Source organism: Gorilla gorilla, chromosome 9 (assembly GCF_029281585.2).
Source record: "Gorilla gorilla gorilla isolate KB3781 chromosome 9, NHGRI_mGorGor1-v2.1_pri, whole genome shotgun sequence".
Classification (NCBI taxonomy): domain Eukaryota; kingdom Metazoa; phylum Chordata; class Mammalia; order Primates; family Hominidae; genus Gorilla; species Gorilla gorilla.
In genome coordinates, this window is record NC_073233.2 from 49,622,963 (window position 1) to 49,911,320 (window position 288,358).

Here is a 288,358-nt window from a genome sequence, read left to right on the forward strand (position 1 = left end):
TAGTGGCAGGCACCTGTAATCCCAGCTACTCAGGAGGTTGAGGCAGGGGAATTGCTTAAACCCAGGAGGCGGAGATTGCAGTGAGCCCAGATTGTGCATTGCACTCCAGCCCAGGTGACAGAGTGAGACTCCATCTCAAAAAAAAAAAAAAAATACTGAACGAATAAACATATAGATAAACTAATGAAGGGGAAGTGTCAGAGAGAGAAAGAAAAAGAGAGACAAACAGACACACGAAAAGGAGAAACAGAGAACATCAGTTTGCTACCTGATAGAATGGTTCACGTGCCAGTGAGATGCTGGAGGCACACCCTCCACCCCAGATCCCAGGATAGCGGCACAGCATCTCTCCTCCATGTCCCACTAGTTGTTTCAGATGTTAGCCAACTTGTTTTATTCTCCTTAGAGAGACGCATCCGTGAGGAATTGGAATGCACCTTACTGCACATTCCCTTGTAATAGCAAACATGGTGAATTGAATCAGTGGCCTGGGCTTAGGGACAAATTGCATTCGGAAATTGTATTTATGTATCAAAAAACTAATTACCACCAAGTTCCACTTCAGTAGTACTTGATGATTTCATTATTGGATCTAATTGTACTTCTATTCAGGATGAGAGTTTACTGTCTTTTAATTGATCATGGAAATTGAAGATACAAAAATGTGAATGGATACAAGACCTCTTTCTTTCGCTGATTTCTGGCCCATGGAAAACAAAATAGCCTCTCACCACTTTCAGGTGAAACATATAAATATTTATTCACCTTGAGCAATCTTTTGGGATCTGCTAGCCTCAAAAGATTTGGCATAATACTTTGTACCTTCTTTCAGAAATTTACCTCAATGACACAGGCTTTCAAATCGAAGGTGCACACTTTCACAAAACTACAAATGGCTTGTTCCTACAAACATCCACCATTCTTCCTCTGATATAAGAAGTGAGGCAATGGAAGACACACTTCTTCATGACCATTTGATGAGGGGATTGCTGCCACTGTCCGCAGTCTCAGTGCAGCTCTGTCTACAGCTAGGACAGGAAAAGCTCATGGACTCACCCGGCAGGAGAGTTGTGGTGGGACGTCTCACCCACTCACCGAAACTGGGAGTAGCAGGGTCTCCCATCACATTAAGCCCTGACACATTTTAATGAAGTAAAGCACTGGATTATCCCTGGTAACGTTTCTGACTTGTCACTTTATAGAGGCAGCAAAAGAGGGCAAATAGTATAGCAAGCGAAGCGAAAGAAACCTGAACTTCCAAAATCTAACAAGAAGATCCCCAACCCCACCTACACCCAGAAAGAAGGAACCCTTTTGTCTACCTTAATAATAGGTTTTGATTTATTTATCTTTGCTTTCTTTTTTTTTTTTTTTTTTTCCAGAAAACAGTCACACAGGGCTCCAGGGGTATTTTTAAAGTGGTGACCTTCCTGCCCCCTCCACCAAAGGGAAAAAGGTTTGCTGGCTGGCTGGCTTGTGCACTTCCCTCTTATGACCAAACCCCTAGTTCCCTTGTCTCTCACATCTTTATGTCTTTCGAGTGCCTCTGTGACTCATGTCTCCTTAGCTTGAGGTCTATGCAGTCGGTCAGTTGGAGAATGAGAGTTTGTAACCTGCAGTGTGCAGAATCCAAGGGCCAACAGGCAACTAGGGCACACTTCTCTTTAGCAGATGATGTTTTGTCAGGGCTCTTGTTCCAGTCTGCTTGTGAATAGGCTTCATTTCCTGGTTCCATCACATCTTCCTCTCTTCAGAGCAACTCGAATACTCTCTAACTCTGTCTGTGTCTCTTTGCCTCAGTCTTCATTGTGTTTCCGCTCTCTATCTCTTTCTCTCTCTCTCTTCCTCCCTCCACTTCCCCTCATTTTGTCTCTTTCTCTTTTTCTTTCTCAGTCTGTGTATCTCTCACTGTCTTTGCCTCTCTCCATGTCTCTATTTCTCTATCTATATATCTATATATCTATCTGTCTCCCTCTCTCTCCACGTCATTTTGTCATTGGAAAAGCAAAGCCCAGACCCCACCACCTGTTCAGGCTGAATCGCCTCGCCACAGCCTCCCTGACATATCCACAACTTAGTGCTTTCTGGGCCCTTCCCTCCCTTTTCCTCAGAGATCTCCCACACTGGCCCATCTTGTTCCTGGGCAGATACCAACCCTACTCCATGCTTTTTTCCTTCTCATGCTCCACAGCTTTCCAGTTTTTCACAGTAGTGCTCCTGACAGCCTTGACAAGTTCCTCCTGAAGGCTTTTCTCCTTTCCTCATGCCCTCTTCCCTCCTCTTTCTCTACAATCGCTCCAATATTTCTTTCTTTAACCTGCCTCACTAAGTAACCCATCTGGGCACCCAATGCTCATTGTTTCCCAAGAATCCTGATCAAACCGTAAAGCAGTATTAACTTATTCCAGTGCAAATCATATGTATGCATTTCTAAACTTCATTTTTGACAGGATTGCTCAATTGCTTCTAACTCACTCACACAAGGAAATTCCCAAAGCCACACCCATTTTGAACATGAGAGATTTTGCTTCTTAGGCTGATAAGCAACTTTAGCAAAGTCTCAGATACAAAATCAATGTGCAAAAATCACAAGCATCCTTATACACCAGTAACAGACAAACAGAGAGCCAAATCATGAGTGAACTCCCATTCACAGTTGTTACAAAGAGAATAAAATACCTAGGAATTCAACTTACAAGAGATGTGAAGGACCTCTTCAAGGAGAACTACAAACCACTGCTCAATGAAATAAAAGAGGATACAAACAAATGGAAGAACATTCCATGCTCATGGATAGGCAGAATCAATATTGTGAAAATGGCCATACTGCCCAAGGTAATTTATAGATTCAATGCCATCCCCATCAAGCTACCAATGACTTTCTTCACAGAATTGGAAAAAACTACTTTAAAGTTCATACGGAACCAAAAAAGAGCCCGCATCGCCAAGTCGATCTTAAGCAACAAGAACAAAGCTGGAGGCATCATGCTACCTGACTTCAAACTATACTACAAGGCTACAGTAACCAAAACAGCATGGTACTGGTACCAAAACATAGATATAGACCAATGGAACAGAACAGAGGCCTCAGAAATAACACCACACATCTACAACCATCTGATCTTTGACAAACCTGACAAAAACAAGAAATGGGGAAAGGATTCCCTATGTAATAAATGGTGCTGGGAAAACTGGCTAGCCATATGTAGAAAGCTGAAACTGGATCTCTTCCTTACACCTTATACAAAAATTAATTCAAGATGGATTAAACACTTACATGTTAGACCTAAAACCATAAAAACCCTAGAAGAAAACCTAGGCAATACCATTCAGGGCATAAGCATGGGCAAGGACTTCATAACTAAAACACCAAAAACAATGGCAACAAAAGCCAAAATTGACAAATGGGATCTAATTAAACTAAAGAGCTTCTGCACAGCAAAAGAAACTACCATCAGAGTGAACAGGCAACCTACAGAATGGGAGAAAAATTTTGCAATCTACTCATCTGACAAAGGGCTAATATCCAGAATCTACAAAGAACTTAAACAAATGTACAGGAGAAAAAACAAACAACCCCATCAAAAAGTGGGCAAAGGATATGAACAGACACTTCTCAAAAGAAGACATCTATGCAGCCAACAGACACATGAAAAAATACTCATCATCACTGGTCATCAGAGAAATGCAAATTAAAACTTCAATGAGATACCATCTCACGCCAGTTACAATGGCAATCATTAAAAAGTCAGCAAACACCAGATGTTGGAGAGGATGTGGAGAAACGGGAATGCTATTACTCTGTTGGTGGGAATGTAAACTAGTTCAACCATTTTGGAAGACAGTGTGGTGATTCCTCAAGGATCTAGAGCTAGAAATACCATTTGACCCAGCCATCCCATTACTGGATATATACCCAAAGGATTATAAATCATGCTACTATAAAGACACATAGACGCGTATGTTTATTGTGGCACTACTCACAATAGCAAAGACTTGGAACAAACCCAAATGTCCATCAATGATAGACTGGATTAAGAAAAAGCGGCACATATACATCATGGAATACTATGCAGCCATAAAAAGGATGAGTTCATTTCCTTTGTAGGGACATGGATGAAGCTGGAAACCATCATTCTGAGCAAACTATCGCAAGGACAGAAAACCAAACACTGCATGTTCTCACTCATAGGTGGGAATTGAACAATGAGAACACTTGGACACAGGGTGGGGAACATCATACACCGGGGCCTGTTGTGGGGAGAGGGATAGCATGGGGAGAAATACCTAAAGTAAATGATGGGTTAATGGGTGCAGTGGGCCTGCATGGCACACGTATACCTATGTATCAAGCCTGCACATTGTGCACATGTACCCTAGAACTTAAAGTATAATAATAAAAAAAAGTTAAAAGAAAATGAGAATTTTTGTTACATGATCCCTGCAGTGTCTACTTGAAAACACACACCCCCACTTGCAGTTGTATAAAGAGGATTTCCTTTTTCATTCTACAAAGTTTTACTAAAGGCCTGCTACATGTACACAGTGCTATCAATAGAACAATGAAAAATCTATGGGCCCTGACCTCAACAGCCATCATTCAGTATGCCCATCCCTCACTTAGTGGCTCTAATTCACTCCTGAAAATCCTGCTACTACATGAAAAGTCACTAAGAAACAATATTTTCATTAATTTTAATGGAAAAAAATAGGACGTATTTCACCGTGACCAATAATACTCGAACACAGTGATACTTGAACAATTTGCAAAGACAGAATAATATCTCAATTGAATGGTGAAACCAAGTTTTACGAGTATTAAAACTAAATCCAGTCAGTTCATGAACTATGGTACAATCAAGGCTTATTTTACACCATACAGGATGAAGAGCAGGGAGAGGCGGGTGGAGGGGGGTGAGAGGGAGCCCATTCTGGGAAATGTGCATTCTCCTTTCTACACCATTTGCTTCACTGAGCTGTACTTAAAATTATTACACAGAAGCATATATGTAGGGTAAAAAAAAAGTCCAAATGCAAGGGGATTTCCAAACATGGGGAAATAATGCTCCTACCTAACACATTGAAGAATTTTAGTTGATACTGCTCCCCCTTCCTCTCACTGGGCCTATGAATGCAAAGCAAAACATTTTAGGACACTCATTGGTATTTACCCAAAGAAGTTGAAGACTTTCGTCCACACACAAATCTACACACAAATGTTTACAGCAGCTTTATTTATAATTGCCCAAACTTGGAAGCAACCAAGATGTCCTTCAAAAGGTGAGTGGATAAACAAACTCTGGTACATCCTGACAGTGAAATATTACTCAGTGCTAAAAAGAAATGAACTATCAAGCCATAAAAAGACATGAAAGAAACATAAATGTATACTACTAAGTGAAAAAAAGGCAATATGAAAAGGTTATTTTTTTTTTTGCCTTGGAAAGGGCAAAATTATGGAGACTGTCAGTGGTTGGCAACCAAAGCAAAAATAGACAATTGGGATTGCATTAAGATAAAATTATTCTGCACAGCAAAAGAAACAATCAACAAAGTGAAGAGACAACCCACAGAATTGGATAAGATACTAGCAAACTATCCATCTGACAAGGGATCAATAACCAGAATATATAAGGAGTACAACCAACTCAATAGCAAAAAAAAAAAAATCCATTTTAAAATGGGCAAAAGATCTGAACAGACACTTCTCAAAGAAGACATAAATGACCAATAGGTATATGAAAAATGTTCAACATCAATTATCATCAGAGAAATGTAAATCAAAACCACAATGAGATACCATCTCACTCCAGTCAAAATGGCTTATATAAAAAGACAAAAACAGCTGGGCACAGTGACTCATGTGTCTAATCCCAGCCCTTTGGGAGGCTGAGGTGGGTGGATCTCTTGAGGCCAGGAGTTTGAGACCAGCCTAGCCAACATGGTGAAGCCCCATTTCTACCAAAAATACAAAAATTAGCCCAGCATGGTGGTGGGCACCTGTAATCCCAGCTACTGGGGAGGCTGAGGCACAAGAATAGAATCACTCGAACCTGGGAGGTGCAGATTGCAGTGAGCCAAGATTGTGCCACTGCACTTCAGCCTAAGTGACAGAGTAAGACTCTGTCTCAAAAAAAAAATGACAAAAGTAACAAATGCTGATGAGGATGTGCAGAAAGGGAAACCCTCAAACACTGTTGATGGGAATGTAAATTAGTATAGCTACTATGAACAGCAGAATAAAAGTTCCTCAAAAAACTAAAAATAGAATTACCATATGACCCAAGAATGCCACTACTGGGCATATATTCAAAAGAAAGGCAATCAATATATCAAAGAGATATCTGTACTCCTATGTTTATTGCAACACTATTCACAATAGCCACAATATGGAATCATCCTAAGTGCCCATCAACAGATAAATGGATAAAGAAAATGTGGTGTGTATATACTATGGAGTATTACTCAGCCATAAAAAAGAATGAAATCCTGTCATTTGCAGCAACATGGATGGAAATGAAGTCTATTATTTTAAACAAAATAAGCCAGGAACAGAAAGACAAATATTGCATGTTCTCAATAATATGTGGGAGCTAAAAAAGTGGATCTCATAAAGATAGAGAGTAGACTGGTGGTTACCAGAGGCCAAGAAGGGGATGGGGGAGAAGAAAGTGAAGAGGGGGAGAAGAATATAAAGGTATTTATCGCCACTGATCTGTGCACTTAAAGATGGTAACAATAGTAAATTATACATGTATATTTTACATCAATTAAAAAAAATTAAGATTAGTGGTTGCCTTGAGAGTACATGGACACAGAGAGGGGAACAACACACACCAGGGCCGGTTGCGGGTTGGGGGTGAGGGGAGGGAACTTAGAGGACAGGTCAATAGGTGCAGCAAACCACCATGGCACAGGTATACCTATGTAACACACCCGCAAGTTCTGCACATGTATCCCGTTTTTTTTTTTTAAGAAAAAATAAAGTTTAAAAAAAATAAAAGAATCAGTGGTTGCTAGGGTTTAGAGGAGAGAGAGATGAATAGGTGATGCACAAAGACATTTTAGAGTGGTGAAACTATTCTGTATGAAACTATTATGGTAAATAAATGCATGTCTTCATAAACTGGCCCAATCCTGTAGAATGTACAACACCAAGAGTGAACCATAATGAATTATGGACTTTGGGTGAATATGATGTGTCAATGTAGGTCCATCAATTGTAACAAATGTACCACTCTAGTTGGGGATGTTGATAATGGGACAGGCTATGCATGTTGGGGACAGGGAGTATATGGGAAATCTCTGTACCATCCTCTCAATTTTACTTTGTACCTAAAACTGCTCTTTTTAAAAAGTCATTAAATATGAAAAAATGGAAGGTCATTCAGAATGATGTGCAAGTCAAAAAGTCCCGTATAGTCTCTGACTAGAAACTGTTGGGTCCAGTAAATGCCTACAGATGGAATACCAGAATCTCACTCTTCTTTGTAACATTTATATTTAGTGTGTTTTGAGTTCATTTTATTTGAGTGTGTTTTTGTTTTAAAAAGTCATCATATTGGCCTGGAAAAGTGACTCGCACCTGTAATCTCAGTACTTTGGGAGCCTGAGATAGAAGGATCACTTGAGTCCAGGAGTTTGAGACCTGCCTGGGCAACATAGTGAGACCCCATCTCTACAAAACTAATGAATAAGCAAACAAAAGTAGCCTGCCATGGTGCCATGCAGCTGTAGTCCCAGGTACTCAGGAGGCAGAGGTGCAAAGATGGCTTGAGCCCAGGAGTTTGAGGCTGCAACGAGCCAAAATCACACCACTGCACTCTAGCCTGGGTAACAGAGTGAGACCCTGACTCAAAAAAAAAAAAAGTCATTATAACAAAAACAGGAATCTGTTTAAAAAGTGAAATAACTTTTCTGGAGCTACTGTGGCAAATTGTCTTTAGCTGAACAGTTGTCATGCAAGATGAGTCTGTTGACCAGCAGCTGAAGAGGGAATCTACAATAGTTAGGGGCAGAGTGGGGAATACAAGGGAAAATAGGTAATGAGAAATGCAGAGCTCCAAGCTACCAATTATCTGAAAAGGGGGCCCCTCCCAGCTGAAAAAGCAGGGCCCCTTGTGTCCCTGCTTCACAAGGCAGTGAGAACATCATTGGCTCCAGAAAGCTGAGTATCAAACCACAAAAGAGTAAATAACATCTTCTGCCCATGAGAGGCCTCTCTGTCAGCCACACTTGGCTGTTAGATTTAACCGACCTGTGACCATATCCTGTAGCCCTAATCCCACCCCGTTGTCTATCAAATGCAAACTGTCAGTCATCAGGAAGACTAGATAAGAAAGTGTGAACAACAGTGGAATTCTATGTCCACTGGAATTAATAGCATTGCATAAGACACAACAAGCTGCATTACTGTTTTAAAGCCAAATCCCAGAAATGAGGACCTCTGCTAGCCTGCATGGTGCCTTTAGGTAATTTTGAGAAAGGTGCCCAGTCTGGGAAAGTCCCTCAGAAGTAGCACCAAGACCAGATACAGAGCTTAATAAATGAAGCAAACTTTCCATTTCAGCCCTCGTTCACCTCTTATTAGTCTGAGTGTTTTTATGCAGTGCACAAAATACACATCTATATGCAGCAGTCCCAACAGAAAACTACATAATGGAAGAATGGAAAACCCAGCCTGCAGACTACTTATTTCAAGGAATATTCAATAGTCACTTATATTTAAATTCCAACACACAGAGGATTCTGGAGTCAAGAGATCAGGATCATATACATGGTGAAACCATAACAGAATATGTAATCCTGAGCAAATCACTTCTCTTCTTTGTCTGACCTCAATTTTCTCACCTGCAAATAGAGGAAACTGAACTTGCTGACCTCTGAAGATACTTCCAGCTCTGGTCTTCAGGTATCTAAGATGAACTGGCACAAAAAGTGTGGAGGGTAGCATTGTTTGCAATGACAACAGTTTTTTAAAAGGATAAAGAAAAAAATCCTGACGACCACCCAGATGTTCATCAATAATGGACGGAAGTAAATAATAGTACATTTATGCACTGTAATAATTTGTAATATTTTTAAAATAAACCATTTAAATCTATAGTTAATGATATAGAGCAATGCCTGATATGTAGTGTTAATTTTTTTTCTTTTTTTTTTTTGAGGCGGAGTCTCACTCTTTCGCCCAGGCCGGACTGCAGGGGCACTATCTCGGCCCACTGCAAGCTCCGCCTCCTGGGTTCACGCCATTCTCCTGCCTCAGCCTCCCGAGTAGCTGGGACTACAGGCACCCGCCACCACGCTTGGCTAATTTTTTGTATTTTTAGTAGAGATGGGGTTTCACTGTGTTAGCCAGGATGGTCTCGATTTCCTGACCTTGTGATCCACCCGCCTAGGCCTCCCAAAGTGCTGGGATTACAGGCGTGAGCCACCGCGCCCGGCCTGTAGTGTTAATGTTTTTAAAAAACAAGCTGTAGAAATATATTAAAAATATGATTTAGACACACACACATACACACACGCACACACACAGGCTTATTTTTCATTTAAAATGATCGTATAGGGTTAACACAATAAACGATTCACAGTTGTTAGTTTTAAAAGGTATGATGGAGGGGTGACGGGTAAGAAGGGAGTCTTTCACTTTTATTTTACATCCTCTGTGACTATTTTAGCTTTATCTAAATTTATCTTAAAAGTCGTAAAACATTTCTTACAAAAGAGCCTTACATTCTGCACACTGCTCTGAACAGATGCCAGGGACATGTGGCCTACTGTTACTCTTCCTCCCTGTCTCACCCCTCAAATGTTACAGTGACCACAAAGTAAGGTGTTCACAAAAATTACATAGGGGAACATTTTTTTAAACCAGTAACAATGAACACAAAAAAAAAATCCGCTCATTCTACTGCTGTTTCAAAATTTCAACATTAATTTTTGCAAGCCCTTCCCTACACCCCCGACCCTGTTTGTAAGGAACTAAATCCTTACATCTGGTGAACAGCAAAGGTTTCACTACACCTCAAATGCAAAACACCTGTGAAGCAGAGGCATGATGGCTTTTTAAACAGAAGCAAATTTAAAAAAAAAAAAAGATTCAGGACTCCTTCAGTCCTTCACTAGCATTAGTAAAAACTTTCCGGAAAACTGCTTCATACTGTTCTGCAGCAAATACTGTGCATTCTATATCTGGTCCTATGTTCCTATAATGATAATGATCTGATCTTCACCTCCTTCTAAAGGCTCATCAACTTTAGTTGAAGCTCCAACTCATGATGGATTTGTTTGATTCACTGACCACCTTTGCCAATAATAGATCCAACCAAATATTTGGGAATAGTTCCTTGTGTAGTAATAATAGGTCCACCATATGAGCCACTGTCCGCTGCATAGGAATAATTATATCTGGAGCCACTCTGTGGTTCATAAGCCATCAGCCATTATGATGCACTCCATGTATCTATTGCAGAGTCCCAAGTTTCATCAGCACTGAAGCCAGCCATGCCATGTAACCATCTCCAGGTCTTCCTCTTCTGTCATAGGCCCTTATGTCTCCTACCCTCTGTAGTGGTAGTGGAGAAAGAGGAAGATTCTCAGCTTTGCTACCACCCCAGGCACCTTGTCCAAAAGAAGGAGGAGGTGGTCCTCAACAAGGATTCATGTCATCATAATCTCTTCCAGATGGCCACATGGAACACCCACCCTGACTGGTAGACATTCTGTCAAAACCACCTCTTCCCTGCCTGGGAAACCCCACCAGGCATCCATGGTGGTCATCAGACATCATTGTAAAACCACCATAATATAATGGTGTTACATCATGTAATGTAATAGGTTACATCATGAAAATTGGGATTATAAGTCTGTGCACATCCTCTGTAGGAGACTGAGATATAAGATCAAGGATAATTTTATGCACTCTACAACTCCATAGTCTTTCTCCAATAAGAACAACTCCGTCAGTGGAATGAGGACAGCATTCCTGGAAAAGCTTGATTGTTGTTTGTGTGTTCTCTTGAAGCTCTTTGATTTTAGCATCTTTGACCTCAATAATTCCTCCTGCCAGACTCTGATGAGTCAACAGCCTCAACTCGCAATCAAAGTTGCTTCCTTTATAATGGTGGTACTCTTCCAAGGTAGGGATGATTTTCTTCAGAATTTCTCCAATTGTTTCAATATCAGCACTGATACTCAGCATGCACTTGGGGCCATTGCCCTCTGGGGCTAGAACCCTGGCTCTGTAGTCTATACAGAAAGCCTTAATATTCTTACCTCCTTTGCCAATCACTGTCCAAGCATTCTTGCTCTGAAACACAACGCATAATTCAACCATCAGTGTTTCTAGATCTTTTAAATGCTTGTTCTTCTTCCATATATTCTGCAAGGCACTTACCAAATTCACCACTGGTTTCAGTGCTAGGGAAGGTTTTCTCTAGCTGTTCAGTTTCCATTTCTTGAATCGGTGTGAAATGGACACACCAATCTATAGGCATGTGGGAGAAACGTGGGACACAGGCAAGATGTCGAGGTCGGTGCAACAGAGAAACAGGATAATGACTCCTCTGTGACTTTTTGAATTTTATCATAAGCATTAATCACATTGGGGATAAAAGTAGACAATAAAATGTTTTAAGTTAGGTAGTCAACAATTAAGATCAAAATATAGAGGAGGGATTGCTAACTCTGAAAACTTCATGCCATTATTTAGATATTTGCTTATTCCAGGGTCTGCAGCATTGCCAGAAGAACATCCACTGGGGTCAAGTTTATGACTCAGTTTCCTAAAATGCTCTCACCTCCAGGTTCCAGCTCAGTGCCATCCTCCTCAGCTTCTCCCTGTGGAAGATGAGGCACCTCACAGTACCTTGATTTTACCTCTGTTTGAAATAGCTTGAGGATTTCTCCAAAATAATGGCTCTTTCTTCTAGATATTAATTAAGAAGGCCAGTTGCTGTTTCACTTAGAATCATAAGGTCCAAACTGAAAAGCCTAACTTCTCTAACTCCACAGAGAGCAATAAAATCCTCTCTGCAGAGACTTAATATAAGCAAAGAAAATTCGTCTGGAAAGGTGAGGCCCATCAGTCAGCAGGAAGCTACAAATCCCGCAGCTGGTGCAACTCGATTATTGACCTCCACTGTAATCGTATCTGTTTTCTGTTGAGAAGGAACAAAATTCCGTCAGGCTGGGCTCTCAGGGTCTCTGTTCACTCCTAGTTCATGATGCAGTGACCTGCGCTGAAGTCTCCCAGGGTAAATCTATTTTTTAATAATCTCCTCCATCCTGCTTTCCCTGTCTCTTAAATGGGAGATGCCTATCCTTACCACTGCTGCTTTTAGAATTGAGAAGAAATCAATCAGGAATGACCAAAACACAATGTATCTATAAAATACAACAAAATAATCACGGCTATTACAATGTTTAAAATCCACCAGGGCCTTCAAATCACTTGGGAAAGCATTTTATATGTGAATATAAATCACACCATCTGCTGCTCTCCCCTAATGTTTAAATCAGATCACTGCCAAATCCAAGCATCAAAGAAAGAAGAAAAATGAGACCTTTTTTTTTTTTTTTGCTTTCTCATACCTTTGAGCCTCTTCACCTCATTGCACCTCCTTTTGTCCTTCTAAGATGTAGGTCTTCCCCAAGGATGTTCATTGAGATCAATTTCACAAGTGACTGGCTTTCAAAAAAGTAAATGTATAATCTCCATCATAGACACCCACAAAAACTAATCCTTGAAGGCACCCTCCCAATGTTGAAAAGAATGGGATTTGCAGGGGGAAAAAAAGAATTTTTGAAAAGTAATCAAACTAGGCTGGGCTCAGTGGCTCACGCCTGTAATCCCAAAACTCTGGGAGGTTGAGGCAGGTGGATCACATGAGGTTGGGAGTTGAGACCAGCCTGGCCAACATGGTGAAACCCCGTCTTTACTAAACAAATACAAAAATTAGCCAAGCATAGTGGTGCACGCCTGTAGTCCAAGCTACTTGGGAGGCTGAGGCTGGAAGATCACTTGAACCTGGGAGGCAGAGGTTGCAATGAGCTGAGATTGTGCCACTGCACTCCAGCCTGGGTGACAGAGTAAGACCCTGTCTCAAGAAAGAAAAAGCAAGCAAGCAAACAAGCAAGCAAGAAAGAAACAAAGAAAGAGGGAGGGAAAGAAGGAAGGAAGGAAGGAGTGAGAGAGACAAAAGAAAGAAAGAAAGAAAAAGAAAGAGAAAGAAAGAGAGAGAGAGAGAGAAAGAGAGAGAGAGAAAGAAAGAAAGAAAAAGAAAGAAAGGAAGGAAGAAAGAAAGGAAAGAAAGAAAGAAAGAGAAGGAAGGAAAGAAAGAAAGAGAGAAAGAAAGAAAGACAGTCTTGGTCCTCAGAGGGCTCACCAACTGTAAGAGATGCTTTCCTCTCAATTCCTTTCTTGCTCAGGGAAATACTAAGACACACCTAGATTGGGGATGTTAACCTCTCATCAGCTTCCAGGTCACAAACACAGCTGAATCCACATGCACAGGCGAGGTTCAGAAAGCAAGAAAAGATTTTCTGAGGAATACGGAGGCCAACCCTGAAATGCAAAACCACATTACACCAATTATTCCTGATCCAGGCTGAGGTGTCTGGATACAGTGGATAATTAGAGGCTGCCCCAGTCTTTGCACCGACATGACTGGTGCTATTTAATGTAATTACATTACAGTAAAATGATGAGTTTTCCCATAATTGGTAGTTACAACATAATTGTGACTACACAGAATATTAACACCCTAATTGCTGGAGCCTTCTAGTCATGTCAATGAATGTTTCCATTCTCTCTGGGCAGTAAAGTGAGAGAATTGGAATTTTCTGGAATAGCCCCTCACATTCATCCTCTTTTTTTCATACATCAATCCCCTTAGATCTTTTAAGGAATCTCACTTTTACGGTAAACCTCAAGGACACAATTTCTTTTTCTCCTCTTACTTTCCACCTTCCTTCCCTAATACAATCAGCTCTGCAAACCAGAAAGCATGGGACAGATTCATTTCATTGACAAGCACAGTATTCTAGAGAGTGCTAAGCTCAGAAAAAGGCAGGCCTGTGCAAATCCTGGCTTGCCTGCTTTATTTCTGTGTGACCTTGGCAAGTCACTTAACTTTGCCAAGTCTTAGTTTCCTCATCTGTAAAGTGAAGATTAATACCACCCGCTTCATGGTACTAATGTAGCATGTAAAATAAGCACTTAAGTCCAGATGCGGTGGCCCATGCCTGCAACCTCACCACTTAGAGAGGCCACGGCGGGTGGATCACTTGAGCCCAGGAGTTCGAGACCACCCTGGGCAGCATGGTGAAACCCCATCTCTACAAAATATATATTTTTAAATTATCCAGGCATGGTGGCACACACCTGCAGCCTCAGCTACTCAAGAGGCTGAGGCAGAAAGAACTCTTAGGCCTGGGAATTCAAGGTTTCAGTGAGCTATGATCATGCCACTGTGCTCCAGCCTGGGTGACAGCAAGACCCTCTCTCTATAAATAAATAAAATAAGGATATAAGTAATGTTAGTTGAATTTGAGAGTATCTTACTAATAAAAATTATAGGATATTGTTCCCAGGGTTATTTCTGTTTTTAAGGGGAATACGGATACTTTGAATTAAATCAACCAACATCATTATTCAACAGGTAGGGAAAGTATTTAAGGAAGTAGAAGAGGTTCTTCCAAAACTCATTGTCATACATAATAATGTCTGGCCACTTAAGACACAGATTAGCATGATGATTTAATGCAATACCCAAAATCCAGATGGCCCAGGTCTAGATCCCAGTCTGCCACTTTCTACCTGTGTGGCATTGGGCAAGCAAATTTACCTATCTGTGTTATTATCTCCATCTGTGAAACCAAAATGTTGTTAATTGTACTAAACTCGTAGGGTTGTTATAAGGATCAAGTAAGTTGAAATACGTAAAGCCAGCTCCTCCTACCACCCCCAGCCAACCAAACACTTTCTAAGGATTGAGACTATATATGTGTGATTAAGTCCTCTTCAATGGTAGGAGCTGTAAGACATAAAACTTAGCACTGTTGATAGCAATTATTCCCCTCCATATGAAAAATAGAACAAAAGAAAAAAGAAAAAACAGCAGTCTTCAGTGAGAAAGAATGCAGGAGACACAGTGGAAAACAAAGAAAGAGCTGGTGATATTCCAGAGCTTGTTCTAGTTTGTCCTGCATCCCAGATTTCTATGATTTAGTTACCCAACCTCCCTTAGAGACTATGAGCTGATAAATTCTCCTTTCTGACAAGTTGTATTTTCATCTCTTGCAACCAAAAGAGTTCTGACTGATGCGTCCCTAAATTTTGGGGAGAAGCATACTGACATCCTTGAAAATTGAAGTAGGCTGGGCCTGGTGGCTCATGCCTGTAATCCCAGCACTTTGGGAGGCCAAGGCAGGTGGATCACCTGAGGTCAGGAGTTGGAGACCAGCCTGGCGAACATGGTGAAACCCCATCTCTACTAAAAATACAAAAATTAGCAGGGCGTGGTGGCAGGTGCCTGTAATCCCAGCTACTCGGGAGGCTGAGGTGAGAAAATCGCTTCAACCTGGGAGTCAGAGGTTGCAGTGAGCCAAGATTGCACCATTGCACTCCAGCCTGGGAAACAAGAGTGAAACTCCGCCCCCCCCCCAAAAAAAAAGAGAGAGAAAGAAAAATGTAAGTAGATGAGCATTGACACCATCACCAAAAACCTTCTCAACTGCTTTTACAACAGGAAAAAAGAGAAGGGCTATGTGTATAGTGAATATCGCAGGGAAGAGGAACAGTCCCAGTCTTTGGGCTAGACACCTTCCTCTACCACTCCCTTGTTAGACACTTGAGCAGGTCCTTTAGCTGCTTTAAATCAGAATTTCTCCCCCTCCTTTTTTTTTTTTAAATAAAAGGATTGGATTACAAGACTTCTAGGACCCTTCAAGCCTGAAAATCCTAGCTTTCAGTTTCATTTCTCAAAGTCAATTAATTGCATCTGAGCTGTCAAGATTCATTGGTATTTGTCTAGCAGGAGTTTGTTTTCAAAACTCCTTCCTATTCTCCTTTTTCTTCAGTCTGGAAGCTTCTGTTAGCATTTGAGCCAATCTCATCGTTTCTTCAATTAAATCCAACACTTCTTGGAAACTGGCTGGAAGGCTACAGCCTGGATGGCAGAGAAAGGATTAACAAGAGTTGCTCATTAGCACGATACGGCTAATGAAGAAACAGTGTGTGGTAATCGCTTCTCTGGAGAGGAGTTTAACCTTGGGAAGGATTTCACTGGTGGCGGCTGAGGACACTGATGCCTTTGAGAAGGGGTTGCAGAAATTAGCCTAGGGTTGCACTCACTAAGAGAGAGAGAGCCTTAAGTAAAGGCACTTGGAATTTGTTCAGGCCAATCTGTAGGGAGCAGATGTCGCCAGGAGCTTGGGGCTGGGATGTGAGCCAAGGTCGAAGAAGGAGTCAGGAAAACCCTAGTGACAGATCAGCGGAGCCAGCGGCCATGCCTGTTATAGAATGAAATGCTGGCTTCCAACGTTTGCAGCCAGCTTTGCTGTATCTGAGAAGAGTTGGAAGGAAGATGAAAAGATGAAAAACGCCTGCCAAGCAGATAGCAGTCTTGCCTGCCACGTCTGAAATGGCATGTTTAATCACAGTGGCACACTTTCTCTTGCCTACTAATGACAGAAGGAAGTTCCTAATGAAGTTATTGCTCTCCTGACTGAATTAATGATTTCCAGTTACAGGGCTTGTAAACACACCGTGTTACACGTGCACGTGTTAATTGAGGCTGCACTTTAGAGACACTGACTCCACAGATAACTCATCACAGGTAGCAAAGTACCAAGAGAAAGCAGGGCTAACCAAGGGGAATGTGCTGTGGTTGCTTGGAACACTCAGGGCCTGATAAGTATTTGTGAATTAGGGAAAGGGGAAAGGGAGAGAAGTGGATGACACCTATCTAAAGATGAGAAAGAGGGCACCAGAGAGCAGATAAAGCAATCCATATCCCTGACCTGTGCCTCTGCCATCCCCCATATCCAACTTCATACTCCATTCCTACAGCATTCATTCTTCCCACCTTCAAGCCCACTCACCGCAAATCCCAAATTTAGACGTTGCACTGAATATATTTGCCCAATGGTGAGCCTCATAATATGGCCAAATATGCTGGAGAAAGAAGGAGAAAGAAATTGTTTTTTTCTTTTCCAAACGTGTTTTTTAAAGCCATCAGAAGGACATGCGTCGTTTAAGGTGGCAAGCTCACCTGTGGCGTCACGGGGTCCACAGCAAGGAGGACACAGAGAAGCCAATCTCGGAGGCCACAGGCTGCGTCCCACTTCCTGTGGCTGCCGCTGCTGCCATCTGCATCTGAGTCAGTCAGGGATTGAGAGCACAGCAGGCCGGCGAGCGAGCGGCTGCCAAATTACAGAGCAAGGAGCACTTAGGATGGTGGGAGGGGGAGGAAAGGAGGAAGCTAACTAATAGCTTGCAAACGTGTCTTCTAAAAAGCGTGTTAACCAAACAAGCTGCCATCCCTTAATCCCTCCCACTCCTGCCTGAATGTACACTAATTGAAAATTAAGTTTTCAATTTGAAGCCATTTTCTAATTCTGTCTCATTCAGGAGCAGTTAGAGCCCCGGTGTTTTGCTGAATTCCCAACGTGCTTTTCATGAGCTCCCTCAGAAAGCCAACAAAAGAGTCTTGTCAACATGTTCCTGACAGCAGCAGGAAAAAGGGTTTGTGTAGAAGGAGAGGGTCATCTTGGGAGCCAAAGAAAGCAAGGCCAGACCAGGCTACAGATCCTGCAGATCTTGACTGGACATAGAAGACATTTATTTCCTCCTTCCTTTTCCCATCTCCTCTTTCCCCAGTTAAACCGTAGCTACAGCCTGGTCAGAAGGGAATCCTCTCACTCGTCACTGACCTGTGCCCAGCACATTTGGAAAACCTCACCAATAACACCAGAAGCTCCTTGTGGGCAGGCACTCTGTCGTATACAGACAGGCTTTGATTTCTAGGGGTAATTGACTACCGTGAATGAACTTACTTAAAAGGAGAGGAAAACGTCATAGAAAATAGAGAAAACCAGGTTTACTGGGGTTCTATATTAAAACCTGAAGTGGGCTGGGCATGGTGGCTCACGCCTCTAATCCCAGCATTTTGGGAGGCCAAGGTGGGAGGATTCCTTGAGGTCAAGAGTTCAAAACCAGCCTGAGCATCAAAACGAGACCTCATCTAGAAAAAAGAAAGAAAAGAAAGGAAGGATGGAAGGAAAGAAGGAAGGAAGGAAGGAAGGAAGGAAGGAAGGAAGGAAGGAAGGAAGGAAGGAAAGAAGGATTCAAGCATGGTGCACGCGCCTGTGCTCCCAGCTACTTGGGAGGCCTGAGCATGGGAGGTCGAGCCTGGAGTAAGCCGTGATCATGCCACTGCACTCCAGCCTGGGTGACAGCAAGACCCTGTCTCAAAAAAAAAAAAAAAAAAAAAAAATATATATATATATATAATAAAATAATAAAACCTGAAGTGAAAAGTTATAAAAATTGATTTAAACTTATAAATAACAAGCTGTAGGTCATTACTATTCCAGAATAAAGAATAAATCATGCATTGATTCCTTTAGCATAATTTTTTCACAAAATTGTGTGATTGCACAATAGGGTATTCTTTATTTCATATTTAACGCTCTCAGTGAGAACAAAAAGAGAGTCATTTTTGAAAAATACTTAAAGGCTTCCTCATTTTGCCCAAGAGACTCCCTTAGGCATTTGATATTTTAATCATTTTCTCTCGAAGAAGTTCAGGCATCCTCATCCTTATCTGCTTCAATTTATAAGGGTTCTTCTGATTCCTGTTTTGCCAATGGTTCAGACCATCCTCCAATATCAATTCCCTTGACTTCATGAAATCCTACACCTTTTGCAATATTTTCAGTTTCACTTTGCAATTGATTGCCATTGAATTTGCACTGCATTTGTTAGACATTCATCTTTCATCAAACATCAAGAGCCTGACACCCACTCACAAAGACCCTGAGTCATGGAAGGATGTGTCCTGGAGAACTGTTGGAAATGGTGAGTTTGTTAGTGGGTATTGTCATTTGCAAAGCTCTTCCTATGCAATTTCATAGAGCCCCTGTGATTTGTTGAGTAACCCAGATATCTGTCACAGGTTGCTACCAAGTCGTGATTTCAAAATAATCTAATTCTAATTAATGGGCTCCTGGAAAGGGGAAAGAAGGAGGCTTTGTTTGGGAACTTAATTAATGAAGTATTTCCAAACATCATGATACATTATGACAAATGACATGACCACTACCCCCTTCTTAATATTTGTGATGAACAAGAATCTCATATGCTTTGATTTAAATGTAGGTCTGAAAATGCAAATCTTATTATGAATTGGAACTTGGGTGGCATAAACTTGAGTGAATGTTAGAGAAACAAATCTCAGGAACAGAATGAAATGGGCAAATAATATGCATGAATTTGCCCGGGGCTTGGGGAATGGAGGAGAAGAAGTGCAGTAGATTAAAGTAAGGAAGCTTCAGATGGCAAACAGAAGTAAAACAATTTGAGGAAACTTTAAGCCCAAGTTGGAGAAAAAAGGGAAAGGACAGATTCAAGGAGTTAAAATGTCAATTCTTATTTCTGGGAAGGGCCTAGAACACCAGCTATCAGAAGTGCTATTCGCTAGACAAAATCAATGGCTCATGGTTTCGGAGCTTATAGAGAAGTAATTTCAACAAAGAACTTGAGTAGTTACACTTGGTTCTCCCCCAAATGACTGTGATTCAAAGTCTGGCTCAACTGTGTGGCCACAGGAAGTAACCTAACTTCTCTGAGCTTCTGCTCCTCACTAATAAAACAGGCATGTCACTCATTATTTCAAGGTATTTTTGAAGGTTAAAACTTGTGTCTTTGTTATTATTACATATACTATGGACAATTTGGCACATACTAGTCATTTGCTAAGAGGCAGTTATGATGATGATGATGATTGATGATGATGATGATGATGACAGGGACAGGGCTAAGGTGTAGCAAGCCAACCTGAGTTCAGATAGGGTGGAACTGGGTTAGGCTGAGCCAACAACATTTACTAATCCCAGATGTTGTCACAAAGTAGACTTCGTCCTCCATACAAATGACTGAGGAGCAAGCACTAAGAAGTGGGCTGCTGCAGTGAAGTGCAGAGGAAACTTAGCAGTCCGAAGTTGAGGTAAAGCAAAGAGAAATGCTTCAGGCCTGCACACACTCTCAGGGGTGGCCAGTGGTGATGAAGGGACAGCTTCCCCTGGGTGCGCATGGACAGTCTCAGCCCAGGAACCCGTCAATGTGTACGGGGAAAACTTTTCATTCTTGGCATTGTAAGATAAATGGCAGAAAATATATATATATATAATTGCAGTACCAAATCATGGGGAAGGCAGGGAGTTTGGGAGGTAAATTCCTGGCTCCCTGATATGGTTTGGCTGTGTTCCTACTCAAATTTCGTCTTGAATTGTAGTTCCCATAATCCCCATGTGTCATGGGAGTGACTCAGTGGGAGGTAGTTTAATCATGGGGCAGTTACCTCCATGCTGTTCTCATGGTAGTGAGTGAGTTCTCTTGAGATCTGATGGTTTTGTAAGGGACTTCGCCCCCTTTTGCTCATTCTTCTTCTCCTTGCTGCCACCATGTGAAGAAGGACATGTTTGCTTCCCCTTCTGCCATGATTGTAAGTTTCCTGAGGCCTCTCAGCCATGTTGAACTGTGAGTCAATTAAACCTCTTTCCTTTATAAATTACCCAGTCTCAGGTATGTCTTTATTAGCAGCGTGAGAAGGGACTAATACACTCCCTGAACATGTTAATGGTAACAGCAATCTAATACTTTCATCTTTTGTTTTTTGTTCGTTTGTTTGTTTGTTTTTTTCCTTTTTCTGGAGAACGGGGTCTCACTATATTGCCCAGGCAGGTCTCGAACTGCTGGGCTCAAGCTATCCTCCAGCCTCTTACCTCCCTGAGAGCTGGGATTACAGGTGTGAGCCACCGCGCCCAGCCGAAGCAATCTAATACTTTCATCCAGGGCACTTGGCTCAGGTCAGGCACCCTGGAATCAGAGCCTGAGGCAGGAATTCAGATGCACTTGACTTATTGAGGCTGTGCTCTCAGGAGAGCTCAGGCAAAGAGAAAGAGCTAAGCAAGGATGTGGTCCCAGATAAAGTCCAGCCTTGGCCAGTTTGAAGGGGAAATCAAACTCTCAGGCATCTCCAACAGGGCGGCTCCCATGGGCCACCTTTTCCATAGAAGATCACTGGTGTGAGTTATCAGCCATGGCTAGGAATGGGTGCACCAGCTGGTAAGGGGATTTGGAAAGAGCATAAGCAATTTCTACTCCAACACTGTTTTAGGTGCTTTATGTATATTAATTCATGATGCTCCTCTGAGGTTCTCCTTTGATTTATAGAGGAAGAAGCTGAAGCCCAGATACTCCAAGTAACTTGCTCTAAGTCATTCAGTGACAGAGCCAGGATTTGTACTGCAGCACTCTGGCTCTAGAACCCACACACCAGGCCACTGTACTGCCTTTTGAGATATTGTTATGGAGCAAAGCATGGTGGCTCATGCCTGTAATCCCAGCACTTTGGGAGGCACAAGGCAGAAGAATTGCTTGAGGCCAGGAGTTCAAGAGATATTGTTATGTGTTGAATGGTGTCTCCCACAAATAAATGTTGAAGTCTTAATCCCAAGTACCTCAGAATGTGACCAGTTGTATTTAGAAATAGGTTGTTATTAACTAAGTTAAGATGAGGTCATACTAGAACAGGGTGGGCCCTTATACAAACATGGCTGGTGTCCTTCCCTATAAGAAGAAAAAGCACCCCTGGGCCCGGCATCAGGAGGGTCCTGAGGCTGTTGTCACCAAAGGGCATGTGCTGGGTTTCAGTTGGGTTGGGGACAAGGCTGCTTTTCTGGACAAATAAAGGAGCAGGATTTTTACAAACAGGGTCCAAGTGCTGTAGAGAATGGTGTGTGCAGGATGGTGGCTTCCCACAAGTCCATGTGGCCCCCATCTAGGTGCAGGGTGGGGGCCATGGGAGGAGGGAGAGCAGAACAAGACTAAGCCAGTGAGCAAAGGCCTGGAAGTAGAAAGTAAAGAGAGGAGGAAAGAGGGTGAAAAGAAATGCAGTGTCCAGGGAGGAGCCCTATTGGGGAACCTGCCCTGATAGTCACGTAGGTTCTTTTCTATTTTCCTTAAGCATCGGTCAGCTTGAGAAATAAAGGGACAGAGTATAAAAGAGAAAAATTTTAAAGCTGGGAGTCCGGGGGAGACATCACATGTCGGTAGGTTCCGTGATGCCCCATAAGCCACAAAACCAGCAAGTTTTTATTAGGGATTTTTAAAAGGGGAAGGAGTGTGCGAATAGGTATGGGTCACAGACATCAAGTACTTCACAAGGTAATAGAATATTACAAGGCAAGTGGAGGCAGGGCAAGATCACAGGACCACAGGACCAGGGCGAAATTAAAATTGCTAATGAAGTTTCAGGCACCATTGTCATTGATAACATCTTATCAGGAGACAGGGTTTTGAGATCAACCGGTCTGACCAAAATTTATTAGGTGGGAATTTCCTCTTCCTAATAAGCCTGGGAGCACTATGGGAGACTGGGGTCTATTTCACCCCTACAGTCTACAGACCAGAAAAGATGGCCACACCTAGGTGGGCCATTTATAGACCTATACCCCCAGGTGCATATTCTCTTTCCCAGGGATGTTCCTTGCTGAGATAAAGAATTCAGCGATATTTCTCCCATTTGCTTTTGAAAGAAGAGAAATATGGCTCTGTTCCGCCCAGCTCACTGGCAGTCAGAGTTTAAGGTTATCTCTCTTATTCCCTGAACAATTGCTGTTAACCTGTTCTTTTTTCAAGGTGCCCAGATTTCATATTGCTCAAACACACATGCTGTACAATTTGTGCAGTTAATGCAATTATTGCAGGGTCCTGAGGCGACATACATCCTCCTCAGCTGACAGGATTAAGAGATTAAAGTTAAGACAGGCATAGGAAATCACAAGAGTATTGATTGGGGAAGTGATAAGTGTCCATGAAATCTTCACAATTTATGTTTAGAGACTGCAGTAAAGACGCATAAGAAATTATAAAAGTATTAATTTGGGGAACTAATAAGTGTCCATGAAATCTTCACAATCCACATTCTTCTGCCATGGCTTCAGCCGGTCCCTCCATTTGGGGTCCCTGTCTTCCCACAACAAAGCCCAAAGGCAGGCTGGAGGAAAAGATCAGAAATCACGGGGGAGGTGGAGTCAAGCTGAGAGGGAAGGTGGCTTGGGTGTGGGAGACAGGAAAGTGTAAGCCCAGGGAAGGGCAGGGGGGATGAGAGCAATAAGAACCATGAGGAAGCATGGGGAGCAGACTAGAAAGCAAAGAAACCCACAGGAGAGAAAAGGGTTGAGGAAATGGGAGGGAGGTGAGCCCATGGCACTTCCACCTTCGGCCACAGGTACACTGGTGACTACTTCCATATAGAGGTCACATGTCACAAAGGGCACACTGAGACTGTGGTGACCCAGATGAAGGAAGTGGGGCTATCACAGACTCTGGAACTGTCCTGTAGATATGACCCGGGTGTGTATTATAATATACACATGGATTGTGTAACCTTTCTATGTAAGTAAAATGCATACAGACAGTCCTTGACTTATGATGCTTCAACTTAAGATTTCTCAACTTTGAGATGGGTCTTTTGGGAGGTAGCCCCATTGTAGGTAGAGGAGCTCCTTCTAAATCATGATAGGGTTACAATTTCTACTGAAAACACATCACTCCAGCACTGTCATAACATGGTAAAAGCATAAATGGAAGCATTGAAAGTCACGGACCATCTGCTGTGTTAGCAGCGTTAGGTGCATTTTTGACATATGACAGTTTTGACTGATGATGGATTTATTAGGACATGAGTCCATTGTAAGTTGAGGAGCATATACATTAAGAATAAAACGGAGGAGTCACAGCCATTTCCCTTGCCAGGGTGAGGGTGCAAAGCCTAGTGATGGGTTCCCATGTGAGGCCCTTTGTTGTGCCATCAGTGTGCCAAGAATGACCCACCTCTGGGCCTTGTGGGACATTCCCATGTCAGGACCACCTGCTGATCACAGCCTCCTCAGGCACCTAACCTGCATCAGGTCTGCGCTACCTGAGGGGAGAAATTGCCCCTATTTGTCCCACTGGCTTGCCATTTACCTAAAATGAACAACCACCGAAAGTGAGCATTGGGCCACTTAGGAAAATGAGGTTATAACCAGAGAGGCACAGACAGCGCTAACACAAAGTGGCTCCCAGAACAGGCCTTGGGAAGAGCTGGAAATGCCGTGGTCCTAGTTCTTGGAGTGACATTTGACTGTTGAAACTCTACTTCTTTTTGTTTGTTTTCAATTTTATTTTATTTCAGTAGTTTTGGAGGAACAGGTGGTTTTGGGTTACATGGATCAGTTCTTTGGTGGTGACTTCTGAGATTTTGGTGCACCCATCACCAGAGCAGTGTACACTGTACCCACTGTGTAGTCAGTCTTTTACTCTTCACCCCTCTCCCTCCCTTCCCCTGAGTCCCCAAAGTCTATTATATCATTCTTACACCTTTGCATCCTCATAGCTTAACTCCCACTTATAAGTGAGAACATATGATATTTGGTTTCTGAACAATGGTCTCCAACTCCATTCAGGTTGCTGCAAATGCCAATATTTCATTCCTTATGATGGCTCCAAACTCTGTACTTCTGTTACCTGGATAAAAATGAAAACTATATCGTAAACAAGGTCCACCCTATTCTAGTATGACCTCATCTTAACTTACCTAATTACAATCTATTTTTGTACCTTTTGGGTTGAGGTAAAAAAAACAAAAAGAAGAGAAAACACAGACACATAAGGGACAAACACCACATGAAGATGGAAGCAAAGACTGGAGTTAGCACAGCTGCAAGCCAAGGAACACCGAAGACTACCAGAAAACCACTGGAAGCTAGGAAGAGACAAGGAAGAATTTCTCCCCTACAGGTTTCAGAAGAAGAATGGCCCTGCTGATGCTTTGATTTTAGACTTCAGGCCACCGGAACTGGAGACAATAAATTTCTATTGTTTTCAGCCACCCAGCTTGTGGCATTTGGTGACAGCTGCCCTAGAAAACTAATATAGGTAGTAGGAGAAGGGAATAAACATTGGGGAAGAAACAAGTCTGCTATAAGTACTAATTTAAAGATCAAACTAATAATGTACTCAAAAGTACATTATAATCATAGGCAAGTGTTTCAAAAGGACATGTACCTGAGGAATTCAGACATTTCTCAGGAAGACTTTAAGCTGTAGTGTTAAACTCTCAGGCTCAGAGTCATACTGGCTTGGGTGATAATTCTAGATTGGTCATTTTTTTTTTTTTTTTAGCAGCTATGTGGCCTTAAGCAAGTTCATTGACTTCTCTGCTCCTCAGTGTTCTCATTTGTGAAGCAGGGACAATGGTATTCCTCTGCTTAGAACTGTCAAGAAGATGATGTTAAATAACATATTTGACATTTGGCGTAGGGCCTAGTACACAGCAAGCACTGGATAAATGCTGGCTATTCTTTCTATTGCTACTTTGAAATACAGTCACTGTGGACTCCAAAAACCTGTGCTTACTTCTTAGCTCTCGTCTTGGATACTTGCGTACCTCTAAGTCTAGTTTTCTCCTCTATAAATGGGATTGAGCTAAGAGGGTATTGGAAAGGTAAATCATCAAAACTATATATGTAGGCTGGGTGCAGTGGCTCACACCTGTAATCCCAGCATGTTGGGAGGTCGAGGCGGGTGGATCACATGAGGCTAGGAATTCGAGACCAGCCTGGCCAACATGATGAAACCCCATCTCTACTAAAAATACAAAAATTAGCCAGATACGGTGACATGTTCCAATAGTCCCAGCTACTCGGGAGGCTGAGGGAGGATGAGCGCTTGAGCCCGAGAGGCAGAGGTTGCAATGAGCAGAGATTGCAGCACTACACTCCAGCCTGCGTGACAGGACAAGACCCCGTCTCAAAAACAAAAAAAAAGACTATATGTGTGTGTATAGATCGATATGATTTATATATCTCCTTTAGGCATACAGTAATAGTGTCCTTTGTAAATATGACACATGTTGACAATGTTAGCTTATTATTTATTCTCCACTGGACTAAAGAGAACTAATTATATAGGCTGGTGAGAAGAAATATTTCCCTCTGAGATCCTGGAGGCCAGGACTTCTCAAACTTTCCTGGCTACACAATTCACCCGGGGAGATCATTGAAATGCACTATCTGATTCAACAGGTCTGGGGTGGAGCCTGACATTTTACATTTCTAAGAAGTCCCAGATGATGTCCATGCTGTAGGCTCAGAATTTACAGGGGCATGTAGCTGCCTCCGAAAACACCATGAGATTTACCAGGGAGATGGGGTTCACCTCTTAGCCAGTAGGGCTGTGCTCCCTCTGGGATTTAGCAAGATGATGTATCCTTGTTCTCGGAACAAAATCAGAGGCCTTTTATTGTAAGTATAAATTTTGTGTCTGAGCTGGCCGCCCCGGGGATAAACATCGTCAGAAGAGCTCTTGGGAAGTCCCTCTGGGGTGAGGTTGATGGCCTGTTTGTGCCCTGAGGGGTGCTTAATGCTTCCCAAAAGAGTCCCCTTGGTCTGAATTGCTTCAATCACTCCCAATGGCCTCGTCCCACAACACAGCCAATAGCAGGGCTGAAGAGTAAAAGCTTCATAAAGAAAAATGACGGAGGCTTATCGCCACCTACCGGATTAGGAAAGAAAAGGCTATAGTAAAAGATTTCATTGAGTCCAGCTCCATGAGAGAAGCACCAGAGATGGGGGGAGATCATAGAATTGCGCAGGACCCTGCAGGTCGTACATTCAACCTTATGGAGTTCAGCCCTGGAGCATAAACCATCCAGGCCAGATGCCATTCCTTCCTTCAGTCGCTTTGCGACTTTCTGGGGGAAGAAAAACAGTTATAATTCATTGAGAGCTTCATGTGTGTATCTAGGGGCATTATTTGTATTGCCTCATTTAAACCTGGCAACCATTCTCAAATGAAAAACTATTATTATCACCCCTTTTTCAGAGGAAGAAACTGAGGCTTAGGAATTTAAGGAATTTGTTTAAGCTCACCCAGGTAGTAGGAAGGAGCCTGAATGTAAACCTGGGTCTATTAATATTTGCCTCCAAAGCCTAAACCATAATCCTAAGGGGAGGCACAGACCCGATCAGCCCTCCGCCATCTGGTTGTGTGGGACTGGGTCAATCCCTCAAGTGGGGAGCGGAGCTCCCTCTTCTATTCCCTTGCATGTTCCCTCATCATCCCTAAAACATAGCCTCAACCTGAGTTTCAGAGCGACTCCAAAGTCTATGCTACTTCATGCTGACCAGCAAGTTAAGGAATTGTCAATTCTGGCCAGGCGCAGTGGCTCACACCTGTAAACCCAGTACTTTGGGAAGCCGAGGTGGGCAAATCACCTGAGGTCAGGAGTTCAAGACCAGCCTGGACAACATGGTGAAACCCCATCTCTACTAAAAATACCAAAAAACAAAATCATGCAGGCATGGGGATGTGTGCCTGTAATTCCAGCTACTCGGGAGGCTGAGGCAGGAGAATTGCTTGAACCCGGGAAGCAGAGGCTGCAGTGAGCCAAGATTGCACCATTGCACTCCAGCATAGGCGACAAGAGCGAAACTCCATCTCAACAAAAAAAAAAAAGGGAAAAAAAAAGAATTGTCACTTCCATCTCCATCTTAAAATGTGTATCCCACTGTCTTAGTTTTCTTGGGCTGCTGCCACAAATTACTGCAGACTGGGTAGCTTAAAACAACAGAGACTTATCCCAGTTCTGCAGGCTGGAAGTCTGAAAGCAGGTCGGCAGGGCCAGGCTCTCTCTGCAGGCTCTAGGAAGGATCCTTCCTCGTCTTGTCCTAACTCCTGGTGTTTGCAGCCAATTTTTGGCATTCCTTAGCTTGTAGATACTTCCCTCCAATGTCTGCCACCATCTCCACATGGACATCTTCCCCGTCTGTCTGGGTGTCTCTTCTCTTCTTATAAGGGTACCAGTCGTGTTGGATTAAAGGCCCGCCCTACTCCAGTATAATCCCAATTTAGCCGGTTACATCTGCAATAACTCTAGTTCCAAAAAAGTTCATATTCTGAGGTTCTGGGAAGGACATAAATTGGGAGAGGATATTAAACCCAGAACATCCACTCCAAGGGTTTAAAGAGTAATCTCAAAAGTCCAACTGCCTAGGTTCAAATCTTGGCCACAGATCTAATTAGCTGTATTATTTTGGACAAGTTACCTAACCTCGTTAAACCTCAGCTTCACCACCCATGAAATGGGTATGATAATAATTATCTCCACCTTACAGGGTTATTATGAAGATTAGAAGAGTTGATACCTATAAAGTAACTCCCAGAACCTGGCAGTAGGGTTATTCTCCGGAGCCCAGTTGCCCAGGTTTCAAATCTTCGCTTTGCCTCTCACTGGCTGTGTAGTCTTGGGTAAGTTACTCAGCCCCTCCAGGTCACAGGGCACTCCTTTGTAAATTGAAGGATGTTGATGATGATGACAATGGCACCTACCCATGGAAAATGGGGTGGTTGTGAAAATTTAAAGAGTTAGAGCAGTGCTTGGTAATAATAAGCAATTGATAAATGTTGCCTAACATCACCTACCTCAGAGCTTGGTAGAAGGGTTAAATGATATATAGTCCAGGCCAAGCGCAGTGGCTCACACCTGTAATCCTAGCACTTTGGGAGAACCAGGTGGGCAGATCACTTGAGTTTAGCAGTTCAAGACCAGCCTAGCCAACATGGTGAAACCACATCTCTACTAAAAATACAAAAAAAAATTAGCCAGGCGTAGTGGCACATGCCCGTAATCCTAGCTACTTAGGAGGCTGAGGTGGGAGGATCGCCTGAACCTGGGAGGCAGAGGTTGCAGTGAGCCAAGATCACACCACTGCACTCCAGCCTGGGCAACAGAGTGAGACTGCGTTTCAAGAAAAAAAAAAAAAAGATACAACCCAGTTAGACTCTGAGTCTCTGTATGTGCTTGATAAATGTTGATTATTATTATTATTAATTTACACTAGGCTCATAGGAAGGAGAGAAGAGAGTAAGAGAGAAAGGGAAATTGCTTGAGGCTAAGGCCAGAGAGACTCCACAGGCAGGAAAATGGAAAGAGCCAGTATTCTCAGTTCTCCAATTTTAACTTCAAAGTAGGAACTATAAAGGTAACTGAGTTTACACCAGGTGACCTAACTGAGCCTCCAGACTGTTAAATCCCAGAGCAATATCTCTATTCCCTTCCCTCCCACACAAGCCCAAGATCCCTGCCATCTTCCTGCCTCCTGCTCTATCCCTTGGGTTCTCTCCCCGTCAGGGTTCACTGTGCAGTGAGACAGTCTCTCCGGCTCCTCCCCTTCTTCGGGACTTTGCCATCGAGCCCACAGTTCCCTTCTTGCTTTAAGGATTTGATTCCTAATCACTGCAGGAAAAATGAAATAACAACAAAATAGGGAGGTGGCAAATGTTCCTTAACTTAGTACTTTATACCCGGCATAGTCCGTGGTCTGTTTCAGATTCCCTCTCTTAGGTGATACCTACACATTTGATAGTTTCCTCCTCCCTTTCTTTCCTGAAAACGGTGCTCACTAAACCTCTGGCTATCTCAGACCCCAAGCCTTCCTACATGCAAATGCCTACTTTTGTAGTTTAGGAAGACTCATGTGGATAATTTGCATTCATTTATTTAAAACATATGTATCCAGCACTAACTAAGGGCAGATGCTGTGCCAGGCTCTGGGGATACGATAGTGAACACTGAGCTGTCTAGCACTTTGCTGTCCAATAAAGTAGCCACTAGCTACAAATTTAATTTTAAATTTAAAAGATTTAAAAATTGAATAAAGGTTAAATTTAGTTCTTCAGTTTCACTAGCCACATTTCAGGTACTCAAATGCTACGTGTGACCTGACTACTATGTTGGACAATGCAGCTATAGAACATTTCCATAAATGCAGAAAGTCCTATGGGAGGGCACCAGTCTAGAGAGGGAAAGAGATACTGAGCAGATAAACAAATAAAGTAACTGCTTCTCTCAGCATCTCCAGAAAGGATGTCATCAATCTTAAAGGATCTCTGACCCACTTTGGAAAAGTCATGCCCAACGCCCCTCCTGGGCTGCCTCACACCATGGAACTAACTCAGAGAGGGAGGGTAAGGGGACCCCCATTTCTCAAATGCCCCTTCTCAACCTGGACTGTGGACCCACAGCAACACTGCAAGATTGGGGACTGTGACTCTGTGTTTTTACAGCCAAGGGAGCAGAGCTGAAAGCAGTTACTTTGGAGAGAAGTTTAGCCAAAATTACACTGATCCAGTAAAGAATGGAGCTGAGATTCTAACCTGAATTTGACTCAAAGTCTGGGCTGACTCGCAGCAGGGTAAGCTCATGGAGAGCTCTCTTCCGTGAAGCAGAAGTTGCTCAAGGGGAGAATCTTAGGGTGGCTCCAGAATCAGCCTAGGGCCCCAACGAGTCTGAGTGGTCCAATAGTCTCGTTTTTTGTCACCTTCAGAAGGTAACTCCGAGAGAGACAGAAACAGAATGTAGTTAAGTTTGAGATTCACAGCCTGGATCCCACTACTTAATAGCTGTAAGGTGGCATCCGGCACAGAGCAAGCACTCATCGTCATCTGTTACATAAGGACTGGAGAGACGACCGAATGTGGAGGTCAAAGCTCTAACGTCAGAGGACCAGGTTGAAACCAGGCTTGACTCAGAGACTATCAGCTTTGTTACCTCAGGCAAGTTACTTACCCTCATTTGTAAATTAAGGATAACTGCCTATTTTCAAAGGTTATGGTAAGGATTAGATGAGATAATTTATGTAAAGCGCTTAGCATAGTAATTTACTAGGCGCATAGTAACTTCTTAATAACTATTAGCTATTAATAACTGTTATTACAGCGCAGAGGGAGGGAGCGAGGCAACCAAGCCCCCACTGACAAACTGGAGTTTCAGGAATAGGTGGTGAGCGCCATCTAGTGGCCCCCACGCGCAGCAAATAGCACAGCCAAAGGAACCTGACTTAATTTTTTACTTAATCTTCCCAAGTAAGATTTTCTAGCCCCCAACTCAAAGTTGTGTCTAGTCTATAGAGGCTGATACAGGAGTAGAAGGGGCCGGGGGCGGTGCGGGGGAGTGGGGGAGGCTAAACTGAGAGGCAGATTTTGAAATCCTTCTCGGCCATCCCTAGTGAAATGCACAAAGCCGATACACTGCAGCTGTCAGGAAGTGTCCTGATGCCCTCGTAGTGTTAGGGACGGTTAACAGAGTTCAGAGAAATTAAGCTGCATCTTAGCTGCCTTTTGTTTTCCCACCGTATCATGGTCTTTTTCATCTTTCCCAGGGCACAACTTTCTCAATCCTGCAAAGCAGCATGGTGCCTGGGAAACAGCATCCCATAACAGACCTGAGTTCAAGCCCCAACTCGGCTCTCCGCCAGCTCTGATTTTCGGGTAAGTCATTTAACCTCCCTAAACCTCAAGTTCCTCATCTAGAACATGAGTCTGTACTGCCCAGTGGGAAGAGTACTACCTTTGATGTCAGACAGAGCTGGGTTCGGATCCTGAATGACAACTTGGCTTTTCTGAACTGCCAATTTCTCTTCTATCTGTTAGAATAATTAATTGGGAAGCAATGACACTAAGGCAACTCTAGCACTCTGAGTGTTGTTTCTTTGTTTTTTGAGACAGAGTCTCGCTCTGTCGCCCAGGCTGGAGTGCAGTGGCGTGATCTCGGCTCACTGCAAGCTCCGCCTCCCGGGTTCCCGTCATTCTCCTGCCTCAGCCTCTCGAGTAGCTGGGACTAAAGGCGCCCACAACCACACCCGGCTAATTTTTTGTATTTTTAGTAGAGACGAGGTTTCACCCTAGCACTCTGAGTTTTTATGTAAGCAAACCAAAGCCCAACTCAGCCTGAATGGGTCAGATCCTAGGAAAACAAAACTTAAGCTTTACCAATCAGAAACTGACAAGTAACTCCTAACTAGGGGCTTTGCCAATCAGAAACCAACAACTGACCTCTAACTAGGGATCTTAAAACTACTGTTCCCTTTCAATCCAATATTTTCTTTGCCTTGCTTCTGCATACGCAGAACAAAAGTTTTCCCCTTGGGTCCCTTCGGTGGAGTCCTGAGCCACTTGCAGTTTGGTGCTGCCTAATTCACGAATCAGTTTGTCTAAATAAAGCTGTTAAAATTTTAACGTGCCTAAGTTTATCTTTACCACATAAAAGGCAGCAAATAATTCCAACTTTGACAAGTTGTTAGGAAAATTATATGAACTAAGGGTTGAAACCATCTGACATACACAAGGCACTGAAAATATTATAGCTCTCTTCATTGGCTGTTTCACAATTTTGTTGTGAAATGTGAGGTGTGAATGAAATTATGTGTGTGAAAGTTCTTACCACAATTCGTGGCACTTCGTAGAAGCTGTATGTTGTTAATGCTGTGGGAGGTCACCCAGATCCCCCTAGAACCTTCAGCAGAGTGTTGTCAGCTAAGTCCCCCTCTGGGCATTGTTCCCAACTGAAGACAGTAGCCTTGTCCTTACCAGTTGTGGCCCACAACCAAAGACTCATCAGTTGGTGGGTTTAAAGGCCCAATTTGATTGCCTCATTTGGGTCAACTCCACAGGGTCTTTCCAGCCTCAGGGCTGCAAAGGGATGACTGAGGCCTTTGTTTCAAGTAAATGACACCCAGCTTCTCCCTCTGCCCATTCCTGCTTCCTTTACCTCCCAACAGATGTTGGTCCAGAGAACACTCTCAAATCAACTTCCTTCATTCAGATCTTCTCAGGGTTTGCCTCTCAAGGAATTGCCCTGAAACAGTTAAATGTTTGTTCTTCGTTGCCCCCTCCTAAGTCCCTGCCTCTTTCTTCCCCCCTGTAAACCAAGGATATGGAACAATAATGCTTGTCTCCTGCCAGCTTCATTGAGCAAGAATAAAGACAACTGGGGAAATAGAAGAATACCTAACACCTCAAGTTCACTTTCCTCCTTCTTAAGTTGAGATTAATTACTACTGTGCTACTTTTTCCCAACATTTTTCACACAAATCAATGAGTTATAGAGGTGAGAACACTTCAGGAAATGATTAAAATGATAAAATCTAAGGAATTGGGAAACTCTATTGAATTGACTGAGAGCGAGTTAATAATTGTAATAACCACAATGTATTGAGTACTTAGTATGAGCCAGGCACGGTGATAAATCCATGAACATTATATAATTCCATTGTCACGAAAATCCTAAAGATAAATACAATTACTATCACCACTTTATACATGAAAAACTTGGACTTAGAGTATTAAATTATTTGCCCAAGGTCATGTAGTCATTAAATGGATGAGAGACAGGTTTTCTTCTAGGCAGCTGGACTCAGGAATCGGCACTCTTATCCACCAGATATGTGGCCAGTTTGAAGTAATAATGAGGTGGGACTCTATTTCCTTGATGATTAACCCTTCATTATACAATAATTCTGATTTTTAAAGACTGTTACTTAGAGTTCTAGGAATTCTAGTAGAAATTCCAGGAAATCTGAGACTTCTGGGCAACATGTGAATTGATAGGTCAGAAGCCATCATTTTACTGGGACAATTGAATTTTTCTAATGATATAACAAGATGATCAGGCTAAGAGACTTCCCTTCAACTGCCTCTTATGCAGTTTTAAGTCATCCGGTTCAGACTTCATGGAGCCGTAGGGTTCTGGGGCGGGAAAAAGTCCCCATCACTCATTTGGAACTTAATAAATAGCACCTTCTCCTCCTAGTGAAAGAAGCACTTAACCACTTCTTTTTGGTTTTCCTAGAATCTTTCAACAGGGAGGCTAAAAACACAGACTGCTGACTTTCCAATTTTCCTAGGGCCAGGCCTAAGAAATGAGGGCGTTTCACACCAGGGAGTCATTATGGATGAAGTCGTAGCTGTGGAATGTTCTGAGAAATGAGGATACCTTGAATAATTAGAAGAATATGGCAGGTTATTTCCATTATCTATTGCAGCAGAATAAACTTTCCCAAAACTTGGAGGCCTAAAGCAGAGTCAATAACTACAGCCTGTGGACCAAATTCAGCTCGCCACTATTTTTGAAAACAAAGCAGCCATGCCCACTTATTTATGTATCATCTATGGCTGTATTCATGCTATAATGGCAAAATAATGGTAGAGTTCAGTAGTTGCGATATAGGAGGAGGGCAGGAAAGTAATGGGTAGAGAAGGGCGAGGTCCCTGGTGAGGGATCCACCCTCGGCCTGTGCCCAGGGACCTAAGTGAGAACAGGCACTCCTGTTTTCTCACCTGAATGTTGCATTTTCCAAGACCACCCTGACCCGCCACACCCCCATCCTGCGCCCATATAAACCTGAGACCTTAGCGGGCACACACAGCGGCTGAATGTTGAGAGGAGCAGCAGAGACCAGCAGAGCAGCAACGGTAGAGCCACACGGCAGAGGAAGAGAGAAGAAGAGGATGTCTGGACGCTGAGGGGAGTTTGGCCAGGGAAGTCGGAGAATAGTCCAGCCACTGGGTGGCTGAACTCCAGGGGAAGATTATCTACCCTGCTTCTCCATCTTCTGGCTCCCCATCTAACTCACTGAGAGCCACCTCCACCACTCAAAAAAGCCTTGCACTCATGCTTCAAGCCCACATGTGATCCGATTCTTTCAGGACACTGGGCAAGAGCTTGGGATACAAAAGGCTGTCACACTGGCCCTCTGCCCTTGCAGTAAGGCAGAGAGGGTCCATTGAGCTGATTAATATACAAAGCTGTCTGCAGATGGCAAAGCTAAAAGAGCTTTATAACACTGGGTTGGGTTGCAGGCACCCACCCCTAGACATTACCAGGGGGCCGAGAGCCCAAAGCACTAGCCCTGGCCTCTGCACCTGCCCATCTGCATGCTTCCCTTAGGGGTTTGAGCTGCAGGGCAACCAAACAGGTGGGTCACACCCCTGTCACACATCCTGAGAGGGGAATCAGGGAACTCTCCCATTTCAGTTGCAACAAAAATTGAAGCCCAAAATATTTACTGTCTGGCCGTTCATGGAAAAAGTTTACTGATCTCCAGCCTACAACAACGATTTGTTATATCTCACAATTCTTTGTTTGGCTGGGCTGTCCTGCTGCTGGTTTCTCCTGGGCTCTCAGGCAACTGAATTCAACTGTAGGGTGAGCCGGGGGTGGGCTTTGCGAAGGAAGCTGGGGCAGCTGAGCCTCTCTCTCCCAGTGGTCTTTCATCTGCGTTTCCCCGTGCAGCTTTACAAGAGGACAAACCCCAGTACACAAATGCTTATCAAGTTTCTAATTGCTTCATGCTTGTTGATGTTCCATCGACCAAAGCAAGTCACCTGAACAAGCCCAGGGTTAATGTGGAGGGTCATTACACAGGGTGCATAGACTGGGAGGTGTGATTCCTTGGGAGCCATCAAGGTAACCATATACCACATTGGCATTTAGTATTTTTTGGTTGAATAAGTAAGTGTAATAGGCCTGGGAAATAGGGTTCATTCTTTCACCCATTCAGCAGATATCAACTGAACCCCAACCACATGCCAGGCCTAATCTGATTGATTGCATTTACTCAACTATTTGTCTAAAAGTCCTTTGGTGATAATAGTTTTCACAAGAGCTTAGGTTGTTGTGTTGATTCTCTTGCAGTGAAGACTTAATGAGCTTTGGTTTTACATAGTATATTTTAATGCACTCTAAGAATATTCAATTCAACACAGATGAAATGTCCCCCCAAATAAAGGAGCCCAAAATAATTATGCCTGGTTTTGAAATAAAATCACACTTGTGCAAATGAAGTGGAAGTTTCTGCACTTGCTAACTTGAGGTGTAGTCTGGAGAGTGTTGACTTTAGTCTTGCTTCAGACCTCAAGCTCTTGATAGGTGTCTAGTTTTCCTGATCACCACCACCTCCAGTGGGGAGGCTCCAAGATTACAGAGCCAGAGTTCTAGATTCTCATCCTGGTTCTGTTAGCACCTCGTTGTGTGTCAATGGAATGAAGTAAAGATCATTTTTCAACATACATTAACACTGTTTGCCAACATCTTGTTTCCCTCTCCTTTGGAGCACAAGGAAGGCGTGTACTTTCCTGCCACTTGAAGTTAGAAGTAGCTGTGTAGCTTTCTCTGGCCAGTGAAATATGAGAGGAAGTAACCTGTCACTTCCAGGTGGAAGTATTGAATTGCCAATGCCCAACTCTCCACCTCACTCTTACCCCACTGCAGTGGTTTCGACAGCACACACAGAGTGCAACCCTGAGCCATCACATGCAGGAATTCTGCTCTGAAACGTCATCCAATCCCACAAGAGACTCTGAATGGGCAAGACATAAATCTTGTTTTGAGCGACCCAGATTTAGGAGATGTTTGTTACCACAACATAACACAACCTAACATAACAAGACTTTATTTCTTAGTAACAGCACAGCATCACTGATAGGCTCTTGGTGCAAAGAGCAAGGTTTTATGACATGTTCAAGCAACAAAAAAGAAACTAAGCTTCTAGGCATAAGATGAGGAAAGAAACTATTCTGCTCCAGAGAAGGAGATGGAGGAAAGAAAGGGAAGGGGAAAACAAGATGATGGATGTCTGCATGCTAATATATCCCTTTCTTGTGATCTCTTCAAGTCTCCCATAGAGCTTAAACATTTATGAATGTTTAGCAAGAATGGAATTGTTTTTATTATTTATTAATATGCTTTTGTTTATTGTTCATTTGTTTGCTTGTGGTTTTACAAAAATTTATTTGTTTTGGTGGAAACTAGAGAAGGGGCTGTATGTCAAGACACAGGTTGACACAGGGACAACAAGAGACAGCTCATGCCACCACACACAGGAGCTGGAGGCAGAGGTCATCATAAAGTGAAAGTACAAGTCCTTGGGAAGTCGTAGAACTCCCTGCCATCACCACTACTGAGAGTGGGAGGAGGCAGACAAATACCTAAACAGATAGGAGCAGAGCCCCAGTGAAACCCCACCTTCAAACCAAAAACAGCCTGAAGCCTGAAAGACTGGGCTGCTGGTTCTGGATGAAAAACGTGACCTGGAGTGAGAACTTCTATTCCTGTTTGCCCGCCCTTTCCCAATTGGTTGTTTCTGAATAATGCTTTTTAACCAATAGAATGTTGCCTTTTCCAATACTACCTATGGCCCACCCCTCACCCATCCTGTGCCCATAAAAGCCCAGGACCCAGCCACACTGGGGGAAGAAACTGCCAGACTTCAGGTAGGTAACCGTCCCCACATCCCCTCTCTGCTGAGGGCTGTTCCATCACTCAGTAAAATTCTTCTCCGCCCTCCTCACCCTTCAATTGCCAGCATATCCTCATTCTTCTTGGATCCAGGACAAGAACTTGAGAACTGCCAAATGCAGGTACGAGCTATAACACAGGCAGACTGGGGTGAGCCAGTGGGCAAGCCAGGTGCAGCCCAGGCAGGCCGAATGGTGAAGCCACTTCCTGCAGCAGGTAGCATGCCTGAGTGAGGCCCAAGCAGGGGCATCACCAGCTGGAGGTCCCCGGCTGGCAAAGTGACTGAGAAAAATCATGCCTCACTACCACCACAACAACAATAGCTGACACTTACAAAGGGTTTGCCATGTTCCAGGCAATTGTCTAAGCACTTTACATTATGAATTCATTTAATCCTTATAATACTACCTTTAAATTAGGTACTATTGATATCCTTATTTTACAAATAATTAGACTGAAGCATTAGGAAGTTAAATGACTTGGCCAAACAGCTCTTCATTCCAAAACACTCTCCCAGTGACTGGCTCTTTTTGTTCTTTAGGTCTTAACACAAAAGTTTGGTTTTCAGAAACATCTTCCTAGCCACTATAGTCACCATTGTCATTCTCTATCACGGCATCTATCACAACCTATGGAAATTTTTTTATTTTTTAAATTTATGTATTTTTTCCCTTTCCTAAGCTCCATAACTACAGGAGTAATGCTTGCCTTGTTTATCATTTGATTCCTCTCTCCCCTCTCAGTGACTAGGATAGCCATGAATTAATGAGTATGATATGGAGAATGAACCAGAAGTAATAGTGATTGGGTCACATAAGGAGAGAAATCAGAATGCTTTCAACTACAAATAACAAGCCAACTGATAAAAATGGCATTTAAAAATAGGACAATTAGGCCTGGTGCAGTGGCTCACGCCTGTAATCCCAGCACTCTGGGAGGCTGAGGCGAGTGGATCACCTGAGGTCAGGAGTTTGAGACCAGCCTGGCCAATATGGTGTAACCCCATCGCTACAAAAAATACAAAAATTAGCTGGGCATGGTGGCAGGTGCCTGCAATCCCAGCTACTTAGGAGGCTGAGGCAGGAGAATCACTTGAACCTGGGAGGCAGAGGTTGCAGTGAGCCAAGATCGCACCACTGCACTCCAGCAATGGTGACAAGAGAGAAACTCCATCTCAAAAAAAAAAAAGAAAAAAAGGACAATTTGGTTTTCTTTTCACGAAAGTCCAGTGTGGACAGTTCCAGTACTTTGTACTTTGTAGGAAACAAGGGAAAGCTTCCCCTTTGCCCACAAAAGTTTCACTGAAAATGAACTGACAAAAGGCAGAATAATAGGAGAAAAAGGCATACAAAATTTATTTAACATGCATAAGCACAAAGCCATACACAAAGTATGATACTCAAAGAGGGACCAGATGATTGAGGTTTAAATACTCTCTTCCTAGGAGAGAAGTGTATGGACCTGGGAGACAGATATTATCTTGTAAGTGATTCTCTTATGGAAGCTGAATGGGACAAGTTACAGGGAGGTGAGGGCCAGAACTGCACAGGAACAAAGGTTGCCTTATTATGCAGATAAAGTCCCCAGGTAGTCTCCAGAGCTACCCTCAGAACAGATGAAAAGTCTGTCTGGATGCAGTGACAACTCCTAATCTCTTCTCTCCTCCAGTGGTTGATCTTTTCCTGGTTATTTGATGACATTCCTATTGAGGAAGTAAGAACAATTGTGTTCATTTAGAAAGATGCTTTCATAGATAAGAAAATTCTAGAAAGATCCCTTCCAGTGCTTCTTTGGGAAAGAGAATCAGAGACAGGGAGGGAGTAGAAGATACGAGAGAGACCTTGGTTCTGAGGCTTATTTCTGAGGCCTTTCAATTCTCAAAGCACTCAGTACATCAAAGTGCCATATTTGGGGGAATCATACTCTGTGCCCCAACAATTTGTCTTCCAACCATTAGTCTGGACTCTTGGTCTTCCCTCTACAGTCACAATATGGCTTCCACAGCTCCTAAAATTGTATCCCCATACAACCACATTCAAAGGTTGGGAGAAATAGGAGGTTACCTCTTGATCAGGATTAAAAATATTTCTCTTAATAATCATGAATTATCTTCTGGTTTCATGGGTCAGGGTAAATCATATGCCCAAGCCTTGGCAAGAGAGGCTAGAAAAATGAAGAACTGGCATATGCAGTAAGAGGCAGGTTCTGCCACATAGGAAAGTGGCCATCATATGCAGCCAAAAGTGCTAGTCCCAGGAGGCTACTCAGAGAGAGACGGCAGTGTTTTGGCCGCCATCTTGGCATCTTCTCCAGAAACAGCAAACACACACACATAGAGAAGTTGCCCAGAAATATTAAGTCTGTGAATCAAAACTCAAAGAGAAAGAAAGTCTTTACTTCAGATTTTAAAAATAAAATAAAAAGTCTTCTTGGGACAACCCTTTGACAGGACAGGAAAGTAGTAAATCTTTCTAAAGAGCAATTTGGCACCATGATCCAAAAGCCTTGAAGAATGAGCTTATCTCTTCTCTTAAGTAATTCCACTTATAGTAATCTATCATAAAGAAATAATCAGAGATGTAATGCAAGAAGTATGTGCAAAGATGCCCATCAAGCATTGTTGATAATAGTGAAAAACAGAACAACCTAAATGCTTAATAACACTTGAATGATTAAATAAGTTATAACGAAATGGCATTCAATGTAGCTATGTGAAAACTATATTTAGAGGATTCTGGTTCAAGATGGCTGACTAGAGACATTGGACACTCACCCTCTCCAGAATGAAGAACCAAAATTATGAATAATCACACCTCTAATAGGACATCCAGGAGAGAACACCAGAGTCCAACAGAGAAGTTACAGGAAACACCTGAGGCACAGAAGGAGAAAGAAGTGAGCAACCAGCTCAGCTGAGATCAACATAGACTGGCTACATGGATAAAACATAATCCAACCATATGCTGCCTGTAAGAAATACACATTACCTATAAAGACACATACAGACTGGAAGTAGAGGGATGAAAAAAGATATTCCATGCAAATGGAAACCAAAAATGAGCAGCGGTAGCTATACTTATATCAGATTTTAAAAGACTTTAAGCCAAAAACAGCATAGAAAGAAATAAAGAAGGTCATTATTTAATGATAAAGGGATGAATCTAGCAAGAGGCTATAACAATTATAAATATATATGCACCCAACACTGGACTGCTCAGATTCATAAAGAAAATATTAGTAGATCTAATGAAAGAAATAACAATACAATAATAGTGAGGGACCTCAACACCTCATTCTCAGCATTACATAGATCATTCAGACAGGGAAAAAAATTGGACTTAAACTGGACTTTAGACCAAATGAACCTAACAGGCAGACATGTACAGAACATTTTATCCAACAACTGCAGAATATACATTCTTCTCATGAACACATAGAACTTTCTCCAGGAGTGACCATATACTATGCCACGAAACAAGTCTCAACAAATTTTTAAAAATCAAAATGATATCAAGTATATTCTCAGACTACAATAGAGTAAAACTAGAAATGAATACCAACAGGAACTTTGGAAACTATACATATACCTAGAAATTAAACAATATGCTCCTGAATGATCATTGGATCAATGAAGAAATTAAGATGAAAATAAAAAAATTTCTTGAAACAAATTAAAATGGGAATACAACATACCAAATCTGTGGGACATAGCAAAAGCCATGCTAAGCAAGAAGTTTATAGCAATAAACACCTACATAAAAGGAAAAAAAAACAGAAATATTTCAAATAAACCATCGAATGATAATGCACCACAAAGAACTAGAAAAGCAAGAACAAACCAAACCCAAAATTGATAGAAGGAAAGAAATAACAAGGATCAGAGCAGAACTAAATAGAGACTAAAAAACAGTACAAAGGAACAATAAAATTTAAAGCTGGTTCTTCTAAAAGATCATAAAATTGATAAACCACTAACTAGACTAACCAAGAAAAAAAACAAATAAAACAAATAAGACATGAAAAAGGAGACATTTCAACTGATACCACAGAAGTACAAAAAAAGTCAAGAGTATTATGAACAACTGTACACTGACAAAGTGGAAAATCTAAGGGAAATGGATAAATTCCTAAAAACATACAACCGACCAAGATTTAATCAGGAATAAAGAGAAAACCTGAACAGACCAATAACCAGCAGCAAGATGGAATAAGTAATAAAAAGTCTCCCAACAAAGAAAATCCCAGGAGTGGATGGATTCACTGCATAATACTACCAAATGCACAAAAAAGAACTAATACCAATTCTTTTTTAACTATTCCAAAAAATTAAAGATGGAATGCTCCCTGACTCATTCTACAAAGCCAGCATTAACCTGATGTCAAAACCAGACAAGAACATACACACACAAAAAGAAAACTATCAGCCAATATCCCTGACGAATATAAATGCAAAAATCCTCAGCAAAATACTAGGAAACAAAATCCAACAACATGTCAAAAAGATCATATTCCATGATCAAGTGGGATTTATATAATGGTTGCAAGGATGGTTCAAAATACACAAATCAATAAACATAATACATTGCATCAACAAAATAAACGACAAAAAACACATGATAATCTCAGTAAATGCAGAAAAGCGTTTGACAAAATTCAACACCTCTTCATGATAAAAACTCTATGCAAACTAGGCATAGAAGGACCATACCTTAAAATAGTAAATGACATATATGACAAACCCACAGCTAACATCATACTTAATGGGAATTTGTTGAAAGCCTTTTCCATAAGAACTGGAACAAGGCAAGGATGCCTACTTTGACCACTCATATTTCACATAGTACTGGAAATCCTAGCCAGAGCAATCAGGCAAGAAAAAGAAATAAAAGGCATCCAAATTGGAATAGAGGGATTCAAATTGTTCCCTTTTGGCCAGGCGCAGTGGCTCACGCCTGTAATCCCAGCACTTTGGGGGGCCGAGGCTGGTGGATCACAAGATCAGAAGATCAAGACCATCCTGGCTAACACGGAGAAACCCCGTCTCCACTAAAAATACAAAAAATTAGCCAGGCACCGTGGCAGGTGCCTGTAGTCCCAGCTACTCAGGAGGCTGAGGCAGGAGAATGGCATGAACCCAGGAGGCAGAGCTTGCAGTGAGCCGAGATTGTGCCACTGCACTCCAGCCTGGACAACAGAGCAAGACTCTGTCTCAAAAAAAAAAAAAAGTTCCTTTTTGCAGATGCACGATCTTCTGTCTAGAAAAACATAAAAGACTTCACCAGAAAACTTTTAGAACTGATAAATTCAATAAATTTGCAGTATACAAAATGCACATACAAAAATCATAAGCATTTTATACATCAGTAATGAAAAGACAAAAAAATCAAGAAGGCAATCCCATTTAAAATAGCTAACAAAAAAAAGTACCTAGGAATATATTTAACCAAGGAGATGAAAGATCTCTACTAGGAAAACTACAAAACTCTGATGAAGGGAATTGAAAAGAATACAAACAAGTGGGAAAACAGCCCATGCTCATAGAATGGGAGGATTAATATTGTTAAAATGACCATATTGACCAAAGCAACCTACAGATTCAATGCAATCGCTATCAAAACGGCAACATCATTTTTCACAGAAATATTTTAAAAATTCTAAAATTTGTATGGAACCAAAAAGAGCCTGAATAGCCAAAGAAATCCTGAGCAAAAAGAATGAAGCTGGAGGCATCACACTACCTGACCTCAGAATGTATTACAAGGCTCCAGTAACCAAAACAGCACGATATTGATACACAAATAGACACATAGACTGACAAAAGAGAACAGAGAAGCCAAAAATGAATCCGCATATTTGCAGCGAGCTCATCTTCAACAAAGCTGCCAATAACATTCACTGAGGAAAGGACACCCTTTTCCATAAATGGTGCTGAAAAAGCTGGCTAACCATATGCAGGAGAATGAAACTTGATCCCTATCTTTCACCATACACAAAAGTCAACTCAAGATGGATTAAGGACTTAAATCTAAGACCCAAACCTATAAAACGAATGGAAGAAAATATTTTTAAAACTCCCCAAGACATGGTCTAGGTAGAGATTTTATGGCTAAGACCTTAAAAGGCAACAAAAATAGACAAATTGAACTATAGTAAACTAAAAAGCTTCTGCACAGCAAAACAGACACATCATCAGAGTGAAGAGACAACCTTTTGGATGGAAGAAAGTATTTACAAATTGCTCATCCAACAGGAGACTAATATCCAGAATATACAAGGAATTCAACCATCTCAACAGTTAAAAAACACATAATCCCATTAAGAAGTAGGCAAAGGACATGAATAGACATTTCTCAAAAGAAGACATAAAAATGGACAACAGGTCTATGAAAAATGTTCAACATCATTTGAGAAATGAAAATCAAAACCACAATGAGCTATCATCTCACCTCAGTTATAATGGTTACTATTAAAAACACAAAAAAACAGATGCTCGTAAGGATGTGGAGAAAAGGGATTTCTTATGCACTGTTGGTGGGGATGTAAATTATTACAACTCCTATGGAAAACAATATGAGTTCTCAAAAAACTAAAATTATAACTACCATATGACCCAGCAATCCCACTACTGGGTATCAATCCAAAAGAAAAGAAATCAGTATGTCAAAGAAATACCTGCACTTGCATATTTATTGCAGCACTATTACAATAGCAAAGATCTGGGATCAACCTAAGTGCCCATCAACAAATGAATGAATTTTTTTAAATGTGGTACATGTACACAACGGAATACTATTCAGGCATTAAAAACAGAATGAAATCATATCATTTGCAACAATATGGATGGAACTGGAGGTCATTATGTTAAGTGAAATAAGGCAGGCACAGAAAGACAGATACCACATGTTCTCACTCATATGTGGGAGTTAAAAAACTTGATCTAATAGAGATCTAATAGAGATAAAGAATAGAACAAAAAATGCCAGAGACTGGGAATTGTGTGGGGGTGGGGGGAGGGAGAGAAGAGTAGTTGGTTATGGGAGCAAACATACAGTTGGATAGAAGAAATAAGTTATAATGTTTAATAACAGACTAGGGCGACTGTACTTAGCAACCATATTATGTATATTTCAAAGTAACTAGAAGAGAGGTCTTGAAATGATACCAACATATAAAAATGATAAACACTCAAAGTGATGGATACCCCAATTACTCTAATTTGATCATTACACATTCTTTGCATGTAACAAACACTCACATGTACACCATCAATATGTAAATTAATGTACACTATCAATATGTAAATTATGATCTATCAATAAAAGGAAAAAACATTTTAAAAAATATTTAACAATACAGGAAAAGTTTTCTGATTTAAGTGAAAAACAAGTTACAGCATGATATACCCCTAATAAAAATTTTAAATAATGTTTTCTATAAGTTAGAATTTATATTTTTATGTATAAATAGGAAAAACTACTCCAACCTGGGTAACAGAGTAAGACCCTGTCTCAAAGAAAGAAAAAAAGAAATAGGAAAAGCATTTTCATTTTTTTCAGCAAACATACTGGAGTGTTAACAGAGGTTGTTGTCTCTGAGCATAGGATAGTAGGAAATTTTTATTTCCTTCTTTGTACTTTGTGGTTCAAATTTTCTTCAGTGAATAAGAACTACATTTTTAATTTTAAAATGTAACAATTATCCATACTTTTAAAACTATCTTTTTTTTTTTTTTTTTTTTTTTTGAGACAGAGTCTCACTCTACAGCCCAGGCTGGAGGGCAGTGGCCTGATCTCAGCTCACTGCAACCTCCACCTCCCAGGTTCAAGCGATTCCCCTGCCTCAGCCTCCCAAGTAGCTGAGACAACAAGTGCCCACCACCACGCCTGGCTAATTTTTGTATTATTAGTAGAGACAGGGTTTTACCATGTTGGCCACACTGTCTCGAACTCCTGACCTCAGGTGATCTGCCTGCCTAGGCCTCCCAAAGTGCTGGGATTACAGGAGTGAGCCACCGCACCCAGCCAAAATATGTTTTTCATTTCATATTTGGGAATTGATTCTAGGACCATTCTGCCTTGCTGGACAAAATTGATACCAACTTGTGTCTCTTTGCATGCAGTAGGTATTTGCTATCTGTATTGATTAATGAATGGGGAGCATGGAAGGAATAAAGGTGCACAGAATCTGCTCATTCTCCAGGAAGGGAAAACAAAGAGAGGAAAGAATTTTCTCCAGCTTCAGTTACTTGCTACAGTGCAGGATAGTGGGAAAAGATGTAAAGCTGTGGAATCTAAGAGCTAGACTGGGCAAGGCGGCTCACACCTATAATACAAGCACTTTGGGAGGCCAAGGGGAGAGGATCCCTTGAGCTCAAGAGTTTGAGGCTAGCCTGGGCAACAAAGAAAGACCCTACCTCTAGAGAAAATTTTTTAAAAAATTAGCCGGGAGTGGTGGTGCGTCCCTGTGGTCCCAGCTACACGGGAGGCTGAGGCAAGAGAATCGCTTGAACCCAGGAGGTCGAGGCTGCAGTGAGCCAAGATCGTGCCACTGTACTCCAGCTCGGGTGACAGAGTGAGACTCTGTCTCTAAAAAACAAAAACAAAAAAGAAGGCCGAGCACGGTGGCTCATGCCTGCAATCTCAGCAATCTGTGAAGCCGAGGTGGGTGGATCACCTGAGGTCAGGAGTTCAAGACCAGCATGGCCAACATGGCGAAACCCCATCTCTACTAAAAATACAAAAATTAGCCAGGCATGGTGGCTGGTGCCTGTAATCCCAGCTACTTGGGAAGCTGAGGCTGGAGAATCACTTGAACCTGGGAGGCAGAGGTTGCAGTGAGCCGGGATTGAGCCTCTGCACTCCAGCCCGGGCAATAGAGCAAGACTTTGTTTCAAAAAAAAGAAAAAGAAAAAGAATCTCAGAGCTTAGCTTTGAAGTCAAAAGGAGCTGAGTTCAAATCTTGCCTCTATCACCAATTAATAAACCTAAATATACTTGGACAACTTATGTGACCTCGTGATCTCTCTGCTATAGTGCATAATTAAACGTATACTTCTCAAACCTGGAGAGAGAGGCAGATCCCACAATGAAAGCACTTAGCATGGAGCTGCACGGCATACAGAAAGCACTCGATATATGTTGGCTGTCATTTTTGTTACTGTTGTTAGCATTGTTATCAGTAGCAGCTGCTGCGTCATCTCAGCTGCTCTCACTTCCTCCTTCAGGTTCTCTCCACTCCCGAGACCCTAAAGGTTAGTAATCAATCCATGCTAGGAAGGTGAGACCAGCCCCAGCCTCCACTGCACCTTTTTTTACTGATAATTCCCGAACAGCTAAATGTCCCGATGATCAGTAGTGGACTATATGAAACATTTTGCACTATATAAAATGTCTTTTGAAGAAGATGCCATAACTCAGACAAAGTGGACTTTCTTCAGCTCAAGGAGAAATTCTCAATTATTTCCTTCCCGCCTTCCAAACTCCCTAGCTATTTAAGAAATCCAGAGCAAATTTCCTGAGCTTTAAGCATTTTGCAAAACAAAGTGGCCCTACACATGTAAGGCTTTTTCAAAAGCATGAAATAAGTGATGCCAGCTGTTAATACGTTTAAGTAAATGTGAGCCAAAATTGTGAAAAGTAAAACAAGCTGATCACCCTCAAAGTACTTTTGTCCTTTAAATCTTCACAGTACACTAATGTAGGAATTACTCTTCTCTGCAGATAGAAAAAGGAGGCTGAAAGAGTAAAATTAACTGAGTGGCCAAAAAAGCATTAATAATAATAATTTCTGCCACTGTTCTCACTTATTTGTGGGATCTAAAAATCAAAATAATTTAACTCACAAAGATAGAGAGTAGAAGGATGGTTACCAAAGGTTGGGAAGGGTAGCAGGGAGAGAGAGAGAAGATGGGGGTGGTTAATCCATACCGAAAAAATAGTAAGAAAGAATGAATAGGTCCTACTATTTGATGGTACAACAGGGTGACTATAGTCAATAATAATTCAATTATACATTTTAAAATAACTAAAAGAGTATAATTGGGATGTTTGTAACACAAAGGATAAATGCTTGAGGGGATGCATATACTCCATTCTTCATGATATGACTATTATGCATGACATGCCTGTATCAGAACATCTCATGTACCCCATAAATACATACACCTACTATGTACCCACAAAAATTAAAAATTTAAAATAATATAATTTGGCAGGTCACAATCATTCATGCCTGTAATCCCAACACTTCAAGAGGCCAAGGCAGGTGGATCACTTGAGGCCAAGAGTTCGAGACCAGCCTGCCCAACAGAGTGAAACCCTACCTCTACTAAAAATACAAAAATTAGCTGGGCATGGTGGTGCGTATCTGTAGTCCCAGCTACTCGGAAGGCTGGGGCAGGAGAATTGCTTGAACCCAGGAGGTGGAGGTTTCTGTGAGCCAAGATCGTGCCACTGCACTCCTACCTGGGCAACAGAGCGAAACTCCATCTCAAATAATAATTATTATTATTTCTGCCACTAATAATCTGTCTTCTCTTGACTTTTTTTTTCCTTTTTTGAGGCAGGGGGCAGGGTCTTACTCCTGTCACCCAGGCTGGAGTGCAGTGGCATGATCATGGCTCACTGCAGCCTCAACCTTCCCAGCTCAGGTGATTCTCTCACCTCAGCCTCCAGAGTAGCTGGGACTACAGGTGCTTACTGGGGTTTCACAACGTTACCCAGGCTGGTCTCAAACTCCTGGGCTCCAACAATTTGCCCTCCTTGGCCTTCCAATGTGTTAAGACTACAGGCACGAGGCACCACACCTGGTCATCTTTCTTGGTCTTACTTAGCCTTACCCATTTCATCTGTAAAGTAGGGATACCTGGCTGGGCGCGGTGGCTCACGCTTGTAATCCCAGCACTTTGGGAGGCCAAGGCGGGCAGATCACGAGGTCAGGAGATCGAGACCACGGTGAAACCCCGTCTCTACTAAAAAATACAAAAAATTAGCTGGGCTTGGTGGCAGGCGCCTGTAGTCCCAGCTACTCGGAGAGGCTGAGGCAGGAGAATGGCGTGAACTCGGGAGGCGGAGCTTGCAGTGAGCCGAGATTGCGCCACTGCACTCCAGCCTGGGTGACAGAGCTAGACTCTGTCTCAAAAAAAAAAAAAAAAAAAAAAAAAAGTGGGGATACCCAGGGGGCACATCAGAAAAACATTCAAAACATGGTACTTACTATCATTACTATTAGGCAGTCACTATGTGACAGGCTCTGCACAAGGAGCTCTCGTTTTAACCTCACAACAGTCCCATGATGTGGCACTATTATTATCCCCATTTTAAAATGGGAACACTGAGGTTTGGAGTAGTTTATTAACTTGCTTAAAGTCCCAGGGATAGTATTTCTTTGGTCCCCTCTGTCACCTTTCTAATCCAGTGCTCTTAACTGCTAGTGGTCTCTCTCTCTCTCTCTCTCTCTCTCTCTCTCTCTCTCTCTTGTCTCTGTCTGTCTCGCCCCTGTTCTTCTGTAGCTAGGACAGTAATGGCAACATCTGGGGCTCCTGCACTGCCATGGGCGGCAGGCCAGCAGGAGGTGAGCTGCTCTTCAGTAGGTGGTCTGTTTACAGCTTGTTTTCAGGCAAACAATTCAACTTTTCCAGTGAGTTGTTTACCCTACTCTTAGTGCTTAGGAACCCAGGTTAGGTTCCCAGGTGTTGTGACAGAGGGGGCCCTCAATCAGCAGACACAGGAGAAGGCCATGTAAAGACAGATGCACAGATTACAGTGATGCTGCCACAAGCCCAGGAATGCTGACAGCCACCAGAAGCTGGAAGAGGAAAGAAACAGAATCTCCCCCCAGAGCCTCTGGAAGCAACGTGGTCTTGCCAACACCACCTGAATTTCAGACTTCTGGCCCCAAGAACTGTGAGAGCATTGCGAGAACACGAAATGGTTTAAAGACACCACATGTATGATCATTTGTTGTGGCAGCCGCAGAAAACTAATACACCCTGGTTTCCCATATTTGAGATGCAATCAGAGGGAACAAATTTATCTCCAAAGAGTAACTGACAGCGACCAAAGAACATTCATTCTTGAAATATAAATTAATAAGACCTAAAATGGTACAAGGGAAGGAAGCGAACACTGAGCACTTACCATGGGGCAGGCACTGTCCTAAGCACTAGCCTGTATTATTTCATTTAATCCCCACAACAACCCTAGAAGTAGATACTATTCATAATTATGTGAAGCTCCCCTGGCCAGACCCAAATTGGATTAGAGGTGGGAAGTGTCTTGATAAGGAACTGGGAGACTCCACACCTGACTTAGAAATAAACATATTTAAATAACAGGCAGTTTAGTAGATAGAGGTGCAGCCATCAGAGCCAGACTACCTGGATATGAACTCAAGAACTTCTCACCAGCTGTGTGGCCCTGGTGACAGGGTCACATAAAGTTACATAACCTTACATTAAGTTATTGTGAACATCATTTGAGCTGAAACATCGAAAGCACTTAGCACAAAGCCTGACAGATAGCAGTTACTCCACAGGGTTCAGCTATTACTGTAACACACATGCTATTATGCACACAGTTAACACTTAATGTATATCTGCTATGATTATGATCATTAGTTGGATTAAGACCTAGGTAGACCTTAATTTGGAAATCTTTCTTGGTTTCTTCCAGAAAGCCATGATCTCTTTTCTGTTAGAATTAAAAAGACCTCCTTGGAAGACGGAAATTTAAAATAAAAGCTCTCAGAATGTAGGCAAAAGATGGAGCCAAAATATAAGGCATAAAAACTACTGACAGAGGCCAGGCACAGTGGCTCATACCTATAATCCCAGAACTTTGGGAGGCCAAGGTGGGCGTATCACCTGAGATCAGGAGTTCGAGACCAGCATGGCCAACATGGAGAAACCCCCATCTCTACTAAAAATACAAAAATTAGCTGGGCACGGTGACATGTGCCTGTAATCCCAGCTACTCAGGAGGCTGAGGTAGGAGAATCGCTTGATCATGGGAGGTGGAGGTTGCAGTGAGCCAAGATCATGCCACTGCACTCCAAACTGGGGGACAGAGCAAAACTCCATCTCAAAAAAAAGGAATAAACCCATCAGAAATGTCACACCTCTATATAGCAGCCAATGTTTCCCCAAATAAAAGGTCAGGAGTTTGAGACCAGCCTGACCAACATGACAAAACCCCACCTCTACTAAAAATACAAAAACTAGCTGGGCATGGTGGCACATACCTGTAATCCCAGCTACTTGGGAGGCTGAGGAATGGGAATGGCTTGAACTTGGGAGGCAGATGTTGCATCAAGCCAGGATAGCACCACTGCACTCCAGCCTGGGCAACCGAGTGAGAGAGTGAGAACTGTCACCAAAAAAAAAACAAGTACTGGAAGTACTGGCAGGGGAGGAGGTGGTCCTTTAAGCTTTTCAACTAATATTTAATAGACAAACCCAATTTTAAAGTTACAAAATAAATAAATGTAAAGATAGTCACAGCCCTCAAAATGCCACAATATACTGGGGCAAAAGTCACTGATGTTAGGTAGGTAGGTGGGATAACGGGAGGTTAGGAAAAGGGGAGAATGGTTTTCCTAAAAATAAAATAATAAAAAGAAAACAAAGTTAAAAAAATCTTACTGCCAAGAAATCAGTAGAAGCTTTTGTCATACTACAATAAACTGTTGTTGGAAAACTTGTTTTTTAGTTTATTCTTTCATTTATTTAACACTTATTAAACATCTAATAAGTAGTTCCTGATCAAGTTTTATTATCCAGTGGAGCTGTATACAAACAACAGAAATACAAAGTAGGAAGATTTGAGTGTCACAGAGAAGCAACAAAAAGGAAGAGATGCGCTAGGCACAGTGACTCACACCTGCAATCCCAACACCTGGGGAGGCCAGGCAGGAGGAAGGCTTGAGACCAGGAGTTCAAGACCAGCCTAGGCAACATAGTGAGACTCTGTACAAAAAATTTAAAAATTAGCTGGGCATGGTAACACACACCTATAGTCCCAGCTACTTGAGAGGCTAAGGCAGGAGGATTGCTTGAGCCCAGGGGGGTAAGGCTGCAGTGAGCTGTGATCATGCCACTGCACTCCAGCCTAGGTGACAGAGTGAGAAAAAAAAAAAGGAAGAGATGTTCACTGTGGATTTCCAGGGCAAGCACTAAACCAGATAAGCACCTAGATCTCTTCTAGACTCTGTAAGGCTAATTCCAGACTGTCATCAGTCACATACCACAGCTTCCGTATACGAAGCCTTTCTATTGCCTGGTTTTACTCTATACTGATGTTATTGCTTTACTTGAGTAAACCAAATATATTTTACTCATGTATTTTGTGTATTGTTTTTCTGCCTCTGCCAGAATGTAAGCTTCCTGCTTGCTTGGCTTGGTTGCATTCTAAAACAGTGCTTGGCTCGTAGGAAATGTTCAATACGTACTTGAATGATGAACCAAAACACAATCTCTACTCAGGCACTCAGCTTTATAGAATGAAATCCAGATGGTCCTCAAACGTACCCATTGACACAGAATGTTATCTGTTTGTGCTGCTTTAACAAAATACCTGAGACTGGGTGACCTATAAGTAATAGCATTTTGTTTCTCACAGTTCTGGAGGCTGAGAAGTCCAAGATCAAGGGCTAGCAGGTTTGGTGCCTGGTGAGGGCTACTCTCTCTGCTTCAAGACATCACCTTATTGTTGTGTCTTCATGTGGCAGAAGGACAGAAAGGCAACAAGGGCTGAATGCTGTGTGAAGCCCCTTTTATAAAGGCCTTACTCCCATTTAAGAGAGAAGAGCCAGCCAGGTGTGGCAGCTCATGCCTATAATCCCAATACTTTGGGAGGCCGAGGCAGGCGGATCACCTGAGGTCAGGAGACCAGACTGACCAACATGGACCCCATCTCTACTAAAAATACAAAATTAGCCAGGCATGGTGGTGCATGCCTGTAATCCCAGCTATTCGGGAGGCTGAGGCAGGAGAATCACTTGAACCCGGGAGGCGGAGGTTGTGGTGAGCCGAGATGGTGCCACTGCACTCCAGCCTGGGCAACAAGAGCGAAACTCCATCTCAAAAAAGGAAAAAAAAAAAAGAGGGAAGAGCCCTCATGACCTAATCACTTCCTAAAGGATCCACCTATTAATATTGTTTGGAGATTAAGTTCCAAGAGGGGACAGAAACATTCAAACCATAGCAGATGCTACAGAAATGCCCTTACAAGGGAATCAACACCCACCTCGCCTCCTCATTTTCTAGGAACAGTCCCACGCTCCTCCATCAGTAGCTATGGGCCCCTGGCAGCAATGTTTGCTTTGTATGATCTTGCTTTCCTGGTCTAAATTGATTGGGCAGAATAGACATGTGACCTAAGGTTAGCCAATCCAATTCTCTTTTCTGGGATTGAATTTTGCCTTTGTAAGAATAGAGAAAGTTTGACAACATGACCTCTAAACTCCTTCAGAGATCCAATGAAAAGGAAGGAGAATCTGTATAAAATTACAAAAGTCATTGTAGAAAATCTGGACAATACAGTAAAGCACAAAGAAGAAAATAAAAATCACCTATTTATCAGTGTAATAATGAAAAATGAGGAACAACTGACATATCCTATAAGAAACAGAGAAACTATTAATAAACTATGGTACATCCATCATAGTCAGTGGCCAGAAGTGGTGGCTCACACTTGTAATCCCAGCACTTTGGGAGGCTGAGGTGGGTGGATCACCTGAGGTCAGGAGTTCAAGACCAGCCTGGCCAATATGGTGAAACCTCATCTCTACTAAAAATACAAAAATTAGAGGCTGGGCGCAGTGGCTCACACCTGTAATCTCAGCACTTAGGGAGGCAGAAGCAGGCAGATCATGAGGTCAGGAGATGGAGACCATCCTGGCTAACACAGTGAAACCCCATCTCTACTGAAAATACAAAAAATTAGCCGGGTGTGGCGGCACGCGCCTGTAATCCCAGCTACTTGGGAGGCTGAGGCAGGAGAATCGCTTGAACCCAGGAGGCAGAGGTTGCAGTGAGCCGAGATCACACCACTGCACTCCAGCCTGGGCGACAGAGTGAGACTCCCATCTCAAAAAAACAAAACAAAACAAAAAATTAGCTGGGCATGGTAGCAGGCACCTGTAATCCCAGCTACTCTGGAGGCTGAGGCAGGAGAATGGCTTGAACCCAGGAGGCAGAGGTTGCAGTGAGCCGAGATCACGCCATTGCACTCCAGCCTGGGTGACAAGAGTGAAACTCCATCTAAAAATAATAATAATAATAATAATAGGCAGTAAGCTCAGGGAAAGATTTACAAAACATATTGTTAACAAAAGCAAGGTATAGAACAAAATGTGTAATGTGCTCCCATTTATGTATTTTTAAACCCGTGTGTTGTATATAAAGGCCTGTAAGAATATAAATTATATTGGTAGTCATAGTTACCTCTGAGGAAGGGAGAGTTGAAGAGGAACTTTTGCTTATTACATGAAACATTTTGTAGTATTTGGATGTATTATGATGATACTGTATTCTTACAGTTACTTGTTTAATTAAAGAAAAATGGAAAATTATAAAAAGATACTTGATAAGAAGTAGAATTGACTAACATTGGAGATAAGGAAACCATTTACGAACTGTGGCCATTGTTCAGATTTGAGGGGATAGGGTCTGACATGGGACGGAAGAAAGAGTGAGAAACACATAAATGTGTGACAGATTTAGGGTATAAAATTGAGACTTCTTATTGATTGAATGTAGTGTGAAAAGGAGGAGGAGAGAATGTTCAGGCTGAAAGGCAAAGCACTTCCATAGCAAAGTGTTGGCTTTTTGGCAAGGCATGGTGGCTCACATCTTTAATCGCAACACTTTGAAAGCCCAAGTTGGTGGCGGGTGTGGAGGCTCATGCCTGTAATCCCAGCACTTTGGGAGTTTGAGATGGGTGGATCACGAGGTCAAGAGATTGAGATCATCCTAGCCAACATGGTGAAACCCCATCTCTACTAAAAATACAAAAATTAGTTGGGCATGATGGCATGCACCTGTAGTCCCAGCTACTACGGAGGCTAAGGCAGGAGAATTGCTTGAACCTGGAAGGCAGAGGTTGCAGTGAGCTGAGATCGTGCCACTGCACTCCAGGCTGGTGATAGAGTAAGACAAGAAAGAAAGAAAGAGAGAGAGAGAGAGACAGAAAGAAAGGAAGGAAGGAAGGAAGGAAGGAAGGAAGGAAGGAAGGAAGGAAGGAAGGAAGGAAGGAGAGAGGAAGGAAGGAAAGAGAGAGAAAGACAAAGAAGGAAAGAAAGAAAGAAAGAAAAGGGAGGGAGGGAAAGAAAGAAGGAAAGAAAGAGAGAAAGAGAAAGAAAGCAAGAATGAACAAAAGAAAGAAAGAAAGAAAAGAGGAAGAAAAGAAGCCAAGTTGGGAGGATGGCTTGAGCCTGGGAGATTGAGGCTGCAGTGAGCCATGACTGCACCACTGCACTCTAACCTGGGTGACAGAGGGAGACCCTGTCTCAACAACAACAACAACAACAACAAAAGAGCATGGGTTTTGGAATTAGGCTGCCAGGGCTCAAAACTCATCTCAGTTAAGGAACATGGGACCAGTTAGTTCACGTCTCTGTGTCTGTTTCCTCATTTGTAAAGTGGAAATGATAATATTATCTCCTAGCTCATAGAGTTTTTGAGAATTGATTCACATGAGGTGCTCAGAACTCTGCCATCACTTAATATACGCTGGTTATTATTGGGATGACTCCCAATATCATTACCATCAGCATCGTCATCGATTTTGTCATCATTATCATCATTAGGACCAATCGTAGGCCCTTAGCTTAAATGACCAGCTAGAAATAGATAAAAATAGGAAACGATTTAAAGCAAACCCCAGGACTCTCAGAGAAGAAAAAGGAGACCAAGAAGCGTTCACAAGCCTGACTAACGTGGCTAAGTAATAGACTGCATCAGGAAGAGTAGTGTTGAATGAAACCGCGTGGCAACTTAGACAAGCATGAGTTTTTTCCCATTTGTTTGGTTGTTATTGGGTTTTTTTGTTGTTTTGTTTTGTTTCATTTTGTTTTGTTTTGAGACAGAGTCTCACTCTGTCGCCCAGACTGGAGTGCAGTGGCACTATCTCAGCTCACTGCAACCTCCACCTCCCAGGTTCAAGCGATTCTCCTGCCTCAGCCTCCCGAGTAGCTGGGATTACAGGCGCCCACCACCATGCCCAGCTAATTTTTGTATTTTTAGTAGAGACGGAGTTTCACCATGTTGACCAGGCTGGTTTCAAACTCCTGACCTCAAGTGATCCTCCCACCTCGGCCTCCCAAAGTGTTGGGATTACAGGCGTGAGCCACAGTGCATGGCCGTCAAGAATCAGTTTTAAAGGAGTTTATATGAATAGCTATATTTTAGAATATAGAAACACTAGTTGAGTCTTTTTCCTCTTCTTAAATTTGTTTTCAAAAATGGATACATAAAATATATTATGTATATATATATATAGGCATACTTATTGTAATGAATTAAAACATTAAGCCAAAGCAAAGGTCCCCCGAGCAAACACAGCTTTATTTCCTGCCCCAGATTGCTTTTTCTACGTTTAAACATATATCTATCACACATCAAATACCTAACTTGAAGGATGTGATCAAAATACAGTTTTATTGGCTGGGCACGGTGGCTCACGCCTGTAATCCTAGCACTTTGGGAGGCCGAGGCAGGCAGACCACTTGAGCTCGGGAGTTTGAGACCAGCCTGGGCAACATGGCGAAACCCTGTCTCTACTAAAAAGACAAAAATTAGCCAGGTGTGGTGGTGTGTGTCTATAGTCTCAGCTACTTGGGAGGCTGAGGTGGGAGGATGGTTTGAACTCAGGAGGTTGAGGCTGAAGTGAGCTGAGATCACACCACTGCATTCCCGCCTGGGCAACAGAGCCAGACCATGTCTAAAAAATATATATATTAAGCTATAATATATATAAAAATATATAAGATCATAAAGGTATACATATATAGCTATATATGTCTATATATATAAATATACATGTGTATATATATATAGCTTTCTTACTGTCTTCCACCACGTCTTTAAAATTTATTCAGGTGGTGTCTTAGTCCATTTATGCTACTATAACAAAATACTTTAGAATGGGTAATCTATAAACAACAGAAATCTATTGCCTCAGTTCTGGAAACTGGGAAGTCCAAGATCAAGGCACCAGCAGGATCTTGCTCTCTCAAGCCTCTTGTATAAGGGCACTAATCTCATTGGTGGGAGCAGAGCCTTCAGGACATAATCATCTCTTAAAGGCCCCACCTTTTAATAGTATCTTGCGGGGCAGGTTTCAATACATGAATTTGGGGAGACCCAGTCATTCAGACCATAGCAGGCAGGGTCATCTCATTCCAGCCCTAGAGAGAAATTCTGGCAGACCCAGGCCTTTTCTGCTTCAGAAATTAAAACGTCCATTCCAACATGTGAATCCAAACTTAATTTCCAATCAGATCTTCTATTCTCCAGCTGAGGCCGCTCCCTATCTTGCCTTTCCTCTCTGTATCCTCCACTCAGTTTGGTGGGCAGCTTCTGACCCCTCCTGCGCAAATGCATTGAGAGGGGAACATCAGAAGAAAGGAAGAGGAGAACCTCGGAAAGGTCTGGACGGTGCAATACCACAGGCTCTCTCTGGTCTGACAGAGACCAGGTCTGTCCTGTGGGCCACTCCAAGGGGCCTTTAGAGGCCACTCCCAACGGTGACTCCCGTGAGGTGTTGATGTGCTGCTCGCAGTCACCACTCTCTGCGCCATTGACTCTTGCCATGGGGGCTTTCTTACTCTCAGGCAGAAGGACTCAAAATGAATCCAGAATCTCTTTCTCTTTTATATGGCTCATCTCTGCTATAAGGGAATCACTCCCATCCCCTCGCTCCAGCAAAATCTGGGAACACGGTAGATCCCAACATGGCCACCTCCACTCTGCAGTCACGGGTAACCTGAGCTTATCAGGCGTGTCCAGTCCTTTGTGTTTCTCAACCACCTGGGACCATATTTCAGGCTCCTCAAAATGGCCCCACGCTTGAGGGAAGGGGGTAGAAATTGCCCTCAACCTACTCACAAGACATCTTTCTCAAAAACATAAAAATAAAAAAATCACCAATTCTCATTTTATTCTCTAATTCTTTTTCTTTTTCTCCACAAGAGTCCAAATTGCAATTTTTTTTTTTTTTTTTTTGAGACAGAGTCTTGCTCTGTCACCCAGACTGGAGTGCAGTGGCACAATCTCGGCTCACTACAAGCTCCGCCTCTCGGGTTCACGCCATTCTCCTGCCTCAGCCTCCCAAGTAGCGGGGATTACAGGCACCCACCACCACACCCGGCTAATTTTTTGGATTTTTAGTAGAGACAGGGTTTCACCGTGTTAGCCAGGATGGTCTTGATCTCCTGACCTCGTGATCCGCCCGCCTTGGCCTCCCAAAGTGCTGGGATTACAGGCGTGAGCCACCGCGCCTGGCCTGCAATTTTTTTTAACATTGAATTTTACACTTGATTTCTTATTTTCAGACAGGGGTCGTGCTGTGTTGCCCAGGCTGGACTTGAACTCCTGGGCTCAAGTGGTTCTCCCCGCTTAGCTTCCCAAATAGCTGGGACTGTTGGCTATCACGCTCAGCTCTAATCCTTTTTAGGATGTGAGATTTATCCTCAATCTAACTGAGAAGTACAAGAGCCGGGGAGTTCTTTTGTAATCATTTCCTGTGTATGTTCTGTACAAGTGGATGTGGCTTTGAAATTTACAGTCTATTATAGTTTGATATTTCAATCCTGAAATTTTAACATCCTTTAACATCCTTTTACACATACACACATAACTTTGTTTTGTATGCTTTGTATGTTTTACATAATGGGATCATCTTATACCTGCCTTTTAACTTTTCTTTTTCTTTTTCTTTTAATTTTTTTGAGATAGAGTTTTGCTCTGTGGCCCAGGCTGGATTGCAGTGGCATGATCTGGGCTCACTGCAACCTCTGCCTCCTAGGTGCATATAATTCTTCTGCCTCAGCCTCCCATGCAGCTGGGACTACAGGTGCATGCCACCACACCTGGCTAATTTTTGTATTTTTAGTAGAGACAGGGTTTCACCATGTTGACCAGGCTGATCTTGAACTCCTGACCTCAAGTGATCCACCCAACTCAGCCTTCCAAAGTGCTGAGATTACAGGCGTTAGCCACCGCACACGGCTATATATATATATAATATTATTATATTAATATATATTATTATCTTAATATATAATTATATAATAATATACAATATGTAATATATATTATTATATATATAATTGTATATAATAATATATAATATATTATAATATTAATATAATAATATTATATATAATATGTAAATATAATAATATATTAATATATATTAAGATAATAATATTAATATATTAATTATATAATTAATATATTATAATTATGATATAATATAATTATAATATATAATGGATAATATTGATATATTAATTAATATTATTATCTTAATATATAGATATAATATATTAATTATATATTATAATTATATTACATTATAATTATATTATATAATTAATATATTAATTAATATTATTATCTTATATATTAATATAATATAATATATTAATATTATATAATATATAATATATATATAATTATATATATATATAATTTCATCTAAACTTGTATCTTAGAAATTCTTATCAGTAAGCGTACGTGATTTCATTTAATTATTCTTTTGGATACTGGACATAATCAGGTGGCCCCAATTCTTTACACTGGCAGCAAAGATAAGCAAATTCTTCCAGCAGGCCAAATCTGACCCCACACTTGATGAGCGTGGTGGACACAGAGGGTTTTTTAATAGCATAGGAATGTTTTTTGCTTCCCACCGGACCCACTACCCTCTATTGCCACCGATTAATATTACCTTCCTTGAATCAGGAGGAAACCATTTGTGACTTCTCATATGTAAGATCTTCTAAGGGCAGAAACGCAATTGTCTTTGTATTAACTTCCCCGCCCACCCACACCCCTTCCATGGAGAGCCTGCAGCCAAGCTCAAGCTTTCAAAAAGGCGTGAGCTAATTCAATCATCCTTGCCGCTTTTTTGCTCCTCCAGGCTGTAGAGGGCGACAAAAACCGCGGAGGCGCATTGGGCGGGGGGTGTCTACTGAAGGCCGCTCCCGACGTGCGCGTCTTTACGCAGACGTCGGGGGCGGAGCCGCGCTGTGCGCGGTGACTGGCGGCTGCACGGGCGGCAGCTGGAGGTGTAATAGTGCGGGTAGTGGGTTTGGAGAAGTTCCGAGGCGGCGGTGGCGCCGGTCAGGACAAGGATAGCGGAACCGGGCCCTGGGCTTGTCGCTCACCATGCCGACGGTAGAGGAACTTTACCGCAATTATGGCATCCTGGCCGATGCCACGGAGCAAGTGGGCCAGGTGAGTGAGTCCCCGGGCGGCCTGCAGGGCCCGGCGCTCCGCGGCCTTTCGAAAGCGCTGCCCGCCGCGCTCCCCGGGCCGAGCGGGGGCTGCGGCTTCATCCTCCCGGGGGCTCCTAGCCTCCTCAGGCCGTCTCGTCGGGGTGGGCCTCTCTGGGAATGTAGACTCTGGTTTCACCAGGGAGACCGCGGTCCCCAGGGTTCCAGGCTTCTCTGCCTCCCTTGCCCAGCCTTTTCTCACCGTGTCGTAACCTAACTCAGCCCGTTCAGGCTCACGTTAATTCTTCTCACGAGCTTTTCTCTACAGGATTCTCTTAAGCCTTTCTCCTTTTCGGTGGAGCTCAGTGCTTCCAAGATTAGATCGGGAGTTTTCTTCATGAGGTCAAGATGTGTTTTTTTTTGGGGGGGAGGCAAAATTCTGCTACTAATTGAAGAAGAGTGTTTAGGAGACAGAAGTTTGTGAGAAACAGAAGAGGGACTCTTTGGTCCAGACTTTGATGAGGGCTCACGGTTTCATTTATTCAGTACATTTTTTTGAGCGCCGAGCGCTGGAGATACAGATGGAAAGGTCCGCGCTCTCCCAGAATGTACAGTTAGGAGGGAGTGTAGTAAGAAAGATAGGCATTGTGAGGCCCGGCTTGGTGGCTCACGCCTGTAATCCGAGCACTTTGGGAGGCCGAGGCGGGCGGATCACGAGGTCAGGAGTTCGAGAGCAGCCTGACCCACATGGTGAAACCCCGTCTCTACTAAAAATACAAAAATTAGCCGGGCGTGGTGGCACGCGCTTGTAATCCCAGCTACTCAGGAGGCTGAGGTGGGAGGATTGCTTGAACCCGGGAGGCAGAGGTTGCGGTGAGCCGAGATCGCTTCACTGCACTCCAGCCTGGGAGACAAAGCAAGACCCCGTCTCAAAAAAAAAAAAAGATTTTTTTTTAAATTTATTCTTTTTAATGAAACATGTTTGAAGAGAATAAAACAGGGCTGGGCGAAGGAGAGTGTGAGAGTGCAGCTCTGAATGGAGTTGTCTGGAAGAGCTCTCTTAACGATGCTTGCCCCCGATATACAGTTTCTCAGCAGTGTTGAATTATCCATACAAGTCATTTGTACCCTGTATGAGTTTTCAAGTACTGGAGTACATTGAACTTGATAAGTGGTTGGGTATGTGTGTTCTTGGGAAAAGAACCAGGCTCTCCTGGAGGTAACCTTGATCATTGTTTTAGAAATCCCACACCCTAGCTTTTCAGCGCTTAGAACTTTGTGATTTTTCTGCTTACGCATCCCTTCTTGGAGAAAGTGGAAGACTCTAGTCTATTAACAGTCGTGGGAGTACCTTTCCCGTCCCCTTTTCTTAACATAATTCAAATAGGACCTGTCTGAGCTGAACGAAAAAAAAAATTTCATGTTGGAGATTTATTGTAGCTTAATCTAGAATTATGAATATACCAGTTTGAAATAGCAAATGATTTTTTTTCCTTCATTCCCTGTCAGTAGGGAATTTCACTTTTATCACTAAGAAATGTGTACGGATGTTCTGCTGTGCCTGTGGATAGAGTGTGTAGGTCGGTTGTGAAGGAGGAATATTCTGTTCATTAAGAAGATAAAAACTGCCAGGCACGGTGGCTCACGCCTGTAATCCCAATTCTTTAAGGGGCATGGGTGGGCAGGTCAGTTGAGATCAGGAGTTCGAGACCAGCCTGGCCAACATGGTGAACCCCCATCTCTACTAAAAATACAAAAATTAGCCAGGCGTGGTGGCATGCGCCTGAAGTCCCAGCTATTTGGGAGGCTGAGGCAGGACAATTGCTTGAACCCGGAGGGTGGAGGTTCCTGTGAGCTGATATCGGGCCACTGCACTCCAGCCTGGGCAACAGAGCAAGACTCCATCTCAAACAAAAAATTTAAAAAAAAAAAAGATACAAACTATGTGTGGTCCATCAGTTCGAATTTGTTGTTCCTAAAAAGAACTAGTAGTGAAGATATTCTCAATCGTATAATTTATGTGTGACTTAGTTGGGTAACTTTGTAGCAAATTGTTCTACCTACGTTAGACTTTGTTGCATATCAGTAGGGGGATAGGGTGAAAGCTACGACAGTGGTTGTGTCAGGAATCCTTCTAAGAAACCTTTGAAACCGTATACATAATGCTGTCCCATCCCCTACTCTGATTTTGAGAGTTGCTTGCATTTCCTTCTCATGTCATCTTTATAAAAACCAGATTGAATTGAGAGTTCTCCCCAAGGGGTCAAAATGTCTTTCACAGCAAAAATCTACTCTTTATTTAGTAAGGGTACTTTAGAGACAAGTTTGTGAAAAACGAAAAAGGATACCTTTGTCTACACTTTAATGAGGACTCCATGCTTTATTCCGTACATTTCACCTACCATGTACCACACACCCGGCTGGACACTGAAATTTAACACAATTCCCTGTAGGTTATGGGTGATCAATGCGTTCTGTATTGACAACTGTCAAGCAACTATTTAAACAGTATCTCTGCATAATGAGATGTAGTGGTTAGCTCAGGCAGCTCAAATATTGTGAATTTTAGGGGAACCGAAGATAATGCCTACTAATTCTGCTCTGTTGGATTATACTTCTCCCCTTTTAGATAAAATGCCTAAAATCACTTACTAAAAAAGACAGTAGGTTTTAGGATATTGCTTGTAATTTTAACTAACAAAGGCAAAAGCCAACTTAGTAGAGAGGACACCATTTCACTTGTTTTTAAGGAGAGAAAACCGTGTTCATGTTCTTGATGTAGCAAAGCCTGATTTTCATGTCAACTTATGAGAGATTTATGATCAGTACTAAGTTTCCTGGCAAATACCTGTCTGGATACTTCTGAGACTGCATTCAAGTTTGTCAGTCTTGACTTCCTTCTAACTTTTACTTTGATTATCAACCTTTACCAGAGAGGTGAGCACTACAGTTGTTCTGAATGCTGCCACTACAGACTATTCCCTCCCCATTATTGTCAATACTCCTTTCAGAGTAGTGCCTTCTAAATATATAAGGGTAAATAAACACAAGCCCTCTGAGGTTTTATCGGCTAATTTCCCCAAAGCAGATCAAATCCTCTTTTTGAACCCCTTGGCACGATGTACTTATTAATAATGCTTCAGACTTGTATTTTATTTATTTCTGTACTTAAATTATAACGTCTCAAGGGTTAAATCCTTTTATGTATTTATTTATTTATTGCTTCTCTTCTTGCACTGTACCTTGCCCTTCAGTAAGCATTTCTTTTTCATAGTTGAAGAAATGTATTGAAAGAAGGAACAGAGAAACCATTTACAAAAGAAAAGAAAAACCATTTACACAGATTATCTCTAATGGATAAAGGGAACTTTATCATACACACACACATACATACATATATGAGCATGTATATTCTAATAAGCAAACTGCAGATGACAAATTCTAAGTGCAGAATTATTTAATACCTCAAATCTTCCAGTCCTATCATCTTCTCATGTAACCACCATGTTCTGCCTATGCGTTCATCCTGCCTTTCCCCCACTCTGCCTCTGCTACTCCTTCAGGTCTCACTCTTCTCTTGTGTGCTCCTTTACCTTTCTGATCTCCTTTTCCACTGCACTCTGCCCAGGGCTCCTGACTAGCCATAATAGAGCAAGCTGTGGCCCACCATTATTTAAAATTCTGTTTCAAATTATTATGAATTTACTTACTTTAAAATATAGATACTTAATTTTATATTATGTAGTCAAAATCTTAAAAGTTAAAAAATGTATCCGACACCTGTTAAAGGACCACGGCAGTGGGGCTGATTAGATCTGTATAATGCTGAAACCCTGATTCCTCCTGTTCTCTCAATCATTGAGTATACTAGCTTTGCAGGGTTGGCGTGTAGGCTTCTTGGACTTTTATTTCGTGAAATAACCACTCTTGTAGTAGGGTTTTTTGTATGATTAAGCTAAAACCACTGACCAACCAAGTTCGTAATCCCTCAAAAATATGTGGAAATATTTATTTCACTTCTCTGAGCCCTAGTTTCCTCATCTAAAAGATAAGAATAGTAGTAACACCTATTGTGATATAGATAAGGAATCACTCAGTCCCTGGTAGACCTTCAATAAGTATTGTTAATGATTCCTTTTTATTTGATTCCAGATTTAATATTTTTTTCTTGGCAAAAGGAAGTTTTGTTTTAAGCAGGGTTTTTTTTTTTTTTTCATTTAATTTTGGACAGTGTAAGGAGTTTCTTCAAATGGCTTTATGAGTAAGTTTGAGTTAAAGAAAATTAGATTTGTGATACCCTGCAAAAAGTAAGGGTGTCAGAACAAACTTGGATTTTATGAAGCCTGCCTAGAAGTCTGAGGCAAACCACAGGAATGTAAAGTGGTAGAGAAGTCAGCATGATTTCTTTTTTTAATGTTTGTGGTGAAAAGTATGTCATACACCTTTCTTTCTTTGAGACAGGGTCTTGCTCTGTCAGGCTGGAGTGCAGTGGCACGACCACAGCTTACCACAGCCTCTAACTCCTGGGTGCCACCATGGCTTACCACAGCCTTTATCGCCTGGGCTCGAGTGATTCTCCTCCCTCAGCCTCTCCAGTAGCTGGGACTGCAAGCACACACCACCATGCCTGGTTAATTTTATATTTTTTGGAGAGATGGGGTCTTGATGTGTTTATAATACACTTTTCAGTGATGACTCCTGAAGACTCATATATCTGCATTTCATGAAGAAGTTAACCTTATTCACAGAAATTTCTGTTATTTGGGAGTTGTTCTGTAACTTTGCATCCTGCTTTATTTTTTCACTTAACATAGCATTATCGACAAAAAAGAATTACTGTAAAATAAATTTGGTAATTCTGTAGTTCATTGGATATTTATTGGTCATTCCCCGCTTGATGGCATGAAGTAAGCTCATGTGTCTAAAGCACTTAGAACACTCCTTATACATAATAAATACTATACTGTGTATATGTTTGGTCAAGATTATAATTTTTAAGTTGTTTTTCCAGTTACTAGGTTTTATTCATATGTCCAAACAATATATATGTGTAGTCTTTCTGTATTTGTTACTGTTATTTACCATCTTTATCAGTGTCATTTCATAAAAGGACTGGTTTGGAGGCAAGTACTTAAGGAGGATTGGGAACTTATTGATTCCTCCCATTATGAGTATTTGAGGGAGAGCACTTGTGATTTTTTTTTTAAGGAAACATGAGCTTTGAGTGTATTGTTCCAATAAAAGGTTTAAACATGTGACATTAGAGTCCGTCTTAATCCAAAATTGTCTGGCTATATGGAGTGAATTGTCATGGCTTTCATATACTGCTATGAGGTAAAATTAAACTGCACTTCCTAACATTGCTGGAATTGCTAAATTTCTGGAATGTATTCCCTTCACCTTCTTCAAGGTGCTAATTAGAAACAGGTAAATTTTTGTTTAAGTAAATACAGTGCAATTCTTTGTGAATTCTATGGTATTCATTATGATTTATTTATTTACTTGTTTAAGATAAAGTCTCGCTCTGTCACCCAATCTGGAATGCAGTGGTGCGATCTCAGCTCAGTGCAACCTCTGCCTCCTGGGTTCAAGCGATTCTCCTGCCTCAGCCTCCTGAGTAGCTGGGATTACAAATGTCTGCCACCACACCCAGTTAATTTTTGTATTTTTAGAGAGAGGGAGTTTCACCATGTTGGGCAGGCTGGTCTGGAACTCCCGAGCTCAAGTGATTGCCCACCTCGGCCTCCCAAAGTGCTGAGATTACAGGCATGATCCACCACACCTGGCCATCATTACAATTGTTTTGTTTGTTTTTTTGTTTTGTTTTGTTTTTTGGAGACAGAGTCTCACTCTGTCATCCAGGCTGGAGTGCAGTAGTGCGATCTCGGCTCACTGCAACCTCCGCTTCCCGGACTCAAGCAATTCTCCTGCCTCAGCCTCCCGAGTAGCTGGGATTACAGGCGCACACCACCACGCCTGGCTAATTTTTGTGTTTTAGTAGAGACGGGGTTTAACCATGTTGGCCAAGCTAGTCTTGAACTCCTGACCTCAGGTGATCCACCCACCTTGGCCTCCCAAGGTGCTGGGATTACAGGCGTGAGCCACCACGCCTGGCCCATTACAAATTTTTTAAGCATGATACAGTTGCATGGCCAGAGTTAATAATCACTAGAATGAAGAAGTATTGGCATATTAACAAACACATTTGCTTTTTCCACTTAAAATTAGACTCATCCGTCTCCCACAACTCAAAAATAAAACAAAGATGGAGGGAGAACGGAATTGGGAAGGTAAGTGTCAGTTTAAGCAGTAAACCTCCCAAAATTAGCTTTATTTCTTAGCCTGTGTAAAAATTTAAAGCACACTCTAACATGTTTGTTATGGTCTTTTACTTTGCTTCCCATCCTTCAAAATCATGTGTCTTTCCTGCTTTATTTTTATTTCAGCATAAAGATGCCTATCAAGTGATATTGGATGGTGTGAAAGGTGGTACTAAGGAAAAACGATTAGCAGCTCAATTTATTCCGAAATTCTTTAAGCATTTTCCAGAATTGGCTGATTCTGCTATCAATGCACAGTTAGACCTCTGTGAGGATGAAGATGTATCTGTAAGTTTATGAATGACACTTTATAGCAATCTTTCAGATGTTTCTGTATGTGGCTGATACAATTGGAGTAGCAATCTGATATATCAGAGTACACAATAAAATACTACGGTATGGTCTGGCATGGCATCACACCCAGGCTTAAATTTACATATGATAAAATGTATTAGCCTTTTTCAACACCTTTAAATTATGAAAAATGCATAGAATCTCAAAATACTTAGTTTCGCTTATCATTTATCCACTGTTAAAAATGGATTGTGGCTCACATCTTGTTTCATAGATTGTTATTCATTGTGCATATGAAATTAGACTGTTTTTAATCAATTTGTGCTTACTTGGATATTTAAATTATTAAGTGTTATATCATAAAATGTAGTTTCACTACCCTTATATATTTTGCATGGCAGAAAAATGGTATGTGTAATAAGTGAATAGGATTACTAGATTAAAAAGAAATAGTTTTTGTTTTTTGGTTTTTGGGGGGTTTTTTGGAACAGAATTAACCGGTAATATTTCTGGCTGCTGACACAGGTTCCTAAGAATATTCAGATGTTAGCTCTTGTCTTTTCAGATGAAACAGCGAATTGCCAACATTTCATGCAGAATTTGCTGGATATAAACCCTATACTTTTTTTGCTTTTTTAATAGAAACAGGGTCTCACTCTGTTTCCTAGACCAGAGTGCAGTTGCACATCCATAGCTCACTGCAGCCTTGAACTCCTGGGTTCATGCATTTTTTTCCACTTTAGCCTCCCAAGTAGCACAGACCACCGTTCCCAGCTGATTTTTAATTTTTTTGTAGGGTCTTGCCATGTTGTCCAGGCTGGTCTCAAACTCCTGGCCTCAAGCTATCCTCCCACCTTGGCCTTCTGAAGCATTGGGATTACAGGCGTGAGCCACCTCATCTGGCCCGCTGTACATATTTTATGTAAAAATCGAATAAGCCAAGATCAGTATTTGGAATTTAACATGCAGAATATAGCCACAAATGTTGTATTTAGTAGTCAATACTGAAAATTCTAAAGTAAACAGTTACTAGGTATAACATTGCCACAGTAGCCATTTTTAAGGAATGCTATATTATAAGCCCATAGGTAGTAAAAACCTAACAGTTGCATATAATTAGCATATAAATAGTTGTTTATAATCTCAAATCTGTCTCCTTCAGCGAGACATTGTTAACATCCCTTTTTATATTTTATTCTGTGTAACTTGAATATTAAATTGGAGCAAATTCTCTTTTTTTTTTTTTTTTTTTTTTTTTTTTTGAGAAGGAGCCTCACTCTGTTGGCCAGGCTGGAGTGCGGTGGTGCAATCTTGGCTCACTGCAACCTCCGCCTCCCTGGTTCAAGCGATTCTTCTGTCTCAGCCTCCCAAGTAGCTGGGACTATAGGCGTGTGCCACCACGCCTGGCTAATTTTTGTATTTTTAGTACGGACAGGGTTTCACCATATTGGCAAGGCTGGTCTCAAACTCCTGACCTCGTGATCCACCTGCTTCAGCCTCCCAAAATGCTGGGATTACAGGTGTGAGCCACCGCGCCCGGCCAATTGGAGCAAATTCTTTTTAAAAACTGCTAGAAATCTGCTGTTTTATGTTTTTGTGACTCATATGCCCCTAATGATGGCTTCTCTGTGGTTTTAGTTTTCTTAAAAAGTTGAGTTTGCAGCTGGGCATGGTGGCTCATGCCTGTAATCCCAACATTTTGGGAGGCTGAGGTGGGAAGATCACTTGAGCCCAGTAGTTCGAGAACAGCCTGGGCAACATAGGGAAACCCGCCTTTAAAATTAGCCAGGCGTGGAGGCTTGCGTCTATAGTCCTAGCTACTAGGGAGGCTAAGGCAAGAGGCTCTCTTGAGCCTAGAAGGTCCAGGCTACAGTGAGCCATGGTTGCACCACTGCACTCCAACCCGGGCAACAGAGCAATACCTTGTCTTTAAAAAAAAAAAAAGAAAAGAAAAAGCTGTTTGTTATTTTAAAGGTGATAGTATTTGGTTAATTTTTGTTTGAAATCATGCCCAGATTCGACGTCAAGCAATTAAAGAACTGCCTCAATTTGCCACTGGAGAAAATCTTCCTCGAGTGGCAGATATACTAACGCAACTTTTGCAGACAGGTAAGGGATTTTATTATTACCTTTTTCTCTAAATATATATCTTCTTTCTGAAATGTTGACTCTGTTTTTAGGTTTTAAATGGGGTGCAGGAGAGCTGGAGGTCCTACCTCTGATAGAGATTAAATTTCCTACTTTCATTCAGTAGTTAAAGTGTAATGATTTCTGGTTATCTAATTCCTGGTGTTGTTTTGTTTTTAATTCCGTTATGAAGGTGTAATGACTAGATTCTTTTGGGCATTTTGATGTATCATAATTTTTCCCCCAATTTCCTGTAGTTTCATAATTGTAGCATCTTAATGAAAGTTTTTCAGGCATGCCAGATCGGGTTCTCAACTTACAAGGAACACGTATCTTTTTGGTACTTGAGGGAATGGCTTAAGTTATAAGTTTCCTGTCAATGTAACCTTGAGAAACTAAGTTGAATCAAGTTTGAAACTGAAGCAGATGATATTTTAAATTTGTTTTATATTCATTATGCCACTTTTTCTTTATCCAGATGACTCTGCAGAATTTAACCTAGTGAACAATGCCCTATTAAGTATATTTAAAATGGATGCAAAAGGTAAGGCCAGTTCTTATTCTGAATTGTGTTTGATGTCTTACAGAATCACAAAGTTAGGTGTTACTCATTAAGAATAAACTCTAGGGTTTACCCAGAGTTCTATTTCATAAAAATTCTAAGTATTGTGAAAAAAGTCTCCTTAGGTCAAGATGTTTATGACTAGAAAAACGAGCAGAAATAACTGCAAAAACAGATCACGTTTTTCCATTAGAAATCTGTTGGAAGAACTCCTTTTGACACTTTCAAGAAATTCTTCCAAAATACCTGGGTTTTATTATTAGTAATGATAAAAAAGGAAAGTCATGCTCAAGCTGACTATGTCTTCATGAAGAAAGCACTCTTATGGTTCAGGCTGTAGAAATTTCAGACTACTTTTAACTAGTAATGAGGATGATATTTGGGAAGTTCATTAACTTCTTTGAGAAGAAATACTATAAATTGAGTTAAATGGGAAAACACCATTACACTATAGAATTGACTTGCTACAGGCAACTATTTTGTTTTGCAGGGACTTTAGGTGGGTTGTTCAGCCAAATACTTCAAGGAGAGGACATTGTTAGAGAACGAGCAATTAAATTCCTTTCTACAAAACTTAAGACTTTACCAGATGAAGTCTTAACAAAGGAAGTGGAAGAGCTTATACTAACTGAATCCAAAAAGGTGAGCTTTGGTCTTCATCTGGTGGAAATTCTCTAAAGCAAAAGAGCATACTTGACATTGGCAGTATTCGTCAGTGTTATGTGTGGCTTGTGTATAAAATGATATATCATATATCCCATTAGAACCACCATAGAACTTCTAAGGTTTTCTTAGATTGAATTTAGCACTTTTGTCGGTGGTAATGATGAATCAATTTGGTAATTTAAAGGAATCTGATTACATTTAAACTTTTCGTGGTAGTGTCCTTAAAATGTGTGCAACCTCTGCAAATCACCTCCTTCAGGAAACTTTCCCTAAGTCCTACCCCTCCTTTCCATTTTAGGATACTCTCTCATAGTATTCTAAATTATTTCAAAATGAAACATCACATCAAAATGACCTGTTTTCACCTTAGCCCTTGACACTATCTGCTCTTCAAGGGTGAGACCATGCTTGTCTTTGCTCCCAGCATCTAGCATAGTTATAGACGCTAAGATTGGCAAGGTACGTCACAATTAACTTTTCACTCATCTTAATGTGCCAAAGTTTGGGAATAGTTTACTTTTTTAATATGTTACAGAAGATTCAGCATTTTATCTAAAGCATGTGATCACTGTTATGGTTCAGGCTTTAGAAATTTCAGACTACTACTACCCACTTCCTTATTGATAAGATTATTTTTCAGTGAGAAAAAAGTAGATCTTTAGCTGGGAGTATCAGACTATTTTACCTATGCCCCAGCTTGTAATCTGGTAGAGTATGTCGTGATTGTGAGCTTTTTTGGTCCATGAATAGAAAGATTTAGACCCACTGATATGGAAGATTTAACATGAGACTTGCAAGGTGACCTATTTTGTATACAACAGTTACCATATTAATATGAATTAGGCTGCTTTTATATATAGGAAACAATCTGATTCAACAGTTTGCTACAGAATTTTTCCAACCATTTTTTAAAGTCACTCCCCTAAATAGCCAATTTTTTTATTTTTTTTTTTTCTTAACTGCTCTCCCATGAAATTTTAATGCCACATATACACTGTATATCTGTTTATGGTACTACATGTATATCTGTGCTTTGTACGTAAAAAAGTAACATTTTCTAAGAACCAATTTTTGCCCCCTTGGAGAATGCATGGTTTACACTGAAGCTCAGTTGACTGAAGCTAGAAGTTGCCTTTTCATCAGTATTTTGGAAGCCTTAATAACAAACTGACTTTAGTAACTGAAATAAATTAGCTATTCTCTTTCAGTGTTGATCTGTGCCATTCAAATGATGAACATACTCTTATTCTGAATTGTCTCTTTTCCAGGTCCTAGAAGATGTGACTGGTGAAGAATTTGTTCTATTTATGAAGATACTGTCTGGGTTAAAAAGCTTACAGACAGTGAGTGGAAGACAGCAACTTGTAGAGTTGGTGGCTGAACAGGCCGACCTAGAACAGACCTTCAATCCCTCGGATCCTGACTGTGTGGACAGGCTCTTACAGTGCACTCGGCAGGCAGTACCCCTCTTCTCTGTGAGCTCTTTATTTTTACACACCCGGTATTTTGATTACTCTATTAGCTGTATATATATTTCCATAAATACTCACTTTAACATTCCCCTTAAACCTTTCCAGTAGTGTCCCTTATCTGAAATGCTTGCTTGGAACCAGAAGTGTATTCAGATTTTTGAATATTTGCATTGTGCCTGGTTGAGCGTCCCTAATTCAAAAGTCCAAAACCTGAAATTCTTTAATGAGCATTTCCTTTGAGCGTGATGTTTGAGCATCACATTGGTGCTCAAAAAGTTTTGGATTTTGAAGCATTTCAGATTTGGGATTTTCAGATGAGGGATGCTTGGTCTGTGTTTATGAAGGCCACAGTGGTGTTGGTGAGAACCCAAAGCAGCAAGAAACTTTCTTGAAAGAAAGAATTTTTTTTTTTTCCTTTGAGACAGAGTCTTGCCCTGTCACTCATGCTGGAGTGCGGTGGCACGATCTTGGCTTACTGCAGCTTCTACCTCCCAGGCTCAAGCCTTCCTTCCATCTCAGCCTCCCAAGTAGCTGCTACTACAGGCATGCACTATCACACTCGCCTAATTTTTGTGTTTTTTGTAGAGACGGGGCTTCCCCATGTTGCCCATACTGGTCTTGAACTCCTGAGCTCAAGCAGTCTGCCCACCTTCGCCTCCCAAAGTGCTGGGATTACAGGTGTGAGCCACCATGAGTGGCCAATAAATTTTTTTGAAGTCTTCCTAGAGACTTTTTTTGAAAGTCATGAGAATTTTGCATTCTGTCTCAGGCTTTGTGTTTCCTGAGGCCATGCATCTTCTGGGATGTGCATACATTCATTTGAAAAACACAATTTAAAGGAACTATCCTAGAGCAGGCGTGGTGGCCCATCCCTGTAATCCCAATCCCAGCACTTTGTGAGCCAAGGTGGGAGTATCGCTTGAGGCTGAGTTCAAGACCAGCCTGGGCAACAGAGCAAGACCTTGTCTCTACAGAAAAAATTAAGTAATAGAATTATCCCTTTTGAGAAATGTGCAGTCTGAAAATCCAACGCTAAAAGATGTCCACAATTCATTTATTTATTTATTTATTTATTTATTTTTGAGACAGAGTCTTGCTCCGTCCCCCAGGCTGGAGTGCAGTGGCATGATCTTGGCTGACTGCAACCTCCACCTCCCAGGTTCAAGCAATTCTCGTGCCTCAGCTTCCCGAGTAGCTGGGATTACAGGCAAGCACCACCACACCCAGCTGATTTTTTGTATTTTTAGTAGGGATGGGGTTTTGCCATGTTGCCCAGGCTGCTCTCGCACTCCTGAGTTCAGGCAATCCACCTGCCTCAGCCTCCCAAAGTGCTAGGATTACAAGCATGAGCCACCATGCCTGGCCATGCCCCAAATTTGACCAGAGAATCAAGGAAGAGATCAAAATGTATAGATGTTCCAATGCACCAGATGACTTTGCAGTAAAGTATATAAGGGGTCTTCAAAAAGTTCCTGGAAAATGCATATTATGAAAGAAAAAAAGAAAACTACGCATGGATTACAAAACATTTTTCACCAAAATAAACTTGTACTTATAACATGTCTGAACAGGATATAGTTTGAGGAACTAAGAAGGGTCAGACATCAGTTTGAAAAGAGCACCTATCAGAGCAACATGAATTCTGCTAAAGTTGAAGCAAGAACAAATATCGAATTTATGGTGAAGCTTGGTGGAAGAATAGTGAAATCATTGATGCTTTATGAAAAGTTTATGGAGACAATGTCCCCAAAGAAATCAACAGTTTACAAATGGATCACTCATTTTAAGAAGGGACAAGACAACGTCAAAGCCCATTGCAGCAGATCAATTTGCGAGGAAAAATTTAATCTTGTTTATGCCCTAAATGAAGAAGACAGATGATTAATAGCAGAAACAATAGCCAACATCATAGATATCTCAGTTGGTTCAGCTTACTCAATTCCAACTGGAAAATTGAAGTTTAACAAACTTCCTACTGATGAGTGTCAAAACCATTGCACTCAGATTAGCTGCAGACAAGAACAGAGCTTTCAGTGGAAATTGTAAACAAGTGGAATCAAGATCCTGAAGCATGTCTTTGAAGAATGGGAACAGGAGGTGAAACATGGCTTTAGCAGTGCAATTCTGAAGACAAAGCACAATCAAAGCAATGGCTACCAGGAAGTGAAAAGGGCCCAGTCCAAGCAAAAAGAGACCAGTTAAGAGGAAGGGCTATGGCAGTTTTTTGGGATGCTCAAGACATTTTGCTGGTTGACATTCTGGAGGGCTAAAGAATAATGTCTGCTTATTATGAGCTTGTTTTGAGAAAGTTGGCCAAAGATTGAGCAGGAAAACGCCTAGGAAAGCATCACCAGAGTCCTCCACCGCCACAGTGCTCCTGCTCATTCCTCTCATCAAACAGGGACAATTTTTTTAAGAGTTTTGATGAGGAATCATTAGGCATCCACCTTAAAGTCCTTATTTGGGCCCTTCTGATTTCTTTTTGTTGCCTAATCTTAAAAAACATCTTTAAAGGGCACCCACATTTCTTTGGTTAATAGTATAAAAAAGACTGCATTGACATGGTTAAGTTCCCAGGACCCTCAGTTCTTTAGAGATGACTGGTATCATTGCCTGCAAAAGTGTCTTGACCTTGATGGAGCTTATGTTGATAAATAAAGTTTATATTTTTTATTCTTTATCTTTTTATTCCATTTTTCCATGAACTTATTGAAGCCCCTTCGTAGATCACCTATTGAGGTTATATCTGGGGCATGCTGGGGTGTGCACTATATTGTATTTGTAGTCAGAATACTTGATGCTGTAGCGCTCAGCATTTATTGAATGAAATTCTGCTATAATATTTGAGCGAATATTTGTTTTTTGACAATGCATTTTCTTTGGATTTCTTACAGAAAAATGTCCATTCCACAAGGTTTGTGACATATTTCTGCGAGCAGGTTCTCCCTAATCTCGGTACCTTGACTACCCCAGTGGAAGGTCTTGATATACAGTTGGAGGTAAGCAAAAATTTCAGCTTTGGTACTGATAAGGCATTCTTATATTTTAACAAAAATGTAAACCACTAACTTAGATCTGATTTCTAAGGGAGCAGTTTAAATGTCTGGTAATGGCCAGCCAGTAATCTCCCTAGACCAGAATTAATTGCATTAGGACTGCTTCATGGATTCAATTAAAGTTTGCTGCAATGGGAAAGCCTTGCCTATAGTTTTATTATAGTCAGTCTCTACTTTTGTAGCCTTAATATTTTTAAATAAGGTGTTTAATTCATTCATTTCTATCCATAACTGACAGAGCCAATTTTAAACTGGATTAACAAAATATCCTTTATTCCTTCTTCAATAGAATTCACTACCCCTCCCACCTTTGTATCTCAACTGTAATGTATGTAAACATTTTTTCACAGCATCTGTAATACTTTACATTTGTTTATAATCTCTCCCTACATTTAATCTGATTCACCTCTGTATCCCCAGAATCTGGCACAAAACTTGATTTTGAATCAAGCACCCAATAGTGATTATTGAATTGGACTGAAATATGGAAATGCGTGTGCCATTTCCCTCATGGGTCTTTGGGATAGAGAAGAATCTCACTGTGCACTGACAAGGTAGTTTGCTTCAAATGTGCTGGGCTAGGCCCATCAGACTGGGATTGGGAAATGCAGGAATGAACCATGAGAATAGTGGTCATTACCAATATTTTGAGTAAGTATCCAGAAACTAAATTTAACAGGAAATGAGGCCCACCTTAACCATGAGTAATTAGTTCTTAGCTGTTGAGAGTTCTTACTAAGTGTGTCTTTATAGTTAATATATTTATCATTTTTGCCTTATAATTAGCACAATCATTAACCTGTAGCAGAAAGTGTCGTATGTATTATTTTCCATACTTCTTCTCACAGATATATTGGAAATCATGCGATCTGGGTTTTAGGGTCTGCCCTGCCACTTACACCCTGTGACTTTGTCGAGTCACATAATCTCTGACCTTTACTTTCCTTCACAGTAAAATGTTGGGCTGCATCTATCTCTAAGGTTTTCTTCCATTTCAAATGTTATGATTCTGTGAAAGCATAATTGAAAATAAAGTCTTAAGTCGTTATCTAGAATTACTCTCACTTCATAACCCTTGCTTATTCAAAAAAACAGTAATAGTGAATTGTGTGTTTTAGGTATTGAAATTGTTGGCGGAGATGAGTTCATTTTGTGGTGACATGGAAAAACTAGAAACAAATTTAAGGAAACTATTTGATAAGTTATTGGTAAGAACTTTTTCCTTTCCTTATGGGATAGTCAGTATATAGCTCAAAGTCTAATTTAGTATTAATTTCTAGATTACAAGAACCAGTTTTTGAAATTTCAATTAAACAGTAATCCTAATAAGTATTGTTAGCTTCCTAGGCCACATGTTGTTGTCTACTTTGTTTTAATCTTGGTGTTTCTTATAATTAGGGAGAAAATAGGCCATCTGATAAAATCATTATCAGCATCACTGAGTGATTTTCTTATTTGATGTATTTGTATAACTAACACAGTGATAAGCATTAGGTCCTTAGCATGAATTGAGTCATCAACATCTGGCAGTCGTCCAGATGTAACTTACTGGGTTGTTGTAGCACTGATACTGAATGCCATTGGCAGTACTTCACTTGTAATGAGTCAGTACTTAAACGATATGGACTTACGTTCAGAAAATATTTTTGTAGTAAGCATAGTATAGTTGTTAAGAGCATCAGCATTTGATGTCAAATCTAGATTGAATTCTGACTCTTTAGTTTATTAACTTTGTTACCATGGGAAGGTTACCCTAACTCTCAGAGCATCAGTGCCTTTATCTGTAAGTGCCTAATAAATGATAGCTACATTAATTTTCATTATTAATAATAGCAGCTGTAACAGCAGCTGTAACAGGTTAATATGGAGCATTGACAGGCTAGAGCATTGATCCAGTAAGTAAAAAAGAAATCCAAATGTCTGGTTTTGGTAGTTTTTAATGCTCCATGTCTTAAAAACATGCACTATAATTCCCTGAATATCTGTTTATAATTTGAATATGTAGAGCAGATTGCAAACATCTGTATATTTTTCTCTCTTAGGAATACATGCCCCTCCCTCCAGAAGAGGCAGAAAATGGAGAGAATGCTGGTAATGAAGAACCCAAGCTACAGTTCAGTTATGTGGAATGTTTGTTGTACAGTTTTCACCAGTTGGGCCGAAAACTTCCAGATTTCTTAACAGCCAAACTGAATGCAGAAAAGCTCAAAGATTTCAAAATCAGGTGATATATGATTGAGGTGGCTCAATCCTTGGCAAAGGTGGTAGCTATCTTGAAGTTCCTTGGGTTTTGCTTTTGTTCTATGAGAGCTCCCCATCCTGCCTTACCCCAGTGATACAGATTGGAGGGTTCAGAAAATGGGCATGTTTGTAAACATATGACAGAAATGAGCCAGGCATGGTGGCTCACATCTGTAATCCCAGCACTTTGGGAGGCCAAGGCAGGAGGGTTGCTTGACGCCAGGAGTTTGAGACCAGCTGGGCAACATAGTAAGATCCTGTCTCTATAAAAAATAACTTTAAAAAAATTAGCGGAGTGTGGTGACACACCAGTAGTCCCAGCTACTTGCAACACTGAGATGGGAGGCTCACTTGAGCCCAGGAGCTCGAGGTTACGGTCAGCTGCAGTCATGCCTCCGCACTCCTGTCTGGGCGATGAGATCATGTCTCTAAAAAAAGAAACAGTAAAAGTAAAATTAAAAAAAAATTTAAAAAGACAGAAATGACTTAACAAATCCATGGGGGGTAAAGGACTCTAGCTCTTCCTACTTGTTTTATGATCTTGGGCAGGTACCCTAACCTCTCTTAGCTCCCCCAAATTTTTCTCAGTTGTTAAGTGATAATAGTACCTACCTCATAGAGTTGTAAGAATTTAATAAGACAATGAATGTACAGCTTTTAGCATGGTGCCTGGCAAATAGTAGGTATTAGTAAACTGTAGCTGTTGTTAATTAGTAATACCTTAGTGTTACTGGAGAAGCAGCACTGGAGAAGTCAATGTAAATAGTTTTCACAAAGACACTGCTTATTGAATTGTTCCATTAACAAATTCACATCTTAAATTTTGAAATGCTTGAGCCATGTGTTACCTGTTACTGTCCTCTACTGTGTGGTAAGGCAGAAGTTTGATACTTGATGAAGCTCTTAATCAGAAACAAGCAACTTAAAATTCTGTTCTTTAATTTACTGGTCATGTAACCATTTCTGCACTTAGGATCATTTTGCTGTAGTATAAGATTGAGTTTAAAAACAAAATTGAAGTGATGAATTGCTAATTAACAAATACATTTTCATTTAGGCTGCAGTACTTTGCACGGGGCCTGCAAGTTTATATCAGACAACTTCGCTTAGCTCTCCAGGGTAAAACGGGTGAGGCCTTAAAAACAGAAGAGGTAAGAATACTGGCTCACATTTTATAAACTGCTAGTTCCATACCAAACTATATAGACTTGTGTTGGGAGTTTTTCATTTTCCCTTATCTCACCTAATTTAACAGTCTTCATCCCAGTCCTGATGAAATATTTTAGATTTTTATTGTGTTCCTATAACTTAAACTGATTTATTTTAAAACAACTTCTATGTGCATGTGACCTTACTGATTTTTTAGCTACATTCTAACCTGTCAAGGGAACACAGATTATTTGCTTTCTTTACTACATCTAGATTTGTTTAGAGTCAAGCAATAGGAATACGCATTATCTATAGATTTAAACCAAGGAATTCTGTAAAGACTGTATAAGTGATCCTGATAGAGAAGTGTAATTACTCTAGTTCTATGACAGAATGGATTATACCTCATAGAAGTTATTGGCAGTTTGTCTTAATTTTCCTTTACCTTTGCAGAACAAGATTAAAGTCGTTGCATTGAAAATAACAAACAATATCAATGTTTTAATCAAGGTAAGTCTATAATACCAAGTGACATTTCTGCAGTTACCATAAAATCATACATTTATTTATTTAAAAGTTTTGCATAAGATACTTCCAACAAAGGGAGGCATGCAAACTTCTTCTGGCTCAAAGCATTGAAACAGATAGATACAGTCTCAGAAATTTCAGCGACTTAAGTTCTAGTGGTCTTAATTAGCTGTTGGGTTCTTTTGAATGTCCAGTAAATCCCTGTTCTGCTTACTCTTAAGAATGGACATGTGGTATGTAGCACAATGAAATGTTTTTCTGTGTTTGTTTTTTATAAACTTGACTATGTAATAAATTGAGAGCTTTCTGTACTGTAGGCTAGGGTATACCTTTCCATTAAGCCATAATTACTTTTCAATTCTGTTTACCCTTCCCAAGTATCTGCTAGCCTAAACAAAACTAATAACCTGAGAGAACCAGAAAAAAATCACAAAGTAGCCATCACTTGTATTATATTATACAATACAGTTACAGCTTAATTGTATTGTGCCAGATGGGAAAAAGAAACAGTATTTGTAACACCTAGAGCAGTAGCCTGCCAGTAACAAAAATTGGGACTAGTATGCCTTAAAGCTAATGTAAAAATGATACAGAATAATTATAGTTGACCCTTGAACAATGAAGGGCTTAGGGATACCGACCCCATGTATACCTTTTGACTCCCCCAAAACAACCACTGGCTGGTACAATGGTAGTGGGTTATCAGAACTTATTAACATTAGCATCACCAAAATTGGTGTACAACCCCCCTGCCAATGCTAAATTTGGCTTTATAAAAAATCATTTTAAAAAACTGCTAATAGCCTGCTGTGGACAAGAAGCCTTACCAATAACATAAACAATTAACACATTTTTTATATGTATTATGTACTGTATTACAATAAAGCTGCAGGAAAAAACTGTTTTATTATAAAGAAGAGAAAATATTAAGTGGAAGTAGATTATCACAAAGGTCTTCATCCTTGTTGTCTTCACATTTAGTAGGTGGAGAAAGAGGAGGGGTTGGTCTTGTCTCAGGGGTAGCAGGCAAAAGAGGTGGAAGGAGAGGGAGGCACACTAGGTGTAACTTTTATTGGAAAGAATCTGCGTATAAGTGAGACCATGTAGTCCAAATTCAAGTTGTACAAGGGTCAGCTGCAGTTTGTATCAGAAGAGAGAGGGAAGCATTTGAGAAAAAGCAGCAGTCATTAGATGTTGAGGAAGGAGTATCATAGTGCCAAGTAGAAAAGTGAAAAGGCATTAAACACAGAAGAGGTAAGAATATTATACTAATCTCCTAAGGAAATGTTTCCAATAGCTGCCATTTATTACAAATCTTAAATACAAATAATTATTTTGCATAGTAAATTCATATATAAAAATGTGAGATTTGACTTTATTTGAACTGCTGATACAAGTCTATGTTGAAGATACAATGTGTTAAGAACATTTTAAACTTAGCAAATGCTTATTACTTGCATGCAGATGAGAAAATGTTCTTTTCAAGAATCTGTAAGTTATCTAAAGGAAGGTATAGGGGAAAGAGAGATGAATAGGGTCAGCAACCTGTGTGTAGAGTGCTCTGTGAATATAGGAATAAAGTCAGTTTCTCCTGCTATACTCTCACAGTGCACTTCTAACACCAGATGGATGGAAGTTATTCCCCATACATTAAGTAAGTAAATAGTTCTGCAGTGGATACTAGCTGGGTGTCCTCCAATTCAGTCCTGACGCTATCTACCTAGCGGTAGCATCAGATTCCACATGTTGAGGGCCCAGTCCCACAAGACCACTTCTGATGACAGTTGCAAGCTCCAAGTTGTTTTACCCATGCTTCTGATTGGCTGGCTATAAATGGGGATTCCCACAATTTAACCAAACCTTAGGTTTGGTTAAATTGCTAGAGCAGCTTATAGAACTCAGGGGAACACTTACTTATGTTTACTGGTTTATTATAAAGGATACATATGAACAGCCAGATGAAGAGATACATAGGGAGGGGTCTTGAAGTGTCCTGAGTGCAGGAGTTTCCATCCCTATGGAGTTGGGGCATACTACTCTCCCAGCACGTGGGCGTGTTCTTGTTCATATTCCATCCTGGAACACCCAACCCCCCTCACTCTCATATACACACACACACACAGAGTCCTTTTCAGTTTTTATGGAGGCTCCATTACATAGGCATGATTGATTAAATCATTGGCCATCAGTGATAGATAAACCTTTATTGGTGTTAAATCAGCCCCTTTCTCCTCCCTGGAGGTGGGGTTGGACTGAGTTCCAACCCTGTAAGTATGTGGTTGGTTCCCCAGGCGGTCAGCTCCCCCATCCTGTGGTTATCTAGAGACTTTCCAAAAATCACCTCATTAATATAAACTCAGGTGTGGTTGAAAGATGCTTCTTAAAAATAAAAGATTGTCTTTCACCTTTATTGCTCTGGAACTTTTCAGGAAACAGTAACAAAGGGCCAAATGTTTTAGTAAAAGATATTCATATTGCTCTAGTCACTTAGGAAATTTCAAGAATTATTGGAGCTATGAGCCAGGAATCATGGACAAAAACCAAAATGCAGTCAATACAGGCCTTCTGTATCCAAAGTGGATTGGTTGAAGGACCCCCATGGATACCAAAACCCTCAGATTAACCCTTATTAAATGGCATAGTATTTGCGTATAACCTACACAAACCCTCCCCTATACTTTAAAGCATCTCTAGATTACTTATCATACTTATCAACTTAAAATAATTAAAAGTCTCAGGGTCCAATTAAAAGAGTTTATTTAGGTATAAAGTGTGAGATTGGCCATCTGGGGAGCAGAATTACACCAAAGAATGCTGATCAGTGCTCCTAGTATGGGGAAAAATGAGGATTGTTTATATGGGCAAAAACTGATACAGGCATAAACTGAGGTGCTGAAAAGAATGACATTTTCCATACAAAGGCTAACATAGATATATGACTGGCTACTATTGATTACATTAATACAGATAGATTACATTAATACAGATAGATATATGACTGGCTACTATTAATACATTAATACAGATAGATATATGACTGGCTACTATTGATTAACAGATAGATACATGATTGGCTACTATTGATTACACTCTAAGAGGATTAACATTTTATTGTAAAGAGGTAACAGTCACAGTGGTCTCTATCTCCCTCATTTAGTCTAGGTTTAAGTAAAGAGTAGACTCTGGTTCATGCAATCTCAACACAAAGGTCAGGAAGGCAACAGTCATGCATCAGAGAAGAAAACAGCCATGTTATGAGTCGGTTTCCAGGAGTTAACTTTTCCCATTGGTGTAATAACTTTGGGAGAACCTGAAATTTTATTTTTACATACCTAATACAGTACCTACACATCACTTCATTCTCAAGGATTCAACATAGTAAATTCAAGTTTTGCTTTTTTAGAATTTTATGCAGTTTTTTTCTGAATATTTTCCATCCACAGTTGCTTGAATCCACAGATGCAGGAACCATGGGCACAGTGGGCAAACTATATATTACATAATATCACAAGTGCCTTACCTGAAAATCTTGAAATGTTTTTTAGTTGGGTAGAAGTATGTGACATGATAAATTTTTTGTTCTAGGGAGAACATAGGTATGTTTTAATCCATCCTTGACATTTCTTGCAATCTTTACCTACCAGGCAGACTCATCTAATTTCACAACTTCATTTTTATTTTAATGAATCCCCAAACTATACGCCATTTTCCTGTTGTCTTCTGAGATTTAACATGTTTATAATTGAAGATTTGCCGTTTCCTCTTCATGTGGTCCCTTTTTCAGTTAACATTATAATATGCGAAATCACTCCAGTTAGAAACCTCAAGCATTTTTTATTCAAAGCATGTTGCATTGGCCAATTCCCTACGTTTATATAGTACACTGGACTTAAGTTTATATACCAGGGATGATTTTTTATTAGTATACTCATTTTAACTGGGAGAAAAGTTTACTTTTATTGAATTTTACTTATATACAAAAAATCAAGGTAAAGCTGGTAAGAGTATTACTAAGAATAAATGTGTTTAGCAATTTATTCAGTTGTGAGGATATTATCAGGTTAGATTATTTGAATTCCAGGTTATTTTAACACATTCAGCAAACATTTGCATTCCTACCACTTTGATCACTCGGTATTTAAATCTTACACGGTTTTTTTTGCCTTATTAATAATTTATAGATATTTCATAGGGCAGGGGGAAACATGATTAGCCAGAGCTTTAGTGGTTTTTTTGTTTGTTTGTTTTTACTTTTCCTATGGTGCTGGCAGTAAAGCTTTAGGTTTTTTTCTAATTTTGAACCACTTAAAAATTTGCAAAAGCACATGCAGATTGCACCATTGTATTTTCCTTAAAGCACCATGGTGACTGCATCTGTGCAAAAAGAAACTGAAACAAAACTTATTTGCTGACTTTGTTTATTAAAGTGGATAAATATTGATATATTTTATCCTGAAATGTATACTGACATTTAGAAAAAAATTAGCTACACTACAGTTTGTTATGTGCACAAAATTATGTTAATGAGGTAATACATGTGATTTGTAAACAAAATTGTTCCTGTTTAATTTTCTGTTGCAGTAAGCTCTGTCTCCTAAATTGAATCTTTAAGATCTGTCTTCGTTTCCTACCCTCACCACCACTCCCTGCCACCAACAAATACATTAGAATTCTTGCCTGATTTTTGTCTCTGCAGGATCTCTTCCACATTCCTCCTTCTTATAAGAGCACAGTAACACTATCCTGGAAACCTGTACAAAAGGTTGAGATTGGGTAAGAAATATATTTAAAAGAGATTTAAGTGTTATCAAAACTTAATACGAGTTACATTTACTGTTCAAAAGGGTGCAATGTTAAATGATTCATAATAGCATGTTTAAATATGACTATTAGAAATATGACTTAAAATGTAAAATCTAATTTCAATATTTGTAAAAATAAACTGGTGGGAGGCAACGCTGGAACTTTCAGCCTTACTTGTATTCCTGTAGCAAAACTAGATTTTTTTCTGACAGGTTTTGTAAAGTGAGTCACTTGCATGTAAGTCTGTGAAGCTACATATTTCAGATTATTTTAAAGCCTTGTAAATGCCTTCTGACATTGTCTGCATAACCAAACTATGATTAATTTGATGACATCAAATGTTAATTCCTTTTTTCTGATGAGATTATCCTCTTTAGGATGTCTTTCCTAACTGATATGCTAAATTATAAATGTATTGATAGCTTTTGGCTTAATAGAATGTTTTGAAATTGCTGTTCTTCCTATTGTTACAGGCAAAAGAGAGCCAGTGAAGATACAACTTCAGGTTCACCACCCAAGAAATCTTCAGCAGGACCAAAAAGAGATGCCAGGCAGATTTATAACCCTCCCAGTGGGAAATATAGCAGCAATTTGGGCAACTTTAATTATGGTGAGCGTTTCCGTTTGGGTACAAGGAATATGAGAGATTAGGCAGAAATTTTGTTATACTTTATTTTAATTAGTAATTATATACAGTGTCATGGTTCTATCCAATGACTTTTCTGAATTAGCTTGGAGACCTAGGGCTGTTGAGGAAATGATTTATCCCATTCCTCTCTCATTCACCCTTCTGGGCTGACTGTATTGAGCATGCAACATTAAACAGTAAGCACTTAAAGAAAAATATGCCTCTTGTATTCAGAGGAACCAACAGAAACAAAATAAGTTGACAGAACCATTCTTTCTATGCTTTCCCAGTTGCAGCTTCAAGGCAAGGCATTCTGTGCATTCTCCCTCAGGGATGGGTATAGCTTCTGAGAGATAGTATAAATGCTCTTTCTTGGACGTTGTCAGCCTGCTGCCTATACTCCCATCTTCTGTAGCTAGTTAAAAAGAAGTCACAGAAGTGGAGTCAGATGTTCAGGCATCATCTAGCAAGGAAGATGTGTTCTATTGCAGTCTCTCCCTCTGCCCAGAATGCAATCCTCCTATCAGTGCTTCTTATTCATAGCCCTTTAGCCATTAGAGCCAGGAGAGCTTCATACCAGTCCATCCTCTCCCACGGCTGTTGAATCAAAAGTAAAGTTTATCTCTCATTGGCTTATTTCCTCATGGATCTTTTTTTTAAAAGAATGGAGAGAAATATCAGGTCAATTCCTTACCTTGCTTAAGAAGACAAAGTTTAGGCCGGGGGCAGTGGCTCAAGCCTGTAATCCCAGCACTTTGGGAGGCCGAGGCAGGCGGATCACGAGGTCAGGAGATCGAGACCATCCTGGCTAACAGGGTGAAACCCCGTCTCTACTAAAAATACCAAAAATTTGCCGGGTGTGGTGGCGGGCGCCTGTAGTCCCAGCTACTCTGGAGGCTGAGGCAGGAGAATGGTGTGAACCTGGGAGGTGGAGCTTGCAGTGAGCGGAGATCGCACCACTGTACTCCAGCCTAGGCGACAGAGCAAGACTCCGTCTCAAAAAAAAAAGAAGAAGACAAAGTTTAGGCAGGCATGGTAGCTCACACATGTAAACCCAACACTTTCGGAGGCTGAGGTGGGAGGATCACTTGAGCCCAAGAGTTCGAGGCCAGCCTGGGGAACAAAGCAAGACCCCATTTCTACGAAGAAAATTTAAAAATTAGTTGGGTATGGTGGCACGCACTTATAGTCCCAGCTACTCAGAAGGCAAGAGGCAGGAGGATCGCTGAAGCCCAGGAGGCCAAAGCTACTGTAAGCTATGATGGTGCCACTGCACTCCAGCTGGGTGACCAAGCAAGACCCTGTCTCTTAAAATAAAAAAAAAAGTAGATTCTGAACCATATAATATCTGTAATTTTGTTTCCAAGGTGAGATAATTGTAACATTAAATTACTTCTATAACAGTTGAATTCTTCTAATGTCTGAACAAACAGATTATATAGAAAGCCAATTTTAGACTGAAATGAACCCTTCCCCTCCAGACTCTGAGACACCTTTACTTTAAGGATGATCACTGAACTCTCTTATTTACATAACAGTATGTAAATGTGCATCTCCTTGCCTCTTATCTGAAAAATGAGGTAAGAGCTCTTACAGCCTTCTAATAACAATATTTGTGAAAGTATTTTGTAAGGGGAAAGGATTCTCCGTTGCTTGGTTGAATCACATGTTGTTCTCTGTCACTTGTATGATTTAATGTGTCTAACAGTACCGTTCTTAAAATGAAAAGTTATCTCAGATACTGGGAGAATGGCTTTAATGAAAGTAATCAATAGCTATGGCAATACAAGAATTGTACTCCTTTTTATTGGGCAAGTCAATTTGATTTTACATGAGGATTCTATTGTGTGAAACTCATTGCCTGCTCAATAGTGAGAATCAGGTGATATAATGCATGTGGAAAAAGAATGTGAAAAATCTAACACTTTAGATTGTATACAGTGTTTTTTAAAAAGACACAAAAAAACTGTCAACATGAAAAACATAAGCAAAGTTTTACTCAAGACAAAAATCCACGAGTCACAACTTCAGTTATTCCCAGTCTTCAAAATAACAGAAGGGCAAAGCAAAGTAAACATGCAAAAGCAAACTAAAATCTGATTCTTCTTATTAGAAAGAACAGTGAATTTCTGCAATTATTTTACATTTGAGAATTTAATGTGATCAGGTCATAGGTATTCTCACAACAAAATTTGAAGCATTTGCTTGACTTTATTTCACCTGTTGAAACAAAAGCAGTTCTCAGTATCCAAGTTTATTGCTTTACTAACCAATGTCTCTGTATTTTGCTTTACAAACATGGTATTGGTTCTCACAAATTAGTTCAACTTCCCGGTGCATTCATAAACATATACCCACGTTTAGTTTTCCTTCCAGTGCACAAAGTTTCCCCAGTAACCTAAAAGTACTAAATGTTCTACATTTTGTGACTTGTGTTCTTTACTTTTTGGAATATAAAAATAATCCTTAAAGTTTAATTTAAACTGGGAGCAGTGAATTAAAAAAAAAATGTAAGCTTGAAACTATTGAAAAGATCATGAAAATGCAGAGTATTTTTTTAGGATGAAGCTCTTCAAAAAGAAGAAAATTTGGTGAATCTCTGTACTATAGAAATGGCTGTATCAATTGGAGGTAAAAAAAAAAAAAAAAAGCATTTGCCAATATAGAAAAGATAACTACGTCAAATAGTACCTTCATACAGTGTATTTAATTTCCTCATTAGGTACAGCTGAATAGAGTGTAACCCGAATTCATATTAAAATTGAAAGAGTGGATTGTAATAGTCTTTTAGCTGAAAGCTAATAATGGTATCTATGACAGTGTTAAGTGTGTTGGTGTGAATAATGAGTATGGTAGGGTGAAATGTGCAGGCATCTGCATAGATGGCTCTAAGTCTAAACAGTCAAAAATGCAGAAGTCATGGCCTACAAAAGGCTACTGCACTACCTTAATGCTCCCATAGTTACTGCATCTGTCTCTGGGAGCATCTTGCCCTCAGAGAAACCACCTCTGATTTTCTGAATGTGTTCACTAGGATAATAAACACAATGATTTCATTTTCAAATGGTTTGCATACTAATCAGCTTGTAAAAATGTGTCATGGCATAAGAAGGTGACTTTGAATCAGACCCATTCTATTATACAGATAAATATTAGCCAAACTGGGGAAAGGTCCAGTGAGTTTCCTGTCTCAGAATTACTTTTCTTTCTGCAGAAAGGGGGGTCAAAAAAGACATCAAGACATCACCCTAGTAAGACATAATGGCAAAAAAATTGATTGCAAAATTGACTGAAAAGGTATTTTTCAAGCCTCCAAGATTGTGGATCAAAAACAGCAAAACCAAACTCTCTCTATTGTTGCTAACAAGATTGCTATAATGAGGAAGTTTAGAAGTTAATGAAGAGATTTGATTTCATTTACATATGATTAAAAGTCCAGCCTTGTGATAACTTCGATCAGTTTTCTTCATGGGACGACACCTTTGAGGACTATTTCTCTGTGGCTCTAAAAGTGACTGACCAATGGATCAGAGACTCTTGTTCTGTACATCACAAGTGACTTGATTTTTCAGCAAAAGATATGCTTAGTTTACATCAGTAGCTGAAACACACTCAGACGCACATACACACATAGCACCTTTTTGGCAGTATTCTGAGAAGCTTATGTAGCTGATAAAGCAGTGAAAAAAACTCAGCCTTTAGATCTACATTTGTGTGAGTCCAGTTGCGTGAAATACTGTGATCAAAACAAAAATTGCATATTTATTGCATTCAAAGGGACATTTTGTAGTCTAACCTGATTTTCGAAATTGATTATTGATAATTTAAGATATTTTTCATAGTTATATGAGTTACCTTTAGTAATGATAGACAATAAATAAAGAACTAAGAAGTTGTCATGGAAGTCATAGCCAGAGCAGGTAGATAAGAGAAAGAAATAAAGGGCATCCAAACTAGAATGGAGAAGTCAAATTGTTCTCTATGCAGATGACATGATGTTTTATATATATATATATATAAACACAAAACTAAAGACTCTACCAAAAAACTCATAGAACTGATAAATTTAGAAAAGTTAGAAGATACAAAATTAGTATACAAAAATCAGTAGCATTTCTATGCATGAACAGTGAACTAGCTGAAAAAGAAATCAAGGTAATCCCATTTATAATAGCTGTGAAAAAAATCTAGGAATAAATTAACCAAGAAGGTAAAATATTTCTATACAAGGAAAACTACAAAACACTGATGAAAGAAATTGAAGGAAATACAAACAAATTGAAAGACACTCCGTACTCATGGATTAGAGGAATTAATATATTTTAAATGACCGTGCTACCCAAAGTGATCTCCAGATTCAATACAACTTCTATCAAAATAACTGACATTCTTCATAGAAATTGCCACCAAAAAAAAATTCTTAAAATTTATATGGAACCACAAGACCCCAAATAGCCAAAGCAATACTGAGCAAAAAGAACAAAGCTGGAGTTATCACACTACCAGATCTCAAAATATAAATCAAAAATGTAGTAACCAAAACAGCATGATACTGGCATAAAAATAGATACAGAGCAATGGAACAGAACAGAGAACCAGAAATTAATCCACGTATCTACAGCCAACTGATTTTTTATAAAGGTGGCAAGAATACTCATTGGAGGGACAAAAAAAGGGACAGTCTCTTCAATAAATGGTGCTGAGAAAACTGGGTATCCATATGCAGAAGAATGAAACTAGATCCCCACCTCCCACCCTGTACAAAAATCAACTCAAAATGGATGAAAGACTAAATGTAAGACCTAAAACAATAAAACTATCACAAGAGAAAACAAGAAGCACTTCAGGACATTGGTCTGGGAAAAGATTTTATGACTGAGACCTAAAAGCACAGGCAACAAAAACATAAACCAATGGGATCATATCAAATTAAAAAGCTTCTGTGCAGCAGAGGAAACCATCAACAGTGAAAAGACAGCTTACAGAATGGGAGAAAATATTTGTAAACTACTCATCCAACAGAGGATTAATATTCAGAATATAGAAGATTTTCAAACATCTTAATAGCAAAACAAATCTAGATTAAAAATGGGCAAATCATCTGAACAGACATTTCTCAAAAGAAGACGTACAAATGGCCAATAAATGTATGAAAAAATTCTAAACACTAAGCATCAGGGTAATGCACATCAAAACCACAATGAGTAAGTTGGAAGTTCAGGGAAGAGATTTTATCTCATTTACATATGATTAAAAGTCAGACATTGGCACCCCCATGTTTATTGTAGCATTATTCATTAGCCAAGACATGGAATCAACCCAGAATCAACAGGTGCATCAACAGGTGAATGGATAAACAAGATGTGGTATTATACACAATGGGATACTATTCAGCCATAAAAAAAGAATGTCCTTTCATTTGCAGCAACATGGAAGGAACTGGAGGACTTTATAGTAGGTGAAATAAGCCAGCAATGGAAAATTAAACAATGCATGTTCTCACTCGTGGAAGTTTTAAAAAGTTAATCTTATAGAAGTGAAAATTAGGACAGCGCATACTAGAGGCTGAGAAGATAGGGGGAAGGAAGGGATAGGGAGAGATTTGTGGGAGAGTGCAAAATAACATAGGAATAAGCCCTAGTGTTGTGTACCACTATAGCATGACTATAGTTAATATATACTTTAAAATAGAAGAATATTGAATGCTCCCAACACAAAGAAATTATAGGTGTTTGAGATGATGGATATGCTTGTTACCCTGAGCTGATAACTGTACATTCTTTGTATCAAAGTATTCCACCCCACGAATATGTAGAATTATTATTCGTGAATTTGAAGAATTAAGTTTTTTAAAAAGTGTACTGGCTGGGCACAGTGGCTCACACCTGTAGTCCCAGCACTGAGGCAGGACGATCCCTTGAGGCCCACAGTTTGAGATCAGCCTGGCAACAAAATGAGGACCTGTCTCTACAAAAAAAAAAAAAATAGCTAAACGTGGTGGTGTGCATCTGTAGCCCTAGCTACTGGGGAGTCTGAGGCAGAAAGATCACTCTAGTCCAGAAGTTCAATGTTATGGTGAACTGTGAACACACCACTGCACTCCAGCCTGAGCAACACAGTAAGACCCTCCAAAAAAAGTGTAGTTATCGTAACATCACCTTGAAACAACTTTGTTACTGGGATACATTTAATTAAGCAACTACCATGAATGTAGTTGGTACCTTGCCTTACGTGCTTCAGTATATATGTTGTTCTTGTTTTATGTACAGGCTAAATTTGTAGATTGAATAGCAGAATATTAGTTCTGTTCTTATAGGGCCTACTGCTGTATTCAGAGTTATGAGCTACGTTTCTTCTGCGTTTGCTGCACCATGAAATCCTAAGCAAGACCTAAACCCTTGTTCGCTTTTTCGTAGAGCAGAGAGGAGCCTTCAGGGGAAGTAGAGGTGGCCGAGGTTGGGGCACACGAGGAAATCGTAGTCGGGGAAGACTCTACTGAATAAGACGTCAGCATTCTTCAGCATTGTCATGAGCTTAATATACTTAAATTCTACTACTCATTGGATTGCCGGGGATGTCCCTTTAAACAGACTGCTGCCTTCAGCTAAAAACTTAATGTTCTTTATACCTTTGTATGTATGACCTACTTTTGTAACAGACCATGGTTGTGTCCAAGGTAAAACCACAGTGATATTTTTGGATGCTTTGTCTGCAATCTTGACTTGTTTTTGCAGTATCATTATTCAGACTTCAAATTGTGAATCTTTTAAACATCTTGATAATTTGTTGTTGAGAGCTGTTCATTCTAAAATGTAATGAAATTCAGTCTAGTTCTGCTGATAAAGATCATCAGTTTTGAAAGGTTACTGATTTTCCTCTTCCCTCTTAGTTTTGTGCCCAATATATGGAGAAGAGTAATGGTCAATCTTAACATTTTGTTTTAATTGTTTAATAAAGCTGCTGGGCAGTGGTGCAGCATTCCTACCTAGTGTCATAAAAGCAAAATACTTACATAGCTTTCTTAAAATATAGGAATGACATTACATTTTTAGGAGAAAGTAAGTTGCTTTGCACTGCCTACTTAATTCTTTTCCATATATTGTGATACAAACTTTTGAATATGGAATCTTACTATTTGAATAGAAATGTGTATGTATAATATACATACATACATAAGCATATATGTGTGTGTGTGTGTATATATATATATGCATGCTGTGAAACTTGACTACACAACATAAATCACTTTTTAAATTCCAGGAACGGGTAGTCTGACACGGTGATTATCCTTTTGAGGCTGAATCCGTTATTAACTTGTTATTTAGGTTTTTACTCCCAGTAGCAAGGGATTCTAAGTTAGTTGCACTTACATGATTATTGTTATTTAAAACTAAGAATAAAGGCTGCATTTTCAAAGATAAATTGGAATTGCTATTGGTGAAATAACAACCAAAATACTGAATCTGATGTACATATAGGTTTCTACAGGAAGAGATGGTATAATTTACAATTTGGAGATTTAATAACCAGGGCTACCCAGAAAAAGTGACTTGATAACATGGTACCAATAAGTAAGGGATGCTCTCTCGGTTTGCTTTTGCCACTTTCAAGATTTTAACTTCTCAGGTTATTAATCAAAATTATTGTATAAGTTAGCCAATAGAATTTTTAGGTTAAAACAACAGATGGGGGGTTTGTGGAGTGTTTAATGTCATGGGCATTTTTAGTAGCATAGACCCTTTGTTCTGCATTTGAATGTTTCGTATATTTTTGTTTCACAGTTAATCTTCCCTCCCCAAGTTTGCTATTCAAATCAACTGCCTGAATGACATTTCTAGTAGTCTGATGTATTTTTTTGAGGAATAGTTTGTGATTCCAGTGCAGGTGTCTTCATTACCATTACCTCTACACTGCAGAAGAAGCAAAACTTTATTAGAATTACTGCACATGTGTATGGGGAAAATAGTTCTGAAAGGCTAGAATGATACAAGTGAGCAAAAGTTGGTCAGCTTGGCTATGGAGTGGTGGCAATAATCTCTAAACATTCCAAAAGACCATGAGCTGAACCTAAACTCCCTTGGAATCTGAACAAAGGAATATAAAATTGCCATTTGAAAACTGACCAGCTAATCTGGACCTCAAAGATAGATCAGCCAGTGGCCCAAAGCCATTTCAAGTACAGAAATTATAGAGACTACAGCTAAATAAATTTGAACATTTAATATAATTTTACCACTTTTTCTCTTTATAAGCATATTTGTAAACTCAAAACTGAGCAGAAGTGACTTTACTTTCTCAAGTTTGATACTGAGTTGACTGTTCCCTTATCCCTCACCCTTCCCCTTCCCTTTCCTAAGGCAATAGTGCACAACTTAGGTTATTTTTGCTTCCGAATTTGAATGAAAAACTTAATGCCATGGATTTTTTTCTTTTGCAAGACACCTGTTTATCATCTTGTTTAAATGTAAATGTCCCCTTATGCTTTTGAAATAAATTTCCTTTTGTAATTTTGTTTTGTGTCTTGATGTGTTATAATTATGGTAACTTCAGATTCTTGGATAGTTATTAACATTTATTGATTGCTTCTACTGTGCCAATAGGCTGAAAATATAAAGATGGACAAGAACTGCTCTCTGCCTTCAAGGAGTTCAGTCTTTTTTTTTTTTTTTTTGAGACGGGAGTCTCGCTCTGTCTCCCAGGCTGGAGTGCATTGGTACAATCTCGGCTCACTGCAAGCTCCGCCTCCCAGGTTCATGCCATTCTCCTGCCTCAGTCTCCTGAGTAGCTGGGACTACAGGCGCCCGCCACCACGCCCAGCTAATTTTTTGTATTTTTAGTAGAGACAGGATTTCACCGTGTTAGCCAGGATGGTCTCAATCTCCTGACCACGTGATCCACCCGCCTTGGCCTCCCGAACTGCTGGGATTATAGGCGTGAGCCACCGCCCCCGGCCCATAAGGAGTTCAGTGTTGATATAATTTTGTAAATCATCTTTAATTTTGATCCTTGAAAGTTTTGATTTGAATTTATTTTTAGGAGCTAATCTGAAAAAAAGGATTTGGTTTTTTTTATTAAAGCAAAACATCAGATAATTGCCAAATCATCATTAAATAAATCATTTCTATCTTCAGATAATGTGCAAAGCAAGTTGGAACTTAGTAATTTAACTGCCAGCCTTTATGAAAATATTCCTGAAGTAGCACTAAGGTTGGTTGTGAGTGTTTGAAATCTGGGGTTTAAGTGGATCAGGATAAGATAACTAAATTCCCTTGGTGATCACATCTAGGCCTATAGCTTTCTTTTTTTTTTTTTTTTTTTTTTTTTTTTTGAGACAGAGTTTCGCTCTTGTTGCCCAGGCTGGAGTGCAATGGCGTGATCTTGGCTCACCGCAACCTCTGCCTCCCAGGTTCAAGCAATTCTCCTGCCTCAACCTCCCGAGTAGCTGGGATTATAAGTGTCCGCCACCACGCCCAGCTAATTTTTTGTATTTTTAGTAGAGACGGGGCTTCACCATGTTGGCGAGGCTGGTCTCAAACTCCAGACCTCAGGTGATCCACCAGCCTCGGCCTCCCAAAGTGTTGGGATTACAGGCATGAGTCACCATTCCCGGCCTTCCAGGCCTATGGCTTTAAATACTATCTATATGCTAAGGAATGCCAAATTTATTTCCCCATTATTTCTTGCCTAGAGTTTCGTAATAACCTCCTAATTGATCTCCCTACTGTTACACCTAACTCTACAATCTGCTTGAAACCCAGCAGCAAAGAGACATCTACTTTTCTGCCAGAAATTGTTCACTGGCTCCCCGTTTCAGAATAGTAACCAAAAACATTACCATGGCTTTTAATTGTGACCTCAGCTGCTATTCTTCCCCTCCCCTTGATCACTCTGCCGCAGCCAGTTAGCCTCATGCAGGCCAAAGACATCCTCCTGCCTTACAGCCCTTGCATTAGCTAGCTACCCCCTCTTGTCAGTATTCCTTATATCCACACATCTAACTCCTTTTTCAAATCCTCGAAGCTAACCTTCTCAATCCTATCTAATACTGCAATGTCCCTTTCCACCCCACCAAGACTCCAGACCCATTTACCCTACTATATGCTCTCCAGTTTTACCAACTTGTATGTTGTTTACTCTGTCCCCTACTGCTAGAATATGTGGCTAAAGTGCCACAAAAGTAAAGATTTTTGCATGTTGTTCATTCATAATGCCAAGCTTCCAGAACAGTGTTTTTTACATAGTAAGCTTTCAACTCATAATAAGTTGAAGGCACTGTTTTAAGCCTAGGGGATGTAGTGGTGAACAAAACAGGCAAACTCATGGAGTTTACATTCTCTTATGCAGATCCTGACAAACCTAAGCCTGTACCACAGTAGTAAGTGCTATAAGGGTACTGAAGCATTCTAATATGCTTCAGCTAGTATAGATAAAATAGTCAGAAAAAAGCCTCTGAGTGATTAATTGGAGGTGAGACCTGGATAATGATACCAAGCCAGCCTCGTGAAGACCTCAAGGAAGAGCACTGAGATCGAGGCAACAAAATGTGTAGGACACTTAGCTTTTAAGAATGTGCCAAGCTGTGTTAGAGAATGGGCTATCTCGGAGTTCTTAGATTCCTAACCTTGACCTCAGAAGTCCTAAGTTCATCCTCTACTACAATAGTGAACTGCTTTCAGTAAACTGAAAGTTAACACCATACTCTTTCTGACATTAGGAATTTTTCCTCTGGAAAATCATGGTTCCTTGATTCTGCCCATTTATCTGGCTGTTTCAGGTCTGAGTAAATTTGACCCTCCTTGGGACACCTTTCCTCTCAAGTTGGTTACAGGACTACCTATTATGTGCTTCCTCAGTAGGTGGGTAAAAAACAGCAGGAGAGAGATCATTGTAATCAGCGTGATTGAAACTAAAGCTTAAACTAATATGAAATCTAACATACCAATAAAAACCTAAGATGACTATCTTGCTATCCTCAGAGCAGCCCTGGTGTCACTGTGAGTTTGAATCCTTGGTCTCATCCATGGTAGCCCTCATACTTCACACTGCCTGATCTATTTGACAAATGATTTCTAAATGAAATTACTATATTAGGTATCCTCTGCCTCCCTTTTAAAAATCCTCTTCACTCACCGTGCATATTGATGTTGAAGAGTTACACATGTAAAACCCTTCTTGCTATAACCAGGCTCCTTTCCAACCTGTTCCCCTCCACCCTGCTTCCGACCAACTCAAAATTACTCTTAAAGACTTAATTATGGCCGGGCGCAGTGGCTCACCCCCTGTAGTCCCAGCACTTTGGGAGGCCGAGGCGGGCGGATCACAAGGTCAAGAGATCGAGACCATCTTGACCAACATGGTGAAACCCCGTCTCTACTAAAGATACAAAATTTAGCCAGGCGTGGTGGCGTACACTTGTAGTCCCAGCTACTAGGGAGGCTGAGGTAGAATTGCTTGAATCTGGGAGGCGGAGGTTGCAGTGAGCCGAGATTGTGCCACTGCACTCCAGCCTGCCAATAAAGCGAGACTCCAGCTAAAAAAAAAAGAATTATATATAGTAGGATGCCAATAATTCCTTCCATTCCTACTCAAACATGCTGTTTCTCCTATCAAGATAAATCTGTGTCCATCCACACTTGAATTTGGGCTAAGCTTGTTACTTTCCTTAACCAGGAGAATGCAGAAGTGATGCTTTACCATTTCTGGGGCCTGACCCTCTGAAAGCCTGGCAGCTTCCTTTTATTCTTTCAGCACCCTGAGCCACCCTGTAAGAAGTCTATGTAACTACCTTGTCTAAGAGAGGCCCAGCTACCCCCAGCCATTTCAACCACTCCAACTAAAGCACCAGACATGGTGGAGCCAGTTTGGAACATTTCAGCCTCAGCTGAGCTCCTAGCTGAATGCAGCCTTAAGAGTGACCCCAGCCAACACCAGGAGTAGCAGAAGAACCACCCAGCTGAGTCCAACAAACTGAAAAATAATAAATCATGTTTTAAGGCTTAAAATTTAAACCTCTAAGACTTACACTGGTTTTATTACAAAGCAAAAGATAACAGAATGTAAGCCAGAGTGTTACCCTCCTCCCTAGGGGTATTTATATCTTAAATATTTTCTCTAAGGAATAGGCAGTATGTAAATCCTTTGCAATTTTCAGGTAAGGTGGCCCAAGGAAGGACGTTAATCCAGAAAGATCATTCATTCTATCAACAGAATGAATTCTAATTCATAACTTCAAGAATTCTATGATTTATAGTAATAGTAAATAAAAGACCTACTTGCTAAAATATGTTGAAAGACTAAATTACATGCAGTTAGGGACTTGCCTGTCATTCGTTGAACTAACAATTGAATCACAATTTGAGATATCAGCAATTTTGTCAACTGCCATCCTGTATTTCTATAAGTTTCATCGAAGAGGAAAAGTATAATGAAAAAAGAAACATCAGATCTTAGAACAACAGAATAAAAGAACGGTGACAAGTGATCTGGATGTAGAAAATTAGTAGGAACAATTTTATTTAAGTTTTTTGTTTTATTCACACAAAATGGGAATGCTACATTTGGGGGAGCTAAAAAACTGAGTCAACAAACTATTTTGCACAGAAGTTCCAAGGAATATAAAAATGTTAGTATAGGAAATGCTTCCTGCCCTCAGTTGCTAGTGTAAGTAATTAAAGAATTGCAAGATGACAGGTCCCTGGATGGCCTTGGCCATGCCAGCTCTTCCCCCTCTTGCTTCCAATTTTCAGGCAGAATGTACTGAGAATGCAACATCCTGAGATAAGGAGGAAGCTTCCAGAACAACCTGGGCTGCATCCTCATTTTTCCTAAAACAGGATGTTCTGCAACACTTGTACTCAGCAATCTCAGTTATACCCAGGGTATAAAACCCAAAGTGTTTTTGGAGTCCCTCATCTGTGCTGCAACATGGGGTATGTGCAGATGAGGCTCCATCTGCCCTAAGCAGCTTTCCTGAGCCATGGGATCAGCTAACCATGGATCCTCCATTTCTGTGTATCTTTGCTGCCTATTTGTAAAAAATTTGCTTTGCCTGACTTACTGTTTGAGTGTTCTGCCTCACCAGATTAGAACTAAGAACTTTTGCAAGAACCACTCAAGAGTTTGGCTGTTCAAAGTTTATAAAATAATATCACAAAGCAGCATAGTATTGTCATATTACTGCTACAGAATTCAGAAGCGGCAAACAAGTTGACAGACATTTTTGCAGGCTAAGATTTCAACTGTATCTTAAATAGATTTGAGGAAGCAGCATGAGGAAAGGATTTTAGGCAGGGAACAGGAGCAAAAGTATGTCTAAATTAGTCTGTGATACTTAAAACAGTTCAGTGAAAGACTAGAAGAATGGTACTTGGCAGTCAAGATCTGTGGTAGGCAAAATTCTAAGATGATACCCAATGGTCCTTGCCCTCATAAAATCTCCCCTACATATATTAAAACATCATGTTGTACACTAAATATATACAATTTTGCCCATTTCACCTTAGTAGAGTAGAAAAGGGGGAAATTTCCTAACTTGACTATGTGGGTAAAACGTGAATACGATATCACTCCTGTGATCATAGGTTTGGATGTGGTTAGGGCCGCCAAAACTCATGTTGAAATTTGGTACCCAATGTGGCAGTGTTGGGAGATGCGGCCTAGTGGAAGGTTTCTGGGTCATGGGGGTGTATCTGTCATGAACAGATTAATGCCCTCACGGTGGTGGGGGCGGAGGTGAGTTCTTGCTCTCTCAGGAATGAATTAGTTCTCGAGTGTGGGTTGTTAAAGAGTTTGGCTTTCTTGATTTGTCTCTCTTGCTGCTTCTCTCAACATGTGATCTCTATGCACACCCACTCCCCTTCTGCTTTCCTCCCTAAGTGGAAGCAGCGTGAGGCCCTTACCAGATGCAGCTGCCCAATCTTGGACTTTTCAGCCACCAGAATCATAAGCCAATTAAACCTCTTTTCTTTATGAATTGCCCAGCTTTAGGTATTCTGTTATAACAACACAAAATGGACTAAGATAATGTTATATGGTAAACGAAATTTTTGCAGACGGCATTAAAGTTACTAATCAGTTGAATAAAAAGGGATATTATTCAGATAGACCTTATCAACTCACATGAGCCCTTTAAGTCTAGGCTTAGAGATAAGAGGAATTCAAGAGATTTCAGCAGTGGAAATATTCTGCTTGCCTTCAAGGAATAACTGCCATTGTGAGAGCCACATGGCAGAAAACTGTGGGTAGCCTCAGTGTTAATGGCCACAATCAGCAGCCAGTAAGAAAAGGGAGCCCTCAGTCCTACATTGGCAATAAATTGAATTCTGCCAAGGACTTGAAGAATGAGCTTGACTGAGGACCCCCAAGCCTCAGATGAGATTGCAGCCTTGATATGAGCCTTGTGACACTGAGCAGAGAACTCAGTCACACCACAGCAGAAGACTCTTGCCCCAAGGAAACTGTCAGATAATGTGTTAAGCTAAGTTTGTGGCAATTGTTACACAGCATTAGAAAACTAATACAGGATCCCAAAAGATAAGAGTTATCATCTACAGAAAATAGGTGGTATAATAAAGCTATAGAAGCTATAATTCCACCCCTTTAGAGGTTAACTTGTGAAGGTCAAAGAAATTGCTGATAGCAAAATATGTGATGCTGGGGCCTTTCTCAAATTCCTCACTAACGTTCATTCATTCTCAGGCTCTCAGATCTAGAGTCAGGTGGATCTGAGTCCAAACCTGAGCTCTACCACTTAGCAATATGGTCTTGGCCAACTTAATTAACTAGCCAGAGCTTGGTAAGTTGTGACGATTAATAGGAACTATGCATATACAGGACCCAGTATGTATTAAACACTCAAGAAATGTTAGATGATGATTATGATGTCAGCTTTATACACAAGAAATAGGGTTGACCTCTATGCCCCAAAAATAAGATGCTGACAAAAGGGATTCCATCATTTGCCACTTCTCTATTTTAAAATTCTGAAACACTCCCTATTGCCTATGTCTAAACTCCAAGAAACTCTTACAACATGCCACTGACTTCACCTTTTCTTTTCTTGAGACGGATTCTCGCTCTGTCGCTTAGGCTGGAGTGCAGTGGTGTGATCTCGGCTCACTGCAATTCCCGCCTCCCGTGTTCAAGCAATTCTCTGCCTCAGCCTCCCAAGTAGCTGGAATTACAGGTGCCCGCCACCACGCCCGGCTGATTTTTGTATTTTTAGTAGAGGCGGGGTTTCACCATCTTGGCCAGGCCAGTCTTGAACTCCTGACCTCAGTGATCCATCCACCTCGGCCTCCCAAAGTGCTGGGATTACAGGCGTGAGCCACCGCACCCGGCCAACTTCACCTTTTCACTTATTATTCTGCCTGAACCAGCACCTGAGCCCCAAGCCTTTTTTTCACCTGGTTGGTTGCTCTCTCCTGTACATATGCATTCATACACCCCCATTACCCCGTATTTTAATTGTTAACCTGCCAATAATATCTCACTATATTGCACACTGCCCAATGGTTACATTTCCATACCCAGAGACTATCAGAGTACCAGGCAAAAAGCAAATAAGCCATATATTTTTAATGAAATGAATGTTCAGTCTTCAGGCCTTTAAGAAAGGCTGTTCCTGGAATGAAGAAAAAAAAAAAACACCAATGCTGTGGTTGTTTCTACATTTCTATAGCGTGGTGTTTAAACACTTAGCAATTGCTCTCCTGCATACACTTGTGTAGAGAAGTGGTTAAACAATATTCTCATCCTTCTTCTCCCAAGGAGAAAACCAAACGCATACCAACCTTAAATAACACACACAGGGCAATCTTGAAAGACCTAAAATGACATATCTAGCAAGAAGCTGGCAGCCAAGCTTGACGCCTGCCTGCCTGTTGGTTCACTAGAAGGAAGTGGTTCTCAAACTTTAATATGTATACCAGTCACCTGAGGCTATCGTTAAAATGTAGTCTGATTCAGCAGGTTGCGGGGGAGAGGGAGAAGAGCCGAGAATGTGCAGGTCTAAAAAGCTCCCAGGTGATGCCAATGTTTCTGGTCTCCAGACCTAGACCTCTAGCTTAGACCTGTGCTGACCAGTACGTTAGCCACATGCGGGTATTAAGCCCCTGAAATATGACTAGATAAGCTGTCAGTGTAAAATGCCGATTTCCAAGACTTAGTTAAAAAAAAAAAACGAAACTATCTCAATGATTTGTACAGACCACATTGAATTAATATTTTGTGTATTTTGAGTTAAATAAAATGTACTAGTAGGGTTACTTCCCTCTAGATTTTACATCCCACACGTGGCTCGCATTATAGTGCTACTGGACAGCGGTGCCCTAAACTAACAACCGTCTCCATTCTGAAGCTTCCACTATTGTGAGACTTTAAGAATAAAAGCAACACCTCTCTTCCCATAGGTGGTTCGAAAGTACACCTTTTGTTCCCCAACTATCTACCAGAAATAAAACGAAAAAGCAAAGATTTAAAAAACAACAAAATTGAGTCCTTTCACTTCTGCTTAAGCTCCACCTAAGCCACTGCTTTTGTCTCCCTCCGGTTCCCACGCTCCGAGATCGTATCACCCACAGAAAAACAATAACTAAAAAGCGGTCTCCATCCCTGAAGCCAAGCTGGGAGAGTAGCCGAAGGTCGCGCTTCCTGGCCGCCGAAACCGAGGTGGAGGAAACTTGGTAGTCAGCGAGCTACGCCCTCTCGGCTCCTCCTCCTGCTCCTCCTCCAGGGCCGACCTCTTCAAGATGGCGGGCGCCGGACACTAACTTCCGCTTCCGGTGTGAGCGGCCCGGCCGGGGGGGCAAGATGGCGGCGGCAGTAGGGGTCCGTGGCCGGTACGAGCTGCCGCCTTGCTCCGGCCCAGGCTGGCTCCTCAGCCTTTCCGCCTTGCTGAGTGTGGCGGCACGAGGGGTCTTCGCCACCACGCACTGGGTCGTCACGGAGGACGGGAAAATCCAGCAGCAGGTAGCGGCCGGGGCGTCCCTCTTCTCCCGTGCCCGCCCTCGCCCCGGGGGGATTACCCTGCTTGGCCCCTGGCTGTTGGGCTCCGCGCGGCCCCGCCCCCAGCCTACCCTCACAGGGTGGTGGCACCGCGACCTCGGACTCCCTGCATTCGGACCAGGCACTTCCCGCTCCCCACTTGTCTCCTGGTCCTCGTTTGGCCGCCTAGAAGTTCTCACCCTTCCACCTCGCGGGCCGCGCGCCGCGTGGGGAAGAGTCGCCCAGCTGCAGGGGACGGGCCCTACGGACCTTTTTTAGCTCGGGGTTTAGAAATCACAGATTTCAGGATTCCTGCCTTTGGTGCCTCTCGGGTTCACGCGTCACCGGCCCTCCCCGAGGAAATAGAAAGCAGGTGGCAGCTCCAGGGTGTGCGCGAGTCCCATGGTATGACAGCTTCTGGACCCCTAGCCTGTGGACCATTCGTGCTGCTCCCCTAGTCTCGTCTACCACATGGTGGATTTCGTTTCTGGTTGTGTTGGTTTCAGCTTGTACCGTTACTCAGGTCAGCAGTGGCTCATTAGAAACAACATAGAAACACTCCCCTTTAGAAGGAATGCTTGAAAATGCCGCTGGTGGCGTTGCCTGCATCTTTTCAGCTGTTACTGCCCTCGTTTCCCAGTGTACTTTGCTTTGTTTCTTTACCTAGTTCTTGTGACCCGGCCTCGCATGGAGGATATGCGATTTCCTGGATTCTTGTATGCCTGAACTAATTCCTCAGAGGCGAGACTGCTTTTCTTATATAACTTTATGATTGCCTGCGTTTTGTAAATGCTGCTGATGCCTAACGAGTGCGTATGTGTGTGTTCCGCTACAGAATATTGGTAAACTTACTGACTTCGAACACTGGAGGACAATCTTGAAGTGTCTAGCAAACATTTAGAAAGTGAATTGTGTGCCCCATGCAATTTAGCCCACTGATCTAAAACGTTTTAACTAGTGTGGTGGGAAATTACTGGTCCTTTGGGTTGTGTGTAATGAATCATGATAGGAACACATTCCAACGTTTAAGGTGAGGTTTAGATTTAGATTTGCCGTGTAATGTAATTGCAAATTCTATCTCAAGTAAGTTAAGTATAATTAAAAATCCGCCTAGGTATTCATGAGTGGTTCTCAGCATATCTAAGAAAAGACCGTGTTCCTATTGGGTAACGTTTTCTATATGACATACATAAAGAACAGTTTCCTTTTCATTGCCATACTATCTGAGACTTTAAATATATGTGTATGTGTTTCAGAAACCCAAGAAAACACTGTAAGACCATATGTGAGTGCTGGTTGCTTCCACCCTTCTTTTGTTTCCTGATAGTGGTTTTCCCTGAGGTCTCTATGAAGACGTGGAATTAAGTCACTCCTGCTGCATTTTGGGGAGCCTTTCACCTGTTGGCTCTTCTGCAATATTGTTTTTGGCCACAGCTATTTATACTCTATGACAATGACTTCTTCCCATTTTAGTGTCCTACCACTCAGTTGAAAAAGTAGCCCATCTAAAAAGTGAAAGCTGGTAGAAATGTTTTATGTATATACTTAACATTGCAATGGGAAAGAAGAGTCTGTTTTTTTTTTTTTTTTAACAAATTCCTTCTTTTTGCACTTTGGATACATATGTATTCATGGGGGAAGGCAGGGGTTACTGGAAACTTGCCTCAGAGAAGCAGGGAAGAGCCGAAGAATCTTTTGGATCTCTGCCAAGTCACTGCTAAGCTAAGAAATTAGGCTTAAAGTTTAAAAAGCAAAATTTCTTTATTACATGACTTTTTAAGTGATCCTTTTCATTGAATTTTCCAATACTTTGCTATACATAACATTTACAGTGTTATGTTCAGGCAGCCACAAAATTTTATGCCAGAAGAAATAAGGTTGGTGTCTGCAGTGTAACAATAAGCGGCCAGGGGAGGAAAGTTGGATTTAATCTGAAGAAAAGGCACCACATATAAATAAAGTAAAAGAGTTGGGTGCTGTGGTGAGCTGCTGAGTTCCACTCTGATAGCTGATTGTGTATGACCCATGCTTCCCTTCCTGGCGATAATTTGTATGCAGGTAGAAACCAAACTATCAATTTAGATCGTGATTAATTATAATATTTGTATATACTGTACTTAAGGACTTGAAAGATCCCATTAGTGTATGAAATCCATATACATTGCAGATTTGTACATTCAGAAACATAATTAAAAGCTTAGTATATACAGATGCTCCTCAGCTTATGAAGGGGTTATGTGCTGATAAACTCATTGTAAGTCGAAAATACTGTAAGTCAAAAATGCATTTAATGTACCTACCAAATATTGTAGCTTAGCCTAACCTACCTTAAACGCGCTCACAATACTTACATTAGCCAAATTTGGGCAAAATCATCTAACAGCATCTTTTACAATAAAGTATCAAAATACCTCATGTAATTCATGAATACTTCACTGAAAGTGAAAAACAGAATGGTTGTATGGGCACTCAGTACAGTTGCTACCAAATGCATATCACTTTTGCAGCATTGTAAAGTCAAGAAATCATAAGTTGAACCATCGAAAGGTGGGGACCGTCTGTATACTTTGTCCTGACATACCAAATTCTTGCTGCTTATTCTTGGTTACAATATTTGAATGAGAGCAAAAGTGTGATTTCAGTTTTAAAGTGACCTACTACCAGGCAAAGGGCTAAGGGCTAACTGGATTAACAGCTTTTAGAAAATTAGAGTGGTACATACCTTTTGAGAACCTTTAATATTAAACACACCCAAATTAGATATATGGGTCATTGTTTTCCACAGTGATCATGAAGAAGTACTTATGACTTAAAAATCTGAATTGTCCAACCATCATTATAACTTTTTTTTTTTTTTTTGAGATGGAGTTTCGCTCTTGTTGCCCAGGCTGGAGTGCAATGGCGCTATCTTGGCTCACCACAACCTCCGCCTCCCGGGTTCAAGTGATTCTCCTGCCTCAGCATCCCGAGTAGCTGGGATTACAGGCATGCACTACCACACCCGGCTAATTTGTGTGTGTGTGTGTGTGTGTGTGTGTGTGTGTATTTTTTTAGTAGAGACAGGGTTTTACCATACTGGACAGGCTGGTCTTAAACTCCAAACCTTGTGGTCCGCCCACCTTGGCCTCCCAAAGTGCTGGGATTACAGGCGTGAGCCGCTGTGCCCGGCCATTATAACTTTTTAAGTACATCAAGGAGTCTTTCCCAGGAGAGATGAAAATTCATTTGATTTTTTATATTTCAAGGTTTAGCAGACAATAAAGATAGGCACCCACCAGTTACATACCGCAGACTTGTCAACATGCATATGTATTGGAAATGGTACATCCTTTGGTGGGTTGAAAAGGGGGCTTAAGTAAGAGCAAGGAGCATACATTCCTGCAGGCAACCTCTTCACAGTCAGAGCTGGGGCTGCTGCAGGCAGCAGCTGGTGTCCATTACTTGGCATGATGGTTAAAGGAATTATTTCTTTTTCTTTTAGAGATGGGGGTCTTTCTTTATTGCCCAGGCTGAAGTGCATGGTTATTCCCATGCATTGCAGCCTTAATTGATCTTCCTACCTCAGCCTCCTGAGTAGGTGGGTCTACAGGCTTGTGCCACCATGCCCAGCAAGTTGTTGCATTTCACAATCCCTGCCTCAGCTAGGAAGCATACCTTCCCCAATTTTTAGGTTATGTTTACTGAGCTGCCACTGAATTCCCAAATATGGTCCAGGGAATCCTGGAGCTGGGATGTGGAGAGAACATTCCAGTCACTAAGTTCCTTTTCCACTGGTGTCAGGGGAAGGCTAAGAGAAACCCCCTCTTCTTCTCCTCTCTGCCCTGTGCTGTTTTCCCAACTTTGGGCTTTGACATACCTCTGATGCCCTAGTGTCTGTCGCTGGTACCTGAAACCTAGTAAGCCCATCTCACTTTATTTAAGCAGGGGTCCTTAATTTGGACCCCATGGACTTAAGAAGTGAGCTATTATAATCTAGTTACTAAAAGGATCACTAGCATAATCAGGCCTGTGGCTCTTTTGGTTGACTTTGTGAAAAATAGGTTTCAAGATAAATTTTGTGTTGTTTCATTTTGATGTTGTTTTTGCTTAATCACTAGTTTGGCAATATCTACTTTCTATATTCTATTTTCTATTTTTTAATCAGTGTCTGGTAATTTACTTGCATCAAAGGTTAAACTTGTGAATTTGCCTAAGAGCCTAACCACTCTATGGCACTTCATTTCGTTGAAAAAAAGTATGTTCCATGCTCTAGGTAGCAGCTAACAGAGAAACTCTTGAAATGTTACCAGTTTGTTAGTTGTAGCCTTACTGAATCAAGAAGTTGTATTGCTAGTATTGAGTTCTCTGCCTCTGGATATTCTTTTTCTTCATAAGTGGAGGGCTAAAAATTTAAGTAAATTATGAGTATCATCTGTATCAGCTGTCTTATACATTTTAATATTCGTATTCTTTGTCACTATTTCCCTCTTCTCCAATCTTACTTAGAACTGTGGACTTTCAGATTTGGAAAACATTCTTAAAGATTATGTAGTACAACTCCTAAGAGAGAAAGTCACTCAAAGTCGTGTAACTAATGTGTGGCATTTCATGGCAATAGTAAGTAAAAATGGATTAGTCTGCAGTAGCATGCAAGTGAGCACCTTGTACTCAGTAGATTTTTTCCTGTCATAACACCTACAAATGAAGGACTACAAAGAAACAAAAGCAAAAATGAAAATAATGAAGTAAAGGTATCTTCTTTTCCAGTTTGCTTTATCTCCATAGAATGTTTTGTGGTAACTTAAGATTCAGGGTAAGTGGGTGTGGAAGAGTCCTAAATAAGTGTGAGTTCATTCGGCATTTACTTAATCGTTTTGCCCCTGGTCAGGCCGGTATCTTCGGAGTACAGATCCTTTTTTTTTTTTTTTTTTTTTTTTTTTGAGACGGAGTCTCACTCTTATCACCCAGGCTGGAGTGCAGTGGTGTGATTCTGGCTCACTGCAACCTCTGTCTCCTGGGTTTAAGTGATTCTCCTGTCTTAGCCTCCCAAATAGCTGGGACTACAGGTGTGCACCACCACACCTGGCTAATTTTTGAATTTTTAGTAGAGACAGGGTTTCTTCATGTCGGCCAGGCTGGTCTTAAACTCCAGGCCTCAAGCGATCCTCCTGCCTTGGCCTCCCAAAGTGCTGGGATTACAGGTGTGAGCCATTGTGCCCAGCCATTAATAGCTTGTAACTGAAGGCCTGGTTTAATTTTGGTCTGATGTTAAGTAATTTGGTTAATCTGGGAGAGAGCATCCATATGGCACTGTGAAGCTGACAGCTTTATTTCTGTACTTTTCAAAAGTAACTCATCTTTTTTTGTCATAAAGGACTGTTTCTATGTTTATACACTTCCAGGATTTAGTTACACCTGGAGAGGTCATGGTGGTTATTCACTAATTTGCTAGGCATCTGCCAAACCTTTGCTGTTTGTCCAAGACCTTCGCTTCAAAATGATTCTCATTTAGTCCATTTTTTCAGATATTGTCCACTATTATTTTTCTTCTTATAAATTACTGAGATTCTGACTTTGTTTATACTGTAGGGCAGTGACAGTAGCTTGGAAATGTACAGAAATAAATTAGAACTTTAAATAATTTTCCTACTTTTTCAATTGTTTAAATTTTTATTTATTTATTTATTTGTTTATTTATTTATTTATTTATTTTGAGACAGAGTTTCGCTCTTGTTGCCCAGGCTGGAGTACAGTGGCACGATCTCGGCTCACCTCAACCTCCACCTCCTGGATTCAAGCAGTTTTCCTGCCTCAGCCTCCTGAGTAGCTGGGATTATAGGCATGTACCACCACGCCCGGCTAATTTTGTATTTTTAGTAGAGACAGGGTTTCTCCTGGTCAGGCTGGTCTCAAACTCCTGACCTCAGGTGATCTGCCTGCCTCGGCCTCCCAAAGTGCTGGGATTACAGGCGTGAGCCCACCACGCCCGGCCATAATGTTTTTTATTTTTTAAAGGCAGGTCACTCTGTCACCCAGGCTAGAGTGCAGCGGCACCGTCATAGCTCACCGTGACCTTGAACTCCTAGGCTCAAGTGATCTTCCCACCACAACCTCCCTAGTACCTGGAACTACAAGTGCATGCCACCACACCTGGCTAGTTTTTTTTTATTTTTTGTAGAGATAGGGGTGTACCGTGTTGCTCAGGCTGGAATTCAGTGGCATGATTATGGCTCATTGTAAACTTGAACTCTTGGGCTCAAGTGATCCTCCCGCCTCAGCCTCCCATGTAGCTGGGACTACAGGCAGGTGCCACCACACCCAGCTAATTTTTGTATTTTTTGTAGAGACGGGGTTTTGCCATGTCACCCAGGCTGATCTTGATCTCCTGAGCTGAAGCAATCACCTGCCTTGGCCTCCCAAAGTGCTGGGATTACAGGCGTGAGCCACCATGCCTGGCCAGCTCATCTTAACTTTATTGTTTTTGTTTTTGTTTCTTTGCCCTTGCTCTTTTTCATACTCACCCTTTAGATAAGTAGTTCTCAAACTTTACCTTGTACAAAAATAATTGGGGAATTGGGAGTTGCTTGCTTAAAATGCAGATTTCCAAGACACCCAGAGTATGTGATTCAGTAGGTTGGTGGTAAAGCAAAGGATTCTACATTTTTATCAAACTCCTTGGGAGAGTATAATGCAGGTAGACCACACATAGTCTAAGAAATTCAGTTTTAGATATTGCCATCCTTCCAGCTTCTGTTCCAGTTTTTTTAAACTCTGTACCTACACCTGAGCATCAGTTACCATATGTATGCTGAGAGTATCTGCATTCCTTTTGTAACTTAGTTTTTTTCTCCAGAGTTGTAGATTTAAGACTTTTTTTTTTTTTTTTTTTTTTTTTTGAGATGGAGTCTTGCTCTGTCGCCAGGCTGTAGTGCAGTGGCGCAATCTTGGCTCACTGCAACCTCTGCTCCCAGGTTCAAGCAATTCTTCTGCCTCAGCCTCCCAAGTAGCTGGGACTAGGGCCGCATGCCACCATGCCCGGCTAATTTTTGTATTTTTGGTAGAGATGGGGTTTCACTGCATTGGCCAGGATGGTCTCAAACTCCTGACCTCGTGATCCACTAGCCTCGGCCTCCCAAAGTGCTGGGATTACAGGCATGAGCCACCACACCCAGCCTATAACTTCTAATTCCATGTGAATGTCTCTTAAGTACTTCAAGCTAAAATGACCAAATTGAAATTCATTTTTACCCCAAACTTGCGTCAAGCCGTATTATTGCTAATGTAATGAAAGATACTGCCAACCACTGTTCATATGGTTTGGCTGTGTCCCCACCCAAATCTCCTCCACCATAATTGTGAGGCTTCCCCAGCCACATGGAACTGTGAGTTGTCCATTAAACCTCTTTCCTTTGTAAATTGCCCGGTCTCGGGCATGTCTTTATCAGCAGCGTGAAAACAGACTAATACAACTAACTACCTATTTGTTCACATCAGAAATCTAGTTGTCTTTAATTCCTTAGTCTCCCTTAGCCATCACCAAGATCTTTGTTTTACTAATTATATTTTACTTCTTCCCGTAGCTACTATCATTACTCTAATTCAGGCCACCTTATTATTGCCGCAGCTTCCTGTTCTTCTCCTTTGTTTTATTTAATTAAAAATTTTGAAACCATCCTAGGCAACATGGTAAAACCCCATCTCTACTAAAATACCAAAAAATTAGCCGGGCATGGTGGTGCGCACCTGTAATCCAAGCTACTCGGGAGGCTGAGGTGGGAGAATCGCTTGAGCCCGGGAGGTGGAGGTTGTAGTGACCCAAGATGGTGCCACTGTACTCCAGCTTGCGTGACAGAGTGAAACTCTGCCTCGAAAAAAAATTGAATTCAGAAATAATGCATGGCATTGTAAAAATAAACATCCACCATGCCAGCATGGGAATATTTAATAAAGTGAAATCCCTCCACCTCTATGCACTCTCACTCCCCAGGGAAAGCTACCTTTAATAGTTTGGTGCATATCCCAGGATATGGTCCAAACTCTTTCTATTGACAAGGTTTTGGTGGCAGGGAGGGAGACAGATTCTCAAACATATCTTATGTGACCTGGCCCTTCCTTTCTAGCCTTATCTCGGGTCATCCTTGAGTACCCCACCCTAACCCTAGAATAACACACACAGCCGTACTGACTTAGCTTTTGTGAGCATCCCCAAATATGCCGTGTTCTCACTTCTTCTGGGCCTTTGCACATGTTGTTCTTCCCCCAACAATCGAGTCTAGCTGAGTCATACTCATCATAATATAAACATCATTTTCTCAGTGAAGCTTCTGGTATGCCCAAATTTGAATAAGCTGTTCTATGTGCTTCCATAGCATCCTGAATTCCTTTATGAAAGGATCTACCATACTGTGTTGGGCCTACCTACTTAGGTAAATGCCACACTAGACATTTCTCAATGAATCCTTATAGTATTCAGTAATATTTTAGTCATTTGGGGCCTAAGCCTAAAAGAAGCCTCAGACTTCCATGTCTTTAAAGCTTTGAGTCACGCATTATTGAATCAGCCCATAGGCCCTCAGAAAAGGTGCACAGTAGATGAGAAGAGCCATAATTTCAGAGATCATTCCTGCTTACCTACTGTAGTCATGCTGTGTTATGCAAGGGAAATCATCCTCGCTGTCTTTGTACCAGTTTAGATATCTAAAAGGTCAACTTTAATGCGCAGGCGTCAAAAAGCAAAAAGTATGGGGCAACAAGAGACAATGAAAAAGATAAGCAGAAGAAAATAATCAGAAAAAACAGAGGCGAGGTAGATGAGAAATGGCAGCTGCACTGTTGAGGAGGGATTAGAACCAGCTGTGGGGTTCAGCAGTTGTTGCAGTTTAGAAGCCACTCTGGTGAAAGTAAACAGAAGGCGCTCTGATAGTGAAGAATAAATAAGAGGGCTCACGAGCTGCTCACGTCAAAAATTAGAACAACTTTGCATTCCAAAATGTTAAGGAGCAGGGTTTAAGCTAAAACCTGCGTCTCAGCTGTACTCCTTGATAGCAGGAGTGAAAACAAGGGGAATGTCTGTGTGTGTGTGTGTGTGTGTGTGTGTGTGTGTGTGTGTGTCTCTTTTACAGACAGACACCCTAAAAGAGTTATTTGTGCTCGTGGAGTCTCCTCTCTCTTCCTTTTTGAAGCCACCTCCAATTCATCCTTCATCCCTACAACTCTTGTCAAGATACCCAGAGCCTATGCTCAGTTCTCACTAATCTTAAGTTCTTAGCAGCCCAGCATTTGTCTTCATATCTTACTCAGCTATTTTCTTACATGCTTACCTAAAAGAGTGGCTGACACATAGTATACACTGAGGAAACACTGAGTAAGGGAGAGAGAATGTGTGCAACTAAGCAACTTTTTACACCTGTAATAGCTCTTACATGCATTAGCATACAGAAGAGCCAACACGTATTCCTGGTTTTTCTTCTCAGTCCCTGGCCCTGACTTCTCATTCTCTTCTGCTGAATTCACCTTTTCTTGATGAGTCTTAGGTGTTGGTGTGCCCCTTTTCTTCCCTCTGTACATATGTTCACCAGATGATCTTTTGCAGCCTCGGGGCATAAAGTACCATTTATATTCTAAAGACTCTCAAATCTTACGTGCAGTTTCAACTTCTTCCTGAACTTCAGACTCATATATCCAACTGCCTACTGAACATCACCATTTAGTTGTCATCACAAATACATCATGTCCTAAACTAAACTCTTGATTTTCTACCCCACCACACCTGATCTTCCTCCATTCACAAAATTGCCCAGGTCCAAAATTTTGGTATCTTCTTGACTCTTTCTCATATCTCAAACCCAACCTAGCAATAACTTGTCAGCCCTACTTCCAGAATGTTTCCTGAATCCAGCCATGTCTTTCCACCTCCATTTCTGTAACTCCAGTCAATACTGTCTTCATCTCTTTGCAGAACCTATGCAGTGGCTTCCTACCTGGTCTCCTTGCTTCTACTTTTGTCCCCTAGATCTGTTATCTCCAGAGCAGCCAAAGTAATCTCTTAAAAAGCACAGCTGGTCATGTCACTCCCTTTGGGATAGGAGGGAAACAAAGAACATCAGAAAATCTTCAGTAGTTTCCCATCATACTTAGATTAAAATCTGGAGTTTTCCTTATGGCCTACAAGGTCCTGAAAGATCTAGAACCTGGCCCCTGTCTACTCCTCCAGCCTCAGACACCACTTTCTTCCTTGTGTGGTGTGGTGTGCTCTGCCTCAGCCATACCAGCCCTCAGGATGTTCTTCAAACCACCAAGCTTGATTCTGCCTTTGGACCTTTGTCCTTGCTTCTTCCTCTGCAGATGGCATCACGGCTCAGCCTCTCTCTCCTTTCAGGTCTCTTTTCACATGTCATCTCTTGTTCTAACTAGTTTTATCTAAAACAGCATCTATTTGAGCCATGACTGTTGTGTCTTGATCCAGCTTTTCACTTACCTTCCTTTTAGAGTTGCAAATGTTCTACTTTATTAATTATGTTATTTGTATATGCCCTGGTGACATGAATTAGAAAATGTGGACTGGTAGCACTATTGTAAGAAGTTACTCATTTGTGGTTCATGTTGAAAATGGTTACTAACTTGCTTGTCAATTAGGAGAATGGTGATTGTTTACAGACATGAATATTCTCATAAAATTGACTGCAACACTATAGATGTTCAAATCTAGATAACAACTGTGCAATACGTGTCCCTTACCTAGATTATTTTATGTAAATTTACAACTGTAAGGATACATTTGTACATTTCAGGAACTGTGAAAATGAGAAGGTAAAATCCAGTTGAGGGTAAAACTTGGATATAAGGCCATGGAAATTCAGGTGATAGTCAAGGTTTAGCATGATAGTCAAGGTTTAGCATTTTCATTAATTTAAAGTTTGTTTTTTACTTTGATGACTTGATATCCTGTAAGATTAAAATTTGTTTCTAATTTCTTTTTTTTTTTTTTTGAAACAGAGTCTTGCTCTGTCACCCAGGCTGGAGTACAGTGGTGCAATCTTATTTCACTGCAACCTCTGCCTCCCAGGTTCAAGTGATTCTTCTGCCTCAGCCTCCCGAGCAGCTGGAACTACAGGCACACGCCACCACACCTGGTTAATTGTTGTATTTTTAGTAGAGACGGGGTTTCACTATGTTGGCCAGGCTGGTCTCGAACTCCTGACCTCAGGAATTCTCCCGCCTTGGCCTCCCAAAGTGCTGGGATTATAGGCTTGAGCCACTGCACCCGGCCTCTGATTTTTCAAAAATACTGTACAAGTACTGTAGCTTCAAAAAGTCATAATTAACAAATATATTTCCAAATCTTGGCAGTTCATTATAATAGTTTTCTCAATCTCATACAATGAAATGTTTCTAGTAAAAGATCTGTTTATATTACACATTTGTTTTGACAGTTATAGCCAGGAGCCCATGCGTATCTCTCTCAAAAGTGGAAGCTGGGCTGCTATTTTTGCGAACCTGTACTTCTCTAAACCTCAAAGAAGATGCAAGCCCATGATGGTTAGACTTGAATCCTGAAGAGATAATTCCATGAGAAGTGGAGCAACAGACTTTTTGCCTGTGTCATTCCATCCCTGTGAAACTCATCTTGCTTGCTACCATAGTAGCCTGGCAGGGATCGCAAACAGAAGGGTCCCTTAGACAATCATTTGATAATAAGTTTGAGCTAGATTTGTGATAAGGGTAAAAATCTGAGGAGAGAAAGGTAAGGAGCAAGAAAATACAAAAGATGTTGCATTTTTGAGGTGTTCTACCTTGGTCCTTATCTGTGAGAGGAATTTTTTTTCTCTATAAGTGAATACACGAGGGAAAAATACAAGATTCTTCCTCAGTCCTAAGCTTATATTTGTCATTACAGTTTGTTTAAGGAAAAAAAAAAAAGATAAAACATGTTACATAGTGTTCTAAAGTTTCAGTGTTAACAAGATGACCTGTGGATAGCACATTAAAAAAAAAGAACACTTTATAAATTTAAATAATACATGTTCACTGTAGAAAAAGTTAGAAAACACAAACAAGAAGAGAATAATCACGTAAAGTCATATCAACTAGAAACCCTATTCTTAAAATATGATATATAAACTGTCAGATAAAGAGAGGCAGCAGGTTTGTTTGTTTGTTTGTTTGTTTGTTTTAAGATGGAGTCTCTGTTGTCCAGTCTGCAGTGCAGTGGCACGATCACGGCTCGTTGCAGCCTCAAACTCCTCAAGTGGTTCTCCCACCTCAGTCTCTCAAGTAGCTAAAACAGGCATGTGCCACCACACCCAGCTACTTTTAAAAATTGTTTTGTAGAGATGGGGTTTTGCTATGTTGTTTGCGGAGGGGGGGGGGGGTGTCTTGAACTTATCTCAGGTGATCTTTCTTTGTCCTCCCAAAGTGCTAAGATTACAGGTGTGAACCATCACACACAGGTGAGATTTTTTATAAATACATTGTGAATGGAAAAAACATCTCAGTTTCTCCCACTGTTCTCTTACAACATGTTTCTGACACCACCAAGCATGCAGTCAGTTCTGCAGCTGTCACCGGCTAGGTGGCTTCCAATTCAGTTCTGACATTGTCTACCTGGCAGTGGCATCAGATCCTATAGGTCAAGAGCTCAGTGCCACAAGACTCCTCCCACCCCATTCAGTCCCAGCCTCTTCTGACCAACCAGCTTCAAGTTGGGACTCCCATAGCTGCCTCTTTGGGTTCAATTAATTTGCTAGAGTGGCTCACAGAACTCAAGGAAACTTACTTATGTTTATTGGTTTATTATATTAGAAAAGACACAGATGAAGAGATGCACAGGGTGACGTATGGGGCAAAGGGTGTAGAACTTCCATGCCCTCTCCAGGAACTTCCACATGTTTGGCTCTCCGGAATCTCCTGAACCCAGTCCTTTTGGGGTTTTATGGAGGCTTTATTACATGGGCATGATTGGCCTTTGGTGATCAACTTAACCTTCAGACCCTCTTCTCTCACCAGAGGTTAAGGGGTGGGGCTGAAAGTCCTAATCATGCCTTAGTCTTTCCAGGGAACTGCCCTGATCCTGAAACTACCTAGGGGCTGCCAGCCATCAGTCAACTCACTACTGTACAAAAAGACAGCACTTTGGAGATTCTAAGGATTTTAGGAGTTGTATGCCAAGAAAAGGTGGGTGGGGTGGAAGACCAAATATATATTTTACAATATCACATACACAAAAGAAATACATATGGCCAAGGAAGAGACTGAAATGTATTCATGGCCTGATGCAGCAGCTCACCTGTAGTCCCAGTTACTCTGGAGGCTGAGGTGGGAGGATTGCTTGAGCACAGGAATTCAAGGTTACGGTGAACTATGATCACACCACTCCACTTTAGCCTTGGTGACAGAGCAAGACCCTATCTCTTTAAACAAAAAAGAAAGAAAAAATGTATATATTCACCCTTTTTTCTGCATTCCTAAGGATGTGTAGGAACTCAGTCGCTGTTGTTAGGAATTTAAGTTGATTCAACTGTTCTGGAGAAAAGCTAGCAAAAACTGTAAATTTACAAATGCAAAAAAATAGTGTAGTTCCTTTAACCTAACAGTTTTCTTTCTGTTACAGGAAAGAAATAATCTGATAGCTGTCTAAAAAGGTTCGTGGGTCTTTTTTTTGAGAAGGAGCCACTCTTGTCGCCCAGGCTGGAGTGCAGTGGCATGATCTCCTTTCACTGCAACCTCCACTTCCTGGGTTCAGGCGATTCTCCTGCCTCAGCCTCCCGAGTAGCTGGGATTACAGATACCTACCACCACATCCAGCTAACTTATTTTTATTTTTATTTATTTATTTATTTATTTATTTATTTATTTATTTAATTTTTGAGACAGAGTTTCACTCTTATTGACCAGGCTGGAGTGCCTGGCTCACTGTAACCTCCACCTCCCGGATTCAAGCGATTCTCCTGCCTCAGCCTCCCAAGTAGCTGGGATTACAAGCATGTGCCACTACGCCTGGCTAATTTTTGTAATTTTAATAGAGATGGGGTTTCACCATGTTGGACAGGCTAGTCTTGAACTCCTGACCTTAGGTGATCCACCCGCCTCAGCCTGCCAAAGTGCTGGGATTACAGGTGTGAGCCACTGCGCCCAGCCAAAAGTTTTAGTATAGGATGTTCATTGTAATATTGTTAAAAAGGGAGAATAACCAAAAACCTGAATTTTAGTTAGGAACCTGGGTAAATAATATTAACCACTAAAAATATTGACATAGGTCTGTATTTACTGGGAAGTCTGACAAAGTGTACAGAGGAATAGAGAGAGGAAGGAAATAATATAGTAGATATATTATTATCGTATTTTTCTGAAAATATTTACCTACAAAGCTCTGTGTTTGTGTATGTATGTAGAAGTTATCCTGACATGATATATATCTAACAGCAGATATCTCTGAAAGTGAAATTTCAAGTAATTTTTATTTTCTCCTTCATATTGTCTATATGGTACTGTGTTTGTTTTTACAGTAAAATATATTTAGTTTATAATTCTAAAAAAGATTTTGTTAGTATTAAGTAGCTTAAGGATAAAGAGGGCTGATTTTGCCATGAACAACACAACTGCTCAGAAGTAGCCAGCCACTGCTAATTAGAGCCTTGGTTTAATTTGACAAATTGACAGTTTAAAAGAAGCTTTTTTTTTTTTTTGAGACAGAGTCTCGATCTGTCACCCAGGCTGGAGTGCAGTGGCACAATCTCTGCTCACTGCAAGCTCCACCTCCCAGGTTCACGCCATTCTCCTGCCTCAGCCTCCCCAGTAGCTGGAACTACAGGCTCCCACCACCACGCCCAGCTAATTTTTTGTATTTTTAGTAGAGATGAGGTTTCACCATGTTAGCCAGGATGGTCTCGATCTCCTGACCTCGTGATCCACCCGCCTCAGCTTCCCAAAGTGCTGGGATTACAGGCGTGAACCACCACACCTGGCCCTAAAAGAAGCTTTTAACTACAGCTTTGGAAAATATTCCTGCCCGGAGTGAGTACGAATTTATATGGGCAAATTGAAAGGATGATAATTTCATATATTTGAATATCAGACTATTTTGGGGGTATAGGTCTGGCTAGTAAAAATGTGATACTTTTATGGTAACGTTAAGTCTTTTATAGAAGTAGGATTTGAAAATTAAAAGGAGTTTTAGAAATCATTTGCTTGCGTCCCTTCAGTTTATAGATGAAGAAACAGAAGCCCAGGCAGGGAAGATGATCTGTTTAAAGCCATACAGTTAGTCATAGACTGGTCAGATGCATATTTTGTTTCTGATCTCTGGTACCTTAGCCACTTCACCTTTTTTTTCCAAATAGTCATCAGTGAATGATAATGCTTTAGCAGATGGAGTTGGAGTATCTAATAAATGTGGCAGAGTATCTAACAGATACTGTCCTCAAACAATCAACAGTATATTAAATGCCTAGCATATACCTGAAAGCAAGTTACATACTGAAGGTAGAAAAAGAAATACATAAAAAAATTTTTGTGGGAAAGCACTCCCTATTCAATAAATGGTGCTGGGATGACTGGCTAGCCATATGCAGAAGTATGAAACTATATCCCTACCTTTTACCATATACAGAAATTAACTCAAGATGGATTAAAGACTTAAATGTAAGAAATAAAACTACAAAAATCCTAGCAGAAAACCCAGGAAATATCATTCTGGACATAGGCCTGGGCAAAGAATTTATGACTAAGACCCCAAAAGCAATTGCAACAAACCAGAAATGGACAAGTGGGACCTAATTAAACTAAAAAGCTTCTGCACAGCAAAAGAAACTATCAACAGAGTAAACCTACAGAATGGGAGAAACTATTCTCAAACTATGCATCCAACAAAGATCTGATATCCAGAATCTATAAGGAACTTAATTCAACAAGCAAAAAACAACTCCATTAAAAAATGGGCAAACAACACAAACAGGCACTTCTCAAAAGAAGACATACATGCAGCCAACAAATATGAAAAAATGCTCAACATCACTAATCACTAGAGAAGTGCAAATCAAAACCACAATAAGATACTACCTGGCACCAGTCAGAATGACTATTATTAAAAAGACCAAAAAAAAAAAAGATGTTGGCAGGGCTATAGAGAAAATGGAAGTCTTATACACAGTTGATGGAAATGTAAATTAGTTCAGCCCCTGTGGAGATTTCTCAAAGAACTTAGAACAGAACTACCATTTGATCCAGCAGTTCCTGTACTGATTATATACCCAAAGAAAAATAAGTCTTTCTACCATAAAGACATGTGTACTCCTATGTTCATCACAGTGCTATTCACAATAACAAAGACGTGAAATCAACCTAGGTGCCCATTAACCGTGGACTGAATAAAGAAAATGTAGTACATATACATCATGGAATACTATGCAGCTGCAAAAAAAGAATGAAATTATGTCCTTTGCAATAACACGGATGTAGCTAGAGGCCATTATCCTAAGTAAATTAATGCATAAACAGAAAAGCAAATACTGCATGTTCTTATAAGTGGGAGCTAAATATTGAGTACTCATGGTCATAAAGATGGGAACAGTAGACGCTGGGGACTACTAGAGGGTGAAGAGTTGAAAAACTATAAGGTATTGTGCTCACTACCTGGGTAATGGGATCATTTATACACCAAACATCAGTGACACACAATTTACCCATTTAACATATGTGCACACATACCCCCCCAAACCTAAAATAAAAGTTGAAAAAAATAGATACCTATATGTAGCAAAAATTGGTACCTGGATTGTGAATGATTTATATGTATTTAAATTTAAACCAGCTGTGATTATGATCAAAAATGTTTTGGAGAGACAGATATATAGTAATTAAACAATAGGATAAATGCTATTACAGAAGTATATATAAAGTGCTATGAGTGCTCAAGAGAAGGATGTCTTCACAAAAGAAATGTCATTTGGCCTTCATGTACAGCACATGGATAGAAGTGCATTCCAGGTAGAGGAAGCAGTATGTGTAAAGGCACAGAGGCTCTTAAAAGAGCCACAGTAGTAGTAAGATGCCCTAGGCAGAGGGACATAGTGAAAATTAGGTGGAAGTTTAGAAATAATACATCAATACTTTCTGTATTATAAAGTTTTCATTGGAATGTTTGGGCAAATTGTAAGGGCTGCAGATACAGTTTGATTCAGGACTCACATAGTATAACAAGGATCAGTTTTTCTGTTTTTGTTTCTTTGCTTCATCATCCCCATTCTTAGGCCCCATGTAGATACAAGATGGCTAGTTACCAATAGCTCAAAGTTCTGGATTAGAGTCTCTTTAGTACCAACTGACCTTACTGGAGTAGTATCTCAGAAATAATCACCATGACCAAGGGAAAGGAATTCTCTGACAACGGCTTCCCATATGGGGAAGGAAGCAAGTGAGGTGCTTTTGCCACAGGGGGGACTTATGGATATTGGATAGCAAACACTACAAATACTCACTAAACAGAACCATTTCAGGTTTTACATAGAGGCAAAATCTTGGCGACTTTGAAGATTTTGATTTATGTTTTCCTTCATATTGTCTTAATATTTAAATAACTATAATTCTGAATTAAAATATTAAAATTATTTTGTCCCTAGTTTCTAACTTAAGGGGAAAAATTTTAAATGAGAATGGCATAATTTAAGATTATATTCATCAGTTTCCAAGTGCTATTTGGAGAAGAGTGAGTTTCCCATATTGCTTTCGTGTACCTAGATGAATACCATTTAAAAAAAAAAAACAGTGAAAGTGTTCAGTATATATGAAGAATAAGTTGCATATGAGAGCTTGAGTTAATGTTACAACAGAAATGTTCCGTTTTCTGCCATAAAGAATAATTAAAAAGTGATTGACTCAAACTTGTTTTTGTAGGACATCAAAAATGTTTATCTTAGATTGGTTAAGTTTAAAATGTTCACCCTTAATCTGATTTGGCAGTGAAATAATTACCTTCATATAGTGAGTGATATTTCCATGTTACCATGTGAACTTACTGAATTTGTTGAGATAGGGTTCCAGATTTGAGGTGTAGATATTAACAATATCTTGGTTAATTAAAGCAACAAATAACATGAACATAATTTGATAGGAGTAAAATATTTACTCATGTTATATATAATTGGATACATGTACAGGTTGAGTATCCCTAATCTGAAAATACAAAATCCAAAATGCTGCAGTGAACTCAAAAAGTATTGGATTTTGGAGCATTTCAGATTTCGGATTTTCAGATTAGGAATATTCAACTTGTACTTATATAATGTATTCAAAGGAAAATGAAATTGAATTGCCTTATATGGCTTGTCATTTTCTTTATTATAACAAATTGCTACAGTAACAGCGAAATTTTGTTTACTTGGAACTGTTAGAGAATGAATCATTCTGAATCACAGAATTCCATAGAGCCTAATTTCCAGATACTTGATCAGGTTTTCCCGGTAGTTTAAATTTTTCTCTAAAATACTTTTCATAATTTCTTCACCTCCTTAAAGTAAGTGAAAATGATTATAATTTTTCTTTACAATTCAGGTTATTATTTGCATCATTTATTGTTCTGTGCAGCAATGGAAGTTTGTAGGGTTGTTTATCCTTTGTGAAAAAGCCGTAAAGTGCTTTGAGATCTTGTGTGTTCATTATGTCCTTTTTAACCTACCTCTCTCTAATTCCTGTCTCCTTTTTGCTTCTGGACTTATAGCAGCCTCTTTTCAATGCTAAAGACTTTGAAGGCATATTAACATTCTTTTACACGTTGTATATGATACAGGAGCACATAGACTCTAAACATCGACTCAGGACATCGACTCATAGTGGGCCTGGCTTATAGAAGCTTAATAAACACTTATTGGTTGAATGGATGTTGTAACATGTTCATGCATTGCTTAAAAATGGGGGTGTGTTCTGAGAAATGTATCAGATGATTTCAGCCTTGTGCAAACATCATATACTTATACACACCTAGACTGTACAGCCTACTACACACCTAGTCTACACACTTGTACAGCATGTTATGGTTCTGTAGGCAGTTGTAACACAAGGGTAAGTATTTGTGTATCTAAACATAGAAAAGGCACAGTAAAAATACAGTATTAGGTTGGGCGCCGTGGCTCATGCCTGTAATCACAGCACTTTGGGGGCCGAGGCGGGCGAATCACAAGGTCAGGAGTTCAAGACCAGGCTGGCCAACATGGTGAAACTCCATCTCTACTAAAAATACAAAAACTTAGCTGGGCGTAGTGGCGGACGCCTGTAATCCCAGCTACTCGGGAGGCTAAGGCAGGAGAATCGCTTGAACCAGGGAGGCGGAGGTTGCAGTGAGTCGAGATCACACCACTGCACTCCAGCCCAGGAGACAGAGTAAGATTCTGTCTAAAAAAGAAAATACAGTATTATAATCTCATGGGAGCACCATCACATATGCAGTCTGCCATTAACTGAAATGTTATTTGGCATATAACTGTATTTACAAAGTTGTCAAACATACTCTGATAGTCTAAGGAGGAGAAGTATTTGAGAAGTGAGAAATTTACATTAACATTTCCCAAAGACAATTGTCATACATCTTAAAATTTAAGAACTTGAAAGTACCTCAGAAAACATGTATGTCAGGCTGTAAGTCTTCTGCAGTCAACTTTTATCTGGCAAAGATCTTTGCCATTTGCTGTCACCTCAAAAAGAGAAACACAGCTGTCAGTGAACTCCCTTCCTTCTGCTAATAATTTTATCTTTATGCCTCCTCTGTATCTTTGCTGAACTAAAAGCTTCAAGGAAATGATAAGTACTTCCTCACAATTGAATGTTGACCAGATCCATCCTATGGAAATATTATTAAACTTTGTTATCTAGTAACTTTTTAATCTAAAGCTAAGATTATGCTTTAAATAGTTCTTTCAATCTTCATTTATCTCATTTTTTCTTTCTTGCAATTCTTCAAATATCAGGTAAACAGACTGGTTAGGCATTTTTTTTTTTGTTTTGTTTTGTTTTGTTTTTTGTTTTTTTTTTGACAGAGTCTCGCTCTGTTGTCCAGGCTGAAGTGCATTGGCGCAATCTCAGGTCACTGTAGCCTCCGCCTCCCGGGTTCAAGCAGTTCTCCTACCTCAGCCTCCCGAGTAGCTGGGACTACAGTCCTGCGCCACCATGCCAGCTAATTTTTATATTTTTAATAGAGATGAGGTTTTACCATGTTGGGCAGGCTGGTCTCAAACTTTCAACCTCAGGTGATCCACCTGCCTCGGCCTCCCAAAGTGCTGGGATTACAGGCATGAGCCACCGTGCCCAGCCTTGGTTAGGCATTTTGGAATGGGACTGTCACACTTCCACAGTTCCTTCCCTCCCCCAATTTTATTTTTTCTAAAAATCTCATTTAAAAATACCTGTACAGTCATGTACTAAATAGCTATCTCTTGATGTCTGGACGGAGTTGTAAATTAAGCACTTTCTCCTGCTTCCTTATGTAAAGCTCTTATACTCTGGTCACTGACAGTAGCTTTAACATTTTTTCCTGTATCCCATTCCATTGGACAGTGGGTCTCTCTGTCACTTTATTGATTTACTTAGGTTGTTTCTGATTGTCCTTTTGCAGCTACAAATGTTGTAGTGAGCATCCTTATGTATATCCTTGCCTACTTATTGAACAATGTCTGTAGGATAGTTTCCTAGACTTCCTTTTGCTCAAAGGTTATGCAGTTGTAACATTTTGATATATGTTGTCAAATGACACTCCAAACAATGAGAACACATTTATAAGCCAGCTACCAGTATGTGAGTGTTCATTTTTTCTACAGCTTCAACATAATTGTTTGATTTGTTGATCCAGAGAACATGAGCAGTAAGTAATAAATCTCAAGGTTATTTTATATTATCTTTGATTTATGACTTCTACAAATAGCTTTCAAAAAGAGGTACATTTAATATTTTCCTTTTATCACTTCCAAGCCTATTCAGATATGAAATGTGCTATCAAAACAAGACAATTCATTTTTTATTATTACAGGCATGAAACATCATTTAAGGAAGTTACTTTATCAATCATTGCCAAATACTTCTCTTCTTTACTATTATATCACCTGTAAAGTCAGAATATCTACTTTGAATGCTTGTTCTTCCAAGTTGGAGTTCACAGGACAACTGTTGCACTTGTCATTCCCTTTGCTAACATTTACATGTGATCACTTTGAAATAATCCTTGAGTTTTGCTGAGGAATAACGCTGATTACAATGGTGAATGAACAATAATTTAAAGCATATTAATGACTTTGTTAATCCAAACCAGCATTAATGAAATCCGAGCTTTATTTATTTATTGCTTGCTTGCAGGTGGATTCACCAATGAACTTGAAGCATCCTCATGACCTAGTCATATTAATGAGACAAGAAACAACAGTTAACTACCTCAAAGAATTAGAGGTGAGGCAACTGGGCATGTGAGATGCAGCTGATGCTTGTTGCATTTCACAGGAGCCATTGTGTTCAAAGAAAAGCTAAAGCATATTATTTTTTAAGTCTGAGTCTTCTGACTTTTGCGGGAATATACTACCTGCAATGTGTGTGTGTGTGTTTTTTTCTTTATCATTTTATCAAAGTGATATTTGAGTAGTAGTAAGAAAAACAGACTACTCTAGCCTGGGTATATGCGTGATTCTTAAAACTCATTTATCTTTGAACAGAATTTCTGTGTTTTTAAGTTTTTTCCATCAAATATGAAAATGATATAATCTCTGAAGATATTCCTAGAATAATTTGGATAAAATGTGAAAAGAAAGAAAGGTTTTAACAGCCTAAAAATGTAATTATTGTTTATTCTCAGGTAGTAAAAACTAATGTCTTCCTATTATGTTTTCTTATGGTTGACGTGAAAAACATTAATCACCTTGTACCTTGAAATCTCGAATCTTATTAGTGCTAATAAAATCTGACTTTTTTTAAATAAACATCAGTTTTCCTTTTCTCTAACATATTTCCATAAATTGATTTTGCTTAATAGCAAACAGTATTTGTTATTTGAAAAACTAGGTTTTTTTTTCTCATGAAATCTCTGCTTTAAAGTTACAGTGTAAATTGAATCTAAATTGTAAATAAACTGTAAGTTGTAGAAACATTAAATCAAATTGCAAAATGAGAAAAAAAACTAATGGGAATAATAAAAGTAATAAGAGTAGAATCAGAGTATTTGAGAATTAGAAGGAATCATAAGATCATCCTCATTTTAGAGGCAAGGAAACAATTAGACCTAAAGACAATGAATTGCCTGACTTCACAAAGCAAGATATGGCAGAACCAGAAACAAAAGCTGTATCTCTTGACTTAAAAGCTGGCATACCTGTTTTTTGTTTTGTTTTGTTTTGTTTTTTGAGTCGAAGTGTCACTCTTGTCGGCCAGGCTGGAGTGCAGTGGCACGATCTTGGCTTGCTGCAACCTCCACCTCCCCGGTTCAAGCCATTCTCCTGCTTCAGCCTCCTGAGTAGCTGGGATTACAGGCGCCTGCCATCACACCCAGCTAATTTTTGTGCTTTTAATAGAGACGGCTTTTGCCATGTTGGCCAGGCTGGTCTCAAACTCCTGACCTCAGGTGATCTGCCCACCTAGGCCTCCCAAAGTGCCGGGATTACAGGCATGAGTCACCGCGCCCGGCCAAAAGCTGGCATACCTGTTAAGCCAAGTTGGCATGTATTTTCTTGTTATGTAAAAGTCCCGAATTTCATTTACATACATTTAGTATATTTATCAACATACATATGTCTACAAATAGTTATAAATATGTACTTTTAAAAAAATCTGTGAATTAAGAGAGAGAAGACTTTAGCACATGGTAACCAGCAATGCCTAATTAGTAGTATATTTAGAGTGTTTCTAGAACTTGAATACCTCAACATTGTAAAAATAGTTTCTCACCTTGTTCCTACTGGTTTTATTACTTGTAAATTTGGAAATGTTGATTTTTATCAATACTAGGAATTAGACAATAGGTATCCTTATAGTGCTTCATGCTTGGAAGCATGATCTATTTTTATTTAAACCCAGTGTTCAGAAAGATGCAATGGTGCAGAAAAAAATTTTTTTTTTCAGGTATATAGACACATTATATATGTTTATTGCTATCTTTTTAGGGAGGCAGTATTATATAAAGAGAAAGAGATTTAAATTAGAGGATATATAGGAAGAAAGTGCCATTTATTCACTATTATTCACTTAATAGTCAGTGAAAATGAAATGAAAAATATTGACTCCACCAATTTTTGGTTAAGGTAGTGGAGGAGTTTATACTTATACTAAATATAAACTTCTATTTTTGTTTATACTTATACTATGAAGCTTCTGCTTCATATGCATGGCAGTGCCAGGTAAAATATAAAAATATAAACCAAAATAAAATGTAGGCAGGCTTGAAAGTAGTATAAGCATCTCCATAAACCAGAAATGAGGAGAAGCACTAAATTGGGAATGTGGCCAAAGTTACCAACCTTTTGGGCTCCAAGGCCAGGAGCAGACTATAGTGTCTGATATGCAGCACTGTGGAGTTAAGGGAGCTGACAGTATTCCATGCAAGATGTAGGAACAGAACGAGGCTTACTGCTTGAAGACTGGAATGGAGCCATTCTGCTCCTAGAAAGAGCCTGGCAAAAATAATAATAATAACAACAACAAAAGAAAACATATCAAAAACAGAAAGACTAACCCTGATAACCAAAAAAAGGAACTGAATCATCCAATAATTCAATAATTACATCTTCAGTTTCCTGAATATCATTTTAGGGTAGAATATTTGGGATAGGAACTCGAAACCAAAATTGGAAGGTCTGATTCTGAGCTTGGTAACTGGATAGAACCTGGAAACAACCACAAAACTATGAGACCTAGATGATGGTCATGGAATGATTGGAAAGAAGGGGATGAGACAGAGGGCGTGAAGAAATACTTCAGGGTTTCTGACCTGAGTGATTGCAAGGTTGAGGTTGATATTAGTTGAGATAAAGAAGACTGAAGGAGGTACAGGATTGGGGAGGAGTTTGGCTTTGAAACGTTAACGTTTGAAATGCCTATCAGGCATTCAAGAATGAACATCACCTGGGCAGTTGGTTCTTCTAGTGCAAACTCAAGGGGAAAGATGCAGGCTCAAGATAGAAATTTGTTAGTCATTGACAGATAGACTTAAAGCCATGAGACTAGATAAAACAGTTTATCTACCAAGTAGTGACAACTATATGAACATCTTAGATAACAGAAGACAGTGAAGGGTAAGGGAAAATCAATTCTACTGAAATTTTATATTCTTTTAAACTATCATTTAAGAATGAGGGCAAAGTAAAGATAATTTCTGACATACAAAAGCAGTACTAACCACAGACCCTCACTTCAGCTGAAAAAAACATATTAAGTATGTATTTCTGCAAGAAGAAAAGTAAACCTAGTGGAAGTTCATAGAATGTCTAATGATAAGTTAAAAACATTGATGAAAAAGTTGCTAAATTTATTTACTTATTGGGCTCTCTAAGGTCAAACTAGATAAAATTAATAATATGTAGTTGGGTTGGAGTCTGTTCAGTAATTAAAGCATGTTAGACTGTTTTGTCATGTTCAAAAGATAAAAATAACTGAATAAATTAAAATCCTATGGGAAAATTTATTGGCAAATATATTAAAAACTTAAGGATGTTGCTTGCTACTTTTTAAGTAGTCTTGCCAAAAAATAATCAAACCACAATATAATTTGTTATTCAATGTAATTTGTTTCCTTTGTCATTCTGTCTCTTACATTTTATATATTTAAAAGATTATTCTGAGAAGAGATTTATAGGCTTCATCAGACTGCCAAAGAAGTCCATGACACAAAAAGATTATTACTCTAGATCCTGCTGTCAATATTCAGGAAATACAGAAAATAGAGGAACATGTTCAGTGAACCTTGAGTACCTAGTCAGCAAATTCCCCTAGAGTGGCAAACTCTACAGAGCAAACAATCCAATTTCCTTTTTCTTTTTTCTTTTTCTTTTCTTTTTTTTCTTTTTCTTTTTTTTGAGACAGGGTCTTGCTCTGTCACCTAGGCTGGAGTGCAGTGGCATGAACATGGCTCACCTCAGCTTCAACTTCCTGGGCTCATGCTAGCTTCCTGCCTCAGCCTCTTGTGTAGCTGGGACCACAGGCGTGCACAATGCCCAGCTATTTTTTTTATTTTTTGTAGAGACAGCGTCTCACTTTGTTGCCTAGGCTGGTTTCAAACTCCTGGGCTCAAGCAGTCCTCCCACCTTGGGCTCCCAAAGGGCTGGGATTATAGGCATGAGCCGCCATGTCTGGCCCCAGTTTCTTTAACAAATAAATTACAAGGGAGTGGGGGAGAGAGAGTGGTATCCAGTAGATTAAAAGAGATGTAAGAGACAAATCAACCAATTGCAATGTGTATGGACTATATTGAATTCTGATTCAAACAAACTATGTATTTTTTTATTTTTTTATTATTTTTTTGAGATGAAGTCTTGCTCTTGTCCCCCAGGCTGGGGTGCAATGGCGCAATCTCAGCTCACTGCAGCCTCCGCCTCCTGGGGTTCAAGCGATTCTCCTGCCTCAGCCTCCCAAGTGGCTAGGATTACAGGCATGTGCCACCACGCCTGGCTAATTTTTTTTTTTTTTGTATTTTTAGTAGAGACGGGGTTTCACCATGTTGACCAGGCTGGCCTTGAACTCCTGACCTCAGGTGGATCCACCCACCTTGGCCTCCCAAAGTGCTGGCTGGGATTACAGGCGGGAGCCACCGTGCCCGACCACAAACTCTATTTTTAAAAGAGAAGAAACAATTGGGAATTTGAATGCAGACTGAATATTTGATATTAAGGAGTTACTATTTTTTACATGTGATAGTGGTGTGGTGGTTTTATTTTTTACAAAAGAGGCTTTTCTTTTCAAAACATACTGAAATATTTACTGACGAAAACCAAAAACAAAAAAAAATAGGGGCAAGCACTAAAATAATAGACATACAGGCCAGGTGTGGTGGCCCACACCTGTAATCCTAGTACTTTGGGAGGCTAAGGCAGGAGGATTGCTTGAGACCAGGAGTTTAAGACCCTGTCTCTACAAAATAATTTTGAAATTAGCTGGGCATGGTGGCAGGCACCTGTAGTTCTAGCAACTGGGGAGGCTGAGGCAGGAGAATTGCATGAGCCCAGATGTTTGAGGTTACAGTGAGCTATGATAGTACCACCGCACTCCAGCATGGGTGACAGAGTGAGACCCTGTCTCAAAAAAAAAAAAGAAATCTATAGTTACCAAACTTACAAATAAAAAAAGAGGATGTAGGAGGAGAGGAGAGAACATAGAAAAAGTATCTACTATGCAAATGCTAGGCAAAAGAAAGGTGATATGGATGTATTTATACAAGTTCACAGTTCCTTATTTGAAATCATTGGGGCTATATATGTGTTTAAGAATATGGTTTCTTGTTTTGGTTTTTTAATTTTAGAAATGTTAGGCCAGGCACAGTGGCTCACGCCTGTAATCCCAGCACTCTGGGGTGTCAAGGCGGGCAGATTGCTTGAGCCCAGGAGTTCGAGACCAGCCTGGGCAGCATGGAGAAATGCTGTTTCTACCAAAAATAGAAAACTTAGCCAGCATGGTGGTGTGTGCCTATAGTCCCAGCTACTTGGGAGGCTGAGGTGGAAGGATCACCTGAGCCAGGGATGCGGAGGTTGAGTGAGCTGAGATTGCACCACACCACTGCACTCCAGCAGCCTGGGTCACATACCAAAACCAGGTCTCAAAAAACAAAACAAAACAAAAAAAAGAAATGTGATGGGCACAAATATTTTATATTTCATTCTACTTCTCAGGGCTATTTCAAACTCTACAGTCAGATACATTAATATTTCTTTAGTGACATGTATGACCATGCATGGTAAGAGTATAAAGACTGTAAAATGGCTTTCCATCAGGTTTTGTTGCCATATGAATTTTAATGCAAAAAATTTTTTTAAAGCTTTAGGTTTTCAGAATTTTAGATTTACAATGGTAAAGAACAGTGGGCCTGTCTCAGGCAAAATAAGAACCTAAAATAATTAATAGACAGATACTACTTGCTAACAACCTACCAAAAAATATAATATCATATACTTGTATGTACCTAACAACTTGGCCTCATGGATATAAGTATGTTTATATCAAGACAGCAAAAACTGACAGAATTACATGAAAAGTCAACCAGAGGAAGCGATTTTGCAGATCTTTATCAGAAACTGATAAGTCCAACAAAAATACTATAAAATACAGGAGGTAACACCTTTGGATCTATATATATCTATATGTAGATGTATACAGCGAGACATAGAAAAAGAGATAGAGGGAGCGAGTATGCCCTAAATTGAACGAAGATAACATACAGTGTTTTCAAGTAGAATATTTACCAGAATTGACCACTGCCAGGATATAAAGGAAATAATTTACAAAGTTCTGTTATCATGCATAACATGTTCTCTGATCACAGTGCAATTAAGTTAAAAGAAATAAAATACACATGCCCAGGAAAAAAAGAGAGAAAACACAAATTTTTGAAAATCTTGAAGGCATTCTTAAATCACCCATGGTTTAAAGAGAAAACTCACAAAACTTTAGACTATGGTAGAAACACTTCATTTCAAAAATCCTGAAATGAAGCTTAAATATATTTAGATATGAATTTATAGAAAAATGCATTTATTAAAATAAATGGCACAGTAACTCACATTTGTAATCCCAGATACTTGGGAGGCTGAAGCGGGAAGATTGCTCGAGCCTAGGAGTTTGAGTCCAGACAGGACAGCATAGCAAGAGCTTGTCTTTAAAAAGAAAAAAAAAAAAAAGACTGAAAAGAAATGACTTAAATATTCAACACGAGTTAGAAAACATAATAAACCAAATAACTAAAATAACCTAATATAAATATGGAAATAATATTATAAATAACATAAGAAATTAAACAGTCTCAAGAAAACAGTATTGTTTATTTAAAAAATAAACCAAACTCTAGCAGCAAGGCTTACCAGAAAAAAAGAGAAATGACAGAAAAAAAGAAATGTTAGTGATGAAAAAGCAGATATCAGATAAAGATTTTTTAAACTAAAGACATAATTATTAATACTACAAAAACTAGACCAATATATTTGAAAACTTAGGTATAATGTAAGGTTTTAGAAAACATGAAATATAAAAATTGATTGAATAAATGGGGAAAGGATAGACTTTTTATAAATGACATTAGGAAATTGATTGTCCATGTGGGAAAAAAATACCTTTCAATGTACAAAAAAAAAAAAAAAATTTCCTATGCAGTTTAAAAATCTAAGTATGAAAAGTGAAACTTTTTACTAAAAAAAAATATCGATGGACAGTCATGCATTGCTTAACGTCAGGAATATGCTCTGAGAAATGTGTCGTTAGGGGATTTCACCATTGTGGGAACATCATAGAGTGTACTTACACAAACCTAGGTGATAAAGCCTGTATAACATGTCACTGTACTGAATACTGTAGGCAGTTGTAACATAATGGTAGGTATTTGTATAACTAAGCATAAAAAAGGTACAGTAAAAATGTGGTATTATAATCTTATGAGACCACTGCTGGGGTCACTTGTTAACCAAAAACATCTTTATGTGGTACTTGACTGTAGTTGATTGATGTAATTACGATCTCAGGTTTGGGAAGGATTTCTTAAATAAAACAAAGTACAAACAATTAAGAAAACAGTTGATAAAGTTGCCCACCTTATAATTAAAAGTTTTTCTTCAAATGACAAAATTAAAAGATAAGCTACAAACTAAAAGCCGATACTTGCCATGCATATAACTCATAGAGGATGAGTTTATAGAATTACTTTTTCCATAAATTTCTATAGATTAATTTCTTACATATGTATGTATGTATTTATTTATTTATTTTTGTGAGACAGGGTCTCACTCTTGCCCCAGCTGGAAAGCAGGTAGGATGATCATTGCTCACTGTAACCTCATTGCCTGGGCTCAAGCAGTCCTCCTACCTCAGCTTCTCCAGTAGCTAGGACTACAGGCAAGCACCACCACCATGCTTGGCTAACTTTTTATTTGTTTCGTGGGGATGGGGTCTCGCAGTATTGCCAGGCTGGTTTCAAACTCCTGAACTCAAGTGATCCTCTAGGCTTGGACTCCCAAAATGCTAAGATTATAGGCACAAGCCACCACGCCAATCCTACTAATCAGTTTTTTAAAGAAGAAAAGCTATTGGGGGGAAAAAATAAGCAAACTTAAACAGTTAATTCACAAAATATCTCATAAACATATGAAAATATGTTCAATCTTATTAAATATTATTCTATTAGTTGATATAGTCCATATTTTATAGTGTATTAGTCAGCTTTTGCATTGGCAACAAATAGCCTGCAGAACCTCAGTGCAGTTCTCATGAAGGAAAGTGAAGGCTCAAGGAAGAACAACCAAATAATATAAGCCTGGTTAAAGTTTCTACTGAGAAGTGACATACACCATCTTTACTCACATTCCATTGGCCAAAGCAAGTCATGTGGCCATGCCTTGAAGTCAGTAGAGCAGGATAGCATATCTCCATGAAAAGTGTGGAGGGAATAATTGGAAACAGATCACAGGCTTTGTCCCCATTAATAATAACCCCCAAAATCTTAATGGCATAAACAATAAGGTCATGCTAAGTGATCATTTGGGGCTCTGTTGAGGATCTGCACCATGTCACTGTGATCCATAAGACAGGACCTAGGCCGACAGAGCAGCCTCTGTCTGTAATTTTGGCATTCTCAGTAGCTGAGGGAAAAAGAAAGAACATGGTGAAGCACACACTAACTCTATAAAAGCTTTCCTATAAAAGGGTCACATGGGATTTACGTTACATTGGCCAAAGCAAGTCATGTTGCCCAAGCCTGAGTCCAGCAAAACAGTGATGTATCATCTTGTAAGGAGGGGCAGGATATTAGTGAATAGTAATACAATCCATCACAATAACATAGTCTACTACCATAATAAATATAACAAAATAATGTTTCATACCTATTTGATTGGCATAAGTTAAAAAGTATGACAAAACCAAACATTGCTAAGATTCTGGGGATATAGGTGTTATGATCTACTGGGACAATTCTAGTTGTTATAATCACTGTGAAAAGCAGATTGACACGTCTATATAAAACTGAAAATGTGCATCCCATATGACCCCCATATTTCTGCCCTTGCTAGAATTTTTCACATGTGTACAAGGAGACATTTATAAGAATATAGTAGCATTTTTAATAGCAAAGAAAGTTTTTCTTAAAGAAGCAACATAAATGTTTACAGGAAAATGGATAAATACATATTTATACATCCATTTAAATGAAAAATTTAGAGCTATCCTGACTAATGTAGATAAATCTCAAAACCATACATACTTTTTTTTAAGTTGTAGATACATTAAGTATGATACCATTTATATAAAATTTTAAAACTTACAAAGCAATGCTGTATTTTGATTTTTGATACACATATAATGAAAGTAATATTTTAGGAGAGTAAGGGTAATGTAATATTTTATAAAAATATTTATAAAATATACATGGAAATGACACATAAATTCAGATTAATTATAAGAAGTTAGAGATTTAGAAGACATTAAAGAATACCTTGAACTCCCTTTTTTTTTTCTTTTAAAAAAAAAATCTGAGCTGGGCATGGTGTCTTATGCCGGTAGTCCCAACACTTTGGGAGGCCAGGGTGGGAAGATTGCTTGAGCCCAGGAGTTTGAGACCAGCCTGGGCAACATAGTGAGACTCCATTTCTATAAAACATAGAAAAGTTGGCCAGGCATGGTGGCTGAAGCCTGTAATCCCAGTACTCTGTGAGGCCAAGGCAGGTGGATTGCTTGCACTCAGGAGTTTGAGACCAGCCTGGGCAACATGGCAAAACCCCATCTGTATGAAAAAAAAAAAAAAAAAATAGCCAGACATCGTGGTGTGCACCTGTAGTCCCAGCTATTTATGGGGCTGAGGCAGGAGGATCCCCTGAGCCCTGGAGTTTGAGGTTGCAGTGAGCTGTGATCGCACTACTGCACTCAGCCTGAGTGACAAAGTGAGACCCTGTCTCAAAAAAAAAAAAAAAAAAAAAAAAAAAATGGCATGTGGCACATGCCTGTAGTCCAGATACTTGGGAGGCTGAGGTGAGAGGATCGCTGGAGCCCAGGAGGTCGAGGCTGCAGTGAGCTGTGATCACACCACTGCAGCACTCCAACCTGGGTGACAGCAAGACACTGTCTCAAAAAAAAAAAAAGGGTGGAGGGGGGAGATAAAATATTGGCATATGATAGATACAGGTGGTGAAAATGTGCATATTTGTGTTATTGTCTGTACATTTGAAAAAATAGATATTTTATGGTTGACAGGAATTAACTGGAATACCCAGGTACCAATAGCAACATGTACTATGTCTTGAAGGATTGAAACAACCTGACAGGTTTGTTTTCACTGCAGAGCCATTTTGTGCCAGGAAAGTTAAGTTAGTAGATGTGCTTCGTGGGTAGTCAGAAATCATATTATGAAGGCACATGTGTGTCAGTGTGATAAATGTTGTGTTCTGTTACTTTCTGTATGTGGACATCTTTTTTGAGAAGCTTGTGTATGTTGACTAAGTTAACTAAGGGCATTTTCAGAATTCTTGTCTTCCTACATAGAGGATTCTGACTTCTTCAGCTCAGATTCCCCTTTCTCTTCAATGGTAGTTAGACTAAAATATTAGAAGAATCCATTCTGTTCTTACTTTCTTCTCAACAGAAACAATTAGTTGCTCAAAAAATTCACATAGAAGAGAATGAGGACAGAGACACAGGACTGGAACAGAGACATAATAAAGAAGACCCAGACTGCGTCAAAGCCAAGGTGCCCTTAGGGGACCTGGATCTATATGATGGCACATACATAACTTTGGAGAGCAAAGACATCAGGTAAAGAAGTTCTCTTTCGAAAAATAAAATTGCTGTTTCAAACATTTCCTTTCTCAAATTAGTAAGAAATTATTTCTGTAATAAGGGTAGGCTTCAATCACAGATGAGTTTTCGAATTTGAAAGTTCAAAATACATACTACATGTAGAATTCTTATAAATTAATTTAAAATATTTAACACCACAGTAGAAAATGGAACAACTTGGCTGGGTGTGGTGCCTCACACCTATAATCCCAGTACTTTGTGAGGCCAAGGCGGGAAGATTGCCAACAGCCAGGAGTTTGAGACCAGGCTGGGCAATATAGCGAGACCCCGTCTCTACAAAAAAAATGTTAAAAATTAGCCAGGCATGGTGGTGTGCACTTGTAGTTGTAGCTACTCAGGTGGCTAAACTGAGAGGATCACTTGAGCCCAAGAATTCAAGGTTACAGTGAGCTATGATGGTGCCACTCTACCCTAGCCCAGACTCCAGGCTGGGTGACAGAGTGAGACCCTGTCTCTTAAAAAAAAGGCTGGGCGCGGTGGCTCACACCTGTAATCCCAGCACTTTGGGAGGCCTAGGCGGGCAGATCACGAGGTCAGGAGATCGAGACCATCCTGGCTAACGGTGAAACCCCATCTCTACTAAAAATGCAAAACAAATTAGCCAGGCATGGTGGTGAGCACCTGTAGTCCCAGCTACTTGGGAAGCTGAGGCAGGAGAATGGCGTGAACCCGGGAGGCAGAGCTTGCAGTGAGCCGAGATGGCGCCACTGCACTCCAGCCTGGGTGACAGAGCAAGACTCCGTCTCAAAAAAAATAAAAAATAAAAATAAAAAAATAAAAATGAAAAAAAAGAGAAAAAAATAAAATTGAACAATTTGTAGTTAAAAAAATTAACAAAAACTACCTATGGCCAATAAACATGGAAAAAAATTTCTCAGAAATTATCAAAAAAGTACAAATGAAAACATTTAGATAGTTTTCATCTACCAAAATGGAAAGCATATCAAAAAAATAGTAACTGGTAAAAATGTAGAGAGACTATCAGTGGAAGTATAAATTGGTTTAACGTTTCTAGACAGTTGAGCAGTTGTATTAGTTATTAAAAAGTCCATGATCTTATTCTGTGACCTATCTACTATTTTCTCTGTGATTCTTGACTTTAATTCGAACTCCCAAAATGTTTGACTCTTCATGGCAGCTATGTGAAAAGGTATGAATATTGACTAACAATTGTGTAAAGTTGAGATGCTATGAGAATATGGGGAAAATTTGACATTTCTTAAAGTATTATTGACTGAGCGCAGTGGTTTACGCCTGTAATCCCAGCACTTTGGGAGGCCAGGATGGGAGGATCACTTGAGGCCAGGAGTTCAGAACTACCCTGGGCAACATAGTGAGACCTGTCTCAACAAAAAGTAAAAAAAATTAACTGATTGTGGTGGTGCATGCCTGTTGTCCCAGCTACTTGGAAGGCTGAGGTGAGAGGATCGCTTGAGACTAGGAGATCAAGGCTGCAGTGAGCTGTGATCATGCCACTGCACTCCACCCTGGGCAACAGAATGAGACCCTTTCTCTAAATAAATAAATAAAATATTGTTTATCTCACCTTTTATTCATTCATTGCTTCTTTTTGATTTTAGTCCTGAAGATTATATAGACACAGAATCTCCTGTCCCTCCAGACCCTGAGCAACCTGATTGTACTAAAATTCTAGAACTTCCATATAGTATACATGCTTTTCAGCACTTGAGAGTAAGTAGAGAACTTTAGGATTTTTTTTTTTTTTTTGCGTTCTTCTTTCAGTTGGTCTCTCACTTATAAAGACCATTTCTTTTTCTTCTCTCCTTCCGAACAGCTTTGTAATTATATAGACATCTCTTATTTCTTAAAATTCCAAAATATTAGTATTTCAAAATAAATACTACAAGATACTGAATTATTTGTCATCTTTTATATCCTTTGATATGTCTTTTGAATCTTTTTCTTCTCTTCAGGGTGTACAAGAGAGAGTTAATCTTTCTGCACCTCTGCTACCTAAAGAAGACCCAGTCTTCACATATTTATCTAAACGGTTAGGAAGGAGTATAGATGACATAGGTCACCTCATTCATGAAGGCCTACAGAAGGTAAGTCATCAGTCACTTAAAGAGCCAGCGGGCTCTGTGTAAACAGAAGATATTTTTATCTTGGAAAATACCTGACTAATTTGTTTTTATCTAGAAGACGATTTAAAATTACACTTACATGGATGCAAATTGCATAGTTCAGTGCTGGGGAGAAATATGGATAGACTAGTCTCCTTTCCCAGGAAGAGATGCTGGAAAGTTTTATCTAAACTAATTGATGAAAAACGAAATATAAACTGACATAAGCAACAGGGTTTATAGGCTGGATTATATACATTGTGTAAGTAAGAAAGTTAATGTTTTAGTGTCGTTAATATATCTATACACAATACATGTATTATTACTGTTTTCTGAGACAGAAAAAGAATCACCACCAGCAACAAAATCTTCTGTAACTTTCTTTTAAGAGAATATCTACTTTAAAAAAAAATGAAATAGGGAATTATGTAACAGGACCCAGGAATGTAAATGTGTCATTCAGGATTAACGTGGGCATTTAGAAAATGTTTTTGCTATTCTTTGTGTCTAAAGAGTATCATAAAATGCAGTTTAGTTTCTAAGCAGTATTATAGTGGTATAAAATAAGATGTATAATTGCCACCTTTGTATACAGTTTTTTCAAATACATAGCTTTGTATATTGAGAGGAATTTTCAGATAAAAGTCCAATAATAACTTGACTTTCAGATGCTTTATATGGTTATTTCTGTAGCTGTGTTACGATCTTCATCTTATTTTTCTGAAGGTAATGTAAAACTTTTACGTTCCCAGAACTTGATGAGTAATAAGAGAAAACTGGCCCAGGATTTTACAGTGTCCTTCAGAGAATGGTTAGTTGAGAGTAGACCATAGTGGTAAGTGTTCTATAGAAAATTAAAACAGAAAGTAACTGGGTGGCTACTTTAGATCTAGCAGTTGGGGTTATCCTATCTGGAAACGTGAAATTTAAGCTGACACCTGAATCATAAGAAGAAACCAAAATTCAAAGACCACGGAAGAGCATTCTAAGCCACAGCAAAGGCTCTGAATCCTGATTGAGGTTAGGTGGTTGTATTTGTCTGCTCAGGCTTCCATAACAAAGTACCACTTTGGACCGTTTCTGCTCAAAACACTTCTGACACCAAATGTATGGAGTTTTTTCTCACACGACTAATTCGGTAGTTCTCCTGACGTCAACTAGGTGTTCTACAACTCAATACAATTCTGATACTAACTACCTGGAGTTAGCACAGACCCCACAGGTCAAGGACTCAGTCCCACAAGGCTACCTGCACTTCAGATTGCCAGTCGCAAGTCAAGGCCACCAGACAAATCAGCTATAAAGTCAGGGTGTTCCCACAGCTGCCTCCCCAAGTTAGAACAGCTCACGGAAGTCAGGAAAGCACTTTACCTACTATTATTGGTTTATTGTAAAGGATGCAATTCAGGAACAGCCAAAGGCATAAGCCAGGGAATAGGGGGAAGGGGGGGGTGCACAGAGCTTCCATGTCCTCTCCAGAACACCACCCTCCTAGAATCTCAATGTGTTCACCAACCCAGAAGCTCTGAAAACTCTGTTGTTTAAGGGTTTCTACGGAGGTTTCACTATGTAAGCATGATTGACTAAAGTATTGGCCATGAGTGATGAACTCAATCTCTACTCTCTCTCCCCTCCCCGAAGGACAGGGGGAGGATGGGATTCTGAAAGATCTAACCCTCTGATCATGCCTTGGCTTTTCTGGGACCAGCATCTGTCCTGAAGCTATCTGGGGGCCACCTGCCTCCAGTCATCCCATTAGCATATGAAAGACACATTACTCCTGTGATTCTTCAAGTTTTAGGTTTGTGTGTCAGGAACTAGGGACAAAGACCAAATATATTTGTTCATACCACATACTAGGTGGCTTAAATTTATTTCTTATAGTCTGGAGGCTGGGAGGTCTAAGATCAAGGTCCCAGTGATTTGGTTCCTGGTGAGGGCTCTCTTCCTGCCTTGCATGTGGCTGCCTTCTCTCCGTGTCCTCACATGGCCTCATCTGTGTGCATGCTTGAAGACAGAGAGAGATCTGTCTCTTCCATTTCTTATAAGGACACTTATAGGAAGAAACCAAATTTGAGCCCCAATCCTTATGACTTCATTTAGCCTTTATCCACTCCTCACAGGCCTGATAACACTTGAACATATGAACTTTGAGGAGACATAGACTTTCAGTCCATAACAGGTGGCATGCAGCCAAATTCAGGCCAATATTGCTGGAGCCTGGTGAGCAAGAGGAAGGATGATAAGGAATGAAGCCAGAGAAGTAGGCCAGTGCCAGATTATGTAAGGGTCTGAAATCCAGGGTAAGGATTTTGGATTTTACTCCAAGTGTGCTGAGAAGTTGGAGCAGAGAAGCAATGTATTGCAATTAATAGTTGAAAAGATCACTTTGATTACTATATGAAGAAGTTATTGAAGGGGCCACAACTGGAAATAGACCTGTTAGAAAACTGTTGCAGTAGTTCAAGAGAGAGATGAAGGTGGTTTGGACTAGCAATTGTTAGTAGTGGAAATGAGAGGACTTGAACTATTCAGGAGATATTTAGGAGTTTAGAAGCAGATGAGTTAGATGTGGGGATTGAAGGCAAAAGAGGAATCAAGGAAAACTTAAATTTTTGACTTGAACAACTAGAAGGAGGAGAGGGTTGGGGTGGGAGAAGAGAAAATAAGAGTTCTATTTGGGCCATGTTAAATTTGAAATACCTATATGAGTTTGGAATTTCAGGGAAAGTTAGAGTTGGGCACATAGAGATTAATTATTAAATAATGAATATCTGAAGCCATGGAACTGGATGAAGTCATCTGGGGAAGAGTGAAGTTTGAGAAGAAGCCAGTCTGACTCCTGGGTGCCTCCCACATGTAGTTATCAAGCAGAGGGGGAAAGCCAGCAAAAAAGACCAGAAAGGGTATCCTGCAGAATGTGGTGTCCTAAGAGTCAATGGCAGAAAGTGGTCAAAGAAAGGAGGGAGTAGTTCACAGTAACATTAGAATATTTATAGATTTGGGGGAGATTTTATGAGAACTACACAAAGATATTTCTTTAAATATATATTTTTATCTTACCTCCAGTATGCTATGATATATATTTAACTTATCATGATCTCTTCAGTAGTTCATGTAGAACTTTTTTTTTTTTTTTTTTTTTTTTGAGATGGAGTCTCACTCTGTCGCCCAGGCTGGAGTGCAGTGGCGCAATCTCAGCTCACTGCAAGCTCCATCTCCCGGGTTCACGCTATTCTTCTGCCTCAGCCTCCCGAGTAGCTGGGACTACAGGCGCCTGCCACCACGCCCGGCAAATTTTTTGTCTTTTTAGTGGAGATGGGGTTTCACCATGTTAGCCAGGATGGTCTCGATCTCCTGACCTCATGATCCACCCGCCTAGGCCTCCCAAAGTGCTGGGATTACAGGCATGAGCCACCGCACCCGGCCTCATGTAGAACTTTTAATTGAACTTTTTGTCCCCGTTTACATTATAATGTGAAAATAAAAGATGAAAATCAAAATGAAAGCATTTGTTGATTTGAAAAACAACTTTCTCAAAAGGCCATCAAAAAGAAAACTGAAACCTCGGCCACAAGTCAGTTGTGAAGAATGTACTGTCCTTTAACCAGCTTCAAGTAGAAGTTCATAGTTGATCTGCTCATAGTGTTAAAATCTGTAACTGCATCACTCAAAAATCACATACTTTTCTTGAAGATAGAATACTTAAGCATGAATAATGCAGGATTGTACTTATTGTAGTCTTAAAAAACTACGTTTAACTAAATTCAAACTATTTTTAACTACATTAAAATAACTCTTTTAAAAATAATTGGTCCTTGTGAAAGAGTCACTGAAAATCTATAAAAGAAAGTAAAATTAATAATTTCAAAACTGGTTTGTAATATATTCTTTTGGAGTTTGATTTTTACACAGCTTTATAGTTAAAACGTAATTATTCCCCATAGGATACATTTTTAATAGTAGAATTGTGGGAGTCAACGGGTAAATGTAATATACATTAATATGTATGTTAATGTAATATACATTACATTTTTAAAGCTTTTTACATACATGTCAAATTGTCCCCCAGAAATGCTATAGTAACTTAGCATTTCTATAGTTTAATATCTAAAGTTAATAATATTCAGTAACTATTGGCCTTCTTTTTAGTCTTTGCCACTTTGTAAAAGGAAAACTTGTATCTTTTAAGTTTCTATTTCTTTGTGAAGTTACACATTTTACATACTTCTTAGCTGTTTGTTCAGGTTTTTGGCTCTTTTTCCTTTTTTTTTCTGTCTTTATGTTTAGAGTAAGCCTGTTGGTTTGTGCCTTCGCTCAGATATTACATAAATAGAAAAAATTCTAAAATGTTAATTTCAGGAATTTCATGTTAGAGCTATTTCTAAGTAGATGAGGTCTTCTGACTTAACTTCTGAAGTCCTGAAATAGAGCTCAACAAGTTGTGGTCAGTTGGTGGGATTTTTCTTATTTCCCTCTTGGAATAAGCTGGAGTTGGATGGTCTCTATATGAAGATCACACCCTAATGCACGTGCTCAGCTGATGATTAGAATGCTCTTCTGACAGGTATAGTTTCTTTGCACTGTGTCCTGTTCTTTATCATTGCTTATCATTCAGTCTGGCTCTTCTTCATCTTGAATTTCAGAAGAGCCAGAATATTAAAGGTGCTCCTTTTGAGTATTCTAAGTTAAACTGTCTTGAGTCGTGTTTGTAATTTTACTTTTTTAATCTCTAGAACACTTCCTCGTGGGTACTGTATAACATGGCTTCATTTTACTGGAGAATTAAGAATGAGCCATATCAGGTAGTAGAATGTGCCATGCGAGCACTTCACTTCTCTTCCAGGTAAGATTCCTCCTCTTCTGGACCTGATTTTCCACATTCCTCAGGACTGTTAAAGAAACAATACATAAGAAAGCAGTAAGAAGCAACATTGCATTATATACTTTTCTCCATCCCTGTTCAAAGAAATAAGTCCAACCACAAAAAAAAAAAAAAAAAAAAAATCACAGATCTCAAGAAGTTCAGAGTGATAATTGTGTAATATACTTTCCATTTCCATTAAGGAAAAAATATGTAGATGCCCTATGATTCACATGATACTTGAATGGAATTATCATAAACTAAGTTTAACTTTTCTTAAAGCAAATATAAGCCCTAAAGAAATTGTAAAATCGTACAGTGTCTGGAATACCTTATTTTAATGACAAAATTTGTAGCTATCAGATTAAGAGCCATCAATAATTTAAAAATGAAACACTATGATTATCTTATTTTCTCCACCTATATCTTAGTTTCCTAAGCACAAGTAACTTTGAATGTCATTTTTCCTTGTCAAGTGGTTCTACATAATCATGGAATATGTGCTGCTTTCCTTAGGCACAATAAAGACATTGCCCTGGTCAACCTGGCAAACGTTCTACACAGAGCACACTTCTCTGCTGATGCTGCTGTCGTGGTCCATGCAGCTCTGGATGACAGTGACTTCTTCACCAGCTATTACACTTTGGGGAATATATATGCAGTAAGTACTACTCTTTGTTTCATGAGTCATGCTAGTTGCCACTTTCTTTTCTTTTTTTTTTTTCCTCTCCCCTCAGTAGAATGTTACTTTTTTCCATTCCTTTTTTGGTCTGAACGATGGAAATGAAATTAGGAGGAAGAAAAATCCTCAACACAGTAATGTAATTATTCTAGCCTCTTGCCAAAAAAACAATAATAATAATTACATTGGAATTTTAAACTTCTACAGGGTACACCTTTTAAGGTTAGCAATACCTGCCAACTAAACCATCCTATAGTGTGCCTTAATATTGTAGGGATCTGGTCACTGATCAAAATAATGGTCACTGTAGAGTAAGAGGTAGGTGTGATCTCATAAATCATTAGAGGATTTGGACAGATGCAACCAGGCCATGGCTAACATTTTTTTTTCCCGTGTGTGTGTGTGTGTGTGTGTGTGTGTGTGTGTGTGTGTATGTGTATGTTTGTTTTTGTCTCTTCAGATGCTTGGGGAATATAACCACTCAGTGCTCTGTTATGACCACGCTTTGCAGGCCAGACCTGGGTTTGAGCAAGCTATAAAGAGGAAGCATGCTGTCCTATGTCAGCAAAAACTGGAGCAGAAATTGGAGGCTCAACATAGGTAATTGAGAGGAAAAATTTCACTCAAACACTAGCACTATCGAACCTTAGGTTAAATCTGTGTAGGGGATATCGGTGTTAATTTGGTAACTGGAATTAAGAAAGAAACCTCTTCACTACTGCAAGTCCTATCCTTTTTCTGTAAGTCCTGGTGGTTTAGCACAATTCAGTGGTTGTGTAGAGGAATATCTTTAATTGTCTGGATTCCTGCAACTAGAGAATATTTGTAGTAAAAGCTGTCACTTACATCTTTACAATTTTGACCATTGATTACTTTCATGAAGTCAGTTGGGGTGGGGAGACTGGGATACTTAGTTGACTACTTACTTTGTTGACTGCATTTTTATTTGCATAGAATATACTAAGTTTCAGTAAAATCACTTACATGTGCAGTAGTTGATATTTCTCCTCTTGGAGAGAGGTGGTGGCTCCTAGGGTTGAGTTATTGTTAAGGTAGTTAAATGGCATTGAGAGACATTATTTGGCCCACGTTTTAGTCATGATTGTGTGTTAGGTTGTACAGTAATGGAATTCTATTGTATTTGATCCTTGAGGTATAATAAGTTAAAAAACATTTCCTTCAATCAGTAGGGCTAGTTAAGAAACTTCATGTTAACTCAGAAGTGAATTTTTCATATCTCAGAATTAGCTGTAATATTTGAGTTTACTTTGGTTAGTAGAGAATTAAACAGAGATTTAGAACTCATTAAAGTTTTGTATTTGCTTCTTTTCCAATCTTTTTAAGGCATAATGTGGTAGGAAGTAAAAAGGATGACAGCTTGCTTATTCATAACTGGTTTCTGTTATACCTGGCTGAGCTTTTTCCAGTATCATGCTCTTAATAATTGAGCTGGCTCTATCTTTACACAATCTGTATAGTTCCTAAAATCTCTATATGTTACAGTGTGTAATAGGCAGTATGGGTTTTCTGATTAAATGTAATCAGGCAGCTGATTTACTGAAATCAGGTGGTGAAGCATATTCCTTTCGAAGCATAGTTTCTGTAGTTTTTCCTGGCCTGTAACCAATAAGCTAGAGTATGAAAGCAAAGTACTGTGGCCCCTAACTCTTAACTTTGTCTTTAAGCAGAATCTGGGGAAAAAGTGAAAAGGAGGAAAGGATTCTAGAAAGACTTTGAATGTTGATGGAACTAATGCAAATTTTGTAGAGAGAAATAGAGTTGTTAAATACATAAACTTGTATATCGTCTTGTATTTTTTTATGGCACCTGAAAAATGCAATATACCATTTGATGTCACGATAGTTGTATTGCCAGGTGTCATGGCTGATGCCTGTAATCCCAGTTATTCCGGAGACTGAGGCAGGGTGGAGGGGAGGAATCACTTGATGCCAGGAGTTCAAATCTAGCCTGGGCAACATAGCAAGACCCAGTTTCTAAAACTAAATTAGCCAGGCATGGTGGCATGTGCCTGTAGTCCCAGATACTCCTCAGGAGACTGAGGCAAGAGGACCCCTTGAGCCCAGGAGTTGAGCCCAAGAGTACAAGGCTGCAGTGAGCTACAATCAGGCCTCTCCATCCAGCCTTGACAACAAAGCAAGACCCTATTTTTTAAAAAAGTTGTATTTAAAGGAAGAATTTCACATTTATCTTTTTGCCCTAGTATTCTTGAACTGGTGGTACAGGATTGTATGTTAAATAAAAGGAAAACACACAGTAATTGTTGCTGAGAACCAGAAAAATCTGTGCATTTAAGTGGGTTTAAAATTTATGATTTTATAGCTCTAACTTTTTCCTGGTATTAAAAAATGTTAAGATCTCTCCAGCGAACACTGAATGAGTTAAAAGAGTATCAAAAGCAGCATGACCACTACCTGAGACAGCAGGAAATCCTAGAAAAACATAAACTGATTCAGGAGGAGCAAATCTTAAGAAATATCATTCATGAGACTCAGATGGCAAAAGAGGCACAATTAGGTAAGTAGTGACTCCAAGTAATTGAAGACAGGTTAGGAAATTCACTTTTAGCATGCTTTACTATCATAACTTTCTTGTAGCCTTAAAGCAGTGTGAAGTTGTGTTTATGACTTCCCTACATCTTGAAAGCATGATTCATCACTGTGGGTATACCAGGAGGCCTGGGGAGCTGGTTTGGTCTACCTTGCTTTTTTCAAATTTACATTTTGAAATAAAAAACAAGTCTTGTAGATCCTAGAAGTCTTAACAGTTATTTGCGTTCTGTGTTCAACAGCAGTTTTTTTTCCTACCCTAATATGCATATCAGTCTCCTGGAGATCTTGTTGAAATGCAGATTATGATTCAGTAGGTCTGAATTGAGACCTGAGAGTCTGCCTTCCTAATAAGCTCCCAGGTGATGCTTGTTGCCGCAGGTCTAAAAACTCTGCACTATGGGTAACAAGGCCTTACACTAAGTGAATACAAGCCAGACCCACCCTACAAACAACCCATCCATACTCCTTTTTTTCTTGCTCTCTTAAAAATGGTATTTTAGAAGTAAAATTTTAGACTGGAATTCTTAACCTGGGTCAATGGATTAGTTTCAGGGGGTTCTGAAATCCTCTCCAAAATTGTATGTAGAATTGTGTATGTGTCCAATTTTATTTTTCTGGGAAGAGGGTATATAGCTTTTATTAAAATCTCTCAAGCATCTGTGATCCACAAAAATAGAACCACTGGTTTATAGGAACTTGGGTTGGCATGAGAACAATGATTTGGTTATATCTAGAATGTTTTGTTTCTAATGACAAGGGAGCAGATCTGACAACTCAATACCAGAGAATAAATTAATAGAATCTCTTAATTATACCCTTCTCCCTTGATAAGTATGTTGGTCAAGAAAGCCTCTTAACCTTTGGCACTTAGCTGTGACCATTTATAGTTTATTTTACAATTCCCTTAACAAGTTTTCTTTGCTATTATGAGTGTAAAGAGTATACTCAGTCTTTGGAATTACTTACTGCCCAGCATATTGAAATGCAACCAGAGCTCTTATATATGCATTTGAAACAAAATTATGAAGTATGTATAGCAAATTCTCTCCAGAAAGATGGCCAAAGTCTCTTAAAACGATGTAATCACTAGATTTTACAATCATAGACTATAATTGCTGAAAGATACCTCAGTAATCATCTAGTGGAGTCCCTTTGTTTTTGTAGGTGGAAAAACCGGGACTTCTTAGAATGATTTATTTGATTAACCATTAATGAATATTTCTCTATATAAGTACATCCTATGTAAGTAGCCTGCTAGGCTCTGAGGGATACAGGGTTGATACTAAATGACTTAGTCTAAGAAAATCACATTGGCATTGTTGACCTTGCTCATCATTTGTGTAATTTCCTTTCTTATTCCAGGAAATCATCAGATATGCCGACTGGTCAACCAGCAGCATAGTTTACATTGCCAGTGGGACCAGCCTGTACGCTATCATCGTGGAGATATCTTTGAAAATGTGGACTATGTTCAGGTCTTTTTCTTGGTCCAATCTAATTCTTATAAACGTTTGCTTTATAAAGATTTTTTAAAACTTTTGTTTTTCCTCTTGATTCTTTGTATATTTGATCCCTAAAATTTGTGATTGTCATTTAGATCTTTAAGATTTTGAGGCTGGGCACAGTGGCTCACGCCTGTAATCTCAGCATTTAGGGAGGCAGAGGCAGAAGGATCACGAGCCCAGGAGTTCAAGACCAGCCTGGGTAACATGGTGAAACCCCATCTCTACAAAAACATATATAAATTGGCCAGGTATGGTGGCATGCACCTGTAGTCCCAGCTACTCGGGAGGCTGAGGCGGGAGAATCATCTGAGCTCTGGAGGTCAAAGCTGTAGTGAACCCAGATCATGCCATTGCACTCCAGCCTGGGCGACAGAGCAAGACTGTGTCTCAAAAAATAAATAAATAAATAAATAAATAAATAAATAAAGAGCGAGAGAGAGATTTTGATTATCTGTTATGTTGTTATGTTTACGAAGTCAGATTTTATAGGGAGTACTCAGTAACTCCATGGATGCTTTCTATTTCTCAAAGTACCATCTAAATATTTATATGCACATGCATTTGATTCTTTTCTCCTTTACCATGGGAGCTAGAATTGGGCTATTATTATTATTGAACTCAAAGCTTTCATCTCCCCACTTTCTCTTTTAAAGTAAGACCTATTTAAAATTTGAGAGCAACCATGCTATTTGTTTCCTGAAGTAGTCAGTCCAATTATATTGCCTCAACCAATACCACCAACAAAATGCTCATTATCAACAGAAAATCTTTATTAAGCCCACTGCTACGTGTGTACTTTCTCTCACTTTCTGTCGCTGTATATACACACATGTATACACACACACACATACACGTATACAATCCTAATCTATCTAGTTGGGAAGAACTAACACATGTAATGATACCAAATAGTATATAATAGATGTTGAATAAGTGGTACAGACAGCAAGTACAGCCAGAATTCTGAGTATAAAAAAAAAAAGATTCAAACACTGAAACTTTTTGAGCACTGACATGATGCTCAAAAGAAATGATCATTGGAGCATTTTGGATTTCACATTTTTTGATTGGGATGCTTAACAGGTAAGTGTAATAAAATATTCCAAAATCCAAAAAAATCTCAAATCTGAAATACTCCTGATCAAGCATTTCAGAAAACTGATACTCAACCTGTATTAGAAATAAAACATTTATTCTATCTTAGAGAAAACTCATCATGTCTAATCGTAGATACAGAAATTTCCAGCAATAACTAATTAAGATAACTAAGAGATTAGGAGAGCATCTATAGGAGGACAAACACAAAAACTTAGAACTCTTTAATCTGGAAAAATCCAGACTGCATTGGGAAAAAATAAGAGACAAAAATTAAGAAGCCATTTAAAAGGGGAAATAGTGATAGGGACCAAAAGCTTCCTATGAGTATTGTAAACCAGCTCCCAGCAATATCTCATGTTTGGTTTCCAAGGGAAAAAATAAAGAAGACCAGATTCACACCCTCTGGGATTATAGCTCTCTATCTTAAAACCAAGCATTTTAAAGGGAAGAAGGGGGATGTTTAGAAATGAAATAGATTGAAACCCAGTGTACCTTTTGGACTTTTTGATGGTCTCAAGACAGATCATTTGAAGGAGTATAGCTTCCAATAGTCTATATTCATAAAATTGTATCACCACTATATAGTGAAAGAATCCATTCCTATTCATAAAGACCTAGAGCTACAAATTCATCATATTCATTCCTTTTCCTTTTGTCTTTCCTACCCCATCCCATCCCCAGTCCCATTCTCATTATCTAGCAAGGTTTCAGAAATACGCAAGCATCTTTGTAAGTATATCCAACATTGTTCCACCTTGCTTTGAAGGAAGGCTGTATATGTTTGTGTTCTCTCATCTAGGTTACCCTTTCACCCCCAAAACTTTTCTTTGTAATTGATTGCACAACAGTCTGTAATCCTTAAGTGATAGTTATAGAACCCTTAAGAATACTTTCTTAAGTTCTCTCGCCTCTACCCACACACGGCACACTAATTTTAGAGTGGTGAGCATTTTAGTGTAGGAAGAAAAGGGGAATAATGAACCAGATTTCTCAATTAGCTAATTATTAACCTAAAGAGACTAAATCATAAAAATGAAGCAAAGGGACAGGAAAACGACCTATGCCATTTTTCTCATACTCCAATAGCAAAGTTATTGAAAGTTGCTAACTATGTATTATCCATGAAAGAATATCGTTGGGGCATAGTTCTTAAAATTAAAAGATCCAATTGCTTTATTACTGAGCTACTTTCTGATTTTCTACTAATTTTGAATATTCACTCGCTTTTTTGGTGTGAGTTAAATTATAGTCACAACTCCTTTTCCACTTTCAATTTGATTGAACTTTTTGTTTCATTTTCTAGTTTGGTGAGGATTCATCAACCTCCAGTATGATGTCTGTGAACTTTGATGTTCAATCAAATCAGAGTGATATCAATGATTCGGTCAAGTCTTCTCCCGTAGCCCATTCTATTCTCTGGATTTGGGGCAGGGACTCTGATGCATATAGGGTAAGTTAATAGAGGATGACGAAGCAGTTTTTTCAAACTGGCAAGATCCATTAAAGCAGTGGCCCTCAACCTCACTGATTAATATGTCCTCTATGACTGTTCAGATTAGTTCAGCAAACGTGTAGTACATTTCTATTAAATGGAAGCCATTCTGCTAGGTAGTGAATGAGTAAGATGCAATTTCTGCCTTGAGTTTTTCCCAGTCAAGTAGAGCAGATAGACACCCTGATTTCAATTCAAAGCTTTATCCTCTGAGTATTATTACCAACCTTAACAAGTTTCTAAACTTGACCCAAGCGTATGTTTTTATATACTTCGCTTAATCGGCATTCTTTTATTGAACTCCCACCTGTGTGCCAGGCTAATGCTGGCAGTATAATAGATAAGCCCCCTTGCTCTTCTGGAGCCTACATTCTGGTAGATGATACAGACAATAAACAAGTTAGTACATGTGCCTGTCTAGACTAGCTAAGAAAGAATTGTAGGTTAGCTGAGGCGGATACCAAGGTATGAGGACAGAGACTATGCGCTTTTTATTCACCATTAAATTTTCAGAATTTAATCAAGGGTTTAACAGAATTAAACAGCCACTTAGATTTAATTATATTTAATATAAATCCCTCAAAGTTTGATAGCTTGAAGATTTAAGTTTAGTAAGCCTCTGGTACATATTATTTATTTTTAGAGAAAATTAACATTTTACAAATCATAAAACAATTGTTAAACTTTGGCATTGGCAAAGAAAAGACCTTAGTTCAGGGAAAAATAGTGTTCAATGCCAGGTTTTATAGGCTTATGTATGCTTTCAGGTACAAGTCTTAAGCTCCACCTCAAATTAAATACAAAGAAAATGTGCCTGTTACTACAGGAAGTCCAGAAATAGGATAAACTTCAGGTTTGATTGATTCAGTGGCCCAATGATGTCATCAGTGACCCATTTCTTCTTTTTCTTTTTTTTTTTTTTTTCTTCACTCTGCCATCCACAGTATTGGTTTCATCCAAAAGCTTGGTTTTTTTCATGGTCATAAGATGACAGCCAGCAGCAACTGGAACAACACGATTTTTTGTTCATGTGTAACGTAAGAGCCTAAGACTTGCTTCTCTTTCCGAAAAGCCCCAAGCAAGCCTCTTCTTGTGTCTCACTGGCTCAACTGGCTTATAACCACCCAACCCTGAACCAGTCTGTGGTAAAGCAGGTAGAATTACTGACTTAGATTAATAATCTGCAGTGGCAGGAATATTATAGAGTCTACCATAATCTTAAGATATTATAGTTTTGTTCAATTATTGTAGTATATTTGTCATTTTAAAAGTTTATTTAGCATATTGAAATATTGAATCCAAAGAAATTTATGAGAAATTTTGTTTCTTTATCAGGACAAACAGCATATTCTATGGCCTAAAAGAGCAGATTGTACAGAAAGCTACCCTAGAGTCCCTGTTGGTGGGGAATTGCCAACGTATTTTCTGCCTCCGGAAAACAAAGGACTCAGGCAAGTGCTGATGGATTTGGCAAAGCACCTGATTCTGCATGATTGTCATCTAGCGGTTCTTTGAGAGCACCAGCCTTGGACTTGAAAGGTTAAGTCTTTATCTTGAAGTCACCCAAACTTTGAAAATATGAATCTTGTTCCTTTTTCTTGTGCCAGGATCCACGAACTCAGCAGTGATGATTATTCTACAGAAGAAGAGGCCCAAACCCCTGACTGTTCCATAACTGACTTCAGAAAAAGCCACACTCTGTCCTACTTAGTCAAAGAATTAGAGGTTCGCATGGATCTGAAAGCCAAAATGCCAGATGACCATGCACGAAAAGTAAGGCTCACTTAGGCTGGTATTTATTGCCGTCCACTCTGGGTGACTTCAGAAGCCTCTTAAATGGAACAAAAAATTGATAGAAGGTAGCTGTTGAGCTTTAAGTCTATAAAATGGAAGGATAGAGTTAAAGAATTGGTGAAATGATGGCGAAGTCAGTCATGCTATTAAAGGAGTGCCAGAGAGTTCCTCGGGGCTGCTATACATAGATCACCTAAACACTATTCCTCTAACGCAGAGCACTTCAAAGATGAGTAGCACAGAACTCTCTGTTACCTAATGGAGTCGGTGTAATGCAGGCCATTGCAACCACTAAAAGTTAGCTTTGCATCCTCCAGGCCTCCAGAAGTTTATATAAATTGAAAGCTTGAAGAATCTCTTTCTCTGGCCTTATCAACCCTGCTGTGACCTTATATGAGGTCCATAGGAATTTATATTAATTTGATAATGACTCTGCAAACAGAAGTTCAATTATGCTCTTTTCCTAAATTCCTATTAATTATATATAACTACGAGTGTTTTATTACTGTATATTACCATATTAGATATCATTCCATAGATAAAAATGAAAAAAAAATTACCTTTTTAGCAATCACAGACCATCACAACCACTTTTTTTTTAAGTTAATTTCAAAACTATAGGCACTTACTATTACTTATATTCAACAGACATTTCCTTAGGCAAAAAACATTATGTGCCAGACATTGTTTTGGATGCTAGGAATACAAAAAGATAAACAGACCATGATCTGTGCCTTAGAGTTGTTTATAGTTATATAAATGCTGCAGGAACATGAAGTAGAATAATTGAGTATCTGGTATTTTCCAGGAGGGAAAGATAGTAGATTTTTATTACATCAGATGTTTCATGCTGTTGTCTTTTGAGTAATTTCTTCTTGGGTTCTGAACACTTAGGCTGACTTTAATGGGGTATGGTAGGTTACTTTAATGTGTGGGGGTATATATGTCTTTTTAACTTTTTAGTTAAACTATTACATACATGTGAGCAGGTCAACACCTGTTGGTATGTCAATGAATTTATGTCATATATATGATCATAAATATTTGTTCAAATTAGCTGTTCCTGAGGAGCTTAAGAAAAGACTGCCATCTATAGAAATTCTTTTCAAATGTCTTCCCTGTTATTTTCAATTGAGTCAGTCTTCCTTTTGATGTTTCAGATTTTGCTTTCCCGTATTAATAACTATACTATCCCAGAAGAAGAAATTGGGTCTTTCTTATTTCATGCTATTAATAAGGTGAGTCATTTACTTTAGACATCTAAAACTTAAATGCTTCTTAATTATAAGTAAAAGTTAAAATGCACTTATTAAAAATCTTATTTAGAACAAGTACTGTATTCTTGTACTAAAGTATTTTTGGATTTTTCAGCCAAATGCTCCTGTCTGGCTCATACTCAATGAAGCTGGACTATACTGGAGAGCAGTAGGAAATAGCACTTTTGCTATTGCCTGTCTTCAGAGGGCTTTGAATTTAGCTCCACTTCAATACCAAGATGTTCCTCTTGTCAACTTGGCCAACCTTTTGATTCATTACGGCCTTCATCTTGATGCCACTAAGCTGCTACTTCAAGCTTTGGCCATCAATAGCTCTGAGGTGAGGTTTTAAGGGTTTTCATAGTTCTGTATACTATGTAGGGTAACTCAAATTTAGATTACAATTTGTATTTTTCTAGGGAAAGCATAAAAAATGTCATGTTTTGTCTTTCACAGTAGCGTTTGCATTATTTCAGGAGAGTGTGAAAAAGCTTTTGTTTTATTTTGATGTGTTCTTTAAATTTTGAGTGAAATTTATAATTACACAGTTAAGTTTTTTTTTTTGGAAACTTACATTTAAATAAGAATAACATAGCTGTAAAAATATACTTCCGCTTTTTTATGTCTGTCTGAAACATCTGGTTTGTATTTTATCCTACTCATCACAGCATGCGCACTGCTTAATATTACACTGTTTTACAACTTTAATTTATAGAAATATTTATACCATTCAAGCCAGAGGACAGTTCAAAGGTGGTTTTGATAAGAATAAATAGATACATTGATTTTCATGCCCCAAACCTCTCACATGCAGCTTATGGAGTTACTTCAGTGCTTTGTAGTTCATGGTTTTGAAGATACAACTTTTGTTTTTCATATTTTAACATCTCTGATATCAGGATGGATGTTATAATTGCTGTCATTTTAGGTTTCATGAAATTCAGTTATAATAAATATACAATTAAATTGATTTTATACATAATGTCTAAATGTTTATAGGTTTTGTATTCAAAGAAACCTTCAGAAGGGATGTGCATGAATGGTTGAGGTTTATTTATGGTATCTGAAAACTGATTTTTTAAGGATGAGAAGAAAATATTGCCTGTTTTTTTTTTTTGAAATACACAAATTCACAACTGGATTTTAAGCAGAAGTTTACAATCTCAATATTATGTAACAGGTCACATTGCCAGAGAAGTACATCAAATATTTATCTAGTGCTTACTGTGTACCAGGTGCTGGTACAGTGGGAACAGATGTGATAAAGTGGGCAATGGAAAGCGCAATGCAGTCGTATTCCCTTGAAACTTTTCGTGATTCCCTTTTTACTGTTTTCAGCCAAGGGACTTAGGTAGTATTCTTCTGAAGAAAAAAGACCTCCTTTAGTGATCAGTTACCTTTTGATATTTTAAAATCATACTAAAATTTTAGTTGTTAAATACCATGGTGCTACAATAAGAATAAAAAGATAAATTAATGGATCAGGGTGGGTACCCCAAAAATATACCTTTTTTTTTTCTTTGAGACAGGGTCTTGCTCTGTTGCCCAGGCTGGAGTGCAGTGGCGTGGTCACGGCTCACTGCAGCCTCCACCTCCTAGGCTCAAGTAGTGCACCCACCTCAGCCTCCCTAGTAGCTGGGACTACAGGCATGCACCACTGCGTATGGCTGAATTTTGTATTTTTTTGTAGAGATGGAGTTTCACCATGTTGCCAAGGCTGGTCTTGAACAGCCGAGCTCAAGCAATCCTCCCGTCTCAGCCTCCAAAAGTGATAGGATTACAGGCATGCGCCACCACGCCCGGCCCCAAAAATGTTCCTTAATCAGCACCCTCTTCCCAACTTTTGGAAATTCTTCCTTATAAGCATGTCTTCTATACAAGTATTTCATAATGTTTCAACTCTACTGTACAGGTGATCTCTAAAAAACTTATTCCTACCTAATTTTAAAGCCCTCAATTTAAATGGTTGTATAAAGGACCAATGAATTGATATGCCACAACCTATTTTTCTGTTGTTGCATATTTAGGTTGCTAACAGTACTTAGCTATTATCAATGATGGTTTTCTGCAAAGGCCTTAACGATTGTTAGCAGTGGAATTACTAAGTCAATAAGAGAATGAATATTTTGATGGCTCTGGCACAAAATACCAAACAACCCACTAAAATGGTTGGGCCAGTATATATTGCCATGAACAAGGTCTAAAAATATTAATTCCACCTGTGTCTTTATTAGAATTGAACAACTGAAATAACTGCCAGTTTTTTTTATTGTTTACTAGAGCCAGGCACGATGCTAAGCATCTTACATGTAGTAACTAATTTAATCCTCACAACAAACCTGTGAGATGGAATTTCCCCTTTGATAGGTGAGGAAACTCTTAAGAGTTAAATGTACAGAGTAAGGGATTTATGGGAAGTCACAGAGCTTGGTTTTGAACTCAGGGAGATTGGCCACAGGGCAAATACTCTAGTCGTGTTATACTACCTCTGAATTAACATTTATAAAACAAGTTTCGCTTGCTTAAAAATACCACCTCTCTGTTGTAACGTAAAGTTTTATCTTGTGGTTGTTTTTGTTTTTCTTTTTTTTTCTTTTTTCTTTTCTTTTCTTTTTTTTTTTTTTTGAGACAAAATCTCTCTCTGTCACCCAGGCTGTAGTGCAGTGACATGATCTCAGCTCACTGCAAGCTTCGCCACCCAGGTTCAAGCTCTTCTCGTGCCTCAGACTCTGGAGTAGTTGGGATTTCAGGTGCATACCACCATGCCTGGCTAATTTTTGTACTTTTAGTAGAAACAGGGTTGTATTTTAATAGAAACATGTTGGCCAGGCTGGTCTCAAACTCCTGACCTCAAGTGATCCGCCCGCCTTGACCTCCCAAAGTGCTGGGATTACAGGTGTGAGCCCTTATGCCCAACCTTGTAATTGTATTTTTAAAGTAAAAGTTTGTATATACATTTTGTTCATTTTAGAATTTTGTTTTTTAGATTTTGTGCAAACCCTTTGTATGATAAACTCTTTAACTCCATCTCTCATGTGTTAAAAATATTTTCTCTCTTTGCCTTTTTTATCTTAGCATTTAAAAATTGCCCTTAAGTTTGCCAGTCTTTTCAATGTTGATTTCTATTGTTAGATTTCAAGTGTTCTCACTAAACTGTTTGTTTTTGTTTTCCGTGGCTTAATCTTTGAATAGTTGGCTCTCAAATATATAAAGATTTTTTCCTGTGACGTCTCCTGGATATTTTATAGTTTTAGGCTTTACAGTTAGGTCTATGATTCATTTCAAGTTAAATTTTCTTTGTAGTGTGAGGTAGGGATCAAAGTTCATATTTACACGGATATCCAGTTCTTCAGCTTCATATCTTGAGAAGCCTGCCCTTTTCCTGTTGAATTACCTGTCACCTTTGCCCTGAACTCCAGACTCCTTTATTCAACAGCTTACTTGACATTTCCACTTAGATGTCTAAAGGGCGCTCTAGAACAAAAGGCCAAAACCAAACTCCTTAACGCGTTCCACATTTATTCTTCCCAGTCTTCTTCATTTCAGGAAATAATAAAGCTATCTTTCCAGTTGCTCAGACCAAAAACTTAGGGGCTTCCTTCATACCTTTCTCCTGTTCTCAGGGAAAATTCAGTCCACTAGCTAACCTTGTTGATTCTGTTTTCAAAATATACCTCAGATTTTACTACTTATCATTGCTTCTACTGCTGTCCCATCCAAACCATAATTATTTTTGTCTGGATTATTTTAATAGCCTCTAGACTGGTTTCTCTGCTTCTGCCATTGTCCCCCAGTCTGTTCTCATACAGCAACAGTGAAATCCTTATAAAAAGTCAAATGTTGTTATTTGTTGGCTCAAAATCCCTGCAGTGGCTCTCCATAGAACTCACGGGAAAATATGAATTTGTAATGATGTAGAAGGTCCTACATGACCTTGTTACTTTTCTGACCTTACCTCTGTCAAGTCATTCCTTAGCACATTCTATTCTAGCCTCACTTGCCTCCTTGTAGTTCCTTGAACATACTAAGCATGCCCCTACCTCAGGTCTTTTGCATTTTCTATCCTCTCTGGTTGGAGTACTTCATCCCACCAATATTCTTCATTGCTTACTCCACCTCCTTGAAGTCTTATGAATACTAACTTCTCAGTAAGTCCCTCTCATACTACTCTATATTAAATGGTGCACTCCCCCCGCCCCCCACAATCTAGTGCTACCTCTATTTCTTCCTTCTATATTTTTCTCCGTCCCATTTTGCTCACTGACATCCCCACACTGGACTGTAAGGTCTATGAAGACAGCAGTTACCTTTCTTATTTTCTGCTGTATCCTCAATGTTCAAAAGTATGCCTGCAACATAGTAAACACTCAATACTTATTTTTTCGTTCAAGGGATGAAGTTCAACTTTTTTTCCAAAATGCTAACCAGTTTATCTCAATGCAGGATATTTTTACAGCCGTCATTTTGTCATAGGGATAATTATAACACTTTGTTTCCTTATGCAAAATATAAAGATACATTTGAAGTCTAAGTATGGGATTTAATTTTGTATCTGGGTGTGAACTACTAAGTAATAGTTTGAATGTAATCTGAGCTGCTTAGGTTAGACTTCCTTAATCTAGAATATTTTTTATCCTCTGGCTTGGTTACAGTGAGACATTTCTGATGATCTAACAGCCCCAGTCAAAAGCAGGTAATTGGATAAATCATAAGCATTGTTTTACATAGGGATATATTGTACAGTTTGAAAATAAAACATTCTTAGATCTTTTTAACTATTTTTAATAATAAAATAAATTTAAAACATATGGTTTGCACACAAGCAAATATAAAAACACTATAGATGTATTTCAGTTAAAATGACCTAAACTGAATACTTTGGGCTGCTTATGAAAACAAAGTCTCAGCAAACAATTGGAAAATAGCATACAAAGTACACTGTTTACAGTAGCATCAAGAAAACATCAGATCTGCTGTGGTGGCTCACACCTGTGATCTCAGCACTTTGAGAGGCTAAGTGGGGAGGATCGCTTGAGCCTAGGAGCTCAGTACCAGCCTGGGCAACACAATGAGATCCACTCTCTACAAAAAAGTCAAAAAAAATTAGCCAAGTGTGGTGGTATGCACCTGTACTCCTAGCTACTTGGGAAGCTGAGGTGGGAGGATCTCTTGAGCCCAGGAGTTCCAGACCAGCCTGGGCAACAGAATGAGACCTTGTCTCAAAAAAAGGAAATAAAGAAAACATCAGATTTCTAAGAATAAACCTAAAAGAAGATATACAATATTTATATACTGATTACAAGATATCACTAAGAGAAAGAAGACATAAATACAGGTTGAGCATCCTAAATTCAAAAATCTGAAATCCCAAACATTCCAAAATCCAAAACTTTTTGAGCACCAACCTGACACTCAAGGGAAATGCTCATTGGAGCATTTTGGATTCTGGATTTTCAGATGGGGATGTACAGCCAGTAAATATAATAAAATATTCAAAGATGTTAAAAAATCTGAAATCCAAAACATTTCTGGTTCCAGGCATTTTGGATAAGGGATACTCAACTTGTAAAGGGAGATATACATCACGTTCACACATTGAGAGAGTCAATATTGTTCAGATGTAAGATCTCTGTAAATCAATTTTATAGATTCAATTCAATCTCAGTCAAACACCTAGTAATTGCATATATGTGTTTGTGTATTGATAAGTTGATTCTAAAAGCTACATAGAACTGGACCTAAAATAGACACACACACGCACACACACACACACACACAAATGGGGGCAGGGTGATGGGGAGGAACAGAGTTGGAAGGCTCTTATTACCAGATTTTGAGATTTACTATAATTAAAAGAGTATGGTATTGGTTCAAAGATACTCAAACATAGCAATGGAACATAATAGGGAATTTAGAAGTAGACCACCATGAATATGGCCACTGGTTTATGACAAAGGGGTACCTGTAGTTCAGTGAGGAAAAAACATTTTGGTTTTTCAGTAAGTTAGTGCTAGAATAATTGGATGATATCCTTATGGAGAAAGATAAGAACTTTGACTTCTGCCTCACACCATACACAGGATTAATTTGAAGTGGATCATGTACCAAAATATGAAAGATAAAACAATAAGCCTTCTTTATGAAGACATAGGAGAAAGTCTTTATGACCTTGCAGTAGGCAAAGATGTCAAAAAGCACTAATTATAAAAGAAAAAAATGATAAGCTGAACTTCATTGAAATTAAGAAATTCTATTTATCAAAAGATACTATTCAGAGAGTAAAAAAAAAACCATAGAGAAGATTTTTGCAATAAATATTTTTAACAAAAGACTAATATATAATATAGACAGAGAGCTCCTTCAAGGCCTTAAGGGCAATCTAATTCCTTTAGATAGAGAAAAGAACAGGCACTTCAGAAATGAGGATATCCAAATGGCCAATATAGGCACCTGAAAAAAAAAAACCCTCAACATTATTACTCATCATGGAAATGCAAATGAAAACCACAGTTAGACACCACTGCAGCTCACTAAAATAGCTAAAATTAAAAAGACTGACAATACAGTCTCTGAATTCTCACACTTGCTGATAGGAGTGTAAATTTGTGCATCCATTTGGGAGACTATTTGGTTGTTATCTACTAAAACTAAATATAAATCTACCTTACAACCTGTGCTAAGTATATACTCAAAGAAAATGAGGACAATGTGCCTATCAAGACATGTACAAGAATATTCATAGTAACTTTATTCATAATAGACGAAAGTGGAAATAGCCCAACTGCTAATCGGATGAACAAGCTGTGGTGTATTCTTATGTTAGAACATTACACATCAGCTTAAAAAACAATGAGCTACTGATGTATACAGAAGCATGAATGAATTTTAGATTGAGTGAAAGAAGCTACAAAAGGACACATATTACATGTACTCATAGGAGAACATGCAGTTTGATTTCATTTACCTGAAGTTCAAGAACTATGATGACAGAAGTCACATCACAACAATGGTTACTTCTGGGGTTGGATTGCCCAAGGGAACCTCCTGGAGTACTGAAAACATTTTAGTATCTTGAGCAGTGTGGTGGTTACAGGGGTATATACATATATAGTTTACATATAGTTTACATTACATACTTTATATATTTTTTATCTTAGCAAAAAAAGTGAACACATTTACATGTATTATACAGTTTAGAATTGGCTGGTATGAATAAAATGGACAGTTAGCAATAACGTTTATGGGGTAACCTAAAAAGAGCCAAAAGCCATATACTGTAAACGTTGTTTTTTTGTTTTATTTATTTATTTATTTTTTTATTGATCATTCTTGGGTGTTTCTCACAGAGGGGGATTTGGCAGGGTCATAGGACAATAGTGGAGGGAAGGTCAGCAGACAAACAAGTGAACAAAGGTCTCTGGTTTTCCTAGGCAGAGGGCCCTGCGGCCTTCCGCAGTGTTTGTGTCCCTGGGTACTTGAGATTAGGGAGTGGTGATGACTCTTAACGAGCATGCTGCCTTCAAGCATCTGTTGAACAAAGCACATCTTGCACCGCCCTTAATCCATTCAACCCTGAGTGGATACAGCACATGTTTCAGAGAGCACAGGGTTGGGGGCAAGGTCACAGATCAACAGGATCCCAAGGCAGAAGAATTTTTCTTAGTACAGAACAAAATGAAAAGTCTCCCATGTCCACCTCCTTCTACACAGACACGGCAACCGTCAGATTTCTCAATCTTTTCCCCACCTTTCCCCCCTTTCTATTCCACAAAACCGCCATTGTCATCATGGCCCGCTCTCAATGAGCTGCTGGGTACACCTCCCAGACAGGGTGGTGGCCGGGCAGAGGGGCCCCTCACTTCCCAGTAGGGGCGGCCGGGCAGAGGCGCCCCTCACCTCCCGGACGGGGCGGCTGGCCGGGCAGGGGGCTGACCCCCCCGACCTCCCTCCTGGACAGGGCGGCTGGCTGGGCAGAGGGGCTCCTCACTTCCCAGTAGGGGCGGCCGGGCAGAGGCGCCCCTCACCTCCCGGATGGGGCGGCTGGCGAGGCGGGGGGGCTGACCCCCCCACCTCCCTCCCGGACGGGGTGGCTGGCCGGGCGGGGGGGCTCCTCACTTCCCAGTAGGGGCGGCCGGGCAGAGGCGCCCCTCACCTCCCGGACAGGGCGGCTGGCCGGACGGGGGACTGATCCCCCCACCTCCCTCCCGGATGGGGCGGCTGGCCGGACGGGGGGCTGACCCCCCCACCTCCCTCCCGGACGGGGCGGCTGGCTGGGCAGAGGGGCTCCTCACTTCCCAGTAGGGCGCGGCCGGGCAGATGCGCCCCTCACCTCCCGGACGGGGCGGCTGGCCAGGCGGGGGGCTAACCCCCCCACCTCCCTCCCGGACGGGGCGGCTGGCCGGGCGGGGGGCTGACGCCCCCACCTCCCTTCTGGACGGGGCGGCTGGCCGGGGCGGGGGCTGACCCCCCCACCTCCCTCCCGGACGGGGTGGCTGGCCGGGCGGGGGGCTGACCCCCCACCTCCCTCCCGGATGGGGCGGCTGGCCGGGCGGGGGGGCTCCTCACTTCCCAGTAGGGGCGGCCGGGCAGAGGCGCCCCTCACCTCCTGGACAGGGCGGCTGGCCGGTCGGGGGACTGATCCCCCCACCTCCCTCCCGGATGGGGCGGCTGGCCGGACGGGGGGCTGACCCCCCCACCTCCCTCCCGGATGGGGCGGCTGGCTGGGCAGAGGGGCTCCTCACTTCCCAGTAGGGCGCGGCCGGGCAGATGCGCCCCTCACCTCCCGGACGGGGCGGCTGGCCAGGCGGGGGGCTAACCCCCCCTACCTCCCTCCCGGACGGGGTGGCTGGCCGGGCGGGGGGCTGACGCCCCCACCTCCCTTCCGGACGGGGCGGCTGGCCGGGGCGGGGGCTGACCCCCCCACCTCCCTCCCGGACGGAGCGGCTGGCCAGGCAGAGGGGCTCCTCACTTCCCAGTAGGGGCGGCCGGGCAGAGGCGCCCCTCACCTCCCGGACAGGGCGGCTGGCCGGGCGGGGGCTGACCCCCCTACCTCCCTCCCGGACAGGGCGGCTGGCCGGGTGGGGGGCCGACCCCCCCACCTCCCTCCCGGACGAGGTGGCTGCCGGGCGGAGATGCTCCTCACTTCCCAGACGGGGTGGCTGCTGGGCGGAGGGGCTCCTCACTTCTCAGACGGGGCGGCCGGGCAGAGACGCTCCTCACATCCCGGACGGGGCGGCAGGGCAGAGGTGCTCCCCACATCTCAGACGATGGGCGGCCGGGCAGAGACGCTCCTCACTTCCAGGATGTGATGGCGGCCAGGAAGAGGCGCTCCTCACTTCCTAGATGGGATGGTGGCCGGGCAGAGACGCTCCTCACTTTCCAGACTGGGCAGCCAGGCAGAGGGGCTCCTCACATCCCAGACGATGGGCGGCCAGGCAGAGACGCTCCTCACTTCCCAGACCGGGTGGCGGCCGGGCAGAGGCTGCAATCTCGGCACTTTGGGAGGCCAAGGCAGGCGGCTGGGAGGTGGTTGTAGCGAGCCGAGATCACGCCACTGCGCTCCAGCCTGGGCGCCATTGAGCACTGAGTTAACGAGACTCTGTCTGCAATCCCGGCACCTCGGGAGGCCGAGGCTGGCAGATCACTGGCGGTTAGGAGCTGGAGACCAGCCCCGCCGACACAGGGAAACCCCGTCTCCACCAAAAAAATACGAAAACCAGTCAGGCGTGGCGGCGCGCGCCTGCAATCGCAGGCACTCGGCAGGCTGAGGCAGGAGAATCAGGCAGGGAGGTTGCAGTGAGCCCAGATGGCCGCAGTACCGTCCAGCTTCGGCTCGGCATCAGAGGGAGACCGTGGGGAGGGGGAGGGGGAGAGGGAGAGGGAGAGCTACTGTAAACGTTTTGTAACTCCCAGAAAATATTAGTTCATTAACATTTTGCCGATTTTTTTTTCTTTTCAGCCTCTGACCTTTTTGAGCCTGGGAAATGCTTACCTTGCTCTGAAGAATATCAGTGGGGCACTTGAGGCCTTTAGACAGGCCTTGAAATTAACCACCAAATGTCCAGAGTGTGAAAACAGCCTGAAGTTGATCCGCTGTATGCAGTTTTATCCTTTTCTGTACAACATCACTTCTTCTGTTTGCAGTGGTAAGCAGCTTTCAAATGCTGACAAACTAATGAGCTCAGCCAGAGTTCCTCTTCTGATCAAAAGAACACAGAAAATGATTTTCTCTATTTTACCCAAGGATTTTAGATAACCAGTATAATTCCAGATGCATAGGAAAAGATGTTAATTCCTTACTTACTATAGATGCCTTAGGGTATTAAGGCTTAATTCTCTCTTAGAACTCTGGTTAAGAAAGGCTAACTAAAATATGTGGTATATTCAACTGGGATGGATAGGCTTTGAGATTTTTTTCCTCCCTCCAGAATCTCTGGTGTTTTATAATAACTGACATTCCTAGTAAAGTACATTTTTCCTGTCCATGAAGTCAAAGTATACAGTTTTAATTGAAGCAGTTCTTCTATATACTCAGTCACTGAAATACAGCTCCTTGTCTTTCATTGAAGGTGATTCAGACCTTTACTCTACCTTTAATATAGTGACCCGACATTAAGTGGCATATTTTTCCCTTCTTCCACTCCCTCCCACAGCATATATATGGGCATATATGCCTGTGTATAGGTGTATCCACCTGGGTAAAGCTAATGTCTAAAGCTGTTGCACTTTCGTTATTAGAACCTTCTTTCTAAGAATCACATGATATTTGGTTCTCTGTTTAACCTTCACTATAAGAAAAAATAAAATAATGAATTTTAACTCTCTGCCTTGAATTGGGATGGGTGCAGTTTACATACGTGTGGATCCTCAGTATCTAGCCATTGTAGAGTGCACAGTGGGTGCTTTATTAATATTCAAATTAGGTTATAATATTTAATCAGATGGATATTAGTTCAGCTCCTTCACTTTTGATATTTAAAAACAAAATCCTGACATCCACTTATTTATGTGACTTGTGTAAAAGACATCAATAATTATTAGTAGATTTGGGACCAGAAAGTGGTTTTGTTGATTCGCTATACCAGACTGCCTTACAATTTTAATAGAGTGACAGACGGTAAGTAGTGCTTGCCTTTTAAATATCAAAGCCCAATTATTTACTGAAGAAACCAAGAATCTCCCAGCAATATACCTCTGTAGCTCAGTTGTGGGTCAGTGTTGAGCACAATCTGAATTAAAGTTCTTTTATGAATGCCAAAGGCCCAAAACAGTATAGCAAGGCAATAGAGTGGAGTGGCTAGCACTAGAATCTTACAGATTCATGTTTGAGCTGCAGCTCTGCCATTACTTTCTTTTTTATTTTTAAATTTTTTATATTTATGGATACGTAATAGTTGCATTGTTCTTACCATATAGTAGATACTGGCTAAAAGTAAGCCATTAGAAATTCGTAGTGAATACAAGGTGCTCAGAACTTTAAAGGTGCAAATTGTGAATTTTTATCTTCTTAATCCTGGAAGATATGCTGTGGTCTTTGTTTGTTTGTTTGTTTTTAATTCTACTGCATCTTCTCGCAACACTGTAGTCTTTTAAATGTTGTGGGTTACCTAAGAACAGCCTTATAAAAAGGATTTTACTTTTTCAATGAGCTTTTTATATTAATAGAATCTTTTCTTAATTTACTATCATCTCCCTCAACTCTGTTGAAATTTATTTCTGTTTTTGAGAAGAAGCATTTTGTCACTGTATACATGTAGTGACCCTTTTCTAAAAAGTCTTCTCCTTAGCATTAATTTTACATGTTTTTATTTAGTATTTCAGTTTCTTGAAATGTATTCTTAGTACATGTCACTCATGTCAAAAGAGGGAATACAGTTGTCTTGAACTTTTTCCCCAGAATGTAACCTCAACTGGTCCAGGAAACTAATAACTTGGAACAGATCTTTCTCAGAGTTGTAGTATCTGATAGTCCAGAGAATTCAGAGAATATTATTGGGTCCAATATAATAACAATAAAAGAAAATAACTTGACATGGAAACACAATTTTTTTTAATAATAGTTCTTTCAGAGGGAGCTCATCAATAAAAAATATTTAGTGCCTTTTACATTGTAATTAATGAATTTACTAAATTTAGTTAGAATGTCTGCTCAAACTCACTAAGGCCACCAGAAGAAGTTACTTAATCCTGGAATATATTCTGTGGTCTTCTTGTTTTAAAAATTCTACTGCATCTTCTCAGAATGCTGTGATCTTTCAAATGTCATAGTTTACCTAAGAACAGCTAATAGTCTATTACTGCTGGTAGACTTAAAATCATTCTGATATGAATTAGAAAATAATCCAACATTTGCTAATACCTAAATAAATACTGTTACCTCCTAATAGATATGTATGCTATAGCACTTTCTAGGTTTAAAAATTCATTAGTAATAGTGAAACAATTTCAATATTGTGTTTTTCTTTGACAGTGATTTTGAGTTACTTATTTCCAGAGTAATCCCATTCATTCATAGTTACTTTGCTGACTTGTAGCTTTGAAAAGCTAAAACTTGAAAGAAGCCAAACACCTTTATAGAAACCAGGAACTTCTTATGCTTGAAATCTAAACAGTTGCATCTATTCCAGTTATCTCTGAGCTTTGCTAAATAATTGATTAAAAAAAAAAGAAAAAACCTCTGAAGGATGATTAGGATTTCTTTACCTTTAGTGAAATCAGATGATTCTGTTTGCCGTTTCCTTTTTCATGTTTGCAATATTGAAGTAAGTTTTATAAGTTATCTTGTCTGACATCTGTTTTAAGTATTTATTATGACAATATAGAGGTTTCAAGAGAGTGACAAGGCTTACGATTCTTTTTCCATGTAATAGTCACGGAATTCATGAAATTGCTGGCTGGGTCACAGAATTCATGATAATTGTTGGCCAGGCATGGTGGCTCATGCCTGTAATCCCAGCACTTTGGGAGACCAAGGTAGGTGGATCACCTGATGTCAGGAGTTCAAGACCAGCCTGGCCAACATGGTGAAACCCCATATCTACTAAAAATACAATAATTAGCTGGGCGTGATAGCGGGCGCCTGTAATCCCAGCTACTCGGGAGGCTGAGGCAGGAGAATCAGACTTGAAGTTCAGGCTTGAACCCAGGAGGCAGAGGTTGCAGTGAGCTGAGATTGTGCCACGGCACGATCCAGCCTGAGTGACAGAGCGAGACTCCATCTCAAAAAAGAAAAATAAACAATTATTTTTACAGCAACTATAATATAGTAGAATGTCTTAAATAGTATGAACTGGTGGTAAAAGGATGGGCAGTTTAACATTAGCAAGTATTTTGTTATTTTTCATATATAATCATGGAATTTTTAATGCAGATTTTTAATTTGTGTTTCTTGGAATGCCTATGCAGGTAATGTATTCTATCACTTGTAAATACTGTTTTGTTCAACGTAAAAATACACAATCACTATGCTAAAAAAATTTTTTTGTACTTATAAAGACTTTATAGCTAAAACTGTATTGATTAATGAAGTATTATTTATCTGACAATGTTTTCAAACTTTTATTAACCTAGAAATCAGTGTATTGGCTGTCATTTGTTAGATGCATGTGTTCTTATAGCAGCTGTTTATCATCATCATCTCTCCCTCTTTTGAATAAAATTTCATAAATCCTGGTCTTTTATAGGTAGTTTTATACCACTACCATTTCAAGGATGCTGTGAAGGAGAACTTAATACATTGATTTTTTTTACTTGCCCACTCTTGAATTGACTGTAAAAGTTAGTGCTCTCAGTTTCGATTAAACATCTTGTTTGGGCAGTTTTAAAATACCTACTGTTTTCCACATTTATAGGCTTGTCATTTTACAGTTTTATTTAACTTAAGCAGAACTGAATTGGTTACTGTAGCAAACTTATTCTTCAATAACAGCTTCGTCCTTTTAAAAGTAAAATAGAATCTGTTAAATAAACTTATAATGCTTTTGAATATAAGCAAAGTCTATGAAGTGCTCAACACTTAAAAAAAAACAGCCTTTTTTATTGGAAAAAATAAAAGTGTCACAGAATGAAACTTTATGGAACAGTAAAGGTTATCTTCTCTAAAAAATGGAAAATAAATTTAATAACAATATGAGCAAAATGATTAAATATTGAATCTGTAGAGAAGTCCAGAAATACATTGATGTGGCATTACAACATGATAGTGAACTTTCCAAGCATTTATTACCGTAAAATATTTTTGAAATACTAATCTGCAAATTAAAAAGTTACATCTAGCAAAGATATTTTCTGCTACTAAAGTAATCTGGGCTGTCTTATATCTTTGATACATTTGATTTTACTTTATTTTTAATGGTCTATATTTATTATTTTTCTTATATTAGCATAAAACCAATAGGTTCTATGTATTAGAATTTTATGCCACAAACAGCAACATTGCTGTTTACAGCGTATAATTAAGCATTAAACCCAAGATTTCTGAGCTCTGGTCATTTCTTAATTAATTGAGGTACACGCCTACTTAAAAAAATTGGCCCAGATCCTTAGAAAGTATGAATAAATATTATGCAGAAGAACTCAGACTTTAATGTTTAGGTGTTCCTGTAATTGTCTGCAAGTTTCTCTGTCTAATACATACTTGATATCTTTTGTCTCTGGAGCAAAAAGTAGAATTTTCAAATCATATACGTGAGATTTAATATCTATTCCAATGTGCAGATGGATTATCTTGTCTTCACAGTGTTTCTGTATTTATAGCATCTATTTATGTAAATCATATCTCCTTTTATAACTTGTTTAATTGCCTGTAGTTTTAGTCTGTGTTCTTCAACCTAAATTTTTGTAGATTTGTAACTTGCAGCTTAGAGCAATTTTACAGTTCAGATGTTGAAGAAAAAGAAATCCTGCACTTTGCTGCCCTCCAGTGGATTATCCAGCATATATACTGCCTGCAATGAAGGATCTTCGCTTTATCACATCCTTTTACATTCTTTTATAAGAATTAGTGAAGGTATCTGCTTTTTAAAAAAAGATATTCTTATAGACCCAATTTTAATAGTACTTTTTTTAGAGGCAGGGTCTCACTGTGTTGCCCAGGCTGGAGTGCAGTGGCTATTCACAGACTCTATCATAGCACACCATAGCTTCTAACTCCTGGCTCAGGCAATCCTCCCATCTCAGCCTCCCAAACAGTTGAGACTACAGGTGTGTACCACTGCACCTGACTCTGACAGCATTTTAAATATGCTACTAGTTAGGTCACCTCCATTTATTTCTGTAAAAAGAATTAAAACTGGTTGATGTATTGCAGATTTTAAAATCCTGAGATGCAGGTATATCCTGCAACAAAACCAGATGTACTTCTGTGTATGTAATGTATCTAAATCTGTATATTTCTTTACTTAAAAGGGCTGTAGTTATTTGGTTAACAAACAGTTTTTTAACATGTATCTTTAACATGTATTTAACATGTGATAGAGGAGAGAATAGGAAAAAGAATTTTTGTATTTATGAACCTACAAGCAAAGATTGTGATTTACTCAAATTACAGTCAGTCTTTGGCAGAGCTGAAACTGAAAAGTGAGTCCTCTGTCTTCCAGGGCCAGTGTGGTTCCTGTGCATAATTCTTCTACCTTTAGCCAATCATAAATTATTCCACTGCCATGATCGAAAGATTGAAAGAATTCATATTTGTAGATACCTGGGACATTTTATAAAAGTGGTATAATCACTACACTTTTTATGTCATCCCTCAAAAGAGATGCATTTCTACATAAAACATGGATGTAAACTAGATTATGGGGTGCAGTCATAATGAACTCCAAGAGCATACCTAAAATGGTCTCTCAGTTTAACATATCACCCTGATCTTTTCTGAATCTTGCATCATTAGATTGCCACATAGCCTTCTATTTTACATGGAAGATCTTATGGCTGTACTTTTGTAGTATTAGCTTAGTAGACAGTATTTTTCTTTTGGGATTTCCAGCATTTAGCTTTTTTGAACAAAAGGGATACTTTTGGTTTTTATAAGAACTTAGAGACAGTATTATCAGATTCTGATGACCAATGGTTTTATACTTCAGCCTCTGAAAGACATTATATATAAATATTTGTTGGTTTTTAATGTGAATTTTTTGTCCTGCATGCCAAAAAAAAAAATGTTTTATTTTAAAGAATGAGCCTATTAGCCCTTGCCTGAGATCTTTTCACAGCTATTCATCCAGTCATTATAGGTTGTTAGCCTTGCCAAATAATACTTAAGAAATATGAAATTTGATAGAGGATATAATCTTCTAAAGCAACAATTTGTTTTGTTTCAACCAAAGAAAACTGGGTGTGGTTTATTCTTCATTCATTCATTCATTCAATGAACACTTATCTACTATATGCCAGTCACTATTCTAGGAATTGGAAACCAAACAGAAAATACCTCCAGCTCTTACAGAGCTACATTCTAGTAGAGGGAAACAGAGAGGAGATAATAAACATAATAAATCATTTAATTAGAAAGTGAGTGCTCAGGGGGTTGGGGTCATTAAGGGAGGCCCCACTGAGAAAGTGACATTTGAACATAGACTTGAGGAAGGATAGAGGTTCTAAGCCATGCAGATATACAGCATAAAAGCATTTCAGGCAGAGAGAATAGCATTGCAAATGTTCATGTTAGGAATAGCAAGGAGGGCTTTCCATCTGTGGTGGAAATGTAGGAGATGAAAGCAGAGATAAATATGGTGGAGGATAGAGCCACTTTTTTGATGCCTTGCAGACCATTCTAATAATGTGGGCTTTTCGTCTAAGAGAAAGATGTATGACTAGGAACTGGGCAACACAGCAGGAGGTGAGTGGTGGGCCAGCAAGCAAAGCTTCACCTGCGTTTACAGTCAGTCCCCATCACTCGCATTACTGCCTGAGCTCCACCTTCTGTCAGATCAGTGGTGGCATTAGATTCTCATAGGAGCATGAACCTATTGTAAACTATGCATGCACGGGATCTAGGTTACACGATCCTTATGAGAATCTAAAGCCTGATGATCTGTCACTGTCTCCCATCACACCCAGATGGGACCACTTAGTTGCAGGAAAACAAGCTCAGGGCTCCCACTGATTCTACATTGTGGTGAGTTGTATAATAATTTCATCATATGTTATAATGTAATAACAAAGTGCACAAAACATGTAATGTGCTCGAATTATGCCAAAACCCCATCCCCACCCACCCCCCAGTCTTTGGAAAAGTTGTCTTCTACGAAAGCAGCCCCTGGTGACAAAAAGGTTGGGGACTGCTGACTTGGAAGATTTTGAACACAAGAGTGAAATGAACTGATTTACATCTTAACATAATTCCTCTGGTTGCTCTGTTGAGAATAGACTAGTGGGGTAAGAGCAGAAGCATGAAGACCTGTTAGGATGCTATTGCAAAAATATCAGTGAGAGATGATATTGGCCTGTACCACTGGGGTGGACAGGGAGAAAGTGAGAAATGATCCTATTTGGAATATATTTTGAAGGTAGAACCAAAAAGACACTCCTAGAAAGGGATATGGGAAATGAAAGAAAGAGAGGTCAAGGGTGACTCTTAAATTTGGAACCTGAGCAATCAGGTAAATAGTGGTGCTATTTAATGAGATACTCAGGTCTGAGAAAGGAGCATATTTGGGGAGAAAAACAAGTTTGGTTTTGGACATGTTAAATTTGAGTTGCCTATTAAGTGTTCAAGTAAAGATGTTGAATAGGTAGTTGGATACATGAGTGTTATAATGATGGGGAAGAGACCAGGCTAGAGATAATAATTTATGGGTCATGGACGTATGTATTTTTTAAGTCATTAGCTTGGATGAAATTACCTCAATAATTACTGTAAAAAGGAAAATGGGTCAAAAATCAGTTACTAGGATATTCTAGCCAACATTTAAAGGTCAGGAAGAAAAAGAGCAATAAAGGAGTAGCCAGTAAGCTAGTAGAAAAACCATTGAAGTATTTTATCCCACAAGCCAAGTGAAGAAAATGTTTTAAGGGGTTATCAAGCATATCATTATTATTGTACCAGCATGCTATATCCTGAGAGATTGAGCTGGATGTGGGCAGAGAATGAACCACTGGATTTAGTAACATGGAGATTGTTGGTAATCCTGTAAAAGCTTGTGTGAAATCGGTTTTGAAGGAGGTGAGGAAGTGAGGATGGCAAGCAACTCTTAAGTTTTGCTATAGTGAAGAGCAGGAAAATGGGATATAGCTGGAGGGGCCTGTGGGATCGAAGGTATTTGTTTTTGTTATTCTAAAAATAGAAAGCCCTGCAGCATGTTTCAGTAGGAATGATCCAGCAAAGTGGGAAAAATTGAAGATGCAGCAAAGGGCTAACTGTAGAAGCAGAATTCTTGAGTAGACAGGAGGGGATGAAATCTAAGGCACAAATGTAAGAGTGGTCCTTAGGAACAAGGATGATATATAAGTAAAGTTGTAGGTATGTTGAAAGATGTGATGGTGGGACTTCTGATTGCTTCTCAGCAACATATTAGGTGACTTGTCACATGAGAACGAAGAGGTACAGAGAATGTTGGAGATTTGATGAGAGAGGAAAGGCTGAAAACAGTTGTCTCAGAATGCGAATTAACTAGAGAGGTTTCTCACTTTGGTAACTGGATAGACGTCAATGTTGTTAAGAATGGGAATACAGAGGAGAAATCATCTATGCATTGATGTGCTGGGAGTAGCAAGTTCAGTGATAGACATGTTCATTTGGAGATGCCTCTGATTCCCTCAGAATGTGCAGGATGTGAAGAAAACGCCAAGAATGGAATCTTAGAAAATACTAACATTTAAGGAACAGAGTCAGTGAAAGAGTGCGTAAATAGAGGCACTGGAAGAGCAGGGTCATGAAGTTTAGAAGAACAGAGAGTTTGAGAGGGACAAAGAGGACAGTAGTAGTGTGTCCTGAATTGATTCATTTGCAAGCTTTTAGTTGGTATTTTAATTTTAATATTTATGGTTTATTTTGATGGGCATTAGAAAATATATTTAGCTGGTACATAAAACCTGTGATTTATGAAAAATGGTAATGATTTTCCCTTTTAACCTAAATTAGTGTAAGATTAGACTTTAGATTCATTAAAGAAAAACATTATGTTAAGTAATGATACTGCTAGCTATGGAAAAATCATGATAGTAATTGGTAAATGAATAAACTGTGGGAAGCTCTGGGTTTAACAGTTTAGAAATCATTGGTGACTTCATTTTATCAAAAGCATTTTCTATAAAATGAGGAAATAGCTACACTAAAAACAACATTAATAAATTTTAGAATAATGAAAGTATTAAAGTGAGCTCTCTATATAATTGAATTACTTTTAGAGCTATTAGATATAGTAGCTATTAGATATAGTTTCTAAAATACAGCTCATTTTATCCTGTTACTTAGTGACTAAAATAACTATAAAGCAAATAGGAGATGAAACCAATAATCATTCTTTTTCCTTTTTTTTTTTTTTTTTCTGAGGTGGAGTCTTGCTCGCTCTTGTCACCCAGGCTAGAGTGCAGTGGCTCTGTCTCAGCTCACTGCCATCTCCGCCTCCCTGGTTCAAGCAATTATCTTGCCTCAGCCACCCCAGTAGCTGGAAATACAGGTGCCCACCACCATGCCTGGCTAATTTTTTGTATTTTTAGTAGAGATGGGGTTTCGCCATGTTGGCCAGACTGGTCTCAAACTCCTGATCTCAGGTGATCCACCTGCCTCAGCCTTCCAAAGTGCTGGGATTATAGGTGTGAGCCACTGTGCCCGGCCAAGAATCATTCTTTAAAAAACATGTAATAATAATAGAACACAAATGAGGAAAGCTTTCTTTAAAAACTTCATTTGTTAGAAACATGAAAAGGTGGCTGGGCATGGTGGCTTCACGCCTGTAACCCCTGCACTTTGGGAGGCCGAGGCAGGCGGATCACCTGAGGTCAGGAGTTCAAGACCAGCCTGACCAACATGGCGAAACCCCATCTCTACTAAAAATACAAAAATCAGCTGGGTGTGGTGGTGCATGCCTGTAATCCCAGCTACTGGGAAGGCTGAGGCAGGAGAATTGCTTGAACCCGGGAGGTGGAGGTTGCAGTGAGCTGAGATTGCATCATAGTACTCCAGCCTGGGCAAGAGAGACTCCATCTAAAAAAAAAAAAGAAACATGAAAAGTTAATTGTGTATTTTTAATAAAATAGTAGAAAACCTTGATGGGCGATTGAAGAAATAGGGCATTTCTCAGAAGGATAGTCTAAGCCCTGTAAGCAAGAGGGGGTCTGTTTTATATAGTTCCCCCTAGTCATTTAACAAGGTATTTTTAATATGGTTTGTTGCTGCAGTTGTATTTCATTCTCCTTACAGGAACTGAAGGGGGCTGACTTCTTGTTATATACACTTGTGTGTAGTGAGTTAGGCAAATTCATTGCATGTTGTCTAAATCTTGAGTTTTCATTCATCATTCTAGATGTTTTGGAGACATTTCAGTTTATGTAATGTTAAGCTTTGCCACCTTAGATAGCAAGCATTTATACAACTCTTCTCCATTCAGAAAGATGATTCTAGCTGGGCTTGGTGGTGTGCATGGTAGTCCCAGCTACTTAGAAAGCTGAGGTGGGAGGATCACTGGAGACCCGGACTACGAAGCTAGGGGGCACACTGATCACACCACTGCCCTTAAACCTGGGAAACATGATGGGACACCTGTCTCTTGAAAAAAATAATTTAAAAAAATTATTCTAATTGGCAAAATACACAACCTATTCTACGTTGGTAGAGTGGGCTCTTTTTAAAATTTCTAAGTGATTTGTGCCTCAGAAAATTATGTTTGCTTTGAGACAGTTGAAATGAGTTCCTAGTTTTAGACTATTTTTTTAAAACAGCACCAACTATGTAAACCCCTTTTCATATTTAATCATTGGATGATCTCTACTCAGTTCCATGGCCTGATGGATATAAAGCAGCGAGTCTGGTAATCATTAGAAAAGAGCATTCATGAGATTTTAAAACACATAAGACTGAGGATGTCTGCCATATATATATGTGTATATGTGTATGCTGTTTGGGTTTTTCTCCCCCTTTTTTCTTTCATTGTTAGTATTTATTACTAGTGGTTGAATTTATTTCATACTGAGCCACTCTTTGGCCAGGAAAATCTCAGTAATCTGTTACTAACCAGCAAAGTATATTTAATTATTATCTCAAAGATGCAGGAGAAATTTAAATCACATTTCACAGATATTGAAAAGGCCATAGCTTTGGATTTGTCTTCCCGTTTAGTTGCCTTTTATAGGAACAAACCTAAATTTGTCATTCAAATTTTGCCATCCTTTAAACCTCTTTAGCTGTCAGGCTTTGTTAATAACCCAGTCAGGTCACAAATATACAGTGAGATGATTATAGAAAATAATAAGCACAATTTGCCTAAGTACATTTCAGGAAAAAGAGCTAGAGGTCCGTAGCAGCTGAGCGGGTACTGCTGTCAGGCAAGTTTTCTGATTCCTGCTGCACCTCTGTAATAATAAAGCCCTATTTCACTTGATGATGAGAAATACAGCTAGAGAAAAACCTGATATGAACAAATTAATAATCAGTTCACCACCCCTCTCACAGTACACTGGCTAAAAGCCATAAATGTTGAAAGTTGGGAGAGACTGAGTAAGATCCTGGAAACCATGTTATTACCTGCAAAGTGGCCACTGAGGTGAGTACCCCAGGTGACTTTCATTTGGTGGCATAAAGCAAGAGGAAACAATATGTAACAAAAATACATGATATCATCATGTGCTTTTCACTTTCCCCTTGATCATGCATTGGCCATATTTACTTACGTGTAAGTAGATATGTTCAAATTAAAGTGCCTATCTTAATTCCATACCCTTGAGGCAGGATCTGCAATCAGGGTATTAGGAAACTTTATTACTGAGATCCATCCACAAGTCTCTGCTCGTAACATTGTTTGATAGAGGGACTTCAGTGGGATTTTTTAAACTTTGGTTTGAATATCATACTTGCTACCTCTACCAATGCAAAGGACATTTCCTAGTGCTTGATCTTTTTCCTTCTATCTAGGACCTATGAGGTATTACTAGACTCAAATCTTGATCAATTATGGAATAACTAGGATCTTGAGTTCTCATTTCAAGATACTGTCCTTGTAATTCACTTAATTTGAGGAGAAAAAAAAGACAAAATAGCCTTTATAACTTCATTAGCCTCAGCCTTGCTCTGTATCCTTGCTCTAGGGAAAAAAGACAAGCCTGATAAGCCCAAAAAGTGCTGGGCATAATTAAGGATTGGTTTCTGCTCTCAAGGAGCTAGGAGAGTCTTGTTAGAGAGTTGTGTAATGTACAAGGTCTTTTGGTTTAAATATTATATTTACTACCTATACCAGTGGTAAGTTTAGATATCATACTTACTACCTAAACCAAGTCTAGTTTGCTAGTAAGTTTTAAATACCAATACCATATTTTAAACTTTGGTTTAAATATCATACTTACTACCTATACCAATGCAAAGGACATTTGGTTGGCCTAAATATCATACTTACTACGTAAACCAAGTCTGTTGGTTTTCCTACTCGATCACTTTCCTGTGTGTCAGCAGGTGACCACTTGTAGCAGGAAAAAGGAGAGGCAGATGGTAAACACTAACAGTTGTGGGTAGCTAGGAAATCTATGCCCCCTCCGACTGTTTGTATGCTTGTTCTGAGTTTAAGAATTGAGTGAAGCAGACTCACTGTAAGAGTGTGTGATTGAATCAGAAAGATATGTTGTATTTTAAGGTCACTGACTGTAAGAACTTTGTAACATCTGCCTTTTGCAGAATCCGTGGAAATTGTACCAAATCTTGGTACCAAATGATGATGCTATTGCGGGTAGTTAATTTTCTTGACTACATACATCCTGCTTTGCTAGTTTGATGAGTTAGCACTCATTGCTTTCTGCAGCTCTATCCCATAACTCTCCAGCTCTTTCCCACAACACATACACATAAAAGTACCAATTTTACCCATCTTTCAAGACCCACTTCCACCATATGGAAGCTTGATCTCCACCAAGTAAGCTTGATCTCCTAATTATAAGTAATGTGTAATCAGACAATTTAACTGTGCCTCTCCTTTGGCTCCTGTGACTTGCCATGGTAGTTATCTGTGTACATCATACAACTCTCTAACAAGACTCCTAGCTCCTTGAGTACAGAAACCAATCCTTTTTTCATCTGCATACCCCAGCTCACCAAGCATTCCATACCCTCCCCCCAACATTTAGCACATAGAATATTCTTTAATGGCAAAGTAGCTGATGATATTTCAAGTCTGAACTACTCAGATAACTAAGTATTAAATGTAATAATGAGTAATTAACTTGTATCCACCCAAAGTTTGCCCAGAGTGCTTTCTAGGAAACCCCCCTCAATATACGTAAGTAGATACAAATCTCCTTTTAAGGTCTACAGTTCCCGCTGTAAGAGGGGGAAGAAACATGGAATTGTATTGTCTTACTGGTCCAGTAGGAGCTAACATGTCTGACAAGTGGCCTGTATTGTCCCACCTTCAGTCCCTCCTGTTTTTAATGAAAGTTATAAACTAGTGTCTCTCTTGACCCTCATTGAAAACTAACACCTATGAGTCAGTCTCAGGAAGTCTGTTGAATTTGTTTCCCCAGTATTCTTGCTTAAAGAAAAGTTCCCTAGGCTGAAGTAAGCCAGAGATTTAAATTAAAAAAAAAATAGCTATGTCAGTTAATTTTCTTTTTCAATATAATTTCTGCATGGAAAAGTCTCATAGTAAACTTATAATGAATTTTAAATTTGCTTTAGATATGTAATCTGATCATTTACCTTTCTAGAAGCATTTATAACTGCTGAAAGCCTGGATTCTTCATTAAAATAGTTTCTAACACAGCCTACATGTCATGGTATCTGTGTCTCAACTGGTGCTGACTTTGCTTTCCGTGCTTTAGTCATTTAAGAGAAGGCCACATGGCAAGACCAAGAGGCCAGATTTATAGCCAGTTCTCCTTTCTCTACTCTAAAAGGCAGCAGGGCATATGGGATGCAGGGGCATATAGGTCTGCAGAAACCAATTCAGCTCTAAATTCGTGGGCAAAGCAAGTTTCAGGTGTGACCATGTGTGAACAGAGTATTTCCCAGGACAGAATTTAACTCCAGAACATGTAGTAAAAGGGAAACACACACATATACACATTCATATTTGGGAATCACATACTTTTCTTTCTTTCTTTCTTTTTTCCTGTAAACTCTTCTGACTTAATCACCTCACCAGGAGAGAGTGCTGATCTCTAGTCTTTACTGTGGTCTGTTTTCTCTTTGCCATTGTACTTTTGAGGTCAGTCAGCACATAACCATTATTTTAAAACCTTCTGCAAAGAATTTCATTCAGCAGTAATTACTGAATGAGAACAAGTCTAAGGAGCCATTATTTCTGTTCAAATAATTTCTTTTTTCTTTCCCAAATAGAGGATAGAACAGGGCAGAGGAGGTGAGGCATCTTCATTTGTCTCAGGTACAGTCATCAGCAACCTAGGTTTCACCCAGATTCAGGTTCTGTATGCTTATATTAGCAGTGGTTTCATTAACGACGTTTCCGAAGAATCCTCTGACAGTAGGACAGTAGTTTGGTTCTCCATTTCAGAGTAAAAAATCCTAGACACAGAAATGTAAATTGATTTGCCCAAGTTTGTACAGTAAGGCTGCAGCCAAGGCAGGATTTGAATTTATACCATGGAAGTGTTCCTCTTGGTAGAAGGTCTGTTAGACTCTGTTACAACCTCTGGAGGTGAAAATCATAAAGGTATCTATTCCCAGTAAGGTCTCCTTTTCCCTCAGCTATACCTGTTACTCTGTGTGGTGCCAAAGTCCCACATGTCACCTGTAGTAAAAGCTTCCTGGTAATATTTTTAAGTAATTTTGTATAACAGTGGTGAGCAACTGAAAGATATATTTTTGTTCACTTCATGGTATTTTACTACCTCTTCTAAAAGACAGATTATATTTTACTAGAGATAAATATGAAATAGTGTTATTAGGTAGCTTAAATTATAATAAAAGGAAACAGTCACCATGTGTTTCTGAGCTACCTGTTTCCAAAAGAAATCATTTTTATAACTGCATAATTTTGAGTGCAGTTGGGTAGAAAGGTAAGGAGAAAATACTATAGAAAAAGTCACTCATATCTGTTAAAAGGATGATGATGTCTGTATTTTCCACATAGGTACTTTAATTGAATATATCAGAATGCTTCCTGTAGGGTAACCTTTCTGAAAGGCAGAAGAAAGTAGACTGTAGAGTATAATATAAGCCTGTTGGAGCAGGGATGGTAGGAAAACCGTTAGCATATTCCACTGTTTCACAAAGACTACTTTTCTAACATCTTTGCCTTAAATTTTGAATTATAGCTCCTATTACAAATCAGTTTATTATTTATGTCTTAGAAATTAGTTTTATAATAAATTGCATGGGAATATAACTTATATTTACTGTATGAAAACAAAAAGTTTGGGGAAGCTTCGACTGAAGCAAGATTAACAAACTAGAGGGGGCTGAGCACAGTGGCTCATGCCTATAATCCCAGCACTTTGGGAGGCCAAAGAGGGCAGATTGCTTGAGTTCAGCAGTTTGAGAACAGCCTGGGCAACATGCTGAAACCCTGTCTCTACAAAAATTACAAAAATTAGCCAGGTGTGGTGGCGTGCACCTGTAGTCCCAGCTACTCGAGAGGCTGAGGTGGGAGGATGGCTTGAGCCTGGAAGGCAGAGGTTGCAGTGAGCCCACATCATGCCACTGCACTCCAGCCTGGGTGACAGAGCAATTCTGCCTCCAAACAAACAAAAAAAAACTAGAGGGAGGGAGTTGTTGAACAGCAAAGAAGTAAAAGACTATAGGTAACATGGTACCCATAGCCTATTTTCATATTGTAAGGCAGTCTGTCTATTAAAATGTCCTTTAGAGAGCACAGAGCCTACTGTGAGACTAATTTCTAAGTGTGCTAAATATTTTGGGGCTTAGATATGCTAAGGAGTTTGATCTGAATTAATCGCTGCTTTCTTCTAAAAGATTGGTAGAAATGGACTCTATACTGCCCCCAGCATCCCCTACATACACGCGCGCACACACACACACACACACACACACACACACACAAAGTTGAAATTATGCAGATACCCTGATAACTTCTTTTTTCAATTATTATTATTATTATTTTCAATTATTATTATACTTGAAGTTCTGGGATACATGTGCAGAACATGCAGGTTTGTTACATAGGTATACATGTGCAACGGTGGTTTGCTGCACTCATCCACCCGTCATCTACATTAGGTATTTCTCCTAATGCTGTCTCTCCCCTAGCCACCACCCCCTGACGTGTGATGTTCCCCTCCTGTGTCCATGTGTTCTCATTGTTCAGCTCCCACTTATGAGTGAGAACATGTGGTGTTTGGTTTTGTTTCTGTGTTAGTTTGTTGAGAATGATGGTTTCCAGCTTCATCCATGTCCCTGCAAAGGTTGTGAACTCATCCTTTTTTATGGCTGCATAGTATTCCATGGTGTATATGTGCCACATTTTCTTAATCCAGTCTATCACTGATGGACATTTGGGTTGGTTCCAAGTCTTTGCTGTTGTGAATAGTGCTGCAGTAAACATAACGTGTGCATGTGTCTTTATAGTAGAATGATTTATAATCCTTTGGGTATATACCCGGTAATGGGATTGCTGGGTCAAATGGTATTTCTAGTTCTAGATCCTTGAGGAATCGCCACATTGTCTTCCACAGTGGATGAACTAATTTACGCTCCCACCAACAGTGTAAAAGAGTTCCTATTTCTCCACATCCTCTCCAGCATCTGTTGTTTCCTGACTTTTTAATGATTGCCATTCTAACTGGCGTGAGATGGATACCCTGATAACTTCTAATAGCAGGTTAATTGTTCATACTAGAGATTCTGAGTTGGCTATAACTAAAAGGCCTTATTTTAAAAAGATTACATTGGGATAACTTACTATTCCAGTGCAGCTTTTCAGGGAGTCAGGGCTAATAATAATAGCATCTTACCATGTGCTAGGCAATGGTCTAGCTCTTTGCATGTAATTCTCAACAACCTAATGAAATGGATATTATTATTAAGCTCAATTTGCAGCCAGTGCAGTGGCACACGCCAGGAGGCTGAAGTAAGAGGATCACTTGAGCCTAACAGTTCAAGTCCAGCCTGGGCAACATAGTGAGACCCCCATCTCTTAAAAGACAAAAACAAAAAACTCACTTTGTAGATGAGGAAAACGATTCACAAAAAGGTAAAGTAACTTGTCTTGCGCCAGGCTGTACCCATAACCACTGCTCTAATGCTAAAAGAACCACAGGATCTTATCACTGGTGCTGGCTTTAGTTACTTGGCTCTTACAAAGTTTTGATGCCTCTCAATTCATTTGTGGCATTTCTTTATTATAACTAACCAAAAAGCATCCTAAGTTACCCAACCAGGAATCTCTACCAATATATGAGATTTAGAAGGTAAGAATTCTTTTTAACAAATAAGTGGTTACCCAACTCTAATTAGAAAGTGGAAAATACTCTTCTAGCAATTTGTAAACAATTAAGATGAGAAGATAGGAGATCCTGAGAACTTAGTATACTTTGAAAAACTGTTTAGCCACATGATAAATTGTGACTTTACCCGTCAGGAGACTTGACTTTGACAAGGTATATTAAATATGTAGTTGTTTTTGCAAACACCCTTGTAGGATAGGTTAGTATTAATAACCCTATTTATGCAGGAGATACTCTAAGCATAGAAAAGAATGTTAATATACTAGGATCTCATAGTAGTTCCAGAATCAGAAATACCCTTTTTGGAGTTTTATACTTAGTTGATAGTCTTGTAGTCTCTTACTTCTAAGAAAAACCGAACTGCCAGGATTTGAATTAGATGCTAAATGCTTTGCAAGCAAGTAACAGCATTAAACACAGAAAAGTGTTTTCCATTTTCGCCTGGGACCTCGTTACCTAAAGCATTTTGTTTAAATAGTGTTGTTCCTTTAAAGAAAACTCATACCTCTCAAGGTTAGTGTAAGTCATAGAATCTCCCCATTTTTGTGTCAGCAAAAAATAAGTCTTATGCATAGAAGATGACTTGCTACTTTCCAGGTATCTTTCCATTTTTCCTTCTCCAATATTTTCCTGTGTTTCTTTAATGAGAACATCATTCCGACCTCTGCCAGGAAAACAGGCAATATTTTTCCACAAAGGCAACTTTTTTTAGTTCCCCTTTGAGCTGGAGCAGACCTATACGGTAGTCTAAAGAATGGAAATTTTAAGTTCTTCTGAAATACTTCACCTACCCTTAGAAACTGGAAGGAGTAATTTTTAAAATTAGGTAATTCAACTATCGCCAAGCTACATATGCAAATCACATCAAAACCCTAAACCGGTCTGGGTTTTTTTGTTGGTTTTTTGGGTGTTTTGTTTTGTTTTGCTTTTTTGGAGATGGAATCTCGCTCTGTCGCCAGGCTGGAGTGCAGTGGCGCAATCTCGGCTCACTGCAACCTCTGCCTCCCAGGTTCAAGCGATTCTCCTGCCTCAGCCTCCCAAGTAGCTGGGACTACCGGCATGTGCCACCATGCCCAGCTAATTTTTGTATTTTTAGTAGAGACAGGGTTTCACCATGTTGGCCAGGATGGTCTCGATCTCTTGACCTTGTGATCCACCTTCCTCGGCCTCCCAAAGTGCTGGAATTACAGGCGTGAGCCACCGTGCCTGGCCAAACTGGTCTGTTTTTAACAGTCGAGCGTAAGAACGTTAGTATTCACAATTCTACTCTTAAAGCATGTAGCTTTTATGTGATCATTTTGATGCCTACTTCCAAGAAATACCCTAACATAAACCTCTTACTCTTTTTTTATTCCTCCTGTTCTCCTCCCGATTCTTCTTCTCCTTTCCCTCTGAGAGATGTTGGCCCCAATTTCCTGAATTTGAGGACAAGACATTCTTAGAATGCACATGGCTTGCACAAGATGTCTGAGTTTGAGGTCATGCAGAAGGAGTAATTTAGCTTCAGGGTCCCTTGTGCACATAATATTTTATAAATTACCTACAAGATATTTTTTCGTATTGCATAAGTTTAAAAAGATGAGACCAATTAAATTTTTATTGTGGGCAGAGGGTGGGAGAGAAACAGAAGAGAATCAAATGTTGAGGGAGGAAATCAACTTCAGAAAACAGAGTTTCACTGGATTCCAGTCTTAAATGTTTGTCCTTTGCTTTTATAATGTTTTACACAACGTGTGTCAATGTGAAGAATGCTTTAATCAGCATCATTGTCATAATTATTTCCTCTCTGCTTTTAATAGTCGTGCTTATTTATATCCCAATTAAGAATTGTCTCTGAGAAGTGTGATGTTCTTCATAATAAATTATACTCAATTGGGTGTGCAGAGTTGGTTGATGTCATTATTCTGTTTTATTTTAATGCTCTTATGTTTAGCTCCCCTGACTTAACTACACATACCAGATGGTGAAAATAGAAGTGGAGGCAAATTAACAACCTCTGTCCTGTCATAGGAGAATCTGGAGAAAGAAGGCAACTACCATTGCTCATGGCTTCTTTCCCATTAGCCCTCCATGGGCGGGGACACACACACACACACACACACACACCTTGCTCAATGTCTCTTTCCCATTAGCCCTTCGTGGGCGGGCACACACACACACAAACACACCACATTCAGTCTTTTACAAGTTGTACTTTTCACTGCTCCCAAACACAAATGAGAATTCCTGTGCCTGTTGCTTTGCCCAACACATTATTCTTCCTTGCCTAGAATGCTGCCTTCCCTACTGATCGGCGGGGGGAAGCCTAGAAGCCTTGTAATAAGATAAACCTGATCCAGATCTCAGATCTACTACTTACTTTTGACTTTAGGCAAGTTACTTTATTTCACTGAGAATCGGTTTCCTCATTTCTAAAATGAAGATGCACATAGTTTTTATGAGGATAAAGTGGAGGAAAAAATATAAAGCACTCAAAAAATATTTCTTCCATTTCATGTAGTTCCCCTTTTATAAGTCCTGCCTATTCTTTAAAATTCGAGTTCTAACTACTCAAAGCTTATTCTCTGAAGCACTTATTTGGAACAAGTATTCTTTGCTGTCTTGTATTTACTGTCTCCCCAAGTTGTTTGTCGATTTCTTGAGAGCTAAAACTCTTAAAACAAAGAATCCTCAATTTCTGACATAGTCTTGTTAAATATGGTAGCCTCCAATGTATAATAGTGTAAAAGTGGAAAATGGAAAATGACTCTCTAAGCATGTGGTCCCCTTACTCTAAAGTCATTAAGTTGGAAAAGGTTTTGAGTCCATTACATTTTCTTGGCACAGTAAGGGAGATGGCATTAGAAGTACTTCCTTAAATTGTGAAATCTGAAAGAGAGCCATCAGTCAAGAAAGAGACATCTTGTGTTTCCACTCATGTGGAGAGAGCTTGATTTGGTGAATCTGTACACACAGATAAGATGATAGATAGATAGATAGATAGATAGATAGATAGATAGATAGATAGATAGATAGATAGGTAGATCGGTCTGTCTTTGAGACAACATTCTCTAAAAATTAAACATAGAATGTGTTTGAATGTTCTGGTAAAGGAGAACAGCTACTTACACACTCTTAACCAAAGAATTGTCCTCTAACAGGAAAGTTGTGATTCTCCAATGAAAATGCATTTTCATTGACAATGTCCATGGAACACAAGGGGGAAAGAGGACACCTATTCAGCTTGCCAGATCAGCTAGAACTAATCAAGGGTAGTCAAAGGAGGGACAGATGTCAGCCAGATTGCTGCCATGTTAGATATAACTATCTGGTAACATACTTCCCTACCCAGAGAATGACCATCAGGTATAGCTGAATAGTGGGGGTTTGGGTTCATATTAACACAAAACTCTTAATAGGATCAAAATCCTTTGACTCACAGGTAAAAGTCGCCATAGAGGTCATTCCCACTATACATGCCAAAAGTTATTTTTATTGATATGACCAGAACTTGTTTTCCAAAAGAAACATTGCAAAACATTTCCAGAAGTTATATTGCAGCCTTAATTGTTGACTTTCTGCCATCATCCCCCTTTAATTCTTTGGCTTTTAATTTTTAATAATTCCTCACCTTTTGGTATATCTCATTTTAAGCCATGATGCAAAAATAGTATTTTTCTCTGCTATAATTTATCTCAGACTTATCCAGGTATTAACCTGTCATTTCTCACAAATAGAAGGAAAGCTTTTTGATGATATTTCTAACTTCAAGAAAATATTTCATGGCCATTATGAATGGAACAAGGTCTTGGGGCTTGATCTTTGTTGTTACAGTTGTTTTTCTCCTCCTAAATACTTGACAATAGCCTACAGCTGAAACTTGAACTTCAGCGCAAAATCTTGAATCACAGTAATGATCTGGCTTTGGGTGCTGCAGCTCACTGATTTTTGTGTGTTCTGCTGAAGAAAAACCGGCATTGTCACATTTTTGCTCTTCTTGATATTTTAGGACCTTGTACTATAGTACTACATGAGAGATATTTCTAATGTGCTATATCTGTGTCTCTTGTCATTGAGGTAATTGTCATGAGAAAACCCTGGACAACAGCCATGACAAACAGAAATATTTTGACAACTCACAGTCACTGGATGCTGCTGAAGAAGAGCCCTCTGAGAGAGGAACAGAGGAGGACCCTGTATTCTCTGTTGAGAATTCAGGGAGGGACTCAGATGCCCTTAGACTTGAAAGTAAGTTGATTTGACCTGAGCTGTGCTTCTGGGGAAAAATCAACTCTCAAGCTTTAAGCTTAGGCTTTTCTCTACTTTTAAGAATTTGTTTTCTTCTTTAACAATCATTATATTGTAGCATCATGAGGGTGACCCCTAGGTGGTGAGGCAGAAGACAAGCTTTAGTGTGAAAATGTTCTTCACACTTTCTTTGTTCTCTACCTCAGTGTCTTCTGTTGCTAGAACAAATCTGATTTGTTTATGTATCAGTCTTCTTAATGTTACTAGTATATTGAGTAAATCATTATAAAAGGAAGATAAGTTGCTTTTACATTAAACCCAGTAAAATATGAAGATTTGGAATAGTGGGCTTACCTATTACGCCCTCTCCTAAGATTCCATTTTATAACCCACATTTTGAGCTATTTTGTACTAAACAGTTCTTGCTAAGATTATCAGAATTGCCAAAACGCATGACTTCTTTTTAGTATTCACCCACTTGACCACTTTAGTCTATCTGGAACCATGCATAACTCATCCCCACTTCTTGAAACTCTCTCCTTTCCACTTGGCTTCTGGAACATCACTTGCTCTTAGCTTTCTTCTATCCACACATCATCTTTTAAAATTTCTTTCACTTACTCTTTATTCTGCCCTTTATTTGTTGGGTTATCCAGGATCCTAACTTTGACCTTCTATTCTCGTCCTTCTGTGTATTATCTCTTGGTGATTCAAATACCCTTGACTACACCAATGTCTCCAGACCTATATTTCAGCTAAGACATTCTCTACAACTCCAGATCTTATTTCTACTTTTTTTTTTTTAGCGTACTCTTTATCTGGATGTGCCATAGGCACTTAAATGTAACATATCCAAAATTGAACTCCTCTTCATATTGGCCCTATTTTCTGAAATGCTTCTAATTTCTGTATTCCTGATCTCTCTTAAGAACATCACAACTCACCCAGTCACCGCTGTATCCGGTCAGTCTCTCAGACCTGTTGCATCTATATCTCTTCATTTATTCCCACTGCCACTGCTTGAATTCAGACTTTCTTCATTTCTGCCTACACTATTGCAGTAGCGTCTTAATTTGGCTCTCTAAATCTAGTCTTTTATTTTAGTCTGTATGTGAAGAAAGAGAATACATGTAATCAATACAGAATTTTAAAGGCGGAAACAACCACTGTTAACTAACTTTTTGTGCGTCCAAAGAGTTGTTTCTAAAATGTAAATCTGATCAGATTTGCAAGTTACTTAATCTTCCTGAGCCTTTCTTACCTCATTTATTTAAAAACAAACCAACAAAAATGCTGTATAGAGTGGTTTTGAGTATTTAAATGAAATAACTTTGGGAAGCATTTATTTTAGTGCCTGGTACTCAGAACCCAGTAAATGTTCTACAAATGTAGATATAATTGCATCTTCAGGAGTCAAAGTCTTTACAAACACGTACACATAGTACATGATCAGTAAACATCTGTTCAGTTCAAGGGAGCCATAATATATTTGCACAAGAATTGTTACAGGAAAGATTCCCTGTTTGCTTTTCTGGGTTATCTACTCAGAGTTCCCGGTTTTCTCTTGCTATAGTGACCCAGCTAAAAAAAGGAAGAACACCACTGGTGGCAACGAATACTCATGATTATTGTTTTCTGCTCAGAAGAGAATGATTTCCCTACCTACCTTAATCCGAATGATTTAGTCTAAGCCTTTTGCGCTTTCTGATTACTGGCTTGAAATTTTATGTCATTGTTTATATGTTAAATTGTAAGCATATCTGCAGCTTTCCAATCTGACTTCAAATCAGATCACTGCCTTTTAAAGAGACCCTAGGACTGAAGACAGAATTGCCCAAGGCCCTATGGTGGTAATCTTTTTTTTTTTTTTTTTTGAGGAGTCTCACTCTGTCACCCAGGCTGGAGTGCAATGGCACGATCTCGGCTCACTGCAACCTCCACTTCCCGCGTTCAAGCAATTCTCCTGCCTCAGCCTCCCAAGTACAGGTGCATGCCACCACACCCAGCTAATTTTTTTGTATTTTAGTGCAGACGGGGTTTCACTGTGTTGCCCAGGCTGGTCTCAAAGTCCTGAGCTCAGGCAATCCACCCGCCTTGGCCTCCCAAATGCATGAGCCACAGCGCCTGGCTGTATGGTGTTAATCTTAATTTGGAATCAAGTTTGTCTAATTCCTTAGAATACTCTTTCTCTTTTGTGAGACAAAGGGACATATTCCTTCTACAGTATTGTTATTAAAGATAGTACGTGCCTTACTTGCCTTCAGAAGCCACAATCTTAAGTACTCTGGCACCCATTGATATTACTCATGCAAGACTTTCTGGAGGAAGATGTTGTCGGTCAGATTTTGTTGGCCATCTCTTTGAATTTGTGTTCTTTACCTCTTTCTATGGCTGTGTTTACTTCTGTCTTGTTTTGAATCTAGCACTCATCTTTCCATCCTCTGCTCCCTAAACTCCTTGAAACTTCTCTTCCAAGATTGTTAATGTTGTTTCTTATCAAATATAGTCACCTTCTGTTAATTGGCTTCTGATATTCCACTCCCTCTCAATAGTGTCCTCTGCAGCCATTAACTGGCTTCTGTTTCTACTCCAGGTATGATGATCCCAGTTTCTTCCGGGATAACCACTGTCATTTGATCCAAAAGTCTTTCCTAATATTGAGCCTCTCATTTCTAGTTTTGTCTTATGAGGCTAACAGCATCAGTCTTGTTTCTCCTTAACAGCACATTCCCTTAGGCGTTGAAGATGGTTATTGTTCCTGCCTACCTTCCTTTCCTATGTCTTTGCTTCTCTTCAGTTAAATGTCCTCACTTCCTTGAATAACTTATGTTATGGCATCTAGTCTCTTCATTGTCTTTGAAGTAATCTCTTTGGAATTTTTCAAAATCTTTTCAAGCCCGAATTTTTGGTGCAATATATCAGCTACTCTTCCTGCCACTGAATCCCCGTCGACTTCTTCAGTCTGTCTTCATTTAACGTGGTTTTGAGTACTTTTGCCAAGTATATTTTCTGTGAATGTGCTCTGCTTTGGATATCTCTTAAAGTGAGGTGCACAGACTTAAACATGAATCTCCAGATGTGTGTGGAACATTACAAGCTTCTTTTTGTTTTCAACAGGACTACATATGCATAACTTCATGTCTTGTTTTTTTTGGTTTTTTTTTTTTTTTTTGAGATGGAGTCTTGCTGTGTCGCCCAGGCTGGAGTACAGTGGCGCAATCTCAGCTCACTGCAAGCTCTGCCTCCTGGGTTCATGCCATTCTCCTGCCTCAGCCTCCCGAGGTAGCTGGGACTATAGGTGCCCGCCACCACCCCTGGGCTAATTTTTGTATTTTTAATAGAGACAGGGTTTCACCATGTTGGCCAGGCTGGTCTCGAACTCCTGACCTCAGGTGATCCGCCCGTCTCGACCTCCCAAAGTGCTGGGATTACAGGCGTGAGCCACCGCACCCAGCCCATAGCTTCATCTCTTAACACTTCTCCTAGTCCCTGTGATTCTTGATAGTACCTAATATGGCTCAGATACAAGTATAAACCTTCCCACTACCCTGGAATAGGCTTCATCTCAGTGAAAGGATGTGAACTCATATAAACCTCACTGTGGATGCTCACATTCTTTCCAACTTCACAATATTTATTCTTTTTCCCAGTGTGAAAATGGTGCTTGGTAAAGAAAATCAAGAAAAAATAGGCTCTGTTTTCAGTTTATATCATACCATCTGTCCTACAAGCAGCAAGCCTAAGATTTACTTATTCCTCTTGCTTCAAGCATAATTTGAAACCTTCTGAGCTCTCTCTACAATCCAGACCTTTCACCAAACCAGAATTCTGTATTTTCAGCTGTATAGGACAGTTGTGTAGGACAGTGTTCTATATAGGACAGTATCTGAAGATACATTCCTCCATCCATTCTTGTCTAGACTGTAAGTTCCATGGGTTGTTACAACCCAGCCCTCAGCACATTGCTAGATACAGCAACAAACATTTTCATGAATTAATGACAAGTGTCTACAATTCCAACTCTTTATCCTGTTGCCCTTTCCTAACTCCATTGTCTTTATAAATATCATTCTGTTTACATATTCACAGATTCTAAACCTATAGTCATATATTAAAAATCCCAGTTTTTCACATTAGACTGAAAAATCTTGAAATCACCTTTGAGCCTATCCTATTACTAATTTTTCTCCATTAACATTTCCTTGTATACCTCTTTACCCTCTCTTTTTTAAAAATTCCTTTTCCCTTTACCTTAAGACAACCTACTTCTGTAACTCTTATAAAGATTATTCAATACCTTTCTAATTGGTCTCTTTGTCTTCTGTCTTCTCTTTCCTTGTCCAACACCCCAGTTCCAATACACAAACTGATTTACTACTCTAAGACTTTAACCTTTGTAATTATTATGGCCCTCATCCTGTTATTCTTCTGTTTAAGAAACAAGAGGCTCCCTTTACAACAAATCCTCTTTGTGACTTTCCCACACATTTGTAACATCACCTACCTTTTCCTCAGTATCTTATTTGTTACTATCCCCTGTATACATTCTTTATTCTAATTAATTTGAAATTGGTAATGCCCTCACATGTGCCTTTACTATCCCTGTATGTATGTGTGTAGACAAATGAGTCTATGCATACATGCTTTTAAAAAAAAAAATTGTTAACTCTGGAAGGCTGGATGCAGTAGCTCACACCTGAATCCAAGCACTTTGAGAGCCTGAGGTGGGCGGATCACCTGAGACCAGGAGTTCAAGGCCAGCCTGGCCAACATAGCAAAACCCCATCTCTACAAAAATACAAAAAAATTAGCCAGGTGTGGTGGCCTGCGCCTATAATCCCAGCTACTTGGGAGGCTGAGGCAGGAGAATCACTTGATCCCAGGAGGCAGAGGTTTAAGTGAGCTGAGATCACACCACTGCATTGCACTCCAGCCTGGGCAACAGAACAAGACTCTATCTCAAAAAAAAAAAAAAGTCCCAGTGGGGAGTGACCTCCCTGACCCTCTACTCTGTCTGTTTAAATCCTGTCTCAGGTAGTCCGCCTTTCTCTAAGAAGCATTTTGTGATTACATGCAAATATTTTTTTCCTCTAAAAAAAAATAATTTTTCTCTTATTATTTCATGTATGCAGTTTTCTGTCTCCAACTTGATTATAAATTCATTATATTTCATTTCTTAAGGTTAGAAACTTTCCATTTTTTTTTTGTTCCCACCTACAGCTTACAGAGATAGACATATAGTAGGCTGTCAATAAAGTTTGGTTTATTTTTTGCTAACTCAGAGCACACTTATAATCTACTTATTCCTCACCTGTGAGGAGAAAATATAAAAATATGTACATATTTAGTGTTGTTTTTTTAGGAATTGCTTTTGCCTCAACCCCAGAAGCCTTTAGAAAAGCTTAATGGCTACCAGCAACAGAAGCCTGCAGCAAGCTCCATATTCTCTCTTCATTTGAATATCAGTTTCCATTAATGAAAGCCCCTCTCTCTCAGAATTTTTAAATTGATAAATATTACCATATGGTAGGAGCACAAGGAAGCAATAACCTTGGGTTACTGGGTTTGCAGAACTCTTTGTAGCTAAACAGCATGAATTTTTTCCAATGTGTTGCTTAACGACAGGGATATGTTCTAGGAAATGCGTCCTTGGGTGATTTTGCCGTCGTGGGAACATCATAGAGTGTACTGTACTTACTTACACAAAGCTAGGTGGTATAGCCTACTGCACTTCCGTGTTATATTGTGTAGCTTCTTGCTCCTAGGCTACAAACCTCTACAGCATGTTTATGTACTGCAATACCGTAGGCAAGCGTAACACAATGGTAAATATTTGTGTCTCTAAACATATTTAAATGCAGAAAAGGTACAGGGGAAATACAGTATTATAATTTTATGGCACCACCATGGTATATGCAGTTCATCATTGACCAGAACTTCATTATGTGGTGCGTGGCTATAATACCATGTTCTAAATCCCTGAACAAGCCAGAATTACCAACTGAAGATTATTGCACTAGAATAATGAAACTGGCATTTTGTGAGGTATCAACCCAGAGCTCTCAGGTTTTCCTGTGGGTACATGTTACAAAAGGAGACATTTTGTTATTTGTTCTTGTACCCTATCTACTTCCTAAAGGGACTAGGGATGACTTTCATGGAATGCACAGTGTAACATCCAGCCAATTCAAAATAAACAGGAAAAGTTAAGTAGTGAAGAATTTTTTAAAAGAAAGCCTTCTATTAAGAAACTCGGGCTAATTTTGCCTGAGCTTCCTTGTTATTCAAGCTTAGAGGAGAACTCAAGAGGGCTGTGTAACCTTCATTGGGTAATAAAGGAAACATACTGAGTTCTCAGGAGAGAGAATTTTTGCTAGGCCATTACACTGAGAGTCTTCCATAGGAGTCTTTATGTAAGAGACTTGAGCCACCTAAATAATATCTTGGTAATCATTTTAGAAAGAAATTATTGTAGTATATTGCTATTTCTTATATCAGCCATTTAGTGAAAAATGGGAGCCTTCATGTAGAACTAGGATAGTTTTCCATTAAACAAATCATTTTTCAGTTAAGGCAATTAAGCCAGCTATATGGTCTGGACACACAGCTATGTCCAGATATTTGAATAAACCTTGAAGAATCCCATATATTAAATAACATAATAAGCTTCATCCTTGCCATCTATGTTTTGAATGTAGAGCAAGTGGATCTTTTTTAAAAAATAGTGTATCACATACCTGTCCCCATGCTCACTAATAACAGAATCTCTGACTGCCTGCTCTCTAGCTGCCACTGTTCTCAGCCAGGCTTTTGGCAAACGCTAGATGACAAAGTTGGTATTTTATTATGTATTTTGAAGATGCTGAATGGTATTTTTATTACATTGGGCTATAGAAGTGCCTCTAAGCAGAGCCAAAACGTTTCTCCAAAAGCAGGGTTGGAGTCACCCAAGGTCTTGAATGAGTACTATGTACCTTTTACTAACGTGCTGGCCCTTGAATTTCAGGTACGGTGGTTGAGGAGAGCAATGGTTCTGATGAGATGGAGAATTCAGATGAAACCAAAATGTCAGAAGAAATACTGGCTTTGGTGGATGAATTTCAACAGGCATGGCCTTTGGAAGGCTTTGGGGGTGCACTAGAGATGAAAGGGCGGCGTCTAGACTTACAAGGAATACGGGTGCTGAAGAAAGGTCCCCAGGATGGAGTGGCCAGAAGCTCTTGCTATGGAGACTGCAGAAGTGAAGATGATGAAGCAACAGAATGGGTAAGTTTGCCAACTTAATTCTCACAAAATTGTTGCCCATGCCTTTCAGGGGATCCTAATATGCAAAGTGGGAAGTTTCTGTTGGATATGTGGCACTACTTGGCTATACACTCCAGGACAGCCTTCACATTGGAATGTTATTGGAAGGAAGCATTTCATGTTACTTATGTATTGCTGGCTCTTCTGGGAGGCAGGAGGAAATGGGATGGGTGTGAAGCCACTGTCAGAGCCTGCAGACTTGGAACTGTCCAGTTCAGACATCTTTCTTTTCGGTTTCTTCTATACATTCTTCGAGACTAGGTTATTTTGTTCATTTCACTAACCATTTTTTATTTAGGTCTTTAAGAATTAAACTCAAGGAGAGAACTTAACCTGAGCACAGTACTTGGTTATTCTTAAACTAGTATTCACAAATCATTGACAGATTTGATCACTGGTCTCATTTGTCCCTAACATGTTTCTGTTTCCCAGATTACATTCCAGGTCAAACGTGTAAAGAAACCCAAAGGAGATCATAAGAAAACTCCTGGGAAAAAAGTAGAAACAGGTCAGATAGAAAATGGACATCGTTACCAAGCAAACCTAGAGATCACTGGCCCCAAGGTGGCATCTCCTGGGCCACAAGGTAAATTTGAATGTTTAATATGCCAGTTTCTTGTTTTAGATGTCACTATCTCATTTCTCACAAAGGTTGTATTTGTAACTTGCAATAGTTCAGATGAGATGATAAAGGGGCATAGTGTGGTCAAGAAACCAGTCTATCTTCTGTATCAATGAAAAAAATGTTCAAACTCTAAAACATTATGGAAATGAAAATTCCAGTGGATTTAACATTATGTGTAATAAATTCATAAAGGAAGAAAAACTAGGTGAATATTTACATGCTCTTTCCATGTGGGAAGAACTTTCTAAGGCAGAGAGAGGGAAAGAAAATAATAATTCTGACACTGGAAAGTACCACAAAATAAGACAAAGGACTGAAGCAAAGTTTTTTTGTAGATTATTTTTGTATATATTTACAGAATATATGATAAGCAGAGGGTATCAATATCATTTAAAGAGCACCTACAAATCAATATGAAACATACAGTATTTCAGTAAAATACGTGCAGCGTACATAGGCAGTTCACCAAATACATACACACACACACACACACACACACACACAGATGGCCACTAAACCTGAGAAGATGTTCAACCTCATCAGCAATCAAAGGAGTGCAGGCATAAACAGTAAGATACCAGTTTTGATTATCAAATTGTTTTTAAATGTGTAACACACATTTTATTTAACTGAAGTGAATTTTGGGGTAGTCTGACTAGACGCATCAGAAAATTTAAAAATATACCAGTTATTCTACTTCTAGTAATTTACCCTAAGTAAATCATCTTACAAGTGCCATAGATGTAAGTAGAAAGATTATTGATCATGGGATTGCTTATAATAAAAATTTGTAAACAACATAAATGTTGTAATTGCCTAAATAAATCATAACACATATATGCTGCATAATATGCACTCAAGATATTGGTAATATAGTAAGTAAAGAAAAGCAATTTATAAAGTAATAAATGTAGAGAATACCTTAATCATTATGCTATATTTCATCAACTACATTTTTTTCACATTTCAATATCTCTGAAATTGGAATACATCTTACAGTTGATAGTATCTTATATAATAATTGCCACTGTTTTTCTTTCTTAAATCCTGTAAAATAATGTATATTTACAGTTGGCAGCATCTTAGATTTGATGAAATATGGTATAATAAACAAGCACATAGAAACAAAACTAGCAGGAAATACATCAAAATGTTATAAACGGTCATCTCTGGGTGCTAACAGAGCTATAGGTGATTTTTATTTTCTTCTGTATGACTTTTCCATTTTCTAAATATTTTACAATAAGCCTATATTACTTTTATAAACAAAAAACTAAAAATTTATTATAAAAGTGAAAACTAAAGCCGAATATGGTTGAGATGATACGAGAGCACTTAAGCAGTTTTAAATGTATTCAAGTTGGTGGGCCCAAGTAGGGCATTGAATGTACTTGCAAATGAGATTATGGAACTACTTATTGGCATTAAAGTGAAAAGCTCTAAAGCATAGAGGACAGAAATACTAGAGAGATTCAAAATCCCAATTTTCAAATTAGTATGGATTCTATTCACTGCTAACTAATCAGCTTCATGATAAATCCTAACCAAGTTATAAAGCAAAGTATTAAATAGTTTGTGAGCCCATGGGGGAAAAATGGAGATCATTAAGAGCCATTGTAGATTTTCTAAGAACTAATAATAATGCTTAACTAATTTCATTTCCTTTTTTGGTTAGGGCTACTAGACTGGAAGACCAGGAAAGTGCCATAGACATAATGTAACTGGATTTCAGCAAGGCATTTAACAGAGCCTCTTATGATATCCTTGTGAACCAGATGGAGAGATGTGGGCTTGAAGCCTTCCCATTGCCTACAGGATAAAATTCAAACTTCCTAGTGTGGTGTACAAGACCCTTTACAGCCCGCCTCTGTGTACCCTTCAACACCATTCTCTGAACCAACCATGCTCATGTTTTTACCTCAGTGCCTTTGCACATGCTATTCCCTCTGCCTGGAATGCCCTGTGCCCCCTCTGCCCTCTGCCGTGCTAAAATATCACTCATCCTTAAACTTCAAAATCAAGTGCCATCTCTTCCTTGTTACCTTCAGGCAGAATTAGTTACTCTTTCCTCTGTGCAATTGTTCTATATCTTCGCTCTAGCTCTTTTCGTGTTGTATTGTAATGATTTGTTTATGTTTACCTTCCTTACTAGACTGTGAGCTCAAGAGCAGGCCGTCTTAATTATTCCTGTCTGTACCCCTAGTGTCTTTTATGGTTCTCAGCCCCTTATAACAGGTGCTCAATAAATATTTTTCAAATGAAATTATTAAATGTAAAAGAAAAATTAAGATTTTTTGTGAAAATTATGGCTTATTTAAGTTATTAATTTAAACAGAGTTAATTTGAAACTCTTCCAAAACTGTTCCTTTCTGTTTTGTTAAAATCTCAATCTAAACCCCTGCCTGTACCTCAAACAGTTTTCTACTGTTGGTAAATTCCTATAATATAAAAAGCGCTATACAGAACTAAAGTTCTCCTTCCTGCCTATTCCATTATAACTCCTTCAGAAAACCCTTCCCAGACAAGACAGTTCTGCTCTTTTCTTGGGGATTTGATGTAAGTAAAGGGCCCACACCCAAAAGGTGGTACCTACGAAGGATATTAATAAACAGAGCTTTAAATTTTTTTGTAGCTTTAAATAGCTTGTTGATTGGGAACATACACGTTAGAGTCAAACAGACTCTTAGCTCTGCCAGTTGCTAGCCAGGTGACCTGGACAAGTCACCTAGTCTCTCTGAGTCTCTGTTTTCTCATCTGAGAAATGAGGGTTAAAACCTACTTCAGGCCAGATGCAGTGGCTCACATCTATAATCCCAGCACTTTGGGAGGCCAGGGTGGGAGGATCACTTGAGTCCAGGAGGTTAAGGCTCCAGAAAGCTAGTATCATGCCACGGCACTCCAGCCTGGGCAAGAAAGCAAGGTGCTGTCTCTAACTTAAAAAAAGAAAAATGGAAAAAACTTAACCTCATGAGGTTAAGGATGTAAAGCACTTAGCATGGGATCTGAATACACAGGAAGTGCTCTTCAAATAGTTGATAACCAGGCTGGTTCTTGGACTGTGGTGTTGTGGTGGGGGCTGGGAGGAGATGATAATCTTTCATTAACATCATTATTCCCTGCTGCTCTTCTTTATAGTAGTGGTTCTCTCTACTGGGTGTGGACATTTGGCAATATCTGGAGACATTTTTGTTGTTATATCTGGGGAACAGTGCTACCACCATCCAGTGGGTGAAGGCCAAAGATGATGCTAAACACCCTCCAATGCACAGGACAGGTCCCTCAAAAAATTATCCAGCCCAAAATGTCAATAATACCAGGTTGAGAAACCCTGCTTTAGAGATAAATGTTTCTACTAAGTTGGAGTTGTCTTTATAAAATCAAAATACAGAGGGGCAAAAATTAAGTTTGGTAAGAATGTTAACATTGAAGAATGCCTTAACCCCTTATTTCATGTTGATCAATCTTAAATCTAGCAAGTGACTCATTTATTCTTACTTCTCCACCTGTCTTTACTCAGAGATGATCTTTAGTTCCATTGCATAATGACGAGATTTTAATTAGATCATAGATGGGGGAAATGTTAAAGACTACAGGAATGACTAGCACCTCCAAATACACCAATCCGGGTGAAGTAATCACCAGGGCATAAGGCCCTTTGGGTTCTGTTCCTTTGCAATTGTGTGGATTCATGGCATACTTTCCTTCCAGGAAAAAAACGTGACTACCAGCGTCTGGGATGGCCCAGCCCGGACGAATGTCTCAAACTCCGCTGGGTAGAGTTGACTGCCATCGTGAGTACCTGGCTTGCAGTTTCTTCAAAAAACATTGAGTAAGTATGTTAAGCCTCTCCCTCCTTTATGGCATTTGAGTCCCATTGAACCCAGCTGACTTTAAGGATCCCCTCTTAGCAGCTAGTAGAAGAGTTATCCTTTCTAGAGCTGAATTTTCAAAGGATGACCATGCTGACCATGGCCCCCAGGTGGACCCAACCCATTGTAGCAAAGCAGTGAGTGTGCCCCCCTTCCCGGTGCCTTCACCTGTCCTTTGTAAGCTATCTAGCAGCCATGTATAACCTGCTTAGTTTGAATTGAAGACTGGATCCTCTCTATAGAAGTACAAAACCCATGGTTTCTCATGAATATCTTGCAGTTGTAAGGGAGCCAGAGCAAATCCAGATTTGCAAACACCTACCAAGACATAGTAGATGCCTCTGATAACTGCTTTTTCCTCACTGGACACTCGCTCTCTTTTGCTGACCCCTTTTCTACCCTTTAAGTGTTGGAGTTCCTCAGGATTTACCACTAAGCCTTCTTATTTTGTAATCACTTCTAGTCAGACTGATCTACTCCCAAAATTCCAATCAACACAAAGATGTACTAACAGCTCCCAAACTTGAATCTCCAGACCAGACCTTTTTACAATGCCTTCAACTCATTTGTCTGTCTCCCTGACCTGTCTGTCTAGATTGCACTCAGGCACCCCATGCTCAGGAAAATTAAAGTCATAATTTTCTTGCCCACTCTCCATATTAAAAAATTATTGTTTTGTTTTGTTTTGTTTTTTCTTTTCCTATTTTTAGTAAATAGCTCCAGTAATGCTTAGGCCAAAAACCTGGGAGTTATCCTTAATGATTTTCCTCCCGTGCTCTTCAAATTCAGCCTGTTACCAATTCTTAGCACTTTTACTCCCTGAGTATTTTTCAAAACCACCTACCTTTCTCCATCTCCATTGCTGCCTCCTCAAACCAGAGCATAACCATCCCTACGTCGGTTCATCCAGTACTTCCTAGCTGGTCCTCTTGCTCTGTTCACTCTTGCCTCTGTTCAATCTATTCTCTCCACAGTACTCAGAATTCTTCAAATATAAGTCAAATCATTCTTAAAGCACTCTAGGAAATTCTTAATGCTATTTAAAGTGGACCATAAAGCCTTTCTTGATCTGCTCCCTGCCTGTTTTTTCATCCTCTCTTTTGCCCTCTCTCCTGCCAGGGCTGTCACACGTGGTGTCTCCTTTGTCTATGGCATTGTTCTCACTGTGGGTTCTCAGCTGGTTAATTCATACTAAACCTTCTGGCCTCAACTTAATCTTACCTCCACAGAATCCTTCACTAGCTACCCTCCTCCACCAGTGCAGAGGCAACATATATCCTCCTGGAGTGTATTATCATTGCACCATATTTTATCTTTTATAACTTATCACATGTAATAAATGAATCACTCACAAGAGAATGAACATGGTAACAGCAGGGACTAACTATGTTGTTTTACTCATTATTATAGTCCTTGTATCTGACATGTAATAGGCTCTAAATAAATAATGAGTGAATGTTTGCCTAATAATTGTTAGACTTTTTAAATAGCTGCAAGTAAAACATGGCAGTGCCAATTTGTCATATTAGTGCATATGATAGTCTATAATAGTAAGCTTGTATATGGTGGGAAAATGAAAGGAAGTACTTAGTCTTACACCTAAATACAATGTACGGCTGTATCTCTCTAAGATTTACTGTCTAAGCTTTAGGTAACTTTTTCTGTGGGGAGGAATGTGCTGCTGTGCATAAAAGAAAACTAAAAGATATAACCAGTTGTGGGTATTTATCACCACTTATATCTTGGAAGAAGAACTCCTAGAAGAAAACTTACTTCGTTTAAAATCAGGGGATAACATGTTGAAGCTATGATGAGCTGATTGTTAATGCTGTCTCTCTTTGATTGTTAATGCTGTCTCTCTTCTCTTCCCACCCACTCAAAAATTTCCCATAGCTAATGTGGTAATCTCCATTTTTCAGCATCACAGAACACATAGATTTTGCCACCCCTATACAGCAGCCAGCAATGGAGCCTTTTTGCAATGGCAATCTCCCCACGAGTATGCATACCCTGGACCACTTGCATGGGGTTTCCAACCGAGCCAGCCTGCACTACACAGGGGAGAGTCAGTTAACAGAGGTGAGTGCTCGGCTTTGTTCAGGCTGTTTTTTAGCCTCACAGTTAGGATGCACATTGATACTACGTAGAAAGCCCAGGTGACCAGGCCTTTTAAAAAAAAATAGGGGCTTTTTTCAGTTAGGCATCACCTAGGTGGGTTTGGGCCAAGCCTGATTTCTTTCAGGCCCTGGGACTGAGCTTATTATTCTTTTTTTTCTTTATGACCATGGAATTTTAATTCTGATTTACCCCTCGAGGGGGGTAGTTCTGCCTTGCCATCAAATACCAACTCTTGAGAAAAATGTATGGGGCAGTTAATTCTCCTGTTGACATTTTTAAGAAGGAAGGGTAAGGAAAGCAGACCCAATATATACCTAGCAAAGCATATACCTAGAAGAATTGGAAAAACATGTCACAAGTATCCAACAGTAGAGGATTGGTTAAATAAATTTTGGATAGATGTAAGATAGTATACAGTGGCACCATTAGAAAATATATAGAAATATTCTTCTTGACCTGAATAAATTTTCACAATATATAATGTGAAAACATAGGTAACAGTATACAGTGTAATTCAATATTTTGTGAGAAAAAAATGTACATAGAAAAATATCTGAAAGACATATAAAGGTATTAAAAGTGGTTGTTAATACCTCTCTATATGTCTTTACATGTCTGAATGACAAGATTACACATAGTTTATTTCATTTACTCTGTGTTCTAGTGTTGCTATAATGAATGTGTTTTACATTCTGTAATTTTTGTTAAATGTGGGAGAGCTGAGGGGATGATAAAACAGCCTTAAATGTGTCTTCCATAGATTACCTTACCAATAGGACCACAGCATGTATCCCAGAAAAACAGTTTGCCTCTGTGGTACAGTGCCCAACTCAGCATTAGCAGTATCATCTAGATCCTGCATCGTTTTCATTCTTCTAATCTACTATCTTCCTTCCTTCCAGGTATTACAAAATCTCGGCAAAGACCAATATCCACAACAGTCGCTTGAACAGATTGGCACCCGAATTGCCAAAGTTTTGGAAAAGGTAAGTCACCCCACAGAAAAGCTGGAAACAATTGCCCTCCTTCTAACTTCTTTTCTAAGTTATTTGCTCCTAAGTGTCTCTAACCTCTTCTGTTAGTTACTTAGCACTTGGTGGCTAAAAGGATAATGTGAAATAACTCCCCTCAGAATGTTTCAGTCGCTTTTTCTATCACTTGAGTAATATTCTTTTCTGTCTCTTTGCCTGCTTTCTGTGGTGAAACTTACCTAGTCAGTTTTCTCTTCTTTACCCCAGTATGTGTGTATAGAGGTGGTAGTATTGGAAACCATGGAATCTAGGTATATGAAATAAGTCAGATATTCTTCTGATGGTGAAGAATATTTGGTATTTTGGATGATGGATGGGAAACCCACTTTGAAATGTCTTTTCTCTTGAAATCATGAAACAAAATATTTACCAAATTGCATTTTCATAGAGCCTACAGAAAATATCATTGAGAGGTTCTAAGACTCCTTTTCTTCCTCTGTGTGATATTTGTGTAAAGAGGAGGGGTTTTTTAATTTAATTTTATTACTTTATGGCTAAGAATCTCTCTACTTTATTACTGTATAATATTAAAGAGCTAATTTAACATAGTCATTTAAAGAATCAACCCAACTTCAAGTATGAATGCGACACTGTGAGATAGCAACTTCCTTCATCTTCCGGGTATCACACATGGAAAAGTCATCAGCAGACTCCAACTATAATGAAACTAGGGCAAACACATGATCCCCAGACTTCAAAAAAACGTAAGGATTGCCAAAAGTGGTTATGATCCACACAAAAACCATACAGGATGAATTGTAGCAGAAGTCAGGCAGGGTTAGCAATTTCAGAAAACGTCAGCAAAATTCTACTACCTGAAGGAACTTTCTACAGGTAGCCCAACCAGGAAAATCCTGAGTAATAAAAACAGAGCAGACACAGCACTGATACAAAAATAAAAGAAAACTGGTCGGGCCCGGTGGCTCACACCTGTAATCCCAGCACTTTGGAAGGCCAAGGCAGGTGGATCACTTGAGGACAGGAGTTCAAGACCAGCCTGGTCAACATGGTGAAACCCCATCTCTACTAAAAATACAAAAATCAGCCGGGCGTGGTGGCACGCGCCTGTAATCCCAGCTACTTGAGAGGGTGAGGCAGGAGAATCAGTGCTAACCCAGGAGGCGGAGGTTGCAGTGAGCCAAGATCGCGCCACTGCACTCCAGCCTGGGTGACAGAGTGAGACTCCGTCTCAATAAATAATGAATGAATGAATGAATGAATGAGTGAATGAATGAAAACCATAGGAAAAAGCAGCAAAACTTACTAAAGAACACACAGCGGGAAAATATTGTCATGGAACACATTATAATTCAGACTGAACTTTTCTCCATGGATTAAAATATTAGGCCAGGCACAGTGGCTCATGCCTGTAATCCCAGCACTTTGGTGGACAAGGCAGGAGGATCATTTGAGCCTAGGAGTTTGAGCCAGCCTGGGCAACATAGCGAGACCCTATCTCTACAAAAAAATTAAAATGCTCACACACACCTGTAGTCTCAGCTACTTGAGAGATTGAGGTGGGAGGATCGCTTGAGCCCAGAAAGTTGAGGTTGCAGTAAGCCATGATCATGCCACTGCACTCCAGCCTGGGCAACAGAGTGAGACCCTGTCTCAAAAAAAAAAAAATTCGCTTGCATAAATAAAGATCACAAAGCAAAAATATAAAAACACAGGAGAAAGATAAGCAATGGATATAAAAACAGGAGATAGAAAACTGAAATATATTAAACTTGAGTGCCAGGCCAAACAGGTCAGTAGTAGAAAAATTTTGTCACAGAACTGACGACAAAATTGGAAGAAGCAGCAAGAGGAATACAGCACAAACACAGAAAGGGACATAGAGGACAGAAGTGACAAGTGACGAAAATAAAATAGAGAGTTAAAGAAAAATTGAAGATAACATGTTAGAGAGAAACATTTTAAGCTCTAGATTCAAATAAATAAGATTTGAGTCTTATTCTATTTCTATAAAATATATTTTGTTAAAAGGGTGCACTGTGTGCCATAGAAAACTGATCCAGAACAGTCAACAGCAGTGCTTATTGAAGCAAAATTACTCCATCTTGGAAGAAAAAAAAAGAGAGAGAGAGAAAGAAAGAAAATATAATCAGATTTTTCAACAGCAACTCTTGATTCCAGAAGACAATGGAGTAACATATTTAGAATACTTAAAGAATAAAAAAAGAGGAGCCATGGATTTTATATGCTACCAAACTGACCATCAATATAGAGTCCACAGACAAATTGCCATTAACATGTAACAAATATTGTTTCCATGAGCCCCTTCTTGAGAAGACTGTCTAGAGGTAAGCTTCAGACAGCCAAAATGACCAGAGCAGCATTGGTATAAGGGACTAGTAGCAAGCATTATATATTTGTCTATAGAGCCAAGACTGAATAATGGCTCTAAGAGAGGCAAGACAGTATCGTATGTTATGGAAGCTCCTCAGCTTACCATGGGGTTACATCCTGATAAACCACTGTTAAGTTGAAAATACCATAGGTCGAAATGCATTTAGTACACCTAACCTACCAAACATTATAGCTTAGCCTAGCCTTTCTTAAATGTGTTCAGAACACTTATATTAGCCTACAGTTGGGTAAAATCATCTGGCAGCACAGTATATTATAGAGTATCAGCTGTTTACCCTTGTGATCATGTGGCTGACTGGCAGCTACAGCTCGCAAGAGTGTTGTACTGCTTTCTACTGTATGCCCGTTGCTTTCACATTGTCATAAAGTTGAAAAATCCTAAGTTGGGGATTGTTTGAGCTCTGAAAATGTAGGTATAGTACAATTATCAAAAAATGGTGAGAGAATAGGAGAATATATGAAAGGTAAAATAAGCTCACTGATTACTTAATAGGTACTGATTGGGAATTAAAGAATGGTACTTCAAATTAAATGCTGGTGGAGAGGAAAGGTAGAAATGTAAGAAAAGGTTATCAGGTAATTTCCATACTGTTCGTAGTAGGGGACCAACAGAATATAGCCCAAAAAAAGTATGAAGGAAGGGAGAGTAATGGTATTATATAAAGGCCTTACTGTATAGATACAAGCCTTCCTAAATACCAAAAGATAACCTGAAAATAGTATGCAAATAAGATAGACAATATAGTAAAAGAATACACATGTACACATATTAAACAGATGGATTCAAGGGACCAAGGACAAACAATTATATCCATAATTGCAAATGTTCTTACCTTAACTATTAAAAGAACAAGATTTTCAGATTGTTTAACAAAGCATAGCCAAACATTGTGCTGTATTCGAGAAATATCCAAATAAAATGTAACAAGATTTAAGATAAAAATAAAAGAATGGATAAAGCATACAAGGCAAATGCAAATAAGAGAGCAAAGTTTATGATCTCCATACCTAACAAGGAAAAACTTAAATCAAAAAGCTTGACATGACAAAGAAATATACTTTAAAATGCTAAAGACTACAGTTTACAATAAATTTGTAATAATTATTAGTATTTATGTATCCAGAAACAAATGTCATAAAGCAGAGACTAAGGGAGATTCAGAGAAACAGATTAAAATATACCACATAATACCAGACAAAAAATTAATAAGGATATAAAAGATCTAAATAGCATAATCAGTAAGGTAGATCTTATTAGATATATCAAACTCTGAACTTTGATTATAGAAAATACATCTTTTCGTCATTTGAACATAGAATATTCATTCGTGAAAATTATATCAGAGCAGTGAACAAATTCCAAGGAAGAAAATAAAAGTAGCATTTTCTGGCCAGAATGCAAAAAAATAATAATAATAATAATAATAATAACTAACAATATAAAAGCCCTCCTACCTGGAAATTCTAAAACATGTCATTTAAACAGCTACTGAGTCAAAGAGAAAATAAGAAATTTAGAATTTCTTGAAGATACATGAAAACAAAATAACAGTCTGTATAACAGACTAAAACAGTTTTCAGAGAAATTTTCATAGCATTAAGTACTGTGTCAGTAAAAATGAAAAATAAGAAGAAAAGATATAAATTAAACACCCAAAACCAGGATGAAAAAATAAACTAAAAGCAAAAGAATTAACAAAGAAAAAGGATGCATTAATTATACAGAAAATCAGTAGAAACAATGAATCCAAAAGTTGAGTTTGAGGTATATATCAATAAAATAGATACATCATTAGCTAACCTAATAAAGGAAAAGGAGATTGCCAAAATAAAATTCGAAAGGCAGGGGGACATGACCATAAAAATAGGAAGTTTAGAGAATCAGACTACTTTAACCAAAACATATAATTTATTCAAATATGTTTGAAAACTTAGGTGAAATAATATTTTTTAGAAAACTACAATGCAGAAAAAATGCAGCACTGTAGTTTTCTAAAAATATTATTTCTCAGTAGAAACAGCATCTAAATGAGAAAGATTGCCATAGAAGAAATGGAAAAAATAGTTAACTCCAACCAAAAAGCACACTAGGCCCAGATGACTTCACAGAGGACTTTTACAAACTGTTAAAGACCAAAAATTTCCAGTGCTGCTATATTTCAGAGTATCAAAAAAAGAAAATGTATTTTACAAAGAAAACATATCATTGTTCCCCAAATCTGAAAAAAATGACGTCAAAAAATAAAACTACTAACCTATTTCTCTTGTTAACAGTTCAAAAGTAGTAAAATAGTAGCAAACATAATCTAACAGCATATTTTGAAAAATACATCATGACTAAAAGGCTATTCTAGGAACACTGAATTGATTTACTATTTGGAAACCATTAATATCATCCTTCATATTGATAGAGGGGAAAAAATCATATAATTATATCCAGACTTGTGCAAACATTGGATATATTCAGTACCAACTTAGTTTAAGAACCCTAAGAATTGATACTTTTCTTAGCACAATAACACACACATACACACACACACACACACACACACACACACACACACACACCACTTAGCAGAAAAGCCAGGACCTTACTAGGCGCCTTCTAAATGCTTTTCCACTGAAGTCAAGAACCAGACAAGAATGTCCACTCTATCTACTACTGCTCAACATGAGTTTGAATGTATTAATATAGACAAAGGCATTCAGACTGCCTACTGTATCTAATAAAATCATATGTGTGGAAAACCCAAAAGAATCCATGGAAAAGCAACTACAAAGAATACAAGAATTTAGTCAAATAACATTAAAAGTTAATACACCTGTAAAAGTAATATTCCAGTTAGGATGTAGTAGGTCAAGGCAGGTCAGTGCATTACAGTAACTTGAATGAACCAGATAAACTTCTAAAATCATGTTTTTAAAGCTATCACAAAACTGGGCAAGCAACAAGATATGAAAGAACTAAATTGCAAGTGACAGAAGAACCTTTCCAAAGTGAGCTGGTGATTGCCAGCTGTGTCTCCCTGCCTATGCCCCCAGCACTTGTTGATTCAGGGTGTGAGCTAAGAACTGGCCTTAGCGTAGGGAGAAAGCCATTACTGAGGAAAAAGAGAAAGTAGTAAAGCTTTTAGCAGTTGTTCAAGGTGGAATTAACAGATTGGAAATCAAACACATGACCAGTTTTTTTTCCAAGGAGCATTTCGATTAGAACTAAGGCCACACAGGAGTCTGGGGGATTAGGCTCAAAACTTAGGAAAGGTAGAGTGAAATCTCTCCATCTCACACTGCTTAGGAAATAAGGAGATGCTGGGTAACAGAGCCAGCCATAAGCATATGGCTTTTTCCCCTGAGGACTTTCATCTTAATACTACTTGGATGGGAGACTGAAGTGAGCTGGGGATCTCTAACAGGAAAAAGTCTTTTGGGCTGAGGAGACAAACACCTACCTACTAGACACCTGAGGTCATTCCTGTTCCTCAGTTGTGGCACTCTGGGGATTCTGATTAGATCTAGATTAGTTCCTTATCTAGCATTAGGTCTAGATTAGTTCCTAATCAGAATTCCTGGAGTGCCACAGCAGAGGAACAGGAATGACCCAGACAGATTGAGTCTTGCCAAACTGTATGCCCCAACTTAACATTATCAGGCAGGAATGAGTTGATCAGTCTTACGACCTCTTTGCCTAATAGAATTAAGGGAAAAACTGCCCTGATGAAGTATAATGTCTGGAGCCGCTGTGGTTCTTTTATACAGAAAGACCAGAATACAATTTTTAGAAAAAAATACTAGATACGCAAAGAAGCAAGAATGTATGGTTGATAATAAGGCAAAGTGCAGACAATAGGAGTAGATTTACAGATAATAGAGATATTATACTCAGTAGACAAGGACTTTAAGATAACTACAATTAATATATTCACAAAAATAAGGGAAAAGATGAAGAAAGTAGATGAAAAAAGTACCTTTTCACCAGAGAACTAAAAACTACTTTAAAAATCAGATAAGCATTCTAGAACTTAAAAATACAGTAATGAAAACTCATTGAATGGGTTTAATAACAGATTGAACAGAGCACAGCCCAGAATTGGTGAACTAGAAAAATATACAGACAGAACCGCAGAGAAAATAAGGGAGTGTGGGGATTGATAAGAGCATAAGAAACGTGATGGAAAAACTCCAAAGATCTAACATACATATAATTAGGGTCTGGGAGATAGAGAAGTAACAGAATCGGGCAGAAGTGATATTTGAAGAAATGGGCTAGAATGTTCCAAAATGGATGAAAGGTAGCCTACAGATTCTAGAAGCTCAGCAGACCCCAAGCAGAATAGGTACAACGAAAAGCACATCTAGGAAAATTAAAAGCTTAAGAGCCAGGAGGAAAAATATTATTTCTGTATCAGTTACCTATTGTTACAAACAAACAAATGGCTGTTTACTATTACAGAACTTAACAGCCACTTATTTATTTGTAATTCTGCCGTCTGGGCTGGGCTCAGCCAGGCACTTCTTCTGCTGATCTCACGTGAAGTCACTTATGTTGCTGGGGCTACACACCCAAGAGCTCTTGACTCTCATGTTTGGTGCCTCTGGTGAAGCCTGGAAGAGTGGGAGCTGTCCAGGCTCTATCTCTACATGGTCTCTTAAGTACCATGTGATCCCTCCAAGTCCATCTGGTCTCTCCAGCTCCACATGGTCTCTCTGGCACAGTAATAAGCACATGATGGGTCAGGGCTTCAGAAGGGTAAAAAACAGAATCTGCCTGGCTTCTCAAAGCCTAGAAACTCATAGAGCATCATTTCAACTGTATTCTTGTTGGTCAGAGCCAGTCATCACAAAGCCGGCTGAGATTCAAGGAAACAGATAGAACTTCACTTCTTGATAAGACATGGGTGAAGAGGAGGGCAGATAGAATTTTAGGGCATCTCTCATTTGCCTGAGTCTTCCTACTGGCTCACATTGCTTAAATTCCTCCTACATGCAAAATGACACCCACCCCAAGAACCCCACAGTCCCATCCAATTATGGCATCAGGCTCAGAGTCTACTTGTATACAGTAGTTCCCCCTCAACTGTGGTTTCGCTTTCCACAGTTTTCAGTTACCCACAGTCAACTGAGGTTCAAAAATAGATGAGTACAGTATAATAAGACATTTTGAGGTAGAGAAAGATGCAGACCACATCCACACAACTTCTATTACAGTATATTATTTTAATTGTTCTGTTTTATTATTATTAATCTCTTACTGTGTCTAATTTATAAATTAAACTTTATCATGGGTATGTATATAGGAAAAAATAATAGTTTGTATAAGGTTTGAATAGTTTGTATAAGGTTTGGTACTATCCACAGTTTCAGGCATACACCGGGGGTCTTGGAACATATTCCCCTCAGATAAGAGAGGATTCCTGTGTATGGAAGAGACTCCTCAGATACAGCTTCTCTTCACCTGTAAACCTATGAATTAAAAAAAAGTTATTGGTCTTATCCACCCCCCGCACATACAACCTACATTGTTATGGCAAGGATACGATGTCACATGAATTGACTAAGTTTACAAGAGAGGAAATTGAAGGCATGTAGCAATCCCATGGCAGCTGTGAAATCCATCTGCCTATATGACACCAATTCCCCCAATTCCAGGGGTAGGGAACATTTGATTAATCTATTTTGGTTCTCTGAAGTTGGCTCCCTTTTCTTTTTCTCAGTTGTTGACTTTTTTCTTTGAGCTGTCTTTCCTTTTCCATGAGAAATGTCCTCTTTTTGTAGCTTTCTCAGCCTGCTTCTAGGCTCTGTCCCAACTGGCACAGTTATCCACACTGGCACAACTTCTTTAAAAAGCTTTGTGGACTTTCAAATTATAAACCACTCACTCCACCAGAGAGAAGCCACACCCACAAATTTCTTCAAGAAGTCCGCTATGTACTTTGAATGTCAATCAGGGAATGATACCCTTTAGAGTCTTATATGTCTTTTGTCTAACTGAGAGCGTCAGCTAGACACTGGCTTAAATCTTTCTGAAGTACAGGTGGTTGTCCACTTATGATGGTTCAACTTAGAATTCTTTTACTTTAGGATGGTATGAAAGCTATATGCATTCAGTAGCAACCATACTTCAAGTACCCATACAACCATTCTATTTTTTACATTCAGTACAGTATTCAGTAAATCATGAAATATTCAGCACTTCATTATAAAATAGGCTTTGTGTTAGATTACTTTGTTCAACTATAACATAATGCAAGTGTTCTGAGCACATTTAAGCAATGACAGGTTAAGCTATGATGTATGGTAGGTTAGGTGTACTATTCAACTTAATATTTTCAGCTTACGATGGGTTTATCAAGACATAACCCCATTGTAAGTCAGGGAGCATCTGTAGTAGTAACAAGGTTGTATTGCATGTGCTTTATTTTATCTTGATCCTCAGACCATAATCTTACAGTTAACACCCTGGATTTTTTTTTTTTTTTTTAACTTCAGAACCTTTTGCTGAAGAAGCTGGTAACGAGAAAGTTTTATTTTGTAACCCTGCAAGTCCCAGGTTGAAAGTATTTTCCTCTAAATTCTGCTTGAAACTGAGCAGTTCCTTGTTTAGTTCTTCTCTCTTTTAATACCTTTCTACAGGTGTTTTTTGAAAAATTGCTTATCACTTTCAGCATTTTTCCTGGAAACCTTAGCCAGATCTATAACTTCACTAGGTACTTTTTCTATCTTCCAAGATACAGTCTCACTTGTTTTGTCAGTAGATTACATGGCTTCTGTCCAGCCTGAAATACCAATTTCCTCAGTGGTTTTCCAGCCTCCATTAGTAGTCTCTTTGCTGCTCTTCCACCAAATGTCTATAACCCAGTCCCCAAACTAGTGCTCCATGTCTTAAGTTTCTATCATGGCAATGCCCTGTTTAAATACCAAATACTATTTCAGTTATCTTTTTCTGCCTAACAAATCACCCCAAAATTTGCTACCTTAAAACAAAACTATTCTTTGCTTAAGATTGTACTGTCTGAACTGGACTCAGCTGGGCATTTCTTCTGGTCTCACCTGGAGTCATTTATGCAACTGCAGACATGTGGGGACTCCACCAAAGATGGCTTTACTCAAATGTCTGGGGCCTCAACTGGGGTGGCTGCATTAGCTCTGGCACAGCTGCAGTTCCCTCTCCAGCAGGGTCCTGGGCCATTTCACATGATGACTGAGGGCTCCAAGAGGGTGAAAGCAGAAGCATCTGGGCCAGGCCTCTTAGAGCCTGTGCATAAAACTGAAACAGCACTACTTCATCCATGCTGCCTTTCCAAGCAAGTCCTGGGGCCTGCTCAAAGTTACAGGCAGGGAAAATATCCTCTACCTGATGGTAGTGACAAAGAATATGTGTCCCATCGTTAATTCACCAGTTTGCCTTCACAGTTGCAACAATGAGACTGTTAGCTTTTAAACAGAAATGATAGAAACTAGAAGCCATTGTAACAACATGTTTAAAGTGCTAGAATAAGAAAACTGCAGGCTTAGAATTCTAAACCAGCCAAAATGTTCTTAAAAGATTAAGACAAAACAAATATGTGTTCAAACAAACAAAAACAGAGAGAATTTGGCACCAGTAGGCCTGCACTGAAAAAGTAAAGGAAGTTTATCAGGAAAATAATCCAAGATAGAAGTATGGACTTGGAAGAAAGAATGAAGAACACTGGGAAACATATGTAAATGAATAGTAACTGTACAAAATAATAATGGTACACCCTGAGGAGTTTCAATTTTATGTACTGTATATCTAAAATTCATGGTAGCAATAACTTAAATGATGAGAGGGAAGCAAATAGAGTTTAAAAGTCCTAAGGCTTAATTGGTATCAGCCAAGTAGTAAAAGTAATAATTTGCATTGGCCTTAATAAGTAAAAAAGCATGTTTTAAACTCTAGGCTAACAACTAAAAATTATTTTTAAATGTAACTTAGTAGAAAGAAAATGGAATCATGTAGAACTTTTGATTAATCCAAAGGAAGTCAAGGAAGATAAAGGTACATAAAAGTCGAGCACAAATAGTACAATGGCAAATATAGACCCAAGTACATCAGTAGTTACATGGAGGAAGACTGTGTAACTTAAGAATTAAATGTAGGCTAGATTAAAGAAAAAAAAAAACAGCTATGTAACTATACCCTTGTCAGAAAAAGTAAACTTTATGATAAGAAGCATTACTGGAGTTAAAGTGGAATATTTTATAACACTAAAGGGATCTGTGGCAGGCTGAATAGTGCCGCCCCACAAAGATATCCACGTTCTAATCCCTGGAACCTGTGAAAACTATATACATACACAGTATGGAAAGAAGAGGACTTTGCAGATAAAATTGAGGATCTGGAGATGGAGCGATTATCCTGGATTATCCAGTTGGGTCCTAAAGCCAATCACATGTATTCTTATAAAGAAGGAGACAGAGACTTAATCCTGAAGAGGAGAAGGCTGTATGACAATAGAGGCAGAGTTATGCAGCCACAAGCCAAGGAATGCCAGCAGCCACGAGAAACCAGAAGAGGGAAGTAACAGATTCTTTAGATCCTCTGAAGGGAGCACAGCCCTGCTGACACATTGACTTTGACCCAGTGATATTGATTTTGGACCTCCTGCCTTAAGAGCTGTGAAGGAATACATTTTTATTGTTTTAAACCACCAAGTATGTGTTAATTTGTCACAGTAGCTATAGGAAAGTAATATAGATTTAATTCACAAGGTAGGTATGTTCTATAAACTGTATGCACCTAAGAACATAATCTAAAATATATAAGGTAAACATTGACATAACTGGCAGAAGAAATAGACATATTCCCAATCAAAGTAGATTTGAATAAAATTATAATAACTGATAGCAGTTATTATTATAGCAGACCAAAAACACCACAATTACAAACTGGACCTAGCTGCCATATGTAAGCACTGAATCCAGCAGTGACAAAATTCTTTTTTTTTTTTTTTTTTTTTTTTGGAGACAGAGTCTCACTCTATTGCCCAGGCTGGAGTGCAGTGGTGCTATCTTGGCTCACTGCAACCTCCGCCTCCCAGGTTCAAGTGATTCTCCTGCCTCAGCCTCCCAAGTAGCTGGGACTACAGGCGTGTGCCACCACACCCAGGAATTTTTGTATGTTTTAATAGAGACGGGGTTTCACCATATTGGCCAGGCTGGTCTTGAACTCCTGACCTCATGATCCACCCGCCTTGGCCTCCCAAAGTGCTGGGATTACAGCTGTGAGCCACCATGCCCGGCCCAAAATTCATTCTTTTACATGCACAAGGAAGGAACATTTATCATATGTGAACACTTAACATATGACTGAGCCATAAAACAGGCCTCAACAAATTTCCAAAGATTTAAATTTCTTAGTATGGAAATGGATATTGACCAATACAGATTAAGCCAGAATCATACAAAATAAAAATAGCTTACACAATAAAAATAGCATACAAAATAAAAATATCATACAAAAATAAATAGCTTTCATATATACAATAAAAAAAAACAGAAGTTGTAAGAGAATTTTAAAAGAAAATACCTTAGGCAATTTTTTAATCTCCAAAATTTAAAACTCTTCTGAAAAATTCAAAACTAGGCTTGAACAAATGGAAAGACTTAACCATGTTCTTGCATGTGAAGTCTCAGCATCATATAATGTCAGTTCTCTTAAGTTAGTTTGTCATTTTAATGCAATAACAATAAAAATGCCATGTTATTTTCTGGTGCCAGGCAAGCTATTAATAATTGTTTAAGTTTATCTCAAAGAAGAAACAATCAAGAATAATTAGAGAAACTGAAAAAAAGAACAGTGGGAGAAGAGGAGGATTTAACCTAGAAGACATTAAACATACATGAAGCCTTTAATTAATGTAGTTTGATATTGCTGCATGAATGCACAAACCAATGGGAAAGAATAAAAGACTAATTGCATATGGCAGTTTCGAATACTGTAAAGGCAGCATCTCATCAGTGAAAGGAAATGTATGTTTTAATGCTAAATAGGGGAAAAGATAAAATTATATCCATTCCACTGGGCGTAGTGGCTCCTGCCTGTAATCCCAGCACTTTGGGAGGCTGAGGCGGGTGGATCACCTGAGGTCAGGAGTTCAAGACCAGCCTGGCCAACATGGTGAAACTCCATCTGTACTAAAAATACAAAAAAAAATTAGCTGGGCGTGGTGGTGCACCCCTGTAATCCCGGGTACTCGGGAGGGTGGGGCAGAAGAATCGCTTGAACCTGGGAGGCAGAGGTTGCAGTGAGCTGAGATCATGCCGCTGCACTCCAGCTTGGGCGATAGAGTGAGATTCCATCTCAAAAAAAAAAAAAAAAAATTACATCCATTCCTTCTACTACACACCAAGATAAATTTTAAATGGATCAGAGATTAAAATAAATGTAACAAAATGACTTCATACAAGTACAAATAAAATTCATGGGAATTTCCCTGTAGCTTGGATGTAGGGAAAATTTCCTAATCGACTCAAAATTCATACACACTAAGGAAAAAGATGAATAACTAATTTTTTTAAAAAAAACTTGCATTTCAAACAGGCGCAATGAACAAAATGAAAAGCTGGGAACGGTATTTTCAAATTATATTACAGATAAAGGGATTTTAAACCTAATTTCTAAGGAGCTTTTACAGGGAAGGAAGAAGGTCAACAATCTTAGAAAAATGGACTAGATGCAGCAGAAAAGAAAATGAAAGCAGAAAATTATGGAAAATTGTCAACTGGAATTATAAAGAGGAAAAAAATGGAAATGCAAGCTTTTTTTTTAAAGAGAGAATGATCTGCTACAATACAGGAGGCTGATCTGGGCAGAGAAACCAACAGCCTTTAAAAGTCATGCAGGGCTAGAGAAATAAGATTGGATACTAGAAAGGCTAAGGTCCTGCTGAGAAGGGAAAGACAGAGATGTGAGCCTAGTACCCTTCACAATACATTGGCAAATTCTGAAGCTACAAAGCACAAGAGACCAGAAAGCCAAGTAGAAAGCTATGAAAAACCATTTTTAGGAAGCTAGTATTAGAGTTCAAGACCCAGCAGTGAGGACAAGAGGCTTTTGGTGACTGTCTGGGGATTTCATTTGGAAAGTCTGGAGATTTGTGCCTTTTAAGAAGGGACAAAACTAAGGGTAAGTGAACTTTGGTTCTAGGAATGGCAAGACCAGCAAGAAGATCACCATTGCCAACTGTAGCCTTTACACAATGGCATAGCAGCCCAAATTCAGTCAGCTATTGAATTAAGTTTATTGTCTACTTGCCAAGCTAAAGAATGTATGAATGCTGTCTTTAGAAAATAACGTCATATGGAGGTTCTACAACTTCTTAGACACAATGTCAAGCTTTTAGTAAAATTATACTAGACATTCAAGAGATGGGATTGAAAACCAAGAGAAAGGGCAGACAATAGAAATATACTCACAGATGATTCAGGCAGTGGAGTTAAGACCAGGACTTGAAATAACAATGATAATTGTTCAAGAAAATAGAAGACAGGGAGAAAATAAATAAAAGGGAAATTTCCCCCCAGATAATTGGAACTTGTGGGGGATAAAAAGAATCAAATGGATATTCTAGAGCTGAGAATTGCAATAACTGAAATTAAGAACTCAATCGATGGGTATAAAATCAAATTAGACAATGGCGAGCCCAAAAATAAACCTTCATGTATATAGTCAAATAATCTTCCACACGGGTGCCAAGACCATTCAATGGGGAAAAGATGGTCTCTTCAACAAGTGGTGTTAGGAAAACTGTATATTCATATGCAAAAGAATGAAGTTGGACCCTTACCTTATATCATATGCAAAAGTTAACTCAAAATGGTCCAAAGACCTGAGTGTAAGACCTAAAACTGTACAACTCTTGGAAGAAAACAGAGGAAAAAAGCATTAAGACAATGTATGTATTTCTTGGATATGACACCAAAAGCACAGGCAACAAATGTAAAAATAGACAAAGTGGACTATATTAAAGTTTAAAACTTCTGGGCATCAGAGGACACAATTAACAGAGTGAAAAGACAGCCTACAGACTAGGAGAAAATATTTGCAAGTCATACATCTAATAAAGGGTTAATATTCCAAATTATATAAACAACTTGTACAAATTAAAAACAAAATAACCCAATTAAAAATATACAAAGGACTTGAATAGTCATTTCTCCAAAGATGATATGCAAATATGCTCAATACCACAAATCATCAGGAAAATGCAAATCAAACCACAACAAGATATCATGTCACACCAATTAGGATGGCCACTATTAAAAACATAAAATTAATAAGCATTGGCAAGGATGTAGAAATTAGAACGCCTATGCGCTGTTGGTGGGAATATAAAATGATGCAGCTGGCTTTGCAGACACTGCTGTCCCCCAACACCCCCTGTCACTAGGCCATGGTCATCCCGACTGTGCCCTTCAACATCACCATCAACAGCAAGCCCTTAGGACACATCTCCTTTCAGCTATTTGCAGACAAATTTCCAAAGACAGGAGAAAACTTTCACACTCTGAACAATAAAGACAAAGGATTTGGTTCCTGCTTTCACAGAATTATTCTGGAGTTTATATGCCAGGGTGATGACTTCACACCCCATAATGGCATTGGTGGCAAGTCCATCTACAGGGATAAATTTGATGATAAGAACTTTATTGTGAAGCATACAGGTTTTGGCATCTTGTCCATGGCAAATGCTGCACCCAAAACAAATGAGTCCCAGTTTTTCATCTGCACTGCCATGGCCAAATGGTGGGATGGCAAGCATGTGATCTTTGGCAGGGTGAAAGAGGGCATGAATATTGTGGAAGCCATGGAATGCTTTGGGTCCAGGAGTGGCAAGACAAGCAAGATCGCCATTGCCAACTGCAGACAACTCTGATAAATCTGACTTGTGTTTTATCTTAACCACCAGACCTTTCCTTTTGTAGCTCAGGAGAGCACCATTCCACCCCATTCGCTCACAATATCCTATAATATTTGTGCTCTCACTGCAGTTCTTTGAGTTCTATATTTTCATTATGTCCCTCCACATATAGCTGGATTGCAGAGTTAAGTTTATGATTATGAAATAAAAACTAACAAAAAAAATGATGCAGCCACTATGGAAAACAGTATCACAGTTTCTCAAATAATTAAACATTGAATTACTATATGATTCAGCAGTTCCACTCCTGGATATATATCCAAAAGAATTGAAAGCAGAATTCCAAAGAAATATTTGCACATCCATGTTCATAGCTATACCATTCACAGTAGCCAAGAGGTGGAAGCCATCTGTGTGCCCATCCACAGATGAATGGATAAACAAAATATGGGATATACATACTATGAATACAGCCTTAAAAAGGAAGGAAATTCCAACACATGCTACAACATGGAGGAATCTTGAGGAATTAACGGTAAGTGAAATAAGCCAGTCACAAAAAAGCAAATACTGAATGATTCCACTTATGTGAGGTATCTAGAGTAGTCATATTCATAGAGACAGAAAATAGAATGATTGTTGCCAGCAACTGGGAGGAAGGGGGTGTGAAAAGTTGTTTAATGGATATTGAGTTTGTTTTCCCAGACGAAGAAGTTCTGAAGGTTGGTTACATGATGTGAATATACTAAACACTACTGAACTGTGTACTTAGAATGGTTAAGATAAATTTTATGCGTTTTCACTACAATAACAAGCAGAACAGTAGAACAGATGATTAGTCACAGCAGAAAAGATGAAAGATAGGTCAAAACAGGTTATTAGAAAATATCCAAACTGAAGATGAAGAAGAAAATCATTTTTAGTAGAAAATACCCAAACTGATATATAAAGACATAAAGGAATTTGTGGAGGCAGAGGGGAGATAAGGGAATAAAGGACATGTGGGACACATCCAAAAAGAAAAAAAAATCCAACATACAGAATCCCAGGAGAAGAGGAGAGAGAACAAGGCAGGAGCAAGGTTTGAAGAGGTAATGGCTCAGAATTTATTCCCTAAGAATTATGAAAGACATTATTTCACAGACTCAAGAAAGTGTGTGATCCACAGATATAAATACAAAGAAGCCTTACTAGAATATCATAGCAAATTGCCAAAAACAAAAGACAGAGAATAGAATCTTAAAAGATAGAGAAACGAACTCACTTTCAAATGTCCAAGACTGACAGCTGACTTCTCAGCAGGAGCAATGGAACCAGAAGACAACAAAGTGACATTTCAATTGCTGGAAGAAAACAGCACCAACCTAGACCTCTGTACCCTGCAAATATCCTTTAAAAATGAAGCAAATAAAGTAACCATTATGTATGTTATTGGCAAGATGATAGACCAATAGAACAGTGGAACAGAAGAGAGAGGCCAAGAATAAACCTTTACATAGATGGTCAAATGATTTTCTCAAAGGGCATGACAGCATTTGAATGAAGTAAAATCTCTGTAATAAGTATGTCTGGAATGCATGGATATGCATATAGAAGAAAAAACCCATACCTCACATCATCCAGAAAAATCAACTTGAGATAAATTATAGACATAAAAGTAAAGCTAAAGCAATAAAGCTACCAGAGCAAAACATAAGATGTTCTCTTTAAGTTCTTGGTGTAGGCAGAGACTTCTTAGAAAACATGAACTATACAAGAAAAAATAATTGGTAAGTTGGACTTCATTAAAATTTCTCAGCTGGACATGGTGGCTGACACCTCCAATCCCATCACCTTGGGAGGCCAAAACAGAAGGATTACTTGAAGCCAGGAGTTCAAGACCAACCAGGGCAACATAGCAAGACCCCATCTCTACAAAAAATTTAAAAATTAGCCAGCAACGCCTGTAGTCCTAGCTACACAGGAGGCTGAGTTGGGAGGATTGCTTGAGCCCAGGACTTTGAGGATGTAATGAGCTATGATTGTGCCACTGCACTCCAGCTTAAAAAAAATAAAATTTATCTTCAACAGACACTTAAGAAAATAGACACAGACTTAAAGAAAATATTCACAATACGTATATATGATGGACTTGAGTTCAAAATATATAAAGAACTACAATTTAGTAATTTTTAAAAAGACAACGCAATTTTTTAAAGGTGAGTTTTGTGAATAGACGTTTCACAAAACACAATATATGTGTAGTAATTACATTTTAAAAGTACCCAATGTATTAGTCATCTAGAAATGAAAAACAAAACCCCAGTGAAATACCAGTTCATACCCTGTAGAAGGGCTAGACAGTGAAAAAGACTGATAGTGACAAACGTTGGAGAGGATGTGGAGCAACTGGAACCCTCATATGTTGCTAGTGGGAGTAGAAAATAGTATGATTATTTTGGAAAACAGTTTGTCAGTTTATTAAAGAGTTACATATATATACATGACCCAGTAATTTTGCTGCTAGAAATTTATCAAAGAGACATGAAAACATATGACCACAAAATACTTGGAAAAAAAATATTTACAGCAGCTTTATTCATAATAGCCAATAAAACTGGTAACAGTGAGGTGCCCATCAATAGAAGAATAGGTAAACAGTGGTCTATTGAGACAGTGGATACTGTTCAGCAAAAAAGAACCAACATCCACAACATTGACGAATCTCAATATTATTCTCACAAAAGAAGTTGGTAACAAAAAAATGCATAGTTAAGATTCTAACTATATGAAATTCTAGAATAGGGGAAAATAACATATAGGGATAGAAATCAGATCAGTGATTACTTCGTGGGGGAAGGTATTGACTGGAATACCACAAGAAAGAACTTTCTGGAGTGTTGGATATTTCTGTGTCTTTGTTACTTAATTGTCAAAAGTGAATGGTACACTTAGGATCTGAGCATTTGTTTATGTAAGTTATACCTCACTTTTTAAAAATGAAAGTTAAATAAAGATTTTAGACCACTAAAAGCTGGAAGATGCTTTTACCAACAGATTGTACTAAAAAATCAGTAAAGGGTTTTTTCAGGCAGAAGGAGAACTATCCCACATGGAGGCTCGGAAATATAGGAAAGAACAAAAAGCCACAGAAAGGGTAAATGTTCGAGGAGACAGAGAAATGAGGATGGCTTTACAAAATATGGACGGTAACATCTTCCAAAGTAAAAATGTATGACAACAATAATAAAACAATAAAAGGCAGATGGGAACTGAAGTAAAAATGAAATATAATTGATAATAAAACAATAAAAGGCAGAAAGGAACTGTACTGATCACGTTAGATAGTCCTAGGACCAGTTAGACATTTCACATTCATGCCGCTGCAGCAGCATCAGAGGTATACCTCCAGAGTGAGCCCTCACATAGCTCGCACCTTAGTCCAGGGGCCATTCTCTGCCCACCCGCATTTTCTGCCAAGTGTCAGTTCAGAGAGAAGGGAACAAATCAATTTATTAATTGTGGGAACTACCCTAGTTTAGATACCCTAAGTTCCAATAAAGAATCAATATCTTTTGTAATAGCCCCATGAGCATAGAGTCCTGGAGAGGGACATGGCTTGGCTATAAGAACCGTGACACTCAGAAGCTCAAAGCTGTGGCTTTTCATCAGGTATTTGTAGTTTATTTACAATCATCTCAGTCCAGATAGGTTTACCAACCAGTGTTATTTTTTACCATATGTTACCTGTAACAGATATTAGATATTTAGGGAAATAAAGCTAGAAGTTTCATCCAACATTGTTTTCCATTTTAGACTCACAGACTGACTTCCACGACCTTGAGTTAAAACTTTAGGGTAGATAAGAATTACCTGGAGGCCTTGTTAAAACACAAATTTTGGTGCCCTATGACTTACTTCCTAGCTCAGTAGCTTTAGGGTGAGGCTTGAGAATTTACATATCGAATAAGTTCCCAGGTGATACGGGGTGATACTGCTGACCTGAGGACCCGACGTTAAAACCAATGCCGTATTCAATGGCAGTGATAACAAAGTAAAAGTGCCCCTTTCCTGTTTACTGTTTGCAAAAGGGTCCCCATGTTCTTTTAGCTTCAACCTTTAAAATACTAGTCATTATTTATTATTTCTTCAAAAGCCCATCTCTAATTGTCTCCTTAGGGAGTTTTTGAGTTCACATTGACATTAATTGTCACTAACTGTCAGCAGATGGCATTGACCAGACTCTATTTTAGGATTAAATCCACCTGATCCACCTGCACTATCAGAACCTTCAGGACGTGACTCAGGCTGCAGCTCAGAGGGCTCCACCGGTGGCCCTAGACTTGCATCAAGCTGCTGCCATTGCCACTGCACCAGCTTGTATGCCAGGTTACCACATAGTCCTATGTAACCATGTGGGCTGCTGTAGAGTAATTCCCCTACTTTTGTCCCCCACTTCCTCAGGTAGAGGCTCGTAGACATTACATTGGATGAGCAGGCAGCTCAGCTTGGTCAGAGCCAGCCGGCTGCTCCACCCACTTTGTCCTATCACAGACCCAGTCGCAGACATAAATTCTCAAGTTCATGTGCCTGTCTCCTTCCCACCCCCAGCCAGTCATCAATGCCTAGTTTGGCCTAATGCATCAGCTGCACCAAGGCAAAATCATTTTTGCCAACCAGCCCAGCTGCAGTTTGGTTTCTGGTAAAGTCCAATTTATGGACAGCGGAGAGGAGTGGACAGCTTCTCTCAGCATAAGTTTGTCTCCAGCTTTCATCCCTTCCCACGGGGGAAGATTTCGAAGCCAAAAGGTTAACATGAGATCAACTTCCCATGAGTATTCACGGATAAAGTGCTAGGTTTTAGCATTATCAAGAAAGTAATGAAATTAAAGTAATAATATGTATTTTCAGTGTGTAATAGGTTGAAGATGCAAGTTGCAATCTCTAGGCTAACCACTTAAGAGCAAAACATGTATAATTAAAGGAAAAGGAGTAATAAACATTTGATCAATTTTTAAAAAGAGACAAAGGAGGACAAAAGCAATGTGTGAAATGGAAGGCAAATAGTAAAATGACAGATAAACCTAATATATCAGTAAGCAGAATAAATATAAAAGGACTAAGTACTTCAGGTACTGGAGTACTGACATTATCAACTGGGTTTTCAAATATGAACCAAATATGAACCAAATTATGTGCTTTTTAATATAAAATATACAACAGTTAAAATTAAATTTTAAAAAGATACATCAGCCAGGCACAGTGGATCATGCCTGTAATCCCAGCATTTTGGGAGGCTAAGACAGGAGGATTGCTTGAGACCAGGAGTTTGAGAATAGCCTGAACAACATAGAGAGGCCATCTCTACTAAAAAAAGCAAACAAACCAACCTAGCCAAGCATAGTAGCATACCTACTCTGGAGGCTGAGGCAGGAGAATCCTGAGCCTAGGAGTTTGAGGCTGCAGTGAGCTATGATTGTACCATTTCCTTCCAGCCTGGGTGACAAAGTGAGACCCTGTTTCAGAAAAGAAAAAAGATATATCATGCAAATACAAGTAAAAAGGAAGTTGGTGTAGTTATACTAATATCAGATAATATGGAATTTAAGGTAAGAAGCATTACTACAGTTAAAGACAGACATTTCATAATGATAAAATGATTACTCCACTAGGGATATAGAAAGTTGTAAATTTATATGTAACTAATAGCATAGTTTTAAGTTCTATAACAAATATTAAACATAAATCTGCAGTCTTAGTGGAATTTTACATACCTCTCAATAGGTGATAGAATTAAGCAGACAAAAAAATCAGTAAAAATATAAATCATCTTACTAAAAAACAAACTTGACCTAACTGATATTTCTGTAATGTTGATATCAACTATGACAAACTACTCATTTTTAAAAAGCCACATGGAACATTTACCATCTTGATCATAACCTGAGTCATAAATTAAGCCTCAGTTAAATTTTAACACATTTAAATCATTTACAGTATGTGTTCTAACCATAGTGGAATTAAGCTAAAAAAAAAAAAAAAAAGATCAGAAACAAAAGAAGAGATAGTAAATCTCCAGTCTGGGTGCAGTGGCTCAAGCTTGTAATCCCAGCACTTTGGGAGGCCAAGACCTGCAGATCACCTGAGGTCAGGAGATCGAGACCAGCCTGGCCAACATGATGAAACCCCATCTCTACTAAAAATACAAAAATTAACCATGCGCAGTGGTGCGTGCCTGTAATCCCAGCTACTTGGGAGGCTGAGGCAGGAGAATTGCTTGAACCTGGGAAGCAGAGGTTGCAGTGAGCTGTGATCACTCCACTGCACTCCAGCCTGAGCGACAGGGCGAGACTCCATCTAAAAAAAAAAGAAAAAAGAAAATCTTCACCTGTTTTGGTAACATTAAGCACTACACCTCTAAATAATCCATGGGTCAATGAAAAAAGCACAAAGAGAATTAGAAAATATTTTGAAATGTATGATACAGTGTAAAAGATATGGTATATCAGCACATGTGGGATGCAGTTAAAGCAATACTTGAGGGAAGTTTGTATCCTAAATGGATATATTAGTTTAAAACAGAAAGGGGAGAGGAGATGAAAGTCAGTGATCTATGCTTCTATTTCAAAAAGCTAGAAAAAGAACAAATCAAAACCACACTACATTGAGATATTTTTCACCCATCACACTGGCAAAAATTCAGAAGTTTTATAAGACTAAAACCTCTTAGACTGTGGGGAAACACACTGCCATACATTGCTAATGAAAATGTGAAATGGGCCAGGCACAGTGGCTCACGCCTGTAATCTTACCACTTTGGGAGGCCAAGGCAGGTGGATCACTTGAGGTCAGGAGTTCTAAACCAGCCTGGCTATCATGGTGAAACCCCATCTTCATTAAAAATAAAAAAAATAAAAATAATTAGCTAGGCTTGGTGGCAGGCACCTGTAATCCCAGCTACTTGAGAGGCTGAGGCAGGAGAATCACTTGAACTGGGAGGCGGAGGTTTCAGTAAGCCAAGACTGCACCACTGCACTTCAGCCTGGGCAACAGAATGAGACTCTGTCTCAAAAAAAAAAAAAAAAGAAAAGAAAGAAATGGATGACCTTTACAGGGAAGAAACTGACTGTATGTAGCAAAATTATACATTCATTTACCCTTTTAGCCAGCAATTCTACTTTTAGTAACTATTCCCAAAAATGCATTGGCAAAAACATTAAAACAAAAATACTTTTGAATGAGGCTGTTTATTGTAACCTGATTTGTAGCAAATTGGAAACAACCCAAATGCCCAGCAGTAGCGGAGTGATTAAATGAAAAGTTCCCCGTGGATGTACATTATGTGTGAACATCCACACAGTGGAGGCTTCCACACAGGGGAGGCTTCTGCAACTGTCAAAAAGAACAAGGACCATTTCAATGGAATAAAATCTCCAGGATATCAAGTGGAGGAGAAAAAGTGGAAAAAAATAATATCTTAGGATACTATTTATCTTTTTTTAAAAATGGCAAGGGAAGAGTGGATATATGTAGAGAAAAAGATATTTTAAAATGGAAGACTAAATCTTAAAAGTATTTTTAAATGGTTTTCCATAGAGGAAAGAAAATAGGGTGGAGAGGACAAGGAATGAAGCTAGGTTCCTTGAATCTACATTATTTTTTCAATTTGACTTTGAAACCAAGTAAATATTTTGCACAATTACACAAAATTTTTAATAAAGCAGTTTCTACTTAAAATTAAATGAGCCTATGTATTCAGTTGGTAGTATAACCATACCAAGGGGAATTATCAAGAGGAATTATTCCAAATGACTTTAAAACACAATTACAGTTGACCCTTGAACAGCATGGAAGTTAGGGGTGCCAACTCCCTACACAGTTTAAAATCCACATATAACTTTTGACTCCTCAAAAACTTAACTACTAATAGCCCACTATTGACTGGCAGCCTTATGATAACATAAACAGTTGGTTAATACATATTTTATATATGTATTTTATATTGTATTCTTATAATCTATAGAAAAGAAAATGTTAAGAAAATCATAAGGAAGAGAAAATATATTTACTGTTCATTAAGTGGAAGTGGATCATCTTGAAGGTCTTCATTCTCAGCATCTTCATGTTAAGTAGGCTGAGGAGTAGGAACGGAAGAAGAGGGGTTGGTCTTGCTGTTTCAGGGGTATTAGAGGCACAAGAAATGAAGGAGATGGAAGGGGAGGCAGGAGAGGCAAGCACGCTTGGTCTAACTTTTATTGAAAAAAATCCGTGTGTAAGTGAACCTGCACTGTTCAAACCTGTGTTGTTCAAGGGTCAACTGTATTTGACTATACATCCCTAATGAGATTTACCCTAAGAACCAAAGAAAACCTTGTACAGATTGATTATCCTTTATCCAAGATGCTTGGGACCAGAAGTGCTTTGAATTTCAGATGGGTTTCTTTTTTTTTTTTTTTTTTTTTTTTTTAAGAGAGATGATTTAGGGTATCTGGTGGAAGAAATTTCTAAGCAGCAAAGCATTCAAGAGGTGACTTGGGTGCTGTTAAAGGCATTCAGTTTTATAAGGAAAGCAGTCGCCCAGGCTAAAGGTGCAGTGGCGTGATCACCACTCACTACAGCCTCAACCTCCCAGGTTAAAGCAATCCTTCCACCTCAGCCTCCCAAGCAGCTGGGACTACAGGCATGTGCCACCATGCCCAGCTAATTTTTAAATTTTTTAAATAGAGACAAGGTCTTCCCTGTGTTGCCCAGGCTCCTGGACTCAAGCAGTCCACCCACCTCCACCTCCAAAAGTGCTGGGATTACAGATGTGAGCCACCACACCTGGCCTCAATTTCAGATATTTTTGGATTTTTGAATATTTGCATTATTCTGCTTGAGCATTCCAAATCTGAAAGTCCAAAATGTTCCAATGAGCATTTCAGTTATCACGTTGGTGCTCAAAAAGTTTGGGATTTTGGAGCATATCAAATTTGGGATTTTCAGATTAGGTATACTCAACCTGTACTATTTTCAATAATGTTGTTAATGATATTGATAGTGTTCTTCTGAGGTTCTAAGTGTATGTATTGTGAAATGAATGAGTTCTTTTTTGGTGTTGAGAACTGGAATTTTTGGTAGAGATGAAAGGAGATACAGATGTGAGAATGATGATGTTAACACCTGTGGTCCTGAATTGGGAATATTGGTACAAATTCTGATGTGTTTTATCAGTTTTAAAATACAAAGTTCCTAGCTTTATTTGCTGAAAAAACTAGAGGTAATGACAGATCCAGTACTAATAAGCACCTTTAGTCTCTAGATTGTGGACTTTAGCTTCCATTTTAGTGGAAAGTGGTACCTAAAGGTCACAATCTAGGTGAACCAGTTTTCCTTGGAGAAATAGCTTCTACCAAGTATTTGAACCAGTATTCTTTGGAGAAAAAGCTTCTACCAAGTCTGGGAAAGCAAGGAAGCTCGCAATGACAACAAAGGTTGTATCAAAAGAATTTGGAATGAACTTGAATAAGCTCCCATTGGCCAAACATAAGACAGTTTGAGCAACAGGAGGATAATAACTGCAATGAATGAAATGCATCACCTACAATTAAACTACTGAATTTGCAATGATAATTGTGCCTTGGAGAATGCATGGTGTATTCGATCGTTTTCTTGCTGCTGATAAAGACATACCCGAAACTGGGAGCAAAAAGAGGTTTAATTGGACTTTCCATACATCTTCTGAAATCTAGGTGGAGGTTCCCAAACTTCAATTCTTGACTTCTGTGCACCCACAGGCTCAACACCACATGGAAGCTGCCAAGGCTTGGGGCTTCCACCCTCAGAAGCCACAGCCCAAGCTGTATGTTGGCCCCTTTCAGCCATGGCTGGAGCAGCTGGGACGGAAGGCACCAAGTCTCTAGGCTGCACACAGCACGGGGACCCTGGGCCCAACCCACAAACCACTTTTTCCTCCTGGGCCTCTGGGCCTGTGATGGGAGGGGCTGCCGTGAAGTTCCCTGATGTGGCCTGGAGACATCTTCCCCATGGTCTCAGGGATTAACATTAGACTCCTTGCTACTTATGCAGATTTCTGCAGCTGGCTTGAATTTCTCCCCAGAAAATGGGTTTTTCTTTTCTATCGCATAGTCAGGCTGCAAATTTTCTAAACTTTTATGTTCTGCTTCCGCTATAAAACTGAATGCCTTTAACAGCACCCAAGTCACCTCTTGAATGCTTTGCTGCTTAGGAATTTCTTCCACCAGATACCCTAAATCATCTCTCTCAAGTTCAAAGTTCCACAAATCTCTAGGACAGGGGCAAAATGCCACCAGTCTCTTTGCTAAAACATAACAAGAGTCACCTTTGCTCCAGTTCCCAACAAGTTCCTCATCTGCATCTGAGACCACCTCAGCCTGAATTTTATTGTCCATATTGCTATCAGCATTTTCGGCAAAGCTACTCCACAAGTCTCTAGGAAGTTCCAGACTTTCCCACATTTTCCTGTCTTCTTCTGAGCCCTTCAAACTGTTCTAATCTCTGCCTGTTACTCAGTTCCAAAGTCACTTCCACATTTTCAGGTATCTTTTCAGCAGTGCCCCACTCTGCTAGTACCAATTTACTGTATTAGCTTGTTTTCATGCTACTGATGAAGACATACCGGAAACCGGGAACAAAAAGGTTTAATTGGTCTTACAGTTCCACATGGCTGGGGAGGCCTCAGAATCATGGCAGGAGACAAAAGACACTTCTTACATGGTGGTGGCAAGAGAAAAATGAGGAAGAAGCAAAAGCAGAAACCCCTGATAAACCCATCAGATCTCATGAGACTTATTCACTATCACGAGAATAGCATGGGAAAGACCGGCCCCCATGATTCAATTACTTCCTCCTGGGTCCTTCCCACAACACGTGGGAATTCTGGGAAATACAATTCGAGATGTGGGTGGGGACACAGCCAAACCATATCACATGGGAATAGTTTTTTTTCAATGTAGATATAATTAAAAGTAAAAAGCGCATGTCCTTCCTTTTCTAAATTAATTTTTTTTGGGGGATAAGCAATTGATGAGGGAAAGTCTCTCTAGGAATATTACGATTAATAAACTGAAAGTGATAACATTAGAATATTACAGTTTTATAGCCCTCAATGAATATCAGCAGTGATCATCACTTGCTGCTAACATCTCAGAGACACCCAGACAGTATGTGTGTATCATTAGAAGTACACACCTATAAAGTAGTTTTGTCCCACTCTTCCCCCAAAAGTTAAATCTAAACCAGTCACTTCTCTAATTACAATTTATGAGAAATAACAGGGAACAAAGGAGCATGTTAAATGATACCATGAGGATGCAATAGCAGAGTCTAATGCTGGAAACCAACAGGACAGATAACCCTATTTCTTCTACAAAAATAAATTTGTAAAGAAAAAAACTAATGAAGATGGACTCCAGAGATCACAACAGATTTAAGGAGAAAGCAGCCAATTACAATGTATGGCGCTCATTTAGATTGTGATTCAAACTGTAAAAGCAAAATGAAACTTCTGTAAGACACTTGGGGGACATAGGAACAACCAACTGAATACTTGATGATATTAAAGAATCATTTTCACTTCTTTAGCCATAATGTACATAAGCTTATGTTCTAAACATGAGTTTTTATCTTTTAGAGGCACACACTAAAGAATTTACCCATGAAATTGTATGAAATCTGGAATTTGCTTCACATTAACATGGATGAGGGTATAGATGAAACAACATGGCCATGAGTTGATAAGTGTTGAAGCTGAATGATGAGCACATGAGGGTTCATTATATTGTTTTATTTATTTATTTATGTAATTTAAAGTGACAGGGTCTCCATCTGTCACCCAGGCGAGAGTGCAGTGACACAGTCTTAGCTCGCTGCAGCCTCAAACTCCTGTGCTCAAGTGATTCTCCTGCCCCATCCCCCAACCCCCCAAGTAGTTAGGACAACAGGCACAGACCATGCCAAGCTAATTTTTAAATTTTTTTCATAAAAATGTAGTCTCGCTATGTTGCCCAGACTAGTCTCAAACTCCTGGCCTCAAACAATCCTCCCACCTTGGCTTCCCAAATTACTGAGATAACAAGGTGTGAGCCACTGCACCCAGCCAGGAGTGCAACTTTTAAAAGAGTAGTTCCAGGCCGGGCGTGGTGGCTTATGCCTGTATTCCCAGCGCTTTGGGAGGCTGAAGCAGGTGGATCACCAAGTCAGGAGTTCGAGACTAGCCTGGTCAACATGGTGAAACCCTGTCTCTACTAAGAATACAAAAAATTAGCAAGGTGGGATGGCTCACGCCTGTAATCCCAGCTACTCTGGAGGCTGAGGCAGGAGAATAGCTTGAACCCGGGAGGCAGACGTTGCAGTGAGCCAAGATTATGCCACTGCACTCCAGCCTGGGTGACAGAGTGAGACTCCATCTCAAAAAAAAAAAATAGTTCCTTTATTTTTGTATATACTTGAAATTTTTCATTATAAAACATTTAAATGATGTGATTACAAAGATGAGAAAACAAGTAGCATCAGAAATGAGTAGGTAAATTTAAAAAGCAAATTAGCACATCTTAAACTAAAATAAATTGTGTAAGTCAGATATTCAGTTGATGGGTTACATGAATTAGACATAATTAAATAGTGAATTGCAAGCTTTGTAAAAAATTTACCTGAAATATTATAGAGACAAGGAGACAAATGAATCAACAGACTTAGGAAGTACCATGTATTCCAAGCTGGAAAAATAAAAAGAAATCCATACCTACATACATTATAGTAGAACTACAAAATAGCAAAGGTAAAGGTATCTTAAAGCATCCATTTCAGTCAGGGTACTGTCAGGAAAACAGAAATAACACTAGGTATTTCAGAAAAGCAAATTTGATTTAGGGAATTGATGATGTTGTAGAGGGCTGAAAGAGAAAAAGGAAACAAGGAAGTAAACTAAAGATAACTGTAGGGAACAGCTCCCACCTCTAGGTGTGGAAAAGGGCAGCAAGTGATTAGGGTTTTCAGAATTTAGAAGTTTACAGGAGAAACTCTGAGGAGCTGGAGCTCTTGCTTCCACAGAGAGGGACAGCCTTGCGGCAGAAGGGTGCAGTGAGCCTGGGTCTGGGAGTGCTTAAAGAACCTGGAGACTAGAGTGCTGTTGCTGGAATAACACTGACAGGAGCAGCATGCAAATAGGAAGAAAGAAGTCCCTTCTCCCTCTTGCCTTCCAGTCTTCTAGTGCACATGTTTGCTGAACCTAACAAGAAGCCTGTTAACAAAGGAGAAATGTGGTTTGCAGAGTGCCAGCAGTTATCGCAAAGCAGATTTGGACCTGAAAGACAATAGCTCAATAAGTATCACAGTAGCCATGTATTCATTCACTCATTCATTTATTCATTCATTCAACAAATGGTTAGTAGAAGCTTACTATATGCCATTTACTTTTTAAATGGTTGGGATAAATCGGTGAAAAACAACTCAAAAGATCTCTGCCCTCATGGAGACAGAAAGAAAGGACGGATCACCTAAAAGGAATGATGGCTAAAATGACAACCTATTTAATAGCCACTATTAAGGCCAGATGACAATTGTGAAAGGATACCAGACCCCCTAGAATTGTGTGACCTACAATGAAGGAAGAATAAAGATATTTAAAGATAAGCAAAGAGCTAGAAAAATTTACTACCAAGAGTGCCGTTCTAAAGAAAAATTTTTATATGATGGCTGCAGAAGAATTATCTGAGACCCAAGAAGATTTGCTAAGCAAATAAAATGACAAAACAAAATGCTAAGCAAATAAGATACAAACCCAAACATTGTGGAAAATAATAATTTGTGAGATTTTAAAAGAAATGACTGAAATACTGTACAAAGTAGAACGTATATTTAAGAGTGGGATGATCAGATCTTAGGTTTTCAAAAGCCCTTTTATTATGCAGGAGAAGAGAGTTATAATACATTGTTTAGACTTTGTTAAATTTTTACAGTAAAATTTAAGGGTATCATTAAAAGAATACACAAATCTAAAACCTGTGAGGATAAAATAATGAAGTAAGAAGAGGATGAGCCAAAAAAAAAAATCAATACAAGAAGATGCAAAAAAAAAAAAAGCATTCAAGAATCTGGACAAATATAAAATGATCTATAATATAGCAGTGACAATAATGTGAAATCAGAAAACTTTTAAAGGAACTGCATATTTTTATGACTACATCTAAAACAAAAAAGTTGGAAAAGAAATACCAGGTACAAACTAATAAAAAGGAGGTAGGCATAGTTATATTAATTACCTGAAAAACATATATTTCAAAACAATAATTATTAGGAGTAGAGAGAATGACTACATAATGATAAAACATTTAATTCACCAGAAAGATATACCAGTTCTAAACTTATACATATTCAGTAAAATACCCTCAAAATATGTAAAGCAAACAAAAGAAAGATAGATCTACAGTTAGAAATTGCAAATCTGTTAACATAAACACTCTTCTCCATTATGCATAAGTCAGTCAGTTTGTACCTGTGTTTATGTTCATGAGGGATATTGGTCTGTGGTTTTTTTATTATGTTTTTTGTGAAGTTTTGGTATCAGGATAATAATGACCTTGTTTAATGAGTTGGGTGTGTTTCCTTCACTTTAGTTTTCTGAAAAAGTCTGTAGAGAATTCCTTAATATTTGATAGAATTTGCCAGTGAAGCCATCTGGTCCTAGAGTTCTCTTTGTGGGAGGTTTTTAATTATAGCTCTAATATCTTTAATAGATCTAGGGCTATTCAAATTATCTCTTTCTTCTCTGGTGATCTTTGGTAATTGTGTCTTTCAAGGGATTTGTTTATTTCATCTAAATTGTTTATTGGCAGAAAGTTCTTCATATTATTTTCTCATCATCCTTTTACTATCTGTAGGATCTGTAGTAATGGACCCTCTCTTAATCCTGATATTGGTACTTTGTATCTTATCTCTTTTTTTCTGATCAGACTCGCTAGAAGTTTATGAATTTTATTGATTTTTTTTTTGTTGTTGGGGAATGGGGGGACAGAGTCTCACTCTGTCGCCCAGGCTGGAGTGCAGTGGTGTGATCTCAGCTCAGTGCAGCCTCTGCCTCCTGGGTTCAAGTGATTCTCGTGCCTCAGCCTTCTGAGTAGCTGGGGTTACAGGCTTGCACCACCATGCCTGGCTAATTTTTTGTATTTTTAGTAGAGATGAGGTTTCACCATATTGCCCAGGTCAGTCTCAAACTCCTGAGCTCCAGTGATCCACCCACCTCGGCCTCCCAAAGTGCTGGGATTACAGCCACCATGCTTGGCCAGTTTTATTGATCTTAAATAATCAGTTTGAGGATCCACTGAATTTTCACCATCTTTTTGTTTTCTCTTTCATTTATGTCTGCTCTTATCTTTGTAATTTCCTTGTCTTCCGCTTGCTTAGGATTTAATTTGCTTTTCATTTTTTAGGTTTTTAATAGTTTTTTTTTTAGGCTTTTAATGTAAGCTTGTATTATTGACTTGATCCCTGTCTTCTTTTCTAATGTAGATGTTCAATGCTAAAAGTTTCCTGTAAATTTATGACAAATTTAATTTGTCATATTTTCATTTTCATTCAATTGAAAGTACTTTATAATTTTCCTTCTAATTTTTTTGACCCGTGAGTTATTTAGGAGTATGATATTTAGTTTCCAACTATTTGGGTGTTTTCTAGATATCTTTCTTTAATTGATAGCTGGTTTAATTCCATTGTAGTAAGTGAACATACTTTGTATGATTTGAATTCTTTTCAGCTTATTCAAGCTTGTTTTATGGGCCAGAATGTGGCCTACCTTGGTTAATGCTTCATGTGCAATAGAAAGGAATATTGTCTTCTGCTTTTGTTAGGTAGAGCATTTTAGAAATATCAGTTTGGTTAAGTTCCTGATAGTATTGTTTATATTTTCTTTACTGATTTTTTTGGTCTTCTATAAGTTATTGAGAGGCTAATTCAACTATATTAATAATTATGAATTTGCTTATATCTTATTTTAGTCCTGTAAGTTTTCGATTTGTGTATTTCTAAGTTCTGTTACTAGATGTAGAAATCAATGAAATAGAAAACAAAGATATAATAGAGAAGATGAACAATCCAAAAGTTGTTTCTTTGAAACAAGTAGTAAAATAAACTTTTGGCAAAATTAAGATAAAAAGAAAGTACAAATTCTCAATATCAAGAAAAAGGGCAAAACAAAACTATGGTTATATCAAATTAAGGGATAAGAAAAGCATATAATTGCAACTTTATGCCAATAAATTTGAAAACAGGTAGACAATTTCTTAGAAAAATGTAATGTATTAAACTGATTCAAGAACCAAAAGAAAACCTGAAGGATCTCATAATTCTCAAATAAATTAAGTAGTAAGTTTTTAAAAAATCTTCTCACAAAGATTACAACAAGGTCTGTTGATTTTGCAAGTGTGAATTCTACAAACTTTTGAGAAATACCTCATCCTAATATAAACAGACTTCCAGACATTAGAATAAGGAATGACATACCAGTTAATTCCTTGAGACGGGTATAAACTTTAAAACAAAACCAGACATTGTGAGAAAGAAAAATTATATATATATTTATATATGTTGTCATATATAATTTTTAAGTTAGCACTAATCTCACTCATGAACTTAGGTATCAAAATCATAAGCAAAATGTTAACAGACTGAATCCAGCAGCACATTTCTTTAAAAAGAGATATACCTTGACCAAATTGGGTTTATCCCAGAAATACTGAAAATGGTCTAACTCTAGGAAAACGTAAAATTTGAGTCACCAAATTAAAGGAAAAAAACTATGAAATCATTTCAGTAGATTGCATTTGATACAATTCATACCCATTTATAATGTAAAACTTAGTAACTTCCTTAATGTGGTGAAAATAATCAACAAAACATCTACTTCAAAGATGATTCTTAATGAGGAAATATGAAAAATAATTACTTGAAATCAAGAAAAAGAATGCAGACTATCACCGCTTCTTTTCAACCTTGTACTGAAACTCCTAGCAAGTATAGTAAATCAATAAAAAGAAATTAGGCTGGGCGCAGTGGCTCACGCCTGTAATCCCAGCATTTTGGGAGGACGAAGTGGGCAGATCACTTGAAATCAGGATTTCGAGACCAGCCTGGTCAACACGGTGAAACCTCCTCCCTACTAAAAATGCAAAAATTAGCCAGGCGTGGTGGCGCAGCCCTGTAATCCCAGCTATTCAGGAGGCTGAGGCAGAAGAATCACTTGAACCCAGGAGGCAGAGGTTGCAGTGAGCCGAGATTGTGTCACTGTACTCCAGCCTGGGCGAGAGAGCGAGACTCCATCTCAAAAAAAGAAAGAAAGAAATTAATGGCATAAGTGTAAAGAAGAAAAAACAAAATGTCATTCAGAGATGATATGATTATCTGTATAGTAAACCCCAAAGACTCCACAGTTTTTTAGAAATAATATTTTTCTCAAAGTGGCTTCCCGTAAACTCAATAAATAAAAAGTTGCATTTCTGTACAGCAGCACAAAATTTAAAAGTGTAATTTTTAAAAATATACATCGTTATAAAAATATGAAGTTCTCAATAAATCTTACAAAAGTTATCAAGACCTCCGTGCAGCAAGAGATAAAACTTTTATTAAAAACCATTTTAAACAATCTAAATAAATAGATATATAATGTTCATGGATAAGAAGACACACGTTATAAGCATGTCAGTTTTCCTCAATTTGATTTATAGAGTCAATGCTATTATAATCAAAGTACCAGCAGGGTTTTTTTATGGCACTTGAAAAGCAGGTCTTTATATGGAAAGGTAAATCATGAAGAATAGACCTGACACTCTTGAAAAGAAAAATAAAGTGAGAGTTGCCTTACTTTTTTGATAAAACAAGACATTATGCTGTTTGCTCAAGCATAAATAAAAATGGCTAGGAAGACTAAATAGGAAGGCCAGAAATAGACTCGAATACAGGGGTCCAACTCCCAGGCCACGGATGGGTACTGGACTGTGGCCTGTTAGGAATTGGGCTACACAGCAGAAGGTGAGTGGCAGGTGAACTTCATCTGTGTTTACAGCCCCTCCCCATCGCTCGCATTACTGCCTGAGCTGTACATGCGAGGGATCTAGGTTGCACGGAAGTTCCTTATGAGAATCTGATGCCTGATGATCTGTCACTGTCTCCCATCACTCCCAGATGGGACCATCTAGTTGCAGGAAAACAAGCTCAGGGCTCCCACTGATTCTACATTATGGTGAGTTTTATAATTATTTCACAGTGTAATAATAATAGAAATAAAGTGCACGATAAATGTAATGCACTCGAATCATCCCAAAACCACCCCCTACCCCGTCTATGGTAAATTTGTCTTCCATGAAACTGGTCCCTGGTGCCAAAAAGGTTGGGGACCTCTGCTCTAACATACAGAACTGTGATATATTAAAAAAGTAATATTGAAAATTGGTGGGAAGAGAAGGGACTATTCAGGAACTGTACTGGGGCAATTGCTTACTTAATTTCAATCTTCATATCTTACACAAAAATTCAATTCCACATGAATTAAGGGCTCAAGTATCAAAAACAAAATGTTAAAAATTAGAGTAAAATGTAGGAGATGACCTTTCTGGCTATGGAGTAAGGAAAGTTTTCTTCTTAAAGGAGACACAAAATAACTATAAAAGAAAATGTTAATGAATTAAAGTATATTAAAGTTTAATTGTTTTAATTAAAGAAAGGCAGGCCAGAGAGAAAACATGTGCAACACATTTAATCTACAAAAGATTAATATACAAAACATATAAATTGATGAAAAGTAGTAAAATAGAAAAATGCATTAAAGATATTAACAGGCATTTCACAGAAGTGATATGTGTGATGAATAAATATGAGAAACAATTCTCAATCTCACTAGTAATCAGGAAATGCAAAGTAATACCACAGGAAGATGCCATTTTCCCCTCACCAACAGTACCTAGGGTTAGGAAGGATATGGATCAAGAGGTCCTTTTAAACAATGTGAATGGGGTTGTAAGTTGGCATGGCACCTTTGGGAAACAATTTGGCAATCTCTTGGTTTTTTTTTTTTTTTTTTGAACATATGCATATCCCGTGGCCCAGAAATTCTACTCCTTCGTATCTACTCTAGACTATAACAGGAGACAACCAGGAAGCAATCTAAATGCCCATCTACAGAAAATGGATAAATACCATGTAGTATATTCAACTTAATGAGGATTTAATTGTGCAGCAAGGAAATTGAATAAACACAACATGAATGAATCTTAGAAATGTTGAATAAAAAGCCCCAAGTTTGACAAGTCTGCATACAATACGCCATAGTCCCCCCCTTATTTGCAGCTTCATTTTTCACGATTTCAGTTATCCACAGTCGATCATGGTCCAAAAATATTAAATGGAAAATTCCAAAAATAAATATAAGTTTTTAAGTTGTCCACCATTCTGAGTAGCATGATGAAACCACCTGCTGTTGGGCTCAGTCCACACGGGATGTGAATCATTGTGTAGAAGCTCCCTGCCTGTCATTATCAGATTGAAAAAAAATAGTAGATGTAAAACTGGATGCTATCCATGGTTTCGGGCATCCACCGCAGGTCTTGGAATGTATCCCTATCAGGTAGGAGGGACTACTATACCATTTTCATAAAGTACAGGAAGAAGTAAACTAATGTATATTGTTGAGTCAAGTATACATGTATGTCAGAGATAGAACTATGTTTAAAAGGTGAAATGGAATAATAAAGATAACATGTAGAATAGTGTGTGAGGATGGAATGGTGTAAGAACACGTAAGTAAATACAAGTTCATTTTTCAGTAAGGTGGTCGTTTCTGGAATATTCATTGTATGTTTTACAGCATGAATATGTTTTACATAGTTATATACTTAATATTTAACTATGTCATATAATTATATATTTACTTGGCACGGTGACTCATTCTGATAATCCTAACACTTTGGGAGACTGAGGCAGGAGGATCACTTTAGCCCAGGAGTTCAAGACCAGCCTGGACAACATGGCAAAATCACATCTCTACAAAAAATTTAAAAATTAGCCAAGCATGGTGGTGCATGCCTGTAGTCCCAGCTACTCAGGAGGCTGAGGTAGGAGGCTGAGACAGGAGGATCACTTGAGCCCAGGAGTTCAAGGCTGCAGTGAGCTGTGATCACACCACTGCACTCCAGCCTGGGAGACAGAGCAAGAGCTGCCTCAGAAAAAAGAAGAAAGTATATATTATATGTGTATTTAATTATTTATGTTCTCTTGTGTGTCAGATATTAGCATTAAAGAAATACCTTTTTTGTTTTTTTGTTTGTTTGTTTTGAGACAGAATCTCACTCTGTCACCCAGGCTGGAGTGTAGTGGCGCAATCTTGGTTCTCTGCAACCTCCTCCTCCCGGGTTCAAGTGATTCTCCTGCCTCAGCTTCCTGAGTAGCTGGGATTACACACACCTGCCACCACACCAGGCTAATTTTTGCATTTTTAGTATAGACGGGTTTTCACTGTGTTGGCCAGGCTGGTTTCGAACTCCTGACCTCACGTGATCTGCCTTCTTTGGCCTCCCAAAGTGGTGAGATTACAGGTGTGGGCCACCACACCTGGCCTAAGATCATTTTATTTAAAATCCTTTTGGAATACCAGTCAAAAAGAACAAGTCATTTAACAAGGAGAAACAAGTTGGGCTAGCTTCAGATTTCTCTGCCGCAGCATTCCACACCAAGAGGCAATAGAGAAATGCTGACACATTATTTGAGGAAAGAATAAGCTGTGGTTTTAAATCCAACCAAGCTGTCTTTTAGCTCTGAAAGCACCAGACAGAAGGTTTTCAACATATATGAGTGTATTAGTTTGCTAGGGCCACTAGAACAAAATGCCACAGACAGGGTGGCTTAAACAGCAGAAATTTATTTTATCACTGGTCTGGGGGCTGGAAGCCTGAGATCAAAGTGCCGGCAGGGTTGGTCTCCCCTGAGACCTCTCTCTTCGGCTTGCAGTTGGCCTCTTGCTGCCTCTTCACATGGTTGTCCCTCTGTGCACACAGGACCCTGGTGTGTCTGTCCTTCTTCTAGCTCCTTCATATAAATCCAGTCATTTAGAGTTAGGGCCCCACTCTAATAGCCTTATTTTAACTTAATCACTCCTTTAAAGACCTCCACATACAGTTACATTCTGAGGTACACGGGATTGGGACTTAAAAATATGAATTTTGGGGGAACATAGTTCAACCCATAGCAGTGATCTCAAAGAATATTGTTCCCATGAGCCCTTCTTGAGGAAACTATTAGAAGATGAGCTTTAGCCAACCAGGAGATGATTGGGAAAACCACACAAAAGTAATGTCAGTGACCACTGATTATATTCAGCTGTAAAACCAATACTAAAAGGTGAGGCATAGGGTGATAGGTCAGAATGTAAATACTATACGCCCTGACAATGGAGAATTATAAAATTAACAAAAATGTTATTGAAAACACAAATCAGACAGGCAGTTAAGTTTTCTGAGTGCCTCTTCTGTAATGGCTGGGAGTCAGAGATCATCAACCAAAAGCTGCAAATGAAATAGATTTTAAAAATCCAAAGTTAGACCTAAATTCAAAATTCAGCCTAAATTAAATACTGTATTTATGTATAGTATAATATGTATATTAGTATTTATATATACTAATATATATAATATAGTATAATATATATTACTTTATATATAGTAAAGGTAGTATCTCAGTGGGGAGAGAGGTGAATTATTAAATTTTGAGACAAATTAGTAGCTATCTGGAGAAAAATTAAGTTGGAGCCATATCTTTTACTTTACAGCAGATTAAATTTCAAATGGATCAAATATTTAAATGTAAAAAATGAAATTATAAAAATTCTGTAGGGGAAATGGTGAAATATTTATTTCTTTTGCTTTTTAAGAGACAGGGTCTCACTCTGTCTCCTGCAGGCTGAAGTGCACTAAGTGGTGTGATCATAGCTCACTGCAACCTCAAACTCCTGGGCTCAAGCGATCCTCCTGCCTCAGCCTCCTAAGTAGTTGAGACTACCGGTGCACACCATCATGCCCAGCTAAATTTTTTATTTTTTGTAGAGACAGGATCTTGCTGTGTTGCCCAGGCTGATCTCCTCTTGCCTTGGCCTCCCAATGCACTAAAATTACAGCCGTGAGCCACCAAGCCTGGCCCAGTAAAATTTCTTTATATCCTTGGAATGAGATAGGGCTTCCTAACTACAACTGAAAATCCAGAAGTCATTGAAGATCATTAAAAAACCAAATTCTGTAGCAATCAAAATTACGTCACACAAAGTACCATAAGTCCAAAGACAGACTTCAAACTCGGGAAGCTTATCTGTAAATCAAAGGCAAGGATGATCTCCCTAAAATATAAAGAACTTTTTACCAACAGACAAGACAAAAACCTCACAGAACAATTAACAAAATATGAATGCAAATAGTTTACAGAAAAGACGTACAAAAGGCTAACAAATATGAAAGAATGGTCAACTCTACTCATAAGAAGGGAAATGCAGATTAAAACCACATTTCTCACCCATCAGATTGTCAGGGGCCTAAGAGTTTAGTAACAAACTCTGTGATGGGGCTATAAGGAAATGGTGATACTTACATATTTCTGGCAGGAGATTGTTATAATCCGGCTGGGCATGGTGGCTTATGCCTGTAATCCCAGCACTTTGGGAGGCTGAAGTGTGCAGATCACCTGAGGTCATGAGTTCGAGACCAGCCTGGCCAACATGGTGAAACTCTATCTCTACTAAAAATACAAAAATTAGACAGGCGTGGTGGTGCCCTCCTGTAATCCCAGCTACTCGGGAGGCTGAGACAGAAGAATTGCTTGAACCTGGGAGATGAAGGTTGCAGTGAGCTGAGATCATTCCACTGCACTCCAGCCTGGGCGACAGCGAGACTCTGTCTCAAAAAAAAAAAGGACAAAGGAAAGGAGGGGGGAGGGGAGAGGGGAGGGGAGGAAATTCTAGAAGGAAACGTAAAAAATTAAAAATAATGTTTACTTGTCTACCATAGAGACGAGGATGGGAGGGAGACTTCATGGTATAACTTTGTATACTTCCTGGTTTTTGAAACGTATGACTGTGTTACCTATTCAGAAAGTTAAATAAAATAGAACATAGATATGAGATATAGTTCTGCTATTCAGTAGTTGAGTGAACTTGGGCAAGACACTTAAGCTCTCTGAGTCATAGTTTTCTCATTTATAGAAGGGCTGTAATAGTAGTATCAAGCTCACAGGATTGTTCTAAGGATTAATGAAGGACAGGTGGAACAGAAAGTGCTGAGCAGAGTGCCAGCACTTAGTAAATACTCAGTTGAATGGTCATGACTTGTGTTACTGAACTTAATCTTGGTAATAAATGAGTATGTTCTTGAAAGGACACCAGCCTTGGCTAACATTCCTTTGCAGAACCAGACGTCCTGGGTCCTCTCCAGCATGGCAGCCCTCTACTGGAGGGTGAAAGGCCAAGGAAAGAAGGCAATCGACTGCCTCCGCCAGGCTCTGCACTATGCGCCACACCAGATGAAGGTGAGTGGGACTCAGAAGGTGGGAACTTCTGCCCCTTTGTCCTTTCCATTCCCCATGGTTTATTCTGCCCTTTCAACCAGCCTCCCTCATGCTCAGCCAGTGAGGACATGTTCCAAGGAGAGAATGGGGCAGGAGACCTTCTGACTGGGCTTGTGCCCCAGCAAGCCTATGAACTATCCCTGCTGCCTTCCCAGCTTCAGCAGGTTGGAACATGGGGAAGGCCTTCCAGATCACTGTAAGACAGTACTGCATTTAGTCCCCTTTCTGCTGTGTTCAGAGCCACCCAACATACAGCAAATGCACTGGCCTAAGTGGGCTGACACATAGAAGTCAATCTGAGTTTAGCTTGTCATCAGGGGCCTGGTGACCTCTTAGACTTGTTTTGCTTATCCTCTTGGCTTGAGCTTGCTTCCAAGCACAGAGATAGAAGCAAATTTCCATTTATTCATGTACATTGGCCAGTTCCTGGTCCTTGTCTGACTTCTACTTTTTCCACAAAAAAAAAAAAAAAAAAAAAAACCGGCTAACTCTGTGTGACACCAAACTTTTCCAGAAGACCAGTTATTGTTATGATGGATGACAAAGTACAGTGTTTTATCAGCACATTTGTATTCATGTGTTCTGAGTTCTGCATTAATCCAGATCTTATGCTTTTTAAAGACATGGCTGGTGTCTTCTTTGTTCGTCAAGGCAATGTATGGAATGATGGAAGGAACACAGGATTTATTGTCAGGCATTGCTGAGTTTTAAACACAGCTCTACCTCTTACTAGCTTTGTGAATTTGGGCACTGTATTGAACTTCAATGAGCTCATCTAGGGTCATGCATTCGATGGCTGTCACAAAGATGGGTCCTTTCTGTTTCTTCTATGTCTGCTACAGAACCCAATATGGCATGATACAGGTAACAGTTGCTCAAGTAAGACATTTAAAGGGAATGATATTTGTGATGATAGCAGTCTTGCTACTTGTTCCATCCATCATTTTGGACTCTATACTGTTAGGCAATAGGGAAGGGCTGAGGCTCTACCTCTAGGAGTCAGCAAACTTCCTGAAAAGGGCAAGAGAATAAAACACTTGGACTCTGGAGGCCAGACAGCCTCTGGTGCACCTACTTAATTCTAGCATTGTAGTATGAAAACAGCCACAGAAATACGTAGAGGACTGGGAATGATTGTGTCCTAATAAAACTTTTTTCAAAATAGGCAGGAGACTAGGTTTGACCTATGGGCCAAAGTTTGCCAACCCGTAATGATATAATGGTTCTTGCAGAAATTATTTTGGCTTTCTGACTGCATGACTCTAAGTGTGGTCTGTGGACAGTACACAGACTTTTTATTAGCAGTCTGCAATGAGACAAGGAGCTTCACCAGAAGAAACCAACTACATTATTCAGCAGATTGTTTACTTCAGCTGACATTTTGTTGTGTTTGTTTTCGAAGCAAGACTTCGCCAATGAAAGAAGTAATTGATTTATATTCTGGTACAAGCACCTTATCTATCACAGACCAGTAGCAAACAGCACGAAAGCACTTTGAGTGGCACTGTTCTAATCATTCACCAGGAAACACAGACTGTATTCTTTATGATCACCAAAAACAAGAATGAAAGCTCAAAACCCAATTTTCCCTTCTCACCATTCTCCTTCTCCCAGGATGTGCCCCTGATTAGCCTGGCCAACATCTTGCACAATGCCAAGCTCTGGAATGACGCCGTCATAGTAGCCACCATGGCAGTAGAGATCGCACCACACTTTGCTGTGAACCACTTCACTCTGGGCAATGTCTACGTGGCAATGGTGAGATGGGGGTGTGAGCAGTATGTACCAACTCTGCCAAACAGTAGCACATCTTTGATTTCAAAACCTCTTTGAATATGTCATTGCCCACCAATTTCCTGTAAGCTTGTCTAAAATTGCTGGTTCCACCAATGTTATATTTTATGGATAAGGGTTCGAGAGGTTTTTTAAAACATAATACATGAAATTCTTCTAAGTATTTGCAACTACGTAGTTCCTCAACATGAGTTGAACATTAACAGCAGAGTCAGATTTACCTACAATTTCCTGGAGACACCACCTGTTCCAGAAAACCTCTCCTAACACTCCATGTAGACACACATACATGCTCTCTTGCTTCCAGGTTGGGCTAAGGTACTGTCATCGCACTCATGACACCCTTTGCATATTTTTCTTGCTGGATTTTCACCTTGTTTTATAATTTTTTAAGTATTTGTCTTTCCCTATAGCCTACAGGCTCATTGGGGACAAGACTCCTCTTCACCTCCCTGTTCCCAGTGCCTCACAGTGTTTTTGGCACATGGTAGGTGCTCACCAAGTAGTTAATGACTGAAGAAATTCTGCTAGTTTCATGGAATACCATTTACAGAGAAAATGGCAAAGTCATCCAGATCCCTCATTCTGATCAGAAACAAGAACTGATTTCAGAACTGAAAATCCCAGGGGGACCCCCTAAAAGCTGTCATAACCCAATTTAGCATGAGAATCATGCCATTCGCTTTCATCTAAAATGTGGCATCACACATAGGGCTATTCCCAAGATGATCTCAGTAATGGCTTATAGAGTGAGCAGCCCTGGGCTACCAGCTTCATGTATCGTTCTTGACTTCAGAGGTGAGAAGTATTTTGCCAGGGAGGTATTGCCAAATATGCAGATTTCCCTCTGCTTCTTGAAGAATCTGTTGTTGCCCCCAGTAAATGTGAAGTTTGCTACTATGAACGAGGACTTATGTCTCTCATTTGGCTAGAAGAAGTCATTAAACCAGTTGATTTGGGCTCTTCTTTGAGAGTGTAACTCTAAGTAAAAGATTAACCTTCAATATGGCAGGGATCGTTTCCCAATCTTTGTTGGCATCTTTAAATGTTAAAGAGAATTTTAAAACTCTTCAAAATGTACAAGTCCAGTTGAGATACCGGACTTAGTTTCCGTCTTTCCAGCTACATTAGAAAATTTAGGCAGATGCATAATGGGCATTTGTCAGGCACGGTTCTAGAGGTTTCTGTGAGGATTAAATGGAAGGATTTCATAAAGCACCTAGCACAGTGCCTGGCACACTTCAGGCACTCAGGAATGTTAGGTCTCATTATTACCACAATTATTACTGTTGCTGAGTTTGTAAAAGCTGCTCTACCCCTTTTCCTTTTGTTCTTGGGCTCTGCCGTAGTTTCCTTTGTGATGTTATACCTCGGGAATGAAGGCAGCTGTTTCCTCCCAGAGGAACCTCAGAGTTTTCCACAAAGACTTAGATCCGTTGAGCAAATGCTGCGGGATTGTCCCTAGTACAAAGGTGCTTCTTGAGAAAAAAGAGGTCACAGTATATATTTAGTCTCCTGGTGCCATCCCCTCACATTTGTCTCCTTGGCCCTCACAGGAAGAATTTGAAAAAGCACTGGTGTGGTATGAATCCACATTGAAGCTTCAGCCCGAGTTTGTCCCAGCCAAGAACCGAATCCAGACCATCCAGTGTCACTTAATGCTGAAGAAGGGACGGCGCTCTCCTTAGTGCACTTCTTCCTTCTCTCTTTCTCTTTACTCATGCTCTAAAAAAAAAAAGAAAAGAAAAGAAAAAAAGGAATAAGAAAAGAAACCAATCATTGTCAGTATCTACTATTAATGATGTGTGTGAAAATAACTAAGACTTATAACAGGACTTTTACATATGTGGGAATTGGTTTGTTTTTGTTTTTACGTTTCTCCTTTCCCCCAACCAACCTCAGAAGAGGCACCTTCAGAAACACACATTTCTTAAAAGGAAAGTGCAGCTTCAAGATATTGTGTAAATACTGAGCCAAGACATTTCTGGAGCTGTGCTCTGTCTCCAAAAACCTCAATGCCTTTAGGGCTTTTCTCAGTGGTCCAGCTAGCCTTCTCTTTGGAGGAGGACGAAGCCGCATTGCACATTCTCTGCTTCCTGTCGTAGCCTCTGTTGTCAGTGGAAATGCGGAAGCCCATCTGGTGCCCGTCAGTGAGAAGCAACGTTCTGCGCTCTCTCCGTTAGACCTCCATGCTGTCCCCAGTCTTGTCCATTCCATGCTGCTATGTTACAAACTCTCAGAGGTAGTTTGCAGGGGAGGAAGGGGAATATGATTTTAAAAACAAAATATTTACAACAACACAAATTCTTAGGATCACCTGACCTTTGTAATGTTATTTATGTTGGGGAGGGAGGGGGGCTGAGAAGGGGAAATCAGCAGTGTGCAACATCTTTATAATTTGTACTTTAATTACAAATCACAAGGAAACCAATAAGTTGAAATCCTATATAACAGGTTTATATATATAGAATATGTATATTTGAAGCCCTCTACAGACTGAGTCTATGTTTTACTAATTCTTTGTTCACTGTGTTACCCATCTTGGAATAAGTTGTGAATGTCAGCTCCCTCTCTCTGAGGCCTCCAGACTTAGCTCCTCAGGAGAGTAATGAGCCAAGGTTGAGTGTTTCCATACAATGCTTTTACCTTTGATCCCAGGAGAATCAGAAACTCCAACATTTTGGAATCTTCAAGGGCACATACTGAGAAAAAAAATAAAATTGTTTATGAGCAAAATAGGTCTGTCATGTGATTTTTCTTTAGAACCTGACTAATTTGGGCAGCTGTGAAGTCCAGCTTTAACTCTGGATCTGATCTTCCCAAGCCCTACATTGGCTTTATCTTTCTTTCAGCAGCAAGGTGAGGGGAGAAAAAACAATCCATCACTAGGTTTTATAGTTGATGAACTTATTAGAATGATGCATTTAACCGGGAAAGACTTACAGTCAGTACATGTTCAGAGTTTGGTATATAATTGACCTTCCTGGCAAAGGCAGAATCATCTAAGCCACAAAGTCATGGCCCTCAGGTAAGCACTGATCTTAAAGTTCATCCAAGTAAGTTTCACAGACAGCCTTGGGGTGCATCGTGTAAGTCAGGCATTCCCCTTGGGACAGGATTCCACTGAAGGCAGCATTTCTATGGACTTTGCTAGGATGTAATCAGACACTGATTGTCTCAGAAAATGGCTCATGGAACTTGAAGGGTTTGGTTCTAGCAAAGACTGTAATTTCTTAGAAGCAGGTCTGTAATTTCTTACACCAGACATACCTGTGACCTCTCTACGCAGCTAAAGTCCAACAAACTCCAGTTTTATCAGATGTATTTTGAGAACAGCAAGCTCATTTGTTACTGAATACAGTGAGCCTTTATGCACTCAGGAATCCATCGAAATTAACTAGTATCTAAATGTGGTTCCCTGCTTCCCCACCTCACCACAATTTTTTCCTGAAACCTTCAACAGTTGCTTGACTTTTTTTTTTGTTTGTTTTTTAAGACGCAGTTTCACTCTTGTTGCCCAGGCTGGAGTGCAATGGTGCAATTTCAGCTCACTGCAACCTCTGCCTCCCAGGTTCAAGCAGTTCTCCTGCCTCAGCCTCCCAAGTAGCTGGGATTACAGGCATGCACCACCACGCCTGGCTAATTTTTTGTATTTTTAGTAGAGACGGGGTTTCACCATGTTGGCCAGGCTGGTTTTGAACTCCTGACCTCAGGTGATCCACCCACCTCAGCCTCCCAAAGTGCTGGGATTACAGGCGTGAGCCACCATGCCCAGCCCAGTCACTTGACTTTTTAAAATTAACATACTATGAGATTCATTCTGGTGTACAGTTCTATCATGCAACCATCACAACAATCAAGATACAAAACTTTCATCACCCCAAAAAGACTCCCCCATGCTGTCCCTTTGTAGTCAAAGCTCCCCAACCCTTAACCCTGGGCAACTACGGGTCTGCTCTCCCACCCCGTCACTTTTCCTTTTCCATAGTGTCATATAAATGGAATTCATGTATGGCCTTTTGAGTCCGGCTTCTTTCCCTCAACATATTGAATGCACTTGGGGTTCGCCCATGTTGCGTGGATCAACGATTCGATACTTTTTGTTGCTGAGTAGTGTTCCATTGATTGTTGGCCTGTTGGAGGACACTGGGATGCTTCCAGCTTCTGGAGATTGTAAATAAAGCTGCAGTAAACACTTGCATATAGGTTTGGCCGGGCACAGTGGCTCACGCCTATAATCCCAGCACTTTGGGAGGCTGAGGTGGGCGGATCACTTGAGGTCAGGAGTTCAAAACCAGACTGACCAACATGGTGAAACCCTGTCTCTTCTAAAAATACAAAAAAAATTAGCCAGCATGGTGGTGGGGGCCTGTAATCCCAGCTACTCAGGAGGCTGAGTCACAAGGATCACTTGACCCCAGGAGGCAGAGGTTGCAGTGAGCTGAGATTGCACCACTGCACTCCAGCCTGGGTGACAGAGTGAGACTCTGTCTAAAAAAGTAAAATAAATAAATAGTATATAGGTTTTTGTGTGCACATAGGTTTTTGTTTCTTTTGTGTTAATAATTCAAATATTTTTCTACTCTGGACTTTTTTTTTTTTTTTTGAGACAAGAGTCTTGCTCTGTCGCCAGGCTGGAGTGCAGTGGCACAATCTCCGCTCACTGCAAACTCCATCTCCTGGTTTCAAGCGATTCTGTTGCCTCAGCCTCCCGAGTAGTGGGACTACAGGTGCATGCCACCACGCCCAGCTAATTTTTGTATTTTTAATAGAGACGGGGTTTTACCATGTTGACCAGGATGGCCTCGACCTCTTAAAAGCAGGAATGGTCAGCCAACAATGAATGGAAGCACCTTCGAGTCGGTTTTATACAGAAGGAGTACAGGGTAGGAACAGCTACAAATCTGCTTATCTGAAAGGAAGAGGAAAGAGCTAGATCTCTCTTTGAAATGACTTGGAATTGCCTCCACAGCATTGTTGCCAGCCTCATTTCAGATGCTGCTTCAAATCAGGTGTGGTGGGAAGCTGTACTGTGTGAAGGCTGACAGACCATGAATGTGTACCTCCTGCAAGGCTGGTGATGCGAGGGCCCAGTGATGATGCGAAGGCAGGCAGCAGCCCTGCCCTGTGGGTGCCATCCTGGAACTCTATGGGGCTTATTTACTAGATAGGTCAAAGGTCTGACTCACACTAGACTTAGACACTGGCACCAACTAGCTGGGAATGAAACTTGGAGTCCAACTCTCCAGCACAAAGGGTAGCTGTTAGTGGCCTTTCTGTTCCACATACAGCAAGGGTCTGAGAGCTTCCAAGGCAGATTCCCCCAGAACTTTGGCCTCATGAGAATTTTGGCTCTGTAGCAACTCCTCTGTGGTAGGACCGTTCCTGACTCAGAGAGCCCGAGAATGGGTTCAACAAATCTGGTTTCAAATCTTAGTCCCGCCTCTCGTTAGCAAGGAGATCTTGAACAAGTATTTAGCTCTGAGCTGAATTTCTCACTGAAGTAAAATAATCTGAGAATGATAAGAGCTACTATTCTTCACAGGGGATAGCTGTGAAAAGTAAAGGAGATTTTTAAAATATGAAGCATTTAGCACAATGCAAACACCCATTGTTTTTTGTTATTTGCACCATGTTGTAGAAACTGGATATTTTAAAGAAATTTGCTTAATTTTAAACAAGACTCAGCCATTTAACTCCACCCTGGCACATCTTCCAGTCAGGCCAGCCTCACTGTTCTGATTTCCAAAGCTTTTGCTTAATCCATTCCCCATCAGATGTCCCCTCTTCTCTCTGGTTTCTGCCCCACTTCTAGGCCTCTTTTACCCGAGCTTTTGTGATGACACTGATTGATCTACATCTTCTCTGATTATCATAACAGCTTCAATTCATTGAGCCAAACAGGAGGCTGTGTGCAGTCAGAAGCATCTAAGATTTATTGAGCTCTTGCTATGTTCCAAGATTATTCTAACAGCTTTACATGAAATAAAATTAATTTAAGCCTCATGTCAAACCAATGGTGTAGGTACTGTTGTTATCCTGATTGTGAGACTGGGAAATTGGAGCCCGAGATTTAAGTAACTTGCCCAAGGCCACAGCTAGGAAGTGATGGGAGTCGAGGTCTGGGCCCAGGGAGTCTAATTCTAGAGCTGCACTCGTAACCACCATGCTATACACCCATTATCTCATGGAGTCTTCACAACTACAAAATAGGTCAGCAACATTATCTCTGTTTTACAGATGAGAAAACCAAGGCTCAGAGGTAGAGTAACCAGCTCATAATCCCACAGTACGTGGTAGAGTTCAGATTTAAACCAAGCTCGGATTTGCCTAACACCAACTTGGTGTTCTTAACTCCTCTACTATTCTGCCTCTATGTAGTGCTTATTTCCAGGAAGTTCCTCATTCTGAGCTGTTTCCTATTTGCTTTCAGGTGTGTTGCTCTCTCTCCCATCTGTGTACATATGTCACATGTCTGTGTCTCATCGCACTGTAGGCAGAGCTCATATATAGTAAATATTCAGTCAATGCTAGTGGTTAACAAGCAGTGCAACTGACATGTTCCTCTGCTTCCTGCTGTTGGCGTTCTGAGGGCTTTCCACCCACATCTCACAATCTTTTAGGGAACCTATCTTAGGGAAGTGAAGTATCTTGCTTTCTCTGCCATGGAACTTGAAGAAGAAGACAAAAAGCTCTCTCCATCCTTCTGCCTCAGGCTCACTGATCTCAGTCTGGCTAGTAGAGGAAAGTGCCTCGCTGCCCATGAACCTCACAGGGCCTATTCTACCCTTCACTGCCCAAGAGCTTTGCACCACTTGCTGGGGAGAAGATGCGACCACTCTGGTGCGGCCATCTTCAGGGGATCCACCCTGCCGTCGTGGTTGAGCCAGCAGCAGGGGAGACTGACTTCTAAATTCAGCTTTTGTGGTTATTCTAATGCTCAGACAGGCATTCCTAGATCAAATCCCATGTTTCCCCTTTCTGTGGAGATGTAAACAGGTAATTCCAGCTCCTTCTACAAACAGATTTAGTTTAACACGTACTGATGTCCAACACTGGATGGGACATTGGACATGGTCTCTGCCCTTGAAGAGGCACAATCTAGTTGGAGGGACAAGACAGAGAATTCGAAGACACAAAGTCCACTCCAGCAGAAGCCTGGATATTGAAGACCCAGAAACTGAATTCTCTGATGAATACATAGGGTCTTCTGAGGCAGTCAGCCTTGTCTAGGTGCATAAACCTCCTCGGTTTGGACACTCCAAGCAGAGTCCTCCATGGTTCGGCCACTGCCTGCCTTTCCATGCTTGTCTTCTGCCACTCATTTATTCATTCAACGAACATGTATTGAAAAACTACTATGTGCCAGGCACTGCGTTGTTCACTGCAGGTAGTTCAATATGGTGCAAGAATAGAGGGTGGGTGGAAGAGGTGCTAAGAAATGAAGCTAGGGCCAGATCATGAAAGACATCATACACACAGCTAAGGAGTTTGCACTTTGTCCTGAGTGAAATGGAGAGCCATTCCCCAGATTGCACTCCAGGCTACAATTTAGGATTTCCCACATGCATCAAAATTCTACATTCCCATGCCTGTGATCATGCTGTTCCCACTACCTGGAACGCCAAATCCTTGCAATCTTCCCCCTTTTTTTTTCACTTATTTAGGTCTGCTGGTTTTCTGAGGCATTGTTCTCAAGATGCATGCTTTTAAGGCACCTGCCATAATCCCTTTGGTGATGCTCATCACATTGTATTGAAATGAGCTATGTAACTTGTCCCCAGTCAGATGCTTAGCTCCATGTCTAATCAATGTCTGTGTCCCTTACTTTTACAACATAAAAACCTGGCACAATGAAGTTGCTTAATTAAAAAAAAAACAGTTATTTGACTATTGAATTGATGGTTAACTGACCCAACAATACCCTAGAGAAACTATAGCAACATTGAAGATAAGAGATTGCAAATAGGAGCTAATGAAACAGAGAGGGAAGACTAAATCAGGGAGAACTCCAGCAGATATGCAGATAAGCTGCTTCACTTAATCTACAGAGGTACTCCCTGTCCTCTCAGCCCATCCCCGAGCCACTCACTGCTACTGACCCATGTAAAGTATTTTGAACAGGGACAGGAACACAATAGGCAGCCAATAAATGTTAGCTCTTCTTATTAGCAGAGGACTTGAATCCTGCCACTAACTCCCTAATTCTAGAAATAAGTTACCTTTTCCTTTCTGCTAAGAATTTTGTTCCAGGCTAGGCACAGTGGCTCATGCCTGTAATCCCAGCACTTTGGGGGACTGAGATGGGAGGATAGCTTGAGACCAGGAGCTCAAGATCATCCTGGGTGACACAGCAGGACCCTGTCTCTTAGAAAAAAAAAAGAAAAAGTTAGCCAAGTGTGGTGGCACACACTTGTAGTCCTGCCTACTCAGGAGGCTGAAATGGTTGAATTGCTTGAGCCCAGGAATTCAAGGTTACAGTAAGTTTTGATTATGCCACAGAACTCCAACCCTGGACTGAGACCCTGTCTCAAAGCAAAAACAAAAACAAATGGATTTTCTTCCATTTCTGGATTCTGACTCAAAAGCTTGAATGGTTAGGACAGTGACCCCAGCTTTTAAGAAGGGGGGCTTTCACCCAAAGACAGCACTTAATACAAACACCTATTTCCTAAAAATAGAGGAAAATTTTCTTTATCTTTCTGTTTTTCAGTTTGATGGATTTCTTCCCTTCTGTCTTCTGATTCATTGACTTTCTCTTCAGCTGTGTGTAGCCTGCTGTTCAACTCATCCATTGAGATTTTTACTTCAGTAATGACATTTTTCACTTGCATGATTTCTACCTGGTTCTTTTTCATCATTTCTATCTGCTCATGTTTCATAATCTTTTTTTGTGTTACGGATGCTACTCTTAACTACTTGAACACTTTCAGCATACTTACTTTTCAATTTGGTCTATTATTTCTTGTTCATTATGAGTAAGTTCTCCTGTTTGTTGGATATTTGGACTGTCTGACCCTATAGCCTTGTAACCCTCTGAGTTCTCAGTCTTTGGATCACTACTCTAAAAACTGCAATTACTTTTGCACCAGCCTAATATATTCTCTCATGTTCTCAGTGATATCATCTGGTCACATGGTTTCAAATACTATCTCCATGCTTATGACCTTCCAATTTATATGTCCAGCATAATGTCCTCTATCAGCTCTAAATTCATTTCTCCAACTTTCTACTCAGTATCTTCACATGGACTGTACAAAACAGAATTCCATATCTTCTCACAAAATTATTATCTAACTTTAGTCTTCCCATATGAGTTAGCAACTCCCTCCATCTAGTTATTCAGGTCAAAAAAAAAAAATCCTAGGCTGGGAGCTGTGGGTCATTCCTGTAATCCCAGCACTTTGGGAAACTGAGGCAGGCGGATCACTTGAGGTCAGAAGCTCAAGAACAGCCTGGCCAACATGGTGAAACCCTGTCTCTACTAAAAAAAAAGTACGAAAATTAGCCAGGCATGGTGGCACATGCCTGTAGTCCCAGCTACTCAGGAGGCTAAGGCAGGAGAATCTTTTGAACCTGGGAGATGGAGGTTGCAGTGAGCTGAGATCACGCCACTGCACTCCAGCCTGGGTGACAGAGCGAGACTGTCTCAAAAAAAAAAAAGAAAAAATCCCAGAGTAACTATTGATTGACTCCTGTTAAAACATAAGTCAGATCGTGTCATTCCTCTGCTTAAAACTATTGGCTTGCAATAACATATAAAACCCTATTCCACAATGTGGCTCACCTCTCTAGCTTCATCTCTTTTAATGTCCCTCTTGCTCACTCCTCCAGCCACACTTACCTCCTGGCTGTGTTTTGAAACTTCCAGTCATGCTTATGCCTCAGGTCATCTTCATTTGCCATTCCCTTAGCTTGAAATACTCTTTCCCCAGACAGCCACTTTGCTCACCTTCTCTGTGAGGTTTCCCTAATCATGATATTTTAAATTGTGACATCCTCCTCCACAATTTCCTAATCCCCTTTTATGCTTTACTTCTCTTTGTAGCTCTTAACATTATCAAGTCTGCTGTGTATGTTACTTATATATTGTCTGTCACCCCCAACTTGAACATAAGCTTTAAGAATGCAAGATTTGGACCTATTTTGTACCCTGATATATCTCTAGCCCCAGGTACATAGTAGGTATCCAGAAAAAACTGCTGAATGAATGAATGACTGAATCCATACATAAGTAATGCTGAACTTCCTCATATATTTTATATTTTTTGTACTTATTCAGCAGCAGTTAATGCTTGAAGTATTTTCACACATTATGTGGGGTCAAGGACATTTCCCTACAGAGAAGTTTCTGAGGTTGTCTTTCCTGCATCCCCTACAAAGTCGAACTTTTTTTTTTTTTTTTTTTTTTTGAGACAGATTCTCACTCAGTCATCCAGGCTAGAGTGCAGTGGCACAATCTCAGCTCACTGCAACCTCCGCCTCCCGGGTACAAGCGACTCTCCTGCCTCAGCCTCCCAAGTAGAGTAACTGGGACTACAGGCACGTGCCACCATGCCTGGCTAATATTTTTGTTTTGTTTTGTTTTGTTTTGTTTTGTTTTGTTTTGTTTTTTGTTTTGTAGTGACAGGGTTTTTACCATGTTGCCCAGGCTGGTCTCGAACTCCTGACCTCAGGTGATCCGCCTGCCTCAGCCTCCCAAAGTGCTGGGATTACAGACGTGAGACACTACACCCGGCCAAACATGTTTTTATGTTAGTTTCTCAGCTTGGGGTTTCTACATGGCATGGAGAGCACGAATTAGGACTCAATTTTCCCACAGGTGGGAGGCTCGGGGTCCTAATAAAGACCCGGTTGGAAAGGGGCTTTCTGGTCTGTGACTTGCCTTTGATGCCTGGCCACACCTAAAGCCTAGTTCCATCTCTCAGTTGTCCATGAGGCTTAATTCCTGTCCCTCCATGGGGCCTAAGACTACAACTCCTCAGTCCCGCAGTTACTCCCAGGCCCTGTGGGCTGTGCACCATCAGTTCCCATCCCATTGCTGGGACCTGGTAATGTCTCTTTCTTGATTTCGAGTTAGTTCTATATTTCTTGAATAGTGTGTCCTGCCCTCGTGTGTTTCGGACCTGGAGGTAGGGAACTCCAATGTGTGCTCCACGTGCCATGGTGACTGGAAGTTTGGAGGGGCCATAACCTTTTCTCCTGTGTGAGAAGCATTGCTACTGAGAGACATGAATTATATCCATCAGGAGGGTTAAAATAGAAAAACGTGTTCAGACGCACTGGCTTAAGAGCAGACCTGTGTTCTGTCTGAAGTTCACCTTCTCTAGAGTTAGGCCATGCCCTCCAACCCCAAAATTTCTGTAGATGCCTATTGCAGAAAGCCTAGCATCTCTGAAAATGTCTAGCTCCTTTGGGTAAGTGCCTTTTATTATTTAAAAATGGGCCCTGTATTAGTGAGAGTTCTCCAGAGAAGCAGAACCAATAGGGGGGGTGAGTGTGTGTGTCATTATAATACATATATGTCTATATAAACATACATGATTTATTGTAAGGAATTGGCTCATACAATTATGGAAGTTTAGAAGTCCCATGATCTGCTGTCTGCAAACTGGAGACCTGGGAAAAATGGTGGTGTCTTTCGAAGGCCTGAGAGCCAGGGAGCTGATAGTAAAGATTAAACTCCAAGTCTGGGCTGGGTGTGGCGGTTAACACCTGTAATCCCAGCACTTCGGGAGGCCAAGGCAGGTGGATCACACGGTCACGAGTTTGAGACCACCCTGACCAACATGGTGAAACTCCATCTCTACTAAAAATACAAAAATTAGCCCGGCATGGTGGTGGGCGCCTGTAATCCCAGCTACTCAGGAGGCTGAGGCAGGAGAATTGCTTGAACCCAGGAGTCGGAGGTTGCAGCGAGCCGAGATTGCACCACTGCACTCCAGCCTGGACGACAGAGCAAGACTCCATCTAAAAAATAAAATAAATAAAATTAAAAAAAAAAAGTCCAAGTCTGAAAGCCTGAGAATCAGGAATGCAGAGGGCAGAGGAAGATCAGTGTTCCAGCTCAAGCCATCAGCTAAAGAGAACCTTCCTCCTCCTTTCTGTTCTCTGCAGGCCCTCAGTGGATTAGATGATGCCCACTCTCATGAGGAGGACCACTTGCTTTACACAGTGCACTGACTCAAAGCTAATATCCCCCAGAAACACACTCACAGGCACACCCAGAAATAATGTCAAACCAGATATCTGGGCACCTCATGTCCCAGTCAAGTTGACACATCAAATTAACCATCAGAGACACAAACCCCTGTTGAAATGAAGGCCTTTACCACAAACTAACTTCATACAAATGGCTACCGGGAGCCCGGGGGTTCCCCACTAAGCCATCTCCAAGAGTTTTGAGAAGTGTCCCGAGTTGTGCTCCCTACTCATCCTCTGTAGAGCCGGATGCTGTAGAGAGGGGTTTCCATGGAGCAAGGGCAGTGAGGATGAGGGGCTCGACTGCTGCCAGGCACCAGCCATCTCTAGCTCAGGGACAAGGGATCAATACACCTTCCGCACATTGCTTTCCAAATCCTGCAGGTGGCAGCTGGACACAAGGCTGAGGCTCTGAGGACCAAACTCAGCCACTAAGGGGAGGACCCCATAGCATGCCAGGTGATGTGTTTTTGGGCACCGTGATGCCCAGTGTCAGGGGAGCTCACAATTGCTGTAGTTGCAGAGGACAGAGAAGTGAAAGGAGAGGTGGACGGAGCCTCTAGCCCTGCCCTGTCCAGTACAGTAACCATATCTGCCACTAACCATGTCTGCCTATGGACATTTACACTTAAATTCATTAACATTGAATAAAATGTAAAATTTACTTCCTCACTTGCACTCACCACATTTCAAGCACTCGGCAGCCACAGCGGCTCCTGCATTGGTTAGTGCAGATATGAAACATTTCCATCATCAGAAAGTCCCATGGGATAGCATGACCCTGAACCGTGAGCTCCACTACCCAGACTCATCCCTGGAGCTTGCCCATCCAGGAGGCCCCAAAGCAGACCTCTCCATGCTGCCGTTTTGAGAACTAATTACTGCTCCCCGAGCCTTCTCCTTCCAGCCTCAGGGCTTTGGAATGTGCTATCAGCTCAGCCTAAGACGCCCTTTCCTTCAGATCTGCTTAAACAGGGAGAGCCATGCCAGAGTCAGCGGTGCCAGCCCACATCCCTCGGCATCCACTTCTATGAGCCCAAGACTGCAGGCCACACAGACAGGGACTGAGGGCTTGGTTCTGATTGTGGGAATGGCCTTTGCACGGGTGGGCAGTACTGGAGAGTTGGTGCCCCCAGAAGCACCCCTTAGTCACCAACAGATGAGTGTTGGTGGTGTTAAAGCAAAAACTTTGGCCAAATTACATTTAAAGGAGTTTAATGGAGCAATCAACGATTTGTGAATCAGGCAGGCCCCAGAATCACAGCAGATTCAGAGAGACTCCAGGGGTGCCTCATGGTCAGAAGAAATTTATAGACAAAAAAGGGAGGCAATGTACACAAATCAGAAGTGAGGTACAGAAACAGGAGGATCGGTTATGGCATTTGCCTTATCTGAACACAGTTTGAACATTCGGCAGTCCATGAGTGGTTGAAGTATGGCTGCTGGGATTGGCCGAGACTCAGCTATTGTTACAGATGCATACTCCTAAGTTAGGATTTCAATCTTGTCAGCCTATTAAGCTATGCTACAGTTCATCCACAAGGACTCAGAAATAGAAGTAAGGAGTCCTTCTCAGGCCATAGTTAGTTTGCTTTAACAGTGGATAGGTACCCCTTTGAGGTAGATCACTCTGAGGTGTGTTCTGTATCTTCTCCCAGAGCTCCCCCAACCCCACCAACCTGAGATTGAGCTTCTGTTGGTCCCCGGGGGCAGCTGGCCTGATAGGACATCTTTCACCGGCTTTCTCCACTTCCCCGACTGGTGTCTCTTCAGGTTGCCTCCCAAATAAATGACCTGCACTTCAATTCTTAGTCTTCTTCTGGTGTAACTTGAGCTAAGACAAGGGCCTGCTGTGTGCCAGACACAGTGGTAAGCATAATTTCAAAAGAGGTTTAAAAAGAACTAATGGGCCAGGCGCGGTGGCTCACCCCTGTAATCCCAGCGCTTTGGGAGGCCAAGGCAGGTGGATCACAAGGTCAGGAGTTCAAGACCAGCTTGGCCAATATGGTGAAACCCTGTCTCAACTAAAAATACAAAAATTAGCCGGGCTTGGTGGCATGCACCTGTAATCCCAGCTACTTGGGAGGCTGAGGCAGGAGAATTGCTTGAACCCATTAGGTGGAAGTTGCAGTGAGCTGAGATAGCGCCAATGAACTCCAGCATGGGCGACAGAGCAAGACTCTGTAAAAAAAAAAAAATGAACTAATGGACTCAGTTCTTCCCTCATGCCTCATGAGTTTGCAGTGAAATGCACAAGGCAGGCAGGAAAAGATGCAATCCAGAGCCTGTGGGGTAACCGGCTCTGCCCCAGGAAAGACCCCAGCGCAACCTAGGAAGGGGAGAGGGTTAAGAACAGTTTCTAGGGCTGGGTGCAGTGGTTCACACCTGTAATCCCAGCACTTTGGGAACCCAAGGTGGGTGGATCACTTGACGTCAGGAGTTCAAGACCAGCCTGGCCAACATGGTGAAACCTTTCTCTACTAAAAAAAAAAAAATACAAAAAATAGCCAGGAGTGGTGATGTGAGCCTGTAGTCCCAGCTACTCAGGAGGCTGAGGCAGGAGAATCACTTGAACCCGGGAGGCAGACATTGCAGTGAGCCAAGATCACACCACTGCACTCCAGCCTGGGCCACAGAGCAAGACTCCATCTCAAAAAAAAAAAAAAAAAAAAAAGAACAGTTTCTAGGAGGGGGACAGTTAAGCCAGTGTTGATAATTGAGGGAGGAATAGGAGCTCTGGACAGAAGCACTCCTAAAGAAAACGAATGGGGAGCCGCTGACATCGTTCAGGCTGGGTATAACATGATTGGACTGATACTTCACAAAGACCGCCCTGGCAGTGATGCAGAGAAGGGACCGCGGGGGGGCAAGGATGAAAGCTCAGGGTCCACCCAGGAGGCTGGTGCAGGACTGCTGATAAGGAGAGAGATAAAGCACAAGTAGGTAGGGCCCAGGCACTGGGGCTGGGCAGAAGATGAAGGATGAGAGGAGGCTTGATGCAGGACAGTTGCTGGGACCTGATGATCACTGAGCCACAGAGGCTGAAAGAGGCAAAGGCTTCAAACGGATTCCCAGGTTTCTGACTTCAGAAGCAGGGTAGATGGCGCTGCCATTCCCTGCAACATAAAACACAGGAGGAGGAGTGGGTTTGAGGGAAAGATGATGGCTTTAAGTCTGAACATGGTTTTGAGGTGCCTGTAGGCCAATGGTTCTCAAACTGTGGTCCCCAGACCAACAGCATCAGCATCACTGGGAACTGGTTAGAAATGCGCATTCTCAGGCCCTGACGAATCAGGAGCTCTGTGGGTGGGCCCAGCAATCTGGGTTTTAATAAACTGTCTAGCCCTCCAGCTAGAGGCATCCTGCCAAATGCTTAGCAACTGGCCCTCCAGGGACAGGGGGAAGCCCTGATGGGTGCTGTTTTCCAGTTCCTGGGGTGCAAATCTCACCATGGCTGATTTCAAGCTACCAATCTGACATCACTAAACGTGCATCAGTAAACGGGGAGTTGGGAAGAGGTGCACACAACTGTCTCTTGAAGCAGCAGCATGAATGGCCTCCAGGTGATTGCGATGCACACCTGTGCCCCAGAACCACTGTATCTGGAGAGCAGGAAGATGCATGGGTCTAAAGCTCAAAAGAGAGAACTGGGAGGCAGAAAAGGTTTTGGAGATGTCAGTGTATATACAACCACCTACCAGAAAAACACAGAGTGTGCCAAAATGAATAAGACTCAGTCCCTACCCCCAAGGAGCATGCAGTCACATGGGGAGAAAGATAGGTAAACAGTCACAGCAGAGGGAATGGTGGCTGTACCCAGGAAGAACGGTGGGGGCACAAAGGAGGGGGTGGTCCCCTCAACCTGAGAAGGTCAGAGAAACTTCTTAGAGGAAATGGCAGGAGCTGGGTCTTTAAACACAGGAAGGGGAGGGGATTAGGCAGGTCGGGAAGTGGGAGCCCAGCGTCCCAGGTGAAGGAAAGGCAGAGTGGTGGGAAGAACAAGGTGTCTGCAGGGGCCTGTTGGGGAGAACTGATGGATGGGGAAAGAGGCCCAGTGGTGCAAGTGAGCCCCAAGAAGCCAGGATAGAAGGGCCCTGGGCTCGGAGCTGATGAATATGAACTTTATTTTAGAACATATGAGGAATCATTTAAAAATATTCTAAGCAGTGGAGGGTTGTAATCATGTTGGAAGATTCTAAAGGTTCTAATGCCCTCCCCTGAATCATTGCGTCTTATCGGCACTGTCATTTCCTGTTTCTCACACATGTGGTGCAATCTCCCAACCCCTGCTGTTAGGTCCACAATTCCCCTTCCTGGAACTCTCTCACCTTGGCTCTCCTCTGGGTTACTTCTTATCCTTTGAGGCTCAGCCAAGGGTCACCTCCTCCAAGGCGCCCTCCTTGGCTGTGACGTGACTTGAAATAGGCTTCCTCAGTCCTGCTTGTCACAGCAGCCCATCCATCTCCTTGCAATAGATAGCACTAGCCTCCAGTGATAATGATCTTAATTGTTTCTGTGGCAAAGGTAAAAATCATTATGTTTCAGTACCCATAACTGAACTGTAACTGAATTCAACTTTGTTCTCCAGGCCCTTTTCTGACTCTTTCCCAGGCCAGGATACTGGGTTCAATTTAATAGGGGTCTTTTCAGCTCAAGTTAAATATTATCTCATTCACTGTTCAGTTCAGACTGTGGTTGCTTTAAGAAAAATAGTCAAGTTCTTCAGGATTTTCTTCCCCAGTCTCCTGTTCCTGTCTGTCTTTTCAACTGGCATCTGGACCCAAGGGTAAAGCACACACATTTGAGTGATCGGGAGCGGGACTGGAGAGAGAGAAGGGGCCAGAGGGGAGTTTCTCAATGCCACCCTTCAGTCTTTGCTAGCCTCATCCGCAGCAAGGTGGGTCTGGCTGCCCCAGGAAGATCACTGCTGCTGCTGCTGCTGCTGCCAATGGTGCACTTTGCCACCACCTTTGGCAAAGAGGCCTTTGTCCAGACTCCTGGCCTCTTCCTTCTCCCTGAAGTGCTTTCTATTTCCTCCTCCTGTCTGGAAGGATCCCCCAAATAGCACATCTTCCTTTCACAATGAACTTCTTGGTTCTGGGTAGTGTGTCTCTCTCCTTCCCTGCGATGTCAGCTTCATGGTTCAGCCTTAATGGTGGAATACTGCAGAAGGAAAGAGGGTGCGGAGAGACAAATTATTGAGAAGGAAGACACATCAGAATTTTTTTTTTTTTTTTTTTTTTTGAGACGAAGTCTCACTCTGTCGCCCAGGCTGGCGTGCAGTGGCAAGATCTCGACTCACTGCAACCTCCGCCTCCTGGGTTCAAGTGATTCTCCGGCCTTAGCTTCCCGAGTAGCTGGGATTACAGGCACATGCCACTGTGCCTGGCAAATTTTTGTATTTTTAGTAGAGATGGGGTTTCACCATGTTGGCCAGGCTGGTCTCAAACTCCTGACCTCAGGTGATCTGCCCACCTCAACCTCCCAAAGTGCTGGGATTACAGGTGTGAGCCACTGCACCTGGCCCGTCAGAAATACTTCAAAACCATTTTCTTGGCTGCATTTATCTGCTAGCTGGCTGTCTGCCTCACTAGAACAGAAACTTCCTGAGGGCTGGGGCCTGTCTTATTTACAATCCCAACTTCCTCACCTAGCAGAGTGCCTGGTGCTCCATAAATGTAGCTAAATAAATAAATGAAGATGTGAAATGATTACATTTGTCTTTGAGAGTGGCTAATTGATGTTTGTTTTTAAAAGGTTGAGCTTGGAGATGTGGAGACAAGAGCCTGGACTAAGGTTGTAAACTAAGGTGGTAATGATAATGGGATGGAGGTTTATTAAGAAGAACTGAGGTATAGACAGCAAAAAAAAAAAAAAGAAAAAAGAAAAAAATAGACACAATCAGACTTCATCAAAACGTAAAACTTTCATGCATCAAAGGACACTACCAGGAGAGTAAAAAAACAATACACAAAATGGGAGAAAATATTTGCAAATCACATATCTGATAAGAGATTAATACCCAGTATATATAACGAACTCCTGAAACTCAACAACAACAAAAAAACAGACCAATTAATAAATTGTCAAAGAGCATGAATAGGTATTTCTCCAAGAAAACATACAAATGGCCCATAAGCATATGAAAATATTGCTCCATATCAACTAACTGAGGAATGCTAATTAAAACCACGAGATACCACTTCACACCCATTAGGATGGCTATTATAAAACAACAGGCCAGGCAAGGGGGCTCATGCCTGTAATCCCAGTGCTTTGGGAGACCGAGGCCGGCAGATCACCTGACATCAGGAGTTTGAGACCAGCCTGGCCAACATGGTGAAACCCCGCCTCTACTAAAAATACAAAAATTAGCCAGGCGTGGTGGCTGTCTACTGTAATCCCAGCTACTTGGGAGGCTGAGGCAGGAGAATTGCTTGAACCTAGGAGGCAGAGGTTGCAGTGAGCCAAGATTGCACCACTGCACTCCAGCCTGGGTGACAGAATAAGACTCCATCTCAAAAAATAAAGAAATCAGTAAGTGTTGGGCAAGGACATGGAGAAATTGGAGCCCCTGTACATGGCTGGTGGAATCAAAAATGGTGGAGCCATTATGGAAAATGATTTAGCAAGTCCTTAAAAAATTAAACATAAAATTACCATCCGATACAGCAATTCCACTTCTAGAATTATGCTTCCAAAAGAATTAAAAGCAGGGGCTTGAATAGCTATTTGTACACCATGTACACGGCACAATTATTCACCGTAGCCAAAAAGTAGAAACAAGCTAAGTGTCCACTGACAGATAAATGGTTGAACAGATGCAGTATATTCATACAATCAAATATTATTTAACCTTGAAAAGGAATGAAATTCTGAAACGTGCTACAACATGGATGAGTCTTGAAGATATTATGCTGAGTAAAATAAGCCAGACACAAAAGAACAGATATTGTATGATTCCTCTTATACGAGGTACCTAGAATATTCTAAATCATAGAGACAGAAGGCAGAATAGAGATGACCACGGGCTGGGGGAAGAGGGAAATGGGAAGTTATTGTTTAATTGGTGCTTAGCTTCAGTATGGGATGATGAAAAAGTTCTGAAGACGGATGGTGGGGTTGGTTGCTCAACAGTATAAACGCACTTAATGCCACTGAATTGTACACTGATAAATGGTCAAGATAGTACATTTTATGTTATCTATATTTTACTGCTATCAAAGAAAGAAAGAGAGAGAGGGAAAGACAGAAAGAACTGAGAGAACTTTTGACCCACTGGCTTGAGTGGCTGGGCAGGAGATGGAGTCATTCACCGAGAAAATAATTTCAAAGGAAGATTCAGGTTTGGGGGTGAACTATGAAGACCTCCGTTCTGGATGGCTGAATTTGAACTGCTGTGGAACCCCCATGCAGTGAAGTCTGGGAGGCAGCTGCTGTAGCTCTGAACCTCTGAGGAGACTTCACTGAGCTTGAGGAGTCATCCACAATCTAGAAGACATTTGAAGCCATGAGACTAAGAAGATAGTGGAACGAGTGAATAGGGTGAAAAGAAACAAGGCCAAGGATGGAATTCTAGAAAATACCAGTATCTTCTCCCCCAATCCCTCTCCCTGTGTCTGCCTGGGAAATGTTTCCCCATTCACCAAGACTCACAGCCTCAGCTTTTGTGTCACCTTCTCTAGGAAGCCTTTTTGCCCTCATCAAGCGGGGTGGAGCACTCTCTCCTGTGGGTTCCCACAATGCCTTGCTTTCACTTAGGCTGTAGCACCTGTCACGTGGCTGTAACAATGTGCTTGTGTGTTTCTATCCCTCTCCCTCACCTCCCAGTACCTCCAAGGCCAGGGCTGGCTTCTAGACATCGTTGAGTCCATGGTGCCCGGCACGGTGTTCAGTAAAGGTTTGTGGGGTGAGTGAATAACTGATGGAGCACTTTCTCTGAGGCTTGTGATGTAATCTATATTTCACATCCTTTTGAAAGGAGACTCTCCTGCCTGGGAGTATACTGCTTCTGGAAGAAGCTGTCTAGCCAGCCAAGTGAGAATGACCTGCCTAAGAAATAAGACCCGAACCCCGTGTCCTGGCTTTCAAAGTCCCCTGTGGGAAATAGCCATCCTTTTCTCCACTGCCTATTAAAATCCTAGCGTTCCTGATCACCTCTCTCTTGAAAGAAATCGCTCCAACTCTCTTAGTTCCTCCTCTGATCTCTCTTGTGACACCTTAATCACATTCTACCTTCTCCGTATTTATATCCTATATCATCTCCTCAACTGGACTTCAAGCTTTTGTGGCCATTTTAATTGCCATAGCACCTTGAGCATGCTAAGTAGATGCAGGTTCTCAGGAATAGTCACTGAATGATGAAAGAATCTATTTTATGAAATTCACAAAGTGCCTCGTCTTTTAGATAACTTGACAGTGGGAACTTTACTGAAAACTCTGTTAAAGGGATCTTTGTATCAGTTAGTTTTCACTGTGTAACAAACTACCCCAAAACTCAGTGACTTACAACAACAGCTTTTTATCACTACGTCTTGCCTTTCTTTGGGTTGACAAGGAGTATGCCGATCAAGTCTGGGCTTTAATGAGGGTCAGGGGTTCTGCTGATTTTGCTAGGGTCACTCCAGCATCTTGAGGTTGCTTAGAGGTTCCTCTCTAGGCTGGGCTTGGCTACGACACCTTGGTTGGGACAATTCTACTCTGCATATCTCTCATTCTCTTCCTATGATTAGTGAAGTAGCCCTCAATATTCTTTTATAGTTAATTTTCTTTTTTTTTAGAAAAAGGTATTGCTGTGTTGCCCAGACCATTCTTAAACTCCTGACTCAAGTGATTCTCTTGCCTTGGGCTCGTGAGTCGCCAGAATATTCTTCTTATGGCAATGGCAGAGGTGCTAGAGAACAGGCCGAATCACGTGAGCTCCTTTTAAAGATCCTGCTTCTCTCACATGTTTGCTAATATCCCACTCCCCGGGCAGGGAATTCCAACCTGCCCAGTGTGGGAGAGCACTGCAAAGTTACCTGGCAACGGACAAGGCTACAGAGAGGAGAAAAGAACTGGGACCATTCACACAACCTACCACAGCCTTCTTCCAAGTTTTGCCTTCAGTGGGCCAGATAAAGAGAACATTTGCTTTGTGCTCTCCGTTCACTCTACAACTCTTCAAGGATTTGTCACTTTGGGGTGAATTTCATGCCACATTGAGTGAACTTTTGGGGTGTCACTCCCTCAGTGAACTTAGTGCCTTGCACCTCCCTCTGTTATAACATATTCTGCATGGCTCTATAGCTGGTTATTTGTGTGTCTGTCTCCTCTATTCTACTGGGAGCTCCTGTTTCGGTCCTAAGTGTATATCAATAAACATCTCTTGAATGCTGTATAAATGACAGCACATTCCTGGCCTCCATGACCTTTCTGTTCTCTGACTTCCTCTACACATTTTTTGACCCTTCTTCTCATTTTCTGGGTATTGCTAGTTAATCTGTTATGTTTACAATTCATCGTTTATAAAGTTACCTGGTTGACTTTTTTTTTTTTTTTTTTTGAGACATAGTCTCACTCTGTTGGCCAGGCTGGAGTGCTGTGGTGCGGTCTCAGCTCACTGTAACCTCCGACTCCACGGTTCAAGTGATTCTCCTGCCTCAGCCTCCCGAGTTGCCGAGATTACAGGCACCTGCCACCATGCCTGGCTAATTTTTTGTATTTTTAGTAGAGACGGGGTTTCACCATGTTGGTCAGGCTGGTCTCGAACTCCTGACCTCGTGATCTGCCCGCCTCGGTCTCCCAAAGTGCTGGGATTACAGGCGTGAGCCACCGCACCCAGCCATCTTTTTACTGACCTATCAGACTCTAGTCATTCTCAAAAGACTACATGGAGTACACATGCTGGGATATACTCTTTTCCCACTCTGTGTTCTGAAGGCAGTTTCGGGAAATCCTGCAGTTATGCCATCATGTTCGTTTGAATACTCTTGAGGGTGACAAATCTTTGCCTTGTTAAGGTAGATGGAATTTTTGGAAACAGCTAACAGTCATTTGGATCCAAAGCTGGTAACTAAGGTGGGTGATCAAGCTCGGTCATTCTGGGGACAAAATGAAATGTGGTCAGGAATAAATAAGCCGAAATTCTTTCATAGCTTTAAAGCTGTCCCCAAGGACAGCCTACAGGAGCCCCTGATGGAAGGAAAGATGATATTTTGTGAGCACGTCTACCCGCTCCCAAGGTGACTGTTTTGAAAGGGCCCATGCGCCATTGGATGAGAACATTCTGATCTCATTCACTTTAGCTGTGGTTCTTATTCTTTTGAATCCTTTAATAATCTGATGAAAGCACTGACCCTCTTTCCAGAAAAATGCTTATGAGCTCATATTTTGCATATAATTTGAGGGAGCCCATGGACCCCGTGAAGCCAATCCAAGGATCCAAGGTGAGAATCTCTGTTTGGAATGAGCACACAAACTAGATTTAAGGCGCTCAAGAACAAGTATGGTTTTCTTAGTTTCTGCCCACACACCCCCACAATGAGCCCAGCCTAGGGCTATGACCTAACAGATTCTCCAGAAATAGTACGTGAACTACTTGTATGATCTTCTTCTCTCTGAGATTATTACTTTGTGGGCGAGATCCCTGCGGCCAGCTCCTCCCCAGGGCCCCCTCTCAGCTTGGCAGTGCAGCCTGCACATAGCGTGGCTTCTCAGAATGGCTGCATTTCAACCTCAACAAGGTTCTTGCTTGGGAAGAGGCAGGAAAGAGTCTTGCAGTTCCAGTTCAACTCAGGGAGTCAGGCCAGGAATGATCTTTCCTTTTGGCACACAAGGGCCAGGCCAGAGCAGCTTCAGAGTCTTTGGTGCCTCTTCGTTCAGGCACCATGTGCCCCTCCCCGCCAGCCTGTCTGCTTTGAGAGCAGCCACAAGAGGGACCCATTTGTTCTAAAGGACCAGGAGTCTGGCTGTGATGGTGTCCCTTTGCCTTCATCCCCCTAACACCCACGCAGGCTCCCTGACCAGAGTGTTGAGCGCTGACTGTGGAGGGGGCAAGGGGTGGGGGTGCAGGGCTCAGGTGGCCACCAGCTGAGTCAGATTCTACCCCAGCCACCTGCTTCTATCCAGGCATAAGACCAGGACACCCTTGGGGCCCTGAACGGTCAGCCCCAATGCCTCTGAGCACCCAGGCCTTTTTCAAGGTGTACTGCAACCCCTCTTAACTGTTTCTTTTCTTTCTTTTTTTTTTTTTTTTAGTTTATGGCAAAAGCAACCCAGGTTCAAAGGGGAAAATGAGAAAATTCTGACAGGCAAAGGACACCTGTAACCACCACTTCTCAAAGACAAACTCCAGCACCACGATCTGGGTATGTCCCCCCCGGTGCCTTCACGTCCTGCCCGGTGCCCTCAGAGGTCATCTTCCTCAGGAGGTTAACAAGAAACTGGGGAGACTGTCAGGGAGAATTAAAGGGAGTTTGTGTTGATGGGGTAGCTGAGCAGTTTGTGTGCAAACTGGGGCCAGGGCAATCTCTCCACGGTTACGAGCCACAGGTGCCTAGAGGGAGAAATGAGAGATCTGGGGAGGCTGAGGAGAGGAAGTGAATGCACACTGAGCTATCCTACCCAACACTGTGTTGACAGGGTCCGTCCTCTTCATTCAACGCCACCATACTATGACTGGTATTATTCCTGCTTTACAGCCAAGGAAACTGAGACCCCGAGGAATGAAATGACTTCCCCAGGTCGTGCAGCCAGAGTGATGGAGTCAAGAGCTGAAGCCGGGACTGTCTTGCTCCAGAAGCTGGCACTTTAACAAAACCCCTGGGGCCTCTCAGAGCAAGGGTCTGCCCTCAGGCTTGGAGAATGCAGCCCTACTCTGGCCACCCCCAGCTCTACACACCCCACCTGCACCTACAGGATCCACGCACATTGCAGAGTTTCCGGGACAACCCCAAGGTTAGACCTGTCATGCCTCCCATCAGTCCCCATGTCCTCATCTCACAGCTCCTGCCCCTGAACTAGCCCTCAGGAGGCCAGGGAGGAGGGGTAGGCATGAGGGGAAGTCCTCATCAGATGCTGCAGTGAGGTGTCCACACCCCGGTCTCCCCCAGTGGCTCTGGAGAATGGGCCAACAGAGACTCTGATCGTCTTCCCTGGAAAGGGGCCTCCTGCTGCCCTTGCATGCTGGGCAGACAGTTATGAGAACAGGCACGCCCCCCTCCATTCCCACCTCCCCTTTCTTAGGACACCTCTTCCCAGACTCAGCCTTGAGGCCCAGGGAGAGGCCTGCTTGGTTGCCAGGGCAACAGCTCCATTGTTCACATGAGGAGAGTTTAGTGCCAGGCTCCTCCATTCTTGGACCTGGCTCTCCCTACCATTTGTGAGCCTGGGGAGCTGTCAGGGGCTCATTCTACTCCTCAGGGCCTCTTTGTCACCTCAGGATGCAGAGGACGGGGGTGGGGGGACTGGCTAACTGGTCACCATGCCAACATCACATAGTCCACATCCCTGAAAAGGAGGGGTACTCACAGCAGTGGGACGGACGTTCAGCAGTCCAGGGAGCAGCTAGTCTGTTTCATGGCTCACCTGCTCAAGAGCTCCTGCTCGGGTGCAGCCACAGCCTCAGGGTCCGCTGTAGGAGAGAATTATCCTAGCGTTCTCCTTTTTCACCAGTTTGCTCCATTTTTGCCTGGTTAAACAGAGCTCAAGGCTTAGGATTTCTTGTACCTGTCCTGGATTTCCTGGCCATGGGAGAGGAGCCAGGCTGTGTCCTACCTGATCTGGGCCATTGTCTGTCATTCATTCCTTCATGCATTCACTCACTCTGACACTCTCATTCATGCAACAGCATTCACTGAAGTGACACAGGACCATCCTACAAGTTAATATTATAAAATCACTTTACACACGAGGACACGCTTACTCAAGAAGGTAAATGGTCCAAGGCACCCCAGATATTGAGTGTCAGAGGCAGGATCCAACCTCAGGTCTCCCCACCACTGACATTATCTTGACTATCGCTGTGCAAAATAATTGGATTGTTGACTGAATATAAAGCCATTAAGGGCAGGGCATCTTGCACAAAGTAGCTGCTTAGTAAGCATTACAGTGAATGAATAAGCATATTCAGGGTAACTATGCAGTGTATTAGGGGCAATAACCTGGAAGACACCCATTCATTCATTTGTTACACTCGGTAAATAATTACCGAGGATTCTTTGTGCCAGGCACTATGCTGGGTGCTGGGGACATAAGAAAACAAGACAGCTATCTGGTTCCATGTCTGGTGAGAGAGACAGACAAGTAAATTGCCCATTACAGTGCAGTGAGGTGACAGCAACAAGGAGGGAAGTCCAGGCATTGGGGAAGCCATCCCTCAACCTGGGGTCCATGGCTGACTCAAAGTCAGAAGACTTTCAGGCTGATCTCAATGGCATTTCTCATATTCTGAAGCACTGAGTCATAGACCAGCTGAGCTGACATAGACCAGACCATTCTTCTAGTTCAGTTTTCACCTGCCTTGGTCATTTCATGGACCACCATCCCCATTTTTGCCATATATATATATCCCACCCACTGTTATGTAACTCATATTTTCCTTTACACTGACTCACTGAAAAAGGTGTTAAAAAAAGTATGTAAGATGGAAACTTTATATCACTACCAGTAATGGAAGACCAACTTATGCATAAAATACACTCACTTCACACATAAAATACACTCACAAAACAGTGTTATTAAATTCTAGGGCGATAGCATTGCTGCGGCCGACCCTGATTCCAAGACCCACTCTCTTCATTTAAAAAAGAAATGATCCAGGCATGGTAGCTTACACCTGTAATCTTAGCATTTTGGGAGGCAAAGGCAGGCCAGTTGCTTGAGCCCATAAGTTCGAGATCGACCAGGGCAAGATGGTGAAACCCCATCTCTACAAAAAATTAGCTGGGCATGGTGGTGCATGCCTGTGGTCCCGGCTACTTGGGAGGCTGGGGTGAAAGGATGGCTTGAACCCAGGAGGTTGTGGCTGTGGTGAGCCAAGACTATGTCAGTGCACTCCAGCCTGGATGACAAGTGAGACCCTGTCCCAAAAATAAAAATAAAAAATAAATGAGCAAATGTTAGTGAGATATTAGAAACATGCAGGCACCGAGTTGATCATTTCTCTTTTATTTGAAAGGTCTGAGAGAGAATTTAAAAAGAATGAACTATTTTTAGTGGGTGATTTAATGTTATTTAGGGGCTGTCATGGGGTGAGTCACACAACGTCATCTCAGGAGCTGCTCGGTCTACGCCCACTCTTTGAGAAACACGGGTGAGCCCTGACCCCTCCCTGGACAGGTTACTGTGTCCCATGGAGGGGCTGGGGAGACTAAAGCACAGGTCAGGGCCTCCAGATGACCTCTGTGCAGTCCTTTGCATAGTTTTCTGTCCGTCCCTGTGATCCTTTCCCTTAATAATAATAATAATAAGTGCTGTGGGCTCCACCATCACGATCTCTCCACCCCAGCTGCCGGCTTCCCATCAGCACTGTTGGGTCTCTTCCCCCACCCACGTGCCTTCACATAGCGGTCTCCCCCTCAAGAGGGAAGCCCCAAGGGCAGAGATTCCCCAGCCTTGCCTTTGTGCAATGCTCAGCAAGGCCTCAGCCACTGCAGTGACTCACTGGCCTTCTCCTGGATTCTGTGGCTGGTTGGCTTTTGATATTTTCCCTTCTAAGCACATTTCAAGAGGAGAAACAAGGAGGATAGCTTATGCATAGAGGAAGCAACATTTGAGTCTCCAAATCTTGTCTCCTTCTTGCCACTCCCAGTGCACATCCCTGTTGCTAGTGCCTGAGAGTGCACCATTAGTGCTTCATTCCCTTGCATTGAAGTATTATTCCAGTTAAAAAGTGATTTAAGAGAAAATTTGCACCAGGCGTGGTTGCTCACACCTGTAATCCCAGCACTTTGTGAGGCTGAGGCAGGTGGATCACCTGAGGTTGGGAGTTTGAGACCAGCCTGACCAACATGGAGAAACCCTGTCTCTACTAAAAATACAAAATTAGCCAGGCATGGTGGTGCATGCCTGTAATCCCAGCTTCTCAGGAGGCTGAGGCAGGAGAATCACTTGAACCCAGGAGGTGGACGTTGCAGTGAGCCTAGATTGCGCCGTTGCACTCCAGCCTGGGCAGCAAGAGTGAACTCTGTCTCAAAATAAAAAGAGGCCAGGCACAGTGGCTCACGCCTGTAATCCCAGCACTTTGGGAGGCCGAGGCAGGAGGATCATGAGGTCAGGAGATCCAGACCATTCTGGCTAACACGGTGAAACCCCATCTCTACTAAAAATACAAAAAATTAACCAGGCTTGGTGGCAGGTGCCTGTAGTTCTAGCTACTTGGGAGGTTGAGGCAAGAGAATGGCGTGAACCCAGGAGGCGGAGCTTGTAGTGAGCCAAGATCGCGCCACTGCACTCCAGCCTGGGTGACAGAGTGAGACTCCGTCTCAAAAAAAAAAAAAAGAAAGAAAGAAAGAAAGAAAAAAGAAAAAAATTGCTTATTGTGCATTTGAATTCCATTGATGTGAAATGTCCAAAATAGACAGAGAGACAGAAAGTAGGTTTGTGGTTTCCTAGGATTAGGGGGTATGGCTGAAGGATACAGGATTGTTGGGATGGGGTTTTTTTGAAGTGATGATGTTTTATAATCAATTGTAGTGATGGTTGCATAATTGTGTTAATACACTAAAAACCATTGAGTTGTACAGTTTCAATGGGTAAATTGTATGCTATGTGCATTATGTCTTGATAAAGCTCTTAGGAAGGGAAGGGGAAGGAAGGGGAGGGGAGGGAAGGGAGGAGAGAGGCCTTCATCAGTCCTGTGATGGAAGACACTACTTCTGGTGCTGCTCCTTCCTGTCCCCTCATCACCTGCAGACCTGCCCCTCTCTCTGTCACCCCTATCAGCCCATCTTTTAGTCCTTCCACTGATTCCTTTCTTTAACAACCATCCGAGCTGACACTCACTGGGTGTGGACTATGTGGCTGGCACTGCACTAAGTGTTTTTCGTTTAGTTCCTCATTGAGTTCATTTGCTCACAAAGCTCACTAACAAAGGTCACCCTTTGCCCCAGTGCAGAAGGTTAGAAAGATTGGGGTACTTCTTGGCTTCCTATAGCTACTTCCAGGTCCCTCTACCAGCATGTCCTCCTCATAAAACCAGCTCATCCTCTGATGCCCAACCTGCACACCCTAATTCCTCTGTGTTGTCTGCCAGCCCACAGGATTCCTTCCAACCGCAACCTTCCTCCAGACTGTGCACACCAGATCACTCATGAGGTCCATCCCCACACTTTGCCCTGCTCTCACCTTTTCACATCCAGGCTGATAACTTATCAGCTTACAGTTCTCAGATCACCTCAGCACTTCAGCCAGCCAGAGGTGAGGGCACACCTGGACCTTGTCATCCTTCAGGGCTGCTCTGACCCTGAGATCTCAGGCTCCTGATTTTCCGATATCCTATACAATGACCCAGCTTTCATTTTCCCCATCCATCCACTCATTGGAGCTCATTCTCTGATTTCATGATATTTTTCCATCTAGTCCCCAGATCATTCCCCAGCATCACTACTGCATTTGAACTCTTCTTCCCATTTGAAGTTAGGGCCCCTCTAAGAACTTGCTCCTCCTGTCTCACTATTAGTCATCTTTGCAAATCCTAGCTCTTCCATTCCACTAGGCTTCCTTCTTAGCCTACAAAGATCTCTATTCTAAAAGTCTGTATTAGTCCATTCTCACGCTGCTATGAAGAAATATCCAAGACTAGGTAACTTATAAAGAAAAGAGATTTAATTGACTCACAGTTCAGCATGGCTGGAGAGGCCTCAGGAAACTTACAATCATGTGGAAGGGGAAGCAAACATGTTCTTCACATGACAGCAGGAAGGAGAAGTGCTGAGCAAAACACGGAAAAGCCCCTTAATAAAACCCTCCGATCTCATGAGAACTCACTATCAGGAGGAACAGCATGGAGGGTAACCACCCCCATGATTAAATTCCCTCCCACCACACGTGGGGATTATGGGAACTACAATTCAAATTGAGATTTGGGTGGGGACACAGCCAAACCATATCAAAGTCCTTTGTGAATTATTCCACCTAGCTCTCTGGTTTCCTTTGCCACTATACTTCATGTTAGAGTTCTGTTATTCTCTCTTCATAGAGCAGTTTTTGTCCTAATGTATCATCTGTGGTCACATGGAATAGAGTAGTTTTTTTAAAGGAATGGGCTGGGCAGACCAGCTGGGACTGGGGTGGCGGGGGTCCAGACGGACGCTGCTTCACGCCAGCGGGTGCCCGGCACCCCTCTGGTCCGTGGGTCCCCCAGCAAGGGAGGGGCCTCAAGACCACGCGGACCCCCCGGGTGGGTCCCCAGCTCGCTTCAGAGGCTCAGAGCAGGGTCAGGGACCTGGCTCCCCGGGGCCGGAGCTGCCTCTACCCCCTGGTGTTGCAGACTGCAGGCACTCCAGACCTGGGGTCGTGGTGAGCTTCCTTGATTGACTGTGTGATGGTGACTGCGTTGCAAGCGAATGGGTTCATAGTGGCATCAGGCACTCAGACTCCTGCGAGTTCCCATAAGTTCTCAGAGGACTGCTTTGCCTTTTGAACTGATAATTGCAAAATTCCATACGGAATGGCCCTTGTGGATAAGCACAAAGTCAAGAGACAGCGATTGGACAGAATTTGTGAAGGTATCATGAATGGACCCCTGCACTCCCACCCCCGATGGTGCTGCTGGACTGCCGAGATTGCACCGTGGAGATGCCCATCCTGAAGAACCTGGCCACCATGGCCTTCTGTGACACACAGTCCTCGCAGGAGGTCCACCAGACGGTTTTAAATGAAGCCGTGGGCGCCACGATGTACCACACCATCACCCTCACCAGGGAGGACCTGGAAAAGTTCAAGGCCCTGAGAGTGATCGTGTGGATAGACAGTGGCAACGACAACGTGGACATCAAGGCTGCCGCGAGCTCGGAATTGCTGTGTGCAACATCCCGTCCGGAGCCCTGGAAGAGACAGCCGACTCCACCGTCTGCGACATCCTCAATCTGTACCGGAGGAACACGTGGGTGTGCCAGGCACTGCGGGAAGGGGCGTGGGTTCAGAGCATGGAGCAAATCCTCGAGGTGGCCTCGGGAGTGGTCCGCATCCATGGGTAGACGCTGTGGGTCTCATGAGCTTTGGTCGCACGAGGCAGGCGGTTGCATTTCAAGCCAAGGCCTTTGGATTCAGCGTCATATTTTATGACCCCTACTTGCAGGATGGGATAGAACGGTCCCTGGGCATTCAAAGGGCCTACACCCTGCAGGATTTGCTGTATCAGAGTTACTGCGTCTCCTCGCACTGCAGTCTCAATGAACATCACCACCACCTCATCAATGACTTTACTATAAAGCAGATGAGGCAGGGAGCATTCCTTCTGAACGCAGCCCCTGGTGGCCTGGTGGGCGAGAAAGCCTTAGCACAGGCCCTCAAGGAGGGCAGGATTACGAGGGACAGCTTTGCTCAGGGTCCATTGAAAGATGCCCCAAATCTCATCTGCATTCCTCACACTGCCTGGTATAGCGAGCAGGTGTCGCTGGAGATGAGGGGAGGCAGCTGCCACCGAGTTCCGCCGAGCCATCAAAGGTCGCATCCCAGAAAGCTTAAGAAACTGTGTGAACAAGGAATTCTTTGTCACATCAGCGCCTTGGTCAGTAGACCAGCAAACAATTCATCCTGAGCTCAATAGTGCCACATACAGATATCCACCAGGCACCGTGGGTGTGGCTCCAGGCGGACTTCCTGCAGCCATGGAAGGGATCATCCCTGGAGGCATCCCAGTGACTCACAACCTCCCGACAGTGGCACATCCTTCCCAAGCGCCCTCTCCCAACCAGTCCACAAAACACGGGGACAATAGAGAGCACCCCAAGGAGGAATAGCAGAGAATGCCGAAAAGTAATCATTCAGATGCATTTGGGACCGAGAGACAGTGAAACATAGATGAACTAAGAGAAAAAGAATCTGATGGTCTTTTTAACTGATTCTGGACATACGCATCATTGATGCTGCAGTGTTAAAACTGCGAGAGCTAGAAAGCTGAAGATGTCCTCTGCTTACAGAAGCGCGGAAAGATGAGGATGTGATTTATTAACGACCAACTTCTGTTATTATGTGTTAAGTTTTTCATCTGTGTATCAAATCACAAAGAATAAGTAGAGCTTTCTCCTTTATCAGTGCCTTGGGCACAGCAGGTCCTGAACACCCTGCTCTAGAATGTTGCATCAAGAGTTCAAACATCAAAACAAAAAAATATTAAGAGGAAATCCCCATGCTGTGACTCTAGTCCCTTCATTCTACAGGGGCTGGTTACCTAGCTAATAGGAAGATCACATTACTACAAAATGGGGAGAAAACTCTTTCCCTGTGGTACACACCTGCACGCATAGGATTGAAGACAGTACAGGCTCCTGTACAGAGAAGCGTCTCTCACATCTGAACTGCATACTGAGCAGGCAAGTTGGTTATAAGTTCAGTAAAACCCTCTGATGATGAAAAAAAACATATGAAGTTTCACAAGCTATTTGTACTCACACATATGTTCTCAGTTTCAGATCCTCTGCTATTTTATTGAGTGGAAAGTCTTGAACTAAAAGAGTTCAAGAAGAATAATGAACAAACCCACTTTTTTAGACTTTGATAAAATCTTCTTTTCTTCATGTGATATTTTATACAAGAACACTTCAGATGTATTAGATGTGACTTATTTTAACAAATCCTATTAGATTTGTATCAACTAGTTACATGTTCTATTCATAATCTTTTGTGAATCACTGCCTTTCTGTTTAAAAAGATGGCCTATTTTGAGCCTTTGTGCAGGTACAATTCTGTTTTTGTGATAAAAGAAAAACTTTAAAATTGTCCCAAACAGAAAAATAATGTCTAACAGAAGTATATTTTGTTTTAGTGTGAGTTGCCATTACTGTAATTTGTTTATTGGAAAGGTGGACATTTAGTGTTCAGTGCAGTTTTCAATAAAAAGTAATTAAAATAAAAAAAGAGAAATGGCTTTGGCAGATCAAATGGTGAAAGCCATAGCAGAGTTCAACAGTCATGAAGAATATGAGGTCTATGAGGTAGGCTGGCTACTTCTAACCATCCAAGAGAGTTTAAAGTAATATAATAAAAAGCTCAGGGTTCTAAATTCATGGCTCAAAATACAGCCAGGAACCAGGGGTTTCCTATAATTGTCCTAAAAGAACATCTTATGATTGTCCTAAAATAATATCTTATCTCTTAGAGCTAGTGAGCTGATGTAGCTGAAAATTAGACACAGATTCTTATCTTATAGGTTGCTGATTTACAACATAGATTGAATTCATAGCCTCACCAGATTTCATATGTGAAAATTAGAGCAATGATTAGGAAAGACCATTCCCAAAGATTAGAATGGTGACATTTAGGGGAACTCAGTTAATTTTGAAGACCCTTAATCCTTAACTCTACTAAGCTCTCTCACCAGTGGAAACAATTCCTCTTATCCTACCTGATGAAGATGGTCCTGCTTCCTGGTAGAAGACTTTATGACTATTCTCCACCCCCACTGCTTTACACATCCTCCAGACCCATGACTAGAAACATCTCTGTGCACAGGGAGCCAATTGTAAAGTTGTACCCAGACAATGCTTACATGCCAAAACATGCAAATTTATATCCCAATTAAAAACCTGGAGAATAGGCATAGGAATATGTCCTAACCATGCTTGGGTAGGGAGAGAAGAGCATAAAACTGAAACCTGGACTCTGTAATAGTCAAATGTAACTGAGATACCAAAATATTCCTATGTATAATGTAGAAGACATCCAAAGATTTAGAGAGCTAGACATATTGAATCTATCACATGTGACTGGCTTATCCTTGCTTTAACTACAAGCATACAACCCTCACCCCCCTGCCACCCCCCACCTTCAATCCAGTCCCAGGGTCTATTGTTTCCTTCTTTGTGCCCATGTGTACTCCATGTTTGGCTCCCACTTATAAATAAGAATATGTGGTATTTGGTTTTCTGTTCCTGTGTTGATTTGCTTATGGCGATGGAGTTAGCCTAATTCTTAGGGACCCTAGGATTTTTGGAATGATAAATGAGCATTGGCTTCAACTTAAAGTCACCAGCTGCATTATCACCTAACGAGAGTCAGCTTGTTCTTTGAAGCTCTGAAGCCAGGCATTGACTCCTTCTCTCTAGCTATGAAACCCTGATATGGTTTGGATTTGTGTCCCTGCCCAAATCTCATATCAAATTGTAATCCCCAGTGTTGGAGGAGGGGTCTGGTGGAAGGTGATTGCATCGTGGGGATGGTTTCTGATGGTTTAGCACCATTTTCCTAGTGCTGTCTCATGACAGAGTTCTCCAGACATCTGCTTGTTTAGAAGTGTGTAGCACCTCCCCCTTTGCTCTCTTCCTCCTCCTCCCCCTATTTAAGTTGTGCCTGCTTCCTCTTTGCCTTCCGCCATGATTGTAAGTTTCCTAAGGCTTCTCCAGCCATGCTTCCTGTACAGCCTGTGGAACGGTGAGTCAAATTTCTTTTCTTCACAAATTATCCAGTTTTAGGTATGTCTTTGTAGCAGTGCAAGAATGGACTAATACAAGCCCCTAGATGGTATCTTCTTCCAATAGAAGGCTGCTTCATCTCCATTGAAAATCTGTTGTTTAGTGTTAGCCATTTTCATGCATGATCTTAGCTAGATAACTTGCTGCAGCATCTAAACCATATGATCCAATCACCTTCCACCAGGCCCCTCCTCCAACACTGGGGATTATAATTTGACATGAGATTTGGGCAGGGACGCAAATCCAAACCATATCAGGGTTTCACAGCTAGAGAGAAGGAGTCAATGCCTGGCTTCAGAGCTTCAGAGCTTCTGCAGTTCGGCATCATCACTCGCTGTCAAACCCTTCACTTTTATGTTATGAATACAGCTTTTTTCCTTAAATCTCATGAACCGATCACTGCTAGCTTCCAAAGTTTCTTCTGCAACTTCCTTACCTCTCTCTGCCTTCAGACAATTGAAGAGAGTTAGAGCCTTGCTCTGGATTAGGTTTTGCCTTAAGCGAATTGTGTGGCTGGTTTGATCTTCTATGCAGGCCACTAGAACTTTCTCCACGTCAGCAATAAGGCTGTTTCACTTTCCCATTGTTTGTGTGTTAACTGGAGTAGAACTTTAAATTTCCTTCAAAAGCTTTCCCTTTGCATTCACAACTTAGCTAACTGGCACAAGAAGCCTAGTTTTTGGCCTATCTTGGCTTCAACATGCCTTCCTCACTAAGCTTAATTATTTCTAGCTTTTGATTTAAAGGGAGAGATATGCAAGTGTTCTAGAGGCCATTGCAGGTTTATTAACTGGCCAAATTTCAATTGTGTTGTGCCTCAGGGAATAGGGAGGCCAGAGGAGAGGGAGAGAGATGGCCAATTGATGAAGCAATCAGAACACATACAACACTTATCGAATAAGTTCGTCATCTTATATGGGCACAGTTTGTGGTGCCCCAAAACAATTACAACAGTAATATGAAAGCTCACTGATCACAGATCACCATAACAGATATAATAATAATGAGAAGTTTGAAATATTGGGAGAATTAGCAAAATGTGACACAGAGACATGAAGTGAGCACATGCTGTTGGAAAAATGTTGCTGATAGATTGCTCGACACAGGGTTGACACAAACATTCCATTTGTAAAAGCACAATGTCTGCAAAGTGAAATAAAGCAAAGCAAAATAAAACAAGTTACATCTGTATATTTCCTGGGAGGGACCAGAGGACTCTCCCTTTATCTAGACAGAGACAAACACTTTGATGAGGAGAGTACCAGCCTCCTTCAAAGGTGCTAAGTTGCAAAATAGCATATATGCTGGGGATGATGATGGAGATACTGTCATTGCATGTGTTCCTGAAGTTTAATGGGGATAATGAGATCCCAGCATTGACTATGTAGTAACACACAGACTACAAGTGAAGTGGACATTCAAGACAGCAGGGCCAGAGTAGTAGTCGGAATAGACTGACACACAGAGACCTGTGCCGGTGGCTAATTGACCGTGGATACCAAAGACTAAAATATACAGGGTATTGCATTAAGGTCCTATTTGATTGTAGAATCAGGGGGTCATAACTTTTCACTAAATTCGCACACTAAAGTCAGGTGACTAGAAATACTGCGTACTCTGTAGCATATGACAGTGCAAGTTTATATTGTAAATCTTCCTCCCAATTTTCCCCCAAGGGAATTGTCATTTAGTAGAGTGACCCTGCACTGAGAAAAGAGAAATACCACACTTTTCAGTGCTTATTACTGGCTTTAAGCTGATGCTTGTCCCTGGCCATGGGTTGAGTGGGAATTAACGGGAGTCAGGAAACTAATAGCTTTTGGGCCCAAACCATTTCATAGTGGGCCAAATAGATGCATACCCATCTGTAGCTATCTCTCCAGGTCCCGAATGTATAGTTGGAATATATATACTCAGTAATAGGCAGGTTCTCCACACTGACTTCCTGGCCTATTGATTAAAGACTGTCAAGATAGGAAGGACCAAGTGAAAACTCCTAGTGACTCTTCTTCCCAACAAAGCAATAAATCAAAACCAATGTCACATTTCTAGGAGAATAACAGAGATTAGTGCCACCACAGAAGACTTGAAAAATGCAAGGTCGATGACCCACCGGTGGGCTGGAATCAGCTAGTACAGGCTCATGAGAATTTTTATCGTTGTTATCACTTATTCATGAGAATAGTTACCATGAGATTTTTAACACTGCCTCACAACTTCATTTTCAGTGATGTCATGTTGGTAGTTTGACATCAGCCATAGTGGGAGTGTTTACACCATGGCAATTGGCAAACAGTACACATCAGGGTGTATTTTTTTCCTTTTCTAAGAGCCAGTTTACCAGAAAATCCCTAGTGATACCTATCATATGCTCATTTAACTTACCTCTTTGGCTTGTGCAGATGTATCTTGAACTTGGAGAATGATGGAAGATTATGTAAGAACAATTCGATTGTAATTTCAATTGTAGCTGTTACTCCAGATCTTGTCTATTTACTATCCATATCAACACCACTTCTGGCACCTACTGTGAATGAATGGATGAACACATGCTTACATGGAAGGGAGGGTGTTTGTAATAAAGGATAGTTATACTAGGTAGGAGCATGATGCTACTGGTGTTGTTGCTTTATTAGAATTTAAGTATGGAAATAAAACTGTGTATTCCTATACTGCAGAGATTTAAAAAAAAATCTAAAAATTTCCCAGAGTCCTTTGCAAATAGAGTTCAAATTGTTACTTAGGTCTGCCTATGAGAAACACCTGGAGAGACTTGAATTTGAAACCCTCCCTCTGTATCCAAAAGTTGCAGTCACAGCTTCCTGATTCCCATATCACAGCTAATGAGAATGTTCCCAGATTCAACAGTTCCAGTACTGGCTTCCAGACTCTTCAGTGTCTTGACTGTGGTAGAGGCAGCAACTCCTCTGGGAGGTCAGGGATGAGATGTCCTGGATTCATTCCTAGAGTCTCAGTTTAGTGTTTGGCCCTCTAGCCCTTCCAGTGATTCTGTAAGCACCCAATTCACTGTATTAAGTCCTCTTCTGTTTATAATAGCTAGAATGGACTCTTATTTGCAACTGAACTCTAATACACCCCACTTTCAAGTGTTTTTCCTCCCCATCAATTTTCTTCTCTACTGTCCAACCATTTCTCATCTTACTTCCCAGAGATGAACTCACTACTTACATTTTAGGGGGAAAAACATAGACAAGATTATTTAGAACATCACACTCTGGGGACTGTTGTGGGGTGGGGGAGGGGGGAGGGATAGCATTGGGAGATATACCTAATGCTAAATGACGAGTTAATGGGTGCAGCACACCAGCATGGCACATGTATACATATGTAACTAACCTGCACATTGTGCACATGTACCCTAAAACTTAAAGTATAATAATAATAAAATAAATAAATAAAAAAGACTCCATCTCAAAAAAAATAAGTATATTGAAAAGAATCATATTAAATTTGTAATTACAGTTTAAATGGAAGGGAATTTAATGAAGTTTGTAATCAATCTTTGAATATTAAAAAAGTTTCAAAATGTTGTTTATAGGTATATGTAAAATAAATAAATACATAAATAAATTTATAAAAAAGAAACTTCTCAACTTTCTGCCTATCCATGTAAGGTCTCTGGACTCACCCCCACCTGCTCTTCTATATCTTTCCTACAAGAGTAACCCATCCATCTCTTTCTTACAAGAGTAACCCATCCATCTCTGCTGTGGATTCCATCTTTTTCCATCTCCTCAAATCTTCCCCTTTTCCCCTATTTCTTGAACTTCTCACTCTTGTTATTCTGTTCATTCATTATAGACCACCACCAAGCTTTTCTCACGAAAAACAAAAACAAAAGCAAAAAAACTAAATCTTTTGTTTCCCTCTAGCCAGGGTCTGCCAAGCTTTCTACGAGAATCATCTATACTATTAATCTCCACTTCCTCCCCTTCCATTCACTCCTCTGTCCATGCAATTTAACCTTTGTTGCCCTCCTTCCACTGAAATTGACTTCGGTGAAGTAACCAATGAACACCGTATGGCCAAATCCAAAGATTCTTTTCATCTCTTTCCTTACCTAATCTCTCTGGGGCACTGGACAGCATTGTCTCTCTCCTCCATAACCATCATGACAACACATTCCCCAGGACATTCTCCAGAATCATCTGGTTGATCTCTGTCCAACCCATAGCCTATGGGCTGCATGCAGTCCAGGACGGCTTTGAATGCGTCCCAACACATTTTTTAAAACATTATGAGATTTTGGTTTTTTTTTTTTTTTTAGGTCATCAGCTATCATTAGTGTTAGTGTATTTTATGTGTGAACTGAGACAATTATTCTTCTTCCAATATGGCCCACGAAGCCAAAAGACAGGACATCCCAGCTCTATATCCTTTGGAGGCTCCTTGTCCCACTTGAACTTTTCCTCAAGGAATGCACTTTTCCTCCAGGCTTTGTTCCTGAGCCCTACATGGTTTTTCCACACTAATGGTTCGCCCTACCAACCTCATCCAAGTCCATGACTTCAACTACTGACAACTCCCAGGTATACATCTCTAACCTGGATTTCTGCCCTGACTTCCAGACTGTATATCTAACAACTCTCTACTTTAAGCCCAACAACTTTTGACATGCATTTCTACCTCAATCTCCCACAGACATCTCAATCTCAACATGTCCACATCAGAATTCCTCTTCCCCCAGTATCTACTCTTCCTCCTTAAGTACTTTTCTTGTGAATGGCATCACTGTCCACACAGACCCTAAAACCAGATAGCCAGGAGTCATCCTAAGTTTCCCGTTTCCTTGTCCTTCATAACTACATTGTCACTAACAGATTTCAGTTCTATCACTAATACTCTGCAACAGTTTCTGTACTCTCTATCCCTACTGTCCTGTCCAGCCCTCTGTTCTCTCTCTGTACTCTGCTTCTGCCCACTCACTAGCTTCTCTGAGTCCCTTCACAACCCCCTCAATTCATTCTCCACACAGAAGTCAAATCTGATAACATCACTCCCTTCCTTAAATCCTGCTACCTAGATGATCTCCACTACCCACCCCCTGAACACACACACACCCTACCCCACACACGTCTGGCAAGGCTTCCAGAATAAAGTTCACATTCCTAGTCCAAATACAAGGTGCTTCATGATCTGGCTTCTCTAACCTCCATCTCTCTGCAATGACCCTGAAGCTCTACCTTTACCCACAAGAACATGACACATTCACCCACTCCATGGATTCTCCTCTGAATGGAACTCTCTTCCTCTTCTTTGCCTGGGCCGCTCCTTTGTCATATTAGAGACTCAGCACATGACTCCCTTGAGTAGAGCTGACCACCCTTTCTTTGTGCCACCACTGTTTCACATACTTGAACTTAGCTCTAATTTTACATTAAGCTTTCATTTATTACTGTGTCATAGAGGTAGAAAGACTTATCATAGCACTTGTTAACCTGCATTACATGTTTTGCATATCAGTATTCTACCACAAGTCCAGTGTTCCTTCGGGGCCAAAACCACACTTACAGTGTGCCTGGTACAGAATAGGCACCTGATGCATGTTTGACGGAGGAATAGGTTAAGTTCTGCTTGGATTTCATTTGCTAGCTGTTATGGGTTGAATTCTGCCTCCTAAAAACAGATAAGTTCAAGTCCTAGCCCCCAGGACCTCACTCAGAATGTGACCTTATTTGGAAATAGGATTTTTACAGAGGTAATCAAGTTAAAGTGAAGACATTATGATGGGCCCTAATCCAATAAGATTAATGCTCTTAGTTTTTAAAAAAGGAAAATGTAGACACAGAGACAGACATGCAGGTACTCACAAGCCCACGCACAGAGGCAAGACAACAGGGAGACACAGTGAGAAGGCAGCGAGAAGGCAGCCACCTATATACCAAGGAGAGACGCATTCAACAGACCCTGGCCTGCTAGCCCTCAGAAAGAGCCAACCCTGCCTACAGCTTGATTTCAGACTTGTAGGTTCCAGAACTGTGAGTCAATAACTGTATGTTGTTTAAGCCACCCAGTTTATGGCACCTTGTTATGGCAGCCCTAGCAAACTCATACAGTAATGATTCCTGTGCCTGGAAGTCACTTTCTTTCTTTGAATCACTAGCCAGAAGCTAGTAACTCCTATTTTCTTCCAGAAGTCTGTAAGCTTTGCTTTTCTAGCATATCTCTGTTTCTCTCTCTGTTTCTGTCTCTCTCTGTCTCTCTCTCACACACACACACACCGCATGCACACACGCACAAACACGCATGTGCACATGCACCACAAGATCACAAGTCCCTTTCTCCCTAGAACTTCCCCTTTTCCTCCAGATACTTCCACTTCACCAGTTTCTTCCTTGTTCATCAGAGTTGGGTCCCAAGTAACAGGTCCCCTCCTGCTTTCTCGTCTTTCTGAAAAAGCATATCAGGCCAAGAATTAAATCCACTACAATGTTTATGACAGAATAGGGCACCCAATGGCTGTGCCAATGAGCCCAGCTGGCCTCTTGCCCCTCAGCTAGATTCAAGACTTCCTGGAAAGGACAGTAGCACAACACTGGAAGCCAGGCCAGGAGTTGGGAACTCCCAGAGCAACATCCCTTGTTTCTCTTTTCTTCCCCACTAGTTTGCGCCATGGTGCCTCCACTAGCTTTCATTACATTAAATCATGCTACTCTCCTGCTCAAAACTCAGCAATGCCTCCCTATTGCACTTAAAGCCAAATTTCAACTTGTAGAAGCCTCTCTTAGATTCACTAGATGCCTGTAAGACCCTCCCAGCCTCAGAATTTGGATGTGCTCAACCTCTGCTTACAAGACCTTTGCTCTGCCCCCCTTGCCCTCTGCCGGGCTAAGCTCAACTGTCAGTTTCTCAAAGCAGCTTTCTCTGACGCTTTATTAGCCTCTTATTAGATCCTCTCAGGGAAACTTGTTATCTCACCAAGGATTTGTCATAGTTTCTACCTGTATATTTATATTTGTGATCATGTGATTAATGCTTTTCTCTCTCACCAGACTGAAAATACCATAAGGGTTGGACCCTTTTCCATTTTGCCCCCCAGTGACTCCCCAGTCCCTACTGTAGTGTGCATGGCATACAGCAGAGACTCAGTAAATATTTCTTTAAATAAATGAATGAACTTAGTTTTACTCTTTGACCCACTGCAATGACACCAATTTATTTGCATGAAGGGAATTCCTACTACCATAGAATTCTTGTCAAAAGCCTCATCCAACCAAGTCTTGGTGAAGACTTTGCATTCCTACCAGCCTCATGTTACACTTTCAACTTTATATCATTTATTAGATTATTGTATTGGTCAGGGTCCAGGCGGAGGCAGACGGCACTCTCAGATGGGTAATTGCAGAGAGTTTAATAAAGGAACTGGTTAAGTGGTGTGTTCAGGGCTAAGGGAAACCAGCAAGGGATGGAGCTAGCAACAGTGGGATCTCTTACTATGCCAACACCCAAAGGTGGAAGAAGAGGGGTAGATACCAGACTGAGAAGAGTTGCCACAGCAGAGCCCAACATGATGGGAGCTGTGGTCTCAGAAGAGAGATGCAGCCAGCATAAGGAGACCCAGCTGGGAGGCAGCCAGAAAATAAATATCCTGACTTCACTCTCCTCCCACTTTCCAGTCTCCTGCTGGTTGACTCTGATTGGTTGAACCCCATCAAAGCCAGAAGCCCTGAGAGCCCTTTAATGGATCCATAAAGATCAGCTTCCAGGGCCTGGGGCAGACCAGTCAGTAGATGGCCCGAAGATCCAGAGGAGAAAGTAAAGGTGTCCAGCCCCACACTAAGACCACAGAAATATCGTTATTAATTGGGAACTTTGCTGCTTCTATTTTTCAGGGATGCCAGGCTTGTTTTCAACAATATCCAATTATCATGGAAGATAGGTATTCATCCTTTCTGCTTTCTCTCAAATTTCAGTTTTTAGTTATGTTGATCAGGTGAAAAATTTTCCTGTCAAGCATCATCATCATGTTCCCCTTCAGATGTACTCTTTTAAAAAAGATTTATTATTATTATTTTTATTTTGTGGGTACATAGTAGGTATATTTATTAATGGGCTTCATGAGATGGACGTTTTGATACAGGCATGCAATGTGAAATAAGCACATCATGAAGAATGGGGTATTCATCCCCTAAAACATTTATCCTTTGAGTTACAAACAATCCAATTACATTCTTTGAGTTATTTAAAAATATAAAATTAAGTTATTATTGACTACAGTCACCCTATTGTGCTATCAAATAGTAGGTCTTATTCATTCTTTCTAGTTTTTTGGTAGCCATAAACTATCCCCACCTCCCCCTCAGGATATACTCTTTTCCTGGTAGAAAGTTCATTTGTTATCACGGAAGTCTTTGTTCAGAAGACCCAGCTCTGATTTTTTTAAATTATTATGAGTACATAATAGTTGTATATATTTATGGGGTACATGTGATACAGGCATACAACATTTAATGATGAAATTAGGGTAAATGGGGTATTCATCACCCCGAGCTGTTATTACTTCTTTGTGTTAGGAATATTCCAAGTCTACTCTGTTAGGTAATATTTAAAATATAATAAATTATTGTTGACTTTAATTACCTTATGGTGCTTCCAAATACTAGATCGTATTCATTCTATCTAACTGTATTTTTGTACCCATGAGCCATCTCCACCTTATCATCTATTCCCTGCTACCCTTCCCAGCCTCTGGGCAACCATCATTCCACTCTCTATCTCCATGAGTTCAATTTTTTTTTTTTATCTCCCACATATGAGTGAGAACATGTGATATTTGTTTTTCTGTGCCTGGCTTCTCACTTAACATGTTCCAGTTCCATCCCTGTTGTTGCAAATGACAGGATTTCATTCTTTTTATGGCTGAGTACTATTTCAGTGTTTATATGTTCCACATTTTCTTTATCCATTCATCTGTTGATGGACACTCAGGTTGCTTCCCTATCTTAGCTATTGTGAATAGTGGCTGCAATAAACACAGGAGTGCAGATATCTCTTCCATATACTGATTTCCTATCTTTTAGATATGTGCCCAGCAATTGAATTGCTGGTTCATACGGTAGCTCTATTTTTAGCTTTTTGAGGAAACTCCATACAGTTCTCCATAGTGGCTGTACTAATTTACATTCCAGCCAACAGTACAAGGGTTTCCCTTCCTCTACATCCTCACCGACATTCATTATTGCCTGTCTTTTGGACAAAAGCCATTTTAACTGGGGTGAAACGATATATATCTCATTGCAGTTTTGGTTTGTAATTCCCTGATGATTAGCGATTTTGAGCATTTTTTTTCGTATATCTATCGGCCATCTGTATGTCTTTTTCTGAGAAATGTCTATTCAAAACTTTCGTCCATTTTTAAAATCAGATTATTTGTTTTTTTCCTACTTAGTTGTTTGAGCTCCTTATATATTCTGGTTATTAATCCCTTGTCAGATAGGTATTTTGCAAATATTTTCTCCCATTCTTTGGTTTGTCTCCTTTGCTGATTGTTGTTTGTTGTTGTTGATTGTTTCCACTGCTGTGCAGAAGCTTTTTAGCTTGATGTGATCCCATTTGTCCATCTTTGTTTCACTTACCTGTGCTTTTGAGGTCTTACTCAAGAAATCTTTGCCAAGACTGATGTCCTGGAGTGTTTCCCCAATGTTTTCTTCTAGTAGTTTCACAGTTTCAGGTCTTATATTTAAGTCTTTAATCCATTTTGATGTGATTGTTATAGTGGAAGATAGGGGTCTAGTTTCTTTCTTCTGAATGTGGATCTCCAGTTTTCCCAGCACTATTTATTAAAGAGACTGTTTTTCCCTCAATGTACATTCTTGGCACCTTTGTCAAAAATGAGTTGATAGTAAATGTGTAGAATTATTTTTGGGTTATCTATTCTGTTCCATTGTTCTATGTGTCTGATTGTTTTTGTTTTGTTTTGTTTTGTTTTGAGACAGAGTCTTGCTCTGTTGCTCAGGCTGGAGTGCAGTGGCACAATCTCGGCTCACTGCAGCCTCCACCTCCCAGGTTCAAGCCATTCTCCTGCCTCAGCCTCCCAAGTAGCTGGGATTACATGCATGCACCACCACATCCAGCTAATTTTTTTTGGATTTTTAGTAGAGACGGAGTTTCACCATGTTGGCCAGGCTGGTCTTGAAATTCTGGCCTCCAGTGATCTGCCTGCCTTGGCCTCCCAAAGTGCTGGGATTACAGGTGTGAGCTACCACACCCAGCCCTATGTGCCTGTTTTTATGCCAGTACCATGCTGTTTTGATTACTTTCATTTTGCAGTATAATTTGAAGTCAGGTAATATGATTCCTACAGTTTTGTTCTTTTTGCTCAAGATGGCTTTGGCTATTCCGGGTCTTTTGTTGTTCCATATACATTTTAGGATTATTTTTTCTATTTATTTGAAGAATGTCATTGATATTTTGATAGGATTGCAATGAATCTTTAGATTGCTTTGGGTAATATAGATATTTTAACAATATTGATTCTTCCAATCCATGAATATGGAATATCTTTCGTTTATTTGTGTGTCCTATTCGATTTCTTTCATCAATGTTTTATAGTTTTCATTGTAGAGATCTTTCACTTCTCTGGTTAAGTTTATTCCTAGTTATTTTATTTTATTGTAGCTGTTGTAAATGGAATTATTTTATTTCTTTTTCAGATTGTTCACTGTTGGCATATAGAAATGCCACTGATTTTTGTAGGTTGATTTTGTATCTTGTAACTTTACTGAATTTATCTGTTGTAACAATTTTTTGGTGGAGTCTTCAGGTTTTTCTAAATGTACTGGCTCTGACCTTTAACACTAGCTGACCACTCCCAGTGGTTTGCTTTCTCTGTCAGAGTTACTCCATATAAGAGTAAGATGCGAATGCTATTTGGTCTTGCCTTCAAGCCCCCAACTCACCCCCTGCAATTCCTGTGGCTTCCCAGGGCTTCCTAGTTACAAGGTTCCATTGGGAGGTAAATACTCTCCATTCCCCAGGTATCTCCCTAGGGCCCAAACTACACAATCCCACAGGATCCTGCCTCTCAGGGAAGTAGGCCCACACAATTCTTGCTCTTGCTCTGAGGAGCAGGCCCCCTCATGCAGGAATAGACACCCTCATGCATTTCCTCATCTCTGGGATTCTGGGGTTCAATTAGCTCTGTCTCCTTATCTCCATCTCATTTACCTGGCTCCCTGATACCATACTCAAGCACCACCTCACCTTTCTCTCACATGACCTTAGTGCTCAGTGCTTTTTGCTTCAGACCAACCACTCTGATGTGGAGCCTATTGGCTATGGAACATTCTGACCCATATGGCCATAGGCTGAATGTGCCCTCTCTCTCCAAGTTCTAATATATATAATTTCCTGTTATAAATATCTTATAAACAGCTGTCTAAGAAGTTCTAAATTGTTGCTGAATACCCCATACTACTTCTTCCCTCATTTCTCAAACCTGATGATCTCTGCCTTCCTCAGCGGCAGCTCCACGTCCTTTTCCTCACTTTCAGAGAGACTGTGTCCTCCTTCGTGCCCTCGCCCAGTGGGTCTGCAGGGGAGGGAGGGATGCAGGGACTGGGATCTCCTTGCCTCCCAGCCCAGCAGATGCTCAGACTGTTGTACAGGAGAATGGTGCATCTTAGAGGAGCACCCACGGATGATGGTCCCCATCACAGACTAGTGGGTGAGAACAGGTCTCCAAAGCAGGAAGCCCCATTGCCCAGGCTGCAGTGTTCAGGGCTCAGGAGAATGTAGGATGGGAGGGGGCCAGGTAAGGGTGGCTGCCCTGCTCTTCAGCTGAACAAGGGATACCCAGGGCTCCTTCCCAGCACCCCTCCTTCAGGCCTGCTTGGTTTCCTGTGCTTTCACTAGGATGGATTTTTTCTTCTCCCCTCTAAATATATTAAACATTAAAAATAACAAGCCAAATCCTGAAATCCAAACACAATCAAAAGCAAAGACATCAGGAAAAATAACAAGGGATAAAAGCTCTCAATCCAAGCCACAGACAAGAACCAGCTCTGACGTCCTTGGGTGCCCGAGGGGTTAACCCTCTGCTGCCCGCGGGAAGCCACCTCCTGCGCTCTGCCTCTCTCCTCGTCCTCTTCCCCTGCTCACTTTCAGAGGAGAGAGGGATGGTTGTTTGCCTTCAGTCGGGCTATAGATAGATGGATTTAGTTCTCTATTTTTGCCAGACCTGCATACGCTCACCTCCACCCCACCTCACCACCCTCAAACCTTTTGTCTCAGCGCTTCCTTCCTAAACCAGAGTCAAAGACATTTCCCTGGTGAAGCTGAACCATAAGCCAGACTGCTCTGGGGGCAGAATGAGATGGACGCCTTGGGTGTGCTTCTCACCACCACTTGCCTTCTTTCTTACACAGACTCTCCCCATGAGACAGTCACAGTGTCTTCTGCGTTCCATCTTTGTGCCATTATTGACAGCTTTTGTTGTTATGTAGACAGGAAGCAGTGGACAAAGGACCCCAGATGATGTAAGCCACACCTCCTTACCTCCTCTGAGAGCCGAAGCGAGGCTCCTCCAAGGAAAAGAGGGCAGGGACTCCTTTTAGAGCCCCCATTTTCTAAACCAGATGCTAAGGCAGGAGTGCAGCTTACCAAAGGCAGCATTTTCACCACTCCATTAAAATTTCATTTGTCTCCACTCCATTTTGAAACAAAAGGGAATTTGGGTTGAGGCTCCCAATCCCCCACACCACAGCACTGTGAGATAAGGGGGGCAGAAATCAAGCAGCACACTAGACACTTCTGGACAAAATCTGGCTAAAGATACTCAAACCCCCCATGCCAGAGGCACCCCCAGTAGATCTCTTACACCAGCCAGGAGCCAGGTGATCCCTGAATTGCTGTGAGTTCCGGGGTGAAGCCTGAACGAAACCATACACTAGATGGGGAATAAGACGTTACTCCTGGGACTGTGAACAGAAGCACTTTGAAAAGAGACCTTTCTCAGGCCTGAAGTGGTTATCACTGAAGACATGGTTCAGGATCAGCTTGTCTGCCCAAGTCCCATGGGTGGGGGTGTCTCATAAATAGAGAAAGGGGATGTGGAAAAGGAGAGGAATACAGACACCAGTAGTTTCTTCAAAACCCTCTGTTAGAACGTAAAGCACAAAAAGTATTCATTTATGCTTTTAAAACACATCAACTGCATTCTAGTCACTTGTCCTTGGAGATGCATCAGTGACAGCAACAGACACAACCCTTGTCCGTAGGGATGTTACAGCCTGGTGTGAAAGACCATGCACCGAGGACCTAGCTTCCAGCTCTAGTTTCCTTTGCAGAGCTGCTAACTCAGTTTCTGCATCTATAAAATGGAAGTGCCAGGTGCTCTTTATTGCCTTATAGAGCTTTGAGAAGAAAAAAAAGATGGAAATTTATTGTTTAATTTGAATTAAAATATAACAGGAGATGTACACCCCCAAAGAATTGAAGGCAGGACTCAAATAAATACGTGTACACATGTTCATAGCAGCATTTTTCACAATAGCTAAACAGTGGAAACAACTTAAGTGTTCATGGAAAAATGGATGGATAAGCTAAAATATGGTATATCCATTCAGTGAAATACTAGTCAGCCTTAAACAGGAAGGAAATTCTGACATATACTAGGACTTGGATGAGTCTTGAAGAAATCATGCTAAACAAAATCAGTCAGACATGAAAGGACAAATATTGTATGATTCTTCTTAGATGAGGTTCCTAGAATAGGCAAATTCATAGAAACAAAAAATAGAATGGGGGTTACCAGGAGCAGAGGGGAAGAGGAAACAGAGAGTTATTGTTTAATGGGTAGAGTTTGTTTGGGATGAAGAGTTCTGGAAATGATAGTGGTGATGGCTGTACAATATTGTGAATGTGCTTAATACCACTGGATTGTACATTTTAAAATGATAGATATTGTTATGTATATTTTACACACACATTGCATTTATGTGCATGCATATATACATATATATAACCACTTAAAGCCCAGCTTAGTATTCTAGAGTTTCTAGTATGAATAACAAGGCTTAGCAAGGAGTAGGTGTGCAGGGACTGTTTAGTGAATGGCTCTGTGCCACGAGTCAGATCTCTATCCCAGAACACAAGTCCAGGCTCTCAGAATAAGGAAAGATCAGATTGGATCAGATTACCCTAGAAATAATGTCATCTGATCAAGCCTCCCAGCCACTGTTCAAATCTTAGGCAGTGCTACAAATTTAAAAACACAGAGGTGCCAGTTGAGTCCTATAAGAGAGAGAAGAGACTCTAGAAGAGGGCATAAGACATAGCTACATGTAAAATGAGTTCTGTCTTCAAAGAGTGGCCACAGCTGAGCTCCATTATTCATATAATGTAGGTTCAGTGTGGCCAGATCTTCAAATTCTGCAAAAATAAACCCAAAATCTAGAATTTTAAAGCAAAAAATCTAATCTGTTGGCGACTCATTAAAATCTTTTAAAAAATACACTGCAGTCCAAGCGGCCGGGTGCAGTGGCTCACACCTGTAATCCCAGCACTTTGGGAGGCCGAGGCGGGCGGATCACGGGGTCAGGAGATTGAGACCAGCCTAGCTAACATGGTGAAACCCCATCTCTACTAAAAATACAAAAAAAAAAAAAATTAGCTGGGTGTGGTGGCACGCGCCTATAGTCCCAGCTACTCGGGAGGCTGAAGCAGGAGAATCGTTTGAACCCAGGAGGTGGAAGTTGCAGTGAGTCAAGATTGGGCCACTGCACTCCAGCCTGGGCAACAGAGCGAGACTCCGTCTCAAAAAATAAAAACAACAAAAAAAATACATTGCAGTCCAAACCAAACACCTTTGCAGGTGAGAACCAACCCATAGGCCACCTCTTTATAAACTCTGTTCTTCTAGATATATGAGTGTTCAGGGTTTGCTTGAATGCTTCTGATGACAGAGGAACTAATTACTTACTAATATTTTAATAAATGCTACTTCTTTTTTTCTTTTTCTTTCTTTTTTTTTTTTTTTGAGACAGGGTCTTATAGGGTCTTACTCTGTCACCCAGGCTGGAGTGCAGTGGTATGATCACAGCTCACTGCAGCCTTGACCTCCTGCTGGGCTCAAGCAATCCTCTCACCTCATCCTCCAACAAACAGCTGGGACCACAGGCAGGTGCCACCACACCCAGCTAATTTTTGAGTTTTTTGTAGAGACAAGGTTTCACCATGTTGCCCACGCTGGTCTCAAAATCCTGAGCTCAAATGATCTGCCGGGTTCGGCCTCCCAAAGGGCTGAGATTACAGGCATTAGCCACCACACCTGGCCAATAAACACTAATTCTTAGGAAGATCTTGTCATAAATAAAAAAATCTACCTTCTTGTAACTTCCTCTCACTGTGTTCCTATACCCCCCAACATCCACTTGTCATCCTAAATAAGAGAGCAGTTACATCCCTGTGTGGTAAGTGCCATTTTCCTCCCTGGAGCCTGAGTTATTTGAGGACAGTGGTTAGTCTTTCATCTCAAAGTAAGGATAATAATAGCCAACATTTATTGAGCACCTATGTGCCAGACACTATTCTAAGCACTTTATAAGCATTAATTCATTTACCCCTTATGAGAGCCCTATGAGAGAGGTCTTATTATAACATATTTCATAGACAAGAGGACGGTGGACAAGAGATGCTAAATAGGTTGTTCAAGGTCACACACCTAGTAAGCAGCAGAGCCAGAACCGGAACACAGACAGCCTGGCTCAATGGTGATGCTCATAACACTGCGGTACTTACGGCGACTGTCACACTCATTCAGTAATTGTCTGTTGATGTGAAATTAAGGGAAACAATACCAGTTCTTTCTTCTGGAACCACAAAATGAACAGGTTTTCACAACACCAACATTAGAGACGGCTTCCACCATACGAAAAGATGTAAAAGTGAGAAAGGAGAAAGGACGGCCTTTAACAGTAGTCATGAAGCATCAAGTTAGACACTAAGCAGAGTGTCCTGATGCTGACGGCTTTGAGCCACTGGAATAGGGAATATAAAGTTGTTCTTTCTTACTTTGGAGATCCATTTACCTGAAGCTGTCCAGAGGCATGCATTACAAAGAAATGTGGGCTGGGCATGGTGGCTCCCACTTGTAATCCCAGAACTTTGGATGGCGGAGGCAGGAAGATCACTTGAGGCCAGAAGTTCAAAAACAGCCTGGGCAACATAACAAGACCCCTGTATCTACAAAAAAAAGTTAAAAATTAGCCAGCTGTGGTGACACATGCCTGTAGGCCTAGCTACTCAGAAGGCTGAGGTAGGAGGATGGCTTCAGCCCAGGAGTTCAAGGCCACAGTGAGCTATGATCTCATCACTGCATTCCAGCCTGGGTGAGAGAGCAAGACCCTGTCTCTAAGAAAAAAAAGAAAAAGAAAAAGAAAGCAATGTGACTCCTGAGAAGCTGGACTTCAAATTCCTACTCCTCACGGGTTCCCCCACAGAGCCTAGAAGAGTGGTCTTCTGAGCATATGCACTTACTGGTCTCATGCCATGTTGTATCACAGATCAAGGTAATTGGGGGCAAAGAGACCAGATTCACAGGTAAAATCCTGTATTCTAAAATATAACTACATATGGGCTGGGCATGCTGGCTCAAGTCTGTAATCCCAGCACTTTGGGAGACCAAGGCGGGAGGACTGCTTGAGGCCAGGGGTTGAAGGCTGCAGTGAGCTGTGATCATGCCACTGCACTTCAGCCTGAGCGACAAAGAAAGACTCCGTATCAAAAAACAAAACAAAACAAAACAAAAACACTACATATGGTCAAAATTTGGCATAGGATATCCAGACTCAGAACATCTTAGAGTGGGAAGGAGCTCAAGAAGTAATCTCATCTTATCCAATCTCCCATATACAGGAAGAATGCCTTCCAATACATTCTAGACAGGTAGACTTTCACTTCTTATCAACACCCACCAACCACAGCTCTTGAACCAGCCTGCACAGCTTCAAAGAGAAGTGAATCACAGACAGCTGGTGCACAGAGGAAGCCTGAAGGCTGGGGTCAGTGTAGGGGGAAATTAGGGCGGACAAAAGAACTTGATATGCGATTTACTCAGCAGAGCCTTTTTATGCATGTCTACATGGACAATTGTGAATAAAGCCAGAGGCAGGCAGAGTTTGAGAAATTTGTATCAGCCCATTCCAATCATTTG

The 288,358-nt window shown here is 40.3% G+C and overlaps 3 protein-coding genes, 1 long non-coding RNA gene and 1 pseudogene across 9 annotated transcripts; 4 read left to right on the forward strand and 1 right to left on the reverse strand.

Annotated features, from left to right (window-relative positions):
* Positions 1 to 59,608: 59,608 nt before the first annotated feature.
* On the forward strand, positions 59,609 to 92,200 carry API5 (apoptosis inhibitor 5). Of its 4 annotated transcripts, none has more exons than XM_019036738.4 (14): positions 59,609 to 59,865; positions 66,290 to 66,451; positions 68,473 to 68,566; positions 69,063 to 69,128; positions 69,637 to 69,788; positions 71,081 to 71,287; positions 74,179 to 74,283; positions 75,459 to 75,548; positions 76,383 to 76,564; positions 77,639 to 77,732; positions 78,184 to 78,240; positions 82,955 to 83,031; positions 83,535 to 83,671; positions 90,106 to 92,200. In XM_019036738.4, exons 1-14 carry the CDS (start codon positions 59,797 to 59,799, stop codon positions 90,186 to 90,188), a joined length of 1,575 nt encoding a protein of 524 aa, XP_018892283.1. In that variant the 5' UTR covers positions 59,609 to 59,796; the 3' UTR covers positions 90,189 to 92,200. The 4 variants fall into 4 exon arrangements, with proteins under 4 accessions (XP_018892283.1, XP_018892284.1, XP_055210681.1 ...); XM_019036739.4 differs by having other exon boundaries at positions 90,111 to 92,200; XM_055354706.1 differs by lacking the exon at positions 59,609 to 59,865 and adding an exon at positions 66,002 to 66,133.
* Positions 92,201 to 99,257: 7,057 nt separating this feature from the next.
* Positions 99,258 to 240,106, forward strand: TTC17 (tetratricopeptide repeat domain 17). Of its 3 annotated transcripts, XM_019036740.3 has the most exons (25): positions 100,427 to 100,657; positions 121,985 to 122,074; positions 132,435 to 132,604; positions 134,230 to 134,341; positions 134,584 to 134,715; positions 139,470 to 139,579; positions 140,114 to 140,258; positions 140,740 to 140,879; positions 142,654 to 142,814; positions 144,212 to 144,324; positions 146,756 to 146,902; positions 148,280 to 148,395; positions 148,552 to 148,717; positions 149,899 to 149,976; positions 150,110 to 150,334; positions 159,953 to 160,139; positions 181,615 to 181,785; positions 188,792 to 189,051; positions 189,523 to 189,676; positions 193,424 to 193,544; positions 195,504 to 195,663; positions 196,605 to 196,688; positions 235,418 to 235,537; positions 237,191 to 237,334; positions 238,927 to 240,106. In XM_019036740.3, exons 1-25 carry the CDS (start codon positions 100,499 to 100,501, stop codon positions 239,056 to 239,058), a joined length of 3,597 nt encoding a protein of 1,198 aa, XP_018892285.1. In that variant the 5' UTR covers positions 100,427 to 100,498; the 3' UTR covers positions 239,059 to 240,106. The 3 variants fall into 3 exon arrangements, with proteins under 3 accessions (XP_018892290.1, XP_018892285.1, XP_018892288.1); XM_019036743.3 differs by lacking the exon at positions 181,615 to 181,785 and having other exon boundaries at positions 100,461 to 100,657; XM_019036745.3 differs by lacking the exons at positions 193,424 to 193,544; positions 195,504 to 195,663; positions 196,605 to 196,688; ... (1 more) ...; positions 237,191 to 237,334; positions 238,927 to 240,106 and adding an exon at positions 191,391 to 192,003 and having other exon boundaries at positions 99,258 to 100,657.
* LOC129525280 (uncharacterized) lies at positions 124,051 to 134,279 on the reverse strand. Its single transcript, XR_008669449.2, has 3 exons — positions 134,196 to 134,279; positions 128,377 to 128,469; positions 124,051 to 124,281 (listed from the first exon to the last, which is right to left on the reverse strand). It is a non-coding gene; the product is annotated as an uncharacterized lncRNA (long non-coding RNA).
* LOC129525276 (peptidyl-prolyl cis-trans isomerase A-like) lies at positions 208,097 to 227,977 on the forward strand. The gene has a single exon (XM_055354709.2). The coding sequence runs from the start codon at positions 211,520 to 211,522 to the stop codon at positions 212,000 to 212,002; it is 483 nt and encodes a 160-aa protein (XP_055210684.1). The 5' UTR covers positions 208,097 to 211,519; the 3' UTR covers positions 212,003 to 227,977.
* Positions 240,107 to 267,221: 27,115 nt separating the features above from the next.
* LOC101126220 (C-terminal-binding protein 2-like) lies at positions 267,222 to 268,515 on the forward strand (annotated as a pseudogene).
* Positions 268,516 to 288,358: the final 19,843 nt, after the last annotated feature.

Bases quoted from the DNA above. Each gene is read 5' to 3' on its own strand.
- TTC17 (XM_019036740.3), top strand. From the start codon at position 100,499: ATGGCGGCGGCAGTAGGGGTCCGTGGCCGGTACGAGCTGCCGCCTTGC. The intron at 144,325-146,755 runs GTCTTTTTCTTG...TTCATTTTCTAG, and splicing joins AAAATGTGGACTATGTTCAG to TTTGGTGAGGATTCATCAAC. The intron at 148,718-149,898 runs GTAAGGCTCACT...TTGATGTTTCAG, and splicing joins CAGATGACCATGCACGAAAA to ATTTTGCTTTCCCGTATTAA.
- API5 (XM_055354706.1), top strand. From the start codon at position 66,017: ATGAAGAAGTATTGGCATATTAACAAACACATTTGCTTTTTCCACTTA. The intron at 71,288-74,178 runs GTGAGCTCTTTA...GATTTCTTACAG, and splicing joins AGGCAGTACCCCTCTTCTCT to AAAAATGTCCATTCCACAAG. The intron at 75,549-76,382 runs GTAAGAACTTTT...TTTCTCTCTTAG, and splicing joins AACTATTTGATAAGTTATTG to GAATACATGCCCCTCCCTCC.
- LOC129525276 (XM_055354709.2), top strand. From the start codon at position 211,520: ATGGTCATCCCGACTGTGCCCTTCAACATCACCATCAACAGCAAGCCC.